This window comes from Tympanuchus pallidicinctus, unplaced genomic scaffold, assembly GCF_026119805.1.
Source record: "Tympanuchus pallidicinctus isolate F22 unplaced genomic scaffold, pur_lepc_1.0 scaffold11, whole genome shotgun sequence".
In the NCBI taxonomy this organism is placed as follows: domain Eukaryota; kingdom Metazoa; phylum Chordata; class Aves; order Galliformes; family Phasianidae; genus Tympanuchus; species Tympanuchus pallidicinctus.
The window spans coordinates 11,969,046-12,257,403 of record NW_026294627.1 but is presented as its reverse complement, the minus strand read 5'-3'; the positions used below and the strand labels follow the sequence as shown (position 1 = coordinate 12,257,403).

Below are 288,358 nucleotides of genomic sequence, written 5' to 3'. Positions count from 1 at the left end.
TAGCAGAAAAAATTATTCTTTCACATTTTTAATTTAATTTAATTTAAATAAGAACTCACATTTCAGATTTAAGGTGTAGTAACATTTCATTATACTGTCTATAAGCTGTGAAACCTACGAAAGTTGTCTCATAAAGAATTTCAAGTTTTATCCAAGATCAAGGAAGTCAATGAAAGGCAAACATTTTTTTTTTTGCCCATTAGCAAAAAAAGCCAGAGCTCTCATACACGTTAGACAAGCTGTTTCAACAACAGAGAGAAAAAAATACCAGAAACTTCATATCCTGTGCAGAGGGTGAAGAAATTAACAACATAAAATCCCCAAACTAGCTCTTCTGCTTATATTAAATAAAAAGTCTTTTTCCTTTTACTTGTCCAAGATCTCATCAATACATGACCTTCAGAGACTGACTAGCAATGGCATAGTCTGTAACATGCAGATGTATCAACTTACATAACACGAGCAGTCTTCTTCACAGCACAAACATCCTCATTACTTCCAAAATCCATTCTCTTGCAGAAACGTGAATTTAGTTTTTACTCCTTAAGATAACAAGAGTATCTGTTCCCATTGCCTCTCAGTAGTATGAGTGTATACTTCATCTTATTCCCTACCACCAGAGCTAACATCGGCAAACGCTTTCTACCTAAAAGCAGCAACAACAGCAATCCCAAGGGCATTTTTTATTGTTCTCTTTGTATTGACAAATTTGTGTTGTTGGGAAGCCTTTATAAAGAAAAGCTAATGGTGCTTTCAATTAAGATAAGAAACCTTCGATTCATTAAGAAATATGAAGGATTAATTTTGGCCCCATCTTCTCTTCCATTATGGCATACAAAATGCTGGAAGCATGATGACTTTTATCCGAAGTGAAGAATGGAGGAAACTTAAGGAATACTCTATAGGACATCTGCCTATTTTGTGTGGGGTAAGGGGAAACTTCTGTTCATCTGATTTCTAAATACTAATGCATATTTTTGTCTTTATGTGCTTAAAAATCATGAATATATTGCTTTTCATTTTATGTTACATTTATAATAATCCCTTGTATTGTCCATCAGCCAGCACAGGGCTCAAGTTCATCAAAAAAGGAAGTAAATAATAACAATTAATCTGTCCAGTGTTAGTTAATAATAGCATGAACTACTTCATGGAGCCAGGAGTAATCACTGCAAAGTGCATTATCCAGCAGACAAGAAAACCTGATTTATAAATCCAGCTGTCAGCCTGCAATCTAGTGGTGTCTGCACATGTTATGGAAAACTCTAGCAATTTGGAAATGAATCCACTGAATATTGTGGAAGAGAGATTGCTGTTATCAGCAGCTACATCTATACTCCTCTAGGGAACCCTCAAGTGCTGCCCCACTACCTTATCTAATGCTCTTCATTTCTCCTTCACACATGCGCTCCCAAAAGAAATGAAACGTCATTGGGGATGTCAGCTCTTTACAAACTTTTCCATGCTAACATCTTGCTGCACAATACCTGTATCTGCCACAGATATCTGCCTTGTATCTGATAAATGTTCTTTTATTTTCATCAGGCCTATAGGAAATGCATCTTTAGGCATCCCATCTATTGAGGTGTAGCAACGCACACACTAGTCTGTGTTGTTCAAAACAGGTTGGGATTCCTGAAGTGCAGTACAACGCCACACCATCCCTGGTGTATGACCAGAGGAAAGCCTTTCTTGACAGAGCAAGTTCGTCACCCAAAGTCCAGACAGTGGAAATTAGCCATGCTACACCCTCATGTGATGCAACAATGGGTACTCCCTCTCTGCCTTTTCATGCTCCTCTCACAGGTTTTATCTCACATCCTGTCCTCTGGGTCCTCTTCTCTCCTGCAGCTCCCTTAGTGCCCAATAGTCTGAAACTGCAGTCGCCTCTGAGCTAGGTTATAATTTGGGTTCTTTGGCAAGCTGGCTATCTGCACATTCCTGCCTGCTGCCACTGGTAGAAGCTCCTCTTCGGCATCACAGTCACATCTGAGAGCTGAGCCCAGGCTAGGAAAGGCCTTGTGGGGTAGAAGTAGTCTCACACTGCTCATCAGCTTCAGGAGAGGGATACTGCTTTGGTCACCTCAAACAGTAGTGTGTTGGAAGGCTGTGGCCATCTTTATCTCTGTAGATCCTATTTTTCAAAGTAAACAGTGTCCTGATGATGTATGTCTTGATTTCCCACTAAGAAGGGGTCATATGTATATTATTATCAACTCAACTGTAGCATCCCTACAGAAGACCTCCAGAAGGTGGGTGTACCAATAGTCTGGTTATAAGGGGCATTTGGGCACTCCTTAATAGTGTGATTGTAGTCTTGTAAACTCATCAAGGAGCAAATCAGGGCCCCATTTTATCAGACAAGGATGTGCAGGCAGCAGCCAATTCATCCTTTCAGGTAGATCCAGTCTTCAGTGTTACAGCTGGCATCTTTCCATCTTCTGTGAGTAAGTAATAACCTTTTTTGAATGGTACAAACCTGCAATTTCTGAAGAAGCACAAAATACAATTTGGCATCATGTTGCTGTTGAGTGGACTGCAAAATCTGTGAGCATCTGTCTAGGAGCTCCTTGTCAGAGAGCCAGGCCAAGCACACTCAGGGTGAACATGACAGCTGAGCATCTGAACAGAAGCTTGGAGAGTACTCCTGTGGCTGACCAGCATGAGTAGCTGGCAAACATAAGGTTGTTCATACAAAATAATTTGAATGCTTTCCTTTGGAAGATGGTATAACAAAGAATGACTAAAGGACTACAGCATCAGATGCTTAATGACTAAAAATAGGTAAGGATAGATCTCTTAGTGCATGGAGATGGAAAGACAAAGCAGTTTTTGCAATTTGATTAATCTTCGGGAGTAAGAAAAGAATAACATAGTTTTCAGACCATCCATCTTAATTGCTCATTTAATTGCTTAATTCTCAAACAAAAGCATAGCTTCTTAGGCTTAATTTAAGAAGGAGGAAGTCTCTTGCTTTCTGCTGTATCATCAGGAAGGTGATTTTTATTTTTTTGAGATGTATCAGTTTGAATAGAAAATATGAGATCTTTTACTGTGGCTGTTTTGTGAACTTCTTGCCCATTTCACCTAACCACCCTGGATTTTAGTTCTTTCTTCAGATTTTTCTTGTTAATGATGCCATTTTCTCCAGTTCCAACCCTTTTTTTTTTTTTTTTCCTCTCCAGTGTCTGCACTACAGTCTGTGCTAAAACAGCAAAGTTTTGTAGGCAAGAATATATATATAATAGCAGTTACATAGGCAGGAACTCAGAACACCTCATTTTCATTCCTACTTCAACCAGCAACGAGCCATATGACTCAAAATGCCAGCTCTCACGCTCCCCCCCTTGCACTTCAGTCCTAAATGGAAAGATTACAGTGTCAAGAGGTAGTGTTTTTGTCTCCCTTGCATTTGCAAGTATTTTGCATGCTACAAACATAATTTGGAAGCTAGTTGGAAGGTAGTTAAAGCTTACCTGCCCTCAATATCCTCTTCTTTTTTTTTTTTTTTGCGTGTCAATCAAGAGGCTATACATTCAAATCACCTAGCTTTTCATACATAGTATCTTATATTAGAATACAGTTGCACATGCCCATTGAGACTACCTATTTCTTATCAATTGCTCCCTCATGTGGAGATCTGTTAATATTATGAATAGTTAATGTAAAGTGCATAATACACACAAGACCAAGAGTTTGCTGGCTATTAATCCATTTTTTATACAACTATGTGAATAACTGGGTTTCATGAATGTAACTGCTTGTTCCCACCAAGGGAGTCTCCCTGTTCCACAGTAGAAGAGATGTTCTGCAGGACCGATGTATCTGGGAAGTGTGCTGTAAGCAGCAACTGGAGCATTAATGTCACTACAGTATTGTGTTTGGGGCCATATTGTCTGTTGCTGTTTTTACAAATGGATGTTTCCTGTGGATGTGGCACTAAACTGTGGGCGCCACAGCAAAAGTTCCTGGCCTTGTCATTCCCGTCAGGTATACATATCCGATAATGAACAATAGCTGCCATGACTTTCTGCATTCCTGGCTTGTTATCTTGGTATACATGAGAGAGCTTGTCAAATTTGAAAGAAAAAAAAAAGTCACAATAGTAAGACTTGCTGCAAGCTATAATAGCACATCTCATGAGCAGATAGGACAAACTAGAGAGCTGGAGTGCCAGACCACCGGATCAGTATCATGTAGTTGTTATCTCTAATCAGTGTGGCTTTGAGCATGATGCTTGTACCTGCCAGGTGAAGTCCTCCCAGGATCACTCCCTACTGCTAACACAGATTCAACTCACTCTGTACCATCACTACTCTATTATACACAAGCAGAAATGGACTAACACTGCACACATCTTTCTTGGTAGTTTGTTATTACCTACTCTGGAGCTACCAGACTGTAAGATTTTAACTTACAAAGATCTGGCTTCAGCTTCACCTCATGGATCGAAATATCAGGTATTTACCTGCTTTGGATCAAAATAGGTTGTGTGAGTGACTTAAACTGGAAAATGGTCATTTACATGTTTGCTTCTTTGTCTTTAAAAAATGTCTTTGGTTTTTTTCTTTTTTTCTTTATGTAAATTTCTAACTAAATTCCTTCGGGGCTTTAATTTTCCGCAAATTATATGTATTTACAGAATATTTAGGAAAAAGTAACAAAGGTCTTTTTTGTTTCACTTCATCCCATTGCTTGGAATATCAGTTCTAATAAAACAAGTCTCGAGAAAGATTAGATAAGAAAACCTTGAATACTAGGTGAACTCCCACGAGCATAGGAACTATACAAAATATGGCTAACAGTCAAGGTTAATGAGAGGATAATATGCCCTACAATGAATATATATTGGGTGGAGCAACGTTTTTATACACGCCAGTTTCTTGTAGACACAGTCTGTAATGCACATATATAACTAATTCAAATATATTAGTTAACTTCAGCTTTAGTTATGTGATAGACCACTTATATGAACTTTTCTCTCACAGACCCAGTCAGTATGTTTGACTACTCAGGTAGAAAGGAGAAAACTCAAAATGACCTCAGAGTATCACATCTTCTTTTAATGTCAGATTGATGACTTTTTTCTTCCCACTCTACTGTGCCTTTTTTGCAGTAATGTGCAAAAAACCTGGAATAAAATCTCCAATGTGTAATGCATAGCTGATTTTATTTTATTTTTTTTACTTCAAACCCTAGCAATTCAAAGCCAAGTAAACACCAGCAGGCTGCATTCACTTACACTATGCGTGTTGATGCTAATTGCCGTTCCCTAAGCATTTTACATTGTTTGCACAAAATAGCAATGCTTGCCTTCTAACAGTCAGTTCAATGACAGCTGAAATGAGTTTATCTCATACTGCTTAGTGTCAGGTGCATTCTTACAGCTTTCCTGTCTCCTTTGGAGGGCTAATTAAGGCATTCTTCTCCCTTGTTTAATATTTACATTTAAACAGCTGCATCTCATTTGGATATAATGCAACGATGGCACCTGGCTTTCTTTTCCTGAGTTAATTCTGGGAGCTTTTTTTTTTTTCCTCCCCCTCCCTTCACTAAAGATCTAAAGTGGTTATTTTTGTGCTTATGTAGGGAAATGAACCAAAGCGGCTGTAAATGAAAAGAGCTGCTATTCATTCACAAACAGGGCGCATCTTCCCAGGCTTCTTCGCAGCAAGTCTCCTTAGGATACACCAGATGAGAGCAGAATGCAAAGCAGCATCCTTGAGGCTTTTATCAGGCTGCTCTGTTGGCTCTGTTGGTTGGGCCCTGCTCTCCACAGGGGAGTTTGTTCATTGTTCCAGTGGTGTTTTGCTTTTTTTTTTTTTTTTTTTTTCCTCCACGTGAAATGAGAGTTTGCAGTAAAAAGAACAAAGCCTAAGCATTACGTCAGTAGAAGCACATGGCAAATGTGCATTTGGCAATTACATAAAACCTCTTAGATCTTAGTAGGAAACAGAGAGGTGCAGCCTGCTCTGCCTTCACAGCTCCCCAGAGGCTCAGGTTTTCTATGCAGATCTCCCAATGGGGAGAGCAGGCCAAGTTTATCAGGCACTTTTCACAATGTTAGGACCTGGTAGATGTACTGCCTTTTCAGCTTCCTTCCATATCTGCAGATGTCCGACTCTACCTAGGTAACTTTTTAACATTATGGAAAAGAATGAAACATTCTTCCCAAGAAACTATGCAAGGACTAAAGAGCAAAGAACTAGCTTCATATCATAATATCACAGAATCATAGGTGCTGGAAGGACCTCTGGAGATCGAGTCCCACCTTCTGATAAAGCAGGTTCCATAGGAAGACCCAGATGGGTCTTGAATATCTTCAGAGAAGGAGACTCCACAACCTCCCTGGAAATATCTCCCTGGATTAAATACTCCCTGGAGTTATGTCTCTATGTGAGAAATATCAATACCTATTTCTTTTTTTTTAATCAGTAAATTGCTATTGGAGACAACACATATTAAATCTGTTTTATAGCAGTAGTGCATTGAAGTGTGGTAATGCAGGTAGTCAGTAATAATGACATAAACGCATATGAGAACTAATGAAGGTGGAAAAAAATACTGTGATCATAAGTTTAAAGGCTATAACTTTCTAACTAAGCAGTTGATTTCACTCCATCAAAGGGGAGAGAGAAAGAAAGGCCTTTACCCCTCAGAACACGCTGAAAAGAGAAGCAATTGAATTTGGGCTGAAGGCAGGGTACGGGAGCAGCTCCACAGCTGCAGAGCACTGCTCTGTGGGCAGGCTGCTGAAGGACAACAGGGGATGCACTTTGCCAAGGAGTTTCACAAAGACCTGGTGATAGAGCAGGCTTGGGAGCTTGAGGCTGGTTTTTCTTCTCTGCCAGGACTGGATCAGCCTGCAGATGGGTCCCTCTGTTTTGGCTTAAGTCTATCTATGCTCTTCTTCCCTTCCCATGGAGGATCCTGACTGGAAGCCCCTTCTCCCATTTCCATGTTCTCATTTTGCACCTGCTTTTCAACCCTAATTTTCCATGGTATGATGACTCCTCAGCCTGTCACCTTCTCTCTAATAGTCCACTCCTTCCTCTCATTCTTCCTCCTCCTCCCTTCTGCCAGCTTTAAGCTCCTTGAGCTAAAGTGCACTTCCTTCCTTTCTGATTTCAGAGAAATAACTTGCTTCCAGCTTCCTAAGAGTCATTTTGGAGAGCTTCAAGAGATGCTCTGCTCACTCAGGCAGGGACAGATCTGTAACAACAAAAACTGGAGGAAAATAAGATAAATCCTGCCTAAATAATGCTCAGTACAGGAGTATGAGAAGACTTTTTAGCAGATTTAATTGTGGAGCTACAGCAAGTCTCAGCATGTGTAAATTGCATTTTTTCCCAGAGGGCTTGTATCTGGGCAGGTTTTCAGAAATGACAAATGGCACATTTGGTCCTGGAGGCCAGACCCTTCCAATCCAAAATTCAAATCTATGCATGAAATTATGGGACAGTAAAACCTCTGAACAGGAAGAGCACCAAGGGAGCCTTCACCTGACTATGTATGAATATCTTTATCTGAACATGCAGTTACTGAACATCAAGAACCCTACAGATAGAAGTAGGCAGGCACTTCTAAGACAAATTACTAAAATAGTCCAAATGCATAATGAAGCTTCTGTTCATTACAAAGATTTACCAGAAAGACTTCATACGCAAACAACTTTTCCATAGATATCGAAAGTAAGGTGAAAGGATCTGATATCCACCTAAGCAATCTCCTTTCCAATTTCTTTCTCAAAAATACCCAAGGGATATTCATGCAACCATTCTATGCAGAAATAAGTGAGCCCTGACTACTGAGTATTACCAAAGTATTTTTTATGGAAAGAGCCAAGCAATCCTAAAAACACAAGCTGCTTCTTGCTACCCAGACTGTTATTATTCATCTTTTCAACTGGAAAACATCAACCTTTTATGTTACAGCAGAAGTAATCTGTCTCTTAGGGACAAGATTGCACTGAGCACAATCCTCATCACACATTCTGCATACTTAAGTTTACCGTTTCCTCTAACATAATAATAGAACCACATAGGAACTAATCATAATGTTCATTATTTAAAAACTGAAGCTTTTTATACAGCCTGACCTTCTTTGCACAAAAGCTTGTGACCAACTTGAACAGTATGGCGAAGTTTGGAATAAGGAGTTGGTGTCATTGCCAGCTTTTATTATGATAAAAAATGAGAAATAAATGAAGCGGTTGTCATCGCATTCTGGTTTTAATGGAATTTTCTCTCCACTGGAAGAGTCAGCTCCATCAGTACCAAAACTTGCCTCAGGAATATATTGATTTTAACAAACAAGTATCAAAAGGCAGTCTTTAAATCTCTCAGTTTAATTCAAGTGATTTTGAAGTGCTTCATGGAGAGTAACTGAATAATTTTTGAATTTGAGTAATTGCATTCAATAAATGTTTCTCTGAGAATGTAAAAGCATTTTACACAGGTTTGTAAATTTTGTTCCACTTCAGTTTCTGGATTACCATTTTCATTCTGTGACTATGCATTACATTTCTCCCTATCCAGGTTGGCAGGCATCTTTCACTGCAAATCCCTCTTTTTATTATTAATAATAGACCTTGACCTGTTCTCTCTTTCAGAAGCAGTTCAGCCTGCATCAAGTCGGCATGTGGGGAAGATAATACATGGTTTGATCCATGTTAAAAAATCGTAGTGACATTTTCTTTGAACAGCAGTAAACTCACTCTATGGAGCAGGAGCTTACATCCCAATGAAAACTTAAACAAAAAGATCTTTTGAAAAATTGTTTTTCTCACAAACTAAAAAAAAAAAAATTTGAACCCATTTCAGTTCCTAATGCTATATCTTCTCGCCACACAGCAGAGTTCACTCCCCTCAGCAGCTATGGGACACAAGGGATCAGTGCTACAGCCCCACAGTAACAGAGCACATTCAGGACTCAAGAGTGCCTGGAAGGGCCAGCACTGAGACTGGGAGGCATTTTGTCCTCTCTGTGACTGTCTTTCAGAAATCTAGGTTATGCAAGGGTGGGGTTTTTTTGTTTTGTTTTGTTTTGCTTTATGGAGAATGTCAAAATAAGATGGAGAAAAACAAAAGGATACTGGAGTGAGAAGGGAAAATGGTGACTTACAGCCGGGTAGAAAAAAACTTAGGATTTATAGGAAATATTGGATATGTAAACTGAAATTAAAACCAGTGGGTTGTTGTACAGCTAGCAGCTGATTAAGATAGTTGGATATATATGTGATACTGGGGAGTTAGGGCTCGTATCTCTTTCTGTTCATACTTTCTGATAAAATACTTTGTCAAATGATCAGAAAACACCAAGGGGGTGGACCAAAGCCACAGCTGAAGAAAGGGAACAGATGAAGAGGGTACAGTGGAGGCAGACAATCAATGAGCTGAGGCTGTGAAGGGAAAATACTAAGGTCATTGTTAAGACTGACAGAGCACCTGAGAGAAAGGCCAAGTTGTCTTGAGACTGGAAACCTTCACAGGGAATAGGAGTTTCTGTGGGGTTACATCAAGGTGGCCTTTAAGAGATTTCTGGTATCATGGTTATGTTGGCCAATTTGTACCCATCCTACTCAGCTATTTCCTGCCACTGTAACCAATCCACCTGTATGAAGAAGGGGATACTAGAGCAATGTTTTGTCAATCGTTTATGCTTGTCCATCTAAACGGGGCAATCTAATGCTGAAAGGATGACAGTCTGTGTGGAAATAAATCTATTACCTGAAGTCATGTGCTGAGTTCTGACCATACTGAAGCAAAAAAAAGACACAAGAGATAAAAGATGATTCCAGAGAAATCGATTGACAGCAACCAAGAAAAAACAAAAACAAACGTGACAGTTTGTTTCACTGATAGACAAACAGAAGATAAATAAGAAGCTACAAAGAAGAAACACAAAAACTTACGAGGATTAGTAAGGTGGTAAGACACAGAATCATAGAGTCATAGAATTACAGGTGTTGGAAGGGACCTTGGGAGATAATTGAGTCCAACCCCCCTGCTAAAGCAAATACCTACAAAAAGGTCTCACAGATGAGTATCAAATATCTGCATAGAAGGAGACTCCATAACATCTCTGGGCAGCCCATTCCAGTGCTCCATCACCCTTGCCATAAAGAAGGACACTGGAATGGAACACTCTTGTATGCTTTTTACATTAGTTTGTCTTAACAGCTGACATCTGGGGAAACTGAAAGGCAGTAAAAGGAAATATGTTTTTCCTGCTTAGCCTGTAGAACATCTACGCATGAGACAACACAGCCAGGATCTCAGAATGACTCAAAAACAAAACAAATATATCCATGGATGAGACCATGCTAAGTTGCAGGCTTATAAACTGTGAACAAATATAAAAGTTTGGAGAGGATGGAAGTTCTCCACCTCAGAATTTTTACCAGATTTTAAACGAAGCAAGAAAAAAGTTTCTTCCTTAGGAGTAGCTGATGAGATTTTCAAACTCTTATTGTTCACAGCAACTTTATAATTTCATTAAATGATTCCTCTTTTTGCTGGTTTTCTGTACTCGCTATCAATATGCAGTTTTTGTGCAGGCTGACCCCTCACATGAACATTTCTGTCTCTGTTTGAACAGTTCTAGTGCTATGCTGGTCACTGACAGGCAACTCTTATGTTGATTGTGTGTCTGAAGAGTCTATGAACCCATGCTGATTTCTGTCACAGAAATGGGCATTAAACACATTATGGAAATCTGGCTTGTACTCAGCTAGAACTGCTGCTGTTTGCACTCTGGAATAGGTGCTAACTGTGCTTTAGTTCAAAATCTGGTCTTCCTCACACAGGACTGGAGAACTCATGCTGTGTACAAACTGTTGCATAGATTCTACTGCTGTGAGTTCTTCTGCCCTACTCTAGGGAAAGATTAACACTGCTTCGGACAGCATGCCACACAGGTGCTCATATTGCAACATGTGGCCAAATATACAGTAGGAATTGACACTTAATGACAACCACAGGAGAATATTATTGTAGATAATACTGATAGTCTTCCCAAGCATGAAACTTCGGTGTTTCAGATCTAAAAATAGCCAAAAAAGTGAGTTCTAGGAATAGTGCATACTTTAAAAAGACATTACATCAATTTCTTTCATTCCAGATGTCTCACCTCTGTCTGCCACTTAAAAACCATAGCAAAGACAAATATTCCCATTCCCAGAAAACAGACCAATAAGTGTTTTAAAATCATACATGAGTTCCTTAGCATGTACCTGTACAGGATCTTCTTCTGGTTTAGAAGCAGCACATTCCATCCATGTCCCTCAAGGATGCCTATGTTAGTGTTTCCATTTAGAGGAAGACTGTGATTATGAAGCAAAATTTCTATTATCTCTATTTGCCAAGCAGGTCAAAAGGGGAGCCACAAAGATGATCAGAGGACTATGAAGATAGGCTGAAAAAGTTGAGGCTGAAGAAAAGAAGGTTCCAGGAAGACCTCATTATGGCCTTCCAGTAACAAAGGGACCCAGAAACAAGTTGAGGAGAGGCTTTTTTACAAGGACATGTAGTGATAGGACAAGGGGTTCTTTCAAACTAAAAGAGGGCAGATTGAGACTGGATATAATGAACAAATTCCCAAGTTTTCCAATGATTCTGTGATTCTTTAAACGTATGTATACTGGACGGTAGACCCTAATCATTAACTCTTACTATTGTAGATCTTGTTTGTTCACATTATTCAATAAGTAGGCATAGCAGAAGTCACCAGTCTATCCAGACAGGCATAAGAGAAATGATTATGTAGAAACTCCTGTTCAGCTGCTTTTCCAGATGCTCCAAGATTCCTTGGAGCTCAGCCAAAATGACAACACACTGATGGTCTATTTTTCTTCAGAGGTTAAAAAGCATTTATCAACACGATATCTAATCACTGAAAGAGGAAAAATAAGAGTCTTCTAAAATCATGGGCACTATTTTAGGTAACAAATTGCTGTTGGTTTTTTTTTTTTTTTCTCTTTTTTCTTAACTCAAAAACACACGATTGCTATCAGCATTCCCTTAGCAAGTAGTAACATGCCAGGCTACTAAATAAGATCCTTAATTTTGGTGCAGTGCTTGGGGGATGCAAATTATTATGTGACTATTAAGTATTATTAATCTGAGCAGAGAAAGCTGTTTAATGAGGAAGAGTTTCTGCCTTTTAGCTCTCGGATGGAATGTGTTATAATAACTTTTTTTATAAAAACCTTTCGGTGAAATCCTCTTTTCTCAAAATCACAAACTTCAGCTAATTTTTTTGTATAGTGTCATAAGGTAAAGAGAAATACTGATTCGCTGGAGAACGGACAAGAGAGATTTGACTTGTCCTTATTTCAATATTGACCTGGAATTTTTATTATAGGCTGTAGTCTACCTAGACTTCAGAGCCTTTGACATGGTCTCCCACAGTTCTCCTGGGGAAACTGGCTGCCCATGGCCTGGACAGGTATACCCTTCTTTGGTAAAGAACTGGCTACAGGGCCGTGCCCAGCAGGTAGTGGTGAATGGAGTGAAGTCCAGCTGGCAACCCGTTACAAGTGGTGTCCCCCAGGGGTCGGTACTGGGGCCAATCTTGTTTAATATCTTTATTGATGATCTAGATGAGGGGATTGAATTCCTCAGACACACAAACACACTGATTGCTTATGGATCAGCCTTTTCAGGCTATTGCTTTCCACAGCACAGTCCCCCACACTACAGTTATAATCTATACTGCTTACATGTGTGTTATTGCATTAAATTATTACAAGTTATCTGAACTACTGTAAATTTCCCAGCAAGTTTCCAGCAAGTGCCTTCCTCTGTGGGGAGAAAGGCACTACAGAGGGACCTGGATAGACTGGATCGATGGGCCGAGCTAAACTATATGAGCTTCAATAGGGCCAAGTGTCGAGTCCCGCATTTTGGTCCTAACAACTCCAGGCAACCTTGTAGGCTTAGGGAGGAGTGGCTGGAAAGCTGCCTGATGGAAAGGGACCTTGGGGTACTGATGGACAGTTGGCTGAATATGAGCCAGCAGTGTGCCCTGGTGGCCAAGAAGGCCAATGGCATCCTGGCTTGTATCAGAAATGGTGTGGTGAGCAGGACTAGGGAAGTCACCCTGCCCCTGTACTCGTCAAAGGTGATGCCCTACCAAGAGTACTGTGTCCAGTTTTGGGCACCTCAGTACAGAAAGGACATTGAGGTGCTGGGGCAGGTCCAAAGAAGAGCAACAAGGCTTATGAAGGGCTTGGAGAATATGTCCTACAAGGAGAGACTGAGGGAACTGAGGCTGTTTAGTCTGGGGTAAAGGAGGCTGAGGGGAGACCTTATTGCTCTCTTCCAATACCTGAAGGGTACTTACAGTGAGAGCGGAGTTCACTTCTCACTGGCATCAGCTGTCAGGATGAGGGGAAATGGCCTCAAGTTGTGCCAGGGTAAGTTTAGGTTGGATATCTGGAAAAACTTATTTACAGAAAGGGTTGTGAAGCACTGGAATAGGCTCCTGAGGGAGGTGGTTGAGTCACCAATCCCTGGATGTGTTTAAAAACCACTTGGATGTGGTGCTCAGGGACATGATTTAGCAGAGGGCTGTTAGAGTTAGTTAGTAGTATGGTTAGGTCATGGTTGGACTCGATGATTCTTTAAGAATTGCTCAGTTTCAACCTGAGCAATTCTATGATCCCATGATTCTAAGTGATTTTATATTTCTAGAAGATGTAATTGTAAATATTTCATAGGAAATCATTTCATAAAATAGATTTTGATATGTTTTTCCTTAAGCAAGTTCTACCTCATCTTTGATCTAAAACATTCTATTGTTACCATATAAATTAAGTTGAAAGCAAAGAACTTGTGGTCAAGTCTCTCTAATTCTGCCAAGAAATATATCCTTAAATAAACACAGGTTTCATTCCAAACCTTGTTTTGGGATCTCAGGCAGCCGCAAGTCAGATTTTCCATATTACTAACATTCAGGCTTTTCCAGGGGTAATATGAACAGGTAAAATCTAAAAAAGCAACAGCTGATGATCAGGGCCTGACATCACAGCTTGAATGCTGTACGCAAGGACTGTCATAAATTTTGCAGTTTTCAGCTGGACCAGTGTTGCACCATTTCCTACAATCACTGCCCATCAGACAGGCTTCACCAGCACTGCCTTAATGCTATAAGGTATTTTTTGTGTCATTTATTGGTAAACTTTATGTAACAATCTTGTTATATCATATTGCTTCTGGTTTTATAGGCTTGATAAAACTTGCTTCTTCAGGCAGCAGCTTCTTAACAGTACTGGCATTCAAGTAGGCAATGGGGAAGAAATATTTCCCGTCACCCACACTAGTGCACCAGCACTGGGAACTTCTTCTTAGCCTTCCCAGTGATAATAACAGAAGTAACAGGACTTTTCTTTTGGGTATTGATTGAATTGATCTAATTCTGATTACTAGAATTTGTAAACAGCTTCTCCAGAGTGTGGAGGATTTAATTATTCCCAGAAGAAAGAGTTATGTAAATCTGAAGTGTAGTAGGTGTGTGTATGGACTAAATATTCCTGCAGTCCTTCAGCCTGTACTTCTCTCTTTTCTTCTCTTCAGAAAAGTAAAAACAACAAAACATCAAACCAAACCAAACAAAAAATGAAACAGAAACATCGGAGGCATGAGCAGAAAGAATACATGATAAGGCACTGACTGGCAGGCAGATGAACACCAAGTAGCCTCACATGCTTCTCCTTAATGCAGAAACTTGCCAGCAGAATTCACAGCACTGAGCTGAGCCAGAGCAAGGACAGCAGGGTACCTCACAAAACTTCAGCAAAAAAGGATTCTAGATTATCTCCTGATTAATGTGGACAAGACTCTTGTAGAGATAGCATTCTGTCTGAGTGGGGATAAAAGAACAGTGAGTGTCACTGCTGCAGGTAGTCATACACCAGCTTTCTCATGTTCATCCCAATCCTTTCATCATCATCATCCAATAACACATTAAAATATCTTGATTAAAATTTTGCCAAAGTTAAATTGGCTCCTATGAAATCCTGCAAAATTCGATCAAATGGTCTGTGCAGGCATGCTAGTATACAAACAATATTGATAACATTTGCATTGCTGCTGAGCCAGAAAGGCTGGGAGCAAGAAAACAACTGAGAAGACTTTTGGTCATGCAATTTGCTTATTATAATACTCTCTTTGCTGCTTGGGCCATTGTCTGAGATCCTCCGCCTGTGTTACCTGCTAAAAGTGCACAATATCAAGAAATATGTTAGTGAAATTGTCGGGTTTTGACTGGGCAGTCAGACTGGTTGCTCTTACATGGTTTATTGGCAATTTTTTGTATTCTTTCTGTGGGTGAGATTATACACACAGTATGGCACTTCTGAATTCATGAGCATGCTCTGTAGTGCAGTTGTGATTACTGCTGCTGACTGATGAACATCATATCAAACCCTTAGGTGTCTGAGAGCTCCTTTCTCAAAAACTTGAAAGAAAGGGACATGTGGTAGCAGAAAGGGACAAGTGAATGACAATAGATGCTTCCCAAATTGCTGACTGTCTGCTACAGAATAAGAACAAATTAAAGATGCAGCTGAGATCCCCGTAAGAATCTTGTCACATCTTCCGGCCTTCTGCTTCCCATTGCTTGAGATTCAGGTTTACACCTGTGCCCCAGCTTCCTCCTCGGTTGCACACAAAAGCTTAATTTCATGAGCATAAAAAGAGACAGACAAACCAATATTCCTATTTTAGGAGATTCCCTGCTAAGCTTAAAACAAACAATAAGAATATTAATATTCCTATTAATATTAAATAATTACCAAAATGGTATAAGATCTCATGGCTGACAATAATTCAAGCTGCAGAGAGCCCACTCTTGCCTGAGTTCTTGCATACAGGATTACTGTGATCAACAGCAAAAGAAAATCGGTTTCCTAAAGCATGTGCAGGGAAAATTTACCCATGACAGGCTATTTCTAGGCACCGAGTCTCCCTTTGTAATCCATGAAAGGCAATAAACACTTTCAGGAATAATTCATAGGATTTATACAGGTATTTTGGGCTTAGATTACTTGAACTCCAGAGGTGCTTGTTTCCATCTACTGACTATAAATGGGGATACAGTGATGAGCTGAGATGTGAACAGCTACATTTGAGGCTTCAGATCTTAGATGAGCTGAACCTCTCTTAGGAATCCAACCTCTTGTCTGCTTTTGCTTTTCCTGAATGCATGACCTGTCATTTGGCTTTGTTAAATCACACTGTTCAGATCGGCCCAACTCACCAAGTAGTGTGAAATTCAGCAGTGGTCTGATCAATTGCAATTATAGTCTATTTTTTCACTCGTTTCTGGGTCACTGTGTATATTGGTTATGTACATCTGTGCAGAACAGTGCTGGAAACATTCCTACTCGGTGATGAGTCTTTATGATTTGCTGTAATATTTGCAATATTAACATATGTAACATTGCTGCTACAGTCAATCCCTGCAAAAAAGAGAGCTTCTTTCTATGCTCTGTGATAGTGGGAATACAAACATGTTCTTGGCAGCTGTTCTCAAGATTATTACTCAAGGACCTCTCCTTTCAAGAACTTACATACAAGGTAGCCAAATGGGACCTCTAGGAGTTATTGCAATCCCATCACAATTCCCATCACATGAAAGGTAACAAGACAAAATGAGCTCTCTAAAGTAAGCAACTATTACATTTCTTCTAAATAGTTTGTACTTCTCCCCTCCTAGCTATCTATATTTCACAATTTCTAACATATAAAAGATGTTATTTTCAATCAACACTTTAAACTATTGTTAATAATGCTAATTCCTTTGTTTCCAGTTTGGCTTTGGTTCTACATCCCACAGAAGCACTGTGGAATGTCCCTTCACTTAGCCCAGATGGATAAAAGGTTCATAGCTGCCTTATACCCCTGCAGTCAACAGGAAGCAAATGCCTAAACATCTGGGTCATGGGTTTCAGCAATATAAGCCACCCCCAAAGTGTTATTCAATGCAAGTAAAGGCTGAAGTCCTAAAGTCTTCATAGATTGGTCAATTTTGAGAAGCCTTGGAAGAATTAGGGATTTCATTTTTCCCAGCTGAACCCAAAGTATGAGAATTAACCCTGAGGTTAACACTTGGCCAAATTCTTCCCTAAGACACCAATGGAAACACAATAAAAATTCATTTGACTCCAAATTAAGATGAAAGCTGCCTCCTAATGCAATTCTCATTGCATCAAAACACAAATAACACTATTGCAGGAAAACAGTTTCCTTTCTTTGTGGTCCAGACATGAAAAAATTAACAAGCTGGAAGTAATTCTCCTCAGCTGGGGATGAATACATGGCATTTGCATCTCATAGAAATCAAGCGTAGCAGTCATATTTCTGAGCATGGACTACACAAGTATTCATTATCATATCATCAACAGAGTGTATGACTGTTGTCAGATCTATCTGTGCTGTAACAGTAACCATCAGTCACAAGGTGATCTGAACAAGCAGATGCAGAGAAATTAATCTAAATGAGTCTGTTTCATCATTTTCTTTATACCGTTAGCACAGCGTGCTGCTAATTTTGACAAGGATTGAAATTATTGTGTTCAAGTGGTCACTAAGTTGATAAAGAAACCTTGCATAACTTCATTCTGTGTACCTCAGGGTCTTCAGCATCAACAGGAAGACCATTTTTCTCTTCTGATTGGGCAGTCCTTTAGGAAGCTCCTTTTCTTTTCCTGAGTCAGTGAGAAGTGAGAGGAGTGTGAAGATAAAGTCTGCAACCTTGGTGTATTTTGATTATTCTTCTTCATGGCATAGCTTGTCTGGACCTCCCCTAACAGGCAATTTCAGCACTGAGTCTAGGTACGATTGTGGTAAGGCTGAAAAGTACCATCCTCTTCAGTTCAGATGAAATTAACCATCTTGAGAAGCTGAAGATATCAAAAGCTAAAGCTTAGCAAGTGCCTGTAAATATTAATGCTCTTCTTTTGATCAATGAATAGGATAGCTGCCATTTCAATAATAAATATGTTTGTTTTTTAATCAATAATAATAATTTTAAAAAAAAGAAAGTGATGCAAAACTTCAAGTTGGGGACATATATTTAGTTTTTACATTAATGCTTTTTAGGCACATGATGCCTCCTTGAAATGTGTCTCATCTGAGTACCTGCATATAGATTTTTATATGTGATCTAAACTCTAATTATAATCAATGGAGCTCTAAGATTCAACACTTTCCACCAGATATGAGTCTGGTGATACTTGAGAAGTCTCACAATACCTGAGACTTTCACCTAGATCTGAAAAGTCCTGTGAATATCTCCTTGGCTGATATCAAGAGCCAGCTGGGTACAATGGGCAGCATCCCAGGTCTGAGGTTAGGCAAGTAAAATCATACTCCCTGGATTTTAACAGACTGTAAAAAGATCTTGGATACCTCTCTCAAATGTAGCTACATCTGGACACCTAGTGTCTTAGTGGCACACTGATTGTCATGTTTTTCATCCATTATCTGATTGTGAACCTGGGTCCTTTGCATTCAGCCCATTACAGGTACTCAGCAAACATGAGAATTACCTAACGATGACATAGAATAATAGAATCATAGAATCATTAAGGTTTGAAAAGACCTCTAATATCTAGTCCAATCATTCACCTACCATCAACGTTGCCCATTAATCCATGCCTCTCAGTATCATATCTACTTGTTTCATGGTACCTCCAGGGACGGTGACTCTACAACTTCCCTGGGCAGTCTGTTCCAGAGCTGACCACTATTTTGGGGAAGAAATTTTTCCAAATATTCAACCTGAACCTCCCCTGGCACAACTTGAGGCCATTCTTGTGCAATCATCGGTACCTGCAAAAAGAGGCTGACCCTCACCTCATTACTCTTTTTAGAGAGTTGTAGGAACAATAACGTATCCTCTGTGCCTTCTCTTCTTCACAAAAAACAACCTCAGAATACTATCAGTGTTAAGCCTTAAAGCAACACTGTGTTTGTACCATGTGCTGTGATGCATGCTTTTAACTAATAGATGACTTTGTTAACAAATCAGTTCATGCAGAGCCAGACAGAAGCAAATTAGCAGAATCACGGTCTTTTGTTACTGAAGTACAGGGGAGAAGCAATGCCCATTGCAAAGAGGTAGATTTCAAACTCAAGGAGAGTAGATTTAGGTCGGATTAAAGAAAAAGTGTTCTACAGTTAGGGTGGTGAGGCACTATGACAGGTTGCTCAGAGATGTGGCGGATGCCCCATCCCTGGAGACATTCAAGATCAGGCTGGAGGAGGCTCTGGGCAACGAGCTGTGGATGTCCCTGTTCTTTGCAGAGGTCTTTAAAAGTCCCTTCCAACTCTAAGGATTCTATGTGAGGTACTGGCACTGCATCATGCTCTCCTGATTAATGACAAATCTCAGTTTAAGGCTGCTCATCTCTTTAGTGTCATTTTGTTCTGCATAGACATGACCACGCTACTTTTAAGATATTTCCTAGAAATAAATAACGTTAAATTTAATGGGAATTGTATGACTTTTTACTGCCTAAACAGACATTTCATAACTTGGATGGCAGGAGTAGTGTCTCAGTCCAGCAGAAAGACCCTGATACAATAATCAGCAATGAGAAGAAATTGAAGCATGTAGTGAGGTGCAGAGGTACCTCAATCAGCTGCGGTGCCCACATGTGCAAAGCAGCAACCTTCAGCTTGTGTATCCAGGGCAGGTGGGCATGTAGATCTGAGATATTGGCTTACAGTGTGCGTGGAAAGTGAGTTATATGATGACCTCAGACTTGAATTAGAGTTTACCACAAACTGGAAATGTGAACCACACAACCTGGAGTTTTACAGATATTAAGAAGCATCTGAATTTTGTACCTTAAAGAGATATCATTGGATTCTGCATCAAATCCTTTCTGCAACATGTTTTCCTACTCAAAGCAGGATATAAATTTTTAATAATATGTTATTTACTTTTTGTATTGTTCTCTGTTGTAAATTGGGGAAAAAAATCATATCATAATCGTTAACATATTTTTATTTTCTAAAATCAATTGGATTTTTTTTTTTTGGTAAGTAAACTCATTGGAAGTTGATATTTGATTGTTTTTCATCTGGATAAATTTTCTTTTACAAAGGAAAACTATCTTAAATATTATGATCAGTATTTGAATCTTTACAAGAATGTACCAGAGCACCAATGTTAATGACCAAAAGAGCATATTAGAAAATAAAAAATGTATTACATCTGCTACAATCCTGGAAAATAGATATTCTTGCAACAGAAAGCTCCTAGTTGTAAGAAATTAACTGTGCTAGTTCTTGAAGTAAATCTTAGTATATTACAGCCTTCCAAAGAAATCTTTGTCATGTATTTACTGATCTCCAATAATCTTAATAATTTGTATACATTTTACCAATTCTTGGAATATTAGTATTAATTTTCTATCACATAGTAAACTTAACAGTTTCATTTCAGCCCTTAGCTTTAAAAATTATTCCAGTGGGGTGAAAGTTATGTTACAACAATTTTCACCTAATTCTGATGAAGTAAAGCTCTCTAAAGATTTAAGCTCTTTGGGAGCTTATTCCCTAGAAATTGTTTTTTTCCTATTACTTGTACACAATTCAGTGGGAAATATTTGACCAAAATCATTTTGTTCCCTCCATTGTTGACTGGTATCTCTGTTAGAAAAAACTTGATGTAAAATGGCACAGGTGGAGGACTCGACCTGGAATGGTGCCCTGGAGCAGCATGTTACCTTCCTCCCCATCGGCAACCACAGGCTGTTTTGAAACTGTCAAAGTCTCATCTCACTTCCAGCTGAGTTAGAAAAGGACATTTGACAATGAGAGGGCTGGCGTATGTCTTGGTAAGCTTGGAAAACTGTTAGAGGCCAGTTCAGAGAGCTTGCAGCTACAACTCCTTAAAACCTGCTCTCTGATATTCCAAAAATAGTTTAGATTTTGATAACTAACCATAATATAAACTACAGAAGGGTCATTGGGTGAGGAGAGCACACTGAATTTTTTCATTCTTGAGATTTTGACAACTTGATGCTCAGTAAAAAAGCAAAGTTCATACTAAATATGATTTGCAATGAATAGTTTGATCTGTTCTATTCATATCAATGACTGATGTGAGTTTATATCAAAGTATATACATCATAGCAGTTTCAATAAGCATGCAGACCATAAAGAATTTCTTATACTGTAGAAAAGTGTCTAGTTCTGTAAAATAAAGAGTCACGGTAATTATCACAGTGGTTTCACTGGGCTTTCTTGAAACTGTGATGGCTTGCAGAACTCGGTTTTAAGGGTAAACATGACTTCAGTTAGGGTGACACTGCTGCCTTCCCACTCAATATTTTATAGCCTGTCTGACAGAGATTCAATATTTTTTTTCTTTTCCCGGGGGCAAAAGTATAATGATGTCAACTATTTTTATGACCTTTTCTAAATACGTAGTTTGATATGAAAATATTCTCTTTCTTTGGCCAGCAACACAGCACTATGTTTAGTAGATATTTTTCTGCTTCTTCATCTTTGCTTTTCATTCAGTTATGCCACCGTGATACAGCCACAGAACTTTACAGCTTTCTTATAGATAAATGTATGTGAAAATTAACATATCTGATGGATATCAGATCATTACTTTCCAAAATAATTGTTCCTGGCCAAAGGCAAAAAGTCCAAATATCTTCTCAAAGAGAAGCAACACAGCTGTTATTCCCTTCCAATTCCTTCAATTCCATGATTCTGTGCTCTGTAGTCAGAGAGAGTATTTTCTTACCATGTCACTTCAGTCTGCCTTGCTTTTCCTTCTATAGTCTCAGAAGGACTGGCTCAAGGATGAACATGGCCTCTTCCACCAGCAGCAAGGCTGGGCAGCCCTGACTCCTTGCAGATAGAATATCAAAAGCAGCATCAAGGCCTCCTTAAAAACAGGTATCCTTTGCTGTTAACTTTAAAGGACCCATGACTATATATTAAAGCAGCACAAACATAGATCAAATTATACATGTACATGCATTTCCTTCATAGGTACATTGATCTTGTCTTTCCAAATCATTGGATTATTTTTTACATTCTCCAAATAGCATGTTTGTGTTTTGTTGTCCAGAAAGATACAATCTAATTCTTAATGTTCTCAGCTTTTGCCTTCCTCAAAGAGGACATTTAAAATCAGAAGGTTGGCTGAAATTCTAAGAGATTCCTAAGGAGCAGCTGAATGCCCCAAAGTAGAAGGACAGCAGGGGGGAAAAGAAAGAAAAAATACTGAATTTCGTAGCAGCATTCTTTATTTGTTGAAGAAGCATTTGCTTTTAAAATGATCGACAGATTATCATGATGACACAGTGGAATTCAGTCTCAACCTTTAATTCCTCAGATATACTTGAAGCAGAGACAATTTTGATTATACTTAAACTATAAAATTGGTTTTTGTTTGTTTGTTTTTTAATGGGAACATGAGTTGTCAGTGTCCAAAGATTTTTCAGATAGTACCTCATGGCAGTGCTGCTCTCTGCTGTTGGAATTTGTTTTAGAGCTACCTTCCCCAGATTTATTTTCCAAGGTTAATTTGACCTTCAAAAAACTGCTAGCTGTCCTTTTCCTGTTGCTTGATCAGAGGCTTCTCCCTGTCTAGACAAAGCAGAAATCCCAGAAGTGTTCCTTTCCCATGATAGACTTTTCAGGTGTCTTTTCTGAGAAGTTCCACCTTATAATTTGATTATTTATTTGTTTGTTTGTTTGTTTGTTTTGCCTTTAGAGGTAACAACACAGTGTCTGGATTCTAATAGTTGAATTGCTACTGTCGACACCAGCCTCCTCATCACTTCTAAAATTTATTCAGTTAATCATGCCTTCTTAGTTAATACACTTACATGGAACTAATAACATAATCAAATTAAAACACTGAGAGGTTTCATGTAATAAAATATATCTTGCCTCACTGTGTTTTTAGACTGACCTTGACAGTGAGTTTTCTGCTTAAATCAATTAGTTAGATGGCTACTGTTCCCTTCAGAATTTAAGCTCTCTTTCATGATCTGAGTGATGTGTGAAATATTGCTTTAGTGTTTTGTCAGACTTGGTAAATCACTGCCTTGCTGTGCTTTTTCTTTTCTTCCTGAGTACTGGTGTAAGGACAAATACACAGTGAAGATTAGAGCTGCTGAATGAGGATTCATGTGAATGGCTTCCAGGAAACTGAAGGAATAATGGACCAGGACATCTGGACCCAAATAAAAACATCTGTGTAACCAAAATGAGAATGACAAAAACAGAACTGTTCCCATGAAGCAGTTATGTTGGCTCAAGCTTGAACAATACATCCTAACTTGTGACGGTTCTTACAGCTTCTCAAGGCCACTATGGGAGCATGGTTCACAGATTCATGCTCTTCCACAGTCTGGACATCCAAATTGTCCCACACTTTCCATGAAGTACTATGAGGAAAGACAGTCCCTTGCAGACGTCATACTGTGCCTTGGTCATTGAGCTGGCAAGGATGTTGGGAAATGCAGACAGGGTTAGCAAATTTCCAAGCTGAAGATCTGTGGCCACAATCTATTTCAACTGGCCTATCCTTTATCCAGGAAGTTCCTTTTCCTTTTTCATTGTAAAACAGTGACCAGGCCTATTACATAATTAAGTCTTTTTTTCCATCTTTCTCCTTCTCCTTCTTTCCCTTCTCAAATGCCTAAAGAAGAAAGGGCTTTCAGAAGTAGGAATATTAGCAAGACTCCTAAAGTCTTAGGTCATTTATAGTACCCTGCACATACTTTCTTCTTTTGTACATTACATCTTGAAGGTCACATGCATTTTTTAACTGTTTTTAGGCTGGTATTTTCCATTTTCTTCAGCACCTGTTACTACTTCCAGATGAGAAAAAACTATTTTGAAAATACTTCAACCACCAAAGAAGTTATAAGTCTACACAGGTAGCTCTGTAAACTCAATACTTTACACTCTTCTAGAAGAATTTGCAAAACATTCATTGTGAAAAAGGGCTCCACTAGAAAACTAGTTTTTATGAAACACTGAGCTTTAAGCTAAACCATCAAACCAAAATGTTTTAGAAAATCATGGCAAACTGACACAGAAGTTGAGAAGCACTATTTGTCTGCCAAACTCAAGACAAAGAAAGTACATCTCGTTCTTTTCTTTCTTTCCAAACCTTTTTATTTTTGGAATAGCTCCTAGCATGTGACCCCATCATCCAACATTACATAACCTGAAAGTAGCCCTTCGTTATATCGATCATCTCTAGTCAAAGGCATGAGAAGTACTTTCTGCAGTTGGATCCACAAGGTGAACGACTTTTTTCCCTTCCAGTGCTGAATTTCTGAGCAGCTGGTGTAAGCTCAGTGCAGATAGGAGAAGAGCAATCTGTTCTTACAGTAAAGAGCAAAAAATGCTGACAGAGGAAGAACATTTTTGTTATCATTATTTTACATGAAAATGCTATGATAGTAACAACAGGATATCTCAACATGCACAAAGACTCCAACCTCTTTAGAATCTTCCTTTTATAAAAACACTTTTAAATGATGCTTTTCATCACTGAGCCTTTTTGGAAGAATCTTAAGAAAGGAAACCTAGGAGAGAATTAGATCATGCATTTCAGGTTGTATGAATCTGAACAAAATTCCATATGTTGCTCTTTCAAAAAGGCAATAAAATCCAGTTCATATTCCCTGCTTTTCATTACAAATATATAGAAACAAATGACACTAGAGAGTCCTGTAAAGGTTATGCTAGTAAAGCTTTCTTTTTCTTTTCCTATCACTTGTTCTATAAAGGCTATATACTTTACAGGAAATAATTTTGGAAATATGTCAGTTCTTAAAACATTTATAAAGGCTTTTCATATCCTTTTTCATATCCAGACAGACATACTTTGTACCACGGGTCCACCTATGTACAACTCTGAGTGAGGGAGAGAAAGTAAAAAATAAAACCAAAATAAAACCAATTACAACTGATACAATCCTTTAAAAATTGCAAACATCTATCAAAAGCTTGGACTTTGTAGATAACATATATATTTTTAATTTTATTACAGGCTTCCATTAATAACTGTAACATCAGTAAGTTTTTCAGATACTTTTTTTATACAGAACACAATTTTAAAAACTGATACATGCAAATATTAACTAGCATTGTTAGAATGCACACAGTATGTTGCAATGCTGGACTAGTTCATACTTCAAATTGTTGTGGTTAATGTTGGAGCACAGTGACTGAACAAAACAGCCCAAAACTAAAGCTAAGCAGAATGACACAGTCTTTTTCATGTAAGTCTGAAATCTCTGGGGAGGCCAACATGGCAAAGTTTTCTGAAAGACAGGATGCCCCAGACTGTTGCTCACCAAAAGAATTTCAGTTCTTTCCAGAATTTCCACAATTTCATAAATACACTTCATGGAGCTTGTTTGATTGATTGCTTTCTTTTAGTTTTATTTGGAGATTTGCTTTGCCTGCCAGTCTATGGCCACCACATGAAATATTAACCAGTGACTTGGTTTTTCGTGTAGTTCCTAGCTAAGGACCTTTTACTGCAAATACTTGTACATTTGCTGTCCCATTTGACATACAAAAAGCAAGTTGCCCTATTCCAAGTAAAGTGTTTGCAATATCATATACTGGAAATATATCTTCCGGATCTTATGAATGATTTGAACATAAATAAATAAATAAATAAATAAATAAACATCCTAGAAGAAACACCAAAGGCATCCTGGGACTCACTTTATTTTACAGATGATGCTGCCTCTGCACTAGCTGCCATCCATTTTCTTGTATTTTATATGACTCAGAATTATTTGTATTGCAGAAACATACCAGTACTTTCAAAATTTAATAAAGGTTGGGCAAAATATTCATCTCTATCAAAAGATAGCCCTGCCTCTCCCTACCAAATTTCAAATTTGCATTATTAATGAAGTCAGGTTGTTTAATCAGAAATATGATTCCCATGGGAACTCAAACAGGATCAACTGCTCAGAGCTCAGAGTGAATACCAGCTGTCTTCTACCACAGGCTTATGCTTACACCACAATATTATCTTCTCTCTCTGACACTGGATATGAGGTGGTCACCACTGTGCTGTTCAAGCTCTGTTTAGTTAGCTAGTGGAATCTTGTAATTCCAGGGGCTTGAGAGAGTTTGCATAATTTGTACAGAGTGTACCTAGTAAATGAAGAGTACACTGAGCTCGTGAACAGGCCCTTGCTATTGTTGCACAAAGCTATCTCAACAGAGGGCTTGTTTTTCAGCTGAGCTTTATTAATGCCTTCCCTATTATTGCGGTGTGCGAGGAACAGAATGCCTTTATCTCTCTTGTTGGCTGCAGGCTCTCAGCAGAGTTTGAACACACATTCTGCTTGGCCAGTACAATCTGGTTTGAAACTTACTGCAAATAGTCACAGGTTGAAAAGCGTTTTAAAAAAGGAACTTGCTACATCAACCATTCTGACCCACCAACAAATCAGTTTCCAGACAGGACTTGCTGGTCTTTGCTTTCCATCACAGCTGTTTGAGCCAGAATTCCCCTTGCTGCAGCATTTTTTATGTCTCCATGCAGATAAAGCAAGGTCTAATTTTCAGAAAAAAAGAGAAGTCTTGCTCTCCTCCTGCCAAATCCCATATGAAGGGACCAGAAGCCCTGAGCCCCTGCCTTCCCCACCACCCAGGGAGCTAGGTGGCTGTGGAGACTGGCGAGGCCAAAGCTCTAGAGCACCCACAAAGCACTGACCTCCTGCAGACGCACAGTTCAGAGGGAAGGCTCTCCTTATGGCTCAAAAAGGATGAAAATGAAAAATCCTGCATGGCTCAGAAAGGATGAAGGGAGAAATCCTGCCAACCCAGCTTAAGAAGTGAGAGCCAAGATGCACAAAAGATTTTTGTATTAAAATACAACAGTAACAATCCCCCCTTCTCAGAATCCCTCACTAGAGGCTTTTCTGTTGAACATCTCAAGTGAAAGGCTGATTCCAAGCAGATTTTGGGCAGATGACCTTGGCTCACTTTGCCCTGCAGCCTGCTAGATGGAAAGGCCCCTGTGTTGCTCTGATGGGTAGGTAAAAGAAAGTGGCATTAGCACAAACTTGGCCTGACTCTGTTGGGAATAGCAGTAAGTGTGAAGACACACATTAAACTCATTTCAACCTAACTGTGACCCATTCCCTTATCTATGGAAGCTCTCTATGCTTAATGAGGTATGAGAACTCTGCAACAAGCCATATGCTTTCTTAAAGTTAAAAACAATATATCAAACTATTCACTCATCAGAAGCTCAGAACCATTTGGATTAGATGGTGGAGGAAGTATCAAGGCCAGCACCTTGACAGATAAAAGCAGTATTAGTGATGTTCTTTTCTCATGGGTTGCAAGTTGATAAGTAAATCTGATAAATGATATTTGTGCGTTCTCCTTTCACAACCAGCATGTATATGGCAAAAGGTATAGGAATTAAATACCAGAGGGAATTTTGCCTCATGCCACAAGCACAAACATCCCACATTCTACCCTGGATTACATACATCAACTCTGAATGTGGTGAGCCTCTGTTGTAAAATCTGGGAATTGTAACGTGATGCTTCTGAATACCTGGGAAGCTGTCTTCCATTTCTGCACTGGTGAGAAAAGGAACACATGGGATGAGATGCATTTCACAGCTTTGCCTGTGATATCGTCAGACTTAATTTATCACTCGAGGTATACACTAATGTGAAAAGAGAGAAAAATTGTAGTAGAAAGTTCTTGCAGGTGTAACTTGTGCTTTTTAACAGACTTGATTGTGAAAGAGAAATGCAAATGATCTGTAGAATATTATTTGGCAAATAAGAGACTAAGAAGCAGAAGTGATGATTAGCTTTTAGTCTTCTAAGAAAGAGAGGAATATTCCTTACTTTATTCTGGCTTTTCTTCCAAACTCTAGCAAGCTATATGGGAGATTCAGATCAACAATAACGAACTTATACTAATACCACATCACAGATGACTACTATCATTTAATTTGATGACCACAAAATAAAAGCTCAGCATCTTGTGAAAGCCAAGCAGGGTGATTACAGAATCAGGCCCCAGACATTTTCAGCATTATATCCTTTAAAATGCTAATGCTTTAATCCATAGACACTGATCAAACAGCTCAAAAACTCTACATTTGAGATCAAGGCTCTGGACTTGCAAGGGAACTTTTTCACTCAAAAAGTTTCAGAGGTGAGAAGCATAATTACATGCATATTTCAAAGGGAGGAAAAAGTTTGAAGGTATTTTTGAAAATTAGAAGTTTGCCTTGCCTCCTGCCACATGGTGAGATCAGGACTTTTATTTGTTTCTGGTAAGTTCTAGCAAACCATGATACAAGAATTATAGACTAATTCTCTGTGCTTTGTTATTTACACAAAAATTAAACATGATTTCATAAGAACTTATTTATTTTCTACCTTTTTTTCCACTTTATCCTACACATTCTTTGAGCTGAAATCCAGCTGTTGAATAGTCTGAGATTACAGTATAGAATGTTAGAGCAAATAAGCAAATTAGATGAGAAGAGAAAAATAGTATGAATCCCTACTCTTCTCTACTTTTTTTTTTTTTTTTCTTGTAAACCTCCATTGCTTTCTGTTGGTTTGACATGATTTTGTTAATGCTGCACATCTTTATTCCTCACTTGAGAAATGGTTGTGCAGATGCTTACCATCGTGCAGCAGTGCCTTGACACCAGCTACAGTTACCTGGCTCACTCTGGATGTCTGCAGTGCAGGTATGCACATCTGAACTAGTCATCACAGATCTTTCACTATCAATAAATATCTGGTTAATGTTGCCAGTGGAGTGTCAATGCATTCGCTGAGGCAGTAAAGGTTTCTTTGACTAGAACTTTGCTATAAAGGCAAGGAGGATTCTTTCCGCTGTGTACAAACACAGTGGCCTAAGTTTAGGTGTCTGGTGTCATTTTAGGAGCTCTGATATGTCCCCTGGAGCCTCCTACAGACATTTTGTAGAGGTGCAGATCCCTGATAAGTCCTGTATCCTGCATACCAGCATTATGGAAGTTGTCATGACTGTACGCAACACCTCCAAACAAACACGGGCACATCTGACCATGTAACTGCATCTAGACACTAAAGTCAGATGAGATGAGTCCCACCCGTGGGGACAAGAGAAAAAAGTGAGAAAACACAAGGCTTCAGCTTATTCAGTTTATCAGCCATGCATGAGTACTTGTGGTGGTCAGATCCGAGCCTATGCCATGCTGCCTATTTATGGGAATATCTACAAAAACATAGGAAAAACAGTTTTTAATATGTTTCTATACTTTTATGTGAGTGTTATTAGCAAAATACTTACTGCTGGACTGCCTGAAAGACACTGTCATGACAGGATATTTTTATCTTTGGTAGTGTGCAAACAGGGACAGTATGAAGGGACTGCCACTGACTTCAGTGCTGTCTAATCAGATAGTGTAGAATCACAGAATCTTAGAATAACCCAAGCTGTCAGGGACTCATAAGGATCATCCTGACACCACACAGAACCACTCCAAAGATCCAAACCTCATGTCTGAGTGCATTGTCTCCTTGAACTCTGGCACTGGGGCCATGCCCACAGCCCTGGGCAGCTGTTCCATGCCCACCACCCTCTGGTGCAGACCCTTTCCCTCACCCCCAGCTGCCCTCCCCTGACGCAGCTCCCTGCCATTCCCTCGGGCCCTGTTGCTGTCTCTGTGAGGAGCTGCAGCCGCCGTGAGGGAGCTACGGACAACCATGAAGTAGGCAGGAGAAAAGGAGAAACGGAGGCACCCAGAGTGGATGGATCCAGAAGTCAAGTAGTATGTCAGCAGTCAACATTAAGTCAGAATTTGGCTTTCCTGAAATTAATCAGAAGATCAGGTTTTGAGCCACACAAGTCTGCTCCTACATCTTTTCCACCAATTTCCTACCTTGCATTTTTTGGCCCTCCTCCCCAGTGAAATGGGAACAACAACTTAAGCCCGTTCTTTCCATTTTCCTAACTTTTTCTCCAGGTGCTAGCTAGGCACTTGCACCCATCTCTTGTTTCCAAGCTGGGACACATTTCTTGTGAAGCTTTCCAGCTCTCCCTCAGCACTGAACCCATCCTGCCCACCTGCTGTTGTGTTGTCTATTAATCACATTCCTTCTCACTGTGAGTCCCAGCAGGATCACTGCTGGCACAGATTTTCACATATCTTATATTAGATAATTACATGGAAGGGCTCCACAAAACCAAGATTGTCTTTCTGTGAAGCTGCTGGTTTTTAGGTGGTTCTACAATCTCATCCCTCAGCACCTTGATATGGTACCCTCACACCCAGCCTGCTCCCTCTGTCCATGAAAAGAAGCCTGACTGCTTGAGTCAAACTGATAAATTCACATTATAACTGGAAAAACACTCACTACAAGTTCCTGGCAACACCTAAAAAGGAGCTCATCTCCCCTCTAGTAATGTAGCTAATGTCTTTCACTGTTGCAATGGATTTCAGTGCTGCAGCAACGCACACAGATATGAATTTCCTTGGAATTATGGTGCTAGAAAGTGACTAAAAAACAAAAAAAAGATGTTTGATGTTAAAGCGATCTAAGCAATCTGAAGAGCAGGGTTCTATTCCTAGATTTTCCACCACCTCTAATCTATACAGACAGTGTTACAGAGATGTTCATGGAAAAAAATGAAAAATGTTAGGGTATGGATACTCTGGAGAATTTCCCATCCCAGAAAGGAAGCTGAAGCACTTGAGATATTAATGACCACAGTATGAAGAAGAACAAAAATTACTAGGATAGAGAACTTTGTATGAACTATGCCTCGGCAAAGGCACTGAGCATCCAAAGGAAAGATGGACTATCCTATTTATTTTCAGAATTAACCTCAGCTGCTGAGTGCACTTTGGAAGCACAAGGAGCAACAGAGGACGATACAGAGAGCTCTATCTGAAAGCAAAATGGGAATAAAAGCTTGAAAGATGTTGAAATATTTTGTGGCAACCTCCACTTCACATCTCACCCAAATTGTGACCTCTGGATGTACATAGCCTCCACAGTAATGCACTAGGTGGATCTGAGCCAGAAACATTCAGTCCCAGAGCCAGAAAACTATCTACCAGGTCACAGTGACACTAACACCTTTCATTTGGACCCAGAATTTTAAAGGCAGGGTCTGTTCTCCTCCGAAGTACAGTGCACTCTGTTTCTTAAATGCTTCTTTCTACCCCAGTGCACCATTTCCTAATCTTTATTACCATTTTTAAAGTCTTCTCAGTTGTGATATTTTCATGTGTTTTAGTGAATTTCCAATAAAGAGAGTCTTGTCTGGCACAACAGAATACACAAACACACAACATAAGCTGTGGTCAGTGTTGTGTAAGGAAAGTCAGTAGGTCACTTGACTGATAAGGTTTTAAAAATTATGTTGTTAAATAACCCTCTCTGGTGTTTTACTTGAGAGTAGATTGAAACTTCACATGTAAGATACAAAAACAATACTGAAAAGACAGGAACATATGTGGAATATTCTAATATTTTTTTCAAATAAAAAAATCTCTCCCTCTCCAAATCTCCAAATAAAAAAATCAGTGAGGGGTGTAAGGGCTGTGGCCATGGCCGCATGTGGCCATGTCAAAAACTGGAGCTCTTGTCTGGGGCTCCTCTACATCAGCATTTCTTATTGTACACATTATGTAAGCATAGGACATACACACAAAAAAATACACTAGGTATCACAGTAATAATGACTGATATAATCTGAGATTATGTACATTCATAATCATGATCTGGTGTCTGTTTTCTCTGCATTACTCACTGTTCATTGCCTAGACTTGCTGACCACCCTGCACTCTGACAGCTATAACACAAGCAAGGCACTCATCGCCAGCATCTCAGTCTTCTGAGAGTTCCATTTTCACTTCTTTAAGTTTTATGTCTGTGTGGGTTTTTGTTTTTTGGTTTTTGGTTTTTTTTTGTTTGTTTATCTGGTTTTGCTGGTGTGAGCTGTATTGATCAGATTGTTTTATCTTAATTTGAACAATTTAAGAAAAATCCAATTTTTGCTCCTAGGGAAGTTGGCAGGATTTGGTTCAGCCCAAACTGCTTCCTCTCTCCTCCTATTTGTTTCTGACTTGCTGCTTAGATTTCTGTGACACAAAACCAGAAAACCATAAAAGTGGGCATTTTGCACAACTGCAGTCTTTAGTTGGTGAGTTCAGCATATGAATTAACAAGCCTAAGATGCAGCGGGGAGACTTCAGATGTGGGTGGAAATGAACCCAAAAGAATAGACAGTAAAGCTAAGAGGACACTGGACAAAATGCCAGTAGAATGCAGATTTATGTTTGTAGCTGCATCTCCTCCAGCTATGTCTTTTTTTTTCACTCACCTGAACTTAATTTCTACTCACAGTTTATGTTCATGGCAAAACAAATTTCAATTTCATGCATCTAAAATTGCTTCTGTAACTGTTTATTTGACAAGTGCTTACATACTTATCCAATCAGAGAACAAATATAGCCTTTTATCATTTCCTTTTGGTCTATAAAATTGAAAGGCACAGCCTAAATAATCAAGATGAATGAGTTTCAGATCCCTAGTCTTGATATATTTTGAGTTAGGTACATTAAAGTGATGAATGAACGCAGTGAAATAAGATGTCCAGAGAAGTTGTAAGGAAAAAAAAATGAAGTTGGCTAATATCATATAAATTGAGAGCAAATGGCTTGTTCCTTTTCCATAAAATCTACAGCTCAGCTATTTGCAGTCACCACACAAGCACTGTGATACCATACAGTCAAGGCTGAGCCATGCAACCACCAATTCAGATCATTTCAGCAACTGTAGATGATAGCGCAGATGTCCTGCAAAATAGTCCTTTTGATATCAGCTGTTTGATGAATAAAGAACATATAAGAGGCTCATACCAACATGAGAAAATACTCTAAAGGATTGGAATAATGTCATACTTTCATATTTTACTGATTTAAGTATATGAAAAATGTGGCTAATTGGAGATAGAAAAATGAAGTTTTTGATTCTGCAGCGGAAATCACAATTTTTTCTGAAAACAGTGAAAATGAAATACACATGGAGACTGGAAAGAGATGCAGTAAGGCATCCCTAAAACACTGTCATTTTCTTAGACAACAAACAAGGAATATTAGCTGGTCACAATTAAAATATTGATTTTCAGAGCAGTAAAGGTACTACTAATGATTAAGGGGGAATTGATTAGATTTTTTCTAGATGTACCTACACTTTGAAAGACCAAGCATTCTTCTGTCTGCTTTATTCTTAGAAGAAGATTTAGCTAATGCTTCAAATTTTATAAAAGCCCATATAGAATTTCCTGTGCTGTTACAGATTTCATGAGTATCTGTGGATCCGAACTTACAAGGTACGCTGAGCACTATAACATACAGGAGACCATAATCCAGAAGAGATGCTGGAACTTCATAGAAAAGGTGAAAAGCAGACACAGGGTGACAGGAAAGGAAATTCACCGAGAGACCCATAAGAGACTTTATGAAGTAAGATTTTTTCCATGTGGGATGTAAAGATACCACCCCTGCTGGCAGTAATAAAGCATGAAAGGATGGAAAAGGGAAATAAAAGATTGGGAACGTTTTACACATTTTCTGGGCTGTAAATTAACTTACTCACTAAAGAAAGCAACAAAAATTTCCAAATCATTATGACAAATTCTGACACCTATTCCAGGTGTACTCAGGAAAGAGCTCAACAGATCTTCTCAAAGAGATTTAAATTTGAATTACTGGAGTTTGGACCACGGTCTTTTTATAGATTGAATTTACTTAACTGTCCAGATTCTTCACTGCTCTTTTACAGTGATTAAGGCTGGATAGCCACTCTGGTTCCCAGTGGCCTTGAACTCATCCCTACTATAATGGATGTCAAAGATGAGCAAAGGATGTTTCCAGCCTTATCTCTATTTTGGTCATTTTTTGCTATTTCACTCAATATGGTACTTTAGTGCTATGATGAATGACCAATCTGAAATGGTTACAACTCCTGGAATGAGACTGTTCAAATGGAATCAAATAGAATTCAGTACTTCCAGCAAAATGTGACCTTATTATGTTAGCTTGCTGGACAGTGTCAAGTCAGTCTCAAGAGCTAGTTTCATGTTCGGTGAACCCCAAGCACAGAAACAGATTGGATGGAGAATGGCTTGAGAGCAGACCTGAGAAGGATTGGTGGTGTCGGTTGATCAAAGACTCTGCGTGAGCCAGGCCAAAAGTATCCTGAGCTGCACCAAGAAAAGTGTCACAAGCAGGGCAAAGGAGATGATTCTGCCCCTCTACTCTGCTCTCATGAGATCCTACCTGCAGTATAACATCCAGTTCTGGGGCCCCCAACACAAGAAGGACATGGAGCTGTTGAAGCAGGTTCAGAAGAGGGCCACAAAGATGATCAGAGGGCTAGAGCACCTCTCCTACGAGGACATGCTGAAAGAGCTGGGGTTCTTCAGCCTGGAGAAGAAAGGGCTCCAAGGAGACCTTATAGCAGCCTTCCAGTGCCTGGAAGGAGCTAATAGGAAGGCTGGTGAGGGACTTATAAATCATAGAATCATAAATGGCCTGGTTGAAAAGGACCACAATGATCATCTAGTTTCAACCCCCTGCCATGGGCAGGGTCACCAACCACCAGACCAGGCTGTCCAGAGCCACATCCAGCCTGGCCTTGGACATCCACAAACTCCTTGGGCAACCTGTTCCAGTGTGTCAAAAGCTTCCTCCTAATATCTAACCTAAATCTCCCCTGTCTCAGTTTAAAACCATTCCCCCTTGTCCTATCACTATGGACACATGTAAACAGCCATTCCCCCTCCTGTTTATATGCTCCCTTCAAGTACTGGAAGGCCACAATGTAGTCTCCCCACAGCCTTCTCTTCTCCAACCTGACAAACCCAGTTCCCTCAACCTTTCTTCATAGGAGAGTTGCTCCAGCCCTCTGACCATCTTAGTGGCTCTCCTCTGGGCCCGTTCAAAGAGCTCTGCATCTTTCTTGTGCTGGTAGACCCATAAATAAGGACATGTAGCAATAGGATGACGGGAAATTATTTTAAACTGGAAGAGGTTAGATTTGGACTAGATATAGGGAAGAAATTCTTCACTGTGAAGGTGGCGAGACGCTGGAACATGTTGCCCAGTGAGGTTGTGGGTCCCCTCCCTGGAAGCACTCAAGGTCAGTCTGGATGGGGCTGTAAGCAACCTGGTCTAGAGCAAAGTGTCTGCCTGCAGCAGGGGGTTAGAACCAGATGATCTTAAAGGTCCCTTCCAACCCAAACCATTATATGACTCCATGATTCCATGAATCAGGCACCATGATCCCTGCAGTGCATTAGGCTTTGACTGATTTTGGTACACAGACATTTTCTCTTGTGGTCTTCTGTCAATAAAAGGGATGGTAATTAATGATTCAGGGAAAAAAATACATTGTAATGTATGAAATATTTAAGCCACTACCTGAGGTCCACATAAACACTTAGTGTATATTGCTAAGAAAACTTCCTATAAGGAAAAAATAGTTGTCACTAGTTCTTTCCTAATTTCGTAGCCAACTTGGGTTTACATAAGCATAAAGAAAAAACGGAGTGTTAGCACAATAAAAACCTGGAAACTCTTGACAAAGGTGTCAGAGAAAGAACCTAGAACATTACTTGTTCTCTGAAGCCAGTAAGGCTTAGAAAGGTAATATCTTTAATTAGACTAACAAATACACTCATGAAAAAAGTGAAGATATTTGATTTGGTGCACCTTCAAACCTAAAAAAGCAGCATGAAACTTTAAAGCTCCAGTGTAGCTGAGAACACCTGCTCTGAATCAAAGCAAATATATCAGTCAATCAAGTGTTGAAATCAGTCAGATGCTGAACAAAACTTTAGGAAAGGAAGGGTGATACCTTCTCAACAAATAACAGGCAGGGTGAGGAAGGCAGAAGGTCATTATGGTCACACCCATAAATGGCTAATGATAAAAGCATTCTATGCACTATAAAGGACTGTTTAACTATGAGAAAACAAAGTTCTTTTCTATATAAAGTGATTTTTAAATTTAATAGCTTTTCTACATCGCCCAACAATGTTTGAAGTCCAGAAGAAGAATTCAAATATTCTTGTCTTTATTTTGTTCATGGACACTACAGCCAAGCAGTGATTGAAGAAACTGATACTGTATGTCAAACATGCATTTCTCTGTCTTTTTTCTAGTGTTATCATACTGGACATGAGAAAAATGCATCTTCTATTAGATGTCCAACTGTATCTGTATTAATCATGAGGTCAATTAACTAAAGAATCTGCATTACAATAGTAGGCAAATTTCTCCTGGAATAATCATGCAAACTTAAAATTACTTTTTTAAATGTTGTACAAAAAATTTGGTTTTAACTTGCCTGAGAAGATGGTACATTTTATTTTCTTAATGGCTTGCTCACTGTTGGAAATGAACTATTTTGTAATCATCAGTCTCCATAAACTATTATTATTATTACTATCACCATCACTGTTGTCACCACCTTATAGCACAGAATCTTGTAGATACAGAGTTTTTCCCCACTCTTACAATTCAACAATGAAAGTTACTAAATCAGAGGGTATCTCCCAAGTATATGGTTATAACATTATGAGTCAGGTAACCAATTCTAAACGCTATAACAAAATATGTGCACAAACTAAGAGTATATTTAAATATCAATGAATAAGATCTGAAAAAGACAGCAATATTGTATGTGAATAGCTTTTTATGTGTCAGAACTGTAAAGAAAATGCTATGAGACAATGTCTATAATGCACACCATTACCAAGCATAGAGACTTCTATAAATTTACTAGATTATACTCCTCCACATTCAAAAGCAACTTTTACGATCAAAGAAACTTCGATGTCTTTTGAGTATTTTTCCTAATACACCTAACTTACTTAATACACCTAACTCTGTTCCTGGTTGGTATGTTTTGACTGTGCCAAAAGACTCACAATTTGGGTTATAAATACTGGATGTTGATAATCCCCAATCCCTACTAGTGTTCTATACGTTCTACACTGGTTTAAGACAAGGAAAATGAGAATTGTTCATCCTGAGAGAAAAGATTATTTAGTCTCATTTTACCTCAATTTTCCTTCATGCCTCCATGGACTTAGTGAGATGTAACTAAGTGGTGTTATCAAGTCAAACAGACTAAATAGGACTATTCATGAACCAGACAATTGTTCTGAGAAAACTTCATCAATGTCTAATCCTAGCAGCTTTTAGTTTCCATTTTATTTACCTCTTCTCTGAGCAGAAGGAAGTGTTGAATAGTGAAAGAAAGACTCATTAAAGTATTGTGGCACAGCACTGTTTTTCATGCAGAAATCATTGGAAGATAAAAGACAACACACAGTTTTACTGTAAGCCTGAGTCATCACCTCTCCGAAGACAGCAGATTACAAGTCAGGATGCAGTGCAACCTCGATGGGCAGAATTGAGGTTGAACTGCCAGCTGGTCTGACAGCTACTATAGCAGGATGAAAACTAGAAGAGAAGAAAACAGAAGCACCCTAAGCTTCACCATAAACCCATGCCTAGTCTAACAGTTGTGAAGTATGGGAGGGAGTAAGTCTATATTATAAGAAAAGGAAGACCCCACTCATATCCATCCTGCTTTCTACAACTTTCAGATATGGAAGTGTCATTTGCCCATGCAAAGTCACAGTTCTTGGTACCCAAACCCCTCCACTGTGAGGTACAGTCCCTAAGCAAGAACATTTTCCTTCTGACTTCACAGACTGCTTTACTCTGTAATGGCTACACTATTAATCATCCCCCCACCACCACTCTCCTATTTTATGTCTTCCTTAACTTCTTAAATCATAACTGCTCTTAAGAAGCAGCAGCTGGGCATAAAGTACTTTACAAGATTTAAGTTATTCTGTTCACTCTCACACAATGTAAGCAGAAGGAATCACATTGCCTTCTATGAGCAGATCATCTGACTACTATCTGACATTATATTCTACTTTGTGTCCAAACCTTTTCTTTTTTTTTTTTAATTCACTATCTTAAATAATTTTCCTTTTATAGGGAATCTTACTTTTAAAAAGTGAGCTATCACTCCCTAAGGTCAAAAGAAGGAAGCTTTGGTAACAGAGACAGCTGCAACATAGCTGATATACTGCAGTCATTATGAATTTGTTTTGGCCATACATTAAAATTCTGTCGATTTAAGTATTTATGTGTGTCTAATTCTGCTGCATGAGTCTGAGAGTTTTCAGGCATCTGTGTGCAATATCAGTTTAACTTTCTACTTACTTCCCATGTGAAAATGAGTGAACACTTTGTCAGTCTTGATACTTTTTTTTCCCTGGACCATTCTGTTTTTTTCTTCTTGCCATGTGCTTATTGATACTTCCCATTTTTCAATGCCAGTGCATTATGGCATGGAGATCACCTCAACTGTCATTCATGGAAGCTAAGATGAACATAGGCTCAGAACATTTTCAATTCACATCACACAGGTCTCCAAGAAGCTTTATAATTTCAACTTAATTTGAATCATACTTCCTGGACAGTGAGTAAAATTACATGTTAATTAAGAGGGGTTCCCAGCTGCTGCTAAGTCCATGCAATTCAAATAGCTGCCTTAAATTCAAATCAACTGAACCCATGGCCTCATCTTTTTCTTTTACAGAGCTAAGAAAAGGGATATGACATGTAAGAGCAGATTAAAAAAAAAAAGATGGAATTTTTAACCTTTAAACTATCCAGACAAGGAGTAAATCCTCCTTAGCTCTTACAATACACTTTTTTCAGTATGAGCAGTAACTTGAAAGTGGCAGCACCAGTTCTGGGAAGTAAATTAGAGGATTCACCATATCATCCAGATGTATCTTGAACAACTGCCCATTGAGAATAAAATGCACATGTCCACATACCTAAGATTTCATACTTGATTTCACTATATTCCCCATGAAAATAGCGTAATTATTGGCACTGATGACAGCATACAGCATACTGCATTATATGGGCAGTAATTGCAACTCTGTAGTACGCAGCATAGATGTATGTATGTCACATACCTGTTGGCTCAGAGATGGCTGCTGATATCCATATAATTACAATCTATTTAACATATCATGCACAATAATGAGCCACTGACCTGTAGCAAAGCCTGAAAATTAGGCTATGGATTAAGGAAAAATATTAAAATAGTAAAGTTACGTTTTCTGGTAATGAAAGAAACCATGAAAATATGAAAAGAAAGATGTAGATGATAACTAGTTTACTTAGGATTCTTTTGCATATCAAGAATTTAACAGAAAAAAAAAAATCACACATGATATGAAAAGCCAATGAAGGAAACACCCAAAGTGGGTGTCAGACCAACACAGTGAGCTGGCACGGAATTGAATGGACAGAGAAAGTGCATGTGGCACTTGGTGCTTTCATCAGCACACTGCAATTGAGCTCTCTATAGCCAAAACAACATCATGCCATGGATGTCTGATGATGTTTTCAACCGATTTTGACTTTATATTGTCTTATCCATCAATTTCTCAAGTGATTGTTTCTGAAAATGGGTTACTGAAAAGCAGCTGCTTGTGAGATTATGTCATTCCAAGAATATTTATCACATAAAATGATGAGTGCCTTTTTAGGAGATAGAGTCCCTCCAACAAGGGCTTTGTTTTCATTGCTATTTTCCTCATTTGTGGAACAAAGGAGGTGATAAAACACCACTACCGCACATACAGAATGTGAAAGTTGGCTGCTTTAACAGAGTGAAATGATGGATGACTTAAGTCAGGAGACATCTCTGACACTCAGCTGAAGTAATGCATTAATACAGAATTGCATTCATACAATGCAACTACCTGTATGGTTTCTTGCTGTGCCATCACTGCCTGAATCTTAATAATACCACAGTCCACAGGCATACTTTGTATATAAATTTTAATAACTCAAGAACAATACGTAAATTGGCAGCTGTATTTTAAACAAAAACAATAGCATGGAGGTAAAAAATATAAACTATATAAACTATATTTATGTATTATAAATGATGTATATATCTAATTATATAAATGATACATATTTTTATATTTTTAATATATATAATGCATAGAAATGAACTTCAAACCTTGAATAAATTTAAAAAAGTCTCTTCAAAAAGTACTGTAGGAATTTCCCTTATTAAAGTGACATAAGCAGAGCATGAGTGAGTGATAGCTCAGTTCTGTCAGCACAGTCCCGTAAGAAGGATTGTTTTCCACACGCCATTTGGAAAAGGAATTACAGCTTCTGCCTTCATATTCTCTCAAGAACTCCTGACTGGAAGATAAAGCCTCAGAAGGTCAGGCTAGTGCCCAGAACACATCTTCACTCTTTGACTGAATGAAGGTCCCTATTGAATCCAGCACTTAAGATGAGATTTAAAAAAAAATAAAAATAAAAATAAAAAAAGGACTTTTATTCATTTCTTAAAAACCTTGGACATTTTCTGTCTGCTTGATTTTGTGTAAGACTGTACATATATATATGCAACCCAGTACTGTGTCGTACTGCATTTACCTTTTATATTGCTCTCTCACAGCTTCTCAATCTATGGACTTTTTCCAAAATGTAACATTAACGCTTAAAACCTGATCTAACAGTACTATTATTTTTTAGGGAAATTGTAGGCTTTAAAGATAAGATATCTTTTAGTATGTAGATCTATTTGGTGTGTCCAGCAGAAATTTTATGCATCCATCCACAACAGCTGGAAATTGATTTTCTACTTGAACTCCCAAGGTTGCTCAGTAATTGTAAACTACTGTAGAAAGACAACTTCTATTATATTTCCAAGGATCTCAGTAAAGAAGAAAATTGGTTTTGACATCTTCTTGCCCCCACTCTCACACATTCTCAAAGAATGCTGTGAGTTTTCTCCTGTATTTTTAAAAACATACATAATATGCACACCAATCAGAATTTTTGAGTGTAGACGTATATGCAGATGCAGCAATATGTTTAAGACCAAAAGATATGGTTCACCTATGAAATGATTCACAAAGAAATCATAGATCTGACTCCATCCTTGTTTCTAAAATTGCAGTCACAGGATTAGCTGACATTGTTAACAGTGTGTCAGTACATATCTTCCTTTCTCAGTTCTCTTTCCTGTTCATAAATTTGCTAGATTTGAAATTAGATGAACTTTTTGAACAATCTTGTTTCTTCAGATGAGGAAACGGTAGAGACTGTTTTTCCAAATGTACTGTTAAAGGGTTCCAAAGGCACAGAGAGGATAGGCTAAGCGATGTCAAGTCATTGTCTTAGAGCAGAGAGGCTGCACAGATGCCAATACCAACTGTGAAGAAAGAATGGTAATCAAACAAGTTACTGCATCACTGTCCCGTGTAATACTTTTCACTTGCATTATCCATCTGGATATAACCTTAGGCCACAGTTGGTTTCAGCTAGCCAGACCAGGTTAGTCTGGTACTCATGCATCTGCATCTCAAGCCTATGCATTAATGCGTGGCATGGCCCATCTTCTAAGGAGTGAGATAGACTGAAAACAACAACAACAAAAGATGCATGGGCTTAATTTATTTAGGTGCATTTCAAAAGCTCAACACATTTAAATCACTATATAAATTCTCCAGCATATATACAGAATACAACTGTGATCTTACCCTTTAACTTTTCAAGGAAAAATTTACACCCAGAGAAATCTGAAATTACTTCTGTTCTGAAATTATGAGCTTATTACTGAAAAAAAAAAAAGATCATTAGTGAACAGACTATGAGACTGCCTTTTAATGATCATTTTGTCATTTAGATAACTCTAAGTTTATATCTAAACATTTTCCCTCCCCTTCCTTCATTTCTATATAATTATTTTGTCAAGATAATTTCCCTTAAAGTCTGGAATCCAACTTCATTTTTTATTTGGAAGAGTAAAACAAATTAATTTCCACTCTGAGGAAAATTGCCTTCATAACATAGATTCTCAGATAATAAAAGTCCCTATTTAGAACTGTTTTTTTTTTTTTTTTATGTTAATCATTATTTCCTTTTCTTCTCTCCTGTTTTTAATATAATTTTGTTATTTATCTTAAAGGATTTTAAGTTCTGTTTTTTGTATGAGCTTCTACATTTGTTATCTGAAATCATGAGAAGTGACAGAATATCATTCACATATATACTCCCAAAGTCCTGGCCAGTTATAATAATAACTGGCAAAATTATATCCTGGGAAAAGCTATTCAGCAATCTGTCTGTCCTTTCTATCTATCCATCTATCTACCTATCCACCCACCCACCTATCTCTTCCTTCAGGTTACAGCAGAGCTCAGTAGGATTGTAATAGTTAAGTGCGTATCACAGCTTCCTTTTTAAATTCCAGTATTAATGGGATGAAATCTCAGATACAAAAATCCCCTCCAGGCTGGTCTTACATATGGTTTCTGACAACATTGCAAGTGCAGTGCAGCATGGTGGAAGAAAGAACAGTTAAAATTACTTTCAGGCTGAATTTTGTACACACCTAATTCCACCTATGAATCCAAGTCCCTGTTGATAGTGACTAAAGTAATTAATCTTGTTTAAATAGTTTGCTCTGCAGTGGATGTTCCTGTAGGACTTTCAGACCTCAGCCAGGATTTCACAGTGGGAAAACGGAAAAATAGTGCCAACCCAGGAGGAAGGAGAAGACATTTGCAGCTCATTCCCTTGGATTTTTTTTCACCATAAAGAACTGATGACTTCATAAATACATCCAAATCCCATTTGAGAGGGTTGGAGCAGGGAGGGAGAGAAGATAGATATAAACTTCAGATCAGGACAAAAAAAAAAAAAAAAAAAGCAAAAGAAAGTGAATCTCACATTGTATCTGTACTTGAGGAGAACTGATTCTGGCATGCAGGGAGATGCTCAGAGCTCACAGCTGTACAACACCCTCACCACACCAGAAGGCACAGGACTGAGCACAGGGCACTTCCCTGCCTGCTCCGATTTGAGAAAGAGGTATGGCTAGCAATGAATCCCGTACCATTGCAGGGATATCCCCTTCCTTCCCACCCATAGCATTCTTTGCCCAAACCCCGTAAAACTGGCAGTTTTCCAAGATAGCAAAATACCTTCTTTTGTGTAAAATCTTGCATGTTTACCACTGGGTATCATTTCATAGAATCACAGAACCATAGAATAATTAAGGCTGAGAAAGACTAAGATCATCTAGTCCAACCATCAACCCATCATGACCATGCCCACTAAAGCACGTCCCTTATTGTTCATATCTCCAGATTTTTTTACAACCTCTAGGGACAGAGACTCCATCACTCGCCAAGGCAGTTCATTCCAATGCCAGACCATGCTTTCAGAGACTTACTTTTTCCTAATATCCAACTTGAACCTCCTCTGGCACAACTTGAGGCCATTCTTTCTCATCCAATTGCTGTTACCTGGGAGAAGATGTCAACACTCATTTCACTACAGCCTCCTTTGAGGCAGTTGTAGAGTGTGATAAGGTCTCCTCTGAGACTCCTCCAGACTGAACAATCTCAGTTCCCTCAGACATAAGACTTGTGCTCCAGATACCTCTGGAGGTATCAGGCTCTTAATATGTTTCTTGTAGTGAAGGAAACAAAACTGAACATAGTACTCAAGGTATGGCCTCATCAGTGAGAAGTACAGAGGGACTATCACCTCCCTACTACTTCTAGCAATACTATTCGTGATATAAACCAGGATGGCCTTGGCTTTCTTGGTCACATGGGCACACTGCTAGCTCTTGTTCAGCCAACTGTTGATTAATGCCCCCAAGAGCCTATTCTGCCACACAGTTTTCTGTGCATTCTGTGCATTTCTGCATTCCCATGGCATTCAAAGAATGACATGAGATCACCTCCTGCCCTAGGCCAGAATCATAGAATGGCTTAGATTGGAAGGGACCTTAAAGATCATCTAGTTCCAACCCCCTTACAACAGGTAGGATTGACACCCACTAGACCAGTGGGATTTATCCAACCGGGCCTTGAGTTTCTTCAGGGACAGGGCACTCACAACTACTCTGAGCGGCCCGTTCCTGTTCTGGGTAGCCTCACTGCCCTCTGAGTAAAGAATTTCCACCTAACTGTGGAAACAGTGCTGTCCTGGCCCCTACCTAGAAGTTCAGGAATGTGAGAGCTGTGGGAACCCTGACTGCCAGTGACTGAGTCAAAGAACTTGTTGAGTACCTCAGTCAATGTCCATTGAATCCAGCTGTCCCCTCGCTTTTATAGTGGACACACTCTCCTTTATCTGTCTCTTCTGACGACTTTACCTATAGAATCCCTCCTTGTTATTTTTCACATCCCTTGCCAGTTCAGTTCTGTTTATGCCTCGGCTTTCCTGATTCTGTCCAGAGACATTCAAGGCAAGTGTCAGAAAGCAATCACCAACTGCAGCAGAACAAAGCAAACAAACAAAAGTGAGGAGTAGTTCCTTTCAAAATGATGTATTTTATGAAGTTGACAAAAGTGCATAGAGAGTGATCAGATTAGGGAAAGAAAATGTATGAGTTGATATTTTACACCAAAATTATTATTTTTTTTACACTAAGGGAAATAATTTCCCTTCTTCTCTAAAACGTCTCTCACTTGACAGCTAATGGGTAAACTAGATAAAATTATAATACAATTTTTTCCATATTTAGCCAAACAAAAATTAATGCTGCTGTAGCTATGAGATGTAATTCCACACAGCATAATTCTACTAAGATGCTCTCCACACATCAAAAACCAGTTTGAAACCACATGGGTTTGATTGCCATTTGCACAAACGTCACTAATCGCCACTTTGGCAGTAAAAAGGAGCTTTGAAGTGGGTATAAGTTCTTGTTCTGCATTCTTATTAAGGCTCTTTCATCTGTCAGAGTCCTAAAAAAAGACAATGACAATGTCTTTACAAACTTCTTATGTCAGTGTGAAGCGCATTCAAACTCACTTTACAGAGCAATTTTGACTACTTACAACTCAAGAAACTGCATCAAAGTAACTGAATCTTGTCATATTCAAGAGTTTACACCAAAGTAGCTGTATATAAAAAACTGTGAATATCTATTAACAGTGAAAATCTTGTTTTCACATATGGACACAAAATCTTGAATTATATTAATTGTATTGAGTTTCAGTAGGATTCCAAGTTGTTATCACTACGTTTGGCAGTAATGATTGCTTCACTATACAACGGCATGCTTTTTAACAGTAAAGAACTCTTGTAATTCATGCTACTTTTAATCCTGCAGGCCCCCTTCACAAAAACAGTTATGTATCTTAAATAGGAACATGGGATTAAATCTTTCTGAAGCAGTCCTGTCTCAGATACATGAGTAAAGAGTATCTTGTTCTTTACCACATAGAGCTCTGAAGGAAGAAAGGGAAGAAGGGAGGAAGAGAGGAAAGGGGAGAAGAGAGGGGGGAGAGGAGAGAAGGGGAGAGGAGGAGGAGGGGAAGGAAACTAAAGGGAGGGCGGAGGGAAAGTAAAGGGAAGGGAAAAGGGAAAAAGGGAAAGGAAAAAGGAAAGGAAAAAGGAAAGGAAATTTAATGAATGCTGATGGATATTTCTGACAGATAACTCAGTTCGTGACTGCTGTGCTTGAAAGAGAGCTTAGTCTTTGTATAACTGCATGATGAATGGTTTGAAACAATCCTGTTTCAAACAGTAGAGCAGTGTTGGGGCAATATCATGGGCCAAGAGAATCCAGAGACAGCAATTCAGAATCTCTGACTCCTACACTGACCTCTGTCTTCTTTCTCTCTTTGGCTGTAAGTTGTTCCTAGTCTAGTATATCCTTAGGATTATACTAGACTTGCTGATGACCCTTCTTCAAGAGTTCATTGATTACTACTTTAAGGTGTGACCTACTCATAGCTGGCTCCTTGATGTGTTTGTCCAGACACTTGCTGTTGCCTCTGTCTCTGTGGTGGATGGTTTTGAAACCAAAGGCATTTTAACCAGATCTTTATCTGTTGCAAATGTATGGAGAATATCTAGGCATGCAAATGTACTTTCTGTTTACAGGAAAATCTGATGTGAATATTTGATGAACTTGCTCGTCAAGGAAATTGGTTTTGCATGAATCTTAATTTTAAGTGACTTAAAGGGATCTCAAATATCATCTCACTGATTGGTTTTGTATCACTTTTGCAGATTTATTTCTAGTTATAGGTCCCTGGATAACAGCAAATAATTCATCTCCATCCCATTAACATATGCTCCTCAAATAACACTTGTAGATTGTTATTAAAGGCAGAGTAATTGTAATTTAACCAAGCAATACATATAGAGTTATTTTAGTCTTTCCTCATAAATCATTTATCTTTGCCATTTGATCAGTTAGATAGAAGTTCACTGAAGACCTGCTAATTTGAGAAAAACTTGCTGGTAAAGGGACATTCTGTGCTTCAAAGTGACCTTCAGATATCTTCTGAGCAGAAGCAGATTGGAAATAAGGACACTTCCCCAAAGGAAGAACGCTTCTCCTATCTAATTTTTTGAAAAATTTTGTTGAAAAGCTCACAGCTACATTACAGCAAAAGAAAGTGAGGAGGAACTGTAAAAATACTAGCAAACTGGGGATTGTGATCTTCCAACATCAGCCATTAGCACAGGTATTGTAGAGGTAAGCACTGTGAATTTCAGTTCTTGATCTCAGCTGAGCTGAATGAACAAGACTGTGCTTACATTTTCTTCTCCTGATTAGCAAGAATGTAATCTTACTTTTGGAAAATATTTTCTCAAGATACACTGAAGAAAATTAAATGACTATTTATTCACTCATCTTTTTTAGATTTTGACAGGCTGCTCTTTATTCAGAGATCTCTTTAATGCAACATGACAACTCTCATCATGGTGAGGGCAGCTTGCTTTTAACAGTAGTGCTGAGCTTCTCCGAAGAGAAAACTTCAGTCCATAATTAGGGGAAATAGAATTCTTTGCTGTCATAGCAGCTCCAGAATGTTTCACACCTTCAGTTTAAATGACTACATGCCATTTATGTCACAGAGAATTTATCTTTCAGTATGATCCCTCTGGATGTTTGCCAGAACAGAACTTGAGGGCTTAAAAAGTGAATCTTTTAGTGGTACATAATCCTGGCACCTGGTATCTTTAAAACCATTGCCTGTCACACCAGCACAAACAGATGTTCCTGTCTGTTTGGCAGTGCTGTTATAGCAGGTTAAACTGTCTGTATCTGTCTTTATAGGAAAGAAAAATCTTCATCATTTTTCTGATCATTATTTTTCCAAGAATCATTAATCTGCTCGGCAGTTTATGTAATACAGAGCAATATGTGATCTCTTCTCCCTGGCCACCCATGTCTTATAATACAGACAGATGTGCAGCACATCACTTATCTTAATTACCCTCACTGCTAGTAAGGAGAACAGACTTCACTCTCCCCCATTTTCTCTCTCTCTATATATTTAAGTATATATAACAGGTGAGGTTGGGCTTTCTACAACTTGTTGTGTCAGCCAGGGTTGTCAGGAGAGGTTCTTCCAAAATCCAGCTCAAACAATTATGTTGGTAAACCATTAATTTTCACCTCTGATTTATCCAAAGCAGCTTTTTTAACAGCATTGTTAACTACAGCCTTGGTAACCCAAGCAGGCAAACCTGTGCACTGTCCTGTAACTGTCTTAATTATTACAGTTATCTACAGTGACAACAGTAACCTTGTCCTCTTCCTGCCTACATTTTGTTAGGTCCCCCATTCCTCCAATTGCACCAGTAACACTTCTGTGCACTTGCTGCATTATTATTGAAGAGAAATGCATCGGTTGCTTTGAGAGCACCCTCATTGGGATCATAGCTTAAACACCTCCCTATCTCTTCAACAAACAAGAGAACCAAACCGGTTCTGCTTAGTTCTAGATGCACAACTGTATTTTTTGCACCCTGTTTAGGGATGCACATTCATCTTCAAAGATTTAGTGCACCTAACATCACTCAGTTTCTCTAAAAGTACGTTTTAAACCCAAATTCATAAGGTGTGATAAAATAGTCACAGTACTGCTGAATAAATGGCTGAATCAGAGCTGTTGTTGGCTACATCTCTGAGAACTCACGGAGGGAAAAAGGGGTGAAGTGCGGTGAGGTGAAGTGGAGTGAAAGAAAGATTGAAAATGGTGCTGATTTTGAAATAAGGAAATAGAGAAAAGGAAATATACTAAGATAACTTTAACTTAAATTCCCAGGAAATTGTTTAACAAGTCATTAAACCCGATACCCACAAACACCTAGAAAAAAAGGACAAAAAAAAGCCATTTTCTATTTGTCATGACCAGTTTGTGCTGAATATATCTAATTTTCTTCTACAAGCAAAAATACACAGATATCAGATAATCAAGACAGCTCAAGTCATGAGCTGTCTGTTGTCTACGAATCTTGACTCAAAGTAGCTCAAATGATATTTTCACATTCAAGGTATGTACATATCATCCAGATTAAATTATCACAGGCTGTTTCTTGAACCATGTCTTGAAAATAGTTGCTAGAAATCAAATGTAAGGCTGTCTAGCATGAAGTTTCACCTGTTTCTGGGTTTGCTTTATATTTTTCCTAACAACTTACATTATGGAATAGAGCCTATGCTTATTAAATTTGCAATAAATGTGAAAGCAGAGTGACTGCAAATATGCTGGAGGACAGTGAAGTGGTTTTAACAAACTGACAAACAATGTAGAAATAACAGATGAAATTCAAAGCGGGGCAAGAGTCAAGTATTACACTTGCACAGGAATAATCCACATAAATACGGGATAGAGAACAACTGGTTAGGAAAAACATCTTCAGAGAAGGGTCTGAGTTTATAGCAGATGGCAGCTGGACATGAATCAACATTGCCACACTTGTGGTCAAAAAAGCAGCATACCCCTGGGTCATACAGAAAGACAGCAGTCTACAAAAAGTGAAAAAAATCCTTTCAAGCTGAGGCAGCTGCAAAGCTGAGCATGGTTTTGAGCAAAACATTTCAACTAAAGAAAATCCAAAGGGGAATGTCAGAAAGGGTGAGAGGACTATAAAACTCTACTAAGTCAGAAAGACTGAAAAAATTAAATTGTTTGGTCTAAAGAGAAGACAGGTGGTATCTGATAGCAAAGCATTGCTACAAAACAGAGAAGGAAATAATCTGTCTTTCATGATAATGACAGCCAGTACAAAATATATGGGTCAAATTTGTATCAAGGAAAATTCAAAGAGGATTTAGAAGGCATTTTTCCTCTCAGTAGACAGAGACTGTAGACAGTAGACTGAGGTAGACTGCAAGAAGGAAGAGAAGATGTTATTTAAGAATGAACTGAATAAGCGTATGTCAAGATCCATCTTTCTTAGAGGAGATGGTGGAATACATCTTCTCCATACCTCCCAAAAATACTTTTTAGTCCAATTTTTCAATTATTCTAAAAGCCTTACTACTTTATTGTATTCTTATATTTCTTTCCATTAGTCCAGTCTTATACACACACACAAACCAACATGTTTTTTTTCCATTATGTTACTATTGCTCTATTCTGAATTGACCATAATTCCAATTTTGTGTAATGAGCAAAAATTATCTCAATTTATTGGTACCAAGACTGTGTACAGCACAATTACAGTTTTACAGGACCAGTTGTAAGATCAAGCACTCTCTATCACCCGGAGCCTATGAGTAGAACTAAACTGTTAGTAGAACTGAAAGAATAAAACTCTGATACCATATGAACTGCATCTGAAAGGATATATTTATTTTCCACTAATGACCTAGACTAGGGCCAATGAGTCAGCTGACAGGGCCGGTCAGTGCCAAATAAAGATACAGCATCTGAGGTAGCGTGAAATAAACATCTCAGCTTCCATTATGATCAGCTGGGATCTATGGCACAGGTCAGTCACCTACAGGAATGCAGCTAGAGTCATTCAAGGTGCCATAAGGAAACAGAGCCATTTGTATGGGACTTGCAGATAAGCCACCAAAGCAAGAGGAGACCTGCACCACGACCAGCAGCTAAGTCTGCTTGGTATGCTGGGGCATCTTAAAAATGATGAGGTGTCTGTATACGAGCTGAAAGGCTACTGGCAAAATCTCTGGTGAATGAAGGAAATGAGAGAGGGTAAAACACCTTCTGAGTATCCATTCATTATCTGAAACACTGACTGCAGAATAAATTGTGTTCTAGAGACTTTACTCTGCTGCTTGGAGAGTCAGCATAATGAACTAGGTTAGACAGAAACAGCTGGTTTTCCAGTACCTGAAGATAAAAGAAAGATTATAAGGTAAGAAGTGTTAATTTGGTAGAGTTGGCCAGTCTTTTGAAAATGAAGATGGCAAACTATAACTTGATGTAAAAACCATGTCAATAAAAGGATTTAAATCTCCAGCCTTTGTGCTCGAGGTCTTTGAACTGAAAGAGTTTTGCTATCTCTGAATTCATACCATTAAAATTCATCCCAAGTCGGAGCAAAATGACTATGAAATAAAAGGAAGCCCAACACCACTACTCCTGAATATTACAGAGGAGGAAACCATAAAGGAACAAAGCTGATATAAAAAATGCAAAATGTTTCTGATTTTTAGTGTTTTCCTTCTCCCCAACCTTTCTTTTTTTTTTTTTTTTTTTTCCTAGATATTGATTAGACTAATTTTTTCATGCCCTGCAGAAAAGTTTTAAGATATTAGCTAAATTCCATTAAATCATCCCTTAGGATGGGTTATTAGTAATAACATCAACTTCTGTAAAGTTAATAAAATGTCCTTTTCCCTGCATTCCAACTTTGCAGTTAACTGTCCTTCTTCTGACACTGGTAAACTATTTAACATTACATTTTCAGGATTTGATAGTTTTTTATCAGACAGATGCTGATTTATTCCTTCAGTGTCTCGGTGGTATTAAGTTAACCCTTATAATGCCACAGATGTGAATTAAAAAATCAATGCCTTACACAGTTGCATGGAGGAACTAATATTTTTTAAACAAATCCTAGATGTAAAAAGAATAAATTATTAATATCAGTTCCAGGTTTCCTAATTATTTAATGATATATTCTGTTTTGTGGTTGATAGGTTAACTCCTGGAAGTTTTCAACATCTTACAGACATATAGAAGTAAAAAAATTAACTAATAAATGTATTTCACTTTGTTTGCTAGAAATACCAAGACAGAAAAGCCCCTACATTAAGCAAGAGTTTTAAAATCACGTCTTCCATTTGTGCGTGAGTTTGTGGTCTAGAATAATTGGAGATGCAGTTTTGCTCCTGGTAGATCAGTCTTCTATTCAGTTTGTACAGTTGAGGCAGAAAGACAGTGATGCCTTCAGTTAATTATGCCCATAAACGTATGTCTGCAGTGGCTTCATAAAGGGCTAGGAATTGGTCTCTAAGGCAAACAGCAGAGCATGTAATTCAGCATATAGAATGCAGACATGAGTAGCATTTAGATATCTTCTTTCAAGAAAAATGAAACCCCAAAGCCTATATGTCTGTGGTTTCATCACTTATCACTCATGTTAAATTCCCTTCTGAAGGCTCTCTCAGAGTGAAAAGACCATGCATTAATGGCATTACTTTTCTCTCTCCACATCACAAGGGCAGTGGGCACATCTAAGCATAAGCTGGTGGTTCCAGACCCTTGCTAACTCCCAGACCATTCCTGGCCTCTGGAAGATTCCTGGTGGGTCCTGGTCTAGAGGTTCCATGCTATACTGCATTGATTGACAGACTTGGGATAGAGCTTGAGCCAAGGCCTTGTCACTGACATGGGCTCTGCCTGCCTACTGCACTCTTTACACAATCACCTGTGACACCAGTGAGGACCAGACCTAGTTTCTGATGCCTTATCTGTGGGCTGCATCTACTTTAAACTAGACATTCAGTCTAGAAAAATACAAAATGGGTTGGAATTCCTTATGTACAGCCATATGCCTTTGCATATTCTCTAGGACACTGACGGACTCCAGACACAACTGTAATGCCATAATTTCCCTTCACTTATCTGAAGAAAGCTCCCAGTTCAGCATGGGGTGTCTGTGAAACCCCAAAACTCACCAGTGCTTGCAGAAGAAGGTTAGAATCCTGTTGCTGATCCTCTGTATCATCTTGCTATGTAGTGCCAGGGTTGGTGGCAGTTAGGAAAATATTCGAGTCTTGCCTGAACTAAATTGTAGAAAAATAGGTATTTAACGGTTCTGAAGCAGCAGGGGAGAATTTGCTGACAGGATTACTCTCTGGAGTCATGAAGTCACAACAGTGTTGTTTACTACAGCTAAAATTTTAAACAACGCCAAACTGTTTCTCACAAACCAAAGCATGTAGTCCTAACTCAGTGTTTTCTGAAGACTCGGTTCAGTGACAACAAGCTTAATTGTTTGGCAGATGAAGTTAAACTTAAAAATGTGCTTGATTACTTCCTACACAGGGATAAGTTCTTAAACAGAGGTCACTTCACAACCCTGATATAACTCGTGCAAATTCATGATGCATATGTGCACAAATGAAAAAGCTTTTAACTTTTAGATGGTAAAAGGCAACTGGCATTGATGTAACCTATTAATGCAACCGATCTCTGTGAAAGTTGGGCACCTCAACAAAGGCACTCGTCAACAGGCTATTGGTGATCAGTATCGGGGATGGAGGCTGCACCCAGGCTGAACGGGTGAGTGGTCCAGCAGCCTTCTGCCTGGGCCCATTACCCTGATAAACTGCATCAAGGACTTCAGGTGATGTGTGGATTCTGCTCAGACTGCACACTTGGCGGATCACAGATCTGAGACATGGAGTAAGGCCTGAGCATGATTCTCACACCATATGGGTCAGAGAAAATGCGAAGACTTCCAGTGTGCAGCCACAGCCCCAAGAACTCGCCATTTGGGTGAGCAGAAACCTGAGATACCACAACTGCCCCCTGGATGTTCTTCTCTGTCTACGATAACTACTGAAGAAGATTAGAAAATTCTTACCACACAGAAACTAAGTTTTAAATGACCACATCAGATTAAATTTATTAAATTTTAAGCAAAGAAAAAAAGATATCACTACGCTAAGGCCATGTTCTCCCTATTATCACTATACAAACCTTGTCTGACATTCTTGGCAAATTTGTTATGAACTCAAAGGAATATGAGAAACAGAGAGTCAATCTGTTCTTTTCAATCACTGTGAAACATTAATGCCATGGTTCCAATTTTCCTCTGGAAAAGCTCCTATTTTGCTCATTGCTTTCAGCAGAGTTATATACCTAATTTACTTCAGTGCTTAACAGATGAAGTCCCATTTCTGAGCACATCCTAGTACGTTCAGTACTACAGCCCCCACATTTTGCAATCTAGTCTTGTCTTTCATACTGTTGAACATCACTTTTCATCACTCAACTACTAATGATGCACTTGGTCTCCTACTATTAACTTGTTTTCAAAATGGAAATAAATGAGTTCTAAATTGTCTTTTATTTGTATGCTTCCATTTTAGCCAAAGCTTATACACAAATGATATTAAAGCTTACTTTGCTATCTTTCCAGGCTGCACTACCAGTGAGTATTTACAAAGGAAAAGAACTTCAGTATGAAAAATGTATATAATTTACAGTAGGAATGATCTCAGAATCTCAATTAGTTCATCTTCTCAAGGACTACATAGCAAAAATTGAATTTTATTTCCTATTTATTGCCTTAGGTTAGCAGGTGCTATTCCAAGATGCCCTGGAACTGCTGTCAATAAGAAATGAAAAATCTATTTGTGTGTCCACAGGGCTTACATAGGCAAAGCTGCACACATTAAGGCAGAATTTTTTGCAAATAACATAGTCACACTGGCAAATCCATCTTTCAGACTTCTTCATGATTTGAAATACCAGTCAACAGATAAAAATACAACACTGATAAACTGAGTATATGTATTTGTATTCTCTCCATCCCTGACACTGCTGTAATCCCAGTTCCCACTTCAGATAGACTGTTAATCAGGGTGACTTATGATCATATTTGCAGAAATCACACAATTACTTAGGTATAGATTTATTCAAGGAGTGAACTCCTTATTAAAAATGCATAAGGCTCTAAAAATACAACAACACTGGTAACAATTTTATGAATGATGTCGATTTGCTATGGCACAAAACAACCTTGTGAAGAAGATTCACTGCTGAGTGACTTTAGCTGCCTTTTTACCACCAGGTTTCAAGTAGGCCTGGATGCAGTACCAACACGTTTGACGAACTGCCAGAAGCTTTTCATTGTCATTCCTTGCTTGATGATGTTTAAAGATGACAGCAATAACTCTAAAATTCAGTGGGAACATTTACATGGATCAATCTAAATTGCACACGCAACATGTAAAGAGATATGAATCTATTATTTTGAATTTTTTTTCAATACTACTCAGAGTGAGAAGACTACATGATAGAGAGTTGTTGCCATGCCAGTTCTCACTGTTAAGTCTTTCAACTCTTCAGCAGTCTCTCTGAATCCCTGTATGACTTTTTATGAAGTTGAAGATAAGAATTTTTCAGGCTGAATTTATCATGCAGTAGAGTGTGAGAAATCGGATCTATCCCACAAATTCATAACTTAGCGACTAATAGATTTTTGCTTTTCAATGATCAGCTTATACTCAGGCAATATAGGAACATCAGTAAGTTATGACTTGAAAGCTGGACACAAAGATTCAAAGATGAGTTGATGGTTTCATTTCAATTTTTTGTAGACTGTTGTTCCCAGCAAACTCCATCAAAACAGATACTAATAACTAAAAGATTAGACTGGACTAGAAAAATTATTTCATGCATGAAGCAAACAGCATACTAGTTCTACCAATTTGACAGAGTAATGACTCGGATTTCATAGTAGTCCTATGAAGATGTCTTCATAGTTCTTTGTTCATCTTATAAACACCAGGGCTATGCTTAAAAGCTATGAATCTTTAAATCAAATTACATGTTTTCTTAATATTTTTAACGCTGACGTTATTTTTCTGACTCTTTGAATATGGGATTATCAAGAGATTCTCATGGTGATGCCAATAGTCAGCAATTTCCACAACCAACGAGGTGTGCAATGGTCTGAAGGTATAAACTTTGTGTGACTGATATGTACAGTGGCTTTACATTTGTTGTACAGTACACAGTGCTTGGACAGTGCATTATAGGATTCTGCCAAAAATCCCTTATGTTTACTACCTCTTGTTCAACTGGAACTGCTAACTGTGTTGTAATTAAGCATACACTAACACTGATGGGACATTTATTTCTTTACTTATTTTAATGGAGAAAAAATAAATCATGATATATAACATACTGAATTTTGCCTCACACTGTTTTAGTAAATGGTACTTAGGTCCAGGAAAGTTGAGTTGTATTCCTGAATTCTCTGACAATTCTGTGATTTTAGAGAATATTTATTAATGTCACATTTTCATGACTAAGGTATGATCACAGATTACCAGTTTTATAAGAACTTAAATGTAAGTGGTAGTGAGTTCAACTGGCTGCAAGTGCTTCCAGTTGTAGAACATCAGCACAATGAAAAATAAGGTCTAAGTTGTCCTGCACTGAAAATGTGTGTGTATTCCTCCCACTGCCTCATTTGCTCCATGTGTACACACAAACACTTAAATTCCACAACAACTACATTCTGTATTAAACATGTGATAGATTAGATATTAGCATGAGTTAGAAATAAGATACCTAAATTACCACATAGCAAACTGTCAGAAATTGTCTTCAGGTATCCCGAGTCAAGATAGGTTTGGTCACTACATCCAGTGGATGCAACCTTCATTTGGTTCCTGCCTGTGAGCTGTTCTATTCATCAGTAGAGAAGATTGCTCTTATTTTCATATGGAGTATCTTGTAAAGGTATCTTTATATAGAGTCTTATTTTTTTAGTGCTGTAATATTCTGAATTTCCATCTACATAATCTACGCTGTCTGTGCAATACGTGTTCAGAACCAGCAATAGAAGGTTTAACAGTGAGTGAACAGCAAACTTCAGTATTGAGCTGCAGCTTGACACATCTTCATGCACCAAAACAGATCCATAAGTATTATGTCACTGCCCCTTTTTAATGGAACGGAATTGCCCCAGAAATTCTCACTATATCCCATTAGAAGTAAAATAGTAGGAAAAACAAAATGGACAAAGGGGAATTAGAAACACACAGAACCTCACTTTTTCATATCTAGTAACACAAAGAAGTTTATTTTGTCTCTGCATAAATCAGACCAAGATATAAAATTCTGAATGATCTTGAGAAATTGTAGAACATCCAATTATCTCTGATGAGTGCTTGCAATTAGTTGCACTCCTATAGCTTGGGAACTGATGCAGGAGGTGTGCTCACCTTCCAACCAAACTGTTCCATTGGAACACTCTTTCTTTGCTGGTCAGAGTAAATTACCAGGTGTGATTCAACACTAAATTTGGAATAATTACTGGGCCACTGCAAAAGCCATGATCTGCTCAAGGATAATGAGTTAGCTGAAAGTTTATCAGAGGTTGCTATATAGAACATATTAAAGCAATCTCTGTCCATTTTGCTAATGATGTTACTTTGTTTGCAACAGTAATACTAGGTAGGCTAGGCAAGCTAGGCTAGGACAGCAGCAAGAGCAAAAAATAAGCAAGGCAGCTCAGTTCTGTGTGGGTTTGCATAAAGCACCAAGTTTTTTGTCACCTACAGGCAGCAGGAGATCACCACATTCATTTTCAGTGTTTCTCCAAATGTTTCAGAAAAAGCTTTTTGGGCCCATTAGAGGATCCATCTCTGTGTTTTAGGTAGCTTCCCTGTTACCTCAATGGGAATTGTTGTTCTGCTGGGTCCCAGCACTGCACAGAGCAGACAGCATTGTGTTATCTCCAGCTGCTGTCATTTGCTGCTGATAGGAGAGCAGAGTATTTAGAAAACCCTTTGACTTTCATTTTTCTTATACAGGGTGTGGCATGGCTGGGTATCCTGAATCCTTTTCCAAATTGTTTATAGTTCCAGTGACTATCACAAATGGAACGAAATGTAAAGGTCCATCTCTGAGGCCAAAAGTAGCACTGTCTGTGACTGAGAAAGGTTCAGTGCATGTGACTTGAAGTGGGACACCGTGGCCTGGAGGTTGGTTTGTCACTGGCTGTTGAAAAAATACACCTGCAGAGGTCACCAAGGGCACAAAGAAATCTTCAAAGAGAAGGCAGGAGACCAAAACTCCTTTTCTCTGTTAAAAGTAAGGGTGCGTTCCATCTTTATTTCTGGAGAGGATTCAATTTTTTCTCTGCACTCTTAAAGTGTAATTGCTGAGCACACACGCATTCCCTTCGCAGCACTACATGGCCTCTCTGAGTGCAGCAGCAAGATTTCCTCCCTGGTAGCTCAGACTGAGGTTACAGAACCAGAGCACCAGCCTCACCACGTAAGAGTCCCAGGCATCACTTACAACTCTGTCTTTCCTGATTCCACCAGTGTAGGTCATCCTCCATGCAGGCCCATCCCCTGCTGACACACAGCAGATGCCTATTACAAGGTGCTGCTGTGATGAATCACAGCTATTAACATTTGCTTCCCTGCCCCATCTTTGGCCTTATGATGCTGTGCATTTTTTAACCTGTAATCATGCCAAAAGTCTGATGTCATTTCAGGGCAAAACAGTGGAAAAATGGGGTCAGAGTGAAAGCTTTTATTCCAGTATAAATATCTGAAATAACAGCAGGCGCTCCCAAGACTTGACAAAGCACTTCTCTTTGCATGCATGTTTCCTTTCCTTTCCATTTTAATAAAACGTGCTCTGTTCCCAAATTCCCCCTTCTGTCATGGAAGTGTTAGAATTGGATGAGATACATATTAACCTCTTGAAAGATTAGTGATCCTCTAACATAGATTTTAATAGCTCGTTATTGTAAAAGGAAGGATTGCTGTACTGATGGGACATAAACGTGATTCATTTTCAAAAATAATATAACACTTTGCATTCTCTTACTAAATCCCTCTGGCTAAAAGGGCAAAGAACAGCCATTAAAAAGCAGAAACCAGGAAAATACAGACAAGTTAATCTAACCTGAGTGATGTGCAGAAAAATACACATCACCAAAGGAGGTCAGATTGTTTTACAGGTGTAAGTGGGTACCCTTCCATGATCTTAGCTACAGCTATTCACATCAGAGCAGCCAGGAATACAACTCAAAATGTTTCAGTAGTTTGTTTCACACTTGTGAGAATAAATATTGGCTGTCCTTGCACTGAGATTTTGAAATATGTGTGTTTTTTGTTATCTCTAGCTCACGTTGTGACCCCAAAGAAGAATCAGAGAATCACAGAATGACCAGGGTTGGAAGGAACATCAAGGATCATGAATCTCCAACCCCCCTTCCATATGCAGGGCCACCAACATCCCCATTTAATACTAGACCAGGCTGCCCTGAGCTCCATCCAATCTGGCCTTGAACACCTCCAGGGACGGACGGGGCATCCACAACCTCTCTGGGCAGCCTGTTCCAGCACCTCACCACTCTCATAGTAAAGAACTTCCCCCGATGTCCAACCTAAATCTTCCCTCCCTCAACTTAAAATAATTTCCCCTTGTCCTGCAGTTATCAACCTTTTCAAAGAGATGATTCCCCAAGAATACTTGCAAGTAATCAAAACAATCAGATCTGGTCTAAAAATGAAATGTTAGCAGTAAGTTTTAAATTGAGCTGCTTGCTCTGGCTGTTTCTACTGTGAGCAGATCATTCCCTGAGTACATCTGACTCAAAAATGCCTTTGGCAGATATACAGACATAACTGTTTTGACCACTATGCCACAGATAACCACTGATGAGCCACCACTGATGATCCAGCAAGAGATGGTTGGCGTGGTATTGCTCTTTGGCTGAGTAAGCTAACTTGCATTCTTCTGTCTTTCTGATGTACTCTGCTGCTGACTCCAGAACATGTCTAGTAACATTTGCTCTGGCACTTTGGAGAAGGTGTTCATACCACCCTTGGCGTTTTGAAGAAGGTGGGGAAATAGGCTCAGCTCTAAGGGCCTCTGTCATGGAAATAGGCTCATGTTATCACTGCGGCAGCAAGAGGCACATGAGAATATTCCTGTCTTGCAGGTATTCAGTAGGATCCCTGAGAGGAGTAATTCATTTCATTTTTGTCTAACAGATAAAAATGGCTGAGTTAGGTTTTCACCTGCACTTGTGCCAGTGGCCTCAAAGGCATGAGAACCTTTTTCTACTTTTCTCAGTGAAGCTGTATATATGTACTTTTTGTAGCTAGGGAATACTTCTTTGTCTTGCGACTATTCAATGTTGAAAAGAATGTCCTTTAAAAAGTAATTTCCAATTGAACACACTGCCCTCTTATGTACTTAAGTCTGTTTTTTTACTTCCTTTCCACTCTTATCTCACTGCAAACTTAAAATATACTCTCTGTAGTTCTGTTTTATGTTTAGTTATAAACATTTAGGTATAAATAATCAGTTGGTGATGGGTAAAGAGTTTTCATTAATCTTTAAAGACTAGTACAGCAATGCATTGAAAGCAGTTTTGAAAAACAAAGTTTATTTAACTGATTCTAAATGTCTTCCTGAATTCCCAAGCAGCTTGAAATAATGTTCCTTATGTCCTGTTTGTTTCCTGTTAATGAGAAGTTATGGCAGAAGTGGCTGTTATTTACTTGCCCTTTAATACAAAGAAATGGACATCAGTGGTCCTTAAAATATGCATGCATGTCTGTAGGACATGAGACCTGACCTAGTGCTGTATGGGGAGGCCATCATGTGACCCACAGTGCTACTGAAACCATGGTGGTACTCCTCAGTCATGTCTCAAGTAGCTGCCTGAAATTGGTTGAGGAAGCCCAAGCGTATGGTGGTATGTCTGTCTGTTTCTCTTCTCGGCTTTTATAAGAAATACTGATAAGTCTTGCCCTTTTGCCCTGATATGGAGCAAAAGAGTATTTGAGCAAGTGAGCAACATGTGGAGAGAACTTGTTCCACAGGCAGTATTAATCATAGGCAACACCATTAGTCACTGAATACACATTTTTGTCCATATCTGTTAAGCATTCTTTGCTTGAAAGATTTTAGTTTTCCTAATTACTTTTTTCTCACCTTTTTGCTATTCTCCCCTTTGCTATTTTTCCCTACATTTTTTTTTCTTTGTTTAACTCTAAATGCATATGTCTTAAAGTCTACAGACTGGTGTCTGAGGACAAGATGATTTTGATGATTTGCAAGTGGAATTTCCTTGGGCATTAACATAACAATGATATTGTGCCTACATTTATTTCCCTAACAGTTTTATTCCCTGCAAAAAGAAAATTATGTAGGTAAACAGAGTTTATAGTAGGTAGATGAAATTAATTTTTTCTCCAAGAAGTTCAACTAAAAATAGTTCTAAACAGAATGCTGGAGACACCAATGCTGTGCAGTTAGAATGGGAGATCCTGACTGCCAAAAGTAATTAATACATTGCAGTGAATGCACTGGTTGTTGTCACTTGCTAGGAGGATCTTTTGTTAACCGTCATTAAAAATGCTGCACGTTTTTTTCAGTTTTAGAATGTGATTAACTGATCTGACATTAAATTCCTCTTTACTTTTGCTCTGTACTGCAGAGATTAATTGTTCTGTGGGCAGAGATTAACAGAATATTGATCTACAAGTCAAATCTGTCTACCCAACTTTCATATGCCTTTTTGCTTACTACATAGCAGAATAAATTAAATCTATCTGCTACTGTATGCTTCTATTTCAGTATAAATTTCCCTTATTATCTTAAACTCTTTATTTAGGTTTTTATAGCAAATTCTGCTCAATCAGTTATTTCTGTCTACTCAGATTCACCAGTTCTAAAATTCCTCATGCAAGACAGTATCTGCTTCAGTAGGATCAGAATTATTTAGCAGCTTTGAAAATGCTTCTGTCATTTATTTTAGGAGTCAGCTGTCTTAGAAGGGCCAGGAAAGGCCAAAATAGTTTGCATTTATTGGCAAACTATCATTTGTGTTAGTACTGACTTTTAATTTCACTGCAAAGGAGGAAGGAAAACATTATTTTGGAGAGTTTAGTCAATAGATGTTGTTCATAAAAGTTTTTCCTTATTTAGAAGAAACCAAATGTTAAAAGTAAAATCTATATGCACACACACATAAAAACAAACAAACAAACAAAAAACCCACACCGAAACAGCTAATACTTTACTTTAAAAGACTGGGATACATAAGTTGACATAATGAAAGACTAAATATCACCAAAAATGCTTGGGGGAAAAGGTTCATAATTGTGTTCAAGTATTTACATAATTAAAGCACTTGAAATGGATCATTTCACTAGAACAGGAACAAGGTGAAGGCATACAATCCACCCAACAGTAAACATCTCAGGAAAAATACAAGATCCGTCTGTAAGACAGAGAAGTAAAAGTCTCAAGTATGAATCCAGACAGATTCAGCTTGTGGTTTGTGCCTCGCCATGGAATCTTAGAAAAGTGGCCCTGCCTCTGCTTACGCAACGATTTGTGATTATCTTCATTGCAGGCTGTTGCCAATGACTAACATTGGGCCTAATCAATATGACTTTCAGATCTGTGCACTCATCTTCCTTTGCAATTACTGCAAGAACTGGGAAATAAAAAGGAGTGTGCTGCTGAGAAACTTAAGTCTTTCAATTCAAGTGAGAGGGAAATTCAGGTTTGGAGACTAAATAAACACGTCTTTCACACAGAAAGAGAAGAGGAAGCAAAGTGAAAGCAGTTTCTGCTGCACAGTGTGTATATTAGGGAGTGGAAAAGAGTGAAACAGCAGTATTCACTGATTTTAATCTGGCTTGCACTTCCATAAATAAAGATTTTCAATCTTCACTTGTTCATGGAATGTAAAATAACTGGTACAAAGAGAACTTGCCTATTCAGAGGCATTATATCAGTTAATGCTGTCAAAACTTGAAAAGTTTTTAAACTTTAGTTTAGAAGTTTATGCTTCAGAGTTTAAAGCAATCAAGTTGAGCTGTGATATGGTGGATAACCCACACTACTATTTCTGCTTTTTGATGGAAATTCTCTTTTTTTTTAATAGAAATTAATAAAGAGGAAGATAGCAAAAAAAGACTTGACCAATGTTTGAAATCAATAACATGTTGGTTAAAGATTTGTAAATCTTGACCTGTTATTATTTTATTTCCTTTCTAGCAGTGGTTGTTCCTTCAGGAGAAAGGACTGGAAAAATTGCTCTGCCTCATTTAAATTTCTCAAGCATCAGTAGTGAGTCTTTCCCCTCACGCTGTACCAAGGTTGTCGTGTGGATGGAAGAGAGAGGTTTACTTCTTTATCAAGAAGAAAAGCTTTTAAGTTTTTTAGTGCACACCACTACTGGAAAAAATAAAATAAAATAAAACAAAACAAAATAAAATAAAATAAAATAAAATAAAATAAAATAAAATAAAATAAAATTTGCTCTATTGATTTATTGCATCATATGATTTAATATTCTCTTTGGAGCTTCTAGGAGACTTATGTGAAAATCCTAGCTTGTATGAAGGGAGTTCTAGGGGATAGTTTCTCACAATATGATCTTTAACAGTTTCAAGGAGCTCTAAAAGCAAACTGAAGTAGTTTCTAGTAGTGTTGTTTCACTGAACTACAGAATCATTTGAGTTGGAAGGAACTTCTGAAGGTTATCTAGTCCAAATCTCCTGCAATGAAGCAGGTCCAGACTGGCTGTGAATGTCTCCAAGGACATGGCATCCCTCACATCTCTGGGCAACCTGTTCCAGTGCCTCATGACCCTTACTGTAAAAAACTTCTTCCTTATATCCAAGCTAAATCTCCTCACTTTTAGTTTGAAACCATTTCCCCTTGTCCTGTCACAACACACTCTGCGAAAGAGTCTGTCCCCTTTCTTCTTATAGCTTCTTCAGATACTGAAAGGCCACTCTCAGGTCTCCCCAGGTGCTTCATTTCTCCAGTATGAACAGCCCCAGCTATTCAGCCTGTCCTTACAGGGAAGTGTTCCATTCCATGGATCATTTCTGTAGCCCTCCTCAGGACGTGCTCCAACAGCTCCATGTCTCTCCTGTACTGAGGACTCCACATCTGGACACAGTACTCCAGGTGAGTACTCACTAGAGCAGAGCAAAGAGGCAGGATTACATTCCTCAGCCTGGTTGCCATGATATCTTATGATGTTCTATCATGAGAAAGGAGATGGAGAACAAAGCCAAGGTCGATCATTTAAGAATAATTTCTGACTTCCAACACACTCATTTAGAAAACAACTAATCTTTTTCCACGCTCTCAGCTTTCTCTGACTGGTGGACAGCCAAGACATCTCTCAAAGGAAGTAAAAATAACCCTACAGAAAAAGTTTAGTCTTGAGATCTTAGAGTCTCATGCATATAAGGGGAGCATGCCCAGAAATAAACTGGTAATGAGATCCTCCAACAGCAGAGAGGCCATCCCACTTTCTGGAGGATGAGGAAAGAGGGCATTGACCAGAACAGATCAATTTATGTAGACAATGATTAGTAGCATTTAGAATAGCTTCTTTTGTAAAAAGTCAATTTATGCATGTAAAATTGTTTCAGAAATATAGTACTTCAGGAGGATGAACAAGTGCTACTTGTAGTTACTTTGTTTTTCTGCAAATCTGTAGGCAGAAGAAAGGGTCAGTATGTCATCTCAGTGACATTTTTATAATCATTAATGTTTCAACTTGAAATTCTCAATAGCTGCAGAGAGGCTCAGTCTCTGAGATAAATGTATCCACAATATTGATTAGAAACCAAAAAGATTAGCTTGATGTCTCTGATGTTATTGCATGCTGAAATGAAAAGTCCCAGTTTTAAGTCCCAGACAAAACGTACCTGACTTCCCCAGACCTATCCAGGGGTTAGCATCAATAACCAAGTAATGGCTGCTTTATAGTTTGAATTTTCTGACCTGATGTTTTCAAAGGGTTAATAAAAACCCACACTGCTGAGAGGAAATTTTAGGTTGGAATGACTGTAAAAATAAAATAGTAATGATAAAACAATTTGTGTCAGCCTGAGAACGGAAGTTAAACCTGTAACTATGCCACTGTTGAACAGCAGTGAGGGGAAAAGAAACACCTACATGTTTGCATGTGCACAGCTTAGCGTACTGTGAGGTGAGATTGATGTAGGAATGGAATTTTAAGAATGTTTTGTAAAACAGCTGCTCTTCATGGAAAGTATTCCCTCTCTTTAAAAGGATCTACACAAGACTATGCTGTTAGAAACAAGTGTTGATCTGAAATGTCATTTTTGGATACAAGTTAGAGCACACATAAAAACATTATGGTGAACTTATGCTAGACTATATCTTAGGCAGTATTCCTGCAAATAATGATAGTTGGTTCAAATATTTGTTTTTATTAAGGCATCAGCCTTTATGGAATGGAACTAGAATTTCTAAAATACTCTTTGTTCAAAGATGAGTGTTTAAGTGTTTGTGCTTATACCAGTGTAATCTCTCAATCACTGGAGTGACTGAAGTCAGTGGAGTTGCATCCCTTTCACACCAGACTTTCCATCCTAAAAAAAAGCACAGGAAAACAGGTGGTTACATCACACATTCTTCTCTGAAATCAAACTACTGCAGCTCTGCCAAATAATACCATCAGCATCTCTGGAGCTTCTGCTTAGCCTTTCAAATTATGAGAAACTCTACTGGGACTTCACTGTATCTCCCAGGGCTGAGGAAAGCTGTACCAAAACTTGAATGATTAGAACTAATTTCTTCAGCTGTAACAATATGAGTTGTAAGAATGTAGTATTTCTGAGTTATTATCGCCTACTTTACACTCAGAAAAAAAGTCATAAAATGCCATAACTTTTCTCCCCATTTATTTGGGATGACTATGTCTGAAAGTCTATTTTTCCCTTCACAAATGTAGTCTGTGGGATACTCAAGTGTCAAGTGTTTCAAGTTATTCAGATAATTGTTTTACAGAACAAACTATCCGGAGAACAGTAATAGGAAGATAACAGCTTTAACCTCTCCTTTTACGAAGTGCATTATTTCCTTCCTTGTTGAATCATTTTCCAATGCATATATGTTCTCTTCTGCTTATTATGGTGAAAGTGAGAAATGAAATGTGCCAGCAATGCCAATAGTGACAGTGAAGCCAACTGCCTTCTGCTAACCCAAGTTCTGTACCATTGTAGAAGATTTCTCTCAAATACTGCCATGTTACACTCTCCATTTTCATAGCAGGCCTACATTTTAGTCTTCTGTTATGTTGGTTGTCTGTTTTCTTCTTTTCTTCTGCCTTCTAAAATCAGCGCTTCTGGGAAACCTCATTTAGATTCATGCACGTAAATGAGACAGAAGTTTTGTATCCCAGTTCTCCTGACCCCAGAGAAGAAATATACACTGTTAGTCAAAATGAAAGATTAGAGTCCACGAGAGTTCATTCTTAAAGTTGTGCGTGGTTTAGTCATTGTTAATGTGCATTGTATACATTGCAGTGTCTTTTGTTAGCTCTGTTAAGTAGACAAGGTCCCCTTTAACTTGTAGCCAAGGTCAGCCTGTATTGAGTGACAAAACACTGAAAACAACAGATAATGCAACATGAGAATCAAAACATTTGTTATGATATATTACAATTCTGGTTTGATTTTCACTGAATTCAGTATGGCACAGCATATAAAATGAAGTGTTAGATGGTCACTGTATATCCTCCTGCCATTTACTGTTCAACTCTGAATAAAATCTCCTCTTACTTTCACCCCCTCCTCCCTCTGGTGTCTAACTCACAGCTTCAGCATCCCCACACTACTCCATGCAGAGAATCTGAAAATAGCTGTTGGGTGAGTTATGGACTTCTGACATTAAAAATTCAGGTCTGGTATTTAAGTACAAACTTGCAACTACAGTTGAGGCAAAGGGCCAGTGATATTTTCCAGTCACACTGTGACACCCACAAGGAGATTATTCCTCTGTGAGTTCAGCTGAGCTCAGCTGACTCTCCCCTCCTGCGCAGCCATCTTACTTGGAAATACGTGCCTTTCCAACAAAAGATGAAAATAAATCATAATTCAGCTGAGAAGCTGCCTTTTTCTCTCTGAGCAAAGAGTCTGTCAGCTTGGCTACTGTCATCTCTTGACTGTCTTCAGTAGTTAGAGCATCTTCACAAAGCTCTGTTTCCTGATAAGCCAAATACAAAGTAAGTGGTGTTTGTAGGCAACATGGGAAAAGTTGGCAGGCTCTTTTGAACGCGAGCACTTTAAGTCTGCACTTTGGAGAACGCAGCGTTTTGTTAGATTTCATGCTCGCTTTCTGCAAAACATTTCACTTAGTGAATGAGAATGAAGGGAGAAAAACTACTTTAACTCTCTTTGAAGATAAAAATCGTATCAAGCATATTTTCAGATGTCAGAAGAAGAAATAAATCTCTAATTCATCTGCAAAAAAGATTCTGACAGAAACATTTTTTGTTTGGATTTTTTTTTTTTAAATTTTACAATAATATAAAATGTACTAAAACAATTACATTCACCAAAAATAATCATATTTAAGGGCACAAATGCTGATAAATATCACCCTGTAACTGGTTCTGTGAATAAGGAAAAGCAAAACAGCAACAGAAAATATTTCCAAAGCCTCAGAAACTCATAAAGAAGAAAGGATGAAAGAGCTTCTCTCAGATAGAGAGAAACAAGCTGGGTTTATAATAACATCTACTAAAAGTGGAAACAAAGAGGGTGTACTGTGCTTTCTGGTCAGGAGAAAAGTGTCATCAAATCTATGGAGAGCACATCTTTCTCATCATAGAGCCAAGATGCCTTTGGCAGAAGACTGCAGCTGCAGAGACCCCTTTCAGTGCATGTTCAGGACATGGCAACAGCACACCACTCTTTGCTTCCACGTTCCAGTCAAACCACAAGTCATTGCTCATTCTGATGTCCCAGCAAAAGAGACAGTAAATGAACACACATTAATATTGGGAATCAGTCCTTTGCAGTATCTGCCCAGTTGCTGTGGCTACATTCTATTGCCCTAAACAGCTCAAGTGAATCTTTGCCAGGTGCTTGAAACAATGAAAAGAATTTGAAAAAAGAGAACCACCAACAAAATAAAATAAATCCTCAAAACATAACAGGTGCCAAAGCATTTTTTTCTCTTTTACAAGAGACAAACAGGACTGTTTTGCAAGCAGAACCACCTTCTGCTTCTTGGTTTGTGCTGAAATTTTCCACAAAGCAAGCAGGAATTTCAGCCATTTCTTATCAGTAACTGGAGCTGGCTGAATCACTGGAATAACATCTGTTTTAAAGGGATCCTATATCATATTGTAGATTTCAGTGGAAGAAGTATTAAGAAATCAGTTACAGAAGGATGTCTAAGACATTATACAGCTAAGCAAAAGCTTTTGAGTAGAAACAACTGCTGCCTAACACTGTGGCTAGTTTTATCAAACCAGTGGACACAATTTGATGCATTCTCTGTAACATATTGAGGCACAGCCTTACCAGAATTTAGAAGCTGAATGTAGTTCTGATAAGTATGAAAGAACTGTTAAGTGTATTTCACTCTAGTAGGCATTGCTGTAGGAAGACTTTACATTCAAGCACACTAGAATATGCAATAAACAAAGAGCTATTACACTAGTTAAAGCCAGAACAAACTACACTGACCACCTAACCCAGCCTCGTCTATAACATTCCTGCATTATTTCTCCCAGTTATTTACTTGATAGTAATGCATGGAACAGAAAACATCCAGATTGTGCCTGAATTTTCAAGAAGCTGAAGAACAATAGCTGGGACAATAGCTTGTCCCAGCCGCTCATCACCTTCCTGGTCAGAAACAAAAAACTTAAAATGAAGCTGACTTTCACTCCTACTCAGATTGTTGCCCCTTCCCTGCACTACTGATACTGATCCTCCTCTGAAGACATCTTCTTCTCACTGTTTGTTCTTAAACCGTAAATAAAATCTTGAATTACCGGCATAACTACTGCAATGTTTGAAATTTGAATTTAGCAGTGAGCACAAATGTTCAGTTTTACTCAACAGCAAGCAGATGAGGCAAAATACAGAGTCAGATTTCCAGAGCTATGGCCATGTGGACCATTGGGGATCCCCGAGGGAAGGAGCTCAAAAATCCTCACATTGAAGTTGCCATCACTACCACCATCAAAAAAAATGCTTTTCATCCTGGGTTTTACCTCTTGCAGGCATCTCTGGATTTTGCTGCTGTACAGACAAACAAGTTTTGAAGAGATATCACTCAGCTGCTTGTTATTAGAATCAGGATGTATGAGACAAATGTGGCTAATAGGCACAATTGGTAATTGAAAGTTTCTCATTTTGCCAAATTTTCCTGCTTTTTTTTTTGTGGAAAACTGACATGGAACTGTGCCAAACTACAGAAGAAATGACAGCTAAAAGGGAGTCTGAAACAATCTGTCTTCAAATTCATCCCGTTTATAACTTTTTCTAATAGTTCTCCATTCCCCTGTCAAAACGCAGAATCATCATAGGGTTATGCTTGTGTTTTATATTCCATTTTATATTCCATCATAGAATTATAGAATCATATAACGGCCTGGGTTGAAAAGAACCTCAAAGATCATCTAGTTTCAACCCCCTGCTATGTGCAGGGTCACCAGATTGGGTAGCCCAGAGTCACATCCAGCCTGGCTTTGAATGCCTCCAGGGATGGGGCATCCACAGCCTCTCTGGGCAACCTGTTTCAGTTGAATGTCTAAGATCCTTTTGGTGCTTAAGAAACTTGTCTGCGTCAGGCAGAGGTGTGTGTAGTCTGAAACATGTCTGGGTTAAAACAGCATCGTTAAATTCAGTTTGAGACACATTTTAGCAAATGAGATTTTCATTTCTTTGTGATTAATTCTATTTTGATAACACAACCTGTTTCTTCATTAGATATATCATGACCTCTTAATGGACAAAGAAATAGTTATGAACAGAAATATGTGGCAGAAAAAAATCTGAGCTATTATTCAATGTAATTAAGCATACAACTCTATCAATGAGATCTTAATGAAAACATCTTAAATGGCTATTAGCTGAAACTTAACTTTCCACACAGCCTTTAAAAAGTGGATTCAGAGCACCATGTTTAGACATATCTGAGTACAAAGGATCGGATGAGACAGTCTCTATTATTTTGCAAATATTCTTTCAGTGAAAACTGTCAGATTCCTATGCCAGATTGTTTTCAGTTTCATTATCAAAAATCCCCCAGCATGATAATGTTGTAACTTATTTGTTTAAAATGTACCTTCTTGTTGCCTCGCATTTTTGAATATCTATTAAGCAAATGCTTTGTTTCACCACAAAGAAGAAAATGATAAATGCATAGGTCACTCTGAAAGTAATACCTCCTCCTAATTTCCATGGAAACTACAACAGATACAAAGAGCACAATAGCACCAGTTGATTGAGCAAATTCTCAGCAAAAAAAAAAAACACTGTTTTTAAACATAGTCACTATTATTAGATATGCATTGTCCTCAGTAATGAATAAGTGCCTGAATGCCACGCTCATAAAAATCTGCATGGCCATCTGGAACATGACTTGTCTTTCATGTCACCACTGCTGAAACAGACCACCCAATGCCTCTCTGAGCTCGTATTCACTGTCTGGTCTCCATAAATATTCAGCAAGTGTCAATGAATGTCAACAGGTGCCAATTATTCTTCATGGAGGAATTCCATTCCACACCTTCATGTGCACTTCCACGTCAGGCGCCATTTTGTCAGACTGCCCCTCTGCTGTTATCCGTCACACTGGAACAAAATGTAATGGAATACTGACAGGAAGGTTCCACCTCTGTTGCCATACCACCAATATTCACCTCTGTTGTCATGGCCAATATCATAAAGTGGGAGGCACTTTCGGAGCAGTCCCTGTAAATCTTGGTTTAATGTGTAAGAATGCAACACACCTGTTTCTGCATGTGTATGTGATGTGATTGCATATGGCTTATGTTACTCTAAGACCTTTCCACTAGTGGGAAAAGGAAGGCTGTTAACCCGCTTTTCAAATTACTGGCACAGATTAGGGTAACAGTTATGCCATGGATGTTATCTTACCGAAAATGGTGACTGCTGTAAGCTATTACCTACTTTGCCTGTATTCAAAGCTACTTTCAGCAGTCAAAATGCATATGATGTGGCTGTTCACTCCAACGAATAATTGATACAGGCTCTTTGTTATGTTCCCCTGCAATAAAATGAAAGTCTCCTTCCTTCAGAAAGTTTCAGAGACTAAGGACAAGCTAAGATCTTAAGGGTTCAAACCATGAAAAGAAACACAGAAGTCATCCCTTCCTACTACAACTATCATAAACCCCTGTTTGTATTTGAAATCTAGCTTTGGACCAGAAGCTGTTTGGTTCCCTCTCTCCTCATACATTTACATACACACTGCCATCTTACCTCTTTTTACTGGGTTAAAAGACATACTGATGTAGTCATTTGAGTATTTTGCTTTCTCTGCTAACATAGCTCCCTCAGTGACTCCTACTGCCGTTTCACTCTTCTTCACACCCTATGTTGTTATCAGTTTACAAACGCTGGTCGTGTGTCACTACCTCAGGAACCTGTGTGTGTAGGTATGCGAGACAAGTGCATGATGCACCAATAAAAATCACTCCTTGTCTGCTTTTATAACTTGTGGCTTTGTCTCCCCACTAAAAAAACAACGTCCTTAGGCTAAGAAAGCCCAAGGGATTTCTTACAAGCTGCTGCCAGTCTGCATCAACTGCAGACTGAATACATGCCCTGGACACCCTTTAAAGTTGAAGAGACACAGGACAGGGTTTCCTGGAAACAACACACACTCAACACCACTAAAACTCCATTTTTCTGACTAGAAATAAACAAAGAAGCTCCCTACAGAGCTGTAGCACACTGTGACTAAGGAAAACGTGTTTGCTTCAAATGGAAGAAATGATTTCGTGGGGTGGACACCAAGTGCTCTCATTTGTGCTATTCTCAGGACCAAAACACTGACTGTGCCCAGATTTGAACATTTTTGTAGGAATAACTGAGTTTCAGAACAACTCCTTTATTAAAATTGATCGCATCCTGAGAATAAGTTATTTTACACTCTTTGGCTGGAGAGGCAAGCTCATTTGAGACTAGATCATGCTTTTGAGAACCTGCTGCAACTGATTGAACCTCCTTAATTTCTTCAGCAAAAGCTAGCTCAAGGTGAGCAAACACCTGTACTGCAAATGAAGAGAGGAAGGAAAGCACAGACCCATGCTCAGCTGAAGCCATCCTGCTGTCTCAGCCTGGGACAAAACCACCCATTACACCTACTCTCTCCTGGTTGCAGATCATTACTGCGTGCCCAGCACCACATGGAGTGCATCCTCTGCAGCTCAAGAACTTCAGCTGTGTCACGTTAAAGTAAGGGATCTTTGACAATAGCAGAACCTGTCTACAACAACAAATCTCATACACTTCCAGGCACATGGAGTATCTAATTCCCATTGACATACTGACTCTTTGCTTTCTCTTGAGAAGTTAAATTAGTTTAGGAGAGATGCTTTAAACATACCAAAGAGCTCCCTAATTGTCATCTGGACTTTTCCTAACTCAGCAGCTTCCAGATTTGTGAGAACCGACAAAGTGGGGCATCTTCCAGACCCACAGAGAGCATATGTTTCTTCCAGCCTCTTCTCAGGCTGGACCCACTTCAAGCTTCAGCCACTACTATATTGCATCCCTCAGACAACGGAGAAGGAAAAGAGGAATGACTAGGAGGATAAGGACAGAAGGAGATGCTCTGGGCGCTACAATAGATATTCTCCATAAGCCTGTGGAAAGCCCACCTTGGAGCATGTACTCTGCATCAAGTCTTGAGAACTGCCTTTGTAAGGAGATCATAGCAAAATCTGAGCAGCCACCTCTTTTAATGGAGTTCAGTGTTTTGCATTATTTTATGGCATTCATTGAGATCAGCTCTAGCTCAACATAAAACAGTAAAAATGTTAATCTGAATAGAAACACAGATAAAATAAAAATGGCTAAAATGTGAGATATAGAACTTCCTCTATATTGCTCATAATCTATTAACGTGGGATTTGTTTCACTGAACTACATCATTCTATTCTTACATCCAAATTACACCCAAGACTCCCAAGACTCATCACTGACAAAAAAAAATGGTGTATTCTAAGTTATGATTTATTTCATCCTCAATCCATGTCTGAAGCAGGTAAAAAGAATGATCCCTAAAAGCACCTATTTCTCTCCACTGACATAAAAGGAATCCTACTTCAGAAGATGTGGAATTTCCATAATGCATATCCAAATGAGAAGAGATTGGTCTCATCTCTGATGATTATGCATGACACTGGGTATTCATCTGTTAAGAAATGAACACCCTCTGTACAGAAAAATTCAAGTGTTTCAGGTTGAGCATTCAGTGCACTTCAGGTATGCTGGATTATCTGGCCTGCCAAACATATTGGCTGTCATACTGGCAGTCACTTCTTGGAGGAAATTCTATTTGATCAACAAACAATGCCAATTTTATTGACATCAGTATGCAGCCCTACCTGCTGTTTTTTGGACAGCACTACCTTTTTGATCCCAAGGTAGTACACAAATTTTCCTCTCTGGCATTATGATGACGATTGTCATTATACAGCATTTATAATTCATCGGATACTGGCTTCTTAACGCCAGGAATCAACAAAATCCTTAAGTATGTTAATTGTCTCCTTTCACCATTGCTGATACATCTATAGAGATATTTGTGTCCAGAGATATGTAGGCAATTGAATTATCAGCATCTCTGCAGTGGAAGACCCCTTCTGTAAAAATGTGTAGCACCATTAAATGTTCCTGTTTCTCTCCATTGATTGTAACAGAATTTTAATGTAATCTGTTCCAAAACAAAAGGGATGCCTCTTTAGCATCACAGCCCAGAGGTTGGGGCAGCTTCACAGGAAGCTGATGGAGTAAAATCAGTTTTCTCATTTCACTGCATGCAAGTAGTAGTCTCAACACTGTATTTTTGTTGTTTTAGTTCAACATTTTCTATTCTACCGTACTCTAAACAGTAAAAAGACACTATTACCACCTTCATAGCTCCCCTGAGTTATTTTATCATGATGTAACACTGTTTTTCAACATAAAATCAGAGCAGGAAGGGAACATGTCAAGCCTTTAATATGAACAGATTTCCTCTTTGCCTTGTTCTGAAATTCTTTGCTTTCTATGCCTTAACACAGCAGCAAGATGAATGCAAAGGTCATGAAAAATAAGCAATAGACTGCTTCTCAGGCTTGCCAAATCTACTGTTCTTCCCTTATCAAGCCCTTGCCATAAGAGAACTTTCCAAGAACATGTTCCAGGTTTTTGATGTCAGATTCCACATACAGAGATTTAACAGCAAATGTGAGATGTGTGTCAGTGCTAGCTATCTAGAATCTTTGACTGCATATAATTTTAGACATTTTTTGTATAATCACTTTTCAGACATCGTTATCCAAGTTTCTTATGTTCTCTTATATGTCAAGCAAAGATTATTTCCCCCCTGGTATTCACATTATGTTATTCACCAGACACCAAGAAAATTCAAGGCTCTCTCTTCCATTTACATACACAAAGCATGTTATTGTACATGGTACAGATCTTACCTGCTGTGACCTTTCCCACTCATGCCTGCTCCCCTGTTGTGTAGCATCTGTTCCCTTGCACAGGAACATCAGGCTTGTAGATATGGTGTGTAGCCTTTAGCGAAACATAGACTTATCCCAAACAGATTTTAAACTAAATTCAAAAGACACTGAGGATAATGTATGGGAGATAATACTTTACAGAAGTCCACATCTTTACTTCAGCCTACTTGGGTGCAGTTTCCATGGGTCACAAAAATTTCTTGCCTTCCCCCAGTCTTACACTTTGGACCCAAACTTTTTCTGCACATACTACACTGGAACAAGTACCAAGCTCTATTGTAGAAGCACCATTATTATAGGAGGTTGAATCACAGAATGACAGAATCAGAGAATCACAGAATGACCAGGGTTGGAAGGAACCTCAAGGATCATGAATCTCCACACCCCTGCTACATGCAGGGCCACCAACCTCCACATTTAATACTAGACCAGGCTGCCCAGGGCCCCATCCAGTCTGGTCTTGAACATCTCCAGGGATGGACGGGGCATCCACAACCTCTCTGGGCAGCCTGTTCCAGCACCTCACCACTCTCTCTGTAAAGAATTTCCCCCTTACATCCAACCTAAATTTTTCCTCCATCAATTTAAAATCATTTTCCCTTGTCCTGCTGTTATCAACCCTTTCAAAGAGTTGATTCCCCTCCTGTTTGTAGGATCCCTTTAGGTACGGAAAGGCTGCAATGAGGTCACCCTGCAGCCTTCTTTTCTCCAGGCTGAACAAGCCCAGCTCCCTCAGCCTGTCTTTATAGGGGAGGTGCTCCAGTCCCCGATCATCTTCGTGGCTCTCCTCTGGACTCTCTGCAACAGCTCTATGTCTTTCTTGTACTGGGGGCTGCAGACCTGGACACAGTACTCCAGATGGGGCCTCACAAGAGCAGAGTAGGGGAGGAGAAGGTAAGTGAAATCCAGATGGTACCTAATAGCCAGAGAGCCAACTTTATCATGGGCTGCATCAAAAGCTATGTGGCCATCAAGGCAAGGGAAGTGATCCTGCCCCTCTGCTCTGCACTGGTCAGCTCACCTGGAGCACTGCATCCAGGTGTGGAGTCTTCAGTACAGGAGAGACATGGGGCTGTTGGGGCGCATCCAGAGGAGAGCCACAAAAATGACCCAAGGGATGGAACACCTCCCTACAAGGAAGGGCTGAGAGAGCTGGGGCTGAGTAACCTGAGGGAGAGAAGGCCCTGGGATGGGGAAGGGAAGGAAAAAGGTAGAGAGGTGGGCAACATGTCAACAATCCACAAAAGTGCAGCACTAGCTCTCTGACTCCCAGCGCACTGTATTACATTATGATGTGAATACCAATGAAAAATCATAAAACCATGACAGTAGGTATAAGAAGGAAAGGGGCAGATTCTTTAGCAAGGTCTGTTCTGACAGGACAAGAAGAAATGGTTTCAAACTAAAAGAAGAGAGATTTAAATTGGATATAAGGAAGAAGTTTTTCTTAAAATAAGGGTGGTGAGGCACTGGCACAGGTTGCCCAGAGAGGTTGTGGATACTGTGTCCTTGGAGACATTCAAGATCAGGCTGGATGGGGCTCTGAGCACCAGATCTAGCTGTAGATATCCCTGTTCACTGCAGAGGAGTTGGACTAAATGACCTTTAAAGGTTCCTTCAGCTCAAACTATTCTAAACTATGATTCTATGATTCCCTTCCGGGTTAAGCCATTTTCTAACATTCTCAATTAAGATCTTATCATTTAATTACAATACAGTACAACATTGGTAGCACAAAATAGCTAGCACAAAATAGCTCTTCACCTTGTGAACAATCACTTGCAACTCATCTCATGCAGCCTTATGAAAGGATGCTGGCAGATACATTTGCTAGTAAACCTTGCTATAGATGCTGAAGACACAAGAAGTGAAAGAGAGAAACAGAGGAAAAGGGAATAGAGAAGTAAGCATCAAGAAAGAAAGTGATGAAGATAGTAATATGTAAACCAAAGGAAATTTTAGGATCATTCATTTTTCATATCCTTGCCCCCTCTAGATGCATTTCTTTCTTTGTAGGATAATATAAGACATTCCATGCTTCTAGTAATAGATGTAATTAATAATTTCTATTTCCCTATTATCTGGTTCCCTACTATTCACTATTCCACAGTGTTCCCTAGTGTGCTGGCACATCACTGCAGGCCAGAAGTATATAGGTATATAGGTAATCAAAAAGACTTCATTCTCCCTCTATTCATTAAACTCTTTTGGGATACTTAAATTCTGTTTCATTTAGTTTCCTGTTCTTTCTTGAAAAATTTTGATTTTTTAAGAGGAAAATATAAACACAAGTGAGCACAATGTTAATTCATTGCATTAATAAGTGTCATCCAAATATCATTCATTTTTGTCTAGCAATTAATCTATGCCACTGAATTCCTCATCCTGCAAGCTCTTCTCCTGGCTTTAATCTAATGCCCTTTCAGGAGATTACTACATACCAAAAGAAATATCTGACTGACATCAAATGGTGTATTCCAGTTCAAGTTTCCAGCAAGGAACAAATCCTTATGTTGCTGTTACTTGTATGTTCTCAGACACAGTGGATAATTATGATTCTGTAAACTGTAGTGTTCTGGCAATCAGAATTCAATCAACCTTTCTTTGCTAAAGTAAATCCAATCTCTCCCTTTTTTTAATATATATTTACTGATTACAGCAGTTTTTCCATATTCATATGTCCTGTAAGAATCACCTTAACATTTACAAAGGCTAAAAGAGGAGCAAAGACTCTCCTGTGATGCACATTTCTAGCTCTCCATAGCAAATTGCTTACTTAGAGGCACTGTAAAGAATGTAAGTGGTGAGGGTCAGGTGGGAGGAAGGGCCGAGGAGGTCACTGAGTAGTTCTGCCATCAAATCTTCCGATGGAAAACTTAAAAAAAAATTAATTCCCTTTCACTGTGGAGATGAGATGGTTTTTCCTTTGCTCTGTATTATTGCCAAAGCATGCATGAATGACCAAAGAGAATACATATTTGATCTTGCTTTTTAATATTTCATTTCAGAATGGATATAGTTCCATAAATCCTTGGGGAATGGTGTAGCATAAAACTAGTTCTCTTCAGGGAGTATCACATTCTGGTCAGGTTCCTGATAAGAGATTTTGAAGATCCATTTATTTTCTGACAATCATATCTGAGTATTGGTGTTTAATGGAGATCTACGAAATATGTGGAAAAGAGCAATCAGGGAAGTAATATTCGTAACTGCTGGAGCTGCAGACTGAATAGCCACTGGTTCACAGCCATTGACAGGTTTCCTCAATCACTGTTCCTCTCTGCTCCACAGGTGACACTCAACCTTTTCTTTCACACAGTCTGCTATTTCTTTCACTAGTACAGAAATTTCATCCATATCAGTGGTTACTAGTCAGAGTTTAGTGTACTATTTGCTGTTTCTCTCCTGGAGAAAGGCTTGTCCATCTGAAAAGTTATCTGAGCTTGCACATGTGTGTTTGTATGTGTGTGTGTATATTCAAGCTAGGCAAATAAAAACACTGAGCTTTCCACATATCTCTGTATTTACGGTAATATATATCTAATCTAGGATTTTGTTAAATATAGTTGTACAAAAAGATATGTGCTCCACAGTCATTTTACTAGGGAATTGAAGTAAAGGCTGTATTATTTACTCAGACATATTTCCATAACACAGTTCTCAGCATGGTTCTCAGTTTCAGTTTCTGCGTATTCAACCTGAGGGTCACCCTTAAATTTGTACACCGGCATAATTTTACATTTTGTTTTTGTTGAATCATTTCACAGAATCACAGAATCGTAGAGTTTGGAAGGGATCTCTGGAGATCATTGAGTCCAAACCTCTGCTAAAGCAGGGAACCTATAGTAGGTTGCAAAGGAAAGCACTCTCTGGGTATATTCACTGCCTGAATATCTCCAGAGGAGACTCCACAACCTCTCTGGGCAGCCTGTTCCAGTGCTCTCACCTTCAAAGTAAATATTTTTTTCTCATGTCCGTATGGAACTTGCTATGTTCCAGTCTGTGCCTGTTGCCCCTCGCCCTGTTGCTAGGCACCGCTGAGAAGAGGCCAGTCCCATCCACTGCCTCCCACCCTTTAGACATTTATAAGCACAGGTAAGATCGCCTCTCAGCCTTCTCTTCTCCTGGGCTGAATAGTCCCAGGTCTCTCAGCATTGCCTCATACAGGAGATGTTCCAGCTCTCTGAGCACTTTTGTGGTCACCGGCTGGACTCTCTCTGATAGTTCTCTGTCTTCCTTGAACCAAGGATCCAGAACTGGACACTGTGGCCCAGATATGACCTCACCACTCCTCAACCACTCCTCTTAGCTTTGTATCTTCAGCAAACTTGCTGAGAATGTACTCTATCCCTTAATCCAGATCTTTGGTGAAGATGTTGCACAAGACTGGACCCAGTATCATTCCCTGGGGAACACCATTTGTTACAGACCTTCAGACAGACTCACAACCCTAATAAACTCGAGGATTTGTTTCATTGATTATTTTTTGTCTGCTTGTTTGCTTATTTTGCCAACTGCTAAGTACTAAGCACTCTATTTTTTTCATGGATGTATCATGAATTGTGTTATTATATCTTCAGGTCTCATTCCTTTAGCAATAATGGTCATCTCAGAGCCCATCATTGTACACAGAGTGCTGAGAGTCTTTCTTCTTAAAAGTATCACTTGACATTTATCTACACTGAATTTTATCTTTCATTTTATTGCCTAGTCACTCAGTCTGGTAAGATCTCTCCGTAGTTCTTCATAGCTCCTGTCTTTTTTACTTTGAACAACTTTGTATCATCAGAAGACTTTAAGCCTCAGAGCTCACACTGCACTCTAGTTCATTTATAAACATGCTGTTCAGAGAACAGATGTGTGCAGTTTAGAGAAGAGCTACCTTAGTGAAAAGCGTTGTGTGCCCTCTGACACTTTGATTTTAGTAGAAAAACATCCACCTGAGGCTTTTTTGGTAGAATTGCATGAAAAGTGCTAGTATATGGAAGACTTTGCAAGCCTTCATTTGGGTGTCCTCATGCAGACAGCAGCAATAGGCTGCAGTGAGCAGGCAAAAGAAAGGGTGTCCACATAGACACTTCCCAGAAGATGAGGAAACAGTAATTCCCAGATAATGTGGAAAGGATTGCATACAGATGTCTGTATATAGATTTCTTTAAATTCTATGCCCTTAATTAGTTAGGGTTAGGAAGAAGATCTGGCCACTTCTGTAGAGGACAGAAGTATCTGCACTGACATCTTGTTCTAAGTATCTGAAAATACATTTTTTCACTCTTTGAATAATATTCTTTCAGGATTAGCTTAGATTTAGTTATTCTGTTATTGCGTTGCTACAAATCAAATAATACAAATTAAGGAGCAAAGAGCATTTATCACACTAAAATTAAGTCATTATTGAATGTAATTATTTTAAAAGGTCATCTTCCTTTTCATTAAGGTATGAAATCACTCAAAAAAAAATAAAAAATAGAAAAATCAGTCATTAAAGTGATAAATCAGCTAAATGCACAATACCAAAACAGTGCTGCAGCAGCAAACTGGATAAATGTAAACTGTATCTGTGTTCTTGATACTGCTCTGTAAGTAGCAATTAAGAAGGTGATCTTCCTAGTGTCCGGAAATGATGGGACTACTTGTGAAAGACCATGAATATCTTAATTTAAAAACATAATACTGGTAAATTTGAAAGATACTGGAAAAAGTTTACGAAAACCTGTGTTACTTTTAAAAAGATAAGCTCAATCTATTCTTATGTAAAGAAGAAAAAAGGTAAAAAGTATCAATATACAGAATCTGGGAGGCAGAAAACCAAAATCATTACAGAAACTAAAAGACTAGAAGCTCATGGAAACAAAAGTAAATGAAAACAAGACCTGATGCTTGAATTGAAGGAATTAACTGTTGGACAAACATATTCATTCATAATTCAAAACAATCTGGTTTTGTCCAACAACACAGCCAAGCCCTTCACTGCAGGTCTGATCCCAATCCATTCCCCCCTCAGCCTGTGTTCATGCCTGGGATTGCCCCAACCCAGGTGCAAAACCTTGCATTTGGCCTTGTTAACTTCATGAGGTTCGCACAGGCCTCCCTTCAGCCTGCTTAGGTCCCTTACAGAGGCATCTCTTCCCTACAGCATGCTGACCGTATCACTCAGCTTAGTGTCAACTGCAGACCTGATGAGGGTGAACCTAAGCCCACTGTCCATGACATCAGTACAGATGTTAAATGATAACCTGTCCCAGTACCAGCTCTTGAAGGATATCAGTCTTTTTTGATTTCCAGCTGGACATTGAGCAGTGTACCACAACTCTTTGAATGTGACCATCCATTCCTTATCCACTAACAGGTTCATCCAACCAATCCATATATCTTTATTTTAAAGACAAGTATTTTGTGGAGGTAGTATCATCAAAATTTCATACACATCATTTAGGAATAGATATTTTTCTAAAAGGACGATCGAACAAAGCCATAACTGCATCCCTTTATTCAAGTTGTTATGCAGCTGATATTGCCTGTGCTGTGCTTAGGGCTTCAAAATACACAAATGTGAAAACTCAGCTTCAGACACGATAGTAACTATGTCTGAACTAATGTTTTTGGGAAGCAGTTCAATTGGTCAGAAAATATATTGCATAAAATTAATGTAGAAGCAAAAAGTTAATTATACTGTACTTATAGGCTCCCTGAAGTGGCAAGGTATTCACAGTCATTTAATTCTATGTCTCTGCTCAGCTGCAGAGTTTTCTTCTCACAGTAGCATAAAGATCTTTATTCATTTCAATCACCTGTTTAAGAAATGGTTTCACATTAGTATGGTCTTCATGCCATGAAGTTAATATCTAAGAATAATTTCCTCACAATGTTAACTGTCAGCTATACTCCAACTCAGAAAAGCCTTGGGCATAACAGGGAAGCAATCATTTTCATCTTCTGATCTGATGGTGAGATAAAGTAATTTCTGAAGTACTGGATTTGAAAGACTGTAATTACTCTTTAGTGTAATGACTTCTCTAAACAGCAAATGAGATATTCATCTTCTATCTTCTGTATTTTTTCAACTGGTCTAGTTTGAATCCAGCAGTCTCAGAACTAACACTGCGCAGTATCTTTCCCATCTAATCTGATGTGAAAGTCTTGTCTTATATAACCCTTTTATCATTGTAGCTCTAACTTTTTTTGGTACAATTTCATAGTCTTGATTAGGCCATTACCTCTTGCACTGTATGATACATATCACCTGAGTAAACTTCTATCCTGAGAGATTTCAGTATTTGTTTTAATATAACTGCAATATTGAGCATACATCTTTCTTTGATCTTTAGAGTCCACTGAAAAAGTGTCATTAGGGAATGCACTGATTAGCTTTAAACATGAGTACAGAAAAGCTAGCATAGCTTCCCTTATATCAGTACAAAACTCTTTTATGTAGCAGATTTTTATTACGTGATCCAATATTTCTTACTTTTAAGGCTTAAAAGATCATATAGTAAAACAGATCCCAAACAAGAATCCATTCTCTAACAGTTACCAAAACTGCAAGAAAAAGAACACTGGTAGACTTCAGCTGTACAGAAAAACATTTGTTATCATTTGACTACGTGTAATTTCCAAGTTTCATTCATGTGCCTAATGCATTTTCTTCAGTGTTTGTAATAATCCAAAAGGAAGTCCACTCAACTAATTCCATACTCATTTGAAGATGATGTGGCTTTCCTGGGAATATTGTACCATTACATAATACTTCTTGTAGTTTAGGAATATTTTTCCTGTGTTCAGTTTTTCATTTTCTAATTCTAAAGTGACATTGTGAACTTTTTACCTTTGGTTTTACCCTGCACATCTTTTCTCTATTTCTTTTGTTCACAAAGCCAGTGGTAGAAAAAAAAGACCGTCGCACTGCTAATTATACCTTGACATAGGCTGCCCACTCTTGGACGCAACAATCAAATGCTTATGTTTCCAATATTCTTTTTTCCACCTGCAGTATGTATTAGAGTCTAGCCAGGATATGATTCAGTAACAGGTGTTGTTATAGTCATATAAAAACTTTTTTTCTTTCTTCTTTGTATGTGGCTACTTCTCCTCAATTTTAAGTCTGCTTTTCAGTCAGTCCAACAGTTTAAATACATTTTCTTAAGGATAGCCATGACATCCTTGTCTTTACTTAGTTTGATTTTTGATTTAAGGAAGAGAAAGAGTAGTTTTTCTATGAAATATATATCACACTATCTGAAAGAAACAGTTAGTTCAATGGATATAAAAGGTTTACTTCTCTCTTGTTTTTAAAAGATTGTGTACGCAAAGTACCCTAAAATCTCACTTACTCCTAACTACGATAAAATTTAAACAAGATTCATAATAATAACAGTCCATAGAAGAAATATTGATATTTTAAAAAATCATCAAGTTCAGTATGCATATAAAAACAGAATATAAATCCCACATGATTGAAGGATTTGATGCAGTGATACTTACTATTCTGTGCATGCTCTGTCTTTTTCCCTTTCTATATAAGTGACAACGAAGAAAGTGTTGTATAAAACACTTTCCACTATTCATAAAAACTTTTTGTGCCACCAGTTTGCACTTTATTTGCTAACTTTTCCTTTCTCATGAAATCTTTGCTCTCTTGCTTGTAAAGTGCAAGCAAGTAAATGATAATATAAAATGAATCAAGTAATTACAAAAATGGCTATTTTCTATGTTCTTTTTTTTTGTATTTTTGAGTGAATGGCTTTCTAATGGATCATGAGTCTTGTACACTGAAGTTGTGATTGAAATACAGCTAATTAAATAGACAAATTTGTTGTACCTACACTATGACCCACATTCAATATTTTCCTGGAGGACAGATAACTATTACACGGTAAGGAACTACCTGGGAACAGCTATTCGTCTGCTTGCAACCCCAGCCACAGCAGGAGTGGCTACCTTACTCCTCAGAGCTTCCTGATCAGGTCCTATTTCTTCTGGCTTCCCAAGAAGGGATTAGACGGATTTCCATAATGGCTTTGGCTGGGATGGAGTTAATTTTCTTCATAGTAGGTCGTATGGTGTTTTGTTCTGCATTTTTTACTAAAGCAGTGCTGATAACTGATGGTTTACTGCTAACAGGCTGAGGGTACACAAGGCACAGGAGGGGATATAGCCATCACAGCTGACCTAACTGACAAAAGGGTTACTCTGTACCACGGGTTGTGCTCAGTAAAACATGCGAGTAAAAGAAGGAGGAAGGGTTAAGAGTTATAGCATTTGTCCTCACAGATAAGCATTATACATTATAAAGCCTTTCCTGGAAATGGGTGAACATCTGCCAGCTGATAGGAAAAAATGAATGAATTCCTGATCTACAATTTGCTTGCATGCAGCTTTTTCTTCACCTATTAAACTCACTTTATCTCAGTATACTAGCTTTCTCACTTATACCTTTCCAGTTCTCTCTTGCTTTCCTCAGAGATGGCAGTGAGTGAGTGACTGTGGAGTTAAGCACGAGACCAGGGAGAGGTCCTCTGAGGCCTAGAGGGAAAGATGGACCAAGGGCTGGTGATTGCACAGTGTAAGGAAAGAAGAGCTGAAATGGAGTACTGGTGAAGGGAATGGGACAGAAATTCTCACCCTACAGCCTCAAACCACTTCTAGTCTCCCCTGTTCTCTTGGCTGCTGTACCTACATCTGATGGACACGGCAGAGAATGAAAAAAATGAGTCTCAGTGTAGAGTCCAGATCCAGGCTTTTACTACCCAGTTGAGTGCTTCAGCGATTTCAGAATTAGGGCTCTACTTATTCTCTCAGAAGAGTTCCATTAAGCAGTAATGCATGCCCCTTCTCTAGATCAGAACAATCTCCTGGTAGGTCAGAGATGTGAGCCTGAGCTGTGAGGAACCCAAATCTCTGAAACATCTTACTGAACTCACTGTACCCACACTGCAATTTGCAGTGTGATCTACATATGCCCACTATCTAGTTTAGGTTGCAGAAGCAACCTAGCTGCAATAATAAACTCTGAACATGCTTCCTGTTCTGTGATCTTCTGCAGTCTTTGCTACACATGCTCGTAAGTTGAGACATGTGGCCCAGTTTCTGAATTGTAAAGAAAGATGAAAGACAGCAGGGAGGAGAGTTCAATTTCTGCTTCTGGCAGAAATGATCCCTAAAGCACAGGTATGTTTTCATGTATATGTTTCCCACTTTGTCTCCTTAATGATGCTGGAGAATGCTTTAACCATTATGCTGCTGCACAAAAGGAAAACTCAGTGCTTCCTGTTCTCAAGTCTTCTTGTATGAGAACAATGATTAAGATGCTTGATATTATGCACGACTCTGGATTTGCTCTTGAGATCTTGAGAAACCACTACAGAGCTGGGTTTCTGGGCCAACTTAGTAGCATGCATTGTGGCATCAATATTCCTATATACCAAGGTCTGAAAAGCAAAGTAATCAAGGTTGTCTTCTGCTTCAGAACCTCAATACTCCATAAGAATTCTTCACAACCAATGACCAAAAATTGTACAGGACATAACACTTCTGACTTGACGTGATTTGTAATCAACAACAGGGGTGGATTTCTGACAGCAGCAAGTCAGTCCAAAAACTTGGATCTTGGCAGTGGCATCAATTATACTCTAAAAAAAATGGGAATAATCTACCACGTAACAAATTTTGTGAGAAATTTATAGAAATAGAAAAAGGTAAAAGAAAAATACATTTGGAAAAGTTCTTGGTAAGTACTAGAGGAATTGAGAGTTGGCTTAACTGCAAATAATACAGTTTCAGTCACTGCAACAATTTTCATTTTTAACATAGCACTCTACATTTTCAAAATATTAATATTCTATAAGACAACCATACTACTTCAAACTTTTAAAATTTACTATTTTCTGTTCTTAACCAATTGCAGGTAGCAAATCTCTAGTAAATCTATTGCCTGCCATTTCAGTTCAAGTTAGTGCTATTTGTTGATGTTCAGACAAGATAGGTAAAAAATATTCAGCCAGCACCAGTCATGACTTTTAATGGCTCCAGTTTTATACTAAGCCTCTGAAACACAATGGGTTTGTGCCAAGCTGACTAAACTAAGTAAAAGACAAATCACCTGGTCTGATCTATAAGAATAAACTGTAATAAAGTTTGAAAAATAGTTTGAAAGTCACAGAAATATGGCCTTTTATACGCTATTGTGTAAGCATTTTTGCATTTTTATAGTAATACAGAATACTAATAGCTGGCAAAATACCATAAAAAATGCATGATGGCATTAGAGGTTGTCACAGTAAATGGTAAAATTCATAGTTTCTTTTCATATAACAGTAACACACGTCTTGAGGAAGAGCAGGTAACTATTATACATACTTTTTTACCATTTTTTATTACTAGAGGTTGCTCGAGATATTTTATTCATTTACTTTTCACCTTTTAACCTACATTCAAACATTTTTCTACCTTAATTGTTTCCTTTTTTTTTTTTTTTTCATTTTTGTTCAGGCCATGGGTGTCATAATAGTACCCTGAGAAGGTGGGACGTAAGCAAAGCAAGCACTACTAAAATCTCTTAGCAAATTTTCCCTTTCCTGTGCCACTGTTTATCATTAACATTGCCACTCAGCAAAATAATTAACTTTGTGCCTAAATTTAGTCTTGAAAGGGGGTTCCATTTGAAGATGGATGCTTTAGGGTTTACAATAAAGCTGAATACATCTTTTAGATTCAGGGCTTCATTAGTTTTACCACATTCTATGTATGATGTATCGAAGTGCCACAGAAGAGCTTCCAGCAGTAATGTAATCATGACTGCCTAAGAACATAGGCATGGAAAAGTCTGTAAGTAATGGCAATGCTTTTTATTAGCCCAGATAGTACAGCGGGAAACATAGGAAAGATGAACAAGGGCCTTTATATACAAACCTCTACAACTGTATGGCTTGCTACTGTTACAGAACTTCTGCTTCCCTTGAATAGGTATGTAATAAAAAAACTAAGGTGTCTCGGCTATCACTAATGAAATGAAATCACTAAGCCTGTGAGTTAATGTTAGCTCAGCAATATGTATGAATTCTTTTTACAAACTAGGTTTGGCTTTTCTATGTCTACCCAGAAAGTTTTAAAATCTGCAGTACAAAATTTTCTTATGGATCTTGTAGAATTTATACCACTATAAATGCTGTTTAGTATGCAAAGATAAGCTACTTTTCAACAGAGGTAATCTGTTATATCTATTATAAAGCTACACATAGAAACAGATTTTAGTATCTTTCTCATTACTATTTTTCTGCAAATAAAATGCATTTTGCCACTTCTAACTTTTATTATGTCTTCTTGCTGCCATCCATAAAGCAGAGCTAACAGCATAAGACGCCTCTAAAATAGAAAAGGATAGAACAGTTCCTTTGGAAAGAATCTTCACAGATCACCCATTCACTAACTGAAACTGATGAGAGGAAAACTGCAATGTGCTGATCATACCACTTCCCTGACAGCACAGATGATGAAAAAGATGCTGTTCTCTCCAAAAATAAAGATTACCAAACAATTGAAAAATAATCCTGAACAATTAGTAAGTTGCAATAAACTCTAATATCAAAATAAAAATTGGAAAAATCCCACTTATGCTTTAAGAACTGGGTTTGTAACTCTACATCATTTGTCTTAACTTTTAGGAGACCAGCATGGATTGAATCTCAGGGAAAGCACAAGAAGCATAGAAGCACAGAAGCACAGAATCATAGAATCACCAAGGCTGGAAAAGACCTACAAGATCATCCACTCTGACCATCCATCTATTACCAATATTTCCCACTAAACTATGTACCTCAGTACAATATCTAAATGTTTCTTGAACACCTCCAGTGACAGTGACTTCACCACCTCCCTGGGCAGCCTGTGCCAATGCCTGACCACTCCCTCAGAGAAGAACTGTTTCCTAACATTCAGCCTGAATGCAACTTGAAGACATTCCCTCTTGTCCTACTGCTTGTTATACGGGATAAGAGGCCAACGTCCACCTTGCTACAATCTCTTTTCAGGTAGTTGCAGAAAGCAATAAGATCTCCCCCGAGACTTCTTTTCTTGAGACCAAACAATTACAATTCCCTCAGTTGGTCCTCCTAAGACTTGTGCTCCAAGTCCCATCCCATTCCAGGGCCTCAATGTCTTTCTTGCAGTGAGGGACCCAAAACTGAACACGGTACTTGAGGTATAGCCTCACCAGAATTGAGTACAGAGGGATGATCACCTCCCTGCTCCCACTGGCAGCACTACTTCTGATGCAAGCCAGGATGCCATTGTCTTTCTTGGCCACCCGGGCACACTGCTGGCTCATGTTCAGCCAAGCATCAATTAATATCCCCATGTCCATGTCCTCTACACAATCTTCTAGCCACTCTGCCCCAAGCCTGTAGTATTTTCAGGGGTTGTTGTGGCCAAACTGCAGGACCTGGCATTTGGTCTTGTTGAACTTCATCCCACTGGCCTCAGTGCAGTGATCCAGCCCGCCCGGATTCCTCTGTAGGGTCTTCCTACCCCCAGGCAGATTGATACTTGGTGTCATCTGCAAACTTACTGAGGCTGCATTCAATGCCCTCATTCAGGTCATCAGTAAAGGTACTGAAAAGCTCAGGCCCCCGTACCAACCCCTGGGGAACAGGGCTAAAACAGTAACACCAAGCTGCATGTTGTTGAGGCTTGGTATGGTAAACCCTTAAAAAGAAACTGCTGAAAGTAGAGAACTAGAATTTAAATCTGCAGAGTATTTAATCCAATTGTTCTACTAATTTTTCCTATCATTCATTCAACACCTTGGAACCAGCATGTACCAGTCTTTAAAGTGACTATCCTGAAGTCTGCCTAATTCACAGGGCTCTGAGAATTTCATAAACAATATTTGCAAAGTACTTCCTATTATAAGTGCTTGAAGGGAGAACATGAATTGATTCAGAAATGTGCCACAGCTCAAGACTGAGAATAAGGTGACCAAATAGCTCTAAAAATTTGTCTCTCACACTATAAGTGCATTTAAACTTAATACAATTCTGCAATGACACTTAACTTGCACTTAGGCACTTGCTTATACACTGTCCAGAACTGGGACAATGGTGGTTTTGTTAAGAGCAAAAAAAAAAGAAAATGTTTCCAAAGAACAGCAGTTGTGCTAACTGGAAGAGAAGAATGGAGTAAAGAACCTCAACTTCAGGAATAACAGTTAATTATCAGTTTTTTTTTTTACCTTGTTCACCTTTTCATTACACTCTCTGTTTTATACTAAATCTGAACTACTGCTAAATAGAAATATTTTGTAAATGATTAGTTCCAACCACCAAATTTTAGATCCTGTTTCAGGACTGCAGCTTGGACTAACTGGCCTTCTGCAGTCCTTTAACCCTAATTTTTAACACCTACCTTACCTCCATAGAATTGTCACTTTAGTTTTACACACTATTAGCAAATGAATGGATTCATGAACAGAAGGAAACATCTTTGACTCAAAACAAAGCCAATTCATCAGCCTTTTAAATCTTGAACAGATTGAACAGAAGACAAATCACATAGCAAGTCTCTTCATGAAAAATACTGTAGAAGCAATGTTGAAAGAAAGAGAATTTATGCTCAGTGTGTCTTACATTCTGCGGAAAAAGACTGAGATGACACTACACATTAAACTTTGAAGACTTCCTGGTGGATTATGCTGCTGCTCAATGAACTCGTCAATGAAGAACACAAGTCAAAATTCTGAAGAGATAATCATGATGGGAGATGTTCCTACTTCAGTGATTATTACAGGATTTTATTCTGAACATGGAAACATACCTGTACATTAATATTCTTTGTCTCAATTAAGCTGCTTCAGTCTTTATTGAATTCAGAAATGAGTAACAGCAGATGTAAATGTAATTCCAGAGTCTCTGAAACCAAGTGTCAATTCACTGTAACTAAAACTGGAACACACTGCAGAGCTCATAACTTCCATTCTGATTCTTAGACTATTAGATACCAGTTCCCATTATGTAATTAATCCTCACCTTGCTTCATATTTCCCAGTCATTAAAAAGAGAATAAAAAATGATTTGACAAAGAGTATTTCACACTTATACATACCAGAAATTACCACAGGAAAGAATCATACTATGATTAGAATTAGTTTTTGTCTAACACTCCAGGCATATAAAGGCAGATAAAAGGCTGTAACTGTAATACAGCTTGCAGCTATGCAAGTATGAAAGTTTTATTTTACACCACAGAAGTCTTTACCTCTCATTTACACAGTGAGCTCCATCTCCTCAGCAAACTGCCTCCCTCGTCTCCTATGAGGAAATACAAGTAGGAAATAATTTAACACAGAGATATACTCTTGTTCCTATTATCATATAGGAATATGCTGAGTATTTCCAATTACTTCTTTTTGAATGGGTTTGGTTTCAATCTTGACTGTTTCAACAGTGGGTACCCCAAATACTCATAAATCATCCAGAGCTCTCTGTTTGGTCCTGAATTCTTAGCTTCATTAGATTTAGTGGCAGTGATTTACAGAGGCAGTGCATTTTCCTATCTACTCTTTGTTGTATAATATTATTTGCCTGTGTGGAGCTATGCTTGCTCTGGCATCTCTGAAAGCTCAGAGAATCTGGAAACAAACTCTGAAAACTCTCCCAGAGCGTGAAAATAGGTATCTACAGTTTGGGGACAGAATAAATTCACAGGAGCATTGCACTCTTCTCTATATAATAATGCTATGTGCCTGAGAGAGATTAAGTAGTTTATTAATGCCATCCAAGGTCCAAAGAGGTTCAAGAGATAACCCAATCTGGTATCATATTCTGTTCTTCTTTTATGCTGAACAGACTGTCTTCTCTGTGCAATGCTACTAACCTGTCCTTTCCATTTTTACTTATGCCCAGACTAATTTTTATGTATCCCATGCCCTTTGGGACTAAATCTGCTTAGTAGTACTTAGAGGCCAAGTTTTCAGGTGCTTTTGAAATGCTAAAGAAAAAGCCAGCCAGATTGTCCAGATACCTTCTATCTGTTTTAGAAGAACGTGAAAGCCAGGATTTAAAAATCCCTGCTACTTACCACTTGCTGTAGCTAATTATAGGACAAGATGGCAAAATAGCCTACTGAGTCATGGGGAAAGAGCTTGCAAAGATTTGATCTACGATGCTACATCCCGAATTCCAAGTTGAACAGGAGATTCAGACCTATAATCCGCATTACTTAAATGCTGCAACCTTCTGGTTCAGGGTTAAGACCTGAATATTTAGAATAATCATTTCCTGCCTTCTAAGAACTGTGTGAACACTCACTAGTTCATCTTTATATTACTTTTTAAATATAGATAGTGCTATGTGACTGGCAAGTATAACTATTCCATAGCACAAAGGCACAATATCCATGATACTATTCCAGGGTATAGAAATAGAGAATTTAATTTCCTACTTTATCTCATACTCCCTGAGTGATACAGAGAAAGTTACGGAGTCCCAGCGATGGTGTCCATCACTAAACCTGAGCTGCATGGTCACAGCAATGTTTTGACATACTCATAATTTCTGGAGACCTGCTTCCAGGTACTATCTTGTCCTTACAAGCAACCACCTTCACATGCAAATGATAAATTGGTCCCTCCTAATTTAGAAGAGAACTATAGGTTCTCTTGCACACACTATACTGGTTCCATTCTGTCACTGCAAATGCAGGCAAGAAATATGAAAGTGGCCTGGCACATGCTGCTGGGGTGGATTTGCTGTCACTGCAGATAAGGGAACCTTTGGGTGCACGTTATGGTGCAGCAGGTATTAGAGATTTTCCTGCTGTACGCAGCAGCTGAGTTACCTAAAATCTGGCCCTCATGTCACCCCCTGTATTGAGCTGCATGGTCAGATGGTGAATCTGGTATCAAATCAGCACTGCTTTCAAAGAAATGGTGTAAAAAAAGCCTATAGTTTCCGGTTCTCCTGTAAAATGATGGCAGGTTAAAATTAATAATGTCTAACAAGGTGGTGTGGATTTGAAAATGATGAGCTACTCAGATATTACTTTAAATGTGGACTAGAAGTCTATATTACTGATTGCAACTATATCAGTTCCACTGAGTATATTACATGAAATATACTAACAGCTTGAGAATTCATTATTATTCTAATATTAACAGAAAAATAACAGTAGACAGTTACAACGTGTTATTTGTAAGCATAAATATTTGCATACTGATCCAAGAGATAATGTAATACTTCTGAATTACTTCCATATGGTGTCACCTCTAAAGAAATCATGTAACAGTGCTTAGCATTTATCAATTCTCCAACTTCTGTATACATGCTTTCCAGCATCTACAATCCTAAAAACAGTCACCAAAATCATAATCTTGATTATGAAAGGAAGATAATAAACCATCTTTTTCCTTTCACTTGGACAGCTGAGGTACAGCTGGGTTCATCCATGCGAGTTTCTCCAAATGCAAAAAGATTAGGTCTTAAGAGTCATAGAAGATGAATCACTGATGATTTCATGGATTGAAGACAGGAGAGAATAGCTACTAGGTCTTCATTAAGCTGCTGATGGGCATCTGGCTGATCAGATAATAAATCCACAGAAACAAAAATTTTGAGGCCTCTCTTTAGCAAATGCTTCATCTATCAATGCTAACCTTAGACAGGATCCTGTTACTAATCCCATTAGTTCCACAGACTGAATTAGCTACACATTTTTGGCTAAGGGAATGTTAATGCACTCTGCTGGATATGATTGCCATACTAATCCAAGGGCTAACGGCCTGATATACCACTGAAATGAGCAAAGAAAAGAAAAAGTCTCTTTGGTTCAGATGGGACTTGGATTAAAAGGATAACAAAGTATGCATTGAGGAAATTGATTATATATATGAGATTGTCTTGGAATGCAATTGCAACTGAGTCTTATATTTCTTCCCCTGTAGGTTCCTGTTGATATTTTATAGGAAGATACTGAAGAACAACTAGTTTTATTCCATTGTTTTTAGAGCAGAACTCACTTTGCAGCAGGTGATGAAAGACAGGGACCGTAGAAAGGCAATCAGGTATAACCACAATAGGAATTTTTCAGTTGTCTGTCTGTTCAGTTGGGAGAGCATTTAAACTTCAATCTAAAAGAAGTGACATACATTATGAGTCTTGCAATGAAGATGGAAGCGAAACAGTCCCCAGTATAAAACCAAATTGAATTTCAATTACATTAAAGCTTGTTATAAACTACCTCTTTTATAGCATGTGTTACAGAAATCAAAATATTGATGAGAAAGATGGGGGACATGATGATGGCAGTTTTTGAGACACTTTCTCTTCCTTAATGAATTAAATATAGAGTGCAAAACTAGATAAAAGACCAAGAAGAAATGAACACTAAAAATAAGTTCACAAAACTACTAATTGGTAGTAAATGCATTAAGCCTTCAGATATAATCTTATTAAGTGGATGACTGCCATGCAACAACTGCCTTAACAAAAAGAGTTAGAGAAAGTACCAGAGAGGCCAAGCATGGAGATCTCAGTATTCGGCAGGTTTGCCCTCTGTACCTTTTCCACTGCAAACACGAGGGATGAAGGAGCAACTCAAAGGCTAAGAATATTGTTTCAACACAAAAAGAGATGAAGAAAATGAGAAAGATGACAGCACTTGGGTGAAAGCCAGTCACATAAAGATATCAGTGCAGAATAATAAGAAACTGGCAGACATCCCAAATCAATCAAGGAAGATTACTACTGCATAGGCCAATATACTTGTCTTTAGAAAACTTAAGACGTGCATAACAAAGCTTAAGAATAACTTCAAAAAATGGAAGAACATGAATTTGGGAAGATATGAGGAAAATGAAGGCAATTTGAATTATAAATCAAAAGAAGGCACAAATGCATTTTCTGGCTCTGTTTGACACTTCTGTATGACCTACACAATGTCTCAAATCACTGATTATAGACTGAACCTGAGAGTAACTTGGCAGGAGTGAAAAATACTTTACTTTCTCCTGCAAGCAGGAAGGCTACCACTTGAGGGCTAGTACTCATGAAAAGCTACCAGTGGTGTAATTTCCCAGGAGCTCATCTACTCAAAGTGTGAAATATTCTTATTAAAGCAGCATGTCTAAAAATACAGACTTCCATTTTTTAAATGAATAATGTTTAATGGAGACTAACCAAAAACTACAAATAAACTCCTGCCTGTAAATAAATTCTGGGCACAAATAAGCTCAAGGACCTTTCCACCTTAAAGGACAGAAAAAATGATCATTCTGGGCATCTAAAATTCAGGGTAAAAATAAAATAATCCATAAAAGCTGTGCATGATAGCTCAAAAATCATTAGTAATCAGTTGCTTGAGCTACAGCTCATGGCTGGCAATTACATGGAAACTGCATCTGAAAACAGACAGAAAGCTAAGATACTAAAATCACTTACTGTTTAACTTTTATGAACAACAAACTAGTATTTGAGATTCGGTTCTTTGAACCTTAACTCCTTCCAATGCTGTTATGCACTGAATAGCAAACCAAGAAGGAAAATCTGCCTTTTTTCTTCATGTTTCTCAAATACCTAACATAAAAGCAGCGCTTCTCATTTTTTCTTCTAAATCTCTGTTTACACTATTTAAGGGTGACAGACTTATAAGAGAATTGCCAAGCAAAGAGAAATTGTCCCTTACACTTCAATGTCTTTTTCTTCTGAGTCCTGTGCAAAAGAATTTAGAAGCATGCATTATCAGTCCTTCTGTAGTGAGCCATTATCCTTACTTTGTATATGAAAGCACTAAAAAATACGATGCAAAAATGATTAGCCTCTAAATTATAGATTAGCTACCTGCTTCAGCCACAGAACTAGGTTACCAGAACTGATTTCCTCTTCAACTCTGACTATATCTGACAAACATGAAATAGTGTATCTTTCTGCATATCCATTAGAAGACAGAGTGCATGTGTGCAAAAGCATACAACGAATTACTCTAAGAAACAGTAAGTAACGAGTAATATGTAGATAATAAGTAAAAATGTCAGCTGTGAGAATATAATCAAGATAAGTGCATCATTTCCAGTATAGAATCTTATACAAATAGCAGTTTTCAGCTTCTTAAGTTCCTTTTCTGTCCCTTTTTGTTAAAACTGTAAGATTTAATCAGACAACATTGTTTGAATGTTTTCATAAATTCTGCAGCAAACCTCTTTTATCTCTTTTTATCCAAGCAAGAAACCTGACTGTTCTGCCCTCTACAAATTGCTCTTTTCAGATTTCAGTGAGTCGGCTGATTTTGTTCCAGATTGGTTTACGCTGACGGCTGACTGAAGGCCATTGCAGCAGATTCTATCATCTTGAAATTTTAAGAGAGGATATTTCATTCTTAGGTTTCTTTATCAGAGTTTCTGCTGGGTGTCTAAGGTTTGCAATTTAACATGCTTGGTCTAAAACAGCTGTCTGTGTGCAGTAGCCAGTATGTGGAGGACTCTGATTTTTTTTTTTTTCTGCTGTGCAGATTTGCACTGGGTTAACTTAGATGACATTGCTAAGTACAACTTATTTCCATCTCTGCTGACTTCTGATATAGGGCAACTGGCAGGATACCACACACAAACAGGAGATCTTTCCAGATCATCTTTCCAATACACTGAGCAGTCCCAGTGCCTGTATTTAACTGAGAATAGGGAATAGCAGTAATGCAAATATGCCTAATTATGTGCTGAATTGATCAATGTTAATGGAAATACTAAAAAGTTCATGGTCCATTTCTCCCTTCTCAAGTAAATTTGCAATTGCAATGCAAGTGCAAGTGCAATGCCTGGATATCTACCATGCCTGCAGCCACTGCCCTCTTGTGAAAATAAGTTCTCCAAACTTAGTAGGTTTTTTAAAAAAATATGGGTCCTAATCAGTTTTCTGGCATTCTGCAGTAAACTGAATCAAATCAGCCTTAGAATTCGTGTCTCCATAGCCCATTTCCAATATGTTAGATGTTAGTGCCCTGCCTCAGAAGTTCACTAAATTCTCACACACCATTCAGGAGGTTCATAATGGCTCATAAGAAGCTCAAGATTCTTCCTGGCTTAATGTGAGTTTCCACTGTGATGCAGCCAGGGTGAGCCTCTGCTTTCCGATCCTGCTGACTTCTGCTGTGCAGGGCAGTGTGGAGGAATGGAAGTGAGGAAGTAAGGAAAGGCAATGGTAACTAATGTTTAGTGAGCCTGTGAGATGTTTTGTTGCTCATGTAACATTCCCTAAGATATTTACGCCAGAAAGACACATGACATGTGCCTTGTAATTTAACCTGAACTACATGTGAGAAACTGAATGGAGAGGTGGAACCACCTCCTGCCAGAGCCAGCAATCCCTCTGTTGTGCCTGGGATTTCCTAACTGACAGTACATCACAAGCAGTCTTACTTAATGCCTTTTTTCGCAAGCCTGTAACACTGACATGCAAAGTCATAGCCCTGTGTACAAGGGTACAGCTCAGCTTTATCAGGAAGAATCAGAGAGAAAATCTTGCCCAATATTTTAGCCTAATGAGTTAAACACTGACTTGGTTGCCATTTGTTAGCTGATAATTTTGAGCCACGTGACAATGGATAAATAGTACCAAATACATAACAGTGTGGATGTTAACAAGCACCCCACTGACTTCCGGTGAAGGTTCTGATGACTGGGCTATTTTTATAAAAACTTTTGAAAATGCAATATGTTATGAACTGCAGAGTTGTGAAGAACAAAACAGTGGAGCTGGGGTGGGCACAAGTATATGAGCTACTACTGTACAAGCTCCCGGCCTGCCACTGAACCTAGGGAGGCTGCAAGTTTCTCAGGCAGAGATGGGAAAACCACTTATTCATTTGCCCTCTTTTCCTACCAGAAGACTGTTTTCAGACGTTCCTTCCTTGAATTTAAATGCAACATTCCAAGTGTCTGCCTCAGCCTAACATCTTTTCACTCCCAGAGAATAACTATTAAACTGCTGTTAAGACTGCCATGCCAAAGGCATTCTGTGCAATCTTAATTTCATCCCTCATGCTTATCTATTATGAAGCCATCTGATAAATACCTTGATCAGACTAACTCTCTTACACAGTCTCTGTCTCATTCAGCTCCCAAAATGTGAGCATCATAGAAGGCAGGGTTCACCTGGCCTACCTTCAGACATTTGCAGCCCTGATGTCTGCACTCAAACTCATCGAGTTGTACTTCCCTCAGTGCCAGTGAAAAAAGAAAAAGGCTCTTGCAGGATTCAATTTGGCTTATTCTCAGATAGACATCTTACACGCATGACTGTAATTCAAAAATGGTTAGCTCTGTCTGTGTACCAAACATGGCTGTGGTTAGACACAGAATCTTATTTGACAGAATACATACCAGGCATTTAACTTGGTTGCTGCTGTGTTTAGTATATCATCCACTTTCTCAAATGGGAATGGAGTGCTGAAAGACTAAGGTAAAGAATTCCTACTAGCTTTAGATATTATGATTTATAAACCTTAGCATTATGTAGCACTACGTGTATTTGAGAAACAACTGTTAACTTCCAGTACAGCTATGCACGGTCTGCACTTCTTCAAGTCAGACCCTACTGTCTCCAGCTGGGCTTCCAGAAAATGAGAAACACAGCATCAGAGGTTAGTTGTGAGAAATCTGGTTTGCGTCATCTTTGTAGCAACACAAACAAGCAGGCAAAGAAACCCACAATTGCTTTATGGACTTAGTTGTCTTTTCCATCCACCTCTTGCCTCCCTCACTCCATAACTTTCAACACTGCAGTAGATGTAGTGAAAGCTCTAAAGATTATCTTAATTTTATTGAAAAATCATGATTCGTTTCCCCCTCACATGTACTGAGTCCCCTGAAAAAAGAGGTTTGCACATTAATAATCAGAGAAATAAATACTGCATATGCAAAAAGGAGCTGAATTAAGATTCAAAAACTGTTTTATTTCTGAATTTTTCTGATTGCTGTGATTGTTCAAGCTGAAATTCAACTGACCTAACTAATTTTTCCTTAAGTTAGACCATTAAGTCTGCATTAATTGCACACAGCCATCTTACAGTTAGTGGGAGAAGTGAAAGCCATGTGGGGTGGGATGGGGCAACACACGCAGAGATAAATGTGAAAAGGTTCTGTTAGGAGAAGCACCCTCTGGTGGCATCTCTTTCTCTCACAGGCTATAAAGGGAACCTGTGGTGCCTGCACCAAATCTAAGCTCCCAGGTTTTGTGTATACTTTTAGGTTTTTTTCTAAGCCTATGTTTAGAGCAAATTTTTCTTCTACTGGTTAAAATACTACACCAGTACTTAAAAATGCTCACAGTAACTGTAACTGTGCTCAAATCATTCTCTTGCTTGTCTCCCTTCAACGCATATATTTATCTGGTTCCTTTGTTCCTCTGGAGAGGTATCGGTATTTAATTTACAAAGTACTTCTGAAGGGAAATAGAGTTAGATAAATGACAAAATATATTTTACTGTACATGCTATCCCTAGGAATGTATTGAATTAGTATGCTCAGTTGAATTCTCTCCCAGGAGAATGATTTAGTCTAATGATAGTGCCAGGTCATTAGTGCAGTATCAGCATAAATTCTGCTTAACCAACGCCAGGTGGTTAACTAGTCTGTGTTAATGTACTGTGTGCATAGAACTGTGAACTCACCATCTTTTATGGCAACGTGCTTTCAAGAAAGATTTGGGAAGCGTGAATGTATACTCACTAACTTGGAACCAGAGGTAAATCACTCTCACTACTGCCCCTGAGATGATGAGACATATACTCTGGTGCCTTGTCATCTAAAGTTGATTGAAAGCAATTTTTTCTTAACAAGCTGATTTTAAAACTGCATATATTCGAAAGCAACAAATTAAAATTTACTTAATGTGCTTTCTTCAGTATTAACCAATCAAGGTCATTAGAAAATCTCATTTCTTATATCATAGAAATATACAATCACACAATCACAGAAGGGCTTAGGTTGAAAGGAATCTTATCGATGATCCAGTTCCAACCTTCTGCCATGGGCTGCTCACTACCCACAAGACCAGGCTGCTCAGAGCCCATCCAACCTTGATGTGAACATCTCTAGGGATGGGGCACTCACAGCTTTTTCAGGCAAGTTGTTCCAGTGCCTCACCACTCTCTGAGTAAAGAATTTCTGTCTAACATCTAACCTAAATCCTCCCTCTTTTGGCTTAAAACCATTCCACCTTGTCCTATTACTATCACACTGTGTAGAAAGTCAATCTCCCTGCTGTTTGTAATGATAAGAAGGCCTCAATGAAGTCCCTCTGGAATCCTTTCTTCTCTATGTATTATTCACACTGCACTCTTTTCTACATGCATTCTAGTTTTGGCATGATGCAAAATTCCTTTCCCTGAAAAAAAAAAAAAACAAAAACAAACAATCTGTAAGTGTAGACTACATTTTAAGAGCTTGGATCCTCAGTTTTGCATTTCTGACCCTCAGGTCAGGATTTTTCCATTTAATGGTGTCTATTGATTGAATGTGAAATGACAAAAAGGTCTCATCTAGCTGTATCTGAAACACAAGCATCTCAAGAGTAAGTATGACAGATTTGCTTTGTAAGCACAAAAACATATACATGACTAAGATGTTTAGCAATGGAAAAGTGATCTTCTATTGTATGCTGTACATTCCTCTCTTCAAGCTAGAAATCTCCTCATTTGTAAGATGATGTCTTAAAACCCTCGAGTTGAAAAGAACAGAAAAAACAGAAACTGAAGTTTTCAACACTCAAATTAGTAAGGACCTCCATTGTACAAGGATATGTAGACTTCGAAGAGGAATGAAATTACCCATCAAGGAAAGAAAAAAAAAAAAAAAGACAAATCCAGAGTCATGGGTCAGTGGTTTCAAAAGTGTTGACAAGATGAGTAAGTATTTCATAAAGTTTTCCATAAAGCTGCAAAGAATGAAAGACAAGCTGTGACTAGGAGGACATAAATCAGGACATAACTCAGAAGGATGAGGAAACGTTTTATGTATCTAGAAGGTTTACTGCTTAGAAAATCACAAAATTCTTATGATATAGATGGCCGAATGGAGAGCTTCATCTTGGACACACGTCCTGTGATGGCTCTTCAGAACTCCATCTCTCAGGAAACTGAGAAGGATTCTTCAATCAAAAAGGAATACATTTGATCGCTGGTGTACCCTCTCAATTGAGCACGTCGCAGAACAGTAGAAGACAAGAAGTTTGTGTTCCATCTTTGTGAATCCAAGAGCAGTCACTGCTCTGAGGGTTCAGGAGTGAGATGCACTTTAGTATTTATAACACTGCTTAGCTGGTATGTTCTAACTAGTCACAAAAAACTATTTACAGAATTTTAGAGTGTTCTTCCCAGCTATGCTGAAAATGTGCAGGAGAAAAGGAGAAGGCTCAAGTCAAGCTCACTGTTCTCCTTCACGTCCCAGAGGAGAGAACATAGAAGAATTGAGTTAAATGTCTGAACTGAATAGCAGTCAGAGGTGCACAGAGGAAGCACACTCTTCTCTGTATTACTAACACTGGATACTTCATTTCTTAAGAAATATCGACAATGGTCAGACAGAAGACATAAATTCACACAAGAAACCTCTTTTCCTTGAGGTCTTAGTCTGCCAGTAATGAAACATTCTTGGAATTTCTCTAAAATTCTAGGTGATGATCTTTCAGCTCAAACTATATCCAAGAGAAACAAAATCTGTTTTGACCTCAATTTGACGGATGCAAGTGAATTTATCACAGAAATAACAATGGAAATAAGAGAAATAACAAGGATGGTTAGGTAGAAGTGACTGTGGCTTGAGGATAGCTGTTTTGCTAAATCCAAAGCAGTGGGTTCAGATTACTAGTATCCAAATATTTTAAGAGACCAAGATGAGGATCCTCATAAATGCTTACTGTACAAGACCCAGAGGAAAACTCACACACTGTACAAGACTCAGAGGAAAAAAAAAACAGACGTGAAAAAGAAAAGAAGTGACTAATTTCTTGAATTACCTATCAATGTTATTGCCATATTCTCTGTATCAATACACTATAAAATTGCATTTCCTTCATTTTTAAAATCAAGTTTTGATCTTTTTTTGTCTAAAATATAGCAAGGTAGCTTTTGAGAAATCAAAGCATGAGATCGGACAGCAAAATGCTTTGGCTTGTGTGGAAGAAATCAGATTATATAACCTGATAAAGATCTTTTTTATCCTTAAAGTCTATGAACTTGGGAATTAGGATACAGAAGGAATGCAGTCTTTTTGAAGGTGTTATTTTCTTATTAAGATAAACTTAACTCATTGTTTTTTAACATGACTTTAAATCTAAATGGTGGCTCTGATGTTATCAGTGGGAGAAAAAAAATCCTATTTAACCTTGGGAGGGCAACATATTTTCTTTGGTGTGGTTCACATTCATTTTCTGAAAGCATGACCCTGAGCATTGCACATTGTATGCCCATTGGCTTTGTCACTGTGAACCAGTGGCAGAGTCTGAGTGATACGGCAGGTTTCTCAAAATGTAATAAACATCTTTAATAGCAGAGCTCCTTTTTCTCCTTACGTATGTGTCAGTGGCACACTATTTGCCTCTGTCAGTTGCAGTGGGGAACAAGATGGAAGTTGCATGTATCTAACAAAAGCCATTTAAGAACTGGGAAGGGAAGCAGGGATATAAAGAGAGGAGGGCACAGCATCCTGCAGCAGTGGAGGCACAGGGGAAGGCCAAAAAGCCTGTTTAAAACAAAGCTGCATGCAGCTGTTGCCAGGAGCAGAGCAGAGAAATGAGCAGCCACAGCTGAATGCTGGAGGAGGACAAACAGCAGCACTGGGTACAGGTCTGCAGCACAGATCGAATGTCAGGAACCTTATAAGAAGTTGCCATCAATCAAAACTAAGTTCCTAGCGTGTATGTAGCTGGTGGTACCAGGCAGCACTGCTTGAGCTTGTGCTTGATAAACTCCACACTTCGAGTGTTCAGTTTCACAGTGTGTTTTGCTTATACGTTGTTGAAGCGCTGCCTATAGTTCAGATAGTAAATGTGGGCCACTCATCACTGTGCAGCACTCCACTTGGTGTCCCAGTGCTTGTGTGGTGCCACAATTGTCTCATCAACACATCATTCTGCCCTCATTGCTGTTTCCAGGCATATAACAGCTCCTGGGCAACCTGATCTGAATGTGTATGTTTGGTGGCCCTGCTAGGCAGGGGGGTTGGAACTACATGATCCTTGAGGTCCCTTCCAACCCAGGTGATTCTGTGATTCTGTGATTCTGTGGTCCACCTTTTTTCTTGCATTCTTTTGGTCTGCCATCATGGTTACATTCATCTGCTCAGATATGCTTTTAGCAGTCTTGAGATGTTTCTCCATACTACTTCCTGCACCTCTGCTCCTTCTCAAATCATTCACAGGTTATAAACAGGGGGATGGGATCACTGTCACAACTTGCCTTCCCTCCTACAACAGATGTCACAGTGCTGCCCTGAATCAGTCCCTGGAGGGAAATATTTTCAGTTATCACTTTCCAGTAACCGCAGAACCAACTACAAATTAACTCTGTGGTTTGTAGTATGGTATACATAAACATGCTTTTCTCTGTCACTTTCACAGACCTTTCAGAAGTGATCAATAGGCCCCATGAGTTCCTAAATACTGCTTGTAACCATTCATCTGACTTTAGGAAAGCATTAAATCTTGACTTAAATTTTTTTCAGTGAAGAAGAATACACAACAAATTTGATACTTCCATTGCTTGCCACACTTCAAAACATGCCTATTAATTTTAATTGTAATTGTCTAGACCCAACTTTCACCACAATATGTCCCTCTTTAAATAAACACCAGAGGATTCACATGGTAATGCACAAAGATCTCGGGGTTTGCTATTTATTCACCATAATAGCATTGTGCCAGTGTTTTAAGGGGTGGGCATACTACACATCCGTGCTCCATGAACAAACTGTGTGACATAGGAGCATCTTGCCAGCCAGCAAGTGATGACGGTGACAGCTGTAGTCCATTGACTTCCTTGATAATCCATCCCCCATGATCTTTCCTGCATCAGTGCTTTCTAGAATTAACAACTTCATCCAGTAACCATAAATGTATTTACTCCCCATGTTCTCTCTATAGCCAGCGAAAAGAAATGTCAGAAGACAATTAATCCCTTCGCAGCACAGACACCTAAAACCAATAAGCTAAACTGCCCTCTGATGACACCCTATCCTCTCTATGACAACCAGAACCTATGGGACTGGCTTTCACCAGGCGTATCCAGAAGACTCAAATAAGGTCAGATAGATGCCATGGGCACTGAGTAGATCTACCACTGGCTGTTTTAAAACATCAGCTATGCCAGCTCTCAGCTTTATATTTCTACCACATCTACACGTCTACTTCCATACAACACCATCAATGTAAATTAGTCTACTGCTCCCCCAAGATTTCTGTCATCTGCAGAAGTCATGACTAATGACTGTGTTTTCCTCAGGTCGTTGTTGAAAACATAAATCAATTCAGAACCAAATATTAGCCAGAGTGGGGCCCTCCTGCAAATAACCAATTTAATGGTGTTTCCCTTTTTATCAAACATTTTAAACCTTTCATTTAATGCATCTTGAAAACATTTAGTATGCGAGCCTTTCATTTCATGTGATTTGCATTGCGATACCAAGTAAAATGCTGTATGAAAGCTGTAATTTGATGCTATACTGTTTGTCAACCAAATTTCCAAGTTAGCATGACAAGATTTTCTAGGCTGATTAGCGCTAATTACATATATTTTTATCTGTATTAATTGAACCTCATATTAACTGTTATACTATTTTACCAGGATCTGTCATAATGACAGATTTGTAATCAGAGGTCATCACACACATCCATACATCCTTTTAAGCAGTAAACATGACTTATGTAGAACCTCATAAAGAAATCTTTATAGAATTCTTTGAATTCTCCCAGACTTCTAGAACAAAGTTTAGCCAATGTACTGGGATGTTCTCCACGAAGTGAAGTTCCAGTGACCTGCTCTTAAAACTGAACATAAACCAAACTTCTCATCCTTTATGACATTTCCTTATAAAGATACTTTTTTAGGTTTTAGTGGGTTTAGTGCTTTTGAAAGTAAATTGAAAAGCTGTAGTATCAGCCAGTGTAGCACAGACTCATTTTACAAAGGCCCATCAGTGCCTGCCAGCCTTCCTGCTCCATTCCAAAATCCTTCTGATGTACACGTGTATATCAAATGTACAAATCAGGGATTTCTGATAGTGGGACTAAAAGAATTACCTGAGCGAGACAAATAACACTGACTGGATTTTTTCTGACCTGAGAAAAAGACTCGAATCCTTCTGCTGCAAAAATATGCAAGAACAGTTTTAGAGCAAAGACAGCAGCATCCCATGCTTTGCAAAGGGAGGATGAGAAACATTCTTTGAGAGTATGATAGGAGTTATACACAACTCCTCTTGAGAAATATCAAAGCCACGGGTGCTGGAATCCACTTGGTTGTTTTCATCACTGTCTAATTTATGAGGCCCCATGCTGTTTTGCTTGAGAGTTCTCTAAGCAACAAGTACACTCAGCTGTACCTCTGCTGCACTAATGGGAACTTCATCTCAAGCACCACAGCAGTATCCATGCTTAAAAACAAACAAACAAACAAACCCAAACAAACAAAAAACCAACAAGCAAACAAATAAACAAATAATAGCTGTAGAATACCTCAGTTCTATGTCCTGGTCAGCCTGAGGAAATTCAGACTTGTCTGTATCAAGCCAGGGAGCACGTCAAAGAACTGCGGGCCAGTTTTAGGCCAAAGCCTGCTCCTTGTGTGTTGAAGCTGACCTGCACAGCCAAGGAGACATGGGGACAGAAAATGACCAGAAGGTATGAGTTTCATGTAATATGAATTTGTATGGGTAAAGACGACCGCAAGAGGAAGAGCCTTGGAAACAGCTCCCTTTCCTGACTGAGTTATATAGAGCTCAGATACTGACTGCCTTTTTGCCTCCTGGGTAAGGGTGATCTAACATTCCTCCTCTTCCTCCTTAGCCACTTCCCAAGGGCTTCGATATGTCCCAGGAGACTGCAGGGAGCTGAGTCACAGCCTGAGGGCACTGGGAAGGACTCCTCAATGTAGTGTGCTCAGGGCAGTGTCTCCACTCCTCATCTTAGAAAGAGGCTGCAGTCAGAAGAGGGACAGGTAGCTGGGATCCAGCTGACATTTTCTGCAAGCTCCTTGCATTGTACTGGGAAATGAGCTGATGTGGACAAGATGAACAGAAGACATCTTCAGAGCTCCCCATCTTCACCTTCCTCTTACTCTGCATCTATTGGACAGTCGGATTGGCCAATTTCCCACTGCCTGCCCATCTCTCCAAAACTGGGCACCTAAAGCACAGGCACACTGTCCACGAGTGAAGCACTGCTGGAGCCTTCCCACTGCCTTCCACATGGGAACTGGGTTAGGTTTGCTGCCAGTTTGAGTGAACATGAAAGGGATAAAACCCACAAATTATGCAGAACAGAATTGCACCCTACCAGTTCCTTAAGACATGCAAGATGTTTCAGTTCCATTGTTATACTAGCACGCTTTTGGAGAAAATGTTTCATACAGCCAGAGGCATCCGCTGTGAGCAACAGGCTTCGTCCCGTGGTCCCCATATGGCTCTGTATCGACTATTCTGCGAGGTGTTGTTTCATGTAGAAGGGTCTGACAGCATGTTACCCATAGTCAGAATGCTGGGACAGTGTGAACTGCCCTAAGGAATAACCTGAGTAGGTAAGGATTTATCAGGGAACAGTGAAAATCCAACTTTTTTCTTTTGTCTGCACTTCACTATATTGTAGTTAATGGAAGGAAAACGAGCACTAAAACAGCAATGTGATCATGGCCCGCTCACAGACCTGTGGTTCAGACCTACTCTCGTCCAGGCTGTAAGGCAATCTAAGGCAGACTCAATTTATTCAGGGTCTAAGCAGGTAACCTTTTATGAAAAGCTTCGGACAGTGGTCGGCATGACGGAGGAGCCCTTTCATTTCTCCCGGAGATACGTGCTGTTCTCCTTCAGCTAACATTACTCCTGAACACGCTTCCACTCTTGGGCTCCGTCGGTCTCCTACCCCATGCCACAGCCCTCCTGAGGGTGCCGGGACAGCTCGACACTTCACCCGGCCCGGAGCCGCCGCGCCCATCAGCGGGCCCGCGCCCGGCTCCCCGCGGCCTCCCTTCTGCCCCCCGGCCGCCCCCCTCCCTCGGAGCCGCCTCTCCCCCCGGCGGCGCCGGGCCCGCCGCCCGCTCCCGCCGCCCCACACCCCGGCGGCGGCTGCAGCCGAGCGGAGCGCTGCGCGGGGGCGGTGCGAGGCGCGGAGCTCCGCCGCGGCGGCCGCAGGGGAGCGCGGCTCCGCCTGGAGCCGGGTCACGGCGCGGCCGCCGGAGGGGAGGGGGCGGCGGTGCCCGCCGGGGGTTTCTCACCTTGCCGCTGCGGCCGGGCACAGACGCGCGGCGGAGAGTTGAGCGTGGAGGAAGTTTGGGGGAGTAAGTCGGCGGCTCTGTTTCGGGAGGGATTTTTATGTGTTCTTTTTTATTTTATTTCATTTTCTTGCCCGGCTCACAACTCCCTCAGCCGCTCGGGCAGCCCGCACGAGCAGCGCACGCAGTGCGGACGGCAGGCAGAGCCGGGGAGGGCAGCAGCTCGGCGGGCAGAGCCGCGTTTCTTCGCAGAGCCGCGGTCCCGTGCACAGCGGATCCCAATGCAACTGCTCATCCTCCTCCTCCTCTACGCCGTCGTCTGCGCGAACTTTTGCAGCCGTCAGGGCACCACCGCCCCTGCCCAAAGCGGATCTATCAGAGCCCTGCGCTCCTCCAACGTCAGGCGGGATGGTGAGTGTCCCTCTGCCTTCTTCATCCCCGAAGGCTCGGTCTGCGGACGGAGCCCCGAGAGAGCGCCCCGAGGGCTGCCGGCCCGAAGCGCGGGTGGCCGGGCGGGGGGAGGGAGGGAGGTGCGGGCGGAGAGGCGGCTCTGCCCGGCGGCCGCTCCCGAACTCCTGGGGGCAACTTGCAGCAGCCGTCCCAGCGGCCCTCCTCGCCCTGACGGCGCGCACGCGGCGCGGTGTGCCCGGCCCGGCCCGGCCCGAGCCGCTGTGGCCCCCGGGGCGGTGGGCGCTGCTCGTGCTGGGCGTTCGTCAGCTCCCGGTGCGCCTTCCTCCTTCTGGAGGACAGCCTTGACAGAGGGGCCCGGGCCCGGGACGGGCTATTCGCTGGGGTCTGTGGGGCAGTGCTCGCCGTTAGTGCCAACCACACTTGGCAGAGTGATGCCCAGTGATGGTGGGTGCTGAGGAGGGTGGCTCCAGGGACGCTGCCAGTCCCTGAGGGCATGGTAGCATGGTAGGGACGATGGTGTTCTTCGTGTTCTAACACGGCACGTTGCCTGCTGTGAGCTGCCATGGCCTTGGCTGCTGAGATGCTGGCTAAACTGTGGCCCTGCGATGGATGACTGCGGGGCTGCAAAACGTTAGCACAACTGACATTCACCTTCGGAAACCACTTGCTCATGATCAAAGAAGACCAATTCGTAGGATTTTGGAAGGGGAAGAGCCTCTGCTGTGGGATCTGCAGGTTGTGTTCCAGCAGTGTGTGAAAGGATCTACTCCTTATTGCAGTGTAGCTCCTTCAGAGGAAAATGCGAGATGTTCTCCTGAAAAGGAGCAGAGTTCTGTTCAAGTCTTCAAGTTAATGTCTTTTAGTTGCCAGCATTTATATCTTTTGTAAATCCTTTTTAAGAACCCACTTACTTGAGTCATGTCCAAGATTGTACTCTGCATTTGCCAGTGTTTATTTTTCAGTGTGTATACAGTGCGTGTAATGGGTATACAGTTGACTTTGGAAGATGTTTTTGGTTCAGAGTTGGAGCCATATTGAACTTAGTAATCTTCTGTATACCTTTCCTTGTCAGTGCATGGTGGCATAGACGAGGTGAAGAACTTTTTCTTAAAATTGAGATAGCAGAACTGGAAACAAGACAAAATTGCAGTTACTTGAATCTTGGAAACCAAATTTAATCCAATACAAAATGTGTTTGCAATAAAAGCCCACATCCATTATTTCTGTTTCATTCTGTAAAATGGTTGTGCGTTTTATCAAGCTTCATGACCCTGCCATCTTAACCTTCTCAAAAGGTTCAGAGTTAGAATGTGTTCTGCTGTGGTCTTTTCTGTAGAGCTTGTGGAGAATTCTGTAATGCTTAATGTGAATAAAGTTTTCACGTTATTGGCAGTGTGATGGGTGTTTTGCTCCACAGAAGAAAACTTCCTGTAGCAAATTTTTTTTTTTTTTTGAGTGACTGAGAGCAAGGCTGTGTGAAATCATTAGTTAATCACTCTTTTCCCAATTGTGGTCATCTATCTTTGCAGTTAAGCTCTGTACCCTGAAGGCTGTCTTTTACACCTTGTGGTGACTGAACCTTCTAGGTGCCAGGTGTGGCACCAGGCAGAGGGTTGTTTGGAAATGGCAGATCTCACTCTTGGCTGACTCCACTGTGCTGTATGGATGGTAGCCAGGCTGGTACCTATGGACTGGAAGAAGTGAGCTGATGCAGAGTTCAGACAGCTCTGTCTGACAGTGGGGCATTATCCCTGTAACAAGCAGATAACACAACTTGAGGAAGACTGCGTGCAGACCTCCACTTAGACCCTGCCTTGCTCTCTACTTGCACTCAGGAGTTCTGTTTTTAATCTGCAAAGGACACATATTCTGATATGGCCAGTGGAGCTGGGCATCTGCTCATAGCATCTAAAGCAGTTCAGCAACCAACAGGCCTGAGTTTACTCCAGTGAGCTAAACTGTTGCTTGAGTTTGTTGACCAAAGACCTATATTTGTGCCGCCAAAGGTTATGAACTGTTTTCCAAATATTGCGTGCATGAGACAAGCTCACAAGCAAAGCGTTCAGACCATAGCTGGCTGTACGCCACCAGAAGTATTTTTGTCTTTTACAATTTTCAGTGTTTTGTTTTGGTCTGAAGTGCTGATATGGAATTGCATTAAAGACATGTGGATTGCATTGCTGAGTGAGGCAGACAGTATTTTTTGCATTGTAAGTATTTGCAGATATAGTGATATGGAATAGGATCTAAGAGCACACACAATATGCTGGGAGTAATGTGTTCCAACAGTCTCTCTCAAAATGCACAGCAAGTATAAAAACTAATTTAATATTATGTCCTGAGTTTGATGACTATGATTATTATGTTGTGCAATTAAGAGAGATACTGCAAAGGAAGCCAGATCTGTTCAGCTCTCTAAAAAAATGTTCTATCTTGGCATGTCCAAGACCACCTGCACATTTTATTAAAAAAGAAGACAATCCTTTGGATTTCAGTTTTTTGTTACCTCCAAGCAGGATAAACCAGAGGTACTGAATACACTTAGCTGTAATTCGGAGCCTTGGTCTTACTTCTGGCCAAAACAAATTTCTTACTGTGCAAGATTTTAGATTATCTTTCCTATTCTAGGTAAAGGAAGTTGGTCTGTTTCTAATTGCATTTAGTGCAGACTGAGATTGCTTTTGGAAGAAGTCTATAGATGAAGGGCAACACGTACAAAATCAGTCCTAATGATTGCCAAACCTGAACTATACTTCCTGCTGAAGATATTAAAAATATAAATAATCTGCTTAGAAGACATCCTCTTGTCCCCGTGCAAGGACGGGCATTGATGATTCAGCTGTCCAGCGTAGCACTAATCAATATTTTAAAGCGTTGTGGAGATGCCAACAACATTTATAGCACATGTAATGGTATTTACTTAAAGCCTTTAGTAATATAATTATCTGTTAAGTCCTTTGAAATTTGTCAGAATTACACACAAAGGGCTTAGAGATGATATCCTTATCATCTTTACCTCAGTTTACCAAGTTGTAGTATGCATATAATTGTAGCTAATTGCAAGAAGTCTGATATTTTGGTTGTTTATGTGTACATGGATGTGAAAAGTGGAGATGAAGAGTGCTAAATGATGTTTACTGTATGGTTTTCAGTTGAAACATCAGTTGTTCTCTGTTATCTGTTGTGAGCAAACATCTGTATGAACACTCAGTCTTAGAAATTATGCCTAATCTGTGTACTTATACTAAGCACCATTATGCCTATTTTCAACTGTAAAACCCAAAGTGTAAGTGAAAGGCGTAGTGTCAGATCATTTTAGTATGTAAACAACTGGAAGCCATAGGATCAGTATCTCCTGAAGTGGATTTGAAAATCCATAACATCAGACAAGTTTTTCTGAGTTCTTGTGATTTTTATTGTGAAATGAAAAATTAGGAGCTTTCAAGCCTTGGATTGCTGGTGTGCGAAAGAAATAGAAAGAAAAGTTATGTTTTACCACCCTGGAGAAACGGCAGGGGCTTTTGGCTATCCAAAGTGATATGTGCCCTCAAGGTTACCCTCCACTTGCAAAGAGTTTGACAATTTGGACTGCGTTCTCTCACCACATGGATGTTGTTTGCTCTTGTGAGAAGAAATGAATGAGTCTTTTCAAATACTAATTAAGAATGGCTAGTGTCACTAGAGACGTAGGAACCACGGTTTTGGAATACATTTAAAGTGTTCTTCTGTAGTGTAGAGTGCAAAAAACATTGCATACACATTCCTTTTTTTTTAGCAGAATCTGCTAACCTTGTGTCAACTGCAAAATAACTAAAATACCTTCCAAGCTTTATCACATTACCAAAAAATAAATTGAAAATTGTAATTTGCTGTAGTAACGCCATTTGTTCTTTGATTGTTTAACTTTGATGATGTCTCTTATCTGTAGAATTAACTGTCTGGACTAAAGAGTAACAAAGGATATCACATGAGAATTGCAACCCTGACTCAGCAGTAAGCACTTTGGAGCAGTTCTCCAATTGTGCACTGAAATGTATTTTGCTAGGTAGATGGTTATCACATGGTGGAAGTTGCTTTACTTACAACTCTCCATCCATTCTCCTAACAGTTCCAGCTTCTCTTTAATACATTTATTTGCATGAAACTTAGGCTAGATAATTATTAAAGGGCTTACAGAGAAAACCAGATAATTGTGTTGCTTTGATTCCTAGAAATGAAATACTGCTGAAAATTGTGACAATAATGTTGTTTTTTTAAACTGTGGTCCCATTTTGTAAAGCACCTAGGAATAGAAATAAATGGGAAACTCATGGGGAATCATTAGTGAAGTAACATTCTTTGTGTGCTTAACTTTGTGGACCTATGTAATTCCATTAAGGACTGGAGGCTGCATCCTAGAGGATTCTATGATAGTGAAGCTTGAATAGCTCATATGAGAATGTGGCTATGTGCAGCTAAACTTACTGTGCCTTATGAAGCAAGAGTACAGCTATGTCAGATCTGTCTGATATTCTGTTAAAATAAGAACACATACATGCAGTACTTGTTTATCATATTCATATGTGTAGCATACACAAATATATCCTGTACCTTTTTCATAATGTATCGGTTATATGCTCGTACATGATACATAGGCCAGATGACATGAGAACGGAGCACACAGTATAACTGGTTACCAAATTAGCATTTTAAATTGAAATATGTTATGCCCAGGAATCTTGTTTAGAAAATAATCCCATGCAGGTTTCGTGTGACTTTCCAAAGTCTGCTGAACAACAAACTGCTAGGCAGAAATTCCAACCAAACTGTTCCGTGTAGTTGAGGTTCTTTTTACATGATGTCATCAGCCATATCATCTATGGAATTTGACTTGTAACCAACAGATACTCTTAAAGGTGTTTATCAACTGTCCAGGCTGCAAGTGGAAGTTCTGAAGTTCTTTATGTGCTGATAATTTTTTTATCAATTAAGTAAAAAATTTATAGGGAAAGGGATTGTCAAAACCAGAAATTCTTTCAACAAAAATAATGTACAAATTCACTACATTACATTTCTGTCACTTCTTCCTTAGACAAGATATAAATAGTACATTAAAAAAAGAGATCTACGAAATATGTCTTCTTTGTACATCAAGAAGCCCATTTGGCAAATAGTGAATGAGTAGGACAGGGAATGGATTTCATTCTGTAATTCTAATAATGACATCTATACAAAAGGTGCAGCAGAAGTCTGTATGTTTTATGCTCCAGACTTTTCATTTGAATCATCTTCCTTATATTGAAATATATCTGCATCAAATTGTAGGCTGATTTTTTGAAAAGCAAGTATCTCACAAGTATGATCTGAGCACAGGAGAAGTAGGCACCTGCCTTAGATTACCAGAGTCCAAAACATCTGATAGTGTCCAGCTGCTTGTTGTTCTGGAGGCAGTGATGATGACCTCTACAGGTCCCTTCCAGCCTCAGCCATTCTGTTATTCAATATTGGGCTGAGGATGGGTGAAATATGCTCTCCCCCAGAAGGAGCAGTTGCTTGGCCCATCCCTTCTGTCTCGTCTCCCTTTCCCCCACATTCACGCACATTCCCCTGTTCTTCATGCGCAGCAGCAGCAGGTGCTGTGACACAGTGTTCTCCCACAGCTGTGCACCCATCTGTGTCCCTTCTCCTCACCTTTCATTCCTCATGTAGCAATGCTCAGTTTTGCCTACCCAGTTAAGAAAACTTGAGGTGCCTGTCAGCTGTCAGTAGCATGTTCCCAGCTCTTGGAAGGGACTGTGTGCCTCAGTCTGCTCTGGAATCCGTGGGCCTAGAGATTTGCCACTTAAAATTGAATGAGTGCTAAGAAATATCATGACGATTCTGTGTTGGCATTCTCTCTAGTAAGAATTTGCCCACTAATGCAGGAAATTTTAGTAGTATTCCTTTCAGTATGTTGACTTAGACTGTATCCAAAGATTGCCTGATTATATTATATTTAAGAGGGTAATTACGTTGTGCCATATTTTAGATAAAACAGGCCACGTAGACCACTGCTTCTGGCGAGGGTCTCTCAGCTAACGGACTGGAATGGTTAGGTGCCTTGGCAGTTTATTTCAAATCAGTCTCCTGTTTACAGAGCTAAGGAAGCGTCCTGTTTACAGTATCAAAGTGGATGGATTTTCTTCTGGGAGCGTGGCTTTGGCTCTCGTATTTTTGGTAGTGAATAAATCCTACATGATCTCAAGCTTCCTATTGTACTTGAGTAATCTTCAGTTTCATGCTTCCTTTTTGATCTGTGTCCCACGCTGTGAAGGCCAACATCCCTAATTTCTGCTTTGGCAGTCAGAGCTGTGCGTATTTGGAGTTGGGGCAGGAGGACACACTTCTACCTTCCGTGCGAACTTCCTGCCAATGTATTTTAGCCCCACTGTGCATTGGGACTTGCTGTTGTTAAAAGTCTATAAAAATATTTATTAAACACTGTGGTCCACAAAGAAGTTGAAAAATAGCAGGCTTGACCTTCATTGCATTGAAATCAATGGCAAAAACTTCTGTCAGCTCTTACTGCAGAGGGGTCTGGCTCACGCTTCATGTGAATGAATGTAGGATAAAGGATAAGGGAAGAGGCTTAGAAATTCAGTTATAGGTTTGGTACCTAGGCACATTTTACAATGGGTTCACCATGCCTGGATAGTTTTTCTCCTGTACTTACGCTTACGATCTTGTGTGTCACCCACAGGATATCCTACAAGAGACTTGATCTGCAGTACAATTCTAAACAAGACCTTAAGGAAACCTGTCAGTATTTTAAAAAGTCTTGTATTGTTTCTGTTTGTTTTCTTGTTGTTGTTGGTTTTTTTCTTTAGTTGAAAGAGGCTTAAAGTGTAATATGCGTGGGTTTTGTTATTATTTTCTTGGATCAGTTACAGATGATTTTTCTCATAGCTGCATGTGTTTCTAATCTGATGTGACTCACAGTAAGAATGTATTGAGGGTGAAGCAGCAGCCCAGAGTAGTTAGAGAGGAATAAAAATAGGAATAAAAATAGGTACGCCGAATGTTGATTGCCAGATGTACTGTGGAATTTGGAAGCTCTTTCTGTACCCTTGTGGTCTTAATTTTTCAGCTAGGAATTTGCTTGAACGATAAATACTTTGCTTCAGCAGATGAGTGACAGCAGTGCTGCATGAGAACGGCGAGTAAATGGTAATAATGCCTTTAGATTCTTTGTGGAAATGAACCAACACAGCTTCTTAATCACAGTGTCTCAGTAGGGACAAGCACTGATAGGAATGATTTCACTAACACATCAAAATGTCAGTAAAAGGCTTTAAACCTCGTCACAGAAGCCTACAGAGAATTTGCTGCTTTGAAATCAATAGAAAGCCCTGATGTTACTGCACTCTGCTTTCTTTTCCTCGATCAGGTTGTAGGCCTGTGCTCTTGCTGCTTTGACTTTCACAATGCTGTCTTTCTGTCATGGATGGAGACTAAGGCACTGCAAACTTCACTCATAAGAGGAAGGCAGAAAGTTGTTTGTTGGTATAAAATAGATGTAATATGGTAATTTGAACATGATAACAGTGACTTAACAGAATTTGAAGTGGCTAAGTACCCTTGATTTTTTGCTACACAGATGGTGAGGGCTGCATAATGAATATAAGATCAAATCTTAGCAAAACTAGTTTAGCTTAAAACAGTAAATCACTTAGAAAGGATCTGTCAGCAAGGTCCCACGACCCAGGTGAATCTTGAGAGGTGTTTTTAACCAAACAGAGAGATTCTGGTGTGCAGCCAGCTGCTTGCAAGAAGAGCTCTCAGAGGTGTTCTTAGGCTACTTGCTGTTTATAGGGTAAGATGATTGATTCATACAACTTAGATCTATTGAACTAGCTGTCTGGTATCAGTTCTCATGAGTACCTGGTTTGAGACAATATGGTGGTCATTAACTGTCTTCATTGAAACCTTGATTGTTACTAATGTCGAGTACCAGGTCTTTTGCATCTCACTGTATGTGCTGGGGCATAACGACCAGGCTGTGTGAAGAGGCAAGGAGCACACTGTCACTCTTGGATTGCTCATGATCTGTGCCAGGGGAGATTTAGGCTGGATGTTAGGAAATACTCCTTTTCTGAAAGAGTGGGCAGGCACTGGAATGGGCTGCCCAAGGGGGTGGTGGAGTCACCGACCCTGGAGGCAATCAAGGAGCAATTGGATTTTGTGTTGAGGGACATGGTTTAGTGAGTACTATTAGCGATAGGTGGATGGTTGGACTGGATGATCTTGAAGGTCTTTTCCAACCTTGGTGATTTTGTGATTCTGTTATAGGGAGTTCTGAGTGACCATGCTGAAACCAGCATAGGATTATGGCTTGCCTTGTTCCAGTCTATTCCATGTGATCTGGGGTTCCTAGATCCCTGCGCCTGTCTGTTTTGCAGCTATTCTGGTAGCATGCTGTGTAGTCACAAGCTGGCACAAATGTATTCCTTCCATCCTTGTCATGGCAGAAAGCAGCTCTTGCCTGGAGGGATTGGTTTTATTTTTGTTTGTAATTAACGTTTACTGTGCAGAAGATGACATGATATGCATTTTTCACCATTTTCCATTGTTCATTAGATCCTGCAAAGTGGCAGCTGAAGTTAATTTCTAAGCAAGAGGTAAAATTCTCACATCATGTAGTAATTGTCTGGCTACTCCTCCTGTAGATGTGATCTCCCTTTACATAAGTAAACATTTGAACCTCCAGAGCCAGTTCCTTGACATCTACTGTACAGTGCCTTCAGAGTACATTATGTTGCCTCTGAGAAATGGATGTTGCAGGGGAGCTTTGTGTCAATTACACTTTGCAGCACACTTGAATGAGAGATGTATTGCGTCTGTCCTTGGGCCCATACAGCAGTCAGGCTGTGATGTTGAATCCCCACCTCCACACATACAGCGTGCCTCCCAGCAGAATTCAGAACACACAACAACATGGAAACGAGCAACTATCCCAGGAAGGAAACTTTCTCTCACTTCAGGGGACCGTCATGTGACATCCAGGGCAGATCCTGAGGACCAGTCCTTCCCCATCATGGCATGCTGAGGAGGATGTACAGTGGACCAGCATGGCTCTTCATCCTGCTCTTTCCCCAGTCTGTTACCTGATCCTGGCTTATGTGAAGTGAGAACCCATCTGTGGGCAGTTCTCATTGCATTTGCCACCATTTTTACCTCTGGCAGAAACTACGGTTGACACGTTGTGCTCACTGTAAGGGCTGAATCACTTGGAAAGGCAAAAGAATCAATCCCAGCAATCATCACACATGGCAAAGATTGGAGATCCTTACTGGGGTGTGTTAGTTCTTAAAATGCTGCAGCTTTGCTGCCACTACTCTCCTTTGACTGTCATCATCAGAGATACTGCCCTTGTTGCAGACTCAGCTGTGTGATGCACTGAGGACCCATGGATAGCTGTTTTGGAGAGCAGATAATCATGTGAAGCAACCGTATTATAGCCTGCATAAAAGTCAGATACTTTATCTTGCATGCTTGCCTGAAAATAACTTCCGTGGAGTGGAAACAAAATGAAAGCCTCCCCTCCAAAGAAACAAAATGGGGAAATCCTGCTTTTTGTATCTTTGAGTGTTTCTTGGGTTTGGTTTCACTCAGTGCCTAAGCAAACAGGCAAAGGCCATAAGAAAGTAATAATAATATACATAATAATATGTTGACTTGGATTTGTGGATTGTTTTGGTGGTGGTTTTTTTTTTTTTGAATGTTAAAGACTTTTTTTGTCAGTAGATGCAGAGAGGGTATTTTTTAAAAGCTTGCGGGTAGTGCCTTTTATTTTTGTGTAAGAATCTTGTCTCAGGATTTCTCTCCACAGCCTATGGAAATGCTGTTTCCTGATGCTACTATTATTTTTGTACTATCACCAAGTCTGACAGGACTTAAAGTCAAGTCTTGTCAAGTAGATTGCTTTTCAGCTTACCTTGGGTAAGCCATTAGTCAAAATATTGACTGAGTAGAAAAGTGTCACTTGTTTTTCTTATCAGAAGAGAAACAGAATATTTTTCCATATATGCTTTTGCAGCCTAGTAATTACAAATTAAGGACATGTCACTGTAGTTTTGACAGTGTATTTCTAGCACTTTGTGTTCAGAAAGGCCTTCAAAATGATTGGTCAAGCAGGAACAGAAATACTCAGGGCTGCCTTCCTTATTTCTTTCTAAAGATGACAGCCAGCCTTGGTAACCAAATGGGGGCTTCTGTTTCTGTTCTGCTCAATGGTTAAGAGAGAACCATTTCCTGTGCTCACTTGTTGTAGGTAAATATCATTTACATGATCACAGAACGGACTGGCAGGGACCTCTGAGTCCCACGGGCCCAAGCCCTGCTCCTTCAGGGACACGACACCCAAAGCAGGGTGTCCACAGCCCCATCCAGGCGGCTTTGGAAGATCTCCAATGAGGAAATCCCACAGCTTCTGGGCAGCCTGTGCCAGTGCTCCATCACCTGCACAGCACAGCAGTGCTCCTGCTGTTCAGAGGAAATCTCCTGTCTGTCAGTTTGTGTTTGCTGCCTCTTTTCCTGGCACTGGATAGCATTGAGCAGAGCCTGGCTCCGCCTCCTTTCACCCTCCCATCAGATCCCCAATTTTTCATTACTGACATCAAGGCTCAGCAAAAGAAAGCTGCGAATTTCCTCAGTTCTGGGAGTTGAAGATTTGTACTACCTGTCCAGTCACCGAATTTACTATATTGAAAACAAAGCAATGTTCTCACTAGTCTTTGGCTGAATGTTTGTCCTTATAATAATACAAAGGAAAGCAACCAGAAAAAAAACAAAAAACAAAACAAAAAAAAAAACAAAAAAAAAAAAACAACAAAAAAAAAGGAAGATCTTAACAACAGAGATGTTTTCATTTCAGTTATTAGCAAGACAAAATAAATAAATAAATAAAATCTCAGCATGACTAAACATGTAATATTGACCTCAAACATTTAAAAAATGGAATTCGAATTTAGATGAGAATTATGGTCGATTCTGCAACATTTTGAAGTGCATGTAACAAAGAAGGATTTGGATGGTGTGTTAAGGATCTTTTCTGCCCTTCCTTGAACTACCTCATGTTTGTCATGCTGTTGGACACAGAAGGTGTCTTGTTCCCTTGTTCCAGCTTGTGTGGGCTGGCAGAACTGTGGCAGTGAGGAGTCTGGTGCCTCACCACAACGGCCTTCCTGCAGCTCCTCCATGAGGTATGCCATTTTTGTTATGAGGAACAGATGATGATGTTTGGTCTCTTCCCCACCGAGCAGTGTGGGACCAGCAGTCTGCTCCCACCTTGTGTGAGGCACATCTGTGTCATTTTGTGTCCCTGTGTATGATTTTCAGTTCCCATGAAAGATCAGCTCTGGATGTAGATACTTTCACTACCTTACTTCCAAGATCTGGAATCATGCAATTCTAATTATTATGTGATTGAGCTCCATTTGTACAAAAGTAATTTACTGTAACTATGACCTTACTAGTGCAGTGTGATTTCACCTGCTGTTCATCTTCCACTAATGACTAGTAAATAAATGTTAATCTATTTTACAGCTTTTCGGATGCAAAAGTACAGGTGGCTTAATTTGCACCTAATTTCTTCATTATTATGAATCTTTCTTGTAATAGGAGAATTTTAGGCATCTCCACTGAGGGGAATTGAACTGTGCTGAAGCTGTTAATATAGTTTTAGTGAGATCCAAATTTCTGATACGAGCATGTATTTCTAGATCCACATGCTAGGGATTCATATTTTGCATTTACCGGTGAAGAGAAGGAACAAAACTGGCTAACCCATGTATAAAATAGTTACAGCTTTTCTCCCTTGTGGTTAGCAGAGGAGAAAGGAATATTACAGAAAATGTGAGAAGCAATGTGTTTATTTGCCTTTCTCTAACTCCAGTAGCTGGAGACAGTTCTGTGTGCAAAGAAACTCTGTTGAGGAATCTTGAGAGAAAACAGTTCTTGGTATTGTGTCTCATAAATCTGTCGGGATCATTCAGTCAGCATGGAGGCAGCTGCTGATACCATCTAATTTTAAGCGTGTGAATTAGTAATTATTCTTTTATAGGATTTATTACTGTATGGTGGTGACTGTCTCCCCCTCTGCTTATTCTGGCACCCTCCAAACTAAAATATAATTAATATACTTTAGACAACCTCAGTTTCCTCCACTTGGAGAAATTCAAGAAGTCCAGTGTCTTCTTTGGAGAAATTTCTGGTGTCCAGGGCTTCCAATGATTCAGTCTGGGGACCTTATCATATTTTGTCACCTTCTCCACCATCCTGTTTTTCTAGGAGAGAATGAATGGTGCTTCCTGGCCTGTCACAGTGTGTTTGTAGCAGTTAGTCCATCTATGGAAGGGTAATAAAATAGTTTGCAGAATTACTTGGTTCTAGTGTAAATATTCTGTGTTCCCACAGAACATTCTGAAGATAATATGTGGCCTATATGCTGTTGGATTGGTGTTTTCTTCCTTGAGCTCTTCCTGCAAGCATAATTTTGAAATAAAAATTCCATCCCCCTCTGTTTTGAAAACAAATAAACACCTTGCAATGGACTAAATGACATCATCAGCCAATAAGGTTTTCCTATGTCACCACAGTTAGGAGTTCTCTCAAGCAAGTGCAGAGTGTTACATATTAATTTATTTCCACTCTTTGTGCCTAATATGCATTGGAAATAAGCAGATGCTTATCACTATGTAACTCCAAGTTCAGGTGTCCAAATGCTACATTTTTGTTTGCAACTTTCAGCATAAACTTTGCGCACTGTGTTTTATTGTTCTGATATTGTTCTGACTTCTGATGCGTAAGTCACTCTGAAAGCAGTGCCTCCTATCTCCATGGAAACTACAACAGATGCAATGAGCACAATAGCACTGTTTGACAGAGCAAACTCTCACCTACAAAACACTATTTTTGAGCACAGTCACCATCATGAGCTGTGCATTTTCACCAGAGATAAACAAAAGCCTGCACGCCGTGCTCGTAAAAATCTGCACTGCTGAATGTCACCACTGCCACTGTCACCACGACTGAAATGCACCACTTCCATGTGCTGTCACCTGCTGTTTGGTCTCCATAAACATTCAGCAAATGTCAGTGAATGTCATTGGGTGCCATTTTTTCTGCATGGAGGAATTCCATTCCATGCTTTTGCTTCATGTACACTTCCATGTCAGACACCATTCTGTCAGACTGTCCCTCTGCTTCCATCTGTCACACAGCAACAAAATGGAATGGAATATTGGTGGGAAGGTTCAACCTCTACTGCTGTACCACCAACATCTGCCTCCAACATCACTGGCCAACAACATAAAATAGAAGACATTTCTTTTGGAGCAGCCCTCATAGAAAAACAGGTTATACTTTTCTCCTTCTAGAGTTTTAGAGCTGTCTGGACATAAAACTTTATATGACAATAATAAATGTTGTTTAAAGCTATAATCAAGCTTTATGTGTCAGTGAAAATCTTTTAAAACCTGTGTTGCTTGGAAGAATTGATGTCATGTGATTTTGACAAAATTAATGGCATTGTGGAGGTCTATTTACTTTTTGTATTGTTTACATCTGTTCACTGGAAATGGAGACTATTGACTATGTTCTGGAGATCATTCTGCACACATTTTATGCAATTGACATATTTCTCTTCAGGATTGCTTTTCAATTGAGTTTTTCTTAAAATGTAGGCCTTGATTATGTGATAAAAACCATTGATAATTAAAAAAGCATGCGTTCTGGTTCAAGGAAGAAATGCATTTAAAATCATGACAGTATATTTGAAGAAGTGAACAAACTGCAATGTATTTAAAGCTATAACATGTGGCATTAGATAACTAGAAATTCTACCACTGGAAGTATTGCTGTTTTCTTAATTGCACATGGAATTGGAAAGCTATATTTATCTTTTGAAATCACCTCAAGTTTTGCAACCATATCTCATTAACTACCTTTATTTTCTGTATTTACAATGAATTCAATAATGGTGTTGGCGTTTTTTCAATATCTGAGGCTTTAATTGTTGTGTACAGAAATTTCACTCATGTTACTCATGGTTTCAGTTTTCCTGGCAAATGTTAGAGTGAATATTCTTCTCTCATTTCTCATAATTCACTCAAAATTGAGAAATGAGCTTGGGCTTAAAAAAGAATTAAAAAAAAAAACCCACAGTAACAGAACTGAAATGAGAATGCATATTTTCTCTTTCAGTCAATAAATAGTAAACAGGAACTACAGACTGTAAGAATTTTAAGCGTATAAAGTCAACAATGCAGAGAAAAACACCAAAGATACAGTTAGGGACCCTGCACAGATGTTTTCAGAACTATTTTCAATTCATTTTATTCTGAAGTCCATGAATCATTTTGTAAATGTGGGCACTATTGTGTACGTAGTAGCAGCGGCACTTCATTAATAGGCAGTATTCCCTTTATTTACTAAACCAGATTTGAATGCAAAACATGTTATGGTTGTTCTTTTTCTGATGTTTTCAACACAATTAAGGTAATTTTATTTAGCTAAGACTATTTAAAACGCTGGGATTTGCAGTGCAGTCAGTTTATTGGGTTCTGGCTGCAGGCCTGTACACAATATATGTGTGTGAGCTTGCATCTTGGCCTTAAGTTTAAGGGATTTATACACGCTTATATTCAGCTTCTTTCTGCTTTCCTGTGTACTTCCATGAGGCAGACATATAGCTGGTAGTGAAAACAGTCTTAGCAAACTTTGGTTGCCTAAAAAACTGTGCCTCTTAAGTTTCCCTTGTAATGGAGGGGGAGAGAAGAGCACCTGCAGAGAACAGTGCATCCTGAATGTTTTAGACGTCTGTCTTCAGGCAAGATGAATTGCCTTCTGCTTGCACATTCTTTTATCACACTGCAGAGAGCAAGCCCAAGCAACTAGATCAGTAAGCTCAGAGAAGAACCTGAAAATATGCCAATCTTTATCACACCCTGAGAAAGTGTTATTGTAACTCTTCAAAATGTTGCATCTTTAGGATAAGAATAAGATTTCTTCAGTGATGAACAATGTCTTTATCCTAGTTATTTCTGAATAGTAGGTGATAGCAGTGCATCACTCTGGGAGTGTGAACTTCAAGAAATACTTTCACTACCACTGCATTTGTGATAAAATGGGGAGGGTTGGCACTGATCTTGGAATAAGAACAGATTTAAGAACGTATTTTCCTTCCCTGTTTTCAAAATCACGTGCATTTATTAAGTAGATTTATACAGCATGTATTTGTACAAGGTCTTCTGTTAGCAATTTTTATATGTACTGAGATTGTCCAGGGAGATTTTGGATGCCCCATTCCCTGAGATGTTCAAGGCCAGGTTGGAAGGGGCCCTGGGCAGCCTGGTCTAGTATTAGATATGGAGGTTGGTGGCCCTGCATGTGGCAGGAGGGTTGGAGCCTGATGATCCTTGAGGTCCCTTCCAACCCACAGCTCTTGGTAATGCCTGTCGTCTGGAGACTAGCAGAGTGTTGGGGCTCTTCAGCCTGCAGAAGAGAAGGCTCTGGAAAGAGCTTATAGTGGCCTTCCAGTACCTGAAGTGAACCTACAGGAAAGCTGGGGAGGGACTTTTTATAAGGGCTACCTTTTTATAAGGTAGCAAGGGGACGAGGGGAAATGGCTTTAAACTGGAAGAGGAAGATTTAGACTAGATATTAGGAAGAAATTCTTTACTGTGAAGGTGGTGAGACACTGGAACAAGTTGCTCAGAGAGGTTGTGGATACCTCCTCCCTGGAAACATTCAAGGCCAGGCTGGATGGGGCTGTGAGCAACCTGGTCTAGTTGGAGGTATCCCTGCCTATAGCAGGGGGTTTGGAAGTGTACAATCTAAAGATCTCTTCCAACCCAAACCATTCCATGATTCCACGAGTTTGTGATTTTATGAAGTACAGTTGTGAGAGCTGAGTCTTACCTATATATACCTATATATGTGTGTCTAAGGGGTGAATGCTGGCTCCCAGAATATAGGGTGTTGTTAATCTTCTTGTAGTAGCATCCCTGTGAGCATAACTTTGAATATGGACAAGTCGTATGAGCATTTAAGGGTAAATATGAATCTACACTTTATAGACCCTTTACTTTCTTTACTGCCTGAATATAGTTGTGTTGTGTTTGTGTTATGGTGTGTAACTGAAGCCTCTGCCCCTTTCCCATTTTTCCCTCATCCAGTCTGAACCCACTGGAACATAACAGAGTCTGCAGATTTCTTTCCTAGGCCTGCAACAGCCCACCTGGTAACAGCTCAGGATTTGTTCATAGCATGATACTAAAGATACAGCAGAGGAGGAGCTGGGCAGAGTCAGTTCCTCTGTCTTTTTTTAGTTGCTGATCTTTCGAAAATATAATCTTGGGCAGTAATTGTTCTTGGCCTCCTGCAAGAAGAAGATGTACAGGGGAAGCATGTACAGGGTTTATAAATCCTGTTCATCGTAGTGTGAATTAAGGCAGGTAAGACTGTGTAGTAGCTTAGCAGAAGGCATGGAGGATAGTTGTAATAAGGATGTGCCACTGTAGCTCATGTGGTCGCCAACTTCCACACGTGTTTCAGTACCTGGAACTGTAGGATGTCATGCATTTGATGGCTTTCTACTGCTTATGTGTTCTAAGATACCATTTCCCCTTGTTGGTTGGCAGATCTAAAAGTAAGGAAGAAAGTAATCCTGCACATATTTATAATTTTTTTTAAAATGCATTTTCTTGTTTAAAATAAATCTATCTAAATACAGATATAAAATGTCCGAATCTCACTGTGTTAAGGTTTAAGCTTTAGTTAGTATATTGAATTCAAATAAAATGTAATTCTTTCAACAGCAGAAGTAATGCAACCTGATCTCTTAGGGCTTTGTACCTTGCTGGTAGGCTGTGCTGTGCAACGTGAGCTGCATTTGAAATTTCCCAGTGTTAAGGCAGAGAGTAACCTTCTTCCTCTGAATTGCCTGCTGACCAGTAAGAGTAAAGCTCATGCTGCTTGTCTTTTCCCAGAGAGGCATTAATAGCCCTCTTTTTTCTTGCCTGTCTTCAGCAAAGTAACAGAAATGTAATGCCTTAGAGGCTTTTATCCTCAGTTTAGCCAACAGATTCAATAGTTATTGGGAAACCTCAGAAACAGGAATATAGGCATAGAGCAAATTCACATTGATGATGTTACTGTGTGTTTAAGTGTTAAAAAATAGATTTTGTTTGTACCTAGATGTCAATTTATGGAAGTACTGCAACGTGAAGTCAGGCCTGAACACTAGTCCCAGCGGAAAGCACGCTAAAGCTAGCTGCGATTTCAATGGAAAAAGGGTATTGAGTGCTAGCAGAAATCCCCATCGAGTAATGTTTTTATTTCTCAGAGAGTATTTCAGGTAGAGTTTAAACCTGTACAGGAAGAAAGGAAGAGTCATAGGAAGAAGAGTAATCTTAAAAATGGTAAAGATTGAGAGAAATTAATGAAAGGAGGAGTCTAGAGTGATCGTGTGTCCCAATAAGGGAGATAGAGTATGTATATGTAAACTTCATCATTAAAGGTAGTAAATGTGCAATCCCCATTTTAAAATAGAGCATACACTTAACACCTATCATAGGCAGCAGACAGCGTGGTAGGCAGAGAGAAATGACATTTTGGACCTTAGACCTAAAGGTTTAAATCTTTCTAGAAACACTGTGAGACTGTAAGGTTTGTTTAGCACTGTATTACAAAATCACAGAATCACAAGAGTTGGAAGGGACCTCAAGAGATCACTGAGTCCAACTGCACTGCTAAAAGCAGTTAGTCTACAATAGGTAGCACAGACAAGTGTCCAAATGGGTCTTGAATATGTCCATAGAAGGAGCTGTGACAGCTGTGAATCCAAAACTGTTGCAAGCAGAAACTTCTGTTTTCTGGATATCAAAATATTGTTTCCATTTAAACATTGACAATGCAAATATTGTACATTGGTATGCCTCTTCTCATCCTTTTTCAAGAAGAGATGCTAGCTAACTCTTACTCAGCCCTTGACGTTTCTTTCTATCTACTGGTGATAAAAACATGTTTATAGGGCTGGATTTTTATTCCCACAGATAGTTCATATTTAAACTGTATAATTTTTAATCAATTGTCTTTTAAAAGTTACTCTTGGAAAGGCTTAGAATTTGATACATGAAAAATCCAGATGTAAAGAAATACAGATATCGAGTAGAAACTTTGTCCTGCTGCTTTGTCTTACACCAGTGAGACTTCTTTTATTTGAATAAACAAGCTGTACAAATATATATATATATATGGAAGAGATAGTGAATAAAAGTGCAAAAGTGAAAGGATGTATAAATAATGCTGTACAGAAAAACTGAGGTGGGATTATTTCTTTGGCCCTCTTTGGGAGTAGATGATGGAGCCCAATTTAGCTGAAAAGGAGTGTTTTTATAGAGGTCTTAATAAGGATTTGTTTACACAATAAATTCACTTGTGCACATTCAGTTGATAGAAGGTCTGATTCAGAGTATTTCTGAAAGGTCGTTGTTTGCATCTAATGTGAGACGAATGGTTTAATAAGTTTGAGCAATGCTAAAACGCTTCCACATTTGACCACGAGCACTGTAAGATAACGACATTGCCACCATTGTTTCCACTGTGCAGAATTTGGCCCTGAATGAAATTGGGTAGAAATAGTCATTGAATTGACTGAATTTTTCTAAGGCTATGAATCCAAATGGAGAAGATGAAAAGTACTTTTTTTCTTTTGTTATCTAGTATTACAAAATTTCTTAGTATGTATAACTCAACTGTTCTGTGTTAGTGCTAGTCCTTCTGGCTGTACCAAAGCTGCTTAGCAGCCTTGTTACAATTCTGACTGTGGCTGTGCTAGCTTTATGTCCCTTTGCTCCTAGATGGGTCTCCACCCTTGAGTTTGGGTGGTTTGTTCTACTTGGAATTGACTTCTTGGTATATTTATAGAAAATGGTCATTTTACATATAGATACCGTGACCCTTGCTAATGGGAAGCTGTTCCTAGTCATTTTGCTTCTTATTCCCTTCTGAACGCAAAACTAGCAGCCTTGCCTGCAAGCAAACAGCAGTGGCTGAAAACCAACAGAGAGAACAGCTAAATAAGGTTTTGGTATTCTTAAGTTATTAAAATACTTTTCAGAGTGACACTAAGTTGTTTTGTGAGCAGTGGACAAACGGAGCATGGTTTCTTAATTGTTTTTCATCTTTATGATGAGAACCAGTACGGATTCCCTGATGCCAGATCAGGGTGCTCCAGTTCTGCAACCTTTTTTTGAACGTTTTCAGAGTCTCTTCTTCTGGCTGTTTTTAATGTGTTGAAATGCAATATCTGAAAACCCCTCCCCCTTTCTCGGATTTGTTCCAATTAGCTAAAAGGCTAAAAATCCAGTAGTGGGAATTGACAAACAGACATGTGGATTTAATGCTTTCACACAGGAGCCAGATTTAAAATTCTATTTGCTTGTAAATGTGCTGACTCGATATCAGATCCCTTTGTATATTTAATGTTACAGTGTGTGCTTCAAGCATATTGTAATTATAAAGTAACGGCTCACCAAGCAAAAGTCTCATTAAGAAAGTTTGACTGAAAATAAGGATCTATATATGTGCACACTTTAAAAGCCAGTTTCATGGCTGTAGAGAGCCTGTTTTGGCAGGGGAAGAACATTGACTCCAATGATTTACACTGAATAAAATTCTCCTTCAGAGTGCAGCCTTCCTTCCAGTACCCATTTTTGAGCCTCTTAAGAGACTTCCTTTTAGGCCTTGAATCAAGACAACGCTTAAGCATGTGCTTCCATCTCATTGACTTCAGTGCCATTAAGCTCATGTTTAATTACAGTCCTACAAACTGATGTTTTCTGAATTTGTTTTCTTTTTGCAAGCATTTATACAATATGACAAATGGCACTGTTAAATAAACTATTTTATTTGACTTGTTTTCATTATCTTAAAGGAGAATTGAGCTACATTCAGTAGAGCATAATACATGGATTTTTATTCTTTGTGTCCATGCAGATACATTGTAAAGAAGGGGCTGGTTCCAAAACTTGTGTGACCCAGTTGCCAAAAGGTGAATGTCTGTTTCTAAGAAAAACTGTCAAATCTTCATGCTCAGGAGATCATGGAGTGTGCTGCTAGGTACTGGGAGCTAGAGTTGAAGAGATGCTCAGCAGAATTTTAATGTCACTGCAGGATGAGCCACGACTAATATTTGCATTTCTTCAGAATAGCTGAATAGGTATGGTATTACTAAACTTTGTTTCCATTAACAAATGTATTATGATCCAGGAATGAGAAGGGCTGTGATAAAAACCTGAATATTTTTTATAGGTTGGAAACAATTAAAGGAATCTTCCTTTTATGAAGCCTATTTACACTCTATCTGCATCACTATCATTATTTCCATTGTGTTGAGAGGAAAGACTTACCATCACTCTTACCTCTGAACAAAGGATCAATTTTTTGAGTCTTCGGGATCTTGCTATTGCTTCATATCGCTGTAACTTGAGTGACTTCAGTGGAGCTAGGATGCTATAAAGTGTTGTCCCGATGGATTTGGCCAGTAATGCTTACATAGGTAGTTCAAACAATGATATTGTAGTGGACTTACAGTATGGTTATAAACATAGGCTTACTTATCTCACAGTAGGTAGTTGTTCCACAAGAAAGGTTCCTGCAGAACATGCAAGCAAGTTTTAGATCAGAAGAAACCACTGGAATTAGCCCATCATTCTTCATTAAGCAGACTATATTATTTCATTGAGCTAGGATTTTGTTGCAGTGACACATTTCTGACTAAGTTTAGAGTTATTTTTTCTCTCATTACTTCATTTTCTTATTACTTTTTTTTTATTATTTTTTTTTTTCTTTTTTTTTTTTTGGTCACTTAAATTCCCTGCTTTTATTTAAATACCTTGAATTGTTAAATTATTCCACTGGTTCAGAATTTAATTTGATCTCATTTTCAGTCTGAACTTTCCCAGGCTTGTCTTTGAACTGTAGCATATTGTTGTGCCTTAAATATAGATATTTGCAGTAATGACAGTGAGAGCAGAAGATGTGTACTAACTAAGGAATATGTGAATTTGCCCCTGTGTGAAGGACATCACCCAGCTTTTAAAGGTAAATTTTAAAGGCAGATTTCTTCCTTACATAATTTTAGACAGTTTTTCACCTATGTGACTGACAAGAACTCAGCTTTTTCAAGAGAATTTTGCACTGAATTAGTAAGCTTTAGAACATGGTGTAACATGAAATCAAATGCAGCTTGTGTGGTATATCCTAGGATGACTTCCAGAGTCAGAGCAGCTTAGAATCTACCAGTGAGAAGCATGATCATAACACAGCTGCTGTGGCAAAAGTGCTTATTTTGCTTTTTATCCTGGACCCTCCAGTGAAGGCTGTCATTATACACAAAGTTTCTCCCCACCCACTGTGTTGAGTCTGAGTCTTTCTGTTGGAAATACTGAATTAGTTCTTCTCCAGAAGGTAAAAAGGGACTCGTTTCTTCTGCCTTCCTCCTGATAAGGTCTATTGTGTTCCCTCTAATTTCTGCTTCCCTCTGCTCACATTACTAAAGAAAGCGTTGTGTAAAACTTCAGAAGTGCATGACCTTGGGACTCATGCCTGTCAGTCCCCTAAAATCTGCATAGCTGTAAGACAGCAGTAGATCTACCTTGTCAAATCCACTGGCTCTGGAGGACACGTATTTATGTGAAAAGAATGCAGATTTTTTTGTCCTTTCATGCGTAGAGTCCTGTAAGTTTGATGTGGAGTGTAAGTGTGTACAACCTCTCTCTCTCAGTGTGATCATGCTTCGGATTTGGTGTGGCTTCATGTCATCTTCAGCCTATGCTTAACCACTTTGTGAATTGTTAACTCTTACTTAATGTAAGCTCAGCGTTGGGGTAGAATATAGGAAATCATTTTGGAAAAAAACTTACTGTGAATTTAATTGGAGATTTTATTAGTGTATCAATATATTACTATTTTTTTTAATAAAATTTAGGTAGTACTTCTAAAAGCTTGAGACTCATGCAGTTTCTGGAAAACGTGGATTCCAACTTTTTTTTTTAAAGAGTAGATTGTAGAGGTGGCAAATCTTTCTGTTGGGAGAGTATTTGCAACATTGCCTAAACTTGCTGGTGACACAAGGAAACATTGACAGAGAAGTCGCTGTATAGAACGTGAACTATTACGCTTGAAAATGCTAACATATGTCGTCAATTAGTGATTACTGGAGAAATGCTGATGAGCCAGTGTGCCAGAATGGATGAAAAATTGGAAATGATACCATGTTGTTTATAGGGAGGTTTGGTGAAATGCACACTTATAGGGGGTTCAAGGACACATGTTCTGATATTCTCTGAAGCCACCTTACAGCTATTTTTTTTCCCCATCATTGAGGAATGTCTCACTGAAATGGAACAGAGTTGGTGACACCTTCAGATTTATCCCACTTCATGATTGTAAAGCTGGTCTTCCCTCTGTCAGCAATGAGCTACTGGTTCATTATGAGAAAACTGCCCCAAGTAAGAAAGATCTTAAGGCGATAGTAAGATTGGTTTCATGCAATAGAAGCCAGCATCCCATAACTGCTCACATATTACAGTATGATAGCGTTTTCGTAATTTCATTTCAGTGAAAAACTTAATAATAAATACTTGTCCTGATTTATCAGTGAATAAAGGACCTGGGGCTGTTTAGTCTGAGGAAAAGGAGGCTGGGGGGAGACTTTATTGCTCTCTTCCAATATCTGAAAGGTGCTTACAGCGAGAGAGGAGTTGGTCACTTCTCACTGGTGACAGGATGAGGGGAAATGGCTCAAGTTGTGCCAGGGTAAGATTAGGTTGGATATTAGGAAAAACTTCTTTACAAAAAGGGTTGTGAAGCACTGGAATAGGCTGCCCAGGGAGGGGGTTGAGTCACCATCCCTGTATGTGTTTAAAAACCGTTTGGATGTGGTGCTCAGGGACATGATTTAGCAGAGGGTTGTTAGAGTTGAACGTTTAAGTTGTGGTTGGACTGGATGATCTTTAAGGTCTTTTCCAACCTGAGCAATTCTATGATTCTATGATCACTAACTGGAATATTTTCTTCAGAAAAAAAAAAAAAAAAAAAAAAATTGGCATGACTCTAAAACTGTAAAGAAAGAACTGCTGCATGACTGTAATATTTAGTCACTTAGTGGCTGTTCACTTCAGAATGTGTATGGGAAAGCAGCATATGTGACCCGAAATCTCACATAAAAAAATCATTCTTTGTAGCATACAGGCTAATTTTTGGTAAGGGAATTTCCTTGATCCCCTGTGGTCTGTCGTCTTTCTTTATTCCTATCTTTTATTTCCCCTGCTCCCTGGGAAAAAAAGTTTGTTTACATTACTTTTCTGCTCTGTTTCTGTTTCATTGTTAATCAGTATGTTAAAGCATGCATTGCTCTGAAGAGCTCATAGCACATGTTAAAAGTTGCACAACTGTGTGCAATAATGTCTAAGAAGAGGACGGAGGAAAAACTGAAAGCAGTGGGATACAGTTTTCTGTGTGTTTTGCACTGTAGATCTTGTAGATCTTTTCCAACCTCAGTGATTCATTTTTATTGCTAGAGATAACTTAATTTAGGTTGGATATTAGGAGAAACTTTTTCTCTCAAAGGGTGGTCAGGCACTGGAATGGCTGCCCAAGGAGGTGGTGGAGTCGCCGTCCCTGGCAGTGTTCAAGAGGCGCCTGGATGAGGAGCTACGAGAGATGGTTTAGAAGCTTGTGGCACTGATAGGAATGGGAGGGTGGTTGGACTGGATGATTTTGCAGGTTGTTTCCAACCTTGTGATTCTGTGTGATTCTGTAATATATGTAATATATGACAGAAGAGTCTTTGAAATGAGAGAGTAGAGGATTCGTGAGAAATTAAAAAGGAATAGGAACCCAAAACATCTTCTGTGATCTTGTGCCTCTCTGCAAAAGTGGATTTGCTTTTCCTTCTAGGTTATCAGAAGAGATTTTAGTATCTTTCCAGTGCACAGCACAGGACAGAGAAAACAATGTAGTAAAAGGGGTTAATGTGGTAGCACAGAAGGGGGAATGAAGGGACTCAAGCAGATGAGCTCATGAGTGACCTCACTGATTTTTCTCTTCTTTTAAAATTTCTATCTCACGATTGAACAATCTGGCAACTTTATCAAACTGATGATAAATTCTGCATGGCAGTAGACAAGAATATGAGATAGGAGGATTGTGAAGGATTTTTTTCTCACTGACTTTGATGCATATCATGCTCAAGGTTAAACCAAAATTGAATCTGTCCTAAAAGATCTACCATTATTTCTTTTTTTGTGTTATAGCTTAATATTAAAAATTCTATACATGTCATATGTAATACAGCAAAGATTTTACAGAAACGATTGAAAGAGTCTGAAAAAGCCCAGTGTCACTTTTATGTCTTCCTACTTGCAAAAACAGCAACAATAAGCTGATTGAGTAATGTGAGAGAAGGGGAATGAAATGTCAGAATCACTTATCAATAATTCATTAATTTATTTCATTGATCAGACGCATCAGCTGAGAGATGCTTACTGATGAGTTCTCTCGTGTTGCAACATTGCCATGCAGTTACTGATATCAGTGAAGCAATGGACTAAACATCAATACAGTGTTTAGTTGCAGGCCTTTCAGAGTTAATCTTGACAGGGCAGGAGGAGGGGCTGTGGCCTCTGCTCTCTGCTTTGCAGCTTCACCTCCAGCTCTGGTTGCAGGTTTGGGTGCCACAGTGCAAGGAGGGCATAATGCCATTTGTGTCCTAAGAAGGGCTACAAATGTGGTCGAGGGTGTAGAGGGGAAGGTGCATAAGGAGTGGCTGAGGTGCCTGGGTGTGTGCAGCCTAGAGCAGAGCAGGATGAGGGGAGGCCTGATGGCCGCAGCTCCTCACAGGGAGCGGAGGGCAGCGCTGAGCTCTGCTCTGTGTGACAGCGACAGGGAACGGCATGGAGCTGCGTCAGGGGAGGGCGGCTGGGGTGAGGGAAAGGGGCTGCGCCAGAGGGCGGTGGGAACAGGTGATAACATTCAGCAGGAGGTTCCAGAAATTGGGAAGCAACAATCTGGTGGTGAGTCGCTGTCTCAGTTTGGCTTTCACAACAGTGAAAAGCACCACTGGGTGCATGTAAGCAGAGCTCCTGTGTGTGTGGTTACACAGGAGGTGTAAGAGATGTAAGACCTGTCAGCAGCTGGAGATGCCAGCTCCAGTTGGCATCATGGCTGCTTGGTTTCCTTCTAGGTGGAGAATTTGTGGTTACATTGCATTTACCTGAGGTCTGATATTTGTGGAGTAGGAAATTCGTAGAATCATAGAATGGCCTGGTTTAAAAGGACCACAATGATCATCTAGTTTCAACCTCCCTTCTGTGTGCAGGGTCACAAATTCAGTGAAGGTAGGTATAGTTTAAAATATTCAAATCCACTAAATAGCTGTTGCAGCAGTACTTGTTTTGTGAATAATACACTGCTTTTTGACATCATCCAGTGACACTGCAGCTATCTAATCCACTTTTTTTTCCTTTTGCATAAAAGATGGGAGCACTTCAGTGTCTCAGGGATAAATGCAAACATTTCTCTGTCTTATCCTTATTGATTTCCTGTTATAACTTGTAATGTAATAGTGATAATAGCCTAAGCACACTGTTTTTCTCAGCAATAAACCATGTGATAAACTGCAGGTCCTTTTGTCTCTTAATTTGCCCTGTTGGCAGCCTCATTAAGGCTTTTTACATAGCACACTGATAGTTCTATTACTTGATTCAATTAAAACAGAAGACCAGCTGAATGAAGGATGGAAACGCAAAAGTAGTTCACATCTGATGCACAGAAAGTCTAGTGCCTATACAGCACTAGATATACATATACATAGCATCATGTGGATGTGGAATAGTGCTTGGTCATTCCAGCCACTGTGACTAGAGGAAACCCAGGCATTTAATTTACTCTGTGAGTTACCCCATGCATTAAACCTATTTCTCCTTGACTGCAGGGACTGCATTCACACATACCCAGCTAGTGTTGCACTGGACCAGTCATCATGCTGCTAGAAGCATAGTGCTCGGGACAGGCAAGGAAGCTTGCCAAAGCAGCCTTGGTAGTTAATGTGTCCTAAACTTTATGCTGCTGCACCTGTACTATTACAGCTATCCAAATTAGCTAATTCAAAGATAATGCAATGGTTGCCATGAGTTGCTTTTGCTACAGACTTCAGTATAGTCATGTCTGTGTTCTTGAACCCCAGAGATGAGATCCATCTCGTATGTACTGTGTATGTACTGTCTCATCCCTGAGAATGTGACACCTGGCTTGGATCCATGTAAGCTTACTACCACGTCTTTAAAGCTTGTACAACGCAGAAGCATAGTAGAATTGATAGTATCATTTGTTAATCCATTCCACCTTCAAGGCTGTACTGTTTTGATACGCTATTTTAATTAAGATTCTTTTAAAAGAAGGAATTGCGAAGTTGCTGTAACAGCTACAGCTTTGTACAGGTTCCTAAATAAATATAATTTAGAGGAAATATTTTTCTTTTGGGCTTGTTAAGGAAGGACAGTTGTTTACATCCATTGTATTTGTTTTTTAAAACATTTATAACATTAACTAATTAGGTGTCTCAAAGTACTTGCAAGGTGGTCATTGCAGAAAGGGAACTGAGGCCAAATGACTTGTCCACGATCATAAAAGGAGTCAGTGATGCAAAATAGTTCTTGGCTTTTGTGCTGCAGTCTCATGCATGCACAGAAGTTATTTTCAGTTGTGCACAGACTGCAGTAACATGGGGGTCAACCAAAGGATACAAAAATCAGAGTAAATCTAGAGACATTTACTCTGTTAAACTCTTCCAACTTTCAGTAATCAGTACTGTAGAGACTTGCTGAGCCATGATTTGCATCCAAAACATATTTTATAGCTTATGATGAATCCATCATTTGCAAATATGTCTATTTTTTTTAACTCATTTAAACTGTTAGCCCCTTCAGTATCTTGTACCAGTGAGCTCTGCAAGGAAATTACCTGCTGTATGGAAACTATTTCATTTTGCTTGCTTTAGGTGTGCTGCTCATATTCCACAGTATCTGTTTCCTGCACTGGAACATGACTTCGTTCTTGTCCCTGTGCAGATGAACAGCAGAGGTATAAGATGTGAGAGAGTAGTGCTGTAGTGTTTGGCTGTGCTTATACATGTGGATGGCATCCTTATGTCTGTTGTGAGCCAAGCAGTACGCAGCTGGAGTGACTGGCTTCCTTTTGGCAGGGAAAGCTATAAAAAAGTGGCATTTCTGCTGACTTTCTGGAGGGAGACTGCATTCAGAGAAAGGTCTGATCTTCCCCACTACCTCTTGCTTACAAACACATCGTAGTATTTGCAGCCTAGGAGTATGAAATAATTTAATCCTAAAACTATGAAACAGTTATTTCAGTTACTTTTAATTAAACACCCTAAACCTACTTACTCCTGCTAATTAAAAAAGAGAAAATTAGAGTCACGTGTAAACATTCTTTAATACAAAACCAGTTGTACTTTTTCAGTGGGTAGTGATAGTACACACAAAAAAAGGATTAATATCCTTTGAAATCTGGATGGTTTCTGTTGTTTCTTTTCAATAGCAGAAAAGTTAAGTCTTTGTTAAGTCTGGCTATGACTTCGGTGCATCCCACAGAGCAGATCCCTGGAGCAGGGAAGGGAACCTGAAAGTTCAGCAGCATTGTTTATGCAGGACAGCTTCTTCCCAGCCTTCCCAGCACTGCTCTGAGCTGCTCTGCTTCTCCTTACTTCTTTTTCACTTTCTAGGCAGAATTCCCTTTTGTCTGAGGGTGACATTTTTCTTGATCCCTCTGGATTGTTCACTGGAAACTTTCCCCACTGCCTTCACACAGCAGCCAGAACACAAAACAGCAGGTCTGTACATCTCAGTTAATGCTTTTCAGGATAGAAGATTTCCCTTCTTCTGCACTAAGAAGCTGCATACTTGCTGTAGTTTATATATGGTAGGTCAAAATGCTAATAGAAAGTTTAGCACTGTCTAGTAAATCGTATGGCTTTTTAGAGTAATTCCTCTTGAACTCCGAACACTTCTATAAATCTTGACCACAGGACACGTGTTGTAGAGGACGGCTGTTATAGCGAGGCTCACTTTCTAGTGTTTTTATCATGCTTTACTAATTCTTCACAGTGGTATCTCATTGCATCTTTTCCAGTGACTTTTCCCCAGTCCACAGAGTAAATCCTGCCCTAAGATGATGATTCTAACTGAAAATAAGAATTAATCTTATTCCAGGATGGAGCTTGACCTCAGGAGAGATGATTTTTTCCAGCTCCAGTCAGGCAGAGCTGCTTGCATGTTCACCAGGAACGACTCACATCCACCAATATCAGTGGTGCAGGCCCTGGAATTGTTTGTGTCTGCAAAACTCTTTGTGCTTAAGATACACAGGGCCACCCTGGAAGAGGCAGACAAGATAAGCAGGACAGCTGATTGCAGCCTTCTCAGGGAAGCCAGGGTGCTTCAACAGCTCATGTTTCCCCACAGAGGAGATCACAAGATTGGTGAGCGATGCCTTGCTCAGTCCCCTGTACCACTGGGGCATGGGTCGGTCCCATAGGGGCTGGGATTGCCCTGCGATTCCCCATTTGGAGTTTGTGACTGTGCAGGGGGGTGCAGAGGCATCCTTGGATGCTGGGTGTGCTGTAAACCCATCCTTCTCCCACCCTAGAAGCTGTAGTGGTGGGTAGCTGACGGAGCTCTTCCACTCCACCATCAGTCAGGAACAAGCGAGATCTTGCTGTAGGCTTGTGTTGTGGAATGAAGCCTCATGTTTTACATTTTTTGGCATGAAACTGTGAAGCACAGAAGGTTTTCCATCAGGTAGGGCCCTGAGCAGTTCCTATTTTAAAACCATTGAATCATCAAGTTTGGAAAAGGCCTCTTGGATCACCTAGTCCAACTGTCAACCCATCCCCACTATGCCCATCAGTTCCACATCTACACCTTTCTGGAACACCTCCAGGGACAGTGACTTCATTATCTTCCTGGGCAGCCTGTGCCAGTGCCTCACCTCACTAGAGCATTTGTGTCCCACTTCTGGTTGCAGTGACTGTAGCTTGTACTTCTTCCCTGCAGTATTGATGAGATTAGAGTTTTCTCTTGCAGAAACAGGTAAGGTGGACTTGCTGCCTGTCACAATACTATTCTTCTTGTGAGTGAAGAATTTTAACATGACTAAATTTCAGTTACGTCTTGAAGTTTTGTGAAATGGCATCTTTGAAGAAAATTGCTTTGAGTGTCTCCAGACATTGAGTTGCTGCAGATACGGCCAGATACTCCAGCAAGGAAGCCTGCCAGCCCTTCATTTCCAGCACAATGTGCTGAGAAACACTGGTGTAGTGAGTGAAATGTGACCCTATTTGAGGATATACACCCCTGAGGCTGCTAGCTATATTGCCACGTTCAAAGCTTCCCCAGTGATGGCACTTTATCTCTCTTGTGCAGTAATACAGCAGAGCTAAAAAATGACTGCATAACTGAGTGTTAGGTGATTTTTTTTACTTTTTTTTTTTTTTTCTTTTTTCTGGATACAAATTAAGCAGCATGGATTTGTCTTCTCAAACTACTAAAGGACTTGTGATATTTTACATTTACTGCTTGAAGAGTTTTAACGGAAAGCAAATATAGCAGTAGCCTGATGTCTGGAAGAAGAATCCTTGACACTAACTTTGCTCATTTTCTTCTTTTTTACTTAGGTGTATCTGCTTTTGCTTAGGCATAGCAACCATTCAGTGACTTTAATCTGCTTCTAAGAGAGAAGTAAAGTGGTCTTGAATGCCTCCTCCGACCTCCTTTTTCTGTTGATTTTAATGCTAACTTTTCTGTAAATTTCATTTAAGTATATGGTATTTTCTGTAGCCAAAAGCACCATTCAGTTGTGAACTTGCTCACTACTCCTGCATGACTGCAAGGAAGGTGGGGAGACATTGTTCCCATCACTTTAGAGTGGAAAATCAAGATAAAAACTCTCCTGGATACAGAGCACATTGAAGAAAGCTTGTGACTTTTTTAGGTGTTCAGGCCAGGGGACAAGCAGGGCTTCCATCTGAATCAGTACATTGATCTCTTGAATGTAAAATTTGCACAGCTAACTTTTGTATTACATCTTGCGATTGCTAAACTTGCTTCTTGTGTGTGTGAAGTGCAGCTCAGTGTCCTCTGTCCCTTGCCAGGACTGGTTATGTCAAACCCAGCTCAATCTGTGGTCCCTTCACCGAGCTCTCCCTGCTTGAGGATGGAGCACAGATGCTGCAGGATGGCACTGCTGTTGCCTCTCTCTTGCACAGAAGGTACCCTACTCAGCAGCAGTTTTGGTCTGTAACTCTCCCTGGTTAACAGTTATTTTCTACTTGTTTGTGTCCCAACTTCCATGGCAACAAAACAGCAGATTAGCTTAAAAATGTTCAAAAGCAATATTCATGAAACTTTGTTCAAGAGTCACAACTACCTCATATACGTGGAATATATTTTGCCTTTAGATATTTTTTTTTCTGCAAGCTTTATCATTTAAAACAAAGTGATTAATTGAACAACAGCAGCAACAACAAACTTGTCTAATTAATGACTTGATCTGTTTATTTCTGATAACTGTCTTCAAGGCTTTAGAACTACAGTGCTCATCTTCTCACCCTGTGTTTTTATTTGCAAGATGAAATTAGAAAGCAAGCTGTCTGAAGATTTTTACATTTTTTTTTTCTCAACTCTTAGTTGGTTTCAGCTTGGAATGAATTATTCAGTGAACCAAAAATATTTAAATAAACTGTCAAGAAAGATACATTATCTGTGTATTTGCAGTAGTGCTGTCAGAATCATTTTTCACACTTCTTATTGCAGGTGCTTAACCACTATCTTCCATTTAACTTGTTACTAATAAACCACTCTGATTATTCAACTTGTTTTAAAACTTTGACAAGTTTGTACTCTTTCAATTATTAATAGGTATTGTTTTTTATTTAATTTTAGATAGGTTTATTACAGACAGATGCATACAAGTGCAGTAATCTAATTCAAGCAATTAATTTTTGGACCCATTTCATCTTTTGTTAATTGATTCTTACTCACCTGTGGTTGACCAGGAGGCATCTGGGGAGTTGAAGTCCATCATTATACTGCTTAGACCACAGACAGTTGAAGCTTATCAAAAGACAAGAGATCTGTAAGCACCTGTTTGGTTGCTCACGGTCTTCTACTCAGTGACTCACTCATTTTTAGGGCTAGTCTTCAGTGGAGTCTTTCCTAAGAAGAGACTGTAGGCACAGTGGGTAGTCAGATGTTCTTGGTTGTCTGCACTATGCATGTCCACAATGCCATCTTCTGCTTATTTTGCGGTATCCACAAATAACTTCAACCAACCTTTGAGAGACTTTTAAATTGTTATGTTTCAGGAATTCTGTAGCAACACCTCTTCACTTTTTCCTGTAGCACATGAAAACTACTACTCAAACTATGCATAGTCTATAAACCATTCAGCAGGGCAGTGTCCTTTCAAGGTGGTTTTCTATCCTTTCTCCTTCATTTGTGGGTATGAAAAAGATGTTTTGTGTCGTACTATCTGGATGTCCCCATGTCTTCTGCCAATTCTTCCTCTTCCCTTTGTACTGTGTTGCATTCTTTCTTCTGCAGTATATTACTGAGGATCCCAGATGTCCACCAAGAATGGTTGTGTTGTCAGAGTCCCTGCAAAACAGCTGAGCTGGGAGAACAATAGTTGAATAAGTTTGATGAATTGAGCAAACATTTAATGAGGATCAAGGGAACAGAGGAGTGGGGCTATAAGGAGCTCCTAAAGTACTACAGTTTCCCTCTGGCTCTCGTCTCAATCACTTTGCTTGCTACAGAAGAACTGAAGCCAGCTGCCTTCTAGCATTCGAGCTAACAGCAAGTTATGGCAGCTCATATTCTCATCCCTGGCACAGGCTGTATATGCTCTCCAGTCAGAATAGAAGTGCTGTAAAGAAGCTGTACTGGGGCATGGAGAGCCATACCCTAGCATGAGAGTGACACAGGCCAAGTACTCAGTAGTTTCGTCATATCCTCACCACAGATCCCACCACAAAACTGAGAGTTCAGGCCTGCATTTACTGGAGGAATTCCCGACTCCAGCTGAAGCCACAGGTTGCCCTAACCTGATGGAGACAATTTTTTTGCTTAGCTGTGTTTGCTCTTTGCAATTGTCTTGAATTTGTGTAGGAAGGAAGCTATAAGAAAAATGACACACTTGCATAGGAATTTATGTCATCTAAATGCAAATGCATCTTGTTCTGAGGTGCACAGAGAATTAACTCTTTTTCCAGGGTAGCCCATCTTTGTTGTTAACAGAAATAGCCTTGGGTCACCAAGTGTAGACATGATACCTCTGGTTTAGATCATGATGCTTGAATAGATGCTGTCTCATGTAATATAACACGTTCTACTTCTTTGATGGAGAGTGTAAAGAAAATTTGCTGTGTGGCTTTAACCTTGGACTCAAAATGAGAGGAGTAGTCCATTCTTGGTAAATATTTTGGGGTAAGGTAGACACAAACTACCCACTTTCAGTCTTTCTGATAAGAAAATTTCAGCAACCAAATAAGTGGCAGTTTAGTCATCTTTTTCTGGATTTTGTTACTTAAAAATCCTGCATTTTTGCAAGAGCCTGCATTCCTCTCTGTCATTAGGCTCATTTCGTTGTGGCTTTTCTTGCTGAGATACTTTACTGCAGATCTTTCTGTTTCCAAGCCTATGAAGAATCAATGGCCAAAATATGTCCCAAATCTGTTCAGCTACAAAACTGCTGGTTTCCTCCTCCTCCTTTCCACCTCTGTCTCAGCTGTCACGCCTGTCGCTGAGATCTTTGCTGAAGTCTGTGCCAGACCCAAACCTCACTGGGGGCCTGCAACTTCTCCAGTAACACGTGGAGCTGAGATCTGCCTCCACACTGAAGCCCAGTGAGGCCAAGAGTAAGGAGACCTCAGCTCAAATGCAGGGAGTGAATTTCCTTTGGCCTGCAGGAGGCCTTTCTGGATTTTTTTAAAGCAGCATACCCTTGCACATTTCAGTCCCTGGGTACTACTAGATCACTGCCTCAACTGAAACTACGGAAGTGGCTGGACTTACCAGAAGCCTGTCAAAAGGAAAACAGTATCAAGTGGTGGTACTTTGCCAAAATGTGTCAGGCACAGATTTTATAAAACCTTCTTGTCTGGTAAATCAGTCTACAGCATGAAAATAGGGGTGATCACAAGGTCAAGCACCAACCTGGATGTTCGCTCCAACTGAGAGGCAGCAATTACAGCCTGACCGTAAGCAGAAAGAACTGCCAGACCATACTGAAAATCTTTATGAACAACTATGATTTGTTCTCGGAAGATGAACAAAATGTTATGTTTATTTTTTATTATATTCATGAAGTGAGAGATTCTCCACATCTTAGTTAATAGTTGAAACAAAAAGAGTGTAACTGGTTTTTCTTGTTTGAATATACTTAGCTAAATATGTATATGTTGAGACATACAAAAGTTGGCACTGGAGCAAGGCATTTTCCAGTCCTCTCATAACCTGATCACAGGGCTCTGAGTTGGCTAGAGTAGCTGTCCCAGTCAAGTAGGCCTCTTCTTTCTCACTTAGGGTCAAGTAAGTGACTGTTGTTCATATGAGTGGCCTCTCTGATATCATATGAATTAAAGTTATGTGGAGACAGAGGAAGCTGCAGGATTGTATAATTACCATTTAGTTCCGTTGCAACTACAACTCAAAAAGACTGGTGTTGATAGCTGAGTGTTTCAGGTTAAGAACAGCTTATTGTGCACGTTTTGTATTTTCACATAACTTTTCACATTTGAAGTTAGGAGAAATGCTGCATAGAGGAAACACAGTTAAGCTATTGTAGGTAAGCAGGAAGGAATGAAATCCACTCAGAAGATAAGGGTCGTTTTTACAGACTATGAATACCCTTCTTAGTGAATGCCTGTTGTGTCTTGTCCTGTTCCTTGTCTTTTCTTACACAGTTAGCAGCTGTTGCTGAACCTTGTGTTCAGTAAGTCTGAGTTCCCATTTGGTTGTTCTGTTTCCAAGTGACCCCAATGGAACACGCATCACCTGGCCTTCAGGGATCCTTTGCAAAAAGTGACTCTCCATATCAGGCTGGGATTTTCAAATTAAGCATCTAGCCTAGGCAAAGCTGCTTTAAACTTCCTTCACACTCAGTGAAAAATCTCCTTGTTTCTGTAAGGCAGGTCTGAAGGCTTGGTTGTCTCTTGTAAGTGGTACTGAACACCCATTGGGCGTTTTTCTTGCTCTGATGGCAGCGCAGGATTGACGTGTGATTTCATATGACTAAAGCTGGGCCATGGGATGGAGCTCTGTTCCTGGCAAGAGAGTGAGATAATGGCTGTATGGGTGTTTCAGAAAAGTGATTTTGATGTTGCTTTGTGCTGAAGGAGAACAAAGTAGCACTGTAATGTCTCAAGAGCTGCTGGTTCTGGAGGTAGATAAATTGATTTCCTTTGGGTTTTACAAATTGCTAAGCAAACTCCTATTATAAATTAATTCAATTTTCTTTCCTATTTTTAACCCTGGAAAGATTTTCATTTAAAAAATAATTAAATGTTCAGATGGTTTTATTTATAGCATGGTCTTTTGTAGGAATAGTGAGGGATGTTACCTTTAGTTTACTTCAAGCTTTTCCATCTCGTTTTTGCATAGGAAATATTTTGAAGTGCTTACTATTTTTGTAGAAAATTAATGTTTCTTTAATGGTTAACTGTGCTTAAGAAGAATTAGCACCTGGACTGCAAAACTGTTATTCTAAAGCAAAATCCCAGAGTACATGGAGTTTACACATTTAGAAAGCAGTTGATTTACGTTATGCCCTACAAAAGCAAATTTTTCTCACTAAGTAGAAAAAAGAAAGTACTGACTTCCTGACTTCTTCCTGAAGAGAGGAGTTGCAGATTAACAGTGCACATTTATCTTCTTTTGAAAGCAAAACTGCATTAGACATAGGATAGTAAAAATTGACTCTGTTATTGGAATTTGAAATTGTATAGCTGCATGTAGAAATGTGTGGTGGATAATATCTGGCTAACATAGTGGAATTTCAAAGATACTGTGATTGTGCAGAATTCTAAACTTTTGAAATATGTGAAATATCTGCATTATATTATAGTGTATCTAACGTGTATACTGTAACTCAGACTCTACCAACATCTCTTTTGCAGGAGTGTTCTGTTTTACATTCTTAAATCTATGCCAGACTTCAACCACAACACATTTTTCCTTTATCTTTAACATGCCACACCATTTAAATATGTGCCTAATTTTTGAAAACGAGGTACATTCTGCCATAGCTTTTAACAGTTCAGACAAGGTACCCATTTTAGTCAGCATCATCTGGATAATACTTTTTTTCAGTGGTGAGCAGATGGGGCATTGCTGAGACAAAGGCAGGCTGAAGTAGTGGTCTCAGACCACGTTCCTATCAATCACCTAGCTTCTTAGGAAAACTTCAGTGAATTAGTATTTGTTATTATCTATTATTAGTGAATTAGTATCAAATGTCAGCCATTTTGGTTTGTAGTAAGCTTCAGATGAAGCAAATAATTTCTGGTCCTTTCCTACTTAGCATCAAAATATTTGCTAATAACAGCAAAGAAAAATCAGCTCTTTAGTTGGCCATTGTGGCTTGGTACCAGATTTTCTAAAGAGCAAATTAAGATCTATTTTTTTGTAGTTCTATGTAATGACCTACCTAAAACAATCCTGTCCAGCCAGTAAAAAAAAATACTGTTTGTCCAGAGAAATTGTACATGTTAGGTTGAGATGATCTCGGTGCATGACCTGTGGTACACTGTTTAATGAAATGCATTGCAACAGCCCAGACTAGTTTTACGCCATCAAAGTTACATGACTGATGTATTTATCTACAGGCCTTTGCTGTGGACTAAGCAAGTAGAAGTAGTAGAAGTAGTGGAATTCAGAAGCTCTAACTTAGGCTTTTCTTTGAAGCTTGAAAGTAGAGAAAGCAGTTCAAGCAAGCAATAGCATTCCAGTATTGCAGTTTGTCATGTCATTGATCTAAGTTCAGCCGGTAATTGTTTTTAATGCATTGAAGATTCCCTGATTTTCTTCTTCAGCCTCATATAATGTTCAATATTGCAGTGTTTATCACCCACAATTTCAGATATATTCTTGTGGGACATCGTAGTTGAGCATCATATTGAACTAGTATATCATTTCCTCATTTATGGTACTTTTAGAAGGTGGAGTTTTTATGAAGGAAGATAATTCAGTTTTCTCTGAACACAATCACAAAACATTTTGCAATTTTGAAAGTGTCTTGAAACCAACAGATATCATCACTTTTATTTCAGAAAAAGCTTTTGCAATCTTAAAGGTGCAATGCCAGTTTGCGATTAAGGTGGTTCACTTTTTGTTTCACTTTTACATTCTAATCCTAAAAGAATGTGTTTTGGCATTGGTCATGTTCAACAAGGCCACTGAGATGGATCAGACTGAAAAATTAAAGAAGGAATCAGTCCCCAGTCAAAGGTCTGCTCTCAGGTTCCTGCCCAGGAGAATTATGCTGCTGCGCTCGTGTTTCTGATACAATAGAGAGGAGATTAATAGGATTTAAAATTTCTCTATAAGAAAAAGTGAAAGCTGTTTTGTTGATGTTTGTGAAACAGGCTGACATGAAAATGTACCCAGGTTTTATTAGAGCTCCTCAACTTCAAATATACCGACAAATAAGCATTCTACTTTTATTATGGCAAATGACTGCTTCTGGCCTCTGATTTGTATACTGCATGACATGTCTGGAGGAGATACAAGCTCTTGAAATATGAATGGTTTGGTCTTTGTTATGTGGTATGTGTTGAGCGGTGTAGGTATTGAAATTGCAGGTTGACCTTTAGATATAGCAGCCTTAGCAATTGCTGCTATAATAATCACCTTCCTTTCAATTCCGTGAGAGAATGGAAATTACAGTTTTACAGATTGCTTCTAATTTTATGCACGAGCTTGTTTTCAGCTCTGTATCAGTGAAGTACTTGTTGTCTCATTGTGTTTTTTACACAGCCAGTAGCACGCCCACTATATTTGGTGGTATGTAATGCTGGATGCAAGCCTACCAGGTGAAGCCATCATCACATGTACGTCCATTTGCCAAAAAGAGCTGCTTCTGTCACCACAGTGCAAGGCAGTGGTGAATGCTGCTGCTTTTCCCAGAGGAGATGTGTGATAGCCTTGCCCTGAACACTGGCCAGATAAAGAGCACAACTGCTTTCTGTGGGGACTTCTTCCTGCAACCTACTAAAACAACCGTGTGGCTTGAAATGAGCTATAGCTGTTGCTCGAAGGCAGGATGGCACCTTCATGGGTACCAGTGTTCTGACCTGTTAATTTTTTTGGTTGGGCTGTGTTTTGAGTAAGGATAGAATCATAGGATTGAGTAAGGATAGAATGGTTTGGACTGGAAGGGACCTTTAGGATCATCTAGATCCAGCTCCCTGCTGTAGGCAGGGACACCTCCCACTGGACCAGGTTGCTCAGAGCCCCATCCAGCCTGGCCTTGAATGCTTCCAGGGAGGGGATATCCACAGCCTCTCTGGGCAACTGTTCCAGTGTCTCACCACCCTCACAGTAAAGAATTTCTTCCTAATGTCTAGTCTAAACCTACTCTCTTCCAGTTTAAAGCCATTTCCCCGTATCCTGTCTCGAGCTGCCCTTATAAAAACACCCTCCCAGCTTTCCTTTGGGCCCCCTTCAGGTACAGGAAGGCCACTATAAGGTTACCCCAGAGCTTTCTCCAGGCTGAGGAGCCCCAACTTCCTCAGCCCGTCCCCGTAGGGGCGGTGATCCAGCACTCTGATAATCTTCATGGCCCTCCCCAGGACCCACTCCAGTAACTCCATGTCCTTTATAGGGCTGTTGCAGATTGGTTACAATTACAAGGGAAATCTTTGAAACTTACTCAAGAGATATCTTATTGTCAGATCATTAAGTTTAGTGCCTTTGGGTCTTGCCTTTGTTCATAAGCTGGTTTCCTTCCTGGTTACACACTTCATTGAGGCAGATCTGGATCTCCTGCAAAGCCCTTATTTAGTCAATAGTTCCATGGCCTTTCTGTGAACATTTTGCCTGAGTGGAATTGTGTTAAAACAGTCTAATGATGCCAGGAAGGATGAAAGTGCCAGTAGGCAGGCACTAAGATTCACAGAGCTCCAGAAGGCAAAAGGGCCTGGATCTGTGCCGTGGCCGTGACTGAGCTGTATATAAACTTGCAGGCAGAGTTGATAATGTGGGGACATGGAGCAGAAAGCTGTGAGCAGATTGTGAGAGGGTGAGAGACAAGGTCAGTATCAGTCATGAGAGAACTTCCACAAGAAGTTAGTTTTGGGAGAGACAAAGGTAATAAGTATTTTCTAAGATGGAAAAGATTGAAAATAACAGGAATGGTACAGCATCATGCTCAGCTATCATGTGCCTCACCATTGAGGCTTCAACTTCAATGACTATGGGCATAGTGTTGTCTCCTAGAATTTATCCCAGTGGATCCAGGAAATAGTGTGTTGGGAGGGTAATGTGGAGAAAGTTTGCATTGTTACCTGTTGACAGCACAAATACAAACCAAAGCAGATAATCATTTGTTTTATATTGTTGTTTTAAATTTCAGATTGTTTTTCATCTCATGATGTTCCACTCTCTCTGTAGCCCCAGTAGGACACTTGAGTTAAAAATGTAGAAATGGCCTTTGTTTTTCTGGTGTGTAGTGACTGTTTGCCAGAAAGAGCTGGGCATCGCTAAAAGGAATCTTCTTCCTGCATCCCATAAAAAGCCATATTTATGTTCTTCTCCTCCATAAAAACGAACAAACAAAGAAACAAAAAACAGATTGAAAGGAATATACAAAGAAATGTGCAGTGTCAGAAGACCTGAGCAGAATTTGGCTGCAGTGACATTAATAGTAAAAACTTGATGGATTGCCACAGAGCCAAGACCGGAGCTTTGGACTTCATTTCCATCACTGCCATTGAACATGCTGCCAGTTCCATGCATGGAAAGTGAATACCATGACACTTCCCATCATTGTATGGTATTGCAGGGGTCAGCAGAAGGAAGGTTCACGCTAATTCTGGGTACTTACTTGGTTTATCAAGTATTATTTTATTGTTGGCTTATCCTGGGATAGAGCGTGTGGGGAGGTTTCCCAGCTGTTTTCAGACACCTCCTGAGCAGAGTCCCCTTTCTGACAGTTGAGGCCACGTCACCCTTGCTGTCATTCTGTTTGTCCCACAAAACAAGATAGATAACCACAAAGTGTTCAACATCTTTAGTATGTGGCATTAATTTGCCATCTGTCCAGCATCTTACAGCTGCTAGATGTGTAATTTCCCTGCAGGGTAGAAAATATTCATTGCAGCTGTGGATCCTGGGGGATTAGTGATGCTAATATGGGGCCACTATCTGGAGAGGATATTTACATCTCAGGCAGGCCTTTTGCTTTGTTATCAGAAATGCATTTTAAAAAATGATTTTCTGACATATAGCTTGCCTTCATGTATATTGTTCTAAATTATTGTGCCTTAAAGTTTTTCAAGCGGCTGTTTATCATTGTGGAAATATATCTCTAGTTGAGAAGAGCAGATGGGCACCTCACTCGAGACTCAGTAGAAAGCAGACTCTCAAAGAAAGCAGTTCAAGCACTCAGTAGGAAATTGGCTTCGTGAGCCTGCCTTAAAAGCATGTATATATATGTATACATACATATTTATAAGGATATAGAGTCTGGAGTTAGCCTTTGTTTTTGAAACTATATTACACATTTAGACAGAGTTTTTAATGCAGGTAGGGGCAGCAAAGCTGGCACAGTAGTTTCTATACCTGTGTGCAGTTATGATACAGTCAGCACATAGAATCTGTACATCAGATAAATTTTCCTCAGATTGTGTTTCCAAGGTGTTCTGTCTGAGGTCAGCCAAGCTACTAACTACATTTTAATATAAATCTTGACACTGTCTCTTCTGTCTCCTACTGCGTTTATCTATGCATATAGATGTATCTTCTTGTATCTGTGAAAAGCTGAATCACAATTTAGCACTGAAAACCACCACGATAAAGTAAAATTAACTTGTAAAATTTACCTTGAGAGGACAGGAGGCTGCTGGTAGAAGTTACTAATAGTCTGTTGGTAGACAACGAGCTAATGTCGCTTTGTATGTGTAAAGTTCTTCCTGTTTATAGGGTGCATCTAAAACATGCACCAGTGATTCCATGTGTCAGAGTACTTGATGGAGGAACGTGCAGGTTAGGAAGAGGTTTGTCAGATGGATAGTTCTATCCCTGCAGTCTCCCCAAATACATGATGGCTCCAAGATGGCTGTAGCTGTGCAGAAGCTGGGCAGAGGGAAGCATGCTCACACCCATAAGGAAGGCGATGAGTTAGGTGCTGTAGGGCTGTGACATTAGGAGCAGGAGGGGTTTGTGGATACACACCTGTACAGTGTGGTGTTGGCAGCTAGATTCATTCTGCAAGATCTCAGAGAGGGACCCCCCCTGGCCCTCCACCTTAAAGACCACCTGCTCTTCTAACAGCACCTGCCTGTCTTCATGCTCATACACAAGCAGCTGCCTTCCCCACCACCCCAGGGCAATGACAGCCTGCTCCAACCTTTTCCTTACTGAGGTAGGCACCTCACCCCTGGCAGCTGCAGCTCCTGCCCTCCTTCTCTGCCTCTCACAGGAACAGCAACCTCCCATCTGCTCCCTTGGAGCCAGCATGGTCTGCAGACCTGCAGGCTACCCGGACAGCTATTCTTTGTGCTGCCTGGGGATGATCGACCAGCTGAGCGAAGACACTCGAGTTGCCTTCCAGGCTGCCAGTTGGGTCTTGCTGCTTTAGCACATTCCAGCCGTGAATAGTGTAAAATGATATGCCAGCAATACAGATGTGGTTTGCTTACTGGCACTTTGCTTTCCAACATTCCTGATACATGCAACATGCACATCACTCTTTTATTCTATTCCTTTAATTAGAAAAATAAACAAACATAAAGGATATATGTTTGGTTTGCAGTTTTTTAAAAGGGGAGAGACATAGGTCAGTCCTCTTTGTTGGACAAAAACAGATTTTGATACAACTTCTGCGCAGTTCCCTGCATTGCAATGCATGATTGCAAAGGCATCTGCTACTCTGTTGACTGCTTGTGTATAGGCAAGCATGTATGTATTTTTTTGCTGCGCTCCAGAAATGCCATGTACTTTTATACCATAGGAAACAAGGTATTTGGATATGAAAAAAACAAAAATCACAGATTCAAAGAATCGCAGAACAGCTGAACTTGGAAGGACACTTTTTCTAACCCTCAGCTGCTCAAAGCTGACAGCAGATTACCAAGGAACATGTCCATTTGAATTTTAAATATCTCTAAGGATGGAGACTTCACAGCCTCTGTGGGAAAGCTATTCCAGCTTTTGACCATCCTTAAGGGTGAAAAAAAAAAAACTTAAATTCCATGCACTTCAGTTTGTGCCCGTTGCCTCTTCTTCTGCAGCTGGAAGGCTCTGTCTGCCTTCTTCACTCTTTGCGGCAATTATTTGAGAACACTGATCAGATCCTCCTGAGAGTGCTCCCTGTCCCATCATTTTAAGTAACTGATGAAGGTTCTAAATGTTAATAGTGACCATATCAAATCTTTGAGGTACACCAATGGCCAGCCTTCCTGCTATACTTTGTACCACCAGCTACAACCTTCTGAGCCCGATAGTTCTCTATTTCACAATCCACTTTTCTAGTCTGTACTTCAGCGTTTCTTCAATGAGGATTTCATGAGTGGAAGTATTTTCAGGTTGGATATTTGGAAAAATTTCTTCTCAGAAAGAGTGGTTCCTAGAACTGCATTCTTTTCCAAGGACAAGTCAGTGTTTGGTTCACAGTTCTTACAGAAAATGCCAGAGGTGATATAATCAGTTCCTTACAGTCAGTATGTTAATTCTCAGTTGTCTAGTGCAGGAATAGATTAAAAATTTAAGTGGGTGGAAAAACAGCTTTAATTAATTAAGATGGTTCATAATTATTTCTAATGTTACTGTTCTCTAAGGACATAGATAGTCACCCATGAATATGCTGCATTAGTTAAAAAAAAAAAGGCAATTTCTCCAAAAGGGAAAGATAGTTTTATATAAATAGTTAGCCAGTAACAGCCTATTTAGATTTTTCTATTTCTTTTATTACAAGTGGGAGCTGTTAGCAAGGTTCATAAATGATAGGCAATAGTACATGACATAATCCTGCCTTTTTTTGCATCTTCATCAACTCACGCACCTCAGTTGTGTGCCCTTGGTGTATCTGGGGACAACATTTACCTGGGTAAATGCATGTTGTGTTCAGGTAAGTCACTTTTTTTATTGATGAGTAGCTATTCAAGCTTTGCTGTACAACACCCAGTGTTTGTGTTATTCAGTATCATCCCTTTTTCCCAAGAGCTTTCTTTATGACAGTTCAAGCTTTTGATCCGTCTTTTTACATGATCAAATTCACTTTCTGTCTCCAGGGGCTACAAATACTAGAAAGTCTGATATCTCTTGGAAAATTAACCTTCAGCATTCGTTTTTAGTATCTCTTTCTAGATCTGTGACACTCCCTCTGGTGAGTACTTGCCAGGAATGCTTTTCATGGATATTTATAGCACTATTTCTTTTGTGAACTAAATCTTTTTGATAGACTTTGGCTTTTGGGCTCATTTTTATTCCGTATCTCTACTTGGGTAGCTTAAGACCTCTGACATGCATTAATCCACAGGAATGAGTGAAGAGGCTTCAGTTTACTGTAGGTTTATACAAGTTTTGGAGCTTTGTGCAAGTTTTGGGATATAATTCAAAAAAATTTTTGTTTTCTTATTGTTCCATTCTTGTAGATCTTTCACAATGTATTCTGGTAATTCTTGGCTTTAGAACACATTGATCATATATATGCCCTAATAAAGGAAAAAATCTCAGTGAGAAGGAAGATTAAGTGCATGAAACACTCCAAATGTGTCAGTGTGGATGTTTCTTTAAGCTGTTTATATACATCATAAATCTCAAAATAGGAGGACAAAGAACTGACTGCTCATCTGTCTGTATGTACTCCCTTGCATCAAGATCTCTGATCCAGAGCACTGAGTTGCTCAAATAATGGTTTAAGTCAAGCAAGGCTGACTAGTAAGAGATTTCAAAGTCAGTTTTGTAAGTTGTGTTGTCCTTTTATTGACTTTATGTTTTTTTGTTGTTGTTTTCATGTTGCGTGATGTGACTTCCCAAATGTGGGTCATTTCCCAGTACTAATTACTTGGAAATATGTTGAAGAAAAATGGAGGAATGTTAGATCTAGCTTCTGCGTCCTGCCTAAAGACTACAACCTGTCCATCCATCCTGCTGACCAGGTCTGCATCCTTCTCTCACCCACAAGTAATCATATGCTTTTCATTCTTCTCTATGAGAAAATTTCAGCAAATGTGTAAGAGTCCTTTACACAACTGCAAATTTAGATTCAGTGTCCTGAGTTTTTGTCAAAGTAGCGACTTTCCAAAATTCTTTTTGTCTGTCATCACAGTTACACACATTTTCAAGTTTGGGAAGTCTTTGCCGCTGTAAGCCTCATCCCATTCATTTTGAATTTTATTATTTTTTGTTCTTGGCTTCAACGTGAGCATATCTAGGTCAAAAAGATTGTTTTATATGGCAATTTGGTAAATAACACTACTTAATAACTTGAATGACCTAAAGGATGAAGGAATTGAAGCTGTATTTTCTTCTTTCAGTTTATTCATGTTGTTTTCCAACCCTCTTTCTCTATTTCATTAATCTTTCTTCTTCATTTCCGAGCTTGTGATAGTTAAAACAATATGCAAAGAAGCCCTCATTGCAAATGCTGCTGACATTGCTTCTCTCCTAGAAATACCTGTGGTAACTTTCAAGCAGCTGCAATATTCAGCATGCTGTGCTGTGCACTGTGTTATGATAGCTACCCTGCTATCAATACTGAGATAGCTAATTTAAAGATAGCTCAAATATGTTCCCTTGAGCTCTAGCATCTGAGTGTTGGCTGTGAATAAGTACTATGATTACATGCTAAGTATTCTATATAATGTATGGGATATACCCAACAAGATAATGGAAAATGGAAAAGGAATACTGCTTTTCTTCATTTGTAAGTATTCACTTTGACTGCAGGAAATGCAAAAGGTGAGGAAAATTATGGGAGGAGAGAGACAGGACACCATCATGATAAGAATCATGGTGTTTTGTTTGGTTCTTGTGATAAGGTAGCATTAAAATTCTGGGCAGCACAGCAGTATGCTCATGGTTGATGCATTCCAGGGGCAAGCAAATGCAAGTCAACAGTGCCTACATTTGTTAGCAGATCTTGCAGTTGGGAAGGGAGGGAGGAGCCCACATTAAAGCATTTGTACACTGACTGCAGATTCCAGAATAGCATATTGTCTTGCAATTATTTCCTTTAGAACTGATCCAGTGAACTTTCCTCCACTTTTGCAGTCCCACATCTGTGCTGTTAGACAGCTGTAACTGGTTTAGAGACATCATCATAAAAAAGAAACCTTTTTTTTCTTTCAAAGTAATCTGTAGCTTGGCAGGGAATAAAATGGCTATTTCAGCACTGGTGACAGAAAAATCTGCCTTTAATTGGCAGAAATAGCTTTCTTCAGACTCTTGTTTAGACACAATATCTGGGAATATGTATTCCCTGCAATACCCACGGGGTAAGCATGTAGCATGGAAATACAGTTTAATCTTTTATACTTTGTAGTTTTCCTTGCTGTGTTTCTTTCTGAATTCTCCTCCCTTGTCTGCTGTAAACACTTCGTTCAGGGTCATACATTGTTGTGCTGCAGAGCTATATTGCACTCGCTCTCTCTCTCTCTCTCTCTCTCTTTTATCTTTTGCTATAAAGCACCTACATTCTTTAAAGATTTTGTGTTTGTTTGTTTCTCTGCTGTTGTTTTTTGTTTTTTTTTTTTCTGGACCTTTGGCTCCTTTTATGAACTCAGGAAATTCCAAAGGCTCAAATCTGACCTGAATGACTTCAGGTTTACTGAAATAACTGTGGAGCAAAATATGATTTGATGAGCTAGAACACAGAAACACAGCACAGCCTCTGTATGGTCTCTTCTTACTCTCATTGCACTCAGAAAACAGGCAAAGAACACTGCATAGAAATGTTTTTGTTACGCATAGAAATACTTTTCAAATCTCTAGGGTCTTCTGCAGCATCAGCCTTTAATAAGACACAGCATGGAGTTGCCTGGGCTGTGAGGGTGTTAGTTTACGGCATCATCTTCTACAACCATTCTTCTCCTGTTTTGTATGAGTTCACGTCAAACCCTTCAGCAGTGAATTTACAAGCCATAAAACTGCATTATTCGGTTATGAAGTAACAGCCTCATCACCATGACTTCAGCAAGTGCTCATAAAAGCCAGACTCAGATTTATAAGCAGAGGACTTGCCAGCTATGTCTAACATATGGCTTGCCATGACAGATTTGCCAGTATCCATCAACTGATGAAGTAAAATTCTGGTTAGGTATATTGCAAATGCGCTTTCTTTATAAAAGATTAAACGAGTTGGAAACAGTCAAGCAATTCAAACGGAGCACTTGTCTTATGCAGAAGGTATCATTTCCTTGGATGTGGTTTTTTGCACTGCACATGAAATGTCTGGTTCTTTGTTGCCTCTCCTGAAAGCAGTTGTGATGCAGAGAGCTGTTACTCTTTCCTGTCACAGCATAACTGAGTTTTGTTACTATCCCTTTGGTAGTTCATCAGTTTTTTAAAATAATAATTAAATTTTCCTGCAATCAAATTGCATGTTTCTTGAGTCAGGTGACTGTAAATATTGGACTCAACTTTGCAGTCAGTTTCTAAGAAAATGCAATCACTTTTATGAGAGCAACTAATCTTCTAGAAAGAAAAAAAATATGCTTTTGGTCATATCAGGAGAAAAAGGAGTAGGGAAGTCATCCTGCCCTGTACTTGGCACTGGTAAGGCCTTACCTACTGTGCTCAGTTTTGGGCCCCTCAGCAATTCTATCACCCATTGAGGTGCTGGAGCAGGTCCAAAGAAGGGCAGCAAGGCTTATGAAGGGCTTGGAGAACATGCTCTATGAGGAGAGACTGAGGGACCTGAGGCTGTTTAGTCTGGGGTGAGGGAGGCTGAGGGGATGCCTTATTGCTCTCTTCCAATACCTGAAAGGTGCTTACAGTGAGAGCGGGGTTGGCCTCTTCTCACTTGTGACAGGTGAGAGGATGAGGGGAAATGGCTTCAAGTTGTGCCAGGGTAAGTTGGCATATCAGGAAAAGCTTCCTTACAGAAAGTGTTGTGAAGCACTGGAATAGGCTGCCTAGGGAGGTGGTTGAGTCACCATCCCTGGATGTGCTTAAAAAGTGTTTGGATGTGGTGCTCAGGGACATGGCTTAATGGACGGTTGTTAGAGGTGGAGTTGAGTGGTTAAGTTCCAGTTGGACTGGATGTTCTCTAAGGTCTTTTCCAACCTGAGCAATTCTATGATTCTACAAAGGCAGGTCAGTTCAGGCAAATTTTTGTGGGGAAAATAATGGCATCTCAGAGATTTGTTTATTCTTTCTGCAATAGACAGGGCTATTGCTGGGAGAACATGTCAGTTTGCTACTTCTGGTGACAAGGAAAGCCAGCTTTCCTTGCTGTTCATTTTTGCTCCTCTTCATCACTCTACAGATGGTCCCAAGCAACTGTCGACAAAGAAAAAGGAGATCTCTGAAAAAGGCATTAGGCAGTATTTCTACTCTTACTTTAGATACTTGTTTGTAAACCTTGTCAAATATTTTGTCCTCTTTGGATCCTGCTTCAGCTGGACTCCCAAGTGGTGCGTGTGCACTATGAGTAAAGCAGGTCGGCCTAGGGAAGCCCTGGTGGCATGTTGCTTTGCTTTGCTCTCCATTGTTCTCTTTTTTTTTTTATATGCAGAGGCCACATTTTCCTTTTACTGTTTCTTCAGGAGCTCACCAGTTCTACATGACCTTTCAAAACTAATTAATTGCCAGTGGCTCAGAAAGTTCATTTATTCCCTTCACACTTCAGACTGCATTTCATAGTGTGTACTAGTGACCTGCAAAATATTAATGAAGAAACTAAGCCATTCTTTTCCTTACAGGAGTATGAAAAAGGGTGAAAGCCACTGCGATTCCATATATCACACATGGAGATGTATAGCTAGAGAGTAATCACTTGGATTATTTTGAATATTTTAAGAGTTGCTCTGAGGCAAAAACTGGTTGTTAGAGTCTGGAGGCTGTTATTATGAATGAGCTGTAACATAGATGTTGAGTGGTTCCTCCCATTATTTTGGAATAGCTGTTGCCCATTAACCATAGTATTGCCCAAGCTTTCAAAAGGCATTTAAAGATCATTAGAAGATTAGGCTGTTAAGATCATTTAGAAGGCATTGAAAGTCATCTGCATGACCCTGGAGATCTTGCTAGGCCCATGGCTGCTGATGTGGATGTTTCAGTGTTTTTACACATTAGCCCTGCACTGTTTCAATTGTCATGAAAATACAGTGTCTGTAATTTAAAACACAGACACTTATTGTTAATACCAGCATAATTCCTGTCGTTACATCTGGTCTCATAAAATCCTGTAGCTCATAAGACAGGGAGATGTTGATTTCTGCAAACGTGGTGATCTAGTGACAGGAGTCAGCAGCAGTTTAATGAGAGACCATTGCCCATCTTTTTCTTATTGAAATCATGTGTCCCCAAATTAAGAAAATATAAATATGTCTACCCTGGTTTTGTAAAAATGTTGTTCAAAGTCTGATTCCAGAGGACTATGAAAATTATATAATCTGGAGTATAAAATTGTACCAGATGAGGTTACAGATGAGACCATTTCCAAGATAAACAGCAATACCTAATGAACTCAGCAAAGCTAATAATTTCTGACACTAGTATTTGACTGAAGGTCACAGTGAGATGACTCTGGTTTGAGAGATGGGTGGTGCAGGCATGTTGATGCTGCCCACACATTGGTGTGCTTCTAAAAATTTAATTGCATAAAGCATTGACTCATTCAAAATTAGAATGTGGAGTGTAGAAAGGGGAATGGAAGTAATTCTTAAAAAAGCTTTAGAAGTTTAAGCTGCAAGACAGGGCAATGCTCTGTACTTCTCTGAAGCGTATGGAAGTAGTCTGTGTGTTTTCTTCTGTATTCCACATGATGAATGTGAGAAAGAGCAGTCTCTTCTGGATACTCCAAGCCTTCCCTCCCAGGAATGCTTTTGAATAGTAGTCTTGTAAATTTGCTTTAACACATAAGAATAATAATATAAAGAAGAAAAAAAAAATGACTGTGTGGAAACATTTTGAGGCAGAACTCAATGACATGCATGAAAAAATAAAGTTAAGTCAAAAACATTCTTACCAATGCAACATGAAAATGTGCTTGCATTGGAAGGAACTAAAATATTACTTTTATGGTTGTGAATATCCCATGAGTGCTGTGATGGCTCTGAATAGAGGGGAAGACATTGCTGAGCTCTAAAGAGGGATGGTGAGTTGTACACATTGTACATTACGACTCCACAATTTTTGTTTAAGAAAGGTTGACAAAGTCATTTGTAGCCCTATTAGGTAGCATTATCATTCAGTGATTCTGAGTCACTCTAGCAGTCTGTGGGCTCTGTGATCATTACTCATCAGTTAGGATCCATTAGGGCCGTACCATCCCACAGCTCTCACAGCACTCTGGTGAAGGACAAGACAAATAACGTAAGGAGCTCGTGGTGCAGAGCGGCTCTGTGGCAGGCACACAGCCCACATGTGCTGTGCTGAAAGCTAAAGGTTGTTGTGTTTCGTACAAATTGATAAATGTGGTGCGGGTGTGGGCACTGCCTGGTTGAAATACAATGAAGGATAATGATGCGTGCTGTTAAAAACTGAAGTTAATTAAACAGTGACAGACTTTCATGTCTGCCAGAACAGCCTGTTGTGAGCTTGATGCATCCTGTCCTTAGGGATATCATGATCTAAGAGCAGGGCATGCCACAGAGACTGCCAGGGACCTCATTAACTTTCCAAGAAGACTGGCACAACCATTGGAGCTTGGAGCTCAAATTTCAGTTTCCCCCCTCCAGAATTCCATGTGGAACACATATTGTGCTGAATTCAAGCACTTGGTTATGTCATTCACTTTTCCACATGCTTCCTGCATTTATCTTCGTTAGCTTCTCAATACGTTTATCAAATCCAAAGGATGATATAAGTTTTCTATTGATTTTATCATAGTCTTCATTTCTAGTCAGACAGTTCCTACTTATTTCTTTCTGGTAAAATCACTTGGAAGTCAGTTTTATGCTTGCACATCGGAAAATTACACCAGTTATACTTCAGAACAACACTTCAAAGATTTTATTGATTTTTGTTGGTATTTTTTTTCTCAGAGGAATGTTTCATCAAGGGCTTGCAGTGAAGTTCTTTCTTCAACACTTCTGGTGACATACAGTGCTCTAAGGAGGCAGAATGTTGTCTTAACTGACAGATTTTCTAGGGCAAAGGCAGCAGTGGTGAAAGGGTTTCAAGTGCAGAGAACAAGTTGAGTATTAGGTAGATTTGTTATTAATACAGATTTTTCTGTCTATGACATTTAGATCTGCATACTTTCAGGAAGCAACATATGCAGGTAGTCTTCTCTTAGAGATAGTGTTCACTTAAACATTTATCTCTTTTGAAACTGTCATGTAGTCACCTCTTTTCCATGTGCACATGTGGGAATGTGTGCACATATTAATCAGAGAAATCTGTTGTGGTGTGGTCAGCATTTTGTTTTGATCTTGCTTTTAAATAACAGTTTATCAGGTACTATATTTTGTGAGATCATTTTTTTCAAGTGCTGTTGGTAATATGAACTAACGAACATATGGAAACAGTCTTGAAGCTTTTGGTCAGAGAATAGGGTGAGGAGGGAGCAAGGGTGTTTGAAAGGAAGGCGTGGTGTTGGAGGAGATAAGAGTTTTATTGTGAGGCTTTCAGGATCTGGCTGCATTACTAGAGATGAGCCATAGCTCTGTTACATACTTTCCAGAGGAGTGCTGATAAACCTTGTAACAAACTAGGGCAGAAGGTGTGTCATAGAGATGGTTCAAGGAAACAATCTCAGAAACATTTATAGTGCTTTTAAATAACTCCGTAGGATTATTAGTTATATCTATATACCTCTAAAGCTAGACTCAATTCCTTGCTATGTCCTGGAGTTTATCCATGCAGTTCTGTGCTTGCATGGAAGCAGCTACCCACAAGAACACTCCAGCTGTTGCAAGAGTTCACCTCAGGACCCCCCCCATGGTGGGGCTTTTCGTGGGAGGAATGCTTGGCTCAGCTCAACACCACTCAGTCCCACTGAATACTCTTGAGGAGTGACTTACTAAGATATCATTGATTTCCTTCTTTTTTTTATTTTTCGATTTGTTGTTGCTGTTGTTTTAAGATTTGTGATTGTGCTACACTTTGATAGCTTGGGATGCATTTCTCCAAGATGAATATTTGCCTTAAGCCATGTTGGTCTAATAATTTTGTTTGGGAAAATGGTGACCAGGAGAATTTTGAGCATATCTGAGAATAAAGCTGGGGAAGAGAGTGTTTGCTTTTTGATCATGATAACTGTGGTGGCTTTGCATGACTAGCTGTTACTCCTCCGTGCTTCGCTGGAGACCTTAAACTCATCAGGAGGTGGTTGGTGGTGAGATCGAGATGTTGTATTTCCTTCTCTCCTAACTTGTCTGAATGAAAAGCTATGTGCTCACAGCAGTGCAGAGCTGAATGCAGCTGTCCTGTGGCTGCACCAGATCAGCTGCTGTTCCATGAACCACAGCAGGCAGCGTAGGGCGGCACATCCTTTCCCTGCTGACTCAGTGGAGTAGAAAATCCTTGATATGCATAAGAGAGGCTCAATTCTCAACAGTAGGAGCTGCTCAGAAGAGGGCCCCAAGCTCAGCTCTGCCTCGAAGCAGTGGGTGATGTGCAGCAACATGCTGATATCTTATCTCCAGCATGACACAAGGACATGCACCCAACCTGTGCTGGTACTGCAGTGTGCAGGCTCCAAGGTTCACTCCTCAAAAATCTCTGATTCTTAAACTGTTGTACTGAAGCATAAATGTCTTTGAATCTCAGAATACCCCAACTGGCAGCGTTAAGTTGGGAATGAAAGTCCTGCCATTTAACCCAGCAGAAGTGGTCACTCGTGGCAGGGGGCCTCTTTTTGTATGTGCCCAGTCTAACTCTGCTTCTGATCTGTGTGAGTGCTTAGAGATTTCATCTGCAGCTGCTAACTGTGCTTTGAGTGCAGAAAATTCTGCTGCTGCAGAAACAAAATGCTGGATCTCTGCTTCGTGCACGAACCCTGCCCATTCTGCCCGCTGATCCAGCATGTGCTCATGTAATTTATGGCACACTGGAGGAAGGGCAGCAGAAGGGAGGTTTGATGGACATCTCCAGCCAGGCACTGCTTAGCTCTTCAAGGCTTAGCTTAGCAGCTTGTGCTGTTCTTTCCACTGATAAGTGTGTCTGTAAGGTGAGTAGATATACTTATATACATATGTATTTGTGTTGTCCATGTGTCTGTGCATCAGGTTAGATGTGCTGTGATCTGTGTGGGGATGAAGCTGTGGCTGCATATGCTTCATATCCTGGAGCTGAAGTCTCAGTACTCACGGGAAGGAGCAGAACTCTTTCTTCCCCCCTTATCCCATAGCAGCCTCTACCAGCACCTGCCTTTACGCAGAGCATCCAGCACCTCAAGGTGCATCTCAGAGTGTCTTGCAGTGCCCAGCACACAGACAGATGTTTGAGGGTGAGGGAACTTTGATAGGTATCCCCAGAGAGATGTTAGATGAACAAGACGCTTTGTCTTCTAAAACTGAAGTGTATGCAGATGGCGTTTCTTCTTACATAAAGGGTGGTCACGTGGTGTGGGGACTGGCAGTCACATTTATCCTTATTAAAAATGGGACAAGGAGCCAATGTTTGTTGTGGTCCCATAGCAGCACCAAATGGTGGCAGGGGAAAAGAAAATCAAGTCTTAGTCATTTCAACCTTTTTATTCCTCTTTCGCTGTGCTAATCTGAGGACATTTTGAATAAGGAACGAAGGAGAAAGAATACCTGCAAAATCCAAGCTTGTGCTAAGAGGTTGGAACAAGTAGTCACACTTCATGGTTGCTGAAAAGGAGGCAGAAACAACATATTCTGAGTAAATCTGTGAAGCTGTCAGCACTGTCAGTGCTTGCAGCCAGAAATGGCTAGTGTCAAGTCTGTTGGAGGAACAGGAGCTGATTCTGACTTAGGGTGCAGCAAAAAATGGGATCTTGTTCGGAAGAAGAAAAATAATGGTGAATCTTTTAACACTTCTTTATCCCCCACAAATAGGAGAGACCGAAGTACTCGCAAACTAGGTTAGCTTTCTGAGATTAGCTTTCTCTCAGCTTTAGAGCAAATGCAAACCATTCACTTTAAATCCTGTATGCGAAGCCATCCTTATTCCAGAGCAGGTAGTGTGCTGACCGTGGGGCAGACAAAGGCTGATTTTTTTCTCCTCAGATGTGACTTGCTCTCATTACAGAGATGATGCTAAATTACAGAAGCTCGTTCAAACTGCTGACAGCAGTCTCCAGCTCCTTTAGCAGGTGCTGTCCCTGTCTTGGATGAGGTTCCTGGCGCTACAGGAAGGCACCATGAGTCTTTGGACCTTGCCTAGATCCTCAGTGGAACAGGGCAGGACCCCGCAGTCCCGTGAGAGGAGCTGGGGAAATTAACAACCCTTTTCACTGCCCAGTGGCAGGCACGGCTGTACCAAGCAGGGGCGTCCCTGTGGGAGACGATTCAGCTGATCCTGCCAGCAGGTGGGCATGGTAATTCTGAAAAACCACTGAATAAAGCCAAATGCAAAGTGTTGCATGTGAGTCGGGTCCCAGATATGTGTACAAACTGGGAGACGAACTCACTGAGAGCAGCTCTGCAGAGAAGGATTTGGGAGTCCTGATGGCCAAAAAGCTGAGCATGAGCCAGCAGTGAGCATTTGTGGCCTTGAGGGCCAACTGTATTCTGGGCTGCATCAACAGGGAGGTGGAGAGCAAGGAAAGGGAGGGGATTCTTTCCCTCGACTCTGTTCTCACAAGGCCCCCGCTGGAGTACTGTGCCCAAATCTGGGGCCTCCAACACAGGAAGGTGTGGACTTTTTGGAGTAGGTCCGAGAAGGACCACGAAGATGATCTGAGGACTGGAGCACCTCTCCTATGGAGACAGGCTGAGGGAGCTGGGCTTGTTCAGCTCAGAGAAGAGAAGGTTCCAGGGAGATCTCATTGCACATTTCCAGTACTTAAGAGAGCTTGTAATCGTGAGGGAGATGGACATTTTGTATGGTCTAATAATAATAGGACAAGTGTGTATGGCTTTAAACTAAAAGACGGGAAATTTAGGTTAGATGTTAGGAAGAAATTTTGTACTCAGCATGCTGAGGACCTGGCGTAGCCTGCCCACAAAAATTGTGGATGTCCCAGTTGTTGAGGATTTCAAGGCCAGCTTGGATGGGGCCCTGGGCAACCTGAAGTAGTGGGTGGCAATCCTGTCCATGGCAGGGGTTTGGAACTTAATCCATTCTATGATTTTGTAAATGTAAATTGAATTTATGTGAAAAGCTTATTGAGATGCCTTACTTCCAGACATCTAAAGATGAAAGACGTGATAGTGTTCAGCATGTTTGTATCCCGGACATGAATTTGTCTAAGTGACAATATCCTTGTCCTACAGGATCAGCATGGTTGGGGATTGTCTTTGTCCTGAGTGCTGTGTGAATGAAAAAGAAAAGTCAACCCTATGAGCTGAAATCCAGCACAAGCGGTGGCAAACTCAAACAAGCTAGCCTAATAACGAGCAGATGTAATGACCTGGCCCTTGTCAAGTTTTCATTGGTATTATATCCAGGAGCACAAATGAGATCCTCTGAGGCTGGTGGGAAAATGCCTCCTGGAAGGGTAAACTGCAAACTGTTGTGGCCAGAGATTGTAGACCATAGGTCATAGTGAAACACTGTAGTTGTCAACAGCTTGAAAGCGCATTAGGAGTTATGAATGAAGCACAATAAATTACTCAGGCTTTGAAAATCAGGACAAGTTATTTATATTTGATACAACACTTGTCATGCAATACAACATGTCAGTGACACATAGGGTGGCGTGGTCCAAGTCACAGATTTGGGTGATGCTGTCTGCCGGAGGCTTCTGGATGGATGCAAGTGTTCCACGAATGATGATTTAGGCTGCATTTCATGAAATGTAGAATCATTAAGGTTAGAAAAGACTCAAGGTCATCTAGTCCAAATGTTGACGTACCACCATCATACCCACTAACTCTGTCCATAAATGCCATGTCTATATGTTTCCTGAAAACCTGCAGGGACAATGACTCCACCATTTCCTCGGGCAGCCTGTGCAAGTCTATGTCCCATTATATGGAAAGAATCAATGCAACTTATGTGTGGCATAAAAAATAGGGATCTGGAGTGAGAAAATACTTCTAATGCTACAGGTCAGAAACATGGAAATAGGAGCAGAGTAAATAGAGGGAGCCTACCTGTCTCTTTTCCTCCAAATCAGTAAGTCTTTTGTCATAGATGTGTATCTTACTGGACACAGTGATGTGCAGAATTTGTCAACTGGTAACTGAAATGAATTATCACAAGTTTGGAGTATTCAGTAATGCTTTGCTGTCCTACTGCCTGCTAGTGGCAGCAGAACTGTTCCTGATGGCTTCTGTTGCATTTCTTGGAGTTGAACAAGGTCTGTGATTTGCTCTGCTTTCTTTCTGTTTTCAGTCCTCAGGAATATGACACTTTTACTAGGCTTGTGAATGTTGGCTAGGTAAGGAGCTCAGCATGTGTTTGCAGCCATGCACCCCAGTTAGGTTGTACAGCAAACCCAGCCCCACAGCCACTTAACTGTGGTTACCTAAGATACCATGCTCAAAGTAAATGCATAGTTATGAGTAGCACCATGGCTTTGGAGATAATACAGTCTTCACTCTAATAACAAAGTGAGCTACCTCTGGAAACAAAGCTATAACTGAAAATATAGACAAGACAGCATTTTGTTTTCTTCAGCCTAGAACTGCACAGTGAGCACATTAGCCTTGCATTTGCCTGCAAGGTCAGTGTGAGCTGCAGCAGAGGATGGCTGGACCAGTGTTGTGCTTTGTGTTGGTCTGTACTGCTGGGTGCGTCACGCTCCCTGCAGAAGGTAATGTTCCTTTTTCTCCTTGTGCATATACATGCCCACAGAGACTTGCATGCATAAATATCAGGACATTGTTGGCTTGCTGGAGCAGCAACTGGGTCTGAAATAGTTTTGCTTACTCTGTTGTCCAAATTAGTGGTGTTATCACTGATTTAACAGGCATCTCAGGGGAACCAGATGGATCTGGGACAGTTTGGCTGCTCTCATCCCATTCTAGAGAAAAATGGGTTCCTGACTCAGATAGCCTTCGTCCATCAATAGCCCACATATATCTCTATTCAGGGTTTATGTCAACTCTGCAACTTGATCTTGAATAAGGGAAAGCACACAAACAAGAAATTTCAGACTTTTGTCTCTGAAAACCATGAGCATGGCCCTTTAAAATAAATCATTGCCATATGTTTGGTTTTACTGCACCTCTAAAGAACTTACACAAGTGATAAAGACATTTTTATTAGAGTTTTACCTTTAGAACAAAAGAAGACTTCTAGAAAGGTAATTTTGTCCCTAATGTCAGAAATCTGAATCTCATTCTTTGGGGCATTTCTTGCCTTGGAAAAATGTTTTCTTTGGATTTCATCTGAAAAAAAATTCTAAAGGTTTTCTTTTGCTTACTGTAGCATAGCACAGTTCCAGAACTTCCAGCCAAGACACTACTGAGTTCCTATTGAGTCCTGTTTGTTTTGTCTTTGTGTGAAGATAGGTGTACAGGGCCTCATACTTCTTTCAAGACAGTTTTGTCAAGCTAGCGTCCTGACCTGGGCTCTCAACTACAGGACACAGAGCAAAGCAAATGAGTTGTGAGTAAGAGTGCTGTCATCCTTCCACCCGTTCCAGAACTGGCAGGCCTACAAGCATCCTCTTGCATGAAGCACATTCTGCAATTATAGCACAGCCCATTAATTTATTTTTTAACAAAATGAAGGCACACAACCTTATCTTTGCTAGGGCAGATAATTCTGGAAGGCAAAGGAGTGAATTTTGCATACATTATTCATGCTTCTTAGAAAACAAAAACTCATGCTCTTCCAGGTATTTAGGTTCATAACTAACTTCAGAGACATCAGTGGAGGCTCCAAGTGCAGTTGAGAGACTTCAGATCTCTTTTGGAAATGGCAAGAAATGTCTTTGTTCTCTGTCTGAGGATAGATGAAGTCCTGTGAATAGCTGCTTCTCAAGGTCAAAAATACATTTTAGTGAAAATGAACTTATGAAGACACCTATGTAAAATAAAAATCTGTTCCAAACTTTATTCCAGACTAAATGTGATCTGAGTGACTTCAAAATGTCAAGAAGTGCTGGCTCCCATAGCAGCTTTCTGCAACTTACTTTGTAAGTCCAAGATAATGTTGCAAATGAAAAATCCTGCATGGTTTCTGGAACTCTTTCACGAGATTAGAGAAAACTCTTTCCCCTATGATCAAACTGTGTGTGTCTGTCTTTTAAATAGGAAACTTTAGATTTGTCTTTTTAAAAAATCTAAAATGGAACTTTTAGAGCAAGATACAGAACAAATAACTTGTCCTTACGATAGCCATGAACATCTTTATTGCATGTCTGCTTCTATTACTGCTGTTTTAAGGCATTCTTTAGATTGCACAAACCTTGACAGCAAACTGAGAAGTAGATTATTTGTTCTAACTCTCACATCTTTACCTAATAATGCAATTGCTTTGTTATGTTGACTCTTATTTTTCTAAGTGGATACCATTTGAAGGGCACATTAAAACTACCTGTGACACAGAGGTTATATAATACTGTATTAGCAGCTGTTTCTTCTACATACCTCAACCCTTTCCATCAACCAAACAAGCACTGACAAACATGAGCCTTCCAGTGCTTAGGATTAAGAGCAGAATGAATTGTTATAATTCCCTATCTGTTTTTCTGCTTTTTGGCTATGGCTGTACTTTCAAAGCAGAGTGCAGGAAATGTGGTTGGGATCCTTAATGAATGGAGGCAGGTAATGATTGTGGTATCTGCCAACCCATACATGTACTGTCACCCCGAATAAAGTAGAAGGAAAGATGTTGACTGCTTTGCTCTGTTGCGAACTCTAGGAAACGATAGGGTTAGAAATTAATGCAGCTGGGAGCTCTTTTCTCTGCACTCCTTTTCCATTCAGTATTTTGTTGATGTGAAGAGATTTCCAGTTTAAATACCATGTGTGGTCCTTGATATCTGTTTATGTCCTATTCAACCTATAAGAGCTAAATGCCTCCCCACCTAATCCTCCCCAGAGTGCCTCTTTGCTACAGTATTTAGAGAGTTAAATTAATGTCTGGATCTAGTGGGGTAAGCGTGCCATCACTTTTTGGCGTCATTTTAATAATGTTTTGCTCATTATCTCTCAGGGCATCCAGAAGAAAATCTGATTTGTAAACGTGTATTTCATGTTGCTGCTAAAGTCAAGCTGGGAGAAATTCCTGTGTTTAATATTATTGTCCTTTAAGAAACCAAAGTGCCATATTTCTTTCTCATGTATTGCTATTGGCTACCACAATTTCATGATCTCACATGCACACATATATCTATAAACATTTTATCAGTTATCTCCTTCACATCTTCATATTTAAGATTTAATAAAGGCAACTTTGGCATCATCTGGTTCCCACCTATCTCCCAGAACCCTCTTGTTAAGATATTCGTTCTGAAACCAGAAGTGGGACTGGCCTTGGACATGCTTGCCGTGAGCCTGCCCTGGTAGTAGGTCAGGCACTTGCTCTTCTTGTTAGGTTTTTCTTCCCGTTCTGCCACCATCTTACTGCATCATCTTGAACATGCCAGATAAACGCTGCTGTACAAAACTTTGGGTTCTGTTTGCTGGAGTGTAGCTAAGGTTGAGCAAGCAAGGGAGAGGCAGTAGGAAAGCAATCTTCATTTGTTCTGCTGCTCACAGAGCTGTTGTTTCTAACCTAATGCATTTTGGCTTTGGGCTATAGTGATATCCTGCCGCAAGTTATAATGGATGTTCATGATTCTCCTTTCTGGTTTTATCATCTGTGAACTGTTTGTCTGACAATAACATACTTGTTGATTCTTGGATTCATTACACAATCTGTTGCTTGTCCCCATTTTTCATTTTATTTCCTTTTTTTTTTTTTTTAATTTAATTTTTATGCCATTGTGAGCATGACCTATTGATTGTGGATTTAGATAGTGATTTTGGTATGCTTTGATTAAGGTATTGATTGAGTATTGATTCAGTAGTTAAATGTTATGTGCTATCTCAAAACTACTCTGAAATTTCTTCAGTGAGGTTTTGATGTCCAGTTTCTCATCTATCAGGACCCCCAAGCCCTTCTCCACAGAGCTGCTCTCAAGGGATTCTTTGCTGTAAGAGAAGCTTTAGCAGTTTTTTTCCCTTCCTTCCTGCAGCTACTCTTGTGCTCATTTTGCTGTAAGTGCAGCCCTATCCTTCAACCATTTTCTTTCAAAGGAATCAATTCAGTGTCTGAAGTGGATTCTTTCTGTACTGATGCTACTTCTGGAGTATGTTTTTTCAACACCAGAATGGACAGAGATTATTGAACAATAGTAAGATAATACAGAGCAATCTTCAATCTCAGCTTCATCTTTGTTCTTACTTAAAAGATGAATAGTTTTGCTGGGATGTGTTCAACTCCTTTGATGTTTAAATAGTAGATGTTATAGCTCTTTCAGAAATGGTATTTCATCTCAAATCCTGATAGCTGAAAGCTTTCCCTTCATATATGTGTGCCAGCTGAAGGCACCTTGTGCACCTCTGCCTGATTCTCACACTGAAACATAGTGTACAGAGAATATGAGGTATGTGTTGCTCGCTGCTTAACCACACTTCACAGTCAAGGACTTGATTTTGTATTTTGTATTCTTTAGCATTGTTTTTGGATCTTACAAAAAAATCCAGTCTTTGCATTGCCTTCAGTAGCATTTGCAGTGGGCACATCAGAGTCTGCAAAACACAGTTACTTTGCCAAGGAGTTGTTTTCTCTGATTTGTTTGGCTAAATATTGATTTTTCTCCCTGTGTGCTCTTGAATCCAACCTGGAATTAGAGTCTACTTTTATTAGAAGGCAGCGTTAAGATGGGGAACAGTGTCGTATCTTTCCTAAGCAACTTTATAGAACAGCAGCATCACAGCTGCTAGAAAAGCTTTACAATCTGTTTAATTACAGCTACAAAATGCTCAGAATGTAGTATCTATGGTTCCATTTATGGCTTTCCTTAAAATGTGGGGTCTGGCCCTGATGTCTCATTTGCAGGCATGCAGGAAACCTGTTGTTTCCCCAAGGTGTTCACTGCCAGGAAACCAGTTCTGACTTCAGTAGTCTCATGAGCACATTTCACCTGCCCTTCTTACACTCCTGGGTCCCTCCTAAAGAGTGAGTCCACTAAAAATCCACCTGTGAAACTCACTGGTGTGAGTCAGCCACAAAGAAGAGAGACCTGATGAAAATACTTTGCACAAAGGCGAAGTAAAAAAATTTGATTTTTAAGCCAATACCTAGTCTAAAAAAAAATCACTTTTCATTGCAGACTTTCTCTTCTACCCTCCGACGGGTGAAAGCCATATCATTTTTCTGCTGGTGCACACTGTACATATAGTTAGCAATGAATGTTCAGTAACTGTTGTTTTTTTTCTATATTCCTGTTACTTTTCATTATTGTAATTATCTGGTTTTCATGCTCCATCTTTTCTTCTTTTCTTACCCAATGTCTCGTTCTCCTGGTCAGTTTTGGCAGAAAGTCTTTGCATAAGCAGGAGGTGTCTCATTCAGAAAAGATCTTGAACCCTGAGGACTGCAAGTTGCTGCCATAATACATTTTAAGAGCCACAGTTGTGGTATAGAGAGATATCATGTAACTGGAGGTGTTCCCTGACAGTTAAAGCATGGTCCTTTGCCAGCTCTGGTGGAAGACTTCCAATAAGCTGTGGGCTGGTTTTTGTTGTGTTTGTTCTTTGTTGGCTTTTTTTCCTGGATATTTTGTATCTGTGGTTAAGTTAGGTGCAAAAATTTCATCTGGACCTTTATATGTACCAAGAGGGGTAACTAAGAAATGTGTTGTCTGTCGACATGACCAATGATACACAAGCAATCTGGTAGTTTTCTGTGAGTGTTTGTAGAAGGATGGGAGGGAATGGAAAGAAGGCTCACACAGCAGATGATGTGATTGATCAACGTGTTAACTGGTGTAGCAAAATCCCATCTGTTTATATAGCATACATCTTTCCCAACCATGAAAATCAGATGGGGGAGATGCACAGAGAGATAATCCAGCATTAATAAAAATTTGGAGCCGTATTGTATTAATGCCGAAACTAATCTTCAAGGAGGATAAGATTGTATTCTAAGAGAGAGGTGACTTGAACATCCACAAATACCACCCGCTCCTAATTCCTTCTGGCATGAACAGTGGGGCTTTTCTCTCCAGATTTCTGTTTTTTGTTCAGAATGGCTTAAGCCTCTGAGTATCTTCTGTAATAATCAGTTTCCTTTTTAATGACAAACAGAATCTGGAATAAAGGATATTATGACAACAGAGACTTTCATAATTACTAATTGCAACTTGATTGTGGCTTGAGATTTTTTTCAGTTCCTGTCTGCTTGGTTTGTTTGTGCTGGCTGTTTATGGTAACTTTAATCAATATTTACTCTCATAAAGATAACTTTCTCAAGTAATAGGAGTAAAAAATAGGCGTAAATGCCTGTTCAAAACTGTTCTAATTTCATCATAGACATGCTTATTTAAAAAAATATCCATCACTGTAGGCATACATGCACAAATGTATTAGCTGTGCGTCCAGATTCCAAAAAACGAGGTGTGAATATGTAGTATATATAGTACCCACATGTGTAGAAATTAAAACTATTTTGTCTTTTACCACTGTACCGTTGATCCATGTTATGTTTGATGAAGAGCTGTTGTCATCTGCCAGAAAATTCCTTTTCTAAACATAGGGTCAAGAATAGTTTGGATTCATTCATTCTGTGTTTGGTAACACTTGGATGTGGTGTGTGACAAATTTGAAGGGGTAAAGCCCTGCAGAAAATGCATATTTTCAGCTCTTGGACCTAAGAATAGAGGCAGCATTTTAGTAAGAATATGATGCATAAGTGATAGTGTCAGATCTAGCCACAATCTGAGGGACGAAGAGTTTGAGTAAGAATACATGCATTGATTCTCTCAATAAAGTGATCCAGTGTACAGATCCTCTGAACTGTAAATATTGTCTGAGTTCCAAGATAACATGGATTTTGTGACACCTACGCAGCCTCTTAGGACAACAGCCTGTTCTCCGTGCTGTTTGGCATCACCTGCCGTAGCAGATCCTTGGTCACAGTCTGCTGGAAGTTATTGCTTATTAACACTACTGCTATTACTATGATGATGCTATTAATTTATAACTGTAGCATATCTCTTGTCTTTTCCAGAAGCCAAGAAATTCACCTTTGCTTATCTGGCACTATTGAATTTGGAGAGTAATGGCTACTTTTTGTGTCCTTCCACTAACCTATGTAGATATGTATGGTAATTTTCAAATGTTCTGACAGCCTTTGCCTCTTACTACTTTAGTTTCTGAGAGAATAACTATTTGCAGCCTTCCTGGCAATCAGCTGTGCATTATGTTCTCAAGAAGGTCATTCTTAGCAAACTTTTTTCCACTCTGATAGTTGGCCCAGACCCCAAGAGTTCTTGTTTTGTTTTTGTGGGGGCAAAAAATAATTAATCCCTATATCCATGCTGTACAGTCTCACTGTTTTGTTACTGTGGAAAGAGTCCCCATCTTTCTTTAATTTCGCTTTTCCTCCTATCTTGTTTCAAACCTGCAGTGGATTGACATCTTGTCCTTCTTTAATATCCCTTTTAACAAAGTGCTGTTACCAGTGTGCTTTTTGGGGGGCCAATTCATCCATTAAAGTGTTTATTGAGCTGAGTGCTGCGCTTTTTGAATGTCTTGACACTGTTGCTATAGGACATGAAAAGTCATAATTCTGCATCTTGACACAAACAACAACCAGTACTTGGAAAATATGAAGAACTCAGCACATAGCTAATTGTTTTGTAGACTTTTAATGATAGTATTTATTTCAGTTCTTGCTTTATAAAAATAACTTATTTATGGTTATATGAAAATGTCAGATGGCTCAGTGGCAAAGAAAGGTAAACAAAATGAAATACCAAGTCCAAGGATCTGTTATTGACAAGATTTTCAGTGAATTTTGAATTAAGAGCATGAAACTATCTATGTGTTATGTCTATAAAATGATGCTAAAGGAATGGCATTAATTTAAAAAATTCACAAGTCGTGCATCATCTCAATATTTCCATGTGGTAAACTGCATTTTAACATGAAACTCATAGTTCAGCATCTGTCTACTAGTTCAATATACAATAGCAGAAACTTTGGTCAAAGCATTACCAGGATAACAAGAAACTTGACAGGGATTAAATTGTATAGGTCATGGCATGGGTCACCACATTCTGGTGAAGACCAGGTCTATCATTGCTCTATGGCAAGGCATGGAGTTCCAGGTCCTGTTACTGCCCAAAGAGGAGGAGTTGACTTCATTGTGCACTCAACCCCAGGCCCAAAAATGAGACCAGTTCCAGTTTCATCTGTTGAACAGTCCTGATTTGCATCATTTGATGACCTGATGTTTCCTCTGAGTCATCAAGAGTCCCCAGTGCAGGTGGTTGAGAGTTTCAAAGGTGTCTTGCTGCCTGTTTTGCTTTCTTTTATTGGAAATTTTAACCCTGTTAAAATTTGAATAGTAGTGTGTGAAACCTATAAATTTGACCGAATCCAGCTCTAATGGCTTGGTCAGAGAGGCACACTTTGATTTTTTTCCAGATATTAGCATAGCTGATATAGCAATTAGAATAAAGTTCAAAGTATCACTGTGCTGAGCATTTATTTCTCCTGTTCTTTCTGAGATTCTCCATCTGGCTCTTTCAGTTTTCTTTTCTCTCTTTCATTTCTTGCTGTGATTATATCCTCAGCTGGTGTAAATAGCTGCGACCATGATAAGGATGCTGCTAATTTACACAAGCAAGTGGTCTGGTTCCAGGTTGTCTTGCTGCTTTATGAAAATGCACTTGGCAAATGAGCTTTGTCTATAAATGTCTGATCTGAGTTTATTAGCATCCTAATATGTTTCAAACAAGTATTTTTTAGGCTGTTTTCATTTTATTTCTTAGGAGAATTTTATGTTTATTCTTTCTTTATTGCTTAAACTCCGTGTTGAAGAAACAGATTGTCCATTGAGATGGGTTTAATGGAACATTTGTTTCTGTCTTGACAAAATGTTTCTCTGTGTCCATTAAAACGTGGAAGTGATAAAACAAAAGGATTTTATTTAAAGCTTTATGTATGAAATAACCAAGTAAATGTGCATATAAGTAGAGCTGAATTGGCAGGTGGGGGATTATGAATCCCCTAATTAAAGGAAATGAATCGAGAAGATTGTTGTCTTTACTGTGCATGTACCTCAGAAAAAAAAACATCAAACCTGGTGCTACCCACCCTTGGCAGGCTGTGATCTGTGTGCTCCCTGGAATTTCAGATATTCCTGTTGCTTGTTGGGAATGCCATCACCTTCTGGTAGTGAGTGGTAGCACTGACCCTCCTGTACCCAGGCAAAAAGGGAGGCAAGAAGGGAGAGCTAATTCATGCTTGCCAAATAATTGCTGCAAAGATCTTGATAATGTTTGTTCATGTCACTGTGGATTTGAAAAATACCTAAGGAGGGAGCGTGGCTATGGGCAGCCCATGCAGTCACATATTTCATCACATCAGTAGCCCGTGAGGCTCTCGAGGAGCAAAGCAAGGGGTAATGGCTCCGAAATGCTTCCTCATGGCTTCTGCAGTGAAAAGATGGCAATGGAGTGTGCAAATCTGGGGTGTGGGAAGTAAGTGGTGTCAAACATACGGTTATGATTCCCCCTGTGCTGCAGCAGCTTCCCTGAGCTGTTGTGTGTTCCCATTCTCTATGGCTGCAGCCAGTCTGGCAGCTCATCAGTCTCTGCAGCTTCAACTGGAAGCAGGTAGGAAGGAGATGACTGAAGGCATCATTCTTCATAAAATCAGGAGAGGCTTATGGTGTTGCAGGTTTATTTTAGTATAAAATCAGAAGTGAAGTTTTGGGAAACTGAGGTGAGGAGCATTCTGCTGAGAAGACAAAACAACCAACCAACCATCAACCAACCAACCACCAACCAACCATTCAATAAACCACTTGAAAACAAGTCAATAGGTAGGTCAGAAACTGTAGGACAGCATTGCCAAGCTGTCTAAACCACTGCGTGTGCTACTTACAGCTGATTTTAGTAACACAGTACAGCTGTTACTCACCAAAGATTTACGTTATTTAATTATGGTTTGTGCTAGAGGATCCTCAAGGTCATAGATGCAAAACTTCATTAATTATAGCCTGAAGTACAACATTAAAAAAAATAGAAAAATTTGGAAACTGAACAAGTGAGTGTTACCTTTTCATTTTATTGAATATTCTTGAGTGTTGGTTGTAAATTTGGAATTCTGAAGTGTCTAGATCATGGTTGTCCAATATTTTGGGTTGCCTGGGCCACACTGAGTGAAGAGGAATCATCTTGGGCAGCATATAGGTCAGTCACTCTGAAAGTAATGCCTCCTATTTATTTCCATGGAAACTACAACAGATACACTGAGCACAGTGACTTTATTTGATTGAGCAGATTCTCAGCTACAAACCAATACTTTTCAACAGTCACAACCATTAGCTATGCATTTACACCCATGATGAACAAGAGTTTCATGCCATTCTTGTAAAAATCTGCGCCAGTGGAGGTGACCCACAGTCACTGTCCCACTGTTGAAACACACCATCCACCTTCTCACTGTGCTGACATTCACTGTTTTGTCTCCATAAACACTCAGCAAGCATTGATGAATGTCAGTGGGTGCCATTTGTTCTGCATGGAGGAGCTCCATTCTACACTCTTGCTCTATAGGTACTTCCATCTGAGATGCCATTTTGTCAGACTGCCCCTCTGCTGCCTTCTGTTGCTTGGCAACAAAATGGAACAGAATATTGATTGGAAAGCTCTACTTCCATACCAACATCCACCTCTGATGTTTTGAGCCAACATAATGAAATAGGAGGCATTATTATTGGAGCAGCCCTCGTAAAATATAGCATATAATTAACGTATATACGCAACAAAGAGTTATTTTAACTTCTACTATTTTTATTAAAACAATAGAAAAGAACAAAAAAAACCAAAAAATTAGTGGGATGTTTGACCTTGTTTTTTTTGTTTTTTTTTTTGAATCAAGTGCATAAGTCTCGTTCAGTGGCAGTGGATACAAATCTTAGTGAGTCCTCAAGGTATTTGCCAGAGATTTTTGACAAGGATTGTTCACAAGTCACATACTGCCAAAAAGCAATGACATGAAGAAGGCGTAATTGTGAAGCGAGGGATACTTTTCTCTGAAAAGACAGAGTTTATAAAAGTCCAGTGGAGAGACATGATCAGATTTTTGAATTCAGTGCCTGCTTGCAACTCTACATTCCTTTTGAAAACCTGCAAGTAACATATTTGTATAGACTGAAAATGGAGTAGCAGGCATAAGTTGATTTTTTGGCAATCTTGAATCCTTTTCTCAAATCCTTTTATCAAAATGGAAAGCACGGCTGCATATCTCCTGCTGTTCACAGCACTGTGTTCAGCCAACGTATCAAAGTGCATATAATTATTTGCCATAACTGCACTGCTCCCTCCCAGTGCCCTGGTTTCAGCCCACACAGCGTTGATAGGTCAGCGCTGCTCGGATGTTGCTGAGCAATGGGGAACGCTTGGGGCAGAGCTGCCGCCATGACGGCGCAGGGCAGGGGACGGCCGCATTGCGAGCTGTGCTGCCCCGCGTGCTGCAGGCTGCAGGTTGGACGTGTTTGATCTAGATCAAGAAAAGGTTAAAATTTTCTCTGTTGACAGACAGTTCTTAGATGGTTCCCATGAAAAAGACAGAGAAACTCCGCAGGAATGGCTGAAGCAGGTTAGAAGCTGAAACGGATAATAACAACAAAGAGATGTCTAGAATTCTTGAAAGCAGATGGAGCCCAGAAAAAATTTTCCATATTTTCATATTTTTATATCTGTTCTTCCAAGCTGATTTCTTTGTTTGCTTTTCTTTCATGGATCATCATCATAGAATCATCATAAAATGATCTGTGTTAAAAAGGACCTCAAAGATCATCTAGTTTCAACCCACCGGCCACAGGCAGGGTTGCCAGCCACTAAACCAGGCTGTCCAGAGCTGCATCCAGCTTGGGGGCCAAACACATGAATATTTTTTCCTCTTTGGGTAAAGGTTCAACCTGGCAAGAGTGAAGTGGCTTGTAACTGTTATTTTCTTAGCTTTAAATACACTAAAGGAACATTCATTATGCCTCATTTTTTATCCGGAAACCTACTAGACTGTAGCTTTACACAGTGTGGTATGGTAAATTTAGATTTTCTTTTCTTGGTGCAGTATTTGGTAATTTGGTAACCTCAAGGTTGCAGAGGCTAATAAAAAACCTGGCATCACAATGCATTCTGTTCTGGTTCTAAGGAGAGGTGGACTGATGTGGAATTTTTGTCTCACTGGACTGAATATGCAAAGCTAACTAGCTAAGTCACTTGTTTGGGCAGTCTGGAGAGTGTTAAGGTGAGCTTCTTTATCCAAAGCATTAGTGTGGATAAAAGTTTGCCTAGGAAATGATGCAGTATGTCCCTGTCTCCATTCAATAGCTACGATAATGAAGTGATATGAGAATACAGTTTTTATTGGACTTTCTCACCCATTTTATCTCAGTCACATAAGCCTCTTATCAGGCTTCTTTCTAGCCAAACAGCTGCTGAAGTCCATGTTAAGTAGTTAAAGCATTAAGAAGCACAGCTGTGTGCTTCTCCAGTGGACAGGACCTAAGTATATGACGTTCAACAGGATGTGCAGTGTCAATAGTAGCAGAGCGAGGGTGAGACAGCAGGGATAAAGCACCCTCGGCCTCCCAGCCGGTGCATATGGAGAGCTGACCTTCCCACTATAGATGTGCTGCAGGAGAACATGCAGGCTGCAAGCCCTGTTGGCTTAGCATTCTCTATGTGCAAGTGTCCCATGTGCTCCTGGGAACCTGCTCGGGTCATGCTTGGGCCAAGTATCAGCGCTGGTGTAACCATTATTTGCTTCTCTGATTTTTGTTATGCAGTGTAGGTCAAGAGGAGAAAGGGGCAGCATCAAATGCCTCTCTTAAATCTTCTACCCCAACAACTAATGTCATTTATCCACAGAATTAGGCTTTCAGCATGCTAGGGGCAAATTGAGTGTGTTTGATTCACTGCTTTTCTCTGGAAGCTTTAGCGTGACTGGATGCTAATTTTTTCTTCTGGTTAATGGTATGTTGTCTCTTGTGTCTTCGGAGAGCTGGAGGAGTGAAATGCACTGCTTTGAGTTCCTGCTTTTGAGATCTGTAGACAAAGTTGGCTGAATTTATCACTGTAACTGCTCAATTCCTTTTCTGTCAAACGTTTCACTGAATCTTCAGTCAAAGTACAACTTTGAAGCTTGGTTTTACCTCAAATGTGATTACATTGGGGACTCCTGTTATCTATTTAAAAGTGAATTTGTTTAAGGCCCATGAAAGTGAAGGATTATTTAATTACTTCCTGATTTGCCAACATTATACTCAACTCTGCTCAGAACATAAAGATGTATATTTTCTATTCCCCATGGAGCCTTAGCAGAGTCTTGAATATGGTTTTCTCCACGCAGATTTCAATGTGTTTTCGTCTGCTCATGCAATCTTCTGCTACTTTAACTTCTAAGCAGCAAGCCTAAGAATAGATAAACTCATTACAGTAAATTTAGGAGCAGATGCAATAAAAGGTCCAAGTTCTGCTCTGATCACTTGTTTTTCAGCTGAAAATGTAATTATTGTTCCCTAATTTGCAAGAAAATTGAAAATAATCTACTGATTTTTATAAGAAAAATAAGTTTATATGTGTATTTTTCTAGTATTTTCTATAACTTCTAACTAAAGAACAGAACTTGGTTTTCTAAAGACATTGCCCAGCGTGGACTGGACTGGATCCAGAAAGACATGCAATTATTTGTCCCATCACTGGTTTGCTGAATATTAATTGTGCATCTTTAGACTTTCTAGTTATTTCATCCTTTATCCTGTAAACAGTAAAACTTTCAGAGGAGGAGTTCTCTCTCATGTTGTTTCTGTGGCATAAGAAGTGTTAATCAGAATCTCCACAAAATCAGCAGTGAAATCGTTAGGTTCACATACAGGCAAAGAGCAAACCCAACAAGACATCTACAGTCAAACAGAGAACTGCAGTGTTCCTTTCGGTATCTAGAAGGGGAGCTGTAAGAAAGACTGGGACAGACTCTTTAGCAGAGTCTGCTGTGATAGGATAAAGGGAAATTATTTCAAACTAAAGGAGATTTGGATTGGATATAGGGAAGTAGTCTTTTGCAGTAAGAGTGAATATAAAGAAGTAGTCTGTTGCAGTAAGAGTGGTGAGGCACTGAAGCAGATTGTCCAGAGAGGTGATGGATCCCTGACCCGCAAGACATTCAAGTCAGGCTGGACCAGGACAAGCTGTAGGTGTGCTGTGAAGCGCAACAGTGGATAAGTGAGTTCCAAAGGACCTTTAAAGTTCATCTAGTCCAAGTCCCCTGCAAGGTCCCTTTACTAAATTCCACAGCAGGAGATAAAAATGATATGATTCTCATGACTTGCCATCCTCACCCCAGTTCAGAGTTGAGACTAGCCAGCTTAACGTCCACGAAGCCCTGTACCCCTAGAGTTGAGCCGGAATGGTGGCTTAACTCCACAGCTTTTCAGCAATTCTTTTTTGGTCAATTTCCTCCACACAGTCTAGAAAGAATGTTTTGAATCACTTGTTCTTGGTAACCAGCCAAACAGATGCATTTCCAGAAAGTAGTTGGGAATCTGGGATATGTAAATGGAAGTCTTAAGAGCCAGCTCCATTTCTGATTTTGGTTGCAGCTTATAGGGATTTGAATGTGGCTGCGCCAACATTAAGAGTTTGTTGCTGCATGTGGCATGGCAGCACCTGAGCTTGTGGGCTGTGCTGATGCTCACCAGCATCACCTTCGCAGCCATCAGTCCCTAATCACCAACAGTGAGTGATTTCTTCAACCAGGTATTTCCTTTATACATTGCAATTTTTGGTACAGGATTAAGGAAACCTCTAGACGATCTGTTGGTGCAAGGCTATCGCAGTGAAAGAACACAGCCAAGAATTTCATGAATGTGTCTGGAAACCTTGTTAAATTACAGTTTCTGTTCACATTACAGCTCTGCAGCATTCTGATGCTAAACTGTCAGAGACAAACTAAAGCACTTTCAGGAAAGTAAGCGCTCTGCACTGAAAGTACTCAGAACATAAGACTTAAATTGCTTTCCATACTGGGGAAATGCTTCTCAGCACTTGGAGTTTATCTTAATGACAGAAAGTCTTTGCCAGGGTCCTACTGTGACCTATCTCCATGCTGGAAAAAGACCCAAATGCCCCAGTGTTATGCTTTCCATCCTAAGAAAACTCAGGCATGTGAGCTGAAAGGGAGTGCTGGCGTACGCTGGGATAAACTGCCAGAAATGCAGGACAGGGTGCCTTGGAGATAGAAATTGGAAAAGTTGCTGGCTCTTTCTTTGTGGCTGAGGCTTGGGTTGTGGTCCCTGCTCCAAGAACTGTTTGTGCATTTTACTTCTAACCATTTCTTGGAAAATGGACATCTTATCTTGGAAGCATCCTCCAAAACCCATCCATCCCTTGGGAGGAGACAGATGTGTGCTCAATTTTTTCAAGTAAATAGAAGAAATGCAACAGAGGCTCCCATTTCCCTGTTAACCTACTATTAAAAGAAGGAAGAAAAAAAATAAAATAAAATAAAATAAAATAAAATAAAATAAAATAAAATAAAATAAAATAAATAAAAAGAAAGGAATACACACAATCGTATTTTAGTGGAATGAGGGCCTCCAGGACTATCAGAGCACAGCTATGTTCTTGAAGTCCCAAAGCAAAATACAGAGGTAAAACATAACTCTATCCTTAGCATTTACCAATGGACAGCTTCACAACAAACAAACAAGTTAGAATCATAGAATGGTTTGGTTGGAAGGAATCTTTAAGATCATCTAGTTGCAGCCCCCTTCCATAGGCAGGGACACCTCCCTCTATACCAGGTTGCTCAAAGCCCTATCCAGACTGTCCTTGAATGCTTCCAGGGAGGGAACATCCACAGCCTCTCTGAGCAACTTGTTCCAGTGTCCGGAGGGATAACTAGTGGTAATTATTCCTCTGTAGACTGGCTGATCCTGTTCTCCCTGGATGAGCATTGTCTGTCACTGGACATAGTGCTCCAGGTCTTATTTCAGGTACCAGGTCAGACAAAGGGCACTGAGCTTGTGAGGATTTAAATGTGATTAGTTGATATACCAACCCTAAGAAACTAAAAGCAGGACCGTGACAAAATCAGGATGCAGAAATGATGTCTGCCCGAACCCTGTTGTCAGACTTCCCTCTTTAAGAAGAAACATTTCACTCCCTTCCAGAGATTTTGGATCTTGTGTTTCAGTGATTACATAGAGGGTAAAGAAACTCGCATTGCAAGAGAAGATTGCCTCGATTTGTCTTTTGAACCTGCCGCTTCTTTACTGCGTAATGTTTTAACATACGACCTTCCACTCAGTAATGACTTGTCTATTTGCTACAATATATTTAACATGAGAAACTTCTCCCTCTTTGACCAGATTTTCTCTTTCCTTTTATCTGTATTTTTCTTTAAGTTACTTTGACATCTTGTTGAGTCTGAATTAGTTTCTAAAACAGTATCGTAAGAAAAATCCTCTGTTAATACTTGAGTCACACCAGAATTCTGAAGAAAGTAGTCCTTGGTCATAAAAATAAGTAAAAATAAAAAAGGGATGTGTTTTCATTGAACCTGATAGAAGTTTCCTGCAAAGACATTTTTACTTGAAACTACTGCATAAACAACAAGATTTGGAGTGCCTAAATCCACATTCCCTAATTCTTGACTTAGCAAACCGATATGAACTGAAATCCAGTCTTGATATTCATGCTTAAAGGCAATTGTGTCTATAACTGACATCATCTTGTCTGAGGCACTGAACATCTGCTGTTCAGCATTAGAACAAGTTCGTTATGTACCGTCCTGTCATGGAAGTGTCAGCACTCATTGTAAACTGCTTTAGTTACTGGGTTTCCCTTATGTCCTCTGCTGCACCAGGAGAGTTGAGTCCTTAATTTTTACCTCAAGCTTTCCCAAGGTTTTCCGTATTTTTGCTCTCTCGATCATGTGGTAATTTGTGTTAGTCTTATTTCGCATATTTACAGCTCCACAGTCTTGAAAAAGACATTTTCCCTTTTCCTACTTACTAATGGAATTCCAAAAGAGAAATGCAGCCAGTTTGCTGTTGGTGTAAGAGTTCAGCAGGGAGATGTATCGCAACGTTACAACCCATGAAAGAGCTGGCAGTTAACAATTTTTTTATATATTGGCCTAGCATATGTTATTTTTCTGTAGACACTTCTGCTTTAATATATGGCATTCAGCATGTTCTTTTGTGTAGAACAAATCTCTATCAAGAGGTCAAGTAAAGACAAGTAATACAATTCACCACAAAAAGCAAATGTCACAGAGGTTGATAACTCCATTAAAAAAAACAGTGAGGGTTTGCTTTTTCAGCGCTCAGTGCAGTTGGACTGAGCAAGTTGCCTGCCAGAGGATACACAAGAGTAAGTCTTCATCTCTGAATACCAGGCCAACCTGCTCTTCATTTTGGGATTATTTCTTTGGTACTGCATTCATAATGCTGTTAGGAAGGTGACCATTCAATGGTACAAATAGTATTATTAAATTAGAATAAAATAGTGCTTATTATAGTGGGAAGCATCGTAACACATGGTGAGTTACGTGTCTTGACTTCATTGCTAATTGCCCACTTAGTATTCTCTTTACTGGTCTTTGCTGTCTAGTACTGTGCTATTCCAGTCTCATTGACAGCAAGCCTTCTGTTCCACCACCCTACAGACACCTGTGCAGGCCCATTCTGCATTCCCCCAGGGATGGCTCTCTGTAGGAGCAGAAATGATCTAGGTGCATGAAGCTTCTGTCTTAAAAGACGGAGATATCTAGGACAAGTGCTACCATGAAATGCTATTTTCCTCATTCCAAGAGGACTTCTAATGTTGTGTTCACCAGCTAAGATTCCTTTATTGTTTAAATATCATTTTTTTAACTAGGTAAATGACCTTACAGTTTTATATCTCCACAGCAACCTGTGACCAGCTATGAAATACACTATTTTGACCATGAAATCATTTTTTCTCTGATTTACACAGAACCTTATGGATAGCAAGTAAAGTTTCTCCTTATTGCAGGAAGATTGAGGAGTAAAAAAAAAAGAAAAAAAGCTAATGAATATCTGAACAGTCTGCCATAAATACAGCTTGTTTGGCATGCTTGTCCCCAGGATGAACTGATTTGTGGCCTGGATTCAAAAATGTTTTACTGTTCTTTGCTTCTCACTCAGTGGATTCAGCTATTTAGATCAGGCTAATTTTCAACTGAAGGAACTGAAGAGCTATTATTCTCCCCGAAGGTTATCTCATGTGTTTAAAAACTGGTGGCAAACCATTGACCGCTGTATTTGTTTCAAAGACTGCAGTGGTGGGGGAGGAAAGTTATATCTGGAAAACTCCCACATGCAAACTCCCAAGGTTCTTTCCTGAAATAAAACAAATAGCTTTACAAGTGGTGAAATGAACCTTCACATGGTTTCCAGCAACTTTCTTCTGAGCTGTAAGAGAGGATGAGCTCATCAGGTTATGTTCCTTGGGATTTAAGAGGGTATACTTCTCGTTGTAAAACATGTCACAGTGTGGTATACTTGCAGCCTCTACCAACATGTCAAGAGTTTATTGATGTGGGCCAACTTCTGTGAGTACAAGGGAAAGACAGAAGTAAACTTACATACAGAAAAACACCTTAGCAAGGGAAGTTAGAACTCCAGAAACGTAAGAAAAGTGGAATTAAATATTCTATGTTACTGGTTAGGTCCTTAGACCAGGTTGTTCTCTGAATTCTTCTCTGAAGTAATTGACACCTACAGACCCTCTTTGCTCAGTGAATATCCAAGAACAGATGGCGGATTAGCTGTTAGCAACCAGTACTTGCATTTCAAGTTTGTTTAGATTTTAACTGAAGGAGCTCATTGTAGAAGGATGATAATAAAAGCGAACTTCTTTCTGTAGCAGACATGTCCTGAGCGGGAGCAGGTTTAAGAGGGATGTGTTGATACATTGTGAAAACTTGATAGGAAATGCAGTTATCTACAGCAGACACTGTGGTTTCCAGGTCTTGCTACTCATGCAGCATGACATTAGGAGAGCATGCCCATGCTGAGGAGAAACCATAGGATGTGCTGGGTGCACACGCTGGGGAGGGTCTTCAGACAAGCCCAATTTCCTGCGTACTGGGCTGAACATCACCCTGTATTTCATTGATCTCAATGCAAGGGGAGGGAGGCTAGCACTTCTGAAAACACAGCTGCTCTTTTAACTTGGACATCTGGATTATCATACACACCAATAAGTTTAAAATTAAAATTTGGACAAGGAATAGGGGGAAGAAAACAGAGTTCAGAAAAGTGAAATATGAAGTTGCTTTCCAGTCAGTTCATCCTCAGCAGGGAATTGCCTCACTGTCTCCCTAGCTTCCTTCCCACTCATCTTATGAAATAGTCTCCTTCTCCCATGTGTAAAGATGTCTTTCTAGTTCCTGCCATCTAGAGTATGCCCCTGGTGTGCATTGCTTAAATGGCCTCTGTTTCTTTGGCTTATGACTTAACGCTTTCTTTTATTCATTGTGAAATGATTTTATATGCTTTTTAGTAAATGTGACAGGCAGTGTATCACCCGCTGTCATCTTTTATTTAGTCCCATAAAGCATTATGGAATACAGTTACTACGTGGCATTCAGGACACTGTATAATACTGCATTGTGTTGCATCACAGCATGGGACCGTTCAGTGCTCTGGAAGAGGGACTGCCTTTTCCTTTGCCTTCATATTTACCAAGTGTTGGTTTTTTGTTGTCTTTTTTTTTTTTTCTGACTTTGCCCATGGCCAGTATCTGCTTTCCGTTAGTTCCCCCAAGTGTACCCGATGATGACAATACTTGCCTGCTTGGAATGGTCTTGTTATTTTAGTCATATGCCTTAGCTGCTACAAGAAATACACGAGTTGCTTACACCTCCTCAAGCTGTTTCCCAGATACTTGATTTTTGAGTGGCCAACCTTCAGAAACTGAGTTTGGGATGTCTGTGTTCCTGTGTGTAATCTAAACCATTTAACCCTGCAAAATTGCACTGAAAATCATATTAGAAAATAGTACTTCCAGCCCTGGCTGCACCACTTCAGATTGTAATTTAGCATATGAGGACAGAAATAAGAAAGAATCAAACTATTTAAAAGCTCTTGAAGAGTCTGCTCCAATGTCGTGTGAGGAATTGTAGAAACAGTAATCACGTCCTTTGTTGCCTGCCAAAGTTTCTTTCAGTATGGAAAATCCATATCTTCATACTGTGATGCTTTTGTTGAGAATCCTCTCCCCAGGCTTCCCTCCAGCCTTTCCCTTGTACTGAGTCAATCCGTAATTACTGCATTTACTCTGATAGAGATAAGTCAGTGTGCTTTGATTTTTTAACACGTACAGCTTTATTTCTCAGTTCACCTGTTCCTAACTAAGTACTGCAAAACACCCCAATCTATTGAATTCAGAGTTTAAGTTGAATAAAAAACCGCAACAGAACATGTCTGCTCGGGGTACAAGAACAATGTTAGCATACTTTCTTTACTGATGTGCTGAGTAATGTGCACACATTTTTTGTTTGAGGCATATATAAGCACATTTGTGTGCTCATGTGAAGTCCCTTGCACCCTAATCTCAGCAGCTGACAGCTCCAGGGTAAAAACTTGTATTAGGTCTGACTGGGAAGGAGAACCTTTCCATCAGAAGTGTGAACCGCACAGAACTGCAAGGTGAGGTGGGTGTTGGTAGTGAAAATTGCAGGAATATACTGCCCACAAAAGAAAAGCAAAGTTCAGGTATCGAAGGAATTCTGCCCTGTTTTGCTCTGACTTAGGGAATAGTTGCTTTGTTCAAAAGCGCAGAATATCATTTAATCAAAACTGTTTTCATTTTAATCCCTTTTCACGAGCATTTTTTATGCAGTTGTGCTAAATACTGTTGGGTGAGTTTTCTGCGTGTTTTCAGAGTCCAGATGTTCTCAGCATTTCAGAAGAAACTAAGTTGGGTTGGCTGGACATTTTGTTTCATCCCAAATTTAGGGAGCTAAAAACAGAGAAGGTTTTGTTGTTGTTGTTTTCCCCAAGAAAAATACACAAATAAAATAAAAGGCAGACTTGAGTGTAGATGTTCCTGGCGAAAAATGCAACAAAACCTATTTGTGGGTGGTATTTATCTCCACTGCATTTCCACTTTTCCACTGCAAAATTACTTGGCCAAAACAGAGCAAAACAGAACAGAACAAGACTTGCTAGTTCTGTGCTCCGTGAGCTATGAAGTCAAGGCCGTATTTCCTTGGAAAGGGTATCTTAGGATTTGAGAGCATTTAATCTTGAATGAAAGCATTTTAAAAATAGATGTCACAAACAGATCTGTGGAGATTTTTACAGGAAACTCAGACTTTTAACTTCCAAGTTGAGGGTTGTTTGAAAGCTAGAATTATTATCCTGTCGGAAGGGTACAGTGAACTGTTGACACACATCCACTCTGCTTACAGCTTTGTGTGGGGAGATATTTACAGCCAGGAACCAGCAAAAAGCAACCTGAAAAGTAATTTCACTTACCATGAAGTTTGCAGCTTTTCTCTGGGTTCTTGTTTGCCAAAGGTACTTAAGAAACATTTATTATCTTTAAAGAGGTTTAGAAATGTGGATGTTCAGTTTAAGGTCGGGACACAAGGCTAGGTGTTCATATACAAGACAGTGTTGATGTTTCTACTAGTTAGCTGAAATTTGTTCCATGTGGTTGGCTGAGTCAGGACCTGTCAGAGTGAAAATCCTACTGTCTGTGCTGTGAGGGAGCCCAGCTCAAGATCTCCACTCATGGTAAGGGATGTGTAGATAACTATTTCACACATGGAGGCTCAGTTTCAAATATCTTGACTGGAAATTGTGCGTTGCCTAGAAACGATCTGACCTTTGAAATTTCACCACACTGAAATTGACAATGCACACAAGTCCAACTGTTTGTCAATTGCCAGTGCTGAGAGCCCAGTCCTACTGCTGATCACGGCTGGGTGGTGCAAGCGCATGGTGCAGTTGAGAGACACTGTGACCTGGAGGTGGAACTTGGCGCAGTTCCTGCTATCCTTGGAGCAAGGGATTTACAGCAGCTGAGGCTTTATGTGAACTTTAGGAACAATTGAGTACTTGCTCAGGCAAAAGTTTTGGAATTGTAATTAAGTAATGGCTTGGCTATTAGACTAGAAGTTACTCAAGAATACGGTTGGTGGGAGAGATTCTGATTTTAGTTTTGTTGGTGTAAGCATGGAGTTGCTGTTTGTGTTGATACTTCTGGGAGGAAATACTTAAGTCTGGTAAACAAATTAGAATCCCTCTTTTGTTGTTTTTGTTGGTTTACTCAGAGAACATCTCTCCCCCACAGCACCGGATTTGGGAAACAGTGACGTTTACCTTTTTAACTGATTCTGCCTCACTTGATTGTTCTCATGTTTGCAATATCTATTAAAGTTTTGAATTCTGTTTTAAAATCCAAATGGTGGGACCTGAGTTATGAAATCAGTATTGTTGTAAAAGTTATTATATACTTACAAAATAAAGAATGTATAGAATTGAGAACTGTTCTTATTGTTTAATGGGGGTTGAATTAAGGGACTACACAATGTAATTCCATTTAATAATGAATGCTCTTAGATTTGACTTTAAAAAGTCTTAAGAAGTCTTAGAAATTAAATGCAAATAATTTGTGCTGTTTTATAAACTGTTGTGTTTTTTGCCTTCCTGTAACTGGAACAACACACTAATTTCTACAAGTTGTGACTACTAACAGAGAGCAATCACCTCACAGACTTGTACCGAAAAGAAGAGACCATCAGTGTGGCAGGGAATGGCTGCATCCACAGTCCTCGCTTCCCGAGCAGTTACCCCAGGAACCTCCTGCTGACGTGGCGGCTGCACTCCCCGGAGAGCACCAGGATCCAGCTGGCTTTTGATCATCAGTTTGGACTGGAGGAGCCTGAAAATGAGATCTGCAGGTGAGTGGCAAGCCCTCTGATGTGGAAGTTGGCAAAGGGCTCCTTTGGATGACCTAAGTTAATGGCATGACCATTGCCTTGAGATTGCAAACGAAAACCTGCACAACCCTGACTTGATCTGTGATGACCCTGTTTCAAGGGTCATGCTTCCAGGAGCCTCTTCCAACCTGTGTTTGAGTTTATCATAAACTGAGCTATCCTAGAGTTGAAGCAGTTTGTGCAAGGTTTTGGTTCTTCTGTAACATTCTATACACAAGACACTTACATGCTCAAATCCAGCTGCCATACAGCTCAGGTACTATATTAATGGGTGTTTGTCCTTTGTCACCTCTGTCATGTTTCATCCAGACAGAAACATCTTTTTCAGTAGGTTTATTTGTAGGTATTATGGTGTGAGGGGCAGATTAAAATGCACTGAAAAATGTGGCAATTTTCTTCACAATGTTGTTAATATTTAATGTTATTCTTCACTGGCATATTTTATTTTAAAACTTTAAAATATAGGTCTGCAAACATCAGTATATTCTGCATACAAGTATATCTAATAGATGATACTCTACTATATCAGTTCTTTCTATTTTCTCTTCTAAGCCAAAGTGGCCATAAGCTCACTTGATCTGACTAATTAACCCAGGTGGATAAACTGCTCTGTGATAGCAGAGCTCAGAGCTGAATCTTGCCAGTATTCACTAAAACACTATAAATAACATACTGTTTTAATTTTTTAGTTTCTATTTCCTTTATTCAACTATCTGATCTGTCAGAAGGCTTAAGATTGCCATGCACTCCAAAAACCAGATTGCTGTGATGCTGCTTACATCAAAAGCTCAAGTCTCAGCTTCTAGCTCTCTGCCTGATCATGCCATCATTTTCACCTTATCTATGTGGAGAACTCAGTTGCTAGGATTTCTCTGCAGCCAGCCCCTTCTTGTCTTATCTTCTTTGGCAATTAATTTGCATGTATAGGGCTTGGTACCTCTGTAGGGTTTTACTGGGTTTTTTTTTTTTTTGTGTGTGTGTTTTTGCTTTGTTAATTTTGTGCATTACCAGTAGAGAAAATCATTTCTGCAGGTTTGCTTTCCATTTAGCAATAAAGGAATGCAGACTGAAACTGGCTCTCTTCCCCTTGCACGTTTATTGTCTTGGCAGCTTCTGCTCTGCTCTGGTATTGCTGGTCTGAGATCAGCAGCAAAGTAATGAGTTACCTCCTAGTACCACAAATGCTTTCCCAGATTGAGAGTCTGATGCATACAGAAGTGGCCTGTTAATATTTACATAGTGAATAAACTGTGGCTGACCTTAAATCATTGCATCTTTGAAACAGAGGGCTAATTTACTATGAAGAAAGATGAAGTATTTTCTTTCAAGAGCCATTAAAGGTGGTGGCACAATGAGGGGAAGTAAAGCCATTATCGGTGTTCTGGATTTTGACCTTTTTGGAAGACAGTCCAGCTTCCCAGAGCAGCTAGTTTAAGATGCAGAGACAAGCAAAGATCTCCTATAATCCATATGTCTATAGAAGCTGGAGAAATACCACGTTCTTTTCAGAAATAGAGCTTTCCCTGGAGTTACTGAAAAACTTTTATTTGCTTCCAAAGCAAGGAATTTCCCAGGGAGACAGCTTCTGATGGCTCCACGCCTGTTTTTACTGTGTGCATAGTTAAATTTTTTTGTTAATGCTTGAAAACCAAGTGCTTTCTTCTGCTTTAGTACCTGACAATCTCTCCTGTGCTGCTGTAGAGAGACAGCATGGCATGTTTTTAATCGAATACTGAGACACAAGCATTTGCTTAATGCTGTGCATATTGGACGGGTAATTCAGGGGCTTTGCTTCCTTTTGTATTTGCTTTTGACTTTGTTCCTAGTGTTTTCTTTTCATTTTTCATTAATGCTAATTATTGTAATTTGCATACTATTAGGCTGAGCTGATTGAAATTCATTCAGGCTGCGGAGTGAAAAGGTACATTTTTGCAGAGCTGTTGCAGCAGGAGGGGAAATATTGAAGGCTTTGCAGATTTTTCTGGAAGTGCTTTTAGATTTCTGCAGGCACTTGATAAGAGATGATCCTGAAAAGCAATTAAGTTCACTAGCTTCTGAAGCTCTGGATAGAAGCATAGAAACAATTGAGATTGCACCTACTTCCATGTTTTTTGCAGCAAAGCTTCTGCTGTTGAAAGCAGAAGTGCTTTCTCAGAACTGCATGGATTTGCCCCACGTTTTTCTAGCAGTTCACGGAATCACAGAATCATTAAGGTTGGAAAAGACCTCTAAGATCATCTCGTCTGACCATCCACCTACCACCAATGTTGTCCATTAACTCGTGTCCTTCAGAGTCACATCTGCATGTTTTGTGAAGACCTCTGGGAACAATTTACATGTGTGGTGAAGGAGCTGTGCTGGCCTGCCATGTCCATGCCCACTGGAGAGCGGGCCCTGCTCAACAGTGGAGAGAACCAGAGACCACTTTACTTCTGTCTGGAACATAACTTTCTAATGTCATAAAAAACATTTGTTTCAGCAGGGTTTGGGCAGATGTAGTTGTTCAGTTACAGCAAATCTGTTATTTTCTGTTCTATGTAATTTGGGGGTTGTGGATGTAAAAGCAGCAGGGCTGATATTCTCAAATTGCAGTGTACTTGGATTTTTTCACATGGGTTCTCAGCAGAAAAAGGAAAGCAAGGCTCCTATGACAGAGCTGTTCATCTCCTGTGATCTGGGACAGAGGAGCGCCTGGTCCTCAGGCCCAAGGCATGGGGAGCTCTTCATCAGCATGCTTCATGTAAGAGTTATTTAACAGTCTTAAACTCCCTCTTTGGAAGGAGCACGTGGTCTGGCAATAAAAGCCTTTCCTGAGTGGAGACCTCCAATGTTCTAATGCTTAGCATTGCTGTGGGGATGGCAGCTCTCCCCGTATCTCCTTGCCTGTACTCAGCCTGCCCACCTTGTCATCACCTCTCCCCTGCTGGCTGCAATGTGTGGAGCCTTACTTCTAGTTCCACAGATATCCAAGGACTGCTTTTTTCATAGATGTAATTAAATCAGGACTCTATTCTCTGACTTGTGTTTTTTACCTCCAGTTCAATAAATGAACTCAGTAGATGACCCAAGCCCACAAACAAGCAGGCTGTGATATCATATGCCGCTGCTGTGCCCTCCCATCCCTGGGGTTTGGTGCTTCCTGCTCCTGTCAAAGCCAAGTTTAGGCTCAGAACAACCAGGGATGCACCTGGCCAAGGTGTGACCTTGTGCAGGCAAGAGATGATGCTTCTTCTGGTGACAACACTCAGGAAAACAGCAGAGTAGTCCCCATTTTCTGCCGTAAAGCCTGATATGTCATTCCAAATGATACAACAGGGAGCATCTTACCACCTACAAAGAAGATCCTAACCTTTCATCAGCATGTCCTGTTCCCTGTTCACCTGGCATCTCCTGACTCTGCCCCAGCACAGCAGACGAGCTAGCGGATGCTGCTGCAGGGAGTTCAGGACCACCAGCAAGTGCACAAGTGCTTGCAGCTGCTTTGCTTGGGCAGCCTGCTTCAAATAATATCTTATCAGATCTCTAAATTATTTATCCACCACATGAAGTGCAGTCGGTGTGTTTACTGTGTACCAAGCACATCTAAGTGCCTCACATTGCTAATAGAACATGGCTGAAAATACTGCCTGTCATGCTCCAGAAGTACCAGAAGTAGCCATCTGGGCACTCAAGCAGTTGCTTGCAGCTTAGTATATTATGAGCTAAGTGAGCGTGTCTACCATGTGTAACATTTAGCCTGGTGTTTTGTAGCAGAGAACAGGGGCCAGTTGTCAGTTCATCTTCAGCTTTGCCCCTGTCTGTTTGCAGCCACCAACTGAACCAGAGTCAGGAAAAATTAATTCTTTGCATTGGTTCCCAGGTATGACTTTGTGGAAGTGGAAGATTTATCAGAGACCAGCACAGTTATACGAGGACGGTGGTGTGGGCACAAGGAAGTACCTCCAAGAATAACATCAAGAACAAATCAGATAAAGATAACCTTCAAATCCGATGACTATTTTGTGGCTAAACCAGGATTCAAGATTTGTTACTCCCTCGTGGTAAGTCACCTCTCCGTGTAATAGATGAAAGGCAGATTGTAGTGTAAGAGTGTCAGAGCTTGAAGACTGAGTGGTGTAGCTAACTGCATTAGATCAAACACTGATTGACTGGAAGTATTTTCATTCCAGTGACTACATTAATGCATCTCAAAGTAGTTTTGACATTCTGTCATAAAATATAAAATAAAGTCAAGTCCAGGCCAAGGTTTACACTAATAATACGTTTCAGAAGCACTAACACTTTCTGCACTGAGGCTGCACTGCCAGTGCCTTGATGGATGCTGCAGAAAGAAATGGCTGCTCTAAAAATTCTTTTTTTATGTTCATTTGAGGCCAAATAAAAATAACTTCAGGGGTTATTGCTGTGATGTGGAGTTAGATACAGAGCAGTTTATTTTACATTTGATAAAACTGTAGATGCAAGACACAGGCTGCTAAGGCTCAGGCTGTATTTTTAACCATGTATAAACATGCATTACCAGTGTATCTTGTACAGTTTCAGTCAGTTGAAAAAAGTCATGTTTATTTAGTTTTTGCCTTTAGAGAGCAGGAATGTGTATTACCTTATGTCATTTTTTATAGAAACGTGTATTCCTTGTATTGTCCTGATTAATATTATAATGCTTTTGGTACAGTGTAGCTCAAAAGAGGCAGATTTTGCAAACACTCAGGAAATGGTAAGCAGTAATTTATTATACTGTCATCATTATATTTTCATATCCTTTCCAATTCTTACTCTTCTTTATTCAGTCCACTGTTTTTAACACGAATAAGAAAGCTTAAAGTAGCAGTAATGTTCATGCTGTAACAGAAGAAATCCACTGTTTGAGTCATTTCACTTCAACCTCTCAGCTTTGCATGCATGTATGCCTATGTATGCTGAACAGCGTCCATAAACAGCGCATTGTTAAGGCATTGTAAAGCTGCAAAGATTGTGCTCCCTTGCATCCAAATCGGTAGGCTTCTAGTGGAGTAGGGCATTTGCAGCCAGATTTGTAGATCTAAATCCTGAGCTACTCTAATTTGAAGGTAATCTTCACAGACTAAAATTTAGGCAGAACCCTGGTATGAAAGACCACTGGGCATAAAAAAGAGACAGTGAAGCAGACTTTACCCTGCTTGTATTTCAGTACAGCAGTCAAAACTGATGCTTTTAGCAACCTTGATTCCATACCACGTATAGCTAGTCTGATAGCATTAAGCTTTCCAACAATGAATGTTATCGCTCAAAACACAGGATGCTGTGCACTGGAAAGCCCAAAAAAGCTACTCTAATTTCAAAATAGAGAATTTTATACTCTAGCAAATCGATACACAAGAATACGATACAAGTGCACCCTCTGAATGAAGTTTTTTTTTCTTCTCAAAACAGAGCTGTCTGGGTGGTTAGCAACGTTTGTATGCCTCAGCAAGATGGGGGATGATATTTACCTAGCTGGCTTTCAGATTCTAAATTGTCCAACCTAAACCTGCAGAATTAATATTCAGCCCATTCCTCCCTTATCCGACAGTCCCCGCAGACTCTCCAAGCTCGGTTCACATAGATATGCTGAGCACTGCTGACCCCTGAAGGTTGAACTCATTGTGCATTTGTAGGCGGCAAAGAAGGAAGCATTAACGAAGCATGCAAAAACATATGGCATTTCGTATCAGACAAAATGAAAGATCTTTATGCTGCTTTTTTTCTATCCCTTGTAACTTCTCCTTGACAAAGCTATTTCTGGGAGCTTTCTTGGAAAAGTGTGCACAAGATATGTCCAAATCTTTACCTCCTTTTTTTTGTTTTGTTTTATTTGTTTGTTATGTGTGGAGTTTAGATCTACATGGCAGTTGTTTTATCTGTGTACCTGAATCCAACTGAAAATTAAAAAAAAAAAAAAGAACCAAGCAATTTGGAGTGTTCACTTGAGTTTACTGATCAGCTGCATCTTCTTGGTGCCAGAATGGTTGGATTCAGATGTCCCACTACTATCCATGCAGCCAGACAACACTGCAGCATTGCTTCCTGGCGTTCTCATTTATGCATCTTCAAGAAAGTCAGTTAAGTTCACTTCATTTGATGCAGATCAAGTTTTTACTTAGTTCAGCACTCTGCATGAAGCACAAATGATGTTCCACCAAGCTTAGCAAATACATCCTTCATTATCTTCACTTACTTGTGTTTCTGCATTAACTTCACATTTCAGTACCATTTAGAGAAACAAAAAGGGATTATTTTTTATAGGAGGCATAAATTACACTCATATCCATGAAGATCACATTTGCCCTTGTAAAACAAGGCATGCAACAGAAGCATCCCTTGTGAGATGAAGAGGATCAGTCACTCAGGGTGCTGGGATTAGAATTCAAAATAGCTCTGGAAAATTGGACTGAAGAAATGCAAGCATGATCTTTAACAGGAGAAACTCCAAAGCCGTATGGATATATGGGAGTGATTAGATGCCCAAATATAAGATAAGGGGCAGTGGGCAAGGGAGCTCAACTGTGAAAAAACAAACAAAAAAAACAATTGAGCATCTAAAAACAGCATTCAGCAGTTTTTGCTTGCTAAGGCTGGTTCCCTTGTGTTTTCCTCTTACACCACCTCTCTCCATGTCCTCTACCCATCTCTGCCTCTGCCCTCTCCTCTCTGGCTCTGAAGGAATGAGAATTCTGGAGGAGGAGTGGGGAGGATGGTTTTGGAGGGAAGGGGGGAGATCCAACATGCTGCTGGTGTTCTTTGAATCACAGAATATTCTGGGTTAGAGAGACTCACAAGTGTCATTGAGTCCAAATCTTCACACAGAACCACTCAAAATTCAAACCCTGAATAACTCTGAGAGAGTTATCCAAACAGTTCTTGACCTCTGGCAACTCAGTGCCATGACCGCTGCCCTGGGAAGCCTGTTCCGTGCCCACCGCCCTCTGATGAAGAAGCTTTTCCTAATGCCTAATCCACTCCTTCCCAATGAAGCCATTTGACTCCTTGGGGGTGGAAGCTACAGCATAGCAACTCGAGGAGCTTATTAGTGAGCTTCTTGTGTCCAACCACTTATCCCAAGTTTAATGAGTCAAGTGTCCTGCTATGGCAAGAAGACAGTCATATTCTGTGATGGTCTGTGATGGTGCAGAAGTAGGTAAGTATGCACAGCTGGTGGCTCATGTCTAGGGATATTTTACATCCAAGGCCTCCTGCTGTATCTTTGTAGTTTGTTGGCATAACCTGAGTATCCACACGGAGAAATGTCTCCCTTGAACATCTTTAAAAACTGTCTTTTCCTTCAAGCTTTGCAGATTGAGAGCAAAAATGGTCTGGAGCAAACCCAGGATGGCTATTAGGCATGAGCCACACTTAACTGCAAATTTGTTTGAAATTCCTTCCTGCCATTATCAGTTTAAGTGTTTATTTCTCAAACAAATAAATTTTACTCTTCTTCAGAGAGTTACCATAGAAACATTAATTTATGATACACAAACCATTGAGACATACCCATCTTTTTTCTCGCACTTTATATCATTTCTCACTCTATGGACATAGTGTTACACAGCAAACACTTTATGTGGTACAGAAGAAAGTAAGTTATCTTTGGTTACTCATACAGCTGCTGAGGAGGAGGTTGGCATTGTCAGGAGAGAGGCTCCAGCATACTTCAAAGTAGATGTGAATTTTCCAAATCTTTACAGATGTAAAATTTTATTCTACCTTTGCTTTCAGAGCAGTTGCCTCAGCTGAGGGATCTTCTGTGTAGCTTAGCAAGTCGATATTCAGTAATCACTAAGAATACAGTGTCAATTATTTTGAGATGTAGAAATTGAAATTAAATTACATGTGGAAATAATCCTTGAGGTCACTGTGTACAATCCTATTTTTCCTTTTGAAATGAAATTCTCCCTACATCCTCTTTCTGAGAGGGAAATGTTAACAAGGCTGGACCCTACATTTTACAAGTACATTAGCAGGGACATTTACTAAAATAATCTAGAAACTAATTCAGGAATGTGCTCCAACAATGAAAGTGAATGTTTTGAATTAAAATTCCCTGTCCTGCATCTAATTTCATTTTAATGAGACATCTAGAAGATGCTGAATTCCATTTGCTAATTAAAACAATAATTTTAAGTTTATTGGAAGAGGCACATATTGTACATTTATCACAGTAAATTGTTATTATTTTGCTAATCCTTTCATTAGTCTTAAATTAAATCCATGTTTTGGAACCGTGACTGAAATCATTGTTGTAAACAAGAGCTCCAAGAAAGCTTGGAACATAGATATTTACAAAGATACAAGGTAAAAAAGGTTTACATATACATCTTTTTACAGTTCTATACAAACGTAAGTGCTTTTGCCTTTCTTTTCTTTTTGGTATCATTTGTGACTAGGAGATATCATATGGCATCAATGACAACCTTTGCTTATTTGTGAATTGTAAACCAAAAATGATGTACGTATGGATGTAAAAACAGAAGCTTTCCCACCATATGTTTACATGTCAAAACGTGCATCAATGTGCTAGGTCCCAAATAATTTTGACCTGTTTAAAGTGATGTTTTTTTGCATGAAAAAGTCTTTAAAAAAATAATGGAATATGGTGAGCTTTAGGTTTTGATCTACTGTGGAATATTGGAAAAAAACAACTTTGTGCCAAACATTCAGGATATAGTTCACTACTTGTGGTCAAAAAAAGAACATTGGTCACAAAGTGGGTTAAAGCAGCACAGACAGTCTAATAAAATTTAATTACTTTCACATGCAAAAAATGCTGACCGTTCAAATACTACATTTAAATTATTTGGTACTTGGCTGTTAAGCTCACAAGAATACACCAAAAATTCAAAGCACAAACAGAAAATTAAAATGTACAGAGTAAAAGCTGATCCTGGTACTCCTAGTCATGATCATTCTGTATTAAGTGAGTGGCTCCCTCTATTTCAGAATATTTTTTGCATAAATAATGCAACATTAGGATGCAGATTTTTAAATAAGTAATAAGCAGACTTCCTTGTAAGAGTTAATGTGATAGCAAGAAGATTCAGCAACCAGATTCATAAAGACCATAAAAGATGACTGATTCTTTATCACTGGCCCCAGGGCTGAATCCAACCCAAAAGCTGCATGAACACTGCTGTGATTTTGTTTTAGCTTGTCGTTTCTTTCATAGTACAGACATTTCACGTCTGTCTCTAAGACAAAATATTCTGCCTGAAAAGCTAATATATCACATGTGACAACAGGCATGATAATGGTGCATGAGCACCTTCCCCAATTTTAGATAATCCACAGAAGGAATCCCAGTAAATTTCCGTAGGTAGAAAAGAAAGGAAGAGGGTGGGGAGGAGGAATGTCTTGGTTAATGAAATTGTTGAACATGAGCTAGATCTCACAGTGAAGAAGCCAGAGCTCACACACAGGGAAGCTTTATCAGTTGTTCTGTTTTTCTTTCTCTGATTTAGGTTTTGTTTTGCTGTCCATGTTAGACATAAATATATATATATATAAGTACAGTCCACATGCAAAACTCATAACAACTTATATGAGAAAATATATTTTCTTAAGTTCTTGCAAAAGCCTATTTCTATGCTTTTGCTCAAGGCATATCATCCTCATAAAATTAACAGCCAGAGGTACATCTTTCAGTAGATCGTAATTAATTCCTTTCTGATTAGATAAAACTTGCCCAAAATCTTTAACGTTCTTTTTTAACTTTACATAAACGGACTATCTAAGACATTATCCATGCACATTGTTTTGACTTTGCAAGGTGCTGCAGTGTTTTAAAAAGCAACGTAAAATAACATGGTAAAAAGGGAAATTTTGCCTCTGTGCATCTGGAGGCATCTCAGAGTACTGAGATATGAAGAGAAGCAATACGTTGCATTTATTAAATATTCTTGAGCATTTAACAAGTCTCAGTCTGCTGTTTAATTCATCTCACAGACTGAACTTGTCCCTCAGCAGGGTTTTATGAAGAAAGAAAGGTGGTGTGGTAAACAAGAGAAACTGTGTGGTAGACAGGAACGCTTCTGTTCTCGTGATACTCAGAGGAGAACCAAAGATAGTGAAGAAAGAAGGAAAAGTGGAAGTGAAATAGCTCAGTGATAACGATACTGAAATAACTGGGTTGACAAGGCACATCTGGATTGGCAGTTTTACAGACAGCATTATCTGCTCTAGAGACAACAAAAGTTCCTAATTAAAAGAATCAATTCAATATCACATCTAAGAAGCACGTACCTCGAAAGAGGGAAGTCTGTAAAGAGAAGGGCAGCAGTAATGCCAAAGGCAGTGGTTGGGGGAACCGAAGACCCAAACAAGTAAAGATTCCTAAAATTTGAAAGGATAAATAAAAAATCTAAGGACAGAGTGTGACAAGCAACATCAGTCTGCATCATCAAGGATGAGTAAGAAATCCTCCATCTTTTCCAGGAAGATGTCCAAGTATCACTTGCTCTTTTACAGGGAGAATGGCAGATAAAGAAACTTTTATAACAAGGTGGTGAAGGAGAGATTTGTGTAAACCAGAGGACTTGTGTCAGGATGGCTTGGAAGGAGAAAACCCCAAACAGCATGAAATAGGAAAGACCAGATCTATAACAGAAGGAAGGCAGGTGTGGATCAGGCAGAAAGCAGAGCAAAAGTAGGGCCATTTCAGTACATCAGCCTCTTGGCAAAACTTCTGGCTGTGAAGTTGAGGCTGGGTTTGGGGATGTATCAAAGGTGAAAAGAATCTGCCAGAAGCTTGGATGAGAGAAATGTAGTTACAGCCAGGGAAATACAGACCTTCTGGCAAGGGAGACACCAAAACCAGAAGAAGCAAAGCCCAGTAAGTACACAGAAGTTACTGGAATTTTTCAGACTTCAACTGATAAAACATTTGTTTTAATCAGAAAGAAAAATAGACCTAGTTGTCCGTGTTTTCTCAGCTGCAGGCATGTGTGCCTGGCGGTTTTGTTGTTAGAACAGCATGGTGGAGAGTTGGCCATTTGTTCTCCTCCATCTCTGAACTGTCGACAGCTCAGTTAAAGTGTGGCTGCCTCACAGAACATTGTCATCGATCTGTCTTAACATAGCAGCAATCCTGTCTGTCTTCAGATCCTGCTGAAAATACTACATCTTTAATCAAATAGTGTTATGCACTGTGTGAGAATTCACCAAACTCATGGCAAGGGCCAAGGACAAGAAAATGTAGCACTTTACAACTTCAAAGGATTACACAAATACAAGCATGTTATTTCCAAATCCAGCATCCTGTCCCAAGTAATTGACTCAACAAGACTTTAAAGACATTACTCCTTTACAGCAGCCTTAGATTTTGAAGTACTGCATTTCCTGCTGGCAGTACTTACCAGTCTTAAGAATGCCTTAGGAAGTCAGTGACCAAAGAGGAAATTCCTACTTTTCCAAGGTAAGTTGGAGATACAAAGATGAAAGCAGAAAAAGATCATCGTGTCCAGTACAAAGAGGGTAGTATGTTAAACAACAAAGAAAAACCCCACAGAGTTTATTTTTGTGGTAGTTCTCAAAAGCCTAGGTAGCATCAAATTAATTTCTTGAAAAATACAGTGGAAGCAAATTGAAAGATGCAAATTTCAAGAAGCATGCAACCATAATGGTAGTGAGATGTAAACAACTGCATTGTGTGTAAGAATAGACAGTAAGGGCAATAGGTATGCTGAAGCTGTGGAATGTGATTTTGCTAGGCTGCTTGGCCATGTTTGGGAAAATGTGAAGATTCATGGTGGTTTTTCTATCCCTTCAGCTTGCGTGTCCATGCTGCTTCTCAGTTCACAATCAGTTTATAGCCCTAGTAGCTGGACACATTAAAAAAAAAAAAAAAAGCTAATCTTCCCCCAGTTTTTCAGATATCAAGCTATCCCTATTAAAATATGGAGGAATGGAATTCTAACAGACTTTCAGTGTCACAGAGCACTGGAAAGATCATAAGCAACCACTGACAATGAAAGAAATAACTCTATGATTCCTAACTGTATGTAATCCTTGTGAAAGAGTGACAGTTAAAAATAAATGGACACAGGGTATTCAAGACATTTTTGCACAAAAATTAATTAGTTTTCATAAGGATTTATGTGTCCTGGCTTGCCATTCTTAAAAGCAGTCACTTCATTTATGCTGTATATTGTGAAGATTTTTGAGGTTATTCACAAAGCAATATTCTTAATCAGCAGTAGGCATGTATAGGTAGCAGAAAGTTAGGAAATTAAAACTGTAGTACCTAAAATGAAGAGAAGTGTTTACTGTGCTATGGGAGAGGGTGGAAGCCATCCTATTGCATGTCACAGCTTTTTGCATCTTTATAACCAAGCAAAATATGATAGCTTGGATATGGTATTTCAGTATTGTAGTAGGGATGGCCCCATTACCATCTCAGTACAGTTCCTACTGGAAGACATCACAAGGCTCTTAGGAAAGACTTTGTAGCTAAAATCTATTGCAAATTTGACCAATAGGAGGACACCACAAGAACGAGTGGGGAGTAGCAAATTGAATGATAGATGTGTGGGCCTCTCTACACCTACACTAAAGAGGAAGATTAAATCCACTTATTATCAGTTATGTTTACCCCAAGCAGTACCACAGTGCATATGAAAATAAGGTGAGTTTACAGTCAGACTTCTTCAGTGACTCCCATTAAATTGTCCATCACATTAGCTGCTGGATTGTAAAGTTGAGGTTTTTGAGTTGAGGATATAATGCTGGCACTGTAAATCCATATTCTGTCCTTTAACTGCTTTACTATCAACTTTGGAATGTTATCATATGGAATCATATATGAACATTTCACTTTTTATTTGCTTTGGTAACACTGGATGGAGGTTTTTTTTAATAGAAATCTAATTCTAGATTACAAAATTGTAGGGAGAACAGAGATGCCATTTTTTTGATTCTGTAAGAGATTAATTAGACACTGGGCTTGTTTACCAGTGCTGTGAAGAGCTGTCAAGTAACTCTTGTCTGGCTGCAGGGGAAGAGGAAATGGTGTGTTCTTCCCACACTGTGTTTCCTGTTGATCAGTTTCTCTTCTACTTTTACACAAAAGCTGAAGATGCAATTTAACTTCTGTGTGAGCTGTGTTGGAGAAGAATAGGAAGGCAGTCTGCTTTCAGGTCTTCTTTCCAACAAAGCTCCAGCAAAAATGACTGGTGAATTGAAATGTGATAGACCTCCAACCTACACTGAAGAACCCGTGAAGACACTGCACAGCAAGTGTTAATTGCAGTTTCCTTTTAATTCAAAACAAGTCTTCCACACCTTTACATTGCATGTCTTGTAGAGGCGGGCTCCTAGGTTCAACTTTGTTTTGTGCTACATCATTATTTATGCAGTTGTGTGTCAACATTATTTTACAAAGCCTGGCAGCACAATCTTGCTTTTGAACTGGTCTAGCCCAGGTTTGCATTGCAGATCTGTTTCAACCTTAGAACACTTTACTGTGTTTTTGTCATTTTTGGCAAACCAGAGGAAACAAAGCTTTGAGAATAATGCCTACTTAATTGCTTGCAGAATAAATCCTTGCCTTGTTTGTTGCAATAGCCATAATCACTGGAAAATACTTACAGTCCTGGATCAAATGATACTAATTCATTTTAAGGTTTCCACATCTAAATTTAGAAGGGATTGTAGGCTTCTTTTGTTATTATTCAGTAGTATGTGGTGCAGCCAAACATATATCTGAGAATTTAGAGTTATGAAGTCGTTTGGCCCATTTTTCTGCAAGGACAAGAATTTTCTGCTCTGTAAGTGTACCGGTTGTTCATCTGTTAATATTTTTGAATATAACAAGAGTAGGAGCATTCCTCGTGGGAGATTTAACCATAGACTAATAAATCACTATCAGAAAGACGTTTTTTCTTTGATAATCAGTTTTAATATCCTCTTTTCAAAGGCAATGCCATTGCATGCAATTACATTCCTTCCTAATTTATTATTAAGAAATCTGTCTGTCATGTGTGTCTGTCTGTTTCAGATCTTTGTAGAGTGCTTTCACTCTTCTTTGTTTATTGCTTAGTCAAGCAGTAACACCCACATTCAGCTTGTAATCTTAAAAAAATTAAAAAAAAGAAAAATCGGGCTATCCAATCCAAACAAGGGCTTTTTTATATTCTTTTCAAAACTTCTCCACCATTTCTCAGCTTTTTACAGCATCTCTGTGATAGTGAAGGGAACTGAATCTGTGTGAACCTGTGAATCTCAAGTGTTTCCAGGGCTGTCTATGAGAACAGTGTCACACCTGAAAGCATGCTTAGCCGGGTCTGTATGTCTGTGGCCAACTTGGTGGCCATGACAGTGGGAAAGTCTTTCGGTGTTTTCCTCTGTTAGCACAGTCTGTCTTTGAGCTCCATGGTTTCCTAGGTGTATCTTCCTGTTCAGCTTGTATTTAGAAAGACATTAGGCTGCATTTCTCTAGGGTAAACTTCCCCTTTGCTGGACTCAGGTGGTATTTTTGAGATTTCCATGCCCTCACAAAGACGGACATGCTTTTTGTTGGGTTATTTTTGAGCTGCTGGCAGACTTGGCTGCTGCCTGCTGCTCTCATGAGCTTTATGGTGGCGGCTCTGGGCCAGGCCCTACAGGCCCAGACACCTCACAGCTCCAATTTTCCCACCTGGAAGACAGGCACACAGATCCTCTGTGGAGTGCCATAACTTCGGCAAGGCACTGCAGAGGCATCCTGTGTTGTTCCTATTTGCAGTCAGGGATTCTGTACCACCAAAGTGGGTTGCATTGCCAGATTGTTAAACAAAGGGCTTTGTCAGCAGCACTCTTCTGTTTGGATGTTTGTTTATGTGCCAGACTTACCTGAGATACTCTTTAATTTAAGAAACTGACTACAAAATGGAGAGCAGCATTTCCATATTCAAAGCCAAGAAGATGAAACGGCAAACCTTGGCTTCAGAACATGCCGAGCCACAGAGCTTTTTGATTTTTGCACGAGTTTGGTGGCTGGGAAGAGGCCAGTGGCTATTCTTACCATTCTTTCTCCTTGGGATGCATTGTAACTGGAGCTCTTGCAATCTCTGCACTTCCTTTTAACAATTTTCAGTCTCAATCTGACTCTGCAATTCCAGGCACAAGTCATCAGAAAAATTCCTTCCTCTGTCCCTGTGCATGCAAGCCTGCACTGTTCTGTGCTCAGCACATTGCTTCTAGCTCAAATGACCTTCATGATATGCAAAATTTTTCCAAAGACAGTCATAGCATTGCATAAATCTGATCTAGATTTTTTAAGACATACTTCTCTATTAAATTTGCAGCCTTCTGTTTTACTCCGAGCACTTTATAAAAGTCCATGCGTATCTTCACAACAGTGTAGATGACAGATGTGTCACAGGCTGTTTCTGATTTTTCCTTACATATGCATATTCACACTCATCTTTTATTAGTTGCAGGGTTCCTATTCACTTTAAACTTGATGAGATAAATCCTATATGAAAACAAACTGTTACGTAAGTACAAACTCCTGCAGAATCAGATCCTCTAATAAAGAATTCCTTGTATCCCAAATTGTCAGCAACAATTATACAGTAGCCAATCAAACATGCTATCCATGAGCCAAAGCATAAGAACAGGTTTTCTTGCATGCATTATTGGCATGGTTAGTTTGGGAGCTAGCACAGATACTGGGCTATTTCCACATGCAGGCCATTTCTGGTGGATCACTACCTCATTTTATATACTAGTGTAAATGCAGCCCAAGAGTTCTTATGTGGAGATTGGTCTTTTCTGTAGTGAGTTACAGTCAATGGTATCTATGAGTTTAGACAGAAAAAAAAGCATCATTACTTAGCTCTGATGAAAAAAAAAGATGGCATTGCTAGCTCCATACTAGCTAGGGAACATCTTCCAGGTGTGTTATGAAAGAGATCAAAAGCAGAGAAAATGCTTGTAATGCCAGCACGTGACATCTGGAGGCTTTCACAGATGCTGATTTTCTGATGGAGCCTTGGCATGTTCAGGAGGGTTTGTCATCCCGAACAAAGCTGGAAGGATGGATGAAAGAGTTCAATTAGGACCAGCAATAAAAGCTCAGAGTGTAGTTTAGGTCCAGAAAAAATGCTGTCTGGTATTCAGGAGAGACTCGATTTTTTAAATCACAGTCAGAGTCCTTCTGGCTCTCTCATGGTGTTTTCTCCCTGTAAGCCTGCATTGCTGAAGGAAGTGAAGAACCCCTGGTCTGCTCAGACCAGCACTGCAAGGCGGCAATGGCATGAGTCTGGATCCTCCTTGACATCCTCGTAGATAAGATTATGAAGCAATTTCCAATTTTGATACTGATACCAGGACTGATACCAAGATTAGAATGGTTAAAACTGACTGCTTGTGGCTGTTGTGTGGAGAACACATCACTGTTTTCTAGCAAAGCCACCAGTGCCCACAGGCCTCATGGTGTTCTGAGCACACAGCCCTGCCCATGGCAAGAAGATACGCAGATGCTCAGCCGCACCCCAGCAGTGTGGAGAGGACCCACCGCTTCCCATGGACCCTAGGAGGCTGTGATTTGGAGTTTTGATATCCCTTTGGTGTGAAGAAAGCTTGCTCTCCACACTCTTGCAGTATCCCTATGTGTCACCTTGCTTTCCATGCTACCAAATTACTTGCAGTTTAGTTTCATGTTGTTCCTTTTTTCTCAGCCCAGGCTCTTGGCACTACTTCCTTTCTGAGTCTGTCTGCGATACCAAATATGATTTCTGGTTTAGACCTTTTTTTTCCATTTACATTCTTCTAAATGAAAGCTTATTTTTCTTTCCTACCTCTGCTCCTGACCTCTGGTAGTCCTGGAATATTTCTTTGTATTAAATGGTCTTTAAAAGACCTAATTTATTTTTTTTCCAACTTTTAATGTTTTTTTTCCAGCTTCAATTTCTGTGACGTTTTCTAGGTCATTAGTGTTAAACTGAAATAAACTGTTCCTCTAAATTTCCATTGCTTTAAGAATATTTAAACTATTGTAATTCCACAGCCAGCCTTAGTCTACTTAGTTGCTCTTGTATTCAGTCTGAATGTAAATAATAATGTGTCATGCAGTAATGCTGACCGAGTAAGCACCTTGCTTGTTCTGAGACTGATCTCAATTCCATGTTTTGGAAGGATTTCCCAAACAAATTCCAGAACTGATAAGATCTGTTTCTTTAGTTAGGCTGTTTACAAAAAGGGGGCAAGATAAAGTTGTTTTCTTTTTATCTAGTCTTCATTCACAGTATTATCCATAATTGATGTTCAGAAGAATGGTGCAAAAAAGAAATGAGAAGCATGACTCTACCTAAGGTAACGATACTTAGCTTGAACAGCAGTGTCATTCTGTGCAATAGATTTGAGTCTGAAAGCCCAGTCTGAAAAGTTTTCCTTACTACTAGACCAAAATTAAAAGCGATTCCAAGCAGTCCCCCTTGCTATTCAAATTAATCAACTGCTTTTGATCCCATCAAAAACCTGGAAAAGCTAAGAGAAATGTTCTCGTATTCCTCAGAGATTATGCATTCTTGCTATTTTTATGATTGCTCTTATCATCTTAGAAACTTTATATAGAAGTTCTTTTATGTTGTCCTAAAAAACGCAGTGCCTTCCAGTAAAGGCAGGAGGGTGAACAAATTGTTTTGCTTTGCATTATCTGTGAAACACAGCACACGCTCCAGCTGCATGCTTACTGCAGAATTTAACGGCATCCTCTGGGAGAGCGCTCAAAAACAAATGGATCCTTCACAAAAAAATCAATAGGCTGGGATTGCTGTGAGGACAGCTAAGGTCCCTTCCTGGTACCTTTTTTACACTGTCTCCTCATCTTTGGAATTAAATTTGCTTAGCTCCATTAGAGTTTTTCATCATCATTATTATTCCCGCTGCTTTTTCTCCCACCCCTCATCTACAAATGTGACTGTGCATTTCAGAGCACTTAGCAAGTCCGCCTCATAGAACAATGGGAAACTTGGAATATTAAATGAGATTAGGCTGTTTTTGTTAATGATTATTTTCGAGTGACTATACAATGTGCATAAATCTATAAAAACAGGTAGAAACCCAAATGGAAAGAAAGAAAATGAATAGTTGTCCCCTTTCCTTCTAACCATGTACCAGGGCCCTGAAGCACATTCCCTTTTAGGATAAGTCAATGCCAACAAGAAGAACCCGAAATAACCAGCTGTCTCTGCCTTCTGTTAACTCTGGAGGACTTTTTTGCCCACCTGGACACTGCAGGGCAAGCAGAGTGTCAGCTTTCTCAATTTTGCTCAGGGCAGATTCCACTGTTACCAGGGAGCTGCTTCCAAAAACCCTGCAAGTCAGCATGACAGAAGTTCACTAAGGTCCTCCTCTCAAGGGCACTGGACTCCAACCTGGAAGTTTGCAGCTCGTGGGGACACTTCTGCCCAATCTCTTGCTTACCTTTCAGCTGCATGACACCATCCACACCCCCCGGGCAGCTGTGCCCCCATAGGGCACCACAGAGAGATCAGAATGCTTTTAAATTGGGCAGTATTGTGGTCAGGTGCACTTCAACACCAGAGATGGGCACTGCAGACCGCCTGCATGAATCACAAAGAATTGCTACCAACAGCCAATCTCTCTTCCTATACAATACAGAGAGCACGGAGAGCAGCCACACTATTAACTTCACACACCTGAGTTGCCTGGAGTGAGATATGCTGAACATGGGCTCTTATGGGCTCCCATAGTAAATGCAGAAAAATATATAGCATCAGTGCTAGGAGAGTGGCCAGGGCTACTGCACGCTCATTAGTCTGACCTAGATAGCATACAGGGCACTTGACTCTGGAGAATGTAGTTAAAAGTACAGGAAAATAGAAAAAATCCATATCTGTTTATTAAAGGAGCTCCTGTGAGGCATAAAGAACAGAGAGGAAGGAAGTTCTGTACAACAGAACTAACCAGACTTCAGAGGAGGATCTCACCTGGCATCATGCAGAAGACACTCACTTAACTGGAGGAGGTGGCAATTAACAGGAGATGGCAATTAATAAAAGAGCCTCTAGGCAGTTGAAGAGGATACAGTTTGCTGTAATACAAGAGGGAGTATCCAACAAGGGAGAGCTCACTAACGGGAGTTTCTAAAGGGTTGGTCTTATGATCAGTTTTATTTTTGGCCCGAAGGACAAGAGCACAACCTGTCACTGTAGTGTGTTAATGAATTTTGCAGCACACACAGAGCTAAAGTGCATTGCCCATGAACTGGAAAATCAGAATATCAGAGAGGAATACTGGGTGACCTTGAGCACCGGAGAGCTGGTTTGCAGTGAAATGCAACCGTCCATAAAGATCAAGGAGATCACTCAGAGACTAATAATAAAAACGTTGGTTGCTAAATGGTGTCTCACTGGTTAGCATAGTTAAGGAAGAATATCTGTGGGTGTACTAGGCATAGAAGTACTAATGAGGCAGCAATTGCACTTTTCTGGGATACTTTCTGTATTCCCCTTAACACAGAGCAAACACATCTTTCTTGGACTGTGCACAGGGAATGGCCACAAGACAGTCTGCAGAGCAGAAGACATTTCTTAGTGAGGGCCAAGACAACTTGGCTTGCTTAGCATAATAAAATGGATGCTGAGAGGAGATAAAACATCTCTTCAGAAGCACTGCAGGAGGAACACTCCAGAGAGGAAGAAAAGGACAAAGCTGGCACTTCCGTAAGTGCAGTAAAAATAAATTTGGCTTGGAGACAGCCATCCAATCTGAGGAGCTTGAAAGAAGAAAGAAAACCTAACTAGGTTCAAAATGAACTGAGCTACTGATGATGATGGATCTGCTTGAAATCATTAGGGTTTGGAAGAGGCTATGTGGAAAATTGTGTCAAGCTGTGCACCCTAGTATCTAAATGCACTGGTAAAATTTAGTATTCTGATAAAAATGATGACGGGGGAACTGCAGATACTTGCAGTGAAATTGGGTTAGCTTATATTTTGCTTAAGTGCAGCATGCACTGGATTTGCTACTAACAAACATAATCCTATGTACGCAGACATCTAAGGATAGGAGTTTGTGGTGAAAGAGAAATCAAAGCTAATGCGTGCTTTGCGCAGCAAAGTCCCATGCACTCCCTCGTGGGTATATGCATCAGATGGGGTGCTCATGGGCAGCTTAATGCTGGGTGACATCCGATTTTTCAAAGGCACATTTATTGTCTCATTTCAACGAGTACTGTCTGACCTTTTACAAGGATCATTTAAATGTCAGGGTCTTGGCCACTGTCATGCTATACAACCAGCAATGTTAAATTCCAAAACTAGATGAAGGATGAAAAGAAGTATTGATCAAATATCTATAAATGTATTTTTCTGTTTCAGTCTTACTTTTACTTTAGATGTATCAAACTGCAGTTAACCTAAATCATTATTACAGACTCACACTTCCAAATTTTAAGCATCTTATGCTTCGTGCTCAGTTATAAGCAATAAATGTGTCAGAGCAAATCAAGGGTGATTTTATATATCATTTTGCACTAATGTTAACTAGTCATAACTGATAAGGTTGTACCACTGATATGTAGTGGCAATTAGACTTCAGAAACTAATTTATGCTTTCTTTTAAAGGACAGGGATCATAGTATCATGCTTGGGATCAGACACTTGGTGGAGGCTGTCTGACCTTTTGTTACTGACCTTGGAGAAGTGGTGTTGTGGATGGCATGCCTTATAGGACTGCACCAAGAAATAGAAAGGAAAATTCTGTAAGGTTAAAATTCATTTCTTGTCTATTCCAGTAATAGTTTCCATCAGAGGTAACGTGATTGTACTTCCAATTTGAATATGACTGGCTTTAGATTAGAATCAGAGTCATCGAATAGTTTGGGTTGGAAGGAACCTTTGAGATCATGTAGTTCCAACTCTCTGCTATAGGCAGGGACATCTCCCTCTAGACCAGGCTGCTCACAGCCCCATCCAGGCTGGCCTTGAATGCCTCCATGGAGGGAGCACCCACAAACTCTCTGGGAAACCTGTTCCAGTGTCTCACCACCCTCACAGTAAAGAATTTCTTTTTGATACTGCCTAAATCTAACCTCTTCCAGTTTAAAGCTGTTTGCCCTCATCCTATTACTACATGCCCTTATAAAAAGTTCCTCCCCAGCTTTTCTGTAGGCCCCTTCAAGTACTGGAAGGCCGCTATAAAGTCTTCTTACAGCTTTCTCCAGGCTGAGGACCCCCAGCTCTCATCCTGTCCTTGTAGGGGACCTTCAGCCCTTTGAGTTACAGTTCTGATTACAGCTTCCTGATTTTGTTAAAGTCTTGCATTGCTGAAGAAAAGACCATGTTATCATTGGTAATGGCCTCTTGGAGCTAACTACAGGTTGTTACCTGGAGAGACCAGGTTAGGTGAGCTCTAAACTTGCAAGGCACTATCCTCCACTATGTTCTTTTGTACAGCATGATTTCTACATTACAAATAATCATTGTTTTACTCTTTCCAAATTCAACATCTTTTATTTTGAAACCCAGACACCAGAATATTATGGAGTGGTGATTTGGCCATCACTGTAGATAAGAAAAATGTAGCCTATCCATCCCCAGTGAGTGGTTTCTTGCAGAAAAGAGGTATCCTTTAGCATCTTTAGGAAAAGTAGTAATAAATATCATTCTGATAGGAAAGTTAAAACCTCATAATGTGATGGATTGAAAACACAGTAGCGGTATTTCAAAGTGTACATCTTTATCTTTTTATTTATCTTTAAGAATAGAAATTGGACTATACTGAAACACTGCATGGGAAATTATTATGAATCAGTGGAGGTGTAAAAACCTGAGAATTTGTAACAGCATTATCTTTAATGGAACTATGACTTTTATTTTGCCTATTACTTGTCCTAACAGTGCTGCTGATACACAATATATACTGAGTTTGTGTTTTATTTGCTAGAAACATCTGTTGCTTTCTATATAAAATCTAATAACAGTAAATTTCAGTGTTCAGAGAAAACAATGGCATTAATGCTTGTTGTAGGGGCCAAAAACAGAAAAAAAGAAAGACCTTATTGCAGTTAGAATAGTTTGATATAACTATATATTAGTTATATATTGCAAGCTTATCTGCATATCGGCTACCTGTCTGCTCACAGCTCTGATAATGCTGTGCAATAAATGCATTTTGAGTATTGTTTTAAAATAGCTGCCATCAATTTTTCTCTTATTAATTTCAATGTTCGGATAATTTCATCTCTTCTTAATTTATCCTATTTTTTCTTACAGGGCTGCCACTATCCCAGCCATTCAGTTTTATGCTTTAGTGAAAAATCCTGATTTCTTTCTGTTTCTGCTCTGGAACTCTTTGAACATGCTCCCTTTTGCTCTCATTTGGCTTTGCAGAACCTGCTTCGTGGCTGAGCATATCCCTTAACACTACTACTCAACAAACCTCTAGAAGCAGCTTCTCTGTTAAGTGGTTTGAAGCTGACATCTAAATACTACGAATGAACCGTGCGTAGAGCTGTAGCAGCACTTTCAGCTTCTCTGTGCTATTTTTTCCTTTGTTACACTCATCATTCCCTAGTTTCCTTAGCTCCTTAATTTCCATAAAGAAACAAACTTTCACTAAATCTAGTTAGCCCCAGGGCCTGCAGATTGTGACAAGCGATGAGTTTGCAGAGATATGGGGCTGCTTCCTTCATCTGGAGGGAGAGCTGCCAGTGCTGTGCCTGTGCTGTTGTGGTTGTGGGCTGTCCCAAGCTCCACACCTGGTAAGACCTCCAGCACCAGCATGACACTGGTGATTATCATTACAGTGATAAAGCGTGTAAAAAATCAAGGACTGCAGAAATACCAGAAAGCGCTTCTTGTTTGTAACGTGAGGACCAGATGGCAATTCAACATGGCTCTGAAGACTCACATTGCTGGATTCATGGTACAGCAAAGGGAGTCGTGGACAACATGCTTTGCAGGCTGGCAGGCTTCCAACAGGCCCAGCCTCAACCCTGGCATCTTCCTCATGTCTCCTCTTCCCAATGACCCTGCAAACCCCACGGCTGGAGCCTCCCAGCTCCTGAGCAGCCAGTGGTATCTGTCTGCAGTCTCGTGTATCCTTGATCCTTGAATTAGGCCTCACAATCTCCACTTGTGAAAGCCTGTAGAGAAGCAAAATATTGCCTGTGTCTCCATCTCACTGAGATCAGTGCTCAAATACGGAGAGCAGAGTCAGTCTGTGAGGAAGAGAGTAGCTTATCTTTGTCTGAAACGGATCCATGGACAATATGTCAACATCCAAACATGTATAACTCTGAGGACACATTCAGGGTTTGGCTTCCTGAGGTGTAGTTTTGGAAGTTGAGGTACGAAAGGCAGTTTTCTGCAGTAAAAGTAACTTCTATAAGAAGATAAATGAAAGCCCTGTAGTTTTGCTGCTTGTAGAACAGTAATTGCAATGCTTTGGTGAAGTCTCATATAGTTTTGTATTACCATGGTGCACATGTGAACAAAAGTGTTGTTGTCAGGGTGCTGTAGCCAAATTATTGCCGCTCTGTTTTTTCAGCGTTTAGTTTAAAAAGATGTACTTTTTTTAATGTTCTAACTGAAGATTTTAATGGCATTTTAAGTAATGAAGAGAACAAAGCCAAGTGATCATATGCAAATTCACATAAGCAAGGTAGTAAGAACTGAATAGATAGCAGTGAAAATAGATATGTCTTCAGGTTTTTTAGGTGAGAAAAGAAAGAGAGAGTTTTGCAATGATGAGAACCACATTGACATCATTATTTGAAATAACTGCAAGCAGAAGACGTAGATAATAATAAGTTTCAAACTGTAGAAGTTGAAAGCTCTAAAAAGCCAAAAATGACTGCAGCTGCCATAAGCGATGGTGGAACAAAGCCATCTAGTTGTGAATAGTTTATGCAGATGAAATATAATCACAGAATCAAAATGCGCAGTCATCGGGTTTGGGATCCAAGAGGCATGTGTACCACCTGCCTATCTCAGGGTGTTGGAGGGGCTCCATGTCATCAGCCGTCTCGAAGAATCATAGACTAAAGAAACAGCTTTGATGTCTACAATTAGATAGCACAAGGGGGCCATCACTTCAAACTCAAAATTATTCCTTGTCTGCAGTCTTGTCTCCAGGCACTCAATGAGGCAGATTGCTCCTGTTTTGAAATAATGCTTTAGGACTCAATGCCACTTTTTTTCTGGAAATGATAAATGGAAGTTAATGACAGATAGGAAATGATTTCCAAGTTTTGCAACTGGCAACTACAACCAGAGGATCCACGAGCTTTTTAAATCCATTTCTATGTACTTCAGAGCATTGCTTGTCAATAACTGGGCAATCAGATTTATAGAAAACTTGGACAAGGTAATCTACCACTCCTGAATTATTTATGACCTGATCATAACATTTGTTGATCTGCTTACTCATTATAAAATGCCTGCATGGAATAATTTTCCAATAATCTTTTGCTTTTGTATTCACAGAAAAAAATGACCATTATAATTATTAATGTTTTAACAGCCCTGCAGTTTCAGTGATCATGTGTTGACACTACAGTTAGATGGGGTTACTTAACTTCTACTAATCTTAAGTACTAAATAAATCACTATAGTTCTGCTGCCTCATCAAAAGAAAGGAATGGTATAAGGAAGAGTAAGAGTAACAATATTGAATAAACAATTGTATGTCTTTTAGGGCATTTTAATTTCTTTTTATAGCAAACAAAAAACAGTTTGGTACCAGATACGTGAAATTTGTGTCTAAAAGCAACTCTGTTCTTTCTTGGCAAAGAAGGCAATTAATTGATGAATCACAGAATCATTGAATCATTGAATCATTGAATCACTGAATCATTGAATCATTGAATCATTGAATCATAGAATGACCTGGGTTGAAAAGGAGCACTGTGAACTCACAGATTATATGATAATTTTTCTCTTTTCAATTCATAAGAAATAACAAATATTTGCATATATGTATATGGTTCCATGCAGAGTTGAGTCTAGGTTGGACCAGCTGAATAGCCAGTCTTCCATTTTTCCTGTCTAAATTGTCAACTTAAATGCATAGCAGAGACTGAGTCACTGTAAAATGAAATCAGACATTGATCTATCTTCTTTAAATTCTTGATGAATTCCATTATTAGAAAAGAAAATCTTTGTACGCTGTCACTTCAGTCCACTTTCCTTACCTGTCTGTTCATGCCAATCATTTAAGTAATGAGTGCTCATCACTAGTCAGATGAGTGAATTGGGATTCAGCTGACCAGAGATCGATGTCTACACACAATACTGACATCTGTATGTAAGCTAGTTACCTCAGGCTGCCCTTGTGGACAGTGGAGAGGAAAAAGCATTTTCTAGAATCCAATTCACGTCATCCCAGATTAGGTATCTAAAATAGATCAGATGATTTGCATCCTAAAAATGCTAGATTTAGTTTACTGTAAATGGAAAGAAGGCTATCTTAGATGTTTGCTTTATTCAAAGTTAGATGATATAAATCCTATTCTCTTGCTCAGCTTAATCATAAATGCCCAGAGAAGTTGTGATATGATCCCTCTAATGTAAATGTGTAATGGCTATGTTTCTTGGTCTAAATGGCATAGTGCCATTCAGAGCTTTGCATAGACAAGCGAATCCTGTTCAGTACAAAGACCAAGAGCAGGACAGTCATACTGGGACTGCATTTCAAGTGGATTAATTTACTTTGCTTTTTACCATAACTAAGTACCCAAGGTTTGTCCACAGTCTTTCCATAATGGGTCAGTTTGGGAAACAGCACTGCACTCTGATTGTATACATGCAGAAGTGGTTAATACTAGTTAGAAGATATTTGTAATGGTATTGGCCAGATTAGATCCTGTTATGAAGACAAATGTGCATCATATTACAAATAATAATAATACCTGGCCCTGCCTCAGCAAGCTTGCAAGGGTCTTATTCACAGAGAGTGAGAAGGGAGAAACCTGAATGAAAGTAGCATTATGCCATGGAAGAGTTCAGGAATTATATATGGCAATTTTTTTTTCATGGAATAGAATTCAAAGAGATGACATGTTGAATGCTGAGACTTTATGTTCTGTAGTTAATTTAGGACAGTGCCTTAATGTGATTTTTCTTGTGGTTTTTTTTTTTTTTTTTTCCCTTTAGGATGATTTCCAGCATGCAGCCTCAGAAACTAACTGGGAATCAGTCACAAGCTCTGTCTCAGTAAGTAGTTTGTTTCTATTTTGGATTGATAAGCTTGAATCCAAATCACTATTATAGTGCCTATGCAGAGGAACCATGTATTCACCTTTGGCAGATGATGAAATAAGTGATTATCAAACTACTGCTTTTTAATCAGTGTATTTTTAAGGAAAAAAAGATTCAAAGTATGCTATCAGCTGTTGTGACCAGCCATTGGGAAACATTTCTTAAACTCACACTGCCAGGATGAAAATAAAAGACACAAACTCCTTGTAGTTTTCATTTATGAAATGTTCTTGATCTAAATAGCAGACTAAAAACAGACTGACAGAAAAAGGGATTTAGCTTTTCATTCTTCATATAAGGCTTTTTAAAGATTTTAAGATAAGTCATAAAACACTGTATCTAAAGTCTCCATATCCAGCAATGAAATGTGATTCAGGAAGAGGAAAGGGAAATAAAAGGAAAATGCAAATAAAAGGAAAGTAAGAGAAGCAGAAGGGGAAGTGAAGCGTATGGTTATTTTTCTCTACATTGCACTTGATTTGTGTCTTTGGCTAAAAACATGTCCTCTCCCACATTTCTCAAGTAAATTTAAATTGTCAGCCCATATTGTTAGAAGTAGCAATGTAGCATTAGACTTCTTCATATGAGCAGTCCTCTTACACATGTGCTCATAGCAGAATTTGAGATCCATGCTTGGAACATTTATGGAAGAGAGTTTATTGACAGCACCTTTGTTTCAGAAGTTAAGAGGAGATGCCAGTGGAGGAGCAGAAAATAAAAGAGTAAATTCTACAGATTAGTGTCTAAGCCAGACACCGAGCAGAGAGAAAATTCTGTACTGCCAAAATTAAAAGAAGTCAATCCAATCTCATCTGCAGTTGCCCTTGAGTTTGCAGCTACCACTCGCTCTTTGCGATCAAATGCTATGATAACCTTGAACTAATTCTGTTGAAAGTCTTCAGTAGCAATGTTAGCAGGTCGGAGATCTGTCTGTGCCAAGAGGAAGGTACTAAAAGACTGTCTTATTGAAAGATATAAACTCAATTTTCATTCTAATATGGGACTGAAATAAAGAATTTATCTGATAGAATATGTTGTTTAAAAATTTGGTAGGCTGAGGTTCCAAGATCATACCCAGAGAGTGGTGGTCAGCAGCTGAGCAATGAGATGGAGATGAGTGATGTAGTGTCCCACAAGGGACGGTGCTGGAACCAGCGGTCTTCTTGTTAAAGACCTTCATCAGTGACAGCTACAGTGGGATCGAGTGCACCCTCAGCATGTTTGCAGATGACACTAAGTTGTGTGGTGCAGTCAACATGCCCAAGGGACAGTTTGCCATCCAGAGAGATCTGGACAGGCTTGAGCAGTGGGCCCAGGTGAACCTCTAGAAGTTCAGCAAACCCAAGTGCAAGGTCATGGCAGCCTCCACTATCAGTACAAAGTGAGGTGTGGAAGAATAAATCACAGCCCTGCTGAAAAGGACTTGGGAGTACTGGATTGCAAGTTGGACGTGAGCCAGCAATATGCCCTTTTAGCCCAAAATGCCAAACACATCCTGGGCTGCATCAAAAGAAGTGTGCCCAGAAAAGCAAGAGGTGGTCCTGTCCCTCTTCTCTGTGCTGATGAGACCTCACCTGGAGTACTGCATATGTGAAGTCCTCAGTACAGGAGAGACATGGAGCTGTTGGAATGTATCCAGAGGAGGGCCATAGAAATGATCCAAAGGATGGAACACTTCCCTGTAAGGACAGGCTGAGAGACCTGGAGCTGATCAGCCTGGAGAAATGAATGCTCCAGGGAGAACTGACAGTAGCCTTTCAGTATCTAAAGGGTAGCTAGAAGATACAAGGGGACAGATTCTTTAGTATGGTTTGTTGCGATAGGACAAGGGGAAATTGTTTTAAACTGAAAATAAAGGAAGATTTTTATTGAGTATAAGGAAGAAGATTTTTACAATAAGGGTGGTAAGGCACTGGCATTGTTGCCCAAAGAGCTGGTGGGTGCCCCATCCCTGGAGGCACTCAAGGTCAGGCTGGATGAGACTTTAAGCAACTTGATCAAGCCATAGGTTCATTGCAGGGGTGTTGGACTAGGTGACCTTTAAGGGTCCCTTCCAACTCAAACAATTCTATGATTCTGTTAGAAAATGTAAGGCGAGGGCTCCCTCATCAGGTAACTATGAAAATGAGATCACATATATGCTAAACACCATGTTAATTATCGTTCTTTACATCATAAGTGGTACAATATGTCAAAAAGTAATCCAGGTATTTTGGTTTTTTTCATACTGATTTTTTTTTTTCAATTAATTTTCTGCATCTACTCATTTCTAAATATTTGTTGTTAGGGTGTTAGAGGCAGAGAAGTAAAATACCAACGTTAGAGCTAAAATGCTGATGGCAGAACCCAAGTTTTTTCATTTTCTCCAGTTTCATTGTTTTTCCTACACGATCCCCTATCCAACCAAGCATACCATCTTCCATTTGGTGTTCATTGCACCCACTAGACCTTTTTTATCCTCCAAGTAATGTGAAGAGGTTGAACAATTTTTCCAAAAGATACCACCAAGGCAGAAAGTCCAAGGGCTGGGACATTCTTCAAGAGGGTAACATTCAGGTGTTCTGTAGTGGTCCTGAGGGTTCTGAAGGGCAAACCTGGACCTGTCAGATGCTGACAAGATGACATTTTGTTCAGCTGTTAGCATGACTGATATGTTTGTTGTTTCTTTTTTTCCTGAAACCCACAGGTAACACAAAGGACCATTCTAGAATCTGGGTTATTTACATTGCTTAGAATGAAAATTTGAATTTGAACAAATGCTCTCATCCGAGGTTGTATCCGACACACAACCATATTTCATGTTTTCCCTCAGAATGCTAAAACCAGTATTTTTGTCCTTAGCAAATTCTATGATTCTATGATTCTGTGAACATAGAATGGCTAACCTGGAAAAAAAAGTAAACAAAATGCACTCCTTTTTAAGTTAATTTCCTTAATTTGTGATGCATTGTCATTACCAACAAACAACTGGGATGCACATTGACAAGCCTACCAGCTTCACAATACAAATAGAGAACATAATAGAATGGGGGAAATGCGGTAGAAATTTCGAGTAATAGCACTGACAGGAAAGATACCTTTGTATCCCGTGAAACTAAAAATGTGTTTTCAGAAATACAGAAGAAATAAATAATGTGGAAAGTCTTTGCTATTTATTCCTTCTTGCTTCTTGTCCTCTTTGGATGCTATCTCAGAAGCCAGATTACAAGGAGCCAAGCTCTTCTGTAGCCTGTGTTTTGTTCTTGGCAGGACAAAAGAGAGGCAGTTGGGTTGGCAGCTTTGAAGTTACTTTTGGGCCTGTCACATGATAGAGCTGCCAGAAGGTTATCTGAGCTGTTGCAATAATTCCTCTCGATTTGGCTGTCACTGAGAAAAAAGTTAAGCTTTCTTCTTTAAGCAAACTAGGTTGCACAAATCTCTCAAGTAGGGGTTTTTGTGTGAAAAGAAAATGGGGAATCCCTGCTGCCTGTTAGTTTGAAATGCCCTGCAAATTCACAGGCTGATCCACAGATCTATTATGAAATGGCACCAGGGATGACGGTATGTTTGGATTTCCTTGCTGTTCACTGGGTTGCCGGTGCAAACCACTTTTTGTGCTGGTAATTCTTCAGCATCCTTGCACCTTCTACCTCTGTCTCTTCTGAAAGGGAGTGGGGATTGCCAGTTCGTGGCCAGGCTGTGATCACAGACAAGCCATGCACTCTTCTCAATAAGCTAGCTGCATTTTGATGTGTTTTTCCTTTGTAACCTCAGAGACTACATTAGCACACTGCACGATGGTCAGTGACAGCACCCTAGATAGCAGTGCTGTGTTTCACTGGCAGAAGCTTCTCATTTCCCAGGGCGCCCATCTCTTTGGCGGTGGCTGTTTCAAGCCACTTAGAAGTCTGGAGAGAAGGCTTTGAGAAGCCTTCCCTTTTGGGGGCATGAATTTTTACTGCATCTGTACTGCATCTTAGCACTGCATTCTAGAGGCACTGCAGGCATGAATGTGCCCTCTGAAACTTCTTGTGCTATTGATGATAAGCAGCAAGGTAGAACCTGGCTTTCTTGACCATGCTATTGTAATGCTTTCAATTTATTCTCTTTCTTGTACATAAGATTTCAGACTGTCCATATTTTGAAAAATCAAAAGCAATAAAATATTAAGGATGATACGTTTTGTGATACAACTAACAGGCAAAGACAAAACAAATGATTATTTCAAAAACTATTCTAGCAACTCTTGAAGAATTCAGTCCTGCAAATGTATGAGTAACATATGAGATGAGATGAGCCTTTCATTACTACTCGACTAAGTTAAGTTAATCACAAAGATTAATGATTTAACATATGTATTTTCTTGAGAGATCAGGCAAAAAAAAAAAAAAAATGGGGGGGGGGGGAATATTTATTTTAAATATCATATTTCTACTGCATTGCTTCAGAGCTGAGTTTTCAGAAGAAAGTTTCTTCATTTTCCAGTGCTTTGCCCTGATAATTTGACTTATCAAACAAAAATCCAAAGAAAACTCTTGTGTTATAATATGCATTTTACTGGAGAAAAACAACTATTCTCATTGTGGTTCTCCAGAAATTAACAAATGTGCATTATTAGCTTTTCTTTTGCATATTTTACACAAATATTAGGAGGTGTGTTTCGACAAGGAAAAACGTGCCATCAGGGTTCTGAATACTGTGTTTCTAAATCACACAAGAAAAAATTTTAAAGTTAATTCCGGTAAAAATGAAGTAATTGCAGTCTTTCTGTAAAGTCAAACTATGCTACAAATTTAATGAGAGCCAGGTATGCTCAAAAAGTGGTACTTGGCCCTTCCTGCTTAGAAATAATGTTCTATTTGGTATTATATTATTGTGAGGATAACACAATGTTGGTAATCCTAATATTCATTACTATGTTACTGAGATCCAAATATCATGTTTTCATTTTTAAGCATGTTTTTTTATATGAGTGGAAGAATTTATCAGTACTTCATAACATATAATTCTTGGGAATATAAAAAGCCATCTTTTCAAGTCTTAACTGAGCTGGAAGGGGGACACAAAATCTAGAGGAGTTGTCTTTGTCTTTTTCTGCTGCGGTTTCTGAACTGCCTCTTACAGATTTACCAACAGAGCTGGCAGACTGGCAAAGGCATCAACCCAGCTCTGTAAGGCATCTCTGTGCTGTGGTCATGGCCATCCCAGTCATTTCAAAAGGCATTTTCTTTATTTCTTGGCACATGTGCAAACCACCATCCTCTTTGAGGAAAGTTTAAGTTGTCAGTCCATCAGTACTGTCTCCTCCTGGATTCCATTGAGAGTTTGGTGCCTCTTCTCCTTGCAAAATAAAACACAGTCATAATGCTGCCTGACCCAGCTAAGAACTTCAAAAGATGGCCCAAAGTAGGTGAATGAAATGGGAATGTTGTTAATTGTTTTGTATGGTGGTGTAATTTTTCCAAGTACACTGAGATGTATGTCACTCTTAGGGGGTCTCATATCCCTCTCCATCAGTGACCGACCCTACGCTCACAGCAGAGGCCCTGGATCAGACTATTGCTGCATTTGACACTGTGGAAGATCTGCTTAAACACTTCAATCCAGACTCGTGGAAAGAAGATCTCGAGAATTTGTACACAGAAAGTGGCCACCATTATCGAGGCAGGAGCTACCATGATAGGAAGTCCAAAGGTAGGAAAAACCACAGAGTACATCTCTCACGGGAAAAGCAGGTTATTCCTTTGCTCCTCTTAGAAATGTCCTCTATTCAAATATGACATTCTGTTGCCTTTTTTTTTTTTTTTGAGTTATAGGGCAAGGTGCCATCAGTTAAAACCAGGAATAAGACATTTAAACCTTACTGAGTAGGATATCAGCTTAGAAATCTGAGGAATCAGGTTGAAAACTGCCCACAACTGATTGCAAACATAAACACAGACCCATGTGTAAAGTACAGATGGTTCTCAGCTTCACTCTCTTAAACATTACTTTATGTGTAAGGCATGGGGCTCCTAATTACCTGCACTATCATCCTCCGTTAAATACCCTGTTTGGGATTGTTCTTTGTTGAGTAAGAAATAATCACTTTTATCACATTGTGCTTAGGGAGGCATCTGCTGCAGACACCTGTACATGCAGCTGTTTTTTTTAGGATGTGAGCATCTCGCTGTTTTTCATTATGTTGCCAGCAAACATTACTATGGCTTAACATCCTTGTCTGTAATTGAGCAAAGAACACATTTCTGGGCTATGTTTCTTGTTTCCTTCTGTTAGTTCAAATAATCCACCAAATGGTGAAGTAAAGAGATGATAAGATAGCAAACCCATAACAATAAAAAAAGCCACTACTGATAATCATCTAAATTGTCAGCATGGTCTCTGCTTAGTTTTGGCCCAGGCCATGTGTCATTGTCCCACATCACTGCTGGGCACGAATCAGGAGTTGACAGAAGCCAAATGGCATTCCTGGTCGGCACTTGACATGCGGCCACACTATCCTGAGTGTAAGTGGTGAAGTTGTTGGCTCTCCTACGCCTGCTGACCTTGGTGCAGCAGAATGATTGCAAGCATGTACAGGATATTAGCTGTACAGCCGATTTAGGCTGCAGCTTTTCAAATGTGGTGACCATCTCTGGTTTTTGGTTCAGCATTTCAAAGACATCTACGATAAAGCCCTGAGCATCCATCTACTGAAAGCTGGATTACCTTGCTTAATTCCACATTAGCTCATCAAAAGTTTCAGACAACCACAGCACCCCATATTCTGTGCTGTGTCACCTGTCTGCAACTGTATCGCTTTTGAGATCAATTTGATCTCATCTAGGGGTCTTTGAAACAGGGAGGCTGGACTCAGCTCTGAAGACATATATCCAAAAGAAATTAAAAGTCTGTTTTAATTTTAATAGAAGATAATTAGCAACTTCATTCTGCTCTCCAAATTTCATGTGATTCTAAGAGCATATGTGACTGTGTACCCCATATAAATGCACATGACCACAAACATATAAAATACCATTTGCTGTTTTATGTAGGTTGATCATGTTGGATACAGGTATCAATCTGATCTCCTGGTAGTGCTCAGAAAATTCAGATCTATAAAAGTTTTTTTCATTTAGCATAAATTTAATTTGTCTTGTCTTTCAAAACATAAAAGTATGAAGATTTTTCTAGTTATTATTTTAATACTTCTTGATTAATTTTATTAAAATTTGTTTTGTCTTGGAAACAGAAATAAGCAGCAAAAAAAGTTTTGTAACAGTTTTTCCTTTTTCCTTTTGCCTTCAAAGTAAAGGCCAAACTCTCTGAGTGTTAGCAGCCCTCTGGACAGAAGTGCCTCAGCACAATCAGCTTTAAAAAAATCAGTTAAGAATTTTTATTTAGTCATTAACTATTGAGAAGATTAAAGGGTTGTTCTTGAATGATGTCAGGAGCAGGGAATAGTTTTAACAAGTCTTTAAATTGGAACTGCTTGGTATATTTTAAACACAAACACTGTAGATCTCTGGGGAATGTTTATAGATGCTGAGATAACCTTGCAGCAAAAAGAGCAATAGATTAAGTCATCCTTTATTTCAGATATCTTATCGTTTCTGCTTCTAGTTCCAGCTTGAGTTTTATTCCTTATCCTTAGTCAGAACAGCTATGGAGCAGATTAGAAAAATTTGATGTAATCTCTGCTTTCTCTCACAGTATTTTCAAACATGTCGTATAAATTATATAAACGAATCTAATGAGATCCTATCCAACTCTCTACTCATACCAAATTGTGCCAGAAAATTGAGTTTAAGAGGTGGTATTGCTGAATGACAATTCTGATGACAGAAATATATAATAAATGACATTTAAATTGTACTTCTTCATTTTCCATTCAGTAATCCACTGAGATAAGAATCAAGATTAAGGAAATAAATACAGTATTTTAGGAAAGCTGAAACTAACAGGATCATTGATTAGATGAAGTGGGAAAGCATCAGGAGATTGCCTAATCCAACCTCCCTGCTGAAGGCAGGGTCATCTACAGCCTTAGGCTGATTCTAGACTTAAAAAATCAGGTTCTTTCAAAGTATATCCCTTAAATAATTCCTTTGGCTTTACACCAATATGTTGTAGCTGACCTCAAGTGTCACAGTAATTTGGTAAGAGAAAGAATTCAATACCTATCATAGAATTAGATCCTAATGTCTACATAAAGTAAGGAGTCATCTTTAGAAATACATGTTTTTCATAAATAGACCTCATAACATATGTGGATTTATTCTGGTAATGAGCAAGACTACACCTGCCTTAGATCATGTTCTTTTTGAGAAACTATGCAAGAAGCCTTTGGCTATCAGAAGAAATTAATCAGGTGGGACATCCTTGTAATAACATCTGGTGACTTTCAGGTTAAATAAATAAACACTTGCTAGCACTGCCAAACTGTTCTGTAGAAAGGGAGCAGCAAGATGAGACCACAAGTCTTAATGGAATGTTTCTGCCATCCATTGCCAAGCAGGTTCCCAGTATCAAGCAAGTAGCACCATGTCCTTAACAATACCTTGTAATTATCACTGTTGCAGTGCTCTAGCAAGAAGTTAAACAAAGTTTGAGCTCAGGAATGGCATTTCTCAGGAGTTTGCAAACAGTGGCCAATAAATTACTGCAGGCATCCATGTACACTTCCTCGAAAGGTTCTGGGATTGCAGCCAGCAAGTTTCAGTGCACCAGACCTCGCTCATGGCACACATGAATATTCTGAGTAGATGGAATACCTTCTAGAGTAGCTGCTAATACAAAGTATTATCTCTGCTAAAAAAACAAACAAACAAAAAAAAAAACAGTATAACTCTTCCTCTCTTCTTCGATTGGGAACCAAGGTGTCTGTTGCATGCAAATGCTTCACATTCTTTCATTTCACAGCATAATTCAGATCTACATTCACATTCTTCCCCCTCTGTAACAAATGAGATTTTCCCTCATGCTTTACGTGGCATTATTTAAGTCATTGCAGTGAAAGCTTTTCTTATTAAACCTTCTTTAAAAGCTAGTGAAACTTGCAGCATATTATTTATCACTGGAATGAGCTGTTCAATTCCATTGATTTCAATGAAGCTATGTCTATTTATGACAGTGATGGTTTGGCCTGCTTTTGCTACTTGACCCATACCACAGCTGATAATTGGTTTGCCAGTCTATAATAGGCCCATATATTGTGAACCTTGTTTCATGCAGGCAGTTACAATCCCACTGAAATTCTGGTCTCTCGTTCTTCTGAAATAGTAGTTTCCATACTGAAGAGGTTCATCTTGGCATTGTGATTCTGAATTAAATCCTAATCACAGCATCTTTTCCCCAGCTCCCAAGAGAAAGATTTGGGCAGCTCCCAGAGTTTTCAGGTATATTTAACAAACTGCTTATTGCAATATCATTAAGCAGTGCAGGAGAATGCTGATTACCCCTGACCGTATTTTGAAGACTAAAAGACAGGGTTTGATCAACACTCTATATGAAAAAGAATAATTGTATCAATGTTAGTGTATTCTGGTAATTAAACCAGTGGAAGATTTAACTGTTTACTATATGTCGGGAACTGAATTTTCCATTTCAGGTTCAACCTCATCATAGCTGCAAGCAGCTACAGCTGCTCTGAATTTTGATGACCATACATAACAGTGATTCTGCACTACCTGACGCAGCTCAAGCATACACAGGAGTACAAATGCTGGACATAAGGGGTGCAAGACATTCGTGGATCTGGAAGTGAGCTATAGGCCCCTGCATGGCACAGTGCTCACACTCTGCAGTTCCAGCCCATACTGATGCAGAAAATATGAGCAGGGGCAAGCTAATGAATGCAGGCCTCTTGCATATAAACATCTCTTTAGCTGATAAAAAAAGAGAACAGGAGTTAGAAATTTTAGAAGAATTGGTAGCAGTTTGCTTGCCTCCAGCAGAAGATACACGAAAATGCAGATTTCTGCAAGGAGAGGACAGTCAGTAGATGGGCTGTCCTTTCTCTATTTTCCTGTGCAATGTGGGTAAATCCCTCAATGAAAGTTAAGCAGATTAATGTCTTTGAAATTCTAAGTGTTATATTCTGTATACGTGCGGATGATGCTTAAGGTGGCCTGTTGTCAACATGGTATAGTGCTGAGTGTCATCCCAAAGTCTGGTTAGTTCCACGCATCCATATTGACTTCATAACAGACTAAAATCATATTTCTAAATCACAGAATCACACAGAATGGCCAGGGTTGGAATGGACCTCAAGGATCATGAATCTCCAACTCCCTTGCCACATGCAGGGCCACCAACCTCCCTATTTAATGCTAGACCAGGCATTAAACCTTATAGTCAACCATATGGCTGGCGGTACCAATACCTTTTCAGGAAAGACAGCAAACATACAGTCATCTTGGAATTTTATTGTCAGTCACAGATAAATGGAATAATTTTGATTTCAAGGGTAATCTGTGGATCACCTCGCCAAAAATTCTATCCAGAACAGGACCAGCTTCAAATTTAGACCTGTTTACACAGGAACTTCCCTAGTCAAGGTTTGAATATTTCTATCCAGAGCAATTCCACAACCTTTTGGATAATTTATCCCAGTGTTAATCATCGTCACTGCAATGAGTATTTTTTTAGGACTGCCTTGCAACCACTTCTGATTTTTGCCCTTTGTCTTTTTGCTGCGCACTGTGAGGAAGAATACGGCTCCATCCTCCTTGTAGCCTCTTTTAGATAACTGGAGATATTAGAACCCCCATTAGTCTAGTCTCCACACTAAACAAACCCAGTTCCCCTGCCTCACTGTGGTTCTTGTGGACCATTCTGTTCACCTTCACTGCACTCCAAGTTTGTTGATCCTTCTCTTTCATTGAAGGAGCTCAAAACCGAACACAGCACTCTACCTGCAGCTTCACAATAGCTTAATGAAGGGGAGCATTCACTTTCTGCATGAGCAAACAGCTGATTCATATATAGCCTGCTGCCTACTAGGATGCCAAGTCTTTTTCTGCAGTGCTGCTGCTGAGCCAGGTGTTACTGGTCTGGACTGATGCATAAGGTTATTCCAGGTCAGATGCAGGAATTTCCATTTGTTGTCCCTGAATCTCATGGGGTTCTTGCCTGAATATTTCTCTAGTCTGCTGAGATCCCTCTGAAAGACAACTCTGCTGCATAAGGACAATTTTCCAGAATTGAATGGCACTGACAAACATGCTGAGGAGTACTAGTGCAGACCTTTAGCAGTATAGACCCCAGCTTGGGAAACTTTGGGAACACCAGTAATAGCCAGGCAACAGCTGTATTTGGCAATTCCTGATTACCTTGTCCTTCTGTTTATCTACCTTATTTGTATTCCATCTAACCTTTTATATCTCAGCCGTTTGGCTTCAAGGATGCTGCAAATTACTGTGTCAGAAATGTTGCTAAGATCAAGGTAGGCAACACAGCTGCTTTCCCCTCCTCCAAGAGAGTCATCTCACCAAAGCAAGTTTTCAAGTTGGTTGGTCAGTTTGCCCTTGGCAAACCTATGCTGGCTGTTTCTAGTCACCTCCTTGTCTTTCAAGTGCCTGAACATTGTTTTCAGAGAGACATACTCTTTCATTTTACCATAATCAGCCTGGCTGGTCTGCAGTAGTTTGGAGATGGCCTTGACAAATGGAATAGGAACATTGTGATGAGGGACCTGCCGTCCCTTTACACCTCAGCTCCAGTCTGTGGCTGATGCTTGAAAAAAGAGTTAAAATGTTTCAACAGGAGTATGTTATGGCCATTAGTTTGGAATACTTACTGTGTTAGCAGAAACCTTAACAGACTGCCCGTCTTCTTAGAATTAATCAGTGACCAGCAGCACAGGGTTTCTCTCCCCTGCAGTCTTTAAGGCTGTCCCTTCTAAGTAAGACATTAGCTCTCTGCAGTCTCTGATTTCAGTGTTTAACTCTCATTAGGATCAATGTTTCAGTGTAAGCACATGCTTTAGTGCTATCAGAAATGAGAATAGGTTTAAGTGTATGACTGAAGGGAAAAGAAGGAGGAAGCACTGTACCCCAAGTATCCATCTTACTGCTCTGGTGCATCTTTTTATGCCTGACTTGCCTTCAAATTGAATCTTTGATGCAGACGTTCCGTAATAATATTTTGAAGTTATTTGCATCCAGTCTACAGAACCTTTTTGCTGTAGTTTTAAATTAAGGACACTTGTGGTTTCAATTGTTGATAAGTAAAGCAGCAGGATTTCACACCAGTCAGGCCAAGGCTCGGTTACATTTTAGTCACAGCAGTGAAGAGATGCATGAAACTGACTGTACTGTAAAATCTCATTGTTACATGGATGAGGAAATAGAAAGGCTCCAGACAGTAGAAAAGTCAGAAAAAAGAATGCGTATCACAGCTTTCAACAGAGAGAGTGGTTCAGAGAAAAAATGTGATTTATTTTTTTTTTTTTTGTAAACGGGGTTGCAAGCCATGGTCTAAAGCTAATCAGGCAATGGGATCTGTCAGTGTGATACGACCACTACATGCTGCTCACAGATCTTGCACAGTCACCTTGTCCCACCAAGCATAGGATTTTGGTAGAGCAAAGCCAAAAAGATTGGGTTTACCTCCAGGTGGCATTTTGTATGTATCTCTTCAACCTGTTATTTAATCTTTCCTTCTCTGCTTACAGTTATTTGTATAATTTCCGCATCACCGCAGTAAGACCTTTCCACCATGGGAAAGGTGGTCATTTCTCCATTTCAGTCTGAGCCTGAGATGTAATATACCAAAGGGAATTCACATCTTAAATGAAAACTGTGTATTTGGGGGTCCTAAGAACTAAAGATAAGTCATTTCCAGAATGCTCTGGATATTAAATCAGGGACAATTCATGCAGTCATATGGGAAATGTTTCAAAAATAGTTTGTTGTGGAAAAATATGCTAAAAATCATGTAATTTTCCACTGGTTGATTGTGGAATTCCTGAAAAATGCATCTGCTGAAAGCTTTGAGCTTTCATCAAAAATAGCTGATCTTTTCATATTGCATAGAGCAAAAGTTATCCTAATTATCTGGTTATTCCCTCCTATGCTTCAAGCAAGTCAACAGCTCTCCACAGTACTGACTCAGCTTCAGCCTAACAGACTGCAAGGACTTCTGAAAGTCATCAAAACTGGGCTTTTGCACACTACTGAGCAAAGCCTTTCCTCCAGTTTGCCTGGTCACCCCTTGCCATTTGAATTGAGCAGCTTAAGTACTGAAGCTAATATGTGTGCCACTGCAATAGATACAATGCTCTCTGCAGGAAGGACCCTCATCCTGGTCCTTTAAATGCTTTCCCTCTCTGCCAGTCTCATTACAAAGACTCATTCCTGTGCTGATAACAACAGCTGTGACAATAGGTATCAGCTCAATGTAGAATTAAGAACTGTTGAGCCTGAGGGGAAATTTTGTTCAGTCCTCTGGACATCTCCACCTGCACAGAGATGCCACTTGATGCCACCTGGGTCTGGTGACCCAGCTCTTGCCAGAAGCCTAGCTTGTTTTATCACCCCAAGAGGAAGCATGATGATCAACGCAGAATTAAAGTTCTGAGCATTTGTGCTAACTCAGTCTAGAGCTGCACCATCCACAAATGCCATCTGTGTCCACAGGCAGCCTCCCCCAGCAGCATCCTGCTTGTATCGGCATCTCTGCCTCTGGACTGCTGCAGTGCAGATTGTGGAGGCTGTGAGCTTTTGTCTCAAGAAATCCAGTTAATCTTAAGGGCAGAATATTTTCTGCTCTCTTTTTTCCTTTGGTTACTTTTTCTGTGTCAATCACCTGAAACAAATATGAGGCAGATAGATACTACCTTGCTTTATCAATAACCAAAGCTGAGCTGGCAGAGATCCTGATGAGAATGTTTAGATGAGTGGGAAACACCTCCCTGTGAGGATTACCCTGATAAGCTGCAGTGCGAAGGGGTGGCTTTGAAGAATGATAGTGAAGAACAAAATATCAGCCGTTAAAACAAAAAAATCAATATTCTCTGGTCTTCTAAGTCCTGACTGTAGACATTTGGGACGTATTTTTCTTGCAGTGAAGGCATGTACCAGCAGCCCCATTGATTTTGTGCTTGTATCAGGAGGATGATCTATACCTCTTCTGGAGAGATGCAAGATCTCTGGACATAACCACTGAGATTTCACAGCAAGATGTATCATGATTGCTATAAAATCACAATTTATCTGCAAAATTCCTTTTGACTGAGATAACATATTGCCAGGAAAGTGAAGCTGCTATGATTTTGTATAACAGTGCTCATGACGTTTATGCACCATTGCCTCTTGCATATCCGCTGTGAACCAATGAGTACCTCAAGTCCAGAATGTAAAGGTGCATGATATTTACAAATCACAGCTTTTTCCACAATTTACTCGATGACAAGGACTGAGTCACAGATGAATGAAGAGTTGCAGTGCTTCTGTCTTTTTCTGGAGGTTTTCACATTTGTAGCACAGCACAGACATAGGTGTGCTCAGTACCAAAGGGTCGCTGAGCTATTCAACGTGCCCATGAAAATCTGTGTGCTAGCTCAGTTCTCATTTGAACAATTCCTGCTTTGTTTCAAAGTGCCCATTAACAAATACGGTTTAGGATGAGAGGGGTTTATTGTTTGTCTCCTATGCCCACCAATCATGTTACATTATTTCTCTTTGTCCAGCTTAATTTATCTTTTCTGTTCAACTTGTCTCATTTTTTAAAAAGTTCATGAAGTTAATGATTTGGTATTGAGAAACAATGTTTATGATTCCCATTTTTCTTGAATTTTGGAGATTTTGATTAAAAAAAAAAGATGAATTCTCCAGCTTTCAAACTTCATGAGTTCAAAATGTATTTTAATTTTATTTTTGGTTTTTATTTTCAGTATGAAGGATCTCACTTTTTAACATAGGTTCCCATATCCTCCAATCTTGAAAGAATTAGTAAGATTTTAAACATTATCTAGTGGACAGGATCCTACGGAAAAGAAGAAAGTAGAAAAGAATGGAAAGATAAATCAGGAAACTTACAGAAATAAAATTAATTGAGTGTGTTTCTTTTAACTGTGTCACCATTGTGGAAAATGAATTTACAGAAGGTTTTTTGTTGTTTTTTTTTTTAATTTTATTTTAGCTTTGCAAGATGAAGCTAGAAACAGCACTAAAACTCACAGTGGATAGTCTATAAGTTATTTTTATGGTTGGCTTTACTGCTTGTTTGCATGACGCATCTCACGGAAATAACAGGCATTCAAACATCAACCAGCCACTGGCGTTCAATGAAGCTCATTAGTTTTAATTGTATTTATTTGTATGCCTATTATAGTAGCACTTAAAAGCTAAAATTAATATTGCTTAGATTGATTTAGGCATCTAAAAGTGAGGTATCTAGACTCTATCCATGACCAACTCAGACAATTGAGGATAGCGAGGAGTGCCACCTGTCCTAGAGGCCCTTCTGAGGAAGGATGGATCTCTCTACAAAGGTGTTTATCTGCAGGTCACTGGAAGAGTCTCCTGTTAAGTGTTTGCCCTTTGTTTGCCTGCCGGTAGGCAAAACATCATGCCCAGAATAAAAATAACTTCAGGTAAATAGAGTATAATCACGAAAGAGAGGGGCAGAGGTGGAATCTGTCACCCAGCAGGTCAGTGACACAGCAAGTAAAATAACTGGCCTTGAGCTTTCAGGTCCGTGTTCTATTACAAGCTCTCTCATCACCTTTATAGTCTGTGTGAGCCCTGCATTTGAGAGTCACTGTGGGCAGGATGAGAGCCAGAATGGCCGCCTGTAATGATTTAAAATGGGTGGATTTATGCTTACTTGTTCAGTAATCACTGCTATACTTCATGTATTTCCCAACTAGGAGCACATTGCTGTGTTACCAGCTGCCCAGGGAGCAGTTTGAACTGGGAAAACGTCCCATTTAGACCTTGCTAATGAAGCCCCTTTTGCATTCCAGTTGACCTGGACAGGTTGAATGATGATGTGAAGCGCTACAGCTGCACTCCAAGAAACTACTCTGTCAATTTAAGGGAAGAACTGAAGCTGACAAATGCCGTTTTCTTCCCTCGCTGCCTCCTTGTCCAGCGCTGTGGAGGAAATTGTGGCTGTGGGACTTCAAATTGGAAATCCTGCACATGCGTGTCTGGGAAAACAGTGAAAAAATATCATGAGGTACTTTTTCTCTTTCCTTCAGTACTTTTTTTTGTTTATTTATTTGCTTATGTGAATTCTGAAGGCTTTTCTCAGATCTGCATGTGGTACTGTGTTAATTATCATGTTACATCTGCATTGTGAAGCTGGGCAAAAACTCACTGACAGGCAGAGATGCTGTTGTCTGGGAGAGGCCAGGACGTTTCAATGAATGCCCACCATGATCAGTGTCCTTCCTGAGGAAAGAGATCTGCCTGGACTTCCAGACAGCATGTAGCCCAGAAATGGAGCCTAGACTTAGTCCTAACATTGTTTTTCTTGTCTGTATTGGATCCCTGTTCAATACCTCATGGAGCACATTCACATCCTCTACTGCAACAGGGGTGGAACTACAACGGATGCCAACAATCCCATGGGGATTTGGACATTTGGAGGTGGTGACAGAGCAGGGGGAGAGGAGGTTTATATGTGCTAGGAAGGGATGTTACCATACATTTATGGGTAAGTTAATTTAGAAGATGGAGATAACTTCTGCCACCTCTCTGCATGGATGCTACCATATAATCCCAGTGAGTTAGGCTTATCTTGGACCAATTTTCTTGATGAAGGACTGATTCAGTCATATACCGGTGAAAGTACTCTTTTAGTAACAGAGAAATCTGTTCCTTGACGTATTTGACTGTGCTTTCTCTTGGTTTATGCAGTGTCTCTTAAACTTATGGTCGCAGTAGGAAATGAAAATTAAGTTATTTCTAAACTCTCTTCCCAGATTTATTGCCTGTAGGAAAGTTGAATCTTTCAGCTTTAGCTTTACTTTTTTTTCCACTCAGCGTTTTTTTAATGCAAAATTCTGGATGAGAAAAATGTCCATGATATTTATTTGTAGCATTCAGAAAAAGCAAGTTCCCTTTGTTGGGGAGAACAAGGAAAATTTTTTTGCCTCTGAATCAGCATTTTCAAAACCAGAAATAAACAACGTTCACTGAAGAGAACACATCTAGGAAGTTTACTTGGTGTGAGACTGTCAGTGTCTGAAAGCAAGTACCCATATGCCACGCTGACTTAGTTTCAAACACACAACTCTTTTAAGAGCCTCAGTTGCTACTTAAGGCTCAAGTTAAGGTGAACTTTACGGATGTGGGCATGGGCAACCCTGCCCATAGCAGGAGGATTGGAACTAGATGATCTTTAAGGTCCCCTCCAACCTAAGTCATTCTATGATTCCATGATTCTGTGATTCTATGACTTTTAATCTATGCTCATAAAGGCTTTAACTTGGAGAAATGGGCTGAACTATCTGGAGACTGTTTAGGAACAGACCTTTTGCCTCACTCTGAACACTGTGATTATTTTCTGAGTAAGAGATTTTTCTTACCATCAGCTGCACTGTATGGCATACTTCACATCAGCTGGGTCTAGAGAATAATTAATATTTTATCTAATTTTAAGCAAGATGCAGGGGATGACCCTGGTAATTACAGAGCAAAAAGCCTTATCTCAATGGGAGAAAAGTGAATTGGAAAAAAATATATATAAGTATAAAACACCTAGATGACTGCAAGCTGATAAAATGAAGCTAAAATGTTTTGCATACGAATGAATATTCATGCAGCATCACAGCATTATACAGCAATGCTGAAAGGCCTGGCACCTCCTTCAGGGAGCTGACTGTCTACCAGACATGATCAGTCATGGATTAGTTAAAGAGCAAAGAGGTGGAAGAGATGAGCAGTTTGCTACATGGGAAGTGATATCTGTGGGTGCTCCCGGCATGGGGATTAAGCATTATTTCATGTATGATCAATCTGGAAGGGGGTGAACTGAGAGTGGCAAGAATGACAGATAATGCAGGAGATAAAGTACTTTCACAGCATAGAAGGCTGCAAGGGTTTACAGCAGACCTGTGAAACTACTTATAAATGCTATTTAGAAAAGCAGCAAGCATTGGGACAAGCAGTCTTGACTATTTATTTATATACCACTGTATGTGAAAGGAAAGGAGGGGGAAATGGGGAATGGAAGCTGGACTAAAGGTCGAGTGGTGAAGAGGTTCCGAGAAACATTTGTTTGTTACAGAGATGGTGATAAAAAAAAAGCAAGTGACAGTATTCTGCAGAAACAGATGTGAACAGAATAGCACAGCAAGCATTTACTATGGCTCAGATAAACTGGTGGGGTACTTGTATGGATTTTGACTGTTGGTGCTTAGAAATATGCAGGCAGGTGCAGAAAGGATAAATAGAAGCTCAGACCATAATCAGTGGAGACACAGCAGATGATACATAACAGAACTATTTTTAAAGAAAATGGCTCAAAAGTTTTGGATCCTTTCATTTAGAAAAACACTGTCAATAAGAGAAGGCACAATGAAAGATACAAAGTAGAGAATACTGCCTACAGGACATTCAGATCTTCTCCAAATAATTTTCTCCTTAGAAAAAGACCAAATACAGTCTGAGGAGTACTGAAAGGGAACTAATTTAAAATTATAAAAAGGAATTTAATTTTTTTTGCACAGTAAATCTATGTGGAATTTCATTACTTAAATATAAGACTGAAGAATTCAAATTCAGAGCAATTCTAAGAGAATTAGAAGTAAAATATAAACTGAGAATCTTGTGTCAGAGCTTAGGCCAACTACTGAATCACAGAATCACAGAATAGGAGGGGTTGGAAGGGACCTCTAGAAATCATCCAATCCAACCCACTGCTAAAGCAGGTTCCCTACAGTAGATCACACAGGGAAGTATCCAAATGGGCTTGAATATCTCCAGAGAAGGAGATCAACAGACTCTCTGGGCAGCCTGTTCCTGTGCTCCGTCATAGTAAAGAAGTTCTTCCTTTTGCTGGAATAGAACTTCCTGCATCCCCATTTCTGCCTGTTGTCCCTTGTGCTACTGTTGCTCGCCATCAAAAAGAGTCCATCCCCATCGACTTGACTCCCACACTTAGGATGTTTACAAACAGTGATGTGATTCCCTCTCAGCCTTCTCTTCTCCGAAGAGATCTCAGCATTTCCTCATACAGGAGATGCTCCAGGCCATTTATCACATTTGTTGCCCTCTCCTGGTCTCTTTCTAAGATCCCTGTCTTTTTTGAACTGGGGAGCCCCGGACTGTATTCCAGACATGACCTCACCAAGGCAGAGTAGACAGAAAACTGAGCAGCTAGAAAAATATTTGGGTGTAAACATGGTGTCAACTAGTTATTTTTCATCGTGTCTTTGGGAACATTGATACTGGAACACTAGAATACCACACTAATCAGGTATTGGTCAGAATTGGAATGTCACAGCATATTAAATTAATCACTATATTCTGGAAATTCAATATTCAGATTAACACATTACTGCTAATTTATTATGCTGCTCCTTTGTTCTCTTTGTTCTGAAAACTGTACGAATTTAAGGCAAAGTTTCAGCTTTAGCATTACATCGCTTCTGAAAGTTTGAAATTACACTTAATCCCTTAGGGATGAATTAACAGCTCACTGAGCAGATATTTAGCCAAGCGGCTGCCATTAATGTGAGTGGAAGTCATGCAGATAAATTCACGTATGACATGCTAAAGATGTGTCCATTAATTTTATTTCAAAATACTTTACACTTTATTATCATCATTATTATTATTATTGGCTTCACACAGGCAGTCAGCTTTATTCTTTATTTGTCTCAACATTTAATTCTAATTCCACATAATCATCTAGCAGTAAATGTACAGAGGAGGAGCTTCTCGACACATCAGCTTTAGGACCATGTACGTCCCCCTCTCCTCAGCTCTTGTGAGGCCCCATCTGCAGCACTATGTCCAGGCCTGGGGCCACCAGTACAGGAAGGATGTGGAGCTCTTGGAGAGTGTGCAGAGGCGGGCCACCAGGATGATCAGAGGGCTGGAGCACCTCTCCTATGAGGAAGGGTTGAGGGAACTGAGCTTGTTTAGCTTGCAAAAGAGAAGGCTCCGGGAAGACCTCAGTGTGACCTTCCAGAACTTGAAGGGAGCTTATAAACATGGGAGGGAACAGCTGTTTACGAGAGTGGATAGTGATAGGACAAGGAGGAATGGTTTTAATCTGAGACAGGGGAGATTTGGGTTAGATATTAGGAGGAAGTTTTTCACTCAGAGGGTGGTGACACACTGGAACAGGTTGCCCAAGGAGGCTGTGGATGCCCCATCCCTGGAGGCATTCAAGGTCAGGCTGGATGTGGCTCTGGGCAGCCTGGTCTGGTGGTTGTTGACCCTGCACATAGCAGGGGGTTGAAACTGGATAATCATTGTGGTCCTTTTGAACCCAGGCCATTCTATGATTCTGTGATTCTATGCTTTATTCTTTATGAAGGCAATTTGAAACCCACTAACCTTAATCAAAAAGCCTTTCACTGCATGACAAAGGACAGAGTTTTATGCATTATGAAGTCCCCAGAGCCAAAACCTTTTCCTTCTGCTCCAGGACAAGGTCAACCAGGTTCAAATGCAAGTCTCAAATTACTTTCATCCAGTTGCAAAGACACGGAAGTACGAGACGGCAGAGCAAAGGACGTGTCTGTAGCAATTAAAAGCAAGTCATGTAGAATCCAGATTTCTTTTTTTTGCCAGATGAAATTTGCCTAAATGCTTCATCTGTCAAGCTCCTGGACCCACTGTAGCTACACATCCTACACATGAATGTATTTGACCTCAATGGTAAAAACTGGAAAACATGTATAAGTTGTCTAACATTTCTGAGCTACCCCATACTCTACAGCCAGCATCCTGCAGTACCACAGCAGCTGCTGTGCTGAGGTACATGCTGGCACCTCTGGATGCACCAGTGCCATGTGCTCATTCTGAGAAAGGCTTACAGTCCAGAAAGATTTCAAGGTTACCTTCTTATGCTCATGATGTTTTCCAGTTTCTGTTCAAAGCCTTAAAACTGTGCTCATCAATAAGGTCTCTTAGCATCCCCACTTTACTTCTGAGGACTAATAGCAATCACTTTTCCCCAAGCTACTACTGCTGCAGTTCCTTGAACAGACCGTGAAGCTCTTTCCTATCATGTTCAATTGTAAGAAATAATGCAACGACAGGGAGAAAATGAGAATGCCCCCAACAAGTGGCAACTTAATTGCCCTGAGAAATGCTAATAATAAGATATTGGGTTGTTGGTTTTTTTTTGAAACTTGGAATTCTGCCATAACTTAACCAGAACACTCAGCAATTTCCAAAAATAAAAAGGTTCAAAGCTTGAGCAAACAGCTAGTTTTGTGGGTGTGTTTTCTTTTGCAGGAGTCTTGCGATACTCTGTGGTTTTTCACTGCTTCTGGTTTTGCTTGAGACCAGAGCTCATGGACACTCAGGACTTACACATGGTGTCACGAACCCTGCAAAGTAAACAGGCCTAGTGCTGGCAGTGTCCCAAAATGCCTCTTCCTGACAGCCTGACAGAAGTGATGCTGAGTTATGGTGCAGGGCTCTGTGCAAAGACAAAGTGATTCATGGAAATGAATGTGGCACCCCTTAATCAAATGCTCACATCTAACTTGCTAAAGGAGAGCTGAAATGAAAGGATGATTCCCCTTGCAGTACATTTCTTTGGAAGTGCCTGGAGCTGCCTTTTAAGGAGTGAGGGAATTTGAACCTTGAGGTAGCCCTGCACAGAGAGGCCAGGACTTTGTGCAGCAAGATCTGCAGCTGTGCCATCCAGCCAGTGTGCTCATCCCTTGGAGAAACAAGAAATCAGTTTCCCCATCTCATTGCTGTAACTGATGAGATGTGAAATGAGTTTCCATGAGGAATAAACGCTCTTAAGGTAGCAACCAGTATTTGTCACAGTGCATAAACCTCCACCAACAACGTATTCTGCAGCACAGCTAAGAGGCACATAAGGAAAAATAAAGTGGTGAAAGCTGATTGCATCTCCCTTACCTACTTAATTTCTCAACAGTAAAGACTGATGCATTTTTCACTGTGTATATGTTGCTTTGTTTGTTTTTCTGCTTTTTTTTCATCGTTATACCTCCATTCAAGCCTCATGTTAAGTGGAGCTTCAAAGGACGTACGTGCAACAATTCTTAACCACAAGATTTAAATTAGTACTCATGTTGCAACTTGGTAACATCTTGCTGCCCTGCAAAGGGATGGCAGAGGAGAAATAAGTCCGTTGTCAACAAAGAGTGTTGTTGGGTAGGAAGGAACAGGGGAGAAAGTAAAAAGGTGGTATGCGACTTGACTGAGGCAGAGAAGCTGCTGCAATGGTGTTAAGACCTGAAACAATTGCGATTTTGTGTCTGTGCTTTTTTCTTTTCGTCTTCCTTTTTTTTTTTTTCTTTTTCCACAGGGAGGTAAACCTTAAGCAAAACCTTAAGCAAATCTTAAGGAGGCACTTAATGAGAGCAGACAATAATTCTTATCCTGTCTTTACAGAGAGAAACATTAAATAACTACACAAAAATGACTCAACAAAGGAAATTGAGTGATTAAAAAGACCGATGTGATCATCAGACCGATGTGCAAGGAATATGGTTTGATTGTTGCATGTCCCAGAGTGATTGTAGATGTACAAAGAAGACAGAAAGGCTGTTATGGCAATAAAGGCGCAGAATTAACCTGACAAGAGATAATGCTTAGAAATATTATACAAGAAACTGCAAATACAATGAAACAGAATGAGCCAGAAGTGACTGCTAGATTACTTGATGAACAGTGAGATCAAAGAGGTGCAGGGAGAGAATATTTTTTTACTAGATTAAAATGAAAGTTCTTGGGATGGTATCTGGAAGTTAAGCTAATGAGACAGCTGTGATACAGGTCTGGACAAAGAGAGGTAGTTGGGGAACAGGGAACACCTGTATCTGGTCAGTGACAAGCAAGGGCCAGAGCCATAACACTTGACCAGATGACAAAAAGTGAGGCTCCTGTTGCTATCTAGTATGTCAAAAATACTGTAGTTTTGGTAAGCATTTCAAATTCTTTACTTTTAAGCAAATAATTTTTAAGAGCAGTGATTCCACGGTAATAACCCCTTAGTTTGAATGCTACCACTGATGATCAAATGAACCGTTTTTATTTTCTTCCTGATATCCTGCAATTATGCCTGGTAAGAAAGAACACAACTTTAGGTCTGTTGTTATTTTAGGCTACAGTCCTACTGGAATAAAGGTCCTTATGCTAAATTATGTACCACATTCCCATGATGCTTGGTTTCTTATGCTTACAGCAGAGCTAAACTATTTGTGACCTTTGGATGAGATAACTTTGAAAACTTGCTGAGTAAGATCTTTAGTCTGTATCAGAACTTGAATCTGTGTTGAATGTTTTGTGCTTTTGATGTGTTCTCTTTCATGAACCTCAGAGAAATATAATCTGGCTTGCATGCTAGAATGATAGTATTTTTAGATGAGCAAAAGGAGATTAGATCATGCTGAATAGCTGTAAGTTAAAATAAGCTCTGCAAAGTACAAATTTCACTGAAATATTCATCTCAAATTGGATCCAGAGTTGCTCTCCATCATTTTTCTATGGAATACACAGCCAACCAAGTATTTGGTAAACTATAGTCATGGTTTTGATAAATTTTCGTCTTCTTAGCCTCATCAGGAAAAAAAAAAGTTTTGAGTGAGATTTTTATTGGTGTTTAAACTATTGATCAAGAATTTAACAAAGAATATTACTGGAGTTGGTATTAACAAATGCATAGGTTGCTCTGAAAAGAATGCCTCCTATTTATTTCCATTCAAACTACAACTGATACAAAAAGCACAATAACACTATTTGATAGAGCAAATTCTCATCTATAAAACACTTTCTCAGCATGGTCACCACCATTAGGTATGCATTTTAGCCAGTGATGAACATGAATGCATACTACATTCATAAAAATCTGTAGCAGCGGAGGTCAGTGCTGCAATGCATTGGTCAAGAGTTGATAGTTTGTATGGATTCCAGGAAATCCAGGATTGACACTTTCCTATCCTAAAAGACAGTGGACATCACTTGGACATCACAGCCCCAGTAAGGGTGGTGTCTTAAATCTTTTCTTCAGATATATTCATATATCACCACTCCACACACTGCTGTTTTGACTCCTGCTTGTAGTGGAGACAGCACATCTTGTTACTGGTAACAGTGTGATCCAGGAAATTGTCACCTGAAGCCTCATATTGGTTCAGTAGGTACTGACAGATGTGCACATGGTGTTCTTCCTGTTCCTCTGTGAGCATTTGTGGGCACAAGCTTTGTGATATTCCGACTTTACTACAATTGTTTCCAGTGCATTGAAGCCAATATGCAACTCTGTAACAGTTCCCTGGTTGTAATCTGCTGATTTGTGTGGATGAGCTGGCTGAGATGCTCTTCAAGGAATTCCATTCCACACCTTTGCTTCATGTGCACTTCCTTGTCAGACACCATTCTGTCAGACTGTCCCTCTGCTGCCATCTGTCATGAAGCAACAACATATAATGGAATATTGGTGGGAAGATTCAACCTCTACTGCTGTACCACCAACATCCTCCTCTGACATCACTGGCCCACATAATAAAATAGGAGGCATTACTTTTGGAGCAGTCTATGTACTAATACATAAAGTAAACAATAGTAAACAATTGTAAGTTAAAAATTTTTCATTTTCATACATTTTTCTATGGTGTGAATTCTCTATTACTCCTTGCTTTTTATTAGAATGGAAATCGCCCAGAACGGACTGCCATAGCTAAATGTTGTTTGACTTCAGAGGTAAATGCAATATAGCAAGGAGGGAGTGGTTTTCCCCATATGGCTCTGCCCACCTAAAGCTGGGAGTCAGCTGTTGGGCTTCTTTCCTAGCTAACAGAGCAAGCCTAACACCCACTTCCAGAAGCGGGTGGTACAGGTAAATCATCTTCTGAAGCTTCCTCTGTTGATGCTTCTACTGAAGGAGTGCTGGGTATGCATCAGGGTGAACACACTATCTCTAGATGGACCTTTTCCTAGCAGTCATCACTGCCCTGCCTTTCTCAGCCCCTGAACTTGCCCTGCTGATCCTGAAATCAAGTTAAGAAGTGCTTTTATATATCTGCTGTGGTTGGAGGAGGGAACTTCCTTTGCTCCACAGGCTGCTGGAAAGCATTCTGCTGTCCTCAGAGCAAGCCCTGATCTTGTATTGTATACCTACTAAAACACAGCTGTTCTGTGATGTCCTCAAACTGAGACTGTAAATCCCTCAGGTTCTTGGTGGGCTGTCCAAGTGATGGGGCAGCTTGTCTTGAACAGGTGTTGTCTAATTCCAGACTGAAGTTATCTGGCTTCAGCTTCCAGAAGCTGTTTTTGGGTGATGGCTTTGCTCTTCAGTTAAAAGAATCCAAATTCAGTGCTTTATCAGCAGGCAAGATTCCTGTCATGGAAAACTGTGTAAACATTTTATTTCCTTCCCCACCAGTCCCAAGGAAGTTGCCACATTCACCTGGCCTCAAAGCTTCTCCAGTGCTCAGGCCCATTTACAAAAAGTACTGTCCAGCATGTTGGCACACTCCTATGGATTTATCTGAATGAGGAATGTTACAAGGCCCCGACACTTTTCATTTTATTACCCATAAACACCAAATCCATTTCAGATATTAAGTCCTATGTGTTGCTTTTATTATTTTTTTCATGTTACAGAGCTTTATGTCCATAACTAACTCAGTGTTTGAAGAGTGCTGTATGTCTGTAGTTACATGTTCTTTGTGAAGAACAGCTGGGGCATGACAGTTTGGTTAACAATCACAGACATTGCTCCTTTAATTTGAAAACTGCAAAATTATTCTTCTTTTCACTCACACAAAATAAATCTTTTGAATGTTCCAGTCCTTCCCCGTATCCTTATTTTCTTACAGCAGAAATTCTACTGACCTCATCAAAAAGGGAGCAATAAAGTGTCCTAAACAAAATTTCTTTCAACTGTTTTCATTAACTCTGTAGTTCCTTACCTTAAAGAAACTGACCATGTAATGAATAAACAGCGGCTATTTTCAGAAGAAAGGATTTTCTTTCAACTACCATGGTCACAAGAAACGGCCTTACTTCCTGATTCTTTTCAATTCTCTGTATTTAGCTGAAACTAAAACTATTAGATGGAAGCTAGACTGAAAGCTTTGAACATCAGTTCTGTGATCAGCTATTAAAGCAGTCCAATTTCAGCTGTGTTCAAACACTGCTTTCCTGTCTTGTCTGAGGAAGTGCCTGCCAATTCATTTTTCTACTCTTATCAGCAAAGCCCATATACTGTGCTCATGTTTCTTAATATAAAACACAGGGAAAATCCCCAAGCTGCCAGGAGGTGTGATGGCTTAAATACAGACCGAATCTTTGTTCTCATCCCGTTGCATACTTTCATTTGCTCTCAGTTGATAAAAGCAGATCTACCTACCCATGATCTTGCAAAGTTTTTCAGATTTTGATGAAAGGCTTCCTTAAGTAAAGAATTTTATCATGGATGGAGCTTCAGTAGCTGTACTTCATTTCAAAAGTATGTTTTCTTAAATAATAAAAAAAAAATGTTTGAAGATGCAGTCTATTTTCAGCCCTTTAATAATCTTACAAGCTTGACTGAGTTCTTTTCCTTTCTGTTTGAATGACAGTGTGGTGCTGTGGGTTGTTCTGTTGTCCATTGGGCTTCACTGCCTATATTGAGGCAGTCAAAGTTCAAAATTGATTCAGATCCACTATCATTCTGTTGCTTTCTCCCCTCTCCCCCCCTTTTTTAATCGCATGTCTCTGCATTTCATAGAATCATGGAATCACAAGGTTGGAAATGACCTATAACATCATCCAGTTCAACCGTCTCCTCATCACCATTGCCACCACAAGCACTAAACCATATCACGCAGCACGTCATCCAAACGCCTCTTGAACACTGCCAGGGACGGCGACTCCACCACCTCCCTGGGCAGCCATTCCAGTGCCTGACCACTCTCTGAGAGGAAAAGTTCTTCCTTATGTCCAATCTAAACCTCCTCTGGTACAACTTGTGGCCATTACCCCATGTCTTGCTCATTGCCTGGGAGAAGAGGCCAAATCCCTCTTCACCACAGCCTCCCTTCAGGAAGTTATAGAGAGCAATGAGGTCTCCCCTGAGCCTCCTCTTCTCCAGACTGAACATTCCCAGCTCCCTCAGCCGCTCCTCATAAGACTTGTGCTCCAGACCCCTCACCAGTTTTGTTGCCCTTCTCTGGACACGCTCCAGGACCTCAACATCTTTCCTGTAGTGAGGAGCCCAAAACTGAACACAGTACTTGAGGTGTGGCCTCACCAGTGCTGAGTAGAGGGGGAACAGTGGAAAGCATTCACATCTTCCCAACAGGTTAAAATGCCATCTGTGTACCTTTCTTAGGTACAGTCCTTCCTCAGTATTACACAGATGGAATGTGAATTTTGTCACACAAGGGAGGATGAAATAATACGGTGTTCAATGCTTATGTCTTTTGTTACATCCCATGGCCTTCCTATCCTTCAGGCATTAACAGTGAAGAACAAATAGTCTTATCTTGAAGACTTCACACCTGCATCTCCCTTCCCCACCAATTCTGCCAGGCATTCCTGGTTAACGTTAGGCATGTCATTCATATTTAGTTTTTGGGAAATCCTAATTCTGCTGAAGCTGCCAAAGCTGCAAATGTTTTGTAAATCTGCTACTCAGCCTCTTATTCCCTCTCCTTCCCCAGAGTACCTTAACTCTTGCATGATGTTTTAAGGTCAAAGAACAGAACATACTTTGTACTAAAAGGAGGCTAGTAACTGAGTGACAATATGAGGCCTGTTATCCAGTGCTGAAGATGTGGGTGTTTCTGTGGTTGTGACACTCATGTGACTTGAGTGGTCCCACTCCCCACATGACCAGTGGCTTTGGCATGTCATAAACAAGACACACTTCTCTCCGTCTTGTGAACAGACAAAACCAATGTTTCAATGATCATTTCCTTTGCCAAGCACATCCTCACAACAGTCTGGCAAGAGGTGAGGTGTGTTGGTTCTAGTACCTCACTAGTGTTTGGTTTCTGACATGACATGCTTGCGGCTGCAGAGTATAGAATCTGCTCATCTTCTTGCAGACACCTTTCCTCATCCTGCTTTCCATCAGTAAGTAAGTGATTTCAAAAAGAAAAGGACCAGATAATGCCTCCAATAGTTCTACTGATCTGTCACAGAGCCTTGAGGAAATAGTTCCACAGTCTCTGCCTGCAGAGGTTTGACAATGATGCCTATCTTTTTGTGCAGTGTGTTGTGAGATTTAGGAAAACAAATGCTATGGGACAGTTAAAGTGTGCTTATTCTGAACTCAGCTTGGGTACTTAATCAAAATGTACACTTAAGTTTCAGAGCTGTAATTTAAATTACAACCTCTTCTGCTAAACTACCATAAGCATTTCAGCAACAAGCTAATGAAACAAAACGAGAGTATTCCCTTCCCCTGGCTTGCACCACCAGGGGATGGGAATGGGGTTGTAAGCTCTTGCACGGATACCCCGAATCAAACAGCAGGCTCACTTAAGCATGCCCCTGCAAACTTCCGTCCTGCTCAGCCTTTACCAGTATGTTCACATACATGCACTATCACAGAAGATGAGATAGGACTCAACATTGTAGAGGTTTTCTACATATCCACACTATTTTCATGAAATCAGTTTCATACAGTAATTTGGGTTGGAAGGCATCTTTAGAGGTCATCTAGCTCCATCTCCCATTCAAAGCAGGGAATTTCAAAGTTAGATGAGGCTGCCCAAGGTTTTGTGCTATTAACTTTGACAATCTGCAGGGCTTCCACAACCTCTCAGGGCAACCTGCTCTAGTGTTTAACCACTCTCACATTATTTATTTCCCTATACTCAAATAGGATTTCATTTGTTGCATCTTGTATATGTTGCCCCTTTTCTTTATAACCTTTGACTCTCTTTTTGAGTCCTGCAGTTATCTTGCCTATATGTTTTGGTGAGGTGGTGGGGTTTTTTTTTTGGCTTTTTTTCAGAAGTCTCTTCTGCTATGTACATTTCCCTAAGATCTTATTCTTGCTTTGGTTTGTTGTTTCCTTTCACATTATTCACAGTGATTTTTAAGAGACTTTTCCAGGTAAGGCACATATTTTAAAGAGAAGCCAGTAATAGTCAGATTCCGGAGAAACTCATTGATACCTAGGTACAAATTTTGTGCAAGCTCCATTCTTTTTCTGCCTCTTAACAGGCATTTCAGTTTTGGACCAATTCTAAAGATGTGCTTCAGAGATTTCGAATTGCATTAAAAATTTTTTTGCTTGTTCTTTAGAGCAGAAATATGCATGAAAGATGGGTTGGAATAATTCAAATATTTGTGGGACTGGAAAGACAAGCCAAAGGAAACATGCCTGATAATCAGCATGCAAAGGAACTGCTCTGGACATAGTTAGGGAACTGCATGATACAAAGATACCTGAGGTAGGAAATAATCCAATCTGTCAAAGCTCTAGGACAGACAATGCAGCAGGTTGTCACAGAGAGAAAAGAAGAAGTTGGAAGTGTAACAAAAATGTGTTTTGATGGGCAGAAAGTAAAATCGAAGCTCCAAGATAGAATCCAAGCACCCTCCCTTCCATAATGGGAAATAAAGAACAAAACACCACAGTACAAATGTGTTGCCAGGACAGACTGCATAAAGGTTGTCTTGTGAACCTGCAGGTGGGTGTGGATCCATGGGCAGAGGTGTGTGTGCGAGCTGCAGATGAGGCTGGAACTTCCCCAACATTGTCTTCTTCAGATCTCTTACCAGTGTTTTTTAATTGATGCATTCCTCTTCATTTTCCCAGGTGCTGAAATTTGTCCCTGAGGCTGAGCATCCCCGAAAGAAAGGCAAAGCAAGAAAGAACATGGCTTTAGTAGATATACAGTTGGATCATCATGATCGTTGTGATTGTATCTGCAGTTCAAGACCACCCCGATAAAATAAAAAAAATTAAAAAAAAAAGGAAAGAAAAAATATAAGACCCACTAATTGCAGCTTACCAGACATTTACTTTTAAGCAGGATTGCTCTGAGGACCTTTAGTCACTAATCATTTGAACTTTGCTACTAGCCTGCCTTTGCAATTAGAAGAAATGATTGCTGTGTTTCAGCATAGCTGGGCTGATTAGTGCCATGGCAGCTAAAGAGACATATCATACATTTATACATCAGCATCCAGGAATTATGCTCACTATAGCTAGAGTCTGAGGGTTGCAATTTTCAAAGGTCACTTACAGTTTTTAGGTGCACAAGGCCCACAGAAGCTGTGTAAGCTGGCAATGAAAGAGCATTTGTTGTGTTTCTGCAAATATCTCACCATTTCCTATGCTCAAATTCTGCTGCCATTTCTACCTGTGGAACTCTCCTGTCAGTAGAATTTTGTGGGTATAAATGAAAGGAGAATTTGAGCCCATGCAATTGTAAAATGGTTAATCCAGCTCTGAAAATGAACTTGCCAGCATCACCTCTCAGAAGAGTGCTGTGCATTGAGAAAAATCCTTTATTACATGAAATAAAACACCAGGAGAGTCAAATCTCACTATCTGTCCTCAAGCAGATCTTGTGGCAAAATTAGTAAATGCTTTGCATAAGCTGGGACACTGGTGGTGGTAGGGGGTACAGGGGCACCTTTGCCACAGTGACTCTACAGGAACCATCATTCATATCCTTCTGCAAGCATGGTGAGATGGGGCCCTTCAGGTCCCCTGTGGGCTGGGGCTGGTTCTGATCTGTGCCCAATCCCCTCCTTGCCATAGCTGGAGAAGTGCCATGTCTCCCTACGCAGACAATGAAGATAGGGCACTTGTTTGTTGAAAATATTGATTTGTGTTGTAGTTGTGTTACTGGGAAACTAAACTGTGCTTGAGATTTAATTATCGTTACTTGGTTTGGGGTTCGTTTGTTTGTTTATTTTAAATATGGATTATTATAACTTTGTCATATATCCATTAATCTTAGTTATCTGAGGCTTGTTGTTTCACTTCAGTTATGTGTATTGCCATGGTTAAACTGTTAACAATGAATTTCTTTTAGATTGCATTTTGCTGAGGCATATTAACTCATTAAGCAATGTTTGTCTGTCATGGAAAGTGTGCATCATTTATTAACGAGCACAAGAATATTATAAACACCACCTCAGAATAAAATAAGCACTGTAAAAGCTACGACATAACTTCTTATGCCTTTTTAAATATTATGCAAGTGCTCTCCATGAGAAAGGAAAAAAACATCCTTCAAGCCAGCTTTAAGGCTATAAAATGCTGCTCCAGAAACTGTTCAGAGTAAAACACAGGCAGATTGAAGTTTATGGAAGAACTGGAGTTTTTATCATGAATGTAGCAGAAAGAATGAGGTGGCATGTTTAATGGTTTAGGTTTTATGTTTAACAGCAGACACAGACTGCAGCAGTTCATCTTGTTCGTGTTGCCTCTTGGGTTTCTGCCTCTCTGAAAGAGCCAAGTAGTTTGACATTAGTGGAAACTGGCATGTGCTATAGTATAATACTGAGATTCTTTAAGCCAGTATGTTTTAGTAATATATGGTTTTGTTATAGAAGTGCAGTAATGTTCTAACAGCCTCTTTATCAGCTCAAGTATTTTATAAGTGCTCTTTTATAATTTTAACAAAACTTTACTGAAACGTCCCTTAGAAATGCTGTGTTGCTTTCTTTCTTGTATTTTAACATTTAAGATTCAAAATGTGTGGGGTTTTTTTTATTATTATTATTTATATTAATTTTTCCTCTCTGGCTCCCAGATGTCTATTTAAAAATGTTCCCAAATGCTGAGTTGGGAAGTGATTCATCATTTTTCAAAGCAATTCACTTTAAAAGAACAACACTGTAACCAAAGATTGCCAGCTTCATTTCTTATTTCAGAACTGCTTAAAAAAGACTTCATTCTTTTTCTGTCTCTTGCTTTATAACAGGATTGACCCAGCCCTTTCATAATTTTCAGCTAATTTGGGAAGAAAATTGCATGTGAGATCTTGACAGTACTGATTGTTTTTGAGAGGCGCACTCTCTCTAGCGTATATTTCTGACTGCATTGTACTGCAAGTATGCCTAAGCACTCCAGCCTCTTAGCATCAGTGGTAGGAAGCAACTGCCTCGTGCCTTTGTGCTCTGAGTGGTCCTGTAATTCTCACCCCTCAAGGGAAGACGCGAATCAGGCATCCACAGTGCATGGCATTCCCCACGCATCTGTTTGTTTGTCCATCTGCATCCCAAACAGCCCTGTCCTGGGGGTATTCACACTAAGTCACCTCAATGGGCAGCAGGGAGAGATGCTCCTTCCCAAGCATGCCTTAGTTTGAAATCACCAGTGTGGGAGTTTACTCCCTTTTCACCGTGTAAGAAAGAGACTAGAAATCTGATTTGGGCATCTTAAGGGAAATAGAACCATGGCAAATGGTGTGAAACATGGTAAACACTGTACAGCCAGTAGTTTGGCTAACTGAATTTGATGCAGGCAGCAGTGGATGCTAGGATCCAGCAGGAAAATTCAGCTGTAAAAGGGATTACTCTCTTAATGCTTAGTTTCTTAAAAGTACACTCAACTGGTCACAAAATGTGAAACACTTCCAAACTTCTCAGCCAACTGCTGTGCTGATCCTAGTGAAATCAAGTAGCAGCCAAAAACTTTTCCTTTTTTATTTATTAGTAGAAATTGTCAAGATGTTTTTCCACACCTTTATTTCTTTTGTCTGTGTAATAATTGCTATTCTGTTTACATATTGTTTTAATTTAAAAAACAGTGCTATTAAAAAAAAATAATAATTGTTTTTATTGGTGGAATTGGAACCCTCTAAAATAAGCACATTTTCTAAACTCGAATGATTTCAAAGCCACTCGCTAGCTTTTCATTTAGTGTATTCTTCTGGGACAGAGCCTACTTTCTCAAGTGCAATCTCTCAAATTTTTGTTGTTGTTATCTCAGTTAAATGCAGCTCTTGTAGCATTATTTCTTACCCTATGCAGTATGTAATGTGTCTTATCTTGATGGAAAAAAAATAAATACTGCTTTTGAAATAAGATGCTTTGTGTGTTCATTCAGAGTTCTGATTAATTAAGACCCTGCAATTTACTGGAGGATATTTCCACAACAGGACACCATCCAGATGAGGTATCTGAGAGACTTTTAGCAGTCAGATCCAGGAATACCATCAGGGAAAAACCTGAGTGTGATTTTATGATAACTGAGTTTAAACCCCAATGGTAGAAAAGCTTCTTGTATAGCAGCAGCAGCTCAGCAGTCCGGTCCTTGCTATTCAAAGAAACAATTCATATATTCTTCTTTCTTTTTTTTTCTTTTTTTTAGACTGAACCAAGGCAGACAGAACAGAGATTCCCAGACAAAAAGAACAGTTATCTTCTGCACAGTGAACAAGGATGTATTTAATGGTTGGTGAATATTTTTGCCCATCAGAAGTGCACTGAGTATCCTATATAGACACTGAGAACCTGTATAGCAGGAATAGCAAAGTGTGCAAGAATGGCATAAAGCTCCTTCAGTCTGGCATTGCTTTGTACCTATAGAACTAATAGCTAGCTAACATTATCAGATTGACCTTGTGCTCATATGAGTGACAACGTTTATAGATCTGCAACACAAAAAGCAGCTCTCCATCTTATCAGCTGAAAATGCACCAGGTTTCTAAGGTCATTGGAAACACCTTTTCCTATTTGTTTAAAATAATACATTTTTTAAAAACATTTTTCCTCTCATTTGAGGAGTCTACAGAATCTTTTGTAGTTAATCTTAAGTTTTGCAACAGCTTGAAAACACCTTTCTGCAAATCCATTTATGATTTCCCTTGCTCTTTTGTGGAGCACAGTCATTCCGCTGAAATGTGAATTCAACAGATGTCCAGTTTGTTCTTATCCTCCTGGGGACTCCAGTGCAGCAGCTAATGAAATGAAGAAATCAGTATTCTGGTCTCTCATTCTAAGAACTATAAATTTGTTTATTGACTGTCTTGATCAAATGTGCTGAAATACATAACATTTATAGTTTATTTGATCATTCACTGACTGACCTTGAATATCTGCTTTAGTGTTTAAAGTGCAAATTAGATTTTGCATTTCTTCTCCAAGACTTCTTCAATAAAGGGAATTTCCAAACCAACAAATACTGTGCCATGTGTACTAAGATGGAGACAGGTTTTAGATCATCTTCTAAAACTGATTTGACTTCAGACTTTGCCTGAAAATCACTTACAGGTAGCGAAAATGATGCTTCAAAGCCAAATTTATAAAACCTTATTTTTCAAACTGAGTTCCAGAACCTCATTTATGTATTGCTTACAGAAAGCTGCTGTCACACAGACATGCTTTAATAAAAATGGAATGAGTTACATAATAACAGTGACTGTATTTGATGCTCCATTTCCAAGCCGACGAAGGATTTCTGCCCGAGTTGAAAAAACTTCAGTTTCAGTACCGGTATGAAGAGAACAGGATAAAGAAGAGCTGGGTACCTTCCAGATATTTTGATGAAAAGTGTGGTGACATAAAAAAAAGCCCTTAACTTTGATTCATGGCATTTTTGTTAGATAAGTAATAAGAGCAGACATCTTAACCTTTCTGGACTGTGAGTTTGGAGAGCATCATCTCAAGCAGCTGATGCACTGGGATCTCTCACTTCAGTCTGAAATCAGTTTACCCTCACTGAGGTGAAGGTGACCTTGGAAACAATCCCACCTATTAATACAGTTCCCTCAAATCTTTCTATCCACTGCCACAGTCACAGCTTTTTGCCACTTCAGCACAAGAAAACAGAAGAAGCTAATACCAACCTGGCCTGGGATTTCCATTCACAAGTTCGATATCGCTGACAGGCAGAGGTGGGAAAGGGCCTCTGGAGAAGGCCTTGTCCAACCTCAGCTCAAAGCAGGGCTACCTACAGGGGGCTGCACAGCGCTGTGTCCAGTCAGATGCTGAGTATCTCCAAGAACCAAGACTCCACTCTGCTCTTAGGTTTCATCGAGAGCAAGAGGGAGGGAGTAGTTTGCTTTACAAAGTGCATCCTGAAAATGAGAAATTCCTGACAAGGCCTTGGACTTCCACTGAGGGCTGTGGTTCAGAAAAGTCTCTCCAGGCAGGAGCGTCCAAGCTTTTGCCTTGCCTGGGCCACACTGAGCAAAGAGGAATTGTTTGTGGACAATGGTTGCTGCAGAGCGATGACTTTCTGTCTGGGTGTGAGCTGGGCTGCCCAGCAGGGATGAGCTGACACCATGATGGCATGGGCTGCAGGTTAGACATGCAGGTTAGATGCGCTCGAGTCCATAGAGACAACATCCTTCTGCCGGGATCTGGTAGGATTTTGAGCTCCTAGCCCCAAACCTATTCAACAGTAGCAGTGGTACAAAAATTCAAGGACTTTGTCAGGTGTGGGGGGAAGGATCAGGCATCCCTGCAGAACAATCTTCCTCCCGAAATGTAGTAAATTGTTAGACTGTAGAACTGAAGGCCCATCCCCTCTTACACAAAGTAACAGAGGGGCACGCTGGCACGTGGGAGATCCCCAGTCACCTCAGTGAGATGGGGTTTCAGGGACAGCCCTCAGGCTGGGAAACAGTGGCCCGAAGCCCATGTGCCAGTGACTGGAGAGACTCAAGTGTGTGCACAGTGTGTCATCTCTGGGCAAGCAGTAATGAAGATCCAGCCTGATGAGCTGGTGAATTGGATAAGAAGCCAGGAGCCACGTATAGGGTGCCTGTAAGTTTGATGGGGGTCTTTGCTTGGGTGTCACAGAGACCAAGGGGTTGCAACTGGATATTGGGGAGTTGGTTACCAGTGAGCTCTGGACCATAGACATCCATCCATCCACACAGTAACAATTTTTTTCTTGATGTCCTGAGGGAACTTAGCTGTGTGCCATTTTGTACCCATTGCTTCTTGTCTTGGCACTGGGTATCACTGACAAGAGCCTGGCTCTGCCTTCGTTGCATTGGATGAGATGACCAGTGCTGTTTATGACTGACTGCCATTCATCCACGTGCTCAGTTGCACACAGAGGTGTATCCATGTGCAGTGCGCAGGAGAGGATCATAGAATCATAGAATCATAGAATCACCAAGGTTGGAAAAGACCTAAAAGATCATCCAGTCCAACCGTTCACCTATTCCCAATAGCTCCCACTAAACCATGTCCCTCAACACAACATCCAGCCTTTCCTTGAACACCCCCAGGGTCGGTGACTCCACCACCTCCCTGGGCATCCATTCCAGTGCCTGACCACCCTTTCTGAAAAGTAATACTTCCTAATGTCCAGCCTGAATCTCCCCTGCCATAGCTTGAAAGTTAGGATGTTCCTAAACGAATAGCTCAGAACTGCTGCTGTGGACCTCAGCACACAGAGATGAGCTCAGCAAGCCATCACAGGGAAATCTTCTGTAAATCGTGAAAAGATCAGAAATTGTATTATCTCACTGCCTCTAGACAGGCTTTCTTCTTAGGCCATGGAGAAGCAAATTGTCTGCTTTTTCACTGGAATACTTAGGCTGGCCTGCAGTGCAGCTCCCAGAGCATCCCCTGAACTCAGAGAGACCTGACAGATGACATTCACTGCAACCTTTACATCAAAATACCAAGCCTTGGACTCTGCTGCTAATTTATTTCAAAAGGTCAAGCAAGGATTTGTGTGCCCTAAAGGAATTGATTGCTATATCTATGGTGAGGAAGCTTCACTTTACTTTTCAAATTAGTCCTCATAAGCAAAATGCTGCAATTTTCTCCTTTAAGCTATATCTGCACACCAGCTACACAGTCAATTATCAAGTGAAGATAAGCCATGTAGACCTTCATGAAAAACTGGTTGGGTTTTTTTTGTGGGTTTGTTTTTTTTTTTTTTTTTTTTTTTTTTCAATTAAAATGCAGGCACCTTGGTCCAAATTAAGACTCTGGCAAGAAAACATAAGCAAATTAGCTTCACTGAGAAATGCAGCAAGTGCATACCTGAAATTTTCTGTATTGGACAATGCAGGCTAAGTCAGCAATATTAATAATTGAAATGGAAGTATCCCTTAAAAATTTCTTGAACACAAAGCTAATTCAAGGAGCAAATGAAAACCAGTCTTTGCATTTTAATATCACCACCTGATACTCTGTTCAGGCTAGAATCAAGTTCTTCGTAATTTATCTGAGTACTTATTTCTGGCAAGCATTTTAACAAGCTATGTAAATTTTACTAAGTACTAAAACTGCTAACTTTAGCCCTTCACAGCACTGCCACTGAAAAGCAGAGACCAAAATGAGGATGGAGCTCCCTGCATATAGCAGAGATCATTTGACATACAAATGTCTGCATTAAAAAAAAAACAACAAAACACTTAGTGGCTTGCATAGATGCTGCAGAAGTTATCTTGATGCTGCCATGTGTTTTAAGACAACAATTTGCCTTTAGATTTTAAAATACGATTTTCCATGTTCATGTTAGGGCTCTCCTGAGTGGTTAAAAATAGCTGCACATTTGCAAAGTGGCAATCCATCTATAAACTACATTTCTGAGACATTTGCTAAGTGAACTGTTATTCACATTGACACCTCCTGCTTTCTCCATGGAATTATGATTCTTGAAAGTACATGATATATGATGCTGAGTGACACGAGCCTTCTGAGTTATATACATAGCAAGTCTACAACCAGTTTGATCAAAAAAGCAACCTGACAGCGAATCATAGAATCATAGAATCATAGAATCACAGAATCATAGAATCATAGAATGGCCCGGGTTGGAAGGGACCTCAAGGATCATCAAGCTCCAACTCCCCTGCCACATGCAGGGCCACCAACTTCCCCATTTAATACTAGACCAGGCTGCCTTGAACACCAGGGACGAGGTATCCACAACCTCTCTGGGCAGCCTGTTCCAGCACCTCACCACTCTTGGTAAAGAACTTCCCCCTGATATCCAACCTAAATAGACATGGTAAGCAAAAAGGACTACATGAGCACAGAATAAAATGGGCAAAAAGGTGGCTATAGACAAATTCAGAACACAGGCTGGAAATTCAGAAGAAAAAAAAAAAAACTTTAACATGGAGAAAACTCATGAAGCCACATCCAAAGAGTTGTGGGCAATCACTGAATATGCAGATGGAGACCAGTGATGACTGCTGTTCCCTAAGGAGTCCTTAGTGTGAGCCATATTATCTCCCCACCTATCAGAAGTCTTCAGAAGCAAGGTTTCATTTCACATTCTCTCTAATTTCCTTTTGTTGGTGGTGGTGTTCTGCTGAAAATTCTGGCAGCTTGTACTGAGTATTTATTTACAGGGACCAATGCAATGTCACCACAAGCTAGAAAAACATTCAAAGTGCCTGCATCCAAAAACACAAATCAAGATTTCACTCTTTCCTATTTTCTTGATATTAGTTGAAAAAGAATGGAACTTACAAACTGCTGTGATACTCTCTCCTCAAACGTTGTCATTCTGCAAAGGTTTTCCTGAAATGCTGAAGATGAAATCTCATCCCAAACCATTTGTGTGGGAAGAAGAGTTGAATTTCAAACAAGGTCACACCTGCTGATCACACCTAACAGCCCCACATTGACTTTGATCTGTCAGACCTCACTGGCATGGGTCAGTGCTCACTCATGTGCAATGGGTGCCGATAAAAACCGCTGGGAAATGGAGAACTGAGGAGCGCTCAGAGAAACTGCAGTTATCGCAGATGGAAATACTGGAAATAAACACAGAAGATTTTGCTGCTTTTTGTCTTTTAAGACAGACAGAAGGTCTGATTCTGGGTTCAGAAAATCTTTAAAAAAATATGTGGTAAAATATTTATCCCTAAGCGGTCCAGTCTAGATGATTCCAAGTTGTCAGTCATTCAAATGGGCAAAACGGCTATTCAAAATCACCTTTTAAAATCTGCATTTCTGTAGGCTGCTACTGTGTTAATTTACTCAGTGTTGGGCCCGCTGCCATGTGTGATGCAGCACTACCACGCCTAAGAAAATAGTTGAGCAGTACAACAGAGAGGGGACAGGCAATGTAAGTTTGAGAAAAGATTTTTGTTCAAGGGAATCTGTTATGCAATAAGTTTGATCTGTGTGAAGACCAGATTTAATCCTCCATGACGTTTACGTAACACGGGGTAGGACTGATGTTATTAGTTGAGGAATGGGTCAAGTAGCATGCTAGAAATTATCCTCTGCCCTCTCCAAATGCTCTCTGCTTCTTACTGTGCTAAAGAAATCCTAAATTACAGAGAAACAAATGCTAGAAACCATGCAGAAATTAAAGTAAAAGTGAGTTACTATGATTTCTTATTTCTAATGCTGTATTTCTTAGCAGCACTGGCAGCATGATAGAGAAGACAGCATTTAATTTACTGCTTTCAGACTGTAAAGAAACTCTGAATTAATTTTGTTTCCACCTTGTAAACAAAGATAGTTTCCAGAGTCTAAAAACAGTTTTTGCTACAGTTTATTTCTCAAAACATTTTTTTTAACTATGCACATTAAATATCTGAAGTGAGCTTACAACTCTTGTTTCTGAGACAGAAATGAACATAAGCCAGAAAGATCACTTGCAAGAACTGTTCCACAGTGAGGAAGAAATAGCATTATACTATTCATAAACAGAACACAAAAACCTCAAGGACCAGAGGTTAGTAAGATTTTGAATTTAAGGTACCAATTTAAAGAAGCTTGTAAGCGCTTCATCCTTGCTTAGAAACTTCACCCAGGGCAAGAACAGTGCTGCAATTTCAGCATAGTCCTGCAAGATGTTGCTAAGAGGAGACAGATCTGGCTTGCTCCCACATAAGTTTTCCTCTTGCCATACCATGGTTCTGGCACAAAGAAGCCTGGCACTTCCAATTTGTGGCAGCTCCATGCACAAGGGTGAGGCTTGGCTCTAAGACCTGCAGTCCTGGGTGAGCTGAGATCTTCTGACTTGAAGATTGCCTACAGCATCAAGCCTCCATGACAACGGCCCATCCAAAACAGACCCCATGGCAAAGACAGGGGCTGTTCAGTTTTGGAGGTGGGGAAGATTCCTGTGGTACCTCTGTGTTAACGCAGTACTAAGATGTGTGAAATCAAATCTAGGGACAAACTCTGAGAAAACCAAGGAGGTGAAGAAGTGGGCAAAATGCATGAAATTGGGCTCCTGATTTAGGAATAGAGTTCTCAGACCCCAGATTAGAAATGGAGGCTCACAGTGGCAGCAGGGAGTGCAAAATATGGAATATATGAGAAGTAGTTATTCTTTGTGCTTCTAAAAAGGGATAGAGACTGCAAAGCTGTAGGACAGGAAATCCTGTAATGGCTGGTGCCACAATTAAGGCAGGGTGTGCTGTGGTTCAGGCTGGGACAGAACAATGTTTTACCGTGGTAAATTAGATGATGCATAGGCAGCGCCTCAGCAGCAGGGGCTTGATGCGCCCAACTGGGTCATATGGTATTGTTACCATCATGCCAGTACAGTAAGTGTGGGAACAACGGGAAGTGTTAAAAGCTCCTGGTAATTTAGGCTGATTTCCAGGACCTCCTGGGCAGGAGGAAATCGGAATTTAATTTTTGAGCCAGTGGGGAAAAAAAAGTATTAAACAAAAGTTCATCTAGATGTGTACAGATTCTGTGAAGACTCCTTCAATTTCTGTGCTACAAGGCCTTGGTCCTGTTCCTTCTCATCAAAACATATCTGGATTGAGATGGATGCGTATCATCTGATGAAAGACTCAACGTGAGCTGGCAATTTGCTCTTGCAGTCCAGAAGGCCAACTGTATCCTAGGTTGCATTGAGAAATGTGACCTGCAGTGTGAGGGAGGTGATTTTGCCCCTCTACTCTGCTCTTCTGAGACCCCATCTAGAGTATTGTGCCCCATTCTGGGGACCCCAACACAAGAATGATATGGAGGTGGTAGACCAGGTTCAGAGCAGGGCCACAAAGATGCAGAGGGCTGGAGCACCTCCCCTATGGAGTCAGACTGAGAAAGTTGGAGCTCTTCAGTCTGAATAAGAGAAGACTCTGGGGGACCTAACAGTGGCCTTTCAGTACCTGAAGGAACCTACAGGAAAGCTGGGGAGGGACTTTCTACAAGGGCAGGTAGTGAGAGGATGAAGAGCACTGGCTTTAAACTGTGAGAGGGTAGATTTAGACTAGATATTAGGAAGAAATTACTTACTGTGAGGGTGGTGACACACTGGAACAGGTGAGGTTGTGGATACCCCCTCTCTGGAAGCGTTCAAGACCAGGACAGACAGGGCTTTGAGCAACATGGCTTAGAGGGAGATGCCCCTGCCTATAGCAGAGGGGTTGGAACTGGATGATCCTTTCCAACCCAAACCATTCTATGATTCTGACATGTGATAAGGAGAACTGGTGATAATGTTCGTGTTGAGATGGCCTAAGTACCATGAGGCACTACTGGATGAATGGCTGATTTATTCATTTATTTATTACTTAGCAGTCATACAGGGCAGGGCAGGAAAGGGAACTAAGACAGGAGACTGCTCCTTGTTCATTTTTCTGTTCCTGAAGGCTGGCATCTGGACATGGAAGGAACCAGACCACCAAACATGCCCAACCTCTGTCCCCCAGACAGCCCTTGACCCTCTATGGGCAGATAAGTCAGTTCTAAGCTGCACTCCTTCTTGGGCCCACAGGACCCTGGAAGCTCAATAATTCCTCCCTACCCCTACCCCAAAATTATGTAAGCTATGCTGAGTCAAGGCCTCAGAGAAAGGTGCTGACATCAGCACTAGTGATACCATGTAACCATAGCTACATGGGGCTTGTGACACAGGATGTTCCAGAGGGCAAGGGAAAACAAGGGAAAGCAATGGCAGTTGAGAATCCTGGTGAGCAGAGCCATGCAGAGGTGGGCAGGATTGGGAAGCAAGGTCTATGGTTTCTCCTTGTCACTTCTCCTGTTTTTTGTAGCTGAACATCTGGACAAGGATGGAGCCAGAACACTGAAAATGTCCTGAGACCTGCCTACACTCTACAGGATAGACAAGTCGGCCCCAGACTAGACCTCCTCTGGGTCCTACAGGTCCCTGGAAGCTCCTTCAGATGCCCCTTCACCTACTCCCACATTTTTTCTTAGCCCCACAGAAGGCGCAGGCACCAGCACTAGTGAATGCACTGGCCATGCCAGCATGGGGGCTGATGACAAAGGCAGCACCAGACTACGACAAAGCAGGCCGTCATATGAGCAACCTGGTGAGCAGGGATGTGCAAGGGAGGGCAAGATAGACAGCAAGTCAGGTGGCTGCTAGTTGTTGCTTCTGTGTCTTTCAGTTGAATGACATGGAGGGAACCAGACCGCCTACCCTCTGTTCCCCGGATACCTGCCAACACTCTACAAAACAGCTAAGTGAGCCTCCAAGTGTACTCCTGGGTTCTACAGGACCACAGAAGCTCTCTAAGATCCAGCTGACTCTTTCCCAACATTTTAGCCTGGTTTGCTGAGACCTGGTCCCAAAGAAAGGGCTGGCACCAGCCCTAGAGATTGCAGTGGCTATGTCAGTATGAGGTTGGTGACACAGTAAATATCCAGAAGATAAAAAGAAGGCTGGGAGACAAGCTACCCAGTGATGTGGGCCATGCAGAGGAAGACAGGACTGGGAAGCAGAGTGGACTGCTACTCCTTGTTGCTTCTCCTGTCTTTTGTAGCTGGACATCCAAAGAAGGATGGAACCAGACCACTAAAAATGCCCAAAAAGCTCTCCACACTGTACAAGACAGATAAGTCAGCCTAGAACTGTACTCCCTCTTGGTCCAACAGGACTATGGAACCTTTCTAGTCTCTCCCCAACCCTATGCCAAAGTTTTGCCTGGTTTGCTGAAACCAAGCCCCAAAGAAATGTGTAGGCCACAGGCTTTGTAATTTTAGCAACCCTGCCATTGTGGGGTTGTTTACACAGTCTGCCACAGCCTGCTACAGATCAGGCTGGCACACAACCTGGTGAGAAGGGCCATGCAGCGGAAGGCAGGACAGGCAATAAGGGCAGACAGCTGCTTCTTTGTTGCTTCTCCTGTGTCTAGCAGCTGGACATCTCGACACCAGTGGAACCAGACCGCCAAACACACTTGTCTTTTCACCCCTAGACAGCTGTCCACAATCTACAGGCCAGGCAAGTCAGCCCCAAACTGTACACCTTCTGGGTCTTACAGGAACCTGGAAGATCCCTAAGTTCCCCCTATCCCTCCTCCAGTATTTACATGGTATGCTGAGACCAGGGCCAAAACAAAGGCGCTGCTACCAACCCTGGTGATTGCACTGGCAAAGTCAGTGTGAAGTTAGTGACGTAGGAAGTTCCAGATGGCAACAAGAAATGCTGGGATGCAAGCTATCTGATGAGCTGAATCATACAGAGGAGAGAAAGACTGAGAAGGAAAGCAAACAACTATTCCTTGTGGTTTTTCCTGTTCTTTGTTTTTGTTTATTTGGTTTGGTTTGTTTTCTTGCAGCTGGACATCTGGACAAGAATGGAGCCAGACCATTGAAAATGCCCTACGCTCTACACGACAGATAAGTCAGCCCCAGACTGTACTCCTTCAGGGTCCTACAGGTCCCTAGAAGCTCCCTAAGATGCCTTTTCATCTACTCCCACTTTTTTTCCTGGTTTCCAAGACCTGACTTCACAGAAGGTGCAAGAGCCAGCAGTAGTGATTGCACTGTGTGATTGGTTACAAAAAAAAAGCCTCAGATGGCAAGAAAAAATTCTGGAAGATATGCTATCTGGTGAGTTTGGCCTTGCATAAGAGGGAATGACTAGGAAGGACAGCAGACAGCTACTCCTTATTGCTTCTCCTTTTTCTCTTTTTTTTTTTTTTTTTGTAGCTGAACATCTGGATAAGGATGGAACTAGGCCTCTGAAAACAGTCTGAGAACTGTCTTCACTCTACAGGCCAGTTAAATCAGCCCCAGACTGTACCCCTTCCAGGTCCTACAGAACCTTGGAATCTCCCTGTAATGCCCCTGTTCCTACCATCAATTTTTTGCCTAGTTCATCAAGACATGTACCCATAAGAAGTGGTGGCACCAGCCTTGGTGATTGCAGTTGCCATGTCAGTGCAGGGTTGTTGCCACAGTCAGCCCTAGACTACAGTAAAACATGGTGACAGACAAGCAGTGTGATGAGCAGGGCCCTGCAGTCAAGGACAAGGACACAGAAGCAGAGTAGGTGGCTGCTTCATTGTTGCTTCTCCTATGTCTTGCAGCTGGATATCTGGACACAGATAGAATCAGACCACCAAACACACCTGTTCTCTCACTACAGATGTTTGCCAGGACTGATAAGTCACCCCCAAATTGTAGTCCCTCTGGGTCCTGCAGGATTCTGAAAACTCCCTACTGTACTCCTCCCCCCATCATGACAAAGAAGCAGGGTAGGTTATTTGTTTTTCTCCACACTGGACATTTGGTCTTGGCAGGATCCAGACCAACAAACACTCCTGCCCTCATCCTCCCAGACAGCTTTCAACACTCTACAGGACAGGTAAGGCAGGCTTGCACAGAGAGCTCCTCATACTCTTGCTGTGTGTATTCACAGGCCATGCATGATGAGAGCTGACCCCATTCTCATTGGTGCTGTGTCCACGTCACTCCGAGGATTGGTCAGATCCCTCTCACAGTGAGCAGGTGGCTGGCCCACACCTGGATGTCAGGGCTATCACAGAGCTCTGGGATGGACAGCACGGGCATGGAGTTTGGAGAAGCCCACGTAGGCAGACCAGGGCCTGTCCGTGGTGGTGGAAGGGGTCTGCTGCAGCTCTTGATTCTCCTGTCCTTCACAGTAACAGCCCATACAGGGGCACAGCCACATTGCAGGCTCCACTAGACAGCCAGTGTCCGAACTTGTACAAGACACTGTCCTCTGAGGACACTACACTGCATTATGGTCTTACCAGCAGCTGGAGGATGCACGTGCCATGGACGCAGGGAGCTCCCCAGCACCAACCATCTGCATACCCCAGCACAGACCCACTGGTAGCTGCAAACTTTCCATCAACCTGGACAAAGAGCTACACACCAATCACCTTATCTCATGAACTTACCACAGAATAACAAGTTCTAAACCACGAAAAGGAAGTTACTGATTCATGAATCGATTATCTAGTTCTTATAGCTTGTACTGTCTTTATTGGAAATCTCTGGGGTGTTTCTTTATTGTCCTCATCCCCTTATATTTATCCATCTTCATAGATAAGTGCAATATACATTTGTACACTTAACAAATATTTATATATGCATGTTTAAATCAGAGATCTGTACCATGGCAGCTGGGTACAAGGCTCCAGGGCTGAGTGCTGCAGGGCTCACCCAGCCAGCTGCAAGGTCAGCAGGAAAGCCAGCTCTTTTACACTGGGACAATAGAAAAGAAATTCTAAAAACTTAAGTGTTCTTCTAGACACCGTTCTTGCAAGACTTCTAAAATATATTAGAATAGAATATTTCAGATGAAAGGGCCCCACAAAGATCACTAAGATGAACCACGGGACCACTTCCAGGCTGAACAGAAATTAGAGCACATTGTTAAGAGCATTATCCAAACAGTAAGTTTCAACACAATTTCTAAAACACTGCTACTGAAGGAGACAGCTCTCACCTACTTCCTGGACTGCCCCTACTAATATGCTGGCCCCCTTCTTGCATCAGGAAACACATTTGTGCAGCTGCAGTGCATTTGATCAATAACAAATCCAGTTTAACAACAACAACAAAAACGTCCCACTGCCTTCTAACCTCCACCATGGTCATGTTCCCGTTTCTCTGAATAACCTAAAATTGTTAGACCACACAGATATATGTAGATCAGTAGTTAAAAAAAAGGCACAGAAGACCCTATACACAATACCACAGTACTTAAGTGGTATTTATGAATTTAAAGGTACCCAATACAGCTAAATACTAAATCATACATCACAACAATTTTAATACTCAAGCACTATTTCTGATACCTGAAAGCTGGAACATGCAAACACAGAGCAGCAGCACCACTTCCTGCCTTCACTGTTGTGACAAGATAAAAAGTTTTTTGAAAATAAATCAAAAAGTAATAGGTATTCATATGCATCACTATTCCATGGCAGTATGATTCTGAGCTTGTTTAACTTCCTAACTTCATCTTCTTTCATTCAGAAGTAAATTCTTTATCACAAAGCTGTTAATTAACTATTATAATTCAAGGTTATTGTTTATGGCTTACAGAAGTAAGAAGGGAGGAAGAGAGGAAGAAGGAAAGGGAAAATGAAAGGGAAAGGGAAAGGAAGAAGGAAAAAAATAAAGGTTGCCTCAAAGAGAGTAATACACATCACTAAAACTTTCACAGCCTAATGAAAAATATCTACATCTGCATGAAAATACTGTATTACATGGCATTGCATGAAATTGCAATGTCACAAAATGTGAGCTTTATTTGAACAATTTTAAAAATCCATAAGGCGCTAAAAATTAAATGAATTGTTCAGAAAATGATCAGTTTGGTCTCAGCACCCTTTTTATAATAGCTTTGTGTCCCAAGCAACACTATCTGCAGAGAGGAATAATAGCCAGACAGTACATTAGTGTTATTAATAAAGTGGTATTTTTTCTTGAGTGTTCATACCAAAACTTGTAGGCATTGAAATATGTCACTGAATATTATCTGCCACCCCTGCTGTCTGAAATGTAAAGAGTGATAATTTCTTAACAAATTTTCTTTGAGAAATACTGTGCTGCAGTCAGCAAAAGATTCTTAAAGCTTTTTGGTCAGGGGGAATATGCGGTGAGTTTTAAATAGTTTTCCAAAGAGGAAGAAATTTCAACCACCTTACAAGTTTCCACAAATGTATATTACTATTTTGGGTTCTGAGGCAGGGCTCTGAAGGATTTGACAGAGGAGAAATACCATCTGAGCATCCCTCTCTCTCTAGAACTACACATCCTTACTACATGCAGGAGGGGTCTGTATTATTACCAATAAAACTATGAGTTAATTAAGGAGCTTTATCGCATGTAACACTGAAAAACATCTTTCTGCTGATGCACAAATTCCCATTGAGATCAATTGGGTAATTCCTAGACTAGGGATTCTCTATAATAAACATAATATGTGACAGCAGGAAAGACTCGTAAGCCAAACAAATGTTCAAAGTTATGGTTCCATAGATCATAAAGGCCTCTGAGTGCTCTTGTGAGTGTCTGAGGGCTCTTAACATTGCAGAGCATTCTAAAGGCAGCTCTACCCCAAGCAGAAGGGAAGTTTCTAGAGTGGCAAATCCCAAGTTAGAGGACACAGTCTTTCTCCTCATTATTCTGAGAAAAAAGAAATAAGATATTGGAGTTATTTAATGCTGCTAATGCTATTGTGCTATATCATTTTCATATGCAGCCAACTCCATTCTTAAATGGTGCATTTGAGACACTATTATTATAAATGTACGTCCTGTTAAAATCAGTGATTCAGACTCTATTGAGTTGAGTGGAAATATAAAAATATTGTGCATATGCTCTAAAATGGCATTAATGTAAGTTCTACAACTTTCAGCACTGGTGTGTATTTAGTTCAGTGGAGTCAGTCTTTCCCAGATGAGTTGAAGCTGTCTATGTTCATATAGTATTTTAAATGGATGTTGGGGTTTTTTGTTGAGTTCTTTCATCTCTCTGTAGGTACCTCCAATCTCCCTTTCTCTCACTCTGTAGATCAGAGTTTTTGTTGTTTTGTTAGTTGTCCCCCCTGTTCACCCTCAATCATCTGTAGTTTCATCTGCAGTTTCAGTTACTCTGTATTATACAATTTGGATGACATCACTTCCTGCCTTTCTAGGATGCATTTTGGTAATATCCCAATGTCTCCTCCCATCATGGCTGTACAGAAGCAGGGATAACTGATACATGAATGCACTGAATTTTCCCTCTTTCTCATAATGTCAAAAAACGAAAATCAAAGATGACGGACACAAATGAATCTTCTAAATGGCTGCAAAGCATTAAGATGTGATGTTTGGGAACAGCAAATAAAGTTTATTTGAACTGAAGTCAAGGATATCAAAGGTTGGAGCTCGATGATCTTTAAGATCCCTTCTGGCCTAAGCCATTCTAGGATTCTATGATATAATGAACTTCCCAATATATAAGTATCAAGGGAGAGAAGCAGGCAGCCTGAAGTGGATTTCTACAGTTAGTCAAATGAATTGTGCCCTGAAAAATCTTATTTTCCAGCACTGATTCGATCATAATCTTTAGTATTTGCACAGTAGACCTCTAGAAACAAAGACGCCTGTGAGTGGGATGAAATACCTTCTGGAGAAAAATGCATGTATCTGGAGGTATGTTTCTCTGGTCCAATCTTCCTTTATGAATTTTAGTGGTAAGACAGCTTCTTTCTCAGATACTTATGTTAACTGATTTTAGAAGTTAGTCTAGAATCTGTTTTTAAATTGCATAAGCCGTGTATTTCATAATGACAACATTTTATCATAAAAAATTAGTACATATTAATATTTAAATTCTCACTTTCTGTGGTCTGTCAAAGTTACAGAGTTCACACAGCTGCCTTTGTTTTCTGTGAAATGCATCCCGGGATAAGTTGGTTGGAGAGCCATCAACAAAAAGAAGTGTTGTTCACTGCTGATGAGCCAACACCAGAAATCTTGTGTCCAGTTTTGGGCCTCTCTAATTCAAGAAAAAATATTTGGAAGTTGGAGAGAATCCAACTGGAGGAAATATAAGTTGGTGAGAAACATGCAGAATATGGCCCTTAGGAAAGAACAGGGGAATATGAGCTTGATTAGTTTGATTAAGAGCGAGACTGATGGAAAATCTGATAGCTGTAAGCAACTACTTGAGGAGGATTTACAGAGACAGAAGAGACAATGGTCACAGTTTGTGTCCTAAGACATTCTGCCTGGACATGAAGAAAGCCTGTTTCACTACTCCAGCATTAAGGTAGTGCCATGGACTGCACAAAGAAGCTGAGAGGTCTCCACCCTTGGCTATTAGGTTCATTAACTCCATGCAGGCATGATCTAGGGTCAGAGACAGTCCTACTTTGAGACTGACGCTGGAACAAACAAGAAGCCTAAGAACTTCCTCCCAAAGATCTAAATGGCTCTCTGAGACTTCCACTTCATATTCATAGGAAAAACAGCAGTGACTGAAGACTTCACTTTCAAAATTTCTCAGTGAAGTAATTTCAGAACCTTTTAAAAAAACCTTCTTAAAAATATCAGTTATGAAAATGACAACTGATATGTATCCTCTTCCTCTTTTTATTCCTTTCTTCCCCCCTGGATAAATACATCGATAGGTAACACACCATCCATCATCTGTGATTAGACATCAGCAGGTAGAGTACCTGAACCTGCCTGAAGGCTGGTGTTTGAACCACTTCTCAGACATTCTGCAGTCACCCAGCTGGTATTGGTATGTGTGAAATAAGATCCACAGAGACCTGTGCCCTTCTGGGGAAAGCAGTGCCTCACTGGGAGTCAGCTTGAAGTCTGTATTTAGGAGACTGCATATCACAGTGTTAATCAAAGAATTTATTGCAAGACTGAGAAAGCACAGTTTTGTACAAGGTTTTCTTTCACTGTCTCAGCTGTGACAAATGTAATGCCAGCAATAATTTGCTGTTGCTGATTAAAACATAAAAATGTAATATCTCAGTTAAAGCCATTTTCAGGGTTGTAGGACACTTCTTTCATGTATTTATCTTAAAACACAGTTTGGAAAGGATTTTTTAATATCCTGGAGAGAACTACTACATTTTAACCATTATTTGCCTTTAGACCTGTAATTTGGGTAATCAAGATTGACACTACCGTCATCCAAATAAATAATTTTGCAGTGCAACATATCTGGAAAGAGGAGAAAGACATGGTATTATTTTGGCAGAATTAGAATTCACTGGTCTGCATCTCACAGAATTTGAGGGAGGAATCAAACGGTCACGAGAGAAAAACAGAAGGCAAATACACCTTTTGTTTTTCAGATGTTGTGCTGACGTTTCAACAGATCTCAGTGCTGAAAAACCTGGAGTTGCAACAGTGAAGACATGAGGAAAATATTTATCAAGAAAGCCTCGAATTCTCTATGAATTAGATAAATAGCTGTTATTAAGCTCAAACTCTAGGGGGAAAAGGGATTTGAGATTTGCCCAAGGCACTGAGGAACTGTAGCAATTTTCCTAAGACATGGTGACTGATGAAATTTTTCATTATTTATTCCATGTTTAAACACTTGTACTGTTTATACTTGTTTTGTGTTTTTCTTACTTTTTTCTAAAATATGAATCATTCAGAGACCCACAAAGACATGAAGATTTAATTTGATTACTGTTTGTTGTATCCAGCAGGAAGCACAAACACAGATACAGATGCACATATGCATTACATAGATGTCAGTTGTGCTAATTTATCTTTGCTCATTTTCCAAGCTGATGTTCTGGTTCATGTAAATAAAGGAAGATAATCTCACTGACTTCAAGTCTTTGCTTGAAACAGGTCTTGAGAAAACAATTTATTGGAAAAAAGTAATGTAAGCCTCATCCTTTCCCAGTTTCATTACCTGGACTCTGGAATGAGAACCCATATATTGAACCACATGGATGATTCCCAAAGACCACACAAAGTTTGGGAGGTGTGAACAAGACAGTGTACACAGAGAAGACAGGTCCTCGGATGGGGACACCAGAAATAAAAGATGACACTTCAAACAACAACACCAGATCTTGAACCTGAACATCATCACCAGAACAGTGTTTACTTTTTAAAACTTGCCTTCAGAACTCCAGCAGTGAAATGCAGCTGCTAATTTTCAGAGACTTCAGTGCCCCAATAGTGACCACTCCTGGTTTTTTGGGAACAGAGGTCGATTTCCCACAGCTAGCAGTGTGAAGACCTTCAGCCTGAGAGTTTACACTGATACCAAAGTCAGAGGATTGGAAGGCAGCAGCTTTTACAGGGTTAGGCTTTTGCTGCGCAGTGTTTACAGCTCCCAATAAATACTTGTCATTTTACGCCCCAAAGTCACTTGCAGTTTAAAAACAGATTAAGCAAAGTGGTCCCTTCGTTCTCACGGGGATAATTCTCTAAAGTGAAGTCTCAGACTCAAAGGAGTCTGGCAGGAGGCAATACATAAATCAAAACTGGTAGTGAATTACAGTGCATTTACTGTTGGAGCCGCAGGGTACAGCCAAAGGATATGCTGTTCCCTTGGTTCAAACACTGATGCATCTTTGTAGGAAGTGAGTTTACGCAAAGGAAGGATGACGCTGGATCGACTGATAGATGGGCTTTCTCAAAGGGGCTCAGACACATTTTCTTAAGAATAATTTAGGGTCCCATTTCTCTTTTTTTTTTTTTCCCTCAAGGTCACACACTGTCTTAAGAAATGATAGTGCTTACATAGACAGCTTTAAACCTATCCCATACCTCCTTACTACCACCATCTTACCCTCATAATCTTTGAAATTCTAAGCCTGTTCTGCTGTGAAACTAAACTATCATTCATCCAGACAAGAAGAAGATAACAGAAGAAAGTCTCTCACTGTACAAACCAATGCAGAAAGAATGCTGCTCACAAATAATATAATGAAACACCCAAGAACACAGACAGTTTACTCTAGGAACATCCCAGTCTTAAAGCATAACCCTGTGGGTCTGATACAAAGCAGAGAACACAACTACTGTCATACCCTCTGGAAATTTGGTTTCATCTTTCCTCCACCTGCTTTCCACCTGTGGCAGTATACCAAGCTATCTGAAGATGTATTGCCTCACAGCAGATAACAAACACCAAAATCTTTCTAAATAATTGCAGGTGCTGAAGTCAGGGTAGGGGTAAATACCTTCAGGCTCTCCCTGTCATAAATGGAAAGAAATTTTCTTGAAAGAGAATTTCAAAGTATGTTATTGTATTTGTGTTGCCATACAGTGTGAAATGCATTAGGTGCAGTGATTATATGATGAAAAATAAAAGAATAAATGAATTTACATATGAAACTTGACTTCTGCAATTTTATGAAGAGCCTCTAACTTAATACCTTTAATAATCTCCTGAAGACATTGCATTGTTTATACCAAGAGATCAAATGCCCAGTAGTAGCCTTTGAATTCCAAAGTATTGCAAAGGCACACAGATCCATGTAGATATATTTTTCAAAATGGGTCTAACAGCTGGAAAAAGATGTAAATGGAGAGACTGAGAACTACTAATTATTGGAACCACTTAAACAGTTGGAAATACTGGGCTGCTTACTTAACCATTTTGCATTGCACTAATCTCTGCTGGCAGTAGTCAATAAAAGCTCTACAGGGAGTCTGAACGCAATGTGATTTTCCTAGTCAGATAAATCTTCCCCATCCCCACTATCCTTATTATCCTACTGACAATTCATCTAACAATTGGAATAAATGTGTAATTGACATCTATGCTGCAGAATGTATTTGCTCTGAAAATGTTTTGCAGGGAACAGCCACAAATGAAGGCTCAAGTTCTGTATGAGTTGCATGCGGTTCTCATTGCCCTGGGGGAGGGGAGTGTTGTCTAGAAAACAGGAATATGCGCTAGTCAGGAAACTGTTTGACTTCCAGCTGCATCTCTGATTCAAATTCAAAAGCTGTAAGTGCTTTCCTGAAGAAAAAAGAAATCCAGTCTCTAACAGCTGTGGGATTATCTCAGGTGACTATTGCCTGTGTTCATCCTGATTGAAAACGCGGATAACAAAACCTGATCATAGGTATCATTTTGGATGAGAGGTGGAAATGAAATGGCAGAAGCAGGAGTTGAGACAGACTGGATGAAAAATAGCAATTTCATCATAATCTTTCTATGTAGGCTGCCAGATCTTGCCCCAAAAGCACTACCAAAGATGATGATTCTAAGAATAAAAAACAAGAAACACCTTCCTGAATCACTCAGCCCAGTCTCTTGATTCAGTCATCTTGCAAATTTCTTCTCATATCTATGACAAACTCTACCTTAAAAGCAGTTGTGATTCTCTTCCCTATTGGAAGAGCTTTGGAAAGCTTTAGTCATTAAATGTTACAGAATCACAGAATCACGGAATGGCCTGGGTTGGAAGGGACCTCAAGGATCATGAATCTCCAACCCCTCTGCCACATCCAGGGCTACCAACATCCCCATTTAATACTAGACCAGGCTGCCCAGGGCCCCATCCAATCTGGCCTTGAACACCTCCAGGGATGGGGCATCCACAACCTCTCTGGGGAGCCTGTTCCAGCACCTCACCACTCTCATGGTAAAGAGCTTCCCACTGACATCCAACTTGAATCTTCCCTCCCTCAAAACCATTTCCCCTTGTCCTGCTGTTATCTACCCTTCCAAAGAGTTGATTCCCCTCCTATTTGCAGGCTCCCTTTAGGTACTGAAAGGCTGCAATGAGGTCACCCCCAGCCTTCTTTTTTCTGGGTTGAACAAGCCCAGCTCCCTCAGCCTGTCTTCATAGAGGATAAGAACTTTTGCAAATTCTGGAGTATTTTTGTTTATAGCTCATTTATACCTTCCTTTTCTCAGTAAAGTGTTACATTTCAAATGACTTTTACACATCTTGGAGAAGTATCACATCATGATTTTAAAATGGGCCATCATCAGTCCTCTTTGTTTGCAAATCTACCTTTAAACTATTATTTAAACCAAAGTGTAAACAAACATTTTAAAAAATATTGCCTTTTCCACAAACTGCATACATCAGTGAATATCCTGCTTTGAAGTCCCAGTGAAGAAGTATCTTCTGGATCTGTTGTTTTCAGTTGTTATCAAACTCATTTCCAAATAAGCCGACTGCCCCTTTTTCCTACTGCATCTAATACTTTAGTTATGATAATCTATTTCCAGGAAGGAGGAATATATGGAAAAACTCCGGAGACTCTGAGACTCATCATCAGTGGTAGAGATATTCACTATTCTCTTTATCTACCTCTCCAAAGCGCTCAGCATGGCTGAAACAGGATACAATGTGATAGTCTTCCTCTAAGGTAAGCCAGATCCTTATGGATATCCAATGTCATCAGAGCTTGTTATTTTCTGGAAGTAAACACTCAGTGAATTTGAGATGAAGTAGCACATTAGACTGGTCATACATCATAGATACTGGAAATGCGCAGGTGACTCAGCCCCGTCCATCCTTCATCACATACAATCAACACTGTGCTTGAATAAAAAGAACTCATGAATGAAGACATCTGTACGAAAAAGCCTGTAATGCAGGTAGGGAACACATGAAGCTTTGAATTGACCAAGCTGAGAACTGCTCCATGACTTCTGATTACCAGGAAATTCATACATCATTGCATCTTCATTATTATTTCTTCATTTCATTAGCAGCCTTTGTTCCACTGAGGTGAGCAGTGAGTTTATTTATTCCCATTTTACCTCCTTGATTACAGTAGCAAAATGCCAGTGTGTTTCAGGATGTAGAAAATTCTAGCTAGTAGAATACTATGTTTGGCCACACACAGCAGCACAGCTACATCAGTTTGTTTCTGTGATCTATATTCTGATCTCCTACTCAATGTCAAATCACATTAAAGGTCTCTCCTTATTTCAAAGGCATTTCCTGTCCTGAGCTCACAAAGTGTGCTCAAAACAATCAATCAAACAATAATCTGTATAAGCCCTGTGTTAAAATCAGGATAAAACATTTGTGATAACTATGTTCTTCTTATACTATAGGACTCAAACCAGACATGCCTGAGCCTGAACCATTTTGAAATCTTTCCTGAGACTTCATATTCTCTAGATGTTCTTTTAACGTATGTAAATAAGCAGGAACCTGTCCAATAAAAATGTGAACGAAGAGAAAGTGTTCATAATTACTCAGAAAGAAAAACAAAACAGTTATTCCATAAGAGACATCATGGAAATATCAAAGGCTAATAGGGCAATCTGGAGGATGAGTGATGTGTTATTCTACAGGACAAATCACAGCTCCCTCCCGCTGTCCGAAGAGTTACCTCTCCAGAAAAACTGTGTCCAAGTGGCCTGCTGACTCTGGGAAGCACAACAGCACCTCTGACAATTCAAAATCCCTTCAGATGATGTCTGTTTTGTTAGACTACTCATCAACGAAGTTTCATCTAGAAAAAAAAAATGAGAGCTTTATTTTTTTGCTTCTCCTCTCTCCAAGAGGATCCTGACAAAAGCACACATCTGCATCAGGGGCCAAAATATTTTGATGCACAAGATGTAATGCTGCATTGCGACCTATTTCATTTGGTGAAATCAGAGTACAATTAATTGCTACACTAAAATAGAATTTGCATAGGGCTACTTATGACATTCCCATTAAAATCACATTAGTTCATCATGATTAACACTCACTCACTGAGCACTGAGCAAATTAATCTGTGGACCCTTTGCTAAACCTGTGCCCAGAAACACAATTTGTAGAAGAAGACATGGGATGTGCATTGTTTCCATTGTAAGATGACTGTTCAGCATCTGTTTCAAATGAATGCAGACTGAAAGTGTACCATGTCAAGGCTCTGTGTAAACAAGAATGCAAGAAATTAGTAATTCGCAAGAATGGCCAGATTCAAAATCACACTTCTCTGCCAAAAAACTTTTTCCAAGAATTGGGTGATTTTTTTTTTAAAACCAGTTACTAATTATTTTGAATTTTCTGAAAATCTTACTATTTAAGCCACTGACAGCAATCAGTGCTAAACACACAAATCATTCAGTTCTTCAGCTGATGCTTAGATGTGATTTGTTGGCATGATAGTTTTTGTTAAGCTCTGCACAATGCAGCTCTTGAAAGGAGGGGAGGGGTGCATAAAGATCTGTGCTTAGTTTCTTTTGCCTAGGTCAAAAATGGACTTAGATGAGAAGGGAAGATAAAGGAAGAAAAAGGAAGGGAAAGCAACAGCAACTCAGCACAGGGCTATACTAAGGGGAAGGATGCTGTGATATTTAGCAGTACTTGTACAGAGAATTTCACCAGTATGAGAGAGATGCAGACACACAGGATCAAGCCCATCAAAGGCCACAAAGTTTGTTAGCAGCTTGAAGCATCTATCATACAAGGAGAGCCTGAGGGATCTAGGACTCTTCAGCTTTGAGAAGAAGATGAGAGCAGAAGATCTTGTTGCCCTCTACAGTTACCTACTAGATTCACAGATCATAGAATGGTTTGGGTTGGAGTAGATGTTAAAGATCATCCAGTTCCAATTCCCCTGCCATGGACAGAGACTCTTCCCACTAGATCAGGTTACCCCCATGTTGCATTGCCTCCGAGGGGTGTCTCGCAGTCGCCTACTACAGCCCCACGCCCTATTCTGCCTGGTCTTGAACACCTCCAGGCATGAGGCATCCACAGCTTCTCTGCACAACATGTTCCAGTGCCTCACAGCCCTCACAGCAGAGTTTCTGCCAGGTATGTACTCTAAATCTACCTTTTTTCACTTAAAAACTAGTATGCCTTATTCTATCACTCCGCTCTCCAATAAAGGTTCCCTCTCCATCTTTCCTGTAGGCGCAGTTTAGATACTACAAGGCCTCTAGATGGTCTTCCCAGAGTCTTCTATTCTCTAGCCTAAGCAACACAAACTTTCTCAGCATTTCTTCATCAAGAGAGGTGCTCCAGTCCTTTGATCATCTTCATGACCCTCCTCTGGATTTACTCTAACAAGTTCATGTCTTTATTGTGTAAGAAGCCAGAGATCTGAATACAGTACTGCAGGTGGCGTCTCACAAGAGTGGAGTAGAGGGAGAGAATCACCACCATGGTCCTCCTACATAGATTTCTTTTGATGCAAACCAGAGTACTCTTGGCTTTCAGGATTGTAAATGAATATTGCCATCTCATGCTGAATTTTTCATCCACCAGAACTCCCAAGTCCTTCTCTACAAGACTACTTTCAGTCTGCTCATCATTCAGCCTGTATTTCTGTTTTAGATTGCCCCAGCCTATGTGTGGGACCTTGCACTTGGCTTTGTTGAACTGAATGACGTTAACACAGGCCAATCTCTTGAGTCTGTCAAGGTCCCTCCCTCCAGCATGTAGGACATAACACTTAGCTTTGTGCCAACCTCAAACTCATGTACATGTCACTAATAGAGTTGTCTCAGTCAAAATAGACCCCTGAGGCACAGCACTTATCACTGGTCTCCACGTGGACACTGACGTGGACAACTTTTGAGTGCAATTACCCAGTCAATTCTTTATCCATCGAGCAGTCTATCCATCAAAGCTATGTCTCTCCAATTTACACACAAGGATGTTGTGCAAGATAGCATCAAAAGCTTTGCACAAATTCATGTAGGTTATGTAAGATACCTCTAGCAACTAGTCAGACCAAAAGCCCATTCCTTTAGCCAAAAATATTTCTTTAATGCTGTTCCTTTGTCCACGTTTTTGAAGAAAACTATCATTGTCTCAGTATTCTTCATTTATTTTACCTACTTGTTAAAAAAGTTAAAAAAGGTGGAAAAATGTTGTTTCTCAGCTGAACTACACTGTTTTCTCTCCTAAGCAAAATCTCTAGATTAACTAATATTTAGATTAGTTACAAGGAAAACAAACAAACAAACAAACAGATTCTCAAGATAAAATAAGAAGTAGTGTAGATCTGTGCAACTGTATTTTAACAATACAGTTAAATACAGTGTAGTTTGGTCACCTGTGTATTTTTTTTTAGTTAATTCTGTATTTCCTCACACATACACCAGGCAGCTGATCTTTGAACTTATAAGTACTTGGGATCCTGAAGATTAATCTCCTGAATGTGGAACAGAAAATATTTTAATTAATGTGTTATGGAATACATTCATGGAATGAAGTAATATGAGACAAGTATTCACAGATGCTACAGCAGTCCTTTGTAGAAAAGCCAATGATGAAGTAGAATGAAAAGCAGGTTGAAACTTCTCCCTGATGATACTTTTAAGACGCACTCTTGGGGAAACAGTGCCCAGGTTATTCATGGCAGGTAATTCTGAATGGCTCTTTGTATTGAATGAATTTCACTTTTAGTCTTCTTCACTAGGGAAACAAGCATGACATTGACTTATAAATATACAGTCAAATACATAATGAAGAGAACAGCTGCCATAATCTATAATCTAAATCTACTTGGAGAACAAACAATCAGTGTTATCCCTTAATAACAACATCGTTATGTTCATAAAAGCTGTGACTGCAAAGTTGGATCTGAATTGCCAAAATAAATAAATAAATAAATAAATAACAATTTCTTGAGGGAAAAAAAGCAATATTATATTTAAGTTATGGACCCAAGCAAGTGACAATGGTGTACCCCTTGTTTTTCAGAAAGATACCTTTTAACTTGGATTTTCCTGTATTCATATCAAACAAAGGAGAATCCGGGGAGAATTTGATCTAAGTCTATTCAAAGTGACTAGAAGTTAAACAAAACCTTTGTGGCATATTGTTGATACATCCTGCTCTTCTTAAACATGAACATTTTCCTTCCACATAAAAATTTTTTTTAAAAGACCACATTTTCCCTGCACAATGCTTCTGTGGTTAAGTTTAAAAGCCAAAGACCAGTTAAATTACTCTCTCTGAATGAGCAGTAAACTCAGAAGTCCATTGGCCAGATATTACGTCATATTACCTCTTTTCTACATTTCCACTAAAGCTAAGCATATAGAATTTTATTGGTAAAATGTAACAATATAGTGGCATATAGTGGCATATATGATTCAGAAGGGTGCTTGGTTTTCTTGATCTGTTGTTCTTGCATATTGTAAATTATTTTGGTTTTGGTATCCATGTCCTTATGCATTTGCTGAACCTCAGTGGCATTCCTGATTCTCTTCCTTTGAATCGCTGTGTGGTTGATGAGAGCTGTTTACAAGCAGTTTCAGAACTTCATTTCAAACTCTGAAAGCTGTTTTGGTTATTCACAATAATGGAAAGCAAATCTGTAAATACTGACAACCTCATTCACTTCCCATTTAAAAATGGCATCCCTACTAACATTTCTGATTGATTGCATTTTTCCTCATGTATTCATACAGAATGAAATTATTTCTCCCCCAAATCAAGCCAAGCATGAGTTACTGTATGGATAGAGAGTCAAGCAATATTCAGACCTTATTTGATCTTACCCAGCAGAACATTCCTAAGCGACGTGCATGGATCATACACACTTCTGTGTAGAAACAGCAGAACAATTGTTCAGAACAGATTTTAAGGCCAGATCAGGGGTATTTTTGGTTGAGACAAATTCACTGTCCAGTCTTTCTGTATTCTTAGCTGCTACCAGGTAGCAGTCACATGCTGTAGAGAAGGAAGGCCTCCCCTTCTTGGAGTGGCACACATGGCTGGCTAAGTAAATGATGCAAAGCAAAAGCTGGAGGTGCAGATCGGGTGGAGGGTCCTGCAAGGTGTGATTACTGTGCACAGATCAACATGGGCACTTATGCATCCATCAGCCTTATCTCACCTTTCTTCCCACCCTTGTTATACACTGACCAATAGATTTTCTAGTAGGAAAGTCCTGGACAGCTCAAGTGAAGGTGAATTAACAGGGGGATACTGGTACTGACTGGTCTGCAGGGAGGCAGGGAAGTGCATCCTCTCTGCTTTCTTACCTACAGGAGCAGGTTGAGCTCTGACTTCCTATAGTGCCTGCATGCTCATTTATGAGGCATAACAGTGACAATTATTACAACGATTACTAATATTCAGTGAAATTACCACTTATTTCAAAGGTACAGTTCTGACATTTAAATGCCACACTTCCACTGAAATTCAGTGAGAAAACAAATGTCCAAATGCTGCTAATGTGAATGAAAATATCCTCACAAAAAGGTATAATCTTCCTAACGTATTGTGGTCATGTAACTATTGCTGCTGGTTTTTGTTTTAAAGCAGGGTACAGTTGCTGCAACAGGCTCATCTCATTATTCCCTGTCCCCTATGGAATGTGTCATCAGACAAACTGCACTCAGAGGGTTCTCCCACCAACAGCTACAAATAGCAGAGTGATATTTTGTGAATAACCAGACTGAAAGAAATCCATTTGGTGTTAATATATTGGTATTCCTGTTATAAATATGTTGTAGCTCGTAAAAAATCCCCAGTGTACGCATGATTACAAAATATGTCATGGTATCAGTCTGTTCTCCACAGCACAGTGTACTGCCTGACAGCTAATATGCTTTGCTGCACTGTTATCAGCTGCCTTGCTGCAATGCAGTATGTTACACAGACTTACTCTGGTGTGCATGGCTCTGCCCTGCTCAGCTTCTGCATTTGAAGAGAAAATGTTGATTACCTTGAAATGGTAATAATATGATTTTCCACTGTAAGCCACAGCAGAGATCACACAGTTACCAAAAGCTGTGACTGTCAGCCAAACTGCATACTGTGCACAATTATTTGAGCTATTAATTGAAGTATAACATTTCCTTATGAGATAGTAATGATTAAATTTACGCTGATAGATAACTTTAGGGCAGGATTGAAAACAGTGATTTCAAATGCCTATGCAAGTCACGCTTCAGAGGAGAACTTGCTGATAAGCTTGACAGTTTATCATCGCTATAACAAGAAGGAACGAAGGCAGTGCCCATGTAAAATAGCAGCTTCCTGTGGACTGAAGCTCAGCCCTGCTTCTTCTTACCAGCTCCTGTAGGAGTTGCACCTCTGTCTACCTGCAGATGGTCTGAGCACTTCTTATGTAAAATCAGCAAGGATAATGAGGTGTTATTAGACACTCAGCAGGACTCTCTGTCCTTGGTTTTCAGGGGAAAAGCTCCACTTGCAGAGCTCAGGAAGCATTAGAGTGTATTGGCCCAGATCTTCAGAGGTGCCCTGATCACTAACGGGTATTGATTTCAGCTAGCACTATGCATCTGGGCACCAAGACACTAAATCACTGTCACTATATAGTCTCTCTGTTTCTAAGGGTCACATGCCAATATCTAATACTGCATCTCATCATGTCCCACATGGTAGTGCCAGTAGCACGAGCTAAGGTTTCATGACTACATTAGCATCAGCCCCACCAGCTGCCAGTGCAGAGCAGCCCCTGCCTCAGTGATGATGAACAAAACCTGAAAGCGGCACAATTTGCATTCACTCAGCTTGCTCTGCACTTCACACCTTAGTGAGTTCAATGCAAGATCAGCATTTGCATCTCATCCAGGTGTGCAGGCAGCCAAGCCTGGGGATAGAGGTAGCACATGTGGGTCTGGGGGACATAAAGTGGGGTCCTCTGAGCCTGAAATACTGACATTATCATGGAAACACCCCCAGTGAACAAAGCTGAAAAATTAACAAATTGTCATGCTGTTGTTAAGCTGCACGTGAAATGCATAAAAAAAGCAAATGTGAATGTGGAACCATGCAGGCAGTTAGCAGTTAGCAGTGTTCAGCTTAGTTAGCTCCCATTATTTTTGCTGCAGGATGAGGACTGGGAGATTAATCTTGTATCACTTTTTCTACCCCATTTTAACCTTCTAAAATCTCAAAAAATCTGGCAGACACAAACAGACACAAATGGGGAAATAAACTACTGAAATTCAGCTCGTAATCCCCCTGGAAAAAAAAAAACAAAACAACAACAAACAAACTTACATAGTCTTTGAGAATCATGTATTCTACTGCATTTTTTGAGAGTGACATTTTGTACTTAGCTCTTATCCTGTAACACAGATCTGTGTGTATGCAATTACTCAAGGACACTTCAGGTGCTGTTACTCAAGGCCACTTCAGGTGCTGTAACCTATATCTTCAGGTCAAGTAGCTGATGCCAGCAGAGAAGATGTCCTGCCAGAGCAGAGGAAAAGTCAATGACCCATGCCATGGGATGTGCAGATGCTGCGGCAAGGACTGCCAGCAGGACTATTCTCTTCAGCAGTGCTCCCTCTTAAAGATGTTGCATTACAATGTGAAGGTTGGTAAAAAAAATACCTAGCTTGTAAAGATTAGAGTTCATTTTAAAACGCATCTTGACTATATGAGGATATTGGACACTTATGTATTCCCACGTCTGTGCACATAACTGTCAGAGCACTGCAGTGTTATAAAAATATATGATAAGGCCACAGAGTGCAAATAATACATTTATCCCACACATACTTTTCCTTCATTAATCCAAGCAGCATGTGGCATCCTCCTGAAACTGGAAAGGCTTTTTTTGGGTTTTTTTTTCTGTGCTGCACAGAAACTGGAGTGCCTCTCCTGGAGGCCAATAAGCCAAATACATTATTCACTTGCCCCTTGCTGCATTTGTCTTCAGGAGGATCTATCAATCAGACCCTTCAGCTTACTTTGGTTCATGGTGTAGATAGAAAAACTAAAGCCTAAAGACATGGATCTGGATTTCCCCAGGCTCTGTAATTAAATAAAGCAAACCACAACAGAGTAATCAAAAAACATGTCTGAGGGTATTGTTTCAAGTTTGAAAAATACTACCTGGGAGAGATACCGAGCACCAGTGGTGCATATGGAACGTTAAAGAGGTGCCTAAGGGCCAGGATCTTCTTGTGGGTGACCAAAATTAACATTACTGAATGCATTCTTTCAATGGGATAGCTGAGGAATGCAAAGATAGTAAAGTACCCACAGCACTGTGAGATGGCGGAGAAACAAGAAACCACCTCACCTTTAATACTTATTCTTATATGGCTAAATGCCCACTGCTCATTGGACACCAATTTTCACATCCCACATGTAACTGCTTTCTAGCATTTTCTGCAATCTAGCCTCACTAGAAAAAAAGACATGGTGAGTATTTTAAGAAAACATCAAACAACACACAAAATATCTGTACAAGATGACTCTCTTTTTGTGTTTCTTTTTGTGCTTGACAAAAGTTTATTGCAGACATGCATCCCAGCCGCCCTCTGGTTCCTGTTCTAGTTGTTTCCTCTCCGTGTTCTCCCTTTATGGGCTCTGCTGCTGAAGCAATCCATCACAGCTCTCCATCTTGCATGTCATGAGTGTCGCTGCCATTCAGGCAGCAGAAATCTGAAATACAGAATGACCCTCTTCTCCCGAAGAAAAAGAAACTGAAAATTCGACATTGTGTATGTCTAATGAAAAGAATGGTTCCCAACTGTTTGGTGAAGAGGAAGTGGTCACATCCGTACAGCAAGAGTACAGAGCAAAAAAAGATCTTTGTTGAGTGTCCCAGCTGCATAGAGGGCTTGACCCTCTAGCATTAGAGCTTTGTTTCCCGTAATCACTGTCATTCTCCAGACAATTATTTGCATTGACTCATGTAACAAAAGCAGAAGCAGATAAGGAAATTGCCATGACTAGGGGTTTCAGTTTGTATACAAAAGTCTAGACTTAAATAGCAATACCGTTCTGATATTTCAGTGCTAGCGCAGCTCCTGCAGAGACCGCTCCTCTAATGCAGCTGATTTTGCCTAGAAGGGCTCTGTGCCCCTCTCCGGACATCCTGGCAGTCTCCTTAATGACATGAAAGCCCTGGCTCAGATCACATACCAGAGTCCTCTGACTGCCGCATTTATGCTCTCAGTAAAAACAGTGTAACAAAGGGATGTGGGGAAGTGTCTGGAGGGCAAGGCTGAGGCTCCTCGGTGTGCTCAGCCCAGAGCAGAGCAGGCTGAGGGGAGGCCTGATGGCAGCCGCAGCTCCTCACACGGATCGGAGGGCAGCGCCGAGCTCTGCTCTGTGTGACAGCGACAGGGAACGGCATGGAGCTGCGGCAGGGGAGGGCGGCTGGGGGTGAGGGAAAGGGGCTGCGCCAGAGGGCGGTGGGCACGGAACAGCTGCCCAGGGCTGTGGGCACGGCCCCAGTGCTCAAAGAGCGTTCGGACAGCACTCGCACACGCAGGGATTGGATTTTGAGTGGTGCTGTGTGCAGCCAGGGGTTGGACTCTGTGATCCTTGTAGGTCCCTCCCAGCAGAGGATATTCTATTACATGATAACAACAGTTCCTTTAGTTTATGCTTTGATTTTATGTAAGTGGAGCTGAGTACTGCTTAATTATTGTTACTGGCAGGCAGGTGAAGCCACACCTGCAGTCCTGCAGTGGAAGTGAAGTGCTGCATCACCATGGCCCCGCGTCCACCCAGTGTGAGGCTGAGCGTTCCCAGTGGGTGAGCACACACACAGCACATGTACACGCCACATACCCACATACAGACGAGGCTGGCCACACGGATCAGCACATCCTGTCCCTGTCAAAGAGAAATAAAACTTGTCTTAGCCTTGCAAAAAAGTATGTGTGAATTGGTTGTATGAAGAGTGACAGGCTGTCGAAGTTTTAGGAGCTTAATTTACTTTGCTGAACAACTGGGCTAAAACTTAGAAACTGCGATATATTATTTATAATGTAATGATTAATGCTAAAAAGTTACTGATCTGAGACATATCTAAGTCACAGATGAGAAATCACGATTTGATAAGCAATATGATTTTAAAAAATAGTCTTAGAATCCTGTTTAGCAAATAAAACACTGATAGCTCAGGTATAAAAAAGTGTGTTAATTTCCTATAGCTTTTTTTTTTTTTTCCCTTTTTTCCCCTTTGGAAGCACCCTCATTTTATGATTTCCTGGCAGTTTATGTAATTAAGCAAATTTACTTTGTTGTAATATTAGGTGGAGATCTGTTACAAGCTCCAAGAGGACCCTACCTTTTTAAGCACACTCTCTCCTCCTGAATTGTTTCTTGAGCATTAATCTTTTTCTTTCACCTTTCTTACCAGTTCTGAAATTTTCCATGCAGCTTAAAAGATCAGACTTGTACCTTCTGTTGTATTCAAAATTTTGCTATGGGCAAATAGGAGAAAACAACTTGTGTGTGAAGACCAGAATGTCAGTGGTAGGAGAGTTAATGCTATAAAAGCATGATAGGCCCATTTATTTGTTTAGTAACGAAACTGTATGCAAACAACTGAAAGTAGTACAGATGAACTTCAATAACGGTTACAGTTTTTCAGATCTCACCTTGTCTGCCCTTTTCCCTTGTCTTGCTCCAACTCAGTTTTCTTAATTAAATTATGAATAAATCTAATTGTGGTGTCATAAAACTATTGGATGTACTATCACTGAAGTAAATTATTAACATGTTGCTCGACACTCTGAATAAAACACCTGAGCAAAGCAGTGTTCCAGTGCTAGGAACTTGCATTGTGCTGTACAATCTGTTATTGGCAATCATATTTCTCTCAAGCAAGATACTGAGCTTGGGCCAGAGTGGATGGAAGCCATTACTGCTTTTTACTTTTATTTTAATATTGCTTTTAAAATGATTTTTAAATTTAAAGCTGCAGTTGATTTTAAATCAAAACCAATAGCTATTCCTTGTCAGTGTTGTTTAGGATTATCATAACAGCCACACATCATGGTACCCTTCTTATCTGCAATTCAAGTAGAAGCTTCTACCCAGACTTTTCATTTGCATTCTTATATGTACTTATACTTCTTTTCCTCCATGTTAGAGCATTTAAACAGATTTACATAGGAAAATAAAATAAGTAGCTCAGAAATCCATCATATATGGTCACTAGGCTATACAGTCTTGCCTAAACTGGAAGGTATCTAGGGTAGGGACTGTTGCATATAGCATCTGTTCAGTCAAAAGTTAATGCCTGGCAACTAACCTAACATGGCTGTCATGTACAAGCATCATATGGTATTGTCTCATAGCATGAATTCTGAAAATGCAAAGGAAGTGGTAGAAATTTATCCTATCAAATTTTAAGGTCATTCAAAAAAATTGTTGGGAGTTACCTTCCTGTCCTTTTGGTTTTAGAGTCATATGTCCTCATCAGAAGTTCAATGAAGCAGGACTCAGTGGAAGGCATAAATTGTATACTTCCTGTAAGTGATATGAAACACCATTTAGTTCTCTAGCATGTCATCTCTCAGTGCCCTCATACTTAGCCTAGAAATGAAGAATGTGTATATTTCACAAAAAAAAAAAAGGTGGGAATCGATAAAAATGGGAACTGTATGACCTTTACATTAAATTTTTTATATACTGGTAAATGGTTGTTACTGTACGACTGAAAGTCATCTGTCTTGTAACTCAGGCAGGAATACGACCAAGGAGATAACAACACCATGGAGGAGACAAACACCTGCCACTTTTCTTATTATTTTACACCGAGGTAAAGATTTGTCACTACAGGTGTGGACAACAACATCTTTAGATAAGGCATGGCACAAACAGAAAACAGAGCAGAGCAACCACCTCTACTGACTTCCTATCTGAGATTTTATTCTAACAGAATAAATAGGTGGAAGCCTAAGAAGGCTCTGTGACCAGCCAGGGACTGGTCACAAGCATGTTCCCTGAAATGGCTTTGGCTTTGTCTCACATCCACTAGTCCTCTCCCTGACCTTGGTCAGGCACAGTTTGGGACAGCAAGTTCCAGGATGGATAAGTAAATTGACTGATGGATGGTGGATTGGGTGAAAGAGGAGTGTAGGGATGGGTGGATGGATGGATGTGGCCACATTGTTCTGGCAGAGAGAGCTGTCATGCAGAGGTGCACTACACCATGTACCGGTCCTCTGGCCAAAGCTTTTATAAATAACTAGCATGCCCTCACTACCTGACATAGTTGAAGAGATTATTTCATGACTGTGCAGCCCAAATGTATAAATGCATTGCTAGTAGTTACAGTCAGGTTAGGCTCATGCACTTGCCTGACTTTTCATGCTACCATGTCTATTTTCTGTCTCTTACATACATCCAGTATAGTAACATCACCTCTATTATCCTTCATGCAAAATATGCCTGTAAATGTAGCAGGGAAGCAATGGGATCAGGAGCAGCCCATGCCAGTGCTGTGGGACAGCTGCCCTTGGCAGCAGCTTGCTCATGTTCATCCCTGCCCAGTCACATGGTCAGGCTTCCGCTTCCCAGAAAGCTGACAAACAGGGGAGGCACTGCACTTGCTCACTTTTTGCCATTGAGTAATAACTGAGATAATGTAGGCAGAATATCCTGAATTACTTTCCCGTTTGTCAAGTACGCAAGAGTGATTCCTGTAAAGGGTGCAAACAACATTTGTATCTGTGATGTGCAAAGTATCAGATTGGTTATAGGACAATTCAATAGCAAACCACCGTCTTTATTTAGATATTCCCCTTTCATTTTAATCAAGACTGTTTCCAGGCCACAACTATCCGTGCACCTGGTTTCAATCACCATCACATCCATGGTGCCTCATAATCACTAACAGGCCTTTTCAAGCAGAGAGGTGCTACTATCCATATGTGATAAGTGAGAAAATGAGGTGCAGGGGCTGACGGAGCCCACTTGGGGTGATCATGATGAAGCTGCAGAGTGATCCAGTCTCAAGCCCCAGTCAGTGCCCCTGCCCTGGGAATGCTCACTCTGTCGTCACTACACTACCTGGTAAAATAGATGGCACAATTCAGAATGGAAAACACTGTTATCAGCATTTTAATTTGTTTTTAATTTTAATTTTTAGTATTTTTGCAATGAGCAAAAGTGAGGGAAATACTTGAGCAATGCTCATCTGGAAAATCTTGCATATGTCAATTTTTTAATCAAGATTTACATCCACTCACAGTTTTCATTTGAGAAATCTCTGTTGGATTGTTCTTGTTAAAAAACAGAACTCTATCTCCATTGCCTTTTGAGCTGTCCTTGCTCTGTTGCCACGTCGGTTCTGGAGCACATACTTTTTTTAGATACTTAGGAAAAGATTTAAATATATGCCTGAAGTCAAAGAATCTTGAGGTGTAAATCTGGGCAAAGTGAGCAGTTACAGCAAAGTATGGCAGACTTTGGGGCTGCAGGCCTGTATCTACTGAAATCAGCAGATTTCTGTTCACCAACTGCAACAGAATAGTGTTAAAGTTCATTTTCACTTTATCTTGAAAAAGACATTAAATATAGGCAGTAATAAAGAAGGGAAATAACTCAACCCTAAACCATCCCTCAAGCCATCCGGCTTAGAAGCCTGCTGCGTGCATCTGTGAGCTGAGGGCAACACCTGCACTTTCAGAGGAGCAGTGCAAAGCTGCAGGCCAGCCATGAAATTGAGAGGTAAATTCGGTGGCATTTTGTGTTAGTTTCTGCCAGCTGCAGGGATGGCGGGTGCACCTCAGGCCCCAGAGCTGTGCAGCAAAGGTTTGCACCCTGGTTTGGCGGTGAGGAGAGTTAACAGGCTTAGAATGATGAAGCGAGCTATCATTTAAGAAGATGTCTCATATCAGTTATAGCAGAGCAAAAAGCATGACCCAGACTGGCAAAATATAAGACAAAGTGATTGAAGGAAAATGCTGATCTGGTTCAAAGGACTGAAGGATGAAACGATTGCAGCTGCCACTTTGTATCAGTCAGCTGTACTCATCCATCAGAAATGAAGTCAGGTAGCATAATTAACTAGATCTCTTTCTCACATGGTCCTCTTTCTTTGCTCATGGAAGTGTGAGAGAAATCTTCAATTTAACCAGATAAATCTGAACGTCTGCTGCTTGCACAGCAGGAAGAGGCCACCTTTCAGTCACATTAACCTAGCCCATGAAGTAAGAGAGAGGCAGAAGAGTTCTGTGTCACCATGGGGAAGCAGGGAAAGCCATGGAGTCCAGGAAATGGTGCAGACAGGTTTCATCAGCTGGAGGAGATAGAGGATATGCAGGGAAATGCAGAAAACACAGCAAGAATGGAAACAAACAAACAAAGCTGCTCCCCGAACAAAACCCTGATATAAACAGTTGAGACCACTGCAAACAAGAAGAGAAAAAAAAGAACTTCTGCAAATGAAATGAGAAAAACAGTTGTATTCATTACAGTATCCTCACACTCTCCCAGCCAGCAACATCCCTTCAGTGCTACTTCACAGATGTGCACTGAGTTCTCCTTCGTGAGAGGCAGTGGCCATTGGGAAAGGCTGTGTTACCTCCTAGACTGCAGCAAAGCCTGTGCAGATTTGGCATGGGTTGGCATGCATTGATGCACTTGGCGTAGCTCCAGATTCTTTGTATGTCCCATTGCAGTTCACATTTCAAAATGGTAAAGAGAAAGAAGTAAACATCATAACACTCTGGATAGTTTAGGGGATTCGGAGATGACTCACTGGGGTTTGGAAGGAAAAGATTATTTAGAGGACGTACATGACAGAACTCTAGTCTGGACCTTCTAAATGTATTCCCTTCTAAAGAAGTGTGATGTAGATTCCAGGGAGAAGGAATCTGAAATGTCAAATAATTTTGTCTCCAACTCTGAGGGTGTGGGTATTCCACATCTGAAGAATCCATGTAGTATCTCAGGTAATAAGAAAAACGTATCTAAAGAATATAAAACCCAGTTAAGGAAAAAAGGCAATCACTTAATATCGTGGCTATAAGATTGGAACTGCATATTTTACACTTAGCACATTCTTCCAAAGTACATGTCCCAGCAGAGATTCAGAAGCAGACAGAACAGCTATTAGATGTGACCTCACTTACAGGTTCCCACATTCAGGATTGCTCAACTTCTGGGGCCATCTGGTGTTTTCTTGCTTCATGGTGACCAGGTGTCACCACAGACTCCCAGTTTGGCTGCGAGCGAGAGAGCAGTTTTATTGTGAAAACTAACTCAGATGGAAGAATAAACGTGCAAAACCATGTGCACTACCAACAAAGTTTTTGTAGGGCCTTCCTAACTGTTGCATTTCAGTGCTTTTGGGAAAAAAATGGATAAGTGAGGTCTTGTTTCCATTTCTTGCAATATTGTAAATTCCCCTTCCCACTTCAATGACATTTAATCTTTCTGCATCAGTCCTAGGAAACCAAGTGCCTCTTCAATGGCAGCTACAGATTTTAGATTTCAGGAGATACATTAGGTTGTCTAAGCACATTATAGTCTTCCAGCACTCTGTCTAGCTTAACCTTATGGGAATCTGAACTCACAACAACATCCATTAGCAACTTATATTTGGGCAGTTGTTCAAACCTACCAACACAGTGGCACTGCTGACTTACTCAAAGCTCACATCACACACTCAATGCTTCCCCCATGATGCCATTTGGAATTAAATACTGTCCTTCTTGCCCTAGCAAAACACAGACAAGACAAAGCTCTTGAAGCAGGCTGACCACATCTCATTCAACTGAAGAGCTCGGTGGTTTGGGATAATGGTTAGTGGGGCTGTCTGGTTATGGGCAAGGAAACAAGGGGGCAGAAAGCAGAGGGAAAGCCATGGATTATTTGGGTATATCTCAGCAGAGATGATGAGAAAGGAGGAAGGGCACAGAACACACATGTGCCACATTGACAATAGCCTTTGAGGTTCTACACAGTAAAGGGCTGACCTGGCTCAAGCTCCAGCAACTAAAGAGGATTTTTTTGACAGGGGATAGATATCCACCTGGAGATGGATATCTACTACCTTCAAGTGGTACAGATTGTTGAAGTGTTGTGTCCTGTTAGCCATATTATTATTATCTTACTATTTTTTCTAAAAAATCCTTCCTTACACTTCTGTGTGTTCTTTGCTTTCCCTTGCTGTATTAAATGTAGAAGCATTAATAGTTTATCCTTACAGCAGTGAAGGTCCAAATTGATTCTGTCAAAGGAAATGCAATAAGAAATTATTATTATTTTACCCATTATTTTTACCCAAAAGTTTCAAAATCAGGGGAGAGACAACTAAGTTTCAGAAATAGAAAAGCCTGTGATGATGATTGTAGTACTGTTTTTTACAGTCATTTGGTGAGCAGGAAAAAAGAAAGTAGACCGAAGTATTGAGTGGCATTTTAGGCTGATTTTCTGCGTAGTAAATTCTACCATACTCTAAAAAAGGCTCCCAAGAAAAGTGATGGCAGAACCACTGGTTGGGTAATGTCATTTCTGCATTTTATGCCTTTGGTAAAGCCTTGGAACTCATCTCTGAACTGATTCCAAGCCAGGGTATGTCTTTCTGGTGAAAGCAGAATCCTTAATAAAGCTACTGGAATATTTTTGCTTTTTTTGCAGATTTGATGCCTCTGAGTACAAGCATGCCATATGCTTGTAAGCCAAAACATTCTTTTTATGTTTGGAAAGAGAGCCATTCCCTGGAGTATAGGCAAACTTGTAAAAGCTCTTTCTTTATTTTTACTTTCATCCTTCCTCCCATATTTTATCAGGCATTGGAATCCTAACCAAGTCTTTGCTATATTTGCATTTCCCACATTTGGTATAATTGCAGCTAAGCCTGTGAATATGTGAATATAACCCGAAATTGCATAAACAGGGAAAACAAACAGAGAAATCAGATACATTTTCCTTTGGTATCCTTCAGCACTTAAGAGAATTTTGTCATCCATTTTTTCTAATTAGCACTGTCACTTCAGGTTACAAATTTACTGCATCAAAGCTTCTTTGCCTACTATTCCATTGGATTTCTTTGTCTCTACTATGAAATCTCTCACAAAAATGATAAATTCTTTTTTCTCTAAGAACATCAGCAACTCAGAACTGTCAGTTTAATGACAAGTCTGTTTCTGATTCTTACTCTGCCTTAACACCAGCATTCTTGTGCTTATGGCTTAGACACAAGCTTTCTAGATCCCCAACTTATTTGTAGTGGTTTTTTTTTTAGTTAATTTGAACAGCTATGACAAAGACAAATATATGGCTCTGCTTGTTGTCATCTGTATCTGCACTATGTTATTCATTTGAAACAATATAATTTGCATGCACAAACTATTTCATTTACCTCTTTTTTTTTTTTTTTGCTATCACTTTAGCACTTAAACCAAACACAGAATTTTTTTCTCCATATTTTACAGCACTGGTATTTCATGTCTTACTACACATCTCTTCTTTTCATAAGCATGTAAAATTCTGTGCCCATATGGTTCTGTTCCAGTGGAAGCAGAATTCTTGCTTATGTGCTTGTTTTGCCTGCCCAACTTCAGCTCCATGAAACACTACCCAAGTAACTACATGAATCATAAATTTGCTCAACACTGATTATCATGGAAAAGGCTTTCAGAAATGTCGGTCCTGTATAATTTGAGAGACAACTGCATGATATTTTTTAAAGCTCTCATTATTTTTCGTATGGGACTTTGGACTCCTAATCTGGAGGAAGGTGCCCCTGCTCATGACAGGGAGTTGGAATTAGAGTATCTTTGAGATGCCTTCCAACCCAAACCATTCTGTGATTCTGTCATTCCAAATGCTGGAAACATCCAAATGTTGGACAAACAGTTTCAACTGAGACAAGGAAACTTGTCTGGGAGGAATGGGAAGTGATTTAGGATGGCACATAGAAAGAAAACAATGAAACAAAGTGGAAGAAAGAGTAGATGGCATCAAAAATGGCAGAGAAGGGCTAGGTCCAGCAGCAGAATGCAGAAATGGCCTTTGCAATTCACTGGCATCCACATGACCAGAGCAGTGGAAAAAAGTAAATGAAAAATTCAGATTCTGCAAATACTCATATAGCTGAAGAGATTGGCTTGTCCTCACTGCAATCAAATATTATATTTCAGATTAGCACGGATCAGCAAGTTTAAGCAGAAGGAATACTTTGTTCTGCTTTTGAATGATACAGCTTTATTGGAAGGATCATTCTTTGGCCTGTGTTAATATTGAGCCAATACTATGGGGTGTTAATATGGCTGTGCTTTGAAGTTACTACAGTAATAGCAGTCACGACAGCAGTGGTATGTCAGACTTCATGGACTTTCTCAGTGTCCACCTGAGGCAGTAGGGATAGGCTACCACCAGTCCTTTCTGCTGGCAGTATATAAATAATACCCTTTGTTACACACCTTCTCCTGTCCTTGTTGCAGGTAGTTGGGAAAAACTTCTTTCTGCTTTTCTTCCTTCTTACAGTAAAAAACAGCAATACATCTTATAGCTCTTTGTACTTTTCACTAGAAAGAGTCCCTTTGTTTTTTTTTTTTTTTTTTTTAATACATTTGCTGAGAGTCATATCATTTATTTTTATATATCTGAATTTAGAATTTGATGTAATTTAATTGCTTTGTGATCCTCCCTCTGATCACTGCAGAATACTAAGAGCTGTTCCCTTGTAGATCTCAAACTTTGTACCTTTGTGCTTTTACACGTCTTGAAGCTGGAGATGTGAGCACTTTGTCCATGCACTGGGGCCCTGAGGAAATCATGAACTGAATTTGATTCTCCCTCCATGGGCTGCATCTTGCACCCACACCTGGCTCTGTCAGAGAGGACTTAGTAGCTGCAACGTTGTCCACCTACATCAAAAATACCAGAAGCAATTTCATTGCTACCCATCCCCTCTCAGAGTCTTCAGAGTTAAATCGCAGCCTGTATGTTAACACATTATATCTGAGTTAAATCCGACTTAATCACAGCCCACAGTTAGTTTGTGGAGAATGGCACAAACCTATGTACAATATGTGTGACATTCTTAGTATCAGAAAACTGGCAATGCAAGTCTGTCTGAGCCTACCACCAGGTCAGATAATATTGATTTCAGGGCACTTTTGACTCATATCAAAACATGTGTGTCACTAAAATTTATACTGAAAGGAAGAGGAAAAGAATTGCATAAACATGCAATAATCCTTATTAAGTAGAACTTTCCCTATCCTTTTACTTCCTTTAGGCAGACTTTCCTTATGAACCAGTGTCAATCCCATCTTTCTGACTTCTGTTTTAGACAGAAGGGTGTAGTGCTGACCTTTACTCCTGGAAGGAAATTTAAGTAGGAAATATTTAACATTATGCAATCATTTCCCCTTTATTGTTTAGTTTCTGTGAACAAATCTGGTAGGACTTCAAGATCTACCTCACCAGAGCGCTTGCTACACAATAGAGGTGAATCATGGTTTCCAGACTCCAGGAACTAAAGTCTGTGCAGTCTGATTCACTGAGATTCTGTGCTGCTCACAGGAAAACAAACAAACAAACAAACAAAAAAAGCAACACAGAAAACCAACATATTTTTTCCCTCTCTTTTTACTCTTTGTCTGAGAGCTCTTAAATCAGGTCTCTACACATGAAAAGCTTTTCTGAGGCCTGTAATTCACATGAGGTGGAATCAGTGGGATTGTTTTTTTCCTGTCTTTAGTTAATTCCACATCAACTCAGCTCACTGTGCTGAAAACAACACAGCAGCAGTATTACTCAGCATTTTATTTTACCTTCCTGTTGAAAGAAAAGCTCAAATCTGATGCTACCTATACCTGAAAAGGATGGTGGTTTATTTTACTACCATGGCATGACAGTATATGAATGTGGAGACTTATTAAGTAGTATTTACACATGAACAAGCAACAGCAAGTGTTGACACTGTCAAAGGAAAGCTGCCAGAGGAAGATCACATCATCAGTTGGGAGAAGCAAAAAAATCGAAATAGACACTGATCATACTGAACACAACCAAGATCTAAAGGGTTCCTCCTTTTTAAGAAACCTGACATCTCTATTTTTCATGTGCTTAAAAAGACATATCTTTCAAGTATTACATTTATAAATGATTTAAAATGATTAATAGATGTCAGCTACTACAGATCTAAGCTGTGCTTTTTCCAGACGGATATAAATACATTAGAAGCAAGTAATAAGCCATGATAATTGGCAACCTATTTACTTGATGAAGGCTATAGGAATTCATTATTTATTGAAATATCAATTAATCATATATTAAACACTTATAGATGAATTTATACATGAAGATTTAATAAATAGCCTGAAAAATGCCTCTTTTTCTACTCCTGTAGTAATGACTTTGAACATAGCTTGGAATACTACTCTTTAATGACTTCTACAATAGAACAGTGTTACACATGATATAAGGTGATCTGAAGAGGATAACATCAAGTACTTCTTTTGAAAAATTGAAAGAGAAAATGCAGTATGGTGGTATTCATGTTGATTTTTCATTATCAAGGACTACAGTAAGAGACTGTAGGAAAAAGACAAAAAGGAAAAGAGAGTTTCTCCTTTAGTGGTAATTCGGCTACCAACAGAAATAGCACAAGATCTATTCACCCCACTATTCCTTGACCCAATGCAAGTAACTTTAAAGTACTACAAAAATCTCTTGTAAAAATCACAAAAAAAAAAACAACTTTTGGGGGCGCTTGAAATACTCCAGCAAGTCACTTTCCTTTCCATGTTTTGGTATACCATTCAACTTTAGAGCCATCATAATGTTTTGTTTTTACTGGGCAGATTTAATTCCAGCAGCTCAAAGCCCACTGCAAGCAAAACGACTGTTTCCCAGGCACATTGGATAATAGCATTGCTGTTTCACATAGGCAAAGTAAACCAGCACCCGGCTCTGTCACACAGATGGCTGAGATGGATGGACCACACTGCAGCACCTTCTTTGCTCAAATGTGATGCCAACGTCAAAAGAAAGCCGTTCATCTTTCAGCCACTGTTCCTGTAACATATTATTCCCCTTATTGACATGTCACAGCCACGGTTGCATCCTGACGTTCCCACACTGTGTCACACACAGCTACACGAGAGGGAGCACTGTTACTTGCCTGCAGATAGACAGACAAGTATTTAGTATAATTTCTGTTTCATCCCTACACCCAACAGATAATATAATGCAATTTAAAAATTTGCTTGCATGGCTTAAGGAAGAGAAAACACGTAAGAGCTATCTCATTAGACAAGAAGTTAGGGCTGTGCAGATGTTTTCATCCATTTTCATGCCATCAGAAGACACTGAAGAGCCTCATCATGGAAATTGGGAGGTCATTTTTTAGTGTTCTTTATAATTATATAACAGACAGCTCTTTGGAAAACAGCTCTTATTAATGAACCACAAATAGACACCTCCCTCAGGGCATGTTGAAACACATTGTGCGCATTGTGAATAGGACACTTGGTCAGATGGGATTCAAAAATTTTCATATAAGCTCATAAAAAAGCTAATAAAGTGCATACTTATGATTCAGCCTTTATTATAGCAATGCTTATAAAGGATTTATTGAGATACTCGTAAACTGTTCAGTTTCACCTCTATTCTAGACCTGCTCTGTGCAAGAAATTAGGTCTGCAAAATGCAGGTGAAAGACAAATGTAAATAATTTGGATTTTGGGGGGAGGTTTTGCATTACCTGAGGGAATCTTTTAAATAATTTTTACAAAATTACAGATTATTTTTATTATTTATTAGATTTTGTTTATGAAAGTATGCTACAGTAGGACACTATAGGCACAGTTTCCTTGCAGCCCTATGTGTACGACTCTTGCAGATTTTTGGTTTTGCTCTTAGATACATACACACTAGAGTAGCTGCATAATAGTTTCTATAGTGGAAAGGACTGTAAGGTTCCTTAGCCAGTTGAAAATCCTGGATTTCAGCACAGGTTCTGATTGCAGTTATCTAATATCTCCCTTCTGATATTAGTTTAAAAATGCTACAGATTTTCAGTGCCCAAATCTTCTCTTCAGTGTTTCAGTGTTCCTAATCCTTCCCTTTGCCTCACAGTTAGAGACTGGTTAACAAGTCCTATTGAATTGTAAAGGACATTTATTTGTTTGGCATATTTCAAGAAGTCAAGCTGCTTTTAGCTAAATTCTAATTAGACATTTCAGATAAAGAAACTGAAACTCAGAGCACTCTGAAAAAAATACAGTTGTCCTTATTTTGGGATACTGAAGAATATCCAAAGCCAAGGTAAATGTGAGTAGCTGCCAGTTTTCTCATACAGGCAGCTAAAAATGACATTTGCATCTTTTCCTTAACCACTCTCCCAATCTGAATCTTTCTTATAGCCTTCTTTGTCAATCAAACCTGACCCTTGTATCACTTTGAAATACCAACCTCAGAGGCTGTGCAGAAGGCTTGCTTGTCTCCTGGCATTCCTGCTGAGTAGTGCTTAAGCAGTAGGACAGATTCTCCACAATATAAACAGGGGAACCAGTAAGTCCTCTAAGTGATGTCAATATCTTCAAAGCAGATATGTAGTGATTTTAGATTTTCTTTTAAAAAGTGAGGACATTAGCACTTCTGGTATTTCTAGGATAGGTTTTATATCCTGTCCAGAATGGACCAACAGATGTGTACCATAGACTACCATTTCCCTCAAACATTATGGACATGCTAGAGAGACCAGCTCAGCTATAGCTTTTAGTAGTAGGGATGTCTACAGCTAGGTGAGATGAATTGCCTCTTGTGCTTCTGATGAAGTAGAAAAAAACAAGCAGCTCCGGCACGCTGAAACAGAGCCTTGCAAGAGGAAGGTCGGTTGTCTAAGATGGAGCTTCCAGGCACCAAAGGGACTGTTTATATTAAGTTCAATGTATGAGCAAGCTCCTTTGATCTAATATCTTTTAAAATATAGCAATGAATATTCTGACAAAAAGAAGGCAAAGGAAGACCAGTGTCACAACCCATTCTGGGTAGCAATGCAAATTTTGTAGGAAAATTTTTGTGATTCTCACACTTATCTAAGTAAACTTATTCCACATCTCAAAACCCAGTCTTTACCTTGGTAAGACTGCAGAGGTATCTTAAGATATTTAGCAATATGATACAAATAAACATAATGCAAATATTTGCTTGCAAATTCAACTTTGATTACATAATAAACTGGTTAGATCTTGCCAATATTTATGCTGGAGGGAATGTTTGAAAGTGTGCTATCCAATTAACATGTATGAAGCTTACACAATTGATTCCTGACCATATAATCTAGATATATTCCAAGCAGGTCTTGGAATTTCTAGGTATTTCTGGAGAAATACAATATTTACTGGTAGTGACTGGAATAAAGGCAATAAAATGATGATTTCAAAGTTTGAAATTTCAAAAGACATTGACAGTGTTGTGTAAGAGCTTACGTAGACATAAAACAGTTGCATTGATAAACAAGAAAATATAGAAAGGATATTTAACCTTCTCCAACTTTAATTTAATGCAAGAAAGTAATGCTCAGTAATTTCCTTATATTTATATAATAAACATTTTTTATTTTAATCACTATTGGCTCATTATTACACTGGAATGGACTGTTCTATATATACCACTAGATTTCTGTCTCAAGACTAACCAAAATTTCTTGGCTAGAGGAATTTTACCATCATATTTCAAAGTCCAGGCTGGCTCACTGTCTCAAATATTTTCATTAAATCAAAAAAAAATGTGCAGATCTATAGATAATGCCTCTGGTACTTTTCCAGGTATTTTCAAGCTGTAAAAATTATGCCAGTTTTTTTGCCCTTTAGCCAGTGCCACACTGTGATGCCAGAAGTTTCTTTTCTATAAGGCATAGCAATGCCTCTCAGCCCAGAAACTCCAAGAGAACCAAAGAGACAACATCCATCAAAATTAACCATAAATAAAATTTAGTGCAATCTTGTAGTCGGGAGTTTGTCTGGATCAAATATCTAGCTGTCTTTCCAGATAATCAACAAGAAGTTGAACCTTTCTTGTGCTAGCTTGTCAAAAATGGCAATGAACTCATGATGTCATGCACCTGTTTGAAGACATATGTCAATGCTTAGATCTAAATGCTTAGTATTTTTGTATGAGTGTGATTATCACAGATTTGAACTGTTGTCTTAACTATAACCAGTGCTTTTCCAAAAGCTGCCTTCACCTGTGCACATATGGGGATAGGATATTCGATTCATCACCCTCAGCATAAAAGTAGGAGACTTTTCATACAAAGTCACCTGGTTTAGTCTCAAGAGTAAAATTCTCTAAAAGCCATCTTGCTACCGATGAAGTTTAGGATATCTAATACTTGTGAATCTTATTTAAGCAACTGTTGAACGAAAGCAACTTCTGTACACTTAACCTAATTTGATCAAGGCAAGAACAGAACATCATATTAAGTTTATTGTTCTTCCTAATATTACTGTTCTCACAAAGAGTTTCAGAAGCAGATGCAGCGGCAGTCAGCTTCAGCCCAGCTCTTTATCAT

The 288,358-nt window shown here is 39.8% G+C and overlaps 1 protein-coding gene across 3 annotated transcripts; it reads left to right on the top strand.

Moving 5' to 3' along the window:
- The first annotated feature begins 105,015 nt into the window (after positions 1 to 105,015).
- PDGFD (platelet derived growth factor D) lies at positions 105,016 to 242,639 on the top strand. Of its 3 annotated transcripts, XM_052670941.1 has the most exons (8): positions 105,016 to 105,528; positions 183,064 to 183,268; positions 187,167 to 187,347; positions 187,983 to 188,024; positions 209,422 to 209,481; positions 214,998 to 215,199; positions 225,455 to 225,669; positions 239,413 to 242,639. In XM_052670941.1, the coding sequence occupies exons 1-8, from the start codon at positions 105,399 to 105,401 to the stop codon at positions 239,545 to 239,547; spliced, it is 1,170 nt and encodes a 389-aa protein (XP_052526901.1). In that variant the 5' UTR covers positions 105,016 to 105,398; the 3' UTR covers positions 239,548 to 242,639. The 3 variants fall into 3 exon arrangements, with proteins under 3 accessions (XP_052526901.1, XP_052526903.1, XP_052526902.1); XM_052670943.1 differs by lacking the exon at positions 187,983 to 188,024 and having other exon boundaries at positions 183,082 to 183,268; XM_052670942.1 differs by lacking the exon at positions 187,983 to 188,024.
- Positions 242,640 to 288,358: the final 45,719 nt, after the last annotated feature.

Coding starts and splice junctions, on each gene's coding strand:
- PDGFD (XM_052670941.1), top strand. CDS start 105,399: ATGCAACTGCTCATCCTCCTCCTCCTCTACGCCGTCGTCTGCGCGAAC. Junction 105,529..183,063: donor CTCCAACGTCAGGCGGGATG/GTGAGTGTCCCT, acceptor GACTACTAACAG/AGAGCAATCACCTCACAGAC. Junction 183,269..187,166: donor CCTGAAAATGAGATCTGCAG/GTGAGTGGCAAG, acceptor ATTGGTTCCCAG/GTATGACTTTGTGGAAGTGG.